Raw genomic sequence first — 284206 nt, 5'->3', positions numbered from 1 at the left:
ATTCAGAAGCAAATGTTAATAACGTTTTGGTTATTGCCCTTCAGGTAATTCCCCTCACCGTGCATTTGCATTTTTTCTTTACAAATGCGTGGTGAATAAGTAACAATAATAGTTATTATCTGTTGAGTACTTGCCAGGTACTATTCTGAACACTATAAGCCCTTTTGAGCTAACTTTTACTATTACCTTCAGAGCATAGTTGAGGAAACTGAGGCACAGAAGTTAAGTATTTCGCCAAGACTGCACATCTAGTATGTAGCAGAGCAAGATCTGAGATCAAAGGCCATGAATTTAATTTTGGATTCTGCTCTTTTTCCTTCTTATTACAGCACAAGCATTTTACCATTTCATTGAAAACTCTTTTATTAATACATTTTTTAGAACTTCATAATCCTCCATCATATGGATGCGTATGTAAAATTTACATATATTGAAATAAATTTGACTTTTATCTGTTCAGCAATGGAAAACAAAGCTGAAATTGTGGTGTGAACCATTTTTCTTTGAGTACTTGTTTGGAGGCTTATGAACTGTGCCACAGCAGCCATCAAAAGAAAGGGCTTCCATAAGATAAATTATATTACTAATTAATATCACTCCCTTCAGAATGATTTCCTGTGGACTTGCAGTGGGAGCATCCTCACAAGGAGGCTGGTTTTCGAAAGCATGCTGCTCTTTAACATTCTAATTTTATTAGTTACACTCAAACTCACATTTATTATTTAACATGCTCTTTCTGTGCTAAAACTTGGCAGAGAAAAATTTGGGCAGACTTTAGGGAGCATCGCTTCAGTCACACAGAAGTATGGAAGAGAACACCGCTGGAAATTCTGGGGAAGGGGCATGGGAAATATGGCTTTTTCATCTTTTGTAGTCTTCACCTCTCAGAATATTTTTGTGCTTTTAAATCCCGAGTTTGGGTTTTCTTAGAGGTATCACACCTATAGGCTTTAGCAGGATTTTTAATTTTATTTATAGGCACAAACACAATTATGCAAGGTCACAATTCTTAAAAGTGTTTCATAATAATGAGTAAAAGTAACATATTAAGATATTGCTGTCCTGTATCAAGCTTTATTCAAACATTTTCCATAGTGTAAACATATTTTTTTCTTATAGATATACATGCTGAGTACATTCTATAATGTTTAGAGCAAGAGTAGCATTACTTAAATTTATGCCAAATAAAAATTATATATGACATGGCAAAACTAGGGCATTCTATTTTCTGAAAACATATATATTATAAGCCTAAAAAGAAAGATGATTCATTCAACAACTGTTTAATGAGTCTCTGCTATTCATTCAACAAATATTATTGAGCATATCCTATGTGCCATATTAGAGAAACAACAACAGGATTTAATAAAAATAGAACTACATAAAAAGTATTTTTCTTCCCCCGGATATTCTAACCTCATTGGAGAATTATTATATTTTTCAGCATCTTGGCAGCAGTATAAACAACTGCTTTCAGATGTTTAAACAGATGTTCTTTAGAAAGAAAGCCAATTATTTGTGTTATGATACCCACATATGATTCTCAGATCTAAACTTTCCATCTGTACATGTTTCACTGAATTGCGTACCTATGGAATATAAAAGTTGAGATCACTCACTGTCTCTCAACCTCATATTTTTGTTCATAATAACACTAGCACCTGGGTTATTGAGCCATCGATAATTGCTTTGCTAGAAGGCCTTATATAAGGCTGTATTGCTCTTGTGATTTAAAATGCATTTCCTTTCCTTTCTTAGATTGATGACTTCCCTAAGTACTAAACCAGGCTTGCAAATATCCACTAGCCCAGGGCATATATATTGCAATGAAAAGAAGAAAAGTAATTCATTTGTTTTATGATTTTCTTAGGGCATCTGCCAAAAAGAAAAAAAAATGTAGGTTCAACCAAGTTTAACAACCATTTATTGAGTATCTACTAAGCGTAAAATCTCTGGTAGGTACTATGGGAGATACAAAATTATAAGATACAGGCCCTGCCCTCCTGGAGATCATAATCTATCAAATGGGACATAACAGGCATGATTTCTTCACGCTGATGTGATGGAAATATGGCAGGGAGGAAAAGAATGTCTGATGTAGGTGATCTGGGAAGACTTTTCAGAAGGAAATAAAATATGAGCTGGATTTTAAAGGAGGATGAGACTTCAGTAGATAGCATGAAAGGGAGAAAAAAAGCAGAAACTTAGATGATGCCAATTTTTGGACAGTGTTTAACATTTTTATGTATGTGATGGAGATTCTCATAATGTTCACTAGCTGGTGAGTGGCACATCAGAATTGCTTTACGAAGTCAATCTGGCAATGGGTTAGAAGCACTAGAAAGGAAAGGCTAACAGCTAACATGTATTAATAACTATGTTCCAACCACTGTTTGAGACCTTGTCATGCTTTCATTAGTATAATCAATCCAACAGTCAGATGAGATCAATGCTTTTATTATTTCCGAGTTAATAATCAGAGAAGCAAGGCAGAGAGAGCGCAAGTATCTTGTCCAAGATCACACGTAATACTAGCTAAGAAGTAACAGAGTCAGGATTTGAACCCTGATAATCTCTTAAGGCAAATACTTAATAACTTCATCTACTGCCTCCAAAAATAAAAGGCTGGAGAAAATGAGACAATTTCAGCAGCTTTGTTAATATTTCAAGACAGATACATTTTCTAAAAAATACTTACCATCAACCAATTAATTATTTTTAAGACGCCTTGCAGATTTCTAGAATTTGGATTAGTAACACAATGCATCTATAACAAGTTAAAATTAAATGTGATATAAAGCAAAATAATTGAAGATGGATCATATTTGTTATAAATGTTTATTTAACCAGCTACATATTGATATGTAAAACTAAGAAATGAAATTAGTATACAAACTCTTGGTGAAGGATCTACCTGCAATGCAAGAGACGCAGGAGATGTAGGTTCAGTCCCTGAATGGGGATGATCCCCTTGTGGAGGGTGGTGCATGGCAGCCCACTCTAGTATTCTTGTCTGGAGAATCCCATGGACAGAGGAGCCTGGCACGCTACAGTCCATGGAGTCACAGAGTCAGACATGACTGAAGAGACTGAGCATAACATAGCACATATTAGTATATTAGTTTCTTAATATTTTTATTAGATTCCTACAGCTGCTATAACAGAGTACCACAGCTGGGTGGTCTAAAAAAATACTAATATACTAATTACTATATTAGTTTCTTAATATTTTTATTAGATTACTACAGCTGCTATAACAGAGTGACACAACTGGGTGGTTTAAAAAAACACAGAAATTGATCTTGTCACGGTCCTGGAGACTAGAAGTCTGAAATCGAAGTGTCAACAGAGTTGGTTCCTTTAGGCCCTCTGAGGGAGCATCTTTTCTGTGCTTCTTGTTAGCTTACTGTCCTCACTGGTAATCTCTGGCCTTCCAAATTCTTTGGCAGATACATCACTTCTATCCCTGCCTCTATTGTTCCTTGGCGGTCTCCCTGTGAGTCTCTGCCTCTTTATCTGTTCTTCTCTCCTTATAAGGACACCAGTCATATTTGATAAAGAGCCTACCCTACTTCAGTATGACCTTATCTTAGCTAATTCCATCTCTAACAACCCTATTTCCAAATAAGGTCACATTCTGAGTTATTGGGGGTTAGGACTTCACGTTTCTTATTGGGGATTGCAAGTAAAACCATAACAAACTTTAAAAGTTCAGTTGTGGGAAAGAGTTATGATTCTTTTAATTTTTAAGATTTATTTCTATTACAAGCAAAGCATTTTTTAGTGGTTTAATTGACTTTAGTAAAGATCTTGCACAATCCTCTTATTTTTTAGATGTTAACACTGAAGCCTGGAGGATGATGGATTTTCCCAACATTGCACAGGCAATTAATGTCAGAGCTACGTCTAGAACTCCCTCCTAATTCCTTCTGCTCCAATAAAAGATCTTTTCTGTTCACCAGTGGCTTTCAACTACTTCAGTTAAAGCAAATCTTCTTTTATCTTTTTCCTATATTGAACTTTCTAGTAAGAGTTTGAAGAAAGGGTATCACAACTAGGGTACAGAGCAGGCCTCAGGCAATTATCTACTGCAGGAGTCCATCCTCCTTAAGGAAATCAGGCAGATAGATATATGGAAAGAGAGACAGAGAGAGACACACACAGAGACAGGTAGACAGATGTAGAGAAAACACAGATACATACATACAGATGTGAGTATATGCAAACAAATGAATATATATGAATATATGAATATATATGTGAGTATATTCAAACATATGAATATATATGTGAGTATATACAAACATATATATATATACACTCACATAAACATGATGAAATCATATATATAATATAAATGCTTTAAGGGTTTCATTTTATTTTTAGTCAGAAAGTAGAAATGAAAGTAAACTGTCAATTCTTAGTTCAGTTCAGTTCAATTCAGTTCAGTCGCTAAGTCTTGTACAACTCTTTGCAACCCCATGAATCACAGCACATCAGGCCTCCCTGTCCATCACCATCTCCCAGAGTTCACTCAAACTCACATCCATCAAGTTGGTGATGCCATCCAGCCATCTCATCCTCTGTCGTCCCCTTCTCCTGCCCCCAATCCCTCCCAGCATCAGAGTCTTTTCCAAAGAGTCGACTCTTCACATGAGGTGGCCAAAGTACTGGAGTTTAAGCTTTAGCATCAGTCCTTCCAAAAAACACCCAGGGCTGATCTCCTTTAGAATGGACTGGTTGGATCTCCTTGCAGTCCAAGGGACTCTCAAGAGTCTTCTCCAACACCACAGTTCAAAAGCATCAATTCTTCGGCACTCAGCTTTCTCCACAGTCCAACTGTCACATCCATACATGACCACTGGAAAAACCATACCCTTGACTAAACGGACCTTTGTTAGCAAAGTAATTTCTCTGCTTTTGAATATGCTATCCAGGTTGGTCATAACTTTCCTTCCAAGGAGTAAGCGTCTTTTAATTTCATGGCTGCAATCACCATCTACAGTGATTTTGGAGCCGAGAAAAATAAAGTCTGACACTGTTTCCACTGTTTCCCCATCTATTTCCCATGAAGTGATGGGACCAGATGCCATGATCTTTGTTTTCTGAATGTTGAGCTTTAAGTCAACTTTTTCACTCTCCTCTTTCACTTTCATCAAGAGACTTTTTAGTTCCTCTTCACTTTCTGCCATAAGGGTGGTGTCATCTGCATATCTGAGGTTATTGATATTTCTCCCAGCAATCTTGATTCCAGCTTGTGCTTCTTCCAGCTCAGCATTTCTCATGATGTACTCTGCATATAAGTTCAATAAGCAGGGTGACAATTTACAGCCTTGATGTACTCCTTTTCCTATTTGGAACCAATCTGTTGTTCCATGTCCAGTTCTAACTGTTGCTTCCTGACCTGCATACAGGCTTCTCAAGAGGCAGGTCAGGTGGTCTGGTATGCCCATCTCTTTCAGAATTTTCCACAGTTTATTGTGATCCACACAGTCAAAGGCTTTGGCATAGTCAATAAAGGAGAAATAGTTTTTTCTGGAACTCTCTTGCTTTTTCGATGATCCAGCGGATGTTGGCAATTTGATCTCTGGTTCCTCTGCCTTTTCTAAAACCAGCTTGAACATCTGGAAGTTCACAGTTCATGTATTGCTGAAGCCTGGCTTGGAGAATTTTGAGCATTACTTTACTAGCATGTGAGATGAGTGCGATTGTGCAGTAGTTTGAGCATTCTTTGGCATTGCCTTTCATTGGGATTACTGATTAAGAAAAACAAACTGTTTCTTTTTTTTTTTTTTTGGTTGTCAAATATATTGCATGAAGAAATTCCATTAACATCTGTGTGTGTGCTCAGTTGCTTCAGTTGTGTCCAACTCTTTGTGATCCCATGGACCATGGCCCGCCAGACTCCTCTGTCCATGGAATTCTCCAAGCAAGTATACTGGAGTGGGTTGCCATGCCCTTCTCCAGAAGATCTTCCTGACCCAGGGATCGAATCTGAGTCTCTCCCATCTCCTGCACTGGCAGATGAGTTCTTTACCACTGGTGCCACCCGGGAAGCCCAATTAACACATTCACTTCAGTTCAGTCACTCAGTCATGTCCGACTCTTTGCGACCCCATGTATCACAGCATGCCAGGCCTCCCTGTCCATCACCAACTCACGGAGTTCACTCAGACTCATATCCATCGAGTCGGTGATGCCATCCAGCCATCTCATCCTCTGTCATCCCCTTCTCCTCCTGCTCCCAATCCCTCCCAGCATCAGGGTCTTTTCCAATGAGCCAACTCTTCGCAAGAGGTGGCCAAAGTACTGGAGTTTCAGCTTCAGTACCAGTCCTTCCAGTGAACACCCAGGACTGATCTCCTTTAGAATGGACTGGTTGGATCTCCTTGTAGTCCAAAGGACTCTCAAGAGTCTTCTCCAACACCACAGTTCAAAAGCATCAATTCTTTGGTGCTCAGCTTTCTTTATAGTCCAACTCTCACATCCATACATGACCACTGGAAAAACCATACCCTTGACTAGATAGAACTTTGTTGGCAAAGTAATATCTCTGCTTTTTAATATGCTGTCTAGGTTGGTCATAATTTTCCTTCCAAAGAGTAAGCATCTTTTAATTTCACGGCTGCAATCACCATCTGCAGTGATCTTGGAGCAAAAAAAGATAAAGTCTGACAGTTTCCACTGTTTCCACTCTTTCCCCATCTATTGCCCATGAAGTGATGGGACCAGATGCCATGATCTTCATTTTCTGAAGGCTGAGCTTTAAGCCAACTTTTTCACTCTTCTCTTTCACTTTCATCAAGAGGCTTTTTAGTTCCTCTTCACTTTCTGCCATAAGGGTGGTGTCATCTGCATATCTGAGGTTATTGATATTTCTCCCAGCAATCTTGATTCCAGCTTGTGCTTCTTCCAGCCCAGCATTTCTCATGATATACTCTTCATATAGGAGTCATTAAATACCAAGGTTTTTGAAAGAAAAAATCTATTGAACTTGATTTTTACACTGTCAGATCCCAGTACCCAGCACAGGATCCAGGAAGGCTACTCCACATGAGATTAGACTATTAGGCCCAGGAAACAAAAATAAAACAGAACTTTGAAACCACTGTTATCCACCTTGTAAAATTCTTTTACTTTGTAAATATTTATTATGTATATTCTATATGTAAGGCAAATAAGAATCTGGGATTACAAAGAAGAATAAACAAGGAAATTGAAATCTGTTCATATGAAGTTATAGTTTCCATGACAATAAATTTAAGTGGTTGGGGATTACACAGGAAGAAGTAAAAGACAAATAAAGGACTTTTAACTGAAGGATAATTGCTCTAAAGAATTTTGTTGGAGTGCTCTAGGTATTGTAAATAGTGCTGCAATGAACATTGGGGTTCATGTGTTCTTTTCAATTTTGGTTTCCTCAAGGTATATGCCTAGGAGTGGGATTGCTGGGTCATATGGTGGTTTTATTCCTAGTTTTTCAGGAACCCCCACACCATCTTCTGGAGAAGGCAATGGCAACCCACTCCAGTACTCTTGCCTGGAAAATCCCATGGATGGAGGAGCCTGGTAGGCTGCAGTCCATGGGATCGCTAAGAGTCGGACACGACTGAGCGACTTCACTTTCACTTTTCACTTTCATGCATTGGAGAAGGAAATGGCAACCCACTCCAGTGTTCTTGCCTGGAGAATCCCAGGGACGGGGGAGCCTGGTGGGCTGCCATCTCTGGGGTCGCACAGAGTCGGACACGACTGAAGTGACTTAGCAGCAGCAGCAGCGTACCATCTTCCATAGTGGCTGTATCAATTTACATTCCCACCAGCAATGCAGGAGGGTTCCCATTTCTCTACACCTTCTCTGACATTTATTGTTTGTAGACTTTTTGATGATGGCCATTCTGACTGACTATCTCATTGTAGTTTTGATTTGCATGTCTCTAATAATGAGCAATGTTGAGGATCTTTTCAAGTGTTTGTTAGCCATCTGTAAGTCTTCTTTGGAGAAATGACTGCTTAGGTCTTTTCCCCACTTTTTGGTTGGATCGTTTGTTTTTCTGGTATTGAGTTGTATGAGCTGTTTGTATATTTTGGAAATCAATTCTTTGTCAATTGTTTCCTTTGCTATTATTTTCCCCCATTCTGAGGGTTGTCTTTTCACCTTGTTTATAGTTTGCTTTATTGTGCAAAAGCCTTTAAGTTTAATCAGGTCCCATTTGTTTATTTTTGTTTTTATTTCCATTACTCAATAAGGTGGGTCACAGGGAGTCTTGCTTTGATTTATATCATCGAGTATTCTGCCTATGTTTTCCTCTAAGAGTTTTATAGTTTCTTGTCTTACATTTAGGTCTTTAAAGCATTTTGAATTTATCTTTGTGTTTAAGAAGTGTATTTTTAGGAAGTGTATTGTGTTTAGGAAGTGTATTTCAGAAGTGTTCTAACTTCATTCTTTTACATGTAGCTGTCCAGTTTTCTCAGCACCACTCATTAAAGAGGATAACATTGCCCCATTGTATATTCTTGCCTCCTTTGTCAAAAATAAGATGCCCATAGGTGCATGGGTTTATCTCCAGGCTCTCTATCTGGTTCCAGTGGCCTATATTTCTGTTTCTGTACTGGTACCCTACTGTCTTGATTACTGCAGCTTTGTAGTATAGTCTGAAGTCAAGAAGGTTCATTCCTCCAGCTCTATTCTTTCTCAAGACTGCTTCAGCTATTCAGGGTCTTTCATGTTTCCATATGAATTGTGACATTTTTTGTTCTAGTTCTGTGAAAAATGCCATTGGTAATTTGGTAGGGATAACATTGATTCTGTAGATTGAATTTGGCAGTATAGTCATTTTCACATTATTGATCCTTCCTACCCAGGAACATGGAATATGCTACTTGTTTGTTTTCTTACCAGTTATTTATTTTAGTCATTAATGTATTCTTTGCCTACCTAATAAGTTCATGACAAGTTAGTAAATAATTGACTCCTTAGTTATTAAGTCCAAATTTAAACCAACAATCAATACATTATACTCTAATCTCTTTTTGCAATTTTTGTGAAAATTTCTGTCTAATTCAGTGAATTAATCATGGTGACTATTTGGAAATGTGAGGTAAATTTCGATATTTTTGTTACTTTCTATGAATTAGTCACAGTGACTCTTTAGAAAGTTTGAAGGAAAATGTACATATATACATGTGTAGATAAAGTGAACCATAAATCCTATATATTCTTAAAATAATTTGAAAAATTGCTCATTTATCAGGGTAAAATTACTTTATGTTTCCAATATTTAAAGTGAATTTAGTGGCCTTAGTACAATAGTATTACACTATAAAAGTTAAACACTGCCATTATTTTTTCTTCATGATGCCATAGACAGCTCAAAATGTTCTATCATAGTTTACATGGCTCATAAACGTTACCTTTCATTTGACATTGCAGATGTGTTGATAATAGGATATGGAAACTCTGTAAGATGGTTAAAGGAAACAATTAATTAGCATTTAAATAAAAGAGCTCCCTAAGAAACAGTTTAAACAGAGAATAAACTGATTATTTAACAGGTAATACGAAGCAGTTCTGGGATAGAATTGAAGGGAATGAATAAAGAGAGTAGAAGGAATTTAAATATGTGAAAATAAATGAAGAAATATTGCAATATATTAGACTTACTGCAGCTGTGTATACATCATCATTTGAAATTTGACAGTCTTGTAATTCTGCACTTGTTATATCTCATTATTCTGCTTATAAAATGTGTACATGCACAGGTCTCCTAAACTGGTTGATAATGTACCTTTACCATTTCCTTTTCTAAGGTGAGAAAACAGAGAAAAGCAGAAAACAGCCGAGATCCGGCACTCTGTTTATTCAAGTGAAAAAACACAAGGGTTGTGAACACAAGACCCAAACACTCATAAAAATGATTCATGATGATAGTCTCAGAAGAAATTAATAAAGCCTAAGAGAACTTGTCAGAAGTATGTCCTAAAGATGATTTTATTCCAGTAACTGTTGTATTTTAAATGTTTTCATTTTCTTCTTTGATGTCTTTATCTTATTTAAAGATGCTATTACTCATCAAATATGATATTTCAGTCCAGAAGGCTGTAGCTGTGAATGAAACATAATATTCTCATCAACAACTAGATAAGGGGATCCAAATCTCCTGCTTCACTGTGTAAGCTGATTACCAGAGAGGTCAGAAAGCTACTTTCCATTTCCTTTTGGTACCATCTATTTAATATGATATTTTCTATAACTGACCAGGCATCTTGTCTTCCCCTTATTCAGTCCCAGCTTCTGATTGGCAGCCCATCTCGGTGGTATATGAGGTGGACTAGGAATAGAGTGGTGGCAGGAATTTAGGGTGAGGCCAGGAGGAATGACCACAAACATCATGTGTGTACCAGGCTGTGTACCAGGCTCAACAATATGCAGAATGAATAGGCTCGATGCCCGCATGGAGCCCACAGGGGCCACAGGAAATAACAGACACACGTTCATCAGCTCAATACACACTGAGTGAGAGATAGTGTAAAAACCTATTTGCCTGAGGCAGAGACCCACTGCAGGCTGTGGCTGGTACATTATGTTTCATCAAGTCTCTCAGGCTGGACAGAGCTGGTGTCTGGAGAACAGATAGAAAGCTAGTAGGATCAAAGCACATGGGGTTGGTGAAATGGTCAGGGCACAATCATGCTGAGTCTTGAAGGCAGTGGAAGGAGTTCAAAATGCAGTGGATGGTCATGAAAGGACTCTGTCGGGGAATGATTGCATTTTAAGAAAAAACGATGACCACTAAGCACTGTTCCCTTGGAGGAGGAGTGACTAAGCATCACTGGATGGAAACACAGAGTGCTGACCTGGGTCCAGAGCTTAATTTGGCTGATCACTAGTTATGTGACCTTGAACAAGTCACTGACTCTCTATCCTCCTTATTCATTTGTTTTCAAGTGGGGATAGAGAGGAAGAGTATAAGAGAGAAGGAAACAAAAGAGATGATAATGGTAATCTCAATACTTGGCAGATGGAAATTTCAGATAGTAAACTGAAAAAGCAAACAACTAAGAATTTCGTATCAATAATACTAATAAAAGCCTTTAAGCAAGAAGGAGTCATCTCAGTCCCCATTCTGGAAAAGCCCAACGTAGGATACATAGAGGGCTTCCCAGGTGGCACTAGTGGTAAAGAACCTGCGTGCCAATGCTGGAGACAGAAAGAGACCTGGATTTGATCCAAGGGCAGGGAAGATTCCCTGGAGGAGGGCATGGCAACTCACTTCAGATTTTTGCCTAGAGAATCCCACGAACAGGGGAGCCTGGTGGGCTACAGCCCACGGAGTTAAAATGAGTTGGACATGACAAGCAACACCACAGCACAGGATATAAGGAAAAGAAGCTAGGAATTGTTAGAGTCATTGCCTTTGTTCCTTTGGTTAAAGTTTATATCAGGGTCCTAAGGAAGAAAAATTCAAGAATGATGCTAGAATCGACTCTATATCCTTTAGATTTAGTTGTTCATAAGTGTATGCACAGCAAAATTCCCTGGCACACACATTCTGACTGTAAAAATGTTGAAATACTCTCACACTGGCTGGTAAATAACCATGCCCCTAGCCCTCTAGTGTCAACTCCTACTGCCAGACTGCCCAGCTCCATGACAATGCAGGTCTCCACTATCTGGCAACTAAGGGTTGATACTTGGCTTGGCCTAGCAAAGGGTCTCAAGGAACCTGATCAGGGTCAGTTCTGATATCTACTGAGACCTATCGAATATTGTCTTATTGCTGTTATAACAAATTACCACAAACTCAAGGGTGTAAAATATTTGTTATCTTGCAGTTCTGCAGATCAGAGGTCCAAAGCCAGTCTTAATAGACTAAAATTTTTTTTTTAATTTTATTTTTACTTTATTTTGCTTTACAATACTGTATTGGTTTTGCCATACATTGATGTGAATCAGCCATGGGTGTACATGAGTTCCCAATCCTGAACCCCTCTCCCACCTCCCACCCCATATCATCTCTCTGGATCATCCCCGTGCACCAGCCCCAAGGATCCTGTATCCTGTATCGAACATAGACTGGCGATTCATTCTTACCTGATAGTATACATGTTTCAATGCCATTCTCCCAAATCATCCCATCCTCTCCCTCTCCCACAGAGTCTAAAAGTCCACTCTATACATTTGTGTCTCTTTTGCTGCCTCGCATAGAGGGTTATCATTACCATATTTCTAAATTCCATATATATGTGTTAGTATACTGTATTGGTGTTTTTCTTTCTGGCTTACTTCACTCTGTATAATAGGCTCCAGTTTCATCCATCTCATTAGAACCAATTCAAATGTATTCTTTTTAATGGCTGAGTAATACTCCATTGTGTATATGTACCACAGCTTTCTTATCCATTCATCTGCTGATGGACATCTAGGTTGCTTCCCTGTCCTGGCTATTATAAACAGTGCTGCGATGAACATTGGGGTACATGTGTCTCTTTCAGTTTGGGGTTCTTCAGTGTGTATGCCCAGCAGTGGGAATGCTGGCTCATAAGGCAGTTCTATTTGCAATTTTTTAAGGAATCTCCACACTGTTCTCCATAGTGGCTGTACTAGTTTGCATTCCCACCAACAGTGTAAGAGTGTTCCCTTTTCTCCACACCCTCTCCAGCATTTATTGCTTGTAGACTTTTGGATCGCTGCCATTCTGACTGGTGTGAAATGGTTCGATCCCTGGTTGGGGAGCTAGGATCCTACATGCCTCACAACCAAAACGTAAAACAGAAACAATATTGTAACAAATTCAAAAAAGACTTAAAAATGGTCCCACAGTAAAACAAACAAACAAAAAAAACCTTAAAATTTTTTTAAAAAATCATCATTCTGGAGGCTCTAGAAGAAAATTTGTTGCCTTGCCTTTTCCAGCCTGCAGAAGGTGCTTGCATCCTTTGGCTCCTGGCCCCTTTCTCCATCTTTAAGCCAGCAACATAGCATCCTCAAATCTCTCTCCTTGTCTAACCTTTCTGATGTTCTTTTAAAGGACCCTGTGGCTCCCTTGAGCCTGCCTGGGTAAGTCATGATCTCACTATCTCAAGATCTTTAACTTCAATCACATTTTGAGAGTCCCTTTCGCTACATAAACTGACATAGAGGGATTAGAGGCAGATATCTTTGGGGGACATTATTCTGACTGCCACAGTGGTTATATATTTAAATATCATCTTTTAATGTATATAATAAGTTACTTTAAAATTTGCATAAAATAAATCTGATTGTCATAGTCAAAAGCTGACACATGAAAGAATCTGTCATACAGTAAAAACTTAATATAGGTCCACATCTCAGAAACTATTTTAAATACTACAGACTTTTAATTTCCCATCTGATTTAGTAGTTCTCAGTATCAAATAGATGAAACAGTTAAAAGGGAAAAAAAGTTGGGAGAAATATAAAAAGATGGAGTAAGGAAGAGAGAGAAAGAATAGAAATATCACTTGTGTGTCCAAATCTCCTGTAAGTACTGAGAAGGGGAAGAGCAAAGACCTTCAAGTGAATGGATCCCAGCAAGGCTAGAGGAGACCCCAGAAACTGATGGTGGAATTCACCAGATAATGTCCAGCTCTTCCAGGATCAGTTGTCTCTCAATCTGGTATACTAAGGCACAAAGGAAGTGGAAAATGGCAATTTGAATTTCCTCTGTGACCTAACGTCCCTGGAACTACATGGGATTGGTTTGATGAGGTTTGGGGAAATTTAAAGATGGGTAAGACACAGCTAATTTTAGAGGGCTGGGCCGTATCTGGTGGGTCTTTGTACATCAGAATGCCTTGGGGACTTCCCTGGTGGTCCAGTGGTTAAGAATCCACCTTCCGATGTCGGGGATGTGGGTTTGATCCCTAGTTGGGGAACTAAGATTCTCACATGCCACAGGGCAACTAAGCCTGCACACTGCAACTAGTGAGCACATGTCACAACCAGAGAGAGGCCCTTCCACCACAACAAAAGATCCTGCATGCCTCAACTGAGACCCAGTGAAGAAAGAAAGGAAAAAAAATGCCTCGTATGCAGGGAAAACAAGTGTCCTGAAATAAAATCCAGGAGCCACAACAGTTACCTCCATGAGAAAGTGCTTGTTAGTCTTGTCACCACCAATTCCCAGATCTTGTGCCAGGCAAAGAGCAGGGGCCCAGTAACTGTGTTAAATGAAAAGAAGAAAAATAAATATATGAAAATATTTGGTATGAACAAAGTCTTTTTGTGTAGGCAATGAACATGTAAATGTTCCTTTCAATAACAGGAAAATGCTAGAAACCAATACTCAATTCAATGTACTGCATTTTGATGCATCATATCAGAACCTAAATGATCAAATGAATGAGAGCCCTATACTCCTGTCTATAAATACAGTTGCCAGATTTATCAAATAAAAATACAAGGTGCCCAGTTAAATGTGAACATCAGATAGATGATGAATAATTTTTCATATAAGTGTTTTCCAAATATTGTATGGTGATCTAGCTATAAAGTCATATTGTATCATATTTTAGACAAATTGTAACTTTGTGAAGATGTTACTGCCTTAATGATGGTATTATGCAGGAAGAAAAGGAAGTGCTGTCAGTAGACTGTGTTCACAAATGGGAGTAGACGGTGGAAACTGGCTGTGTTGCATTGTGCTGTTTTAAAAGTATGCTTCACTGTGAGCCAGTGCCCATGGAGGGGGGACTGAAATTCAGCTTCTCATAAATTCTGCAGTGCTACCGGGGAACAGTAATCAACAAGGATAAAATCTGGAGGGAAGGTCAGTGAGGCAGGTAAGAACTGGTGCATCCATAGTACCTAAAGCAAACACAGCTCTACTAAGTAGGACCAAGCAGGACCTAGAAAGGGCAAGAGGAAAAAATAGAATCACCCTGTGTGAGTTTTGTTAGATTGCCTTTAGGAAAAAGCCCACATCAGCCCCCACAGCCTACTTTAATTTTACGTTTGTGTTGTGCTTGCTTAGCTTATGAGCTAGAGTTGAGCATGCCCTATGTACTAAGTGGCCTGCTTTTATAACGCCCTGTTGCTGGTGAAGTAATTCACTGTGTTTCTTAGGAAGGACATGGTGTTGCTGTGTTCATTTGTGCCTGATCTGAACAATCTCTATTGAAACCTTTTTTTTTTTTTTCCACACTAGGCATTTAGATGCTACCTGGCTGTTAGGCCTGAAAATACCAGATGGAACTGGGGAGCAGAGCAGACACTGTTGTCATAGAAACGAGATGCTATCCCAGCTCTACACAGCTGCCATCTTCTCCCCCACCCCTCGCCCACCCTTTCTCTGTGAGGAGTTCTGATAGGAGCAAGAACTGATAAAATATAGAGACCCCCCTCCCCCACTATGCTCACCTACCTCAGAAAATAAAACTACATTTCAAATGTTGCACCGATAATTCATTAATACATCCCTCAGTGGATTGAGAACCTGAAACTATGGAGAAATGACTTGATTTCCAGGTCTTCTAATCAGAGTACAACTGGGAAGCCCATGCTTTGACATCATCTTCTTTCCTCTAAATGTGATGCATTTGCCCTAACCCCAAATGAGACAATATCCTTTGTAACTAGGGGAGCTCAGCTTTGACATTTCTGGAAAATGCAGCCAAACTGTTCGGAATCATTCTGCAATGTCTGTGCTCAGCAAGAGAATGGGGAGTAACCTCTCGTAATTCTCTGCATTCCCCACAGCGGCCAGCAGAATGCTGAGCACACGGGAGGGGTATGATGAATCCTTGTGGCTTGATGTCTAAGCTTGAAGGAGGCACTTATTGGCCAGGGTCCCACACTGCTGCCTTTTCTCTTGGGCACTGGTGACTTCCTCAGGGGAATGTGACTGTGAGCAAAGTATTCAACACAGGTGTATGTGTGGTGGTAGGGGGGAGGGGACAGCAATACTTTCTAGAGACAAGGCTGCTTTTGGGTCCTTCTGGTGGGCTGCCATCTATGGGGTCGCACTGAGTCGGACACGACTGAAGTGAGTTAGCAGTAGCAATCCTTGGAAACAGGTTAAATCCTAGGGCTTTGAAAGCCCTGGCTCGAGGAATTGTGTTTAGCAACAGGGACTACTAAAATTGATACAGTTTAGGGCAGTGATTTCCTGTATTCATTTCCTATTGCGCTGTACCAAATTACCACACGCAGAGACTTTAAACGACACAGATTTATTTTACAGTTCTTAAGGTCAAAAGTTCAAAATCCGTTTCACTGGGTTAAAGTCAAGATGCCAGCAAGGCTTGCTCCTTCTGGGGGCTGTGGGAGAGAATCTCTTTCCTTGCTCTCTCCCACTTCTAGTTTCACCCACATGCATTGGCTCTTGGCCTCTTTCTCCATCTTCAAAGCCAGAGGCTTGGCATCTTGCTTCTATCATCACTTTGCCTCCTTCTATAGTCAAAGCTCACTGTCTCCCTCTTGATTACGTTCACAGCTCATCCATGTAATCCAGGCTAATCTCCCCTTTTCAAAAATCTTAGGTTAATCACATCTGTAACCTCCCCTTTACTACTTAAGGTAAAACTTGCAGGTTCCAAGGAGTAGAATATGGATATCTTTGGGTGCATTATTCAGTCTACCACATTTTTCAAACCCAGATGGTCATCAGAATTATCTGGGAAACTTTTCAAATGTAGAGATTCTTGATGCAACTAAAGATTATCATACTAAGTAAAGTAAACTATGATTTTTCCAGTAGTCATGTATGGATGTGAGAGTTGGACCATAAAGAAAGCTGAGCATCAAAGAATTAATGCTTTAGAATTGTGATGTTGAAGAAGACTGTTGAGAGTCCCTTGGGCTGCAAGATCAAACCAGTCCATCCTAAAGGAAGTCAGTCCTGAATATTAATTGGAAGGACTGATGATGAAGCCGAAGCTCCACTATTTTGGCCACCTGATGTGAAGAATTGATTCATTAGGAAAGACCCTGATGCTGGGAAAGATTGAAGGCAGGAAGAGAAGGGGACGACAGAGGATGAGATGTCTGGATGGCATCACCGACTTGATGGACATGAGTTTAAGCAAGATCCAGGAGTTGGTGATGGATAGGGAAGCCTGGCGTGCTGCAGCCCATGGGGTCACAAAGAGTTGGACACGGCTGAGTGACTGAACTGACTGAAAGAAAGTAAGTCAGAAAGAGAAAGGCAAAAACCATGGGATATCACTTATATGTGGAATCTAAAATATGACACCAGGGAAACTATGTGTGAAACAGAAAAGGAATCATAGACATAGAGAACAGACTGATGGTTGCAAAGAGGAAGAGGTTAAGGGAGGGATGGACTGGGAGGTTGGGGTTAGCAGATATAAGCTTTTACATACAGAACGAATAAGCAATAAGAATTTACATTATAGTACAGAGAATAATATTCAATATCTTAGGATAAAACAACAGAAAAGAATATTTAGAAAAAGAATGTATATGTGAATGTGTGTGCGCATGCTCAGTCATTTCAGCAGTATCTGACTCTTTGTGACCCTATGGACTGCAGCCTGCCAAGCTCCTCTGTCCATGGGATTCTTCAGGCAAGAATACTGGAGTGGGTTGCCATACCCTCCTCAAGGGGATCTTCCTGACCCAGGGATCGAACTCATGTCTCCTGCGACTCCTGTATTGCAGATGGATTCTTTACCACTGAGCCATCAGGGAAGACTGCTTTTATATATATATATATATATATATGGAAACTGTATGTATAGCTGTAATTAACACAGCATTGTAAATCTATACTCAATAAAAAGTAACAGAGATGTTTAGACCCTATGCTAGAGTGATCCTACCAGAATTTCTTAGGTTGGGTGGGGCCTGAAAAGGTCTTTGAAAGACTCTGTTGATTTTGCGGGAAACTTTCGTTAGAGCTTCTTCAGGGTCTTTTCTAAACACACGCAATAGAGATTTCATGACATGTGGGAGAGGTTTTAAAAAGGTATGTGTTTGGAAGCTTAGATGGCCAGACTATCTTCTGAGTTCACAACTCCAACTGATTGGCTTTGGCAAATGACTGCATGACATGACCTGGACCTGGACCCAGTGACTCTTCCATTTAATGGTAAAAATACCAAAACTGTGTGCTAATGCATCCCTAGACCTTTACCATATGAAATATATATCTTGATATCTGGGATCAGCTGTTGTTTCTTTCCCTTATAGAAACATCTCCATCTACTACCCGAGAATATTCCCTTCCTTCAAAGATGGTTCCATGCTGTTCTCAGAGCTCTTAAAGTTGCCTATTTTGCCTGCTTCAAGAAGAATGGCTGTGGTAGAGGAAAAAACCTGTATAGTATCTTTAGAAAAACTGTAAATATTTCATCATTTCTTACTAAACATACATTATTAACTCCGTAATGTAAATATTTTATGGCCTGCAACTAGCAATTTTGGAATGTATTGATATGTTTGGAGAATTGCACTTTGGTTAAAAAAAAAATACCCTACACTGCATACCCAGCTCATATTTAACTTACACAACTCTTTAAAAGGCATTTAACTCTCACAATTAAGGGAGTAATAGAATCTATTTTTCAAAAGGGGAGCCTTGAGGATCAACCTCAGAACCTGAGACAAGACCTGTGTGTAAAAAGAGGAAGTTGGAAACTGTAACAACTTTAGACTTCCCTTCCTTGCAGGATAGGAAGGAGATATAGTTACAGACTAGAGTGGGTCCGATTTCATCTAGTGAAACAAAGAGAGCAAACATGCCCACACCCAGCTCATTAGAATGTTCTCAATCTGGTTAGGAGTGGAATCTGAGGAGAAGAATTCTACCACACACAAAAAAAGGCAGAAAATCTTCTCCAGCTTTAGGATAAGTATTTGGAGCTGTGGCTAGGACAAGAAAATCCTTTCATGAAGTAAAATGGCTCCATGTCAGACATTTAAGCCAGATTTTCAAATATAAACTTAAACTGTTTGGAGAATTTTTTTTTTTTTAATTCCAGTGACTCTCCAATATAGAGGTCATAGGAGCTGCCATCGTTCTAAATTACAGCCCATTTCAGAGGTTGGCTGTAATCCAGGAGGTTGCATTATTCCAAATTGCCTGTCAAAAACTGTCAAAACACTGCCATTATCAAAAAGTAGTCCTTTTAAATAATTTTCTCACTCTTTCCCCTGAAACTTTACTGGCAGTGAGCCTTAATATCATAGCTTATAGGCATAGTAAGTGAAAGCCTTTCAAATGAGAAGTGGGAAAAAAAAAAAAAAAACATTCTAGGCATAAAAAAACATACAAAATCCTAGGCAGGAAAAATGAATCAAGTTTGGAAATGCTGAAACCCTCAAAGCAATAGCCATTGCTAATCCACATGTGAAATGGTAACCAAAGGATACAGAATTAGGAGTCCTAATGGTATGACTTTCTTTGCCACATTTAGCACATGGAAAAAAAAAAACAAAAACAAACCTGGAATCAGTTGAAAGCCTCCATATTTTCCCTCTTTCCGCCCCCTCTTCCATATCATCTTTCTAATAAAAAATATATCTTCAAGGTTACTGATGTCTATTCCCTTCATTTCATAAATTTGGAAATTGACATCTAGACAACTGTCTGATTTATCTAAGGTTTCATGACAGATCTAGACCTGAACCCTGTACTCTTTTTAATACCCATTCTAACTCTCTTTTTGATTTAGAAATCCATCTGCTTCATCTTCTCCTTTTAAAGTTAGACTTGACCCTACAGAATTCCCCTGCTTGGAGTAGAAAAACCAACCCCCCAAAGAACACTCCTGCCACCTACATTCTCTCTGATATAGACCTTGATGTTAAAACGTCAATTCTAACAAAGAATTCCGGCAACAATTCTGTCTAAGACCATTTATCTTTCAAACAGTGTAAGATGACAAAATATTTTAGAAACACTGCTCTTCTTTTGAGTCATTACAATTCAGGCAACGAATTAGGAAATCAACAGGGTGATTCAGTCTTACAGTCACTGCGACAGTTGTATTTGTCAACAACTAGTTTTCAGAAGAAATGGAAGTCAAAGAAAATACACAGCTTCCAGATTCAGACAGAGATACACAGAAATAAATCTCTAAACTATCAGTAGTGTATTATAGAGAGTATTCAATGTGCAGGTGAATTCTTTTAACAGAAAGACAATGCTTTGAACAAATGTAGCATAAAGATATTTCAAAATAGATCTGCAGCTTCTAGGGATGCCCATAATAAATGTAATGGTGCTTTGGTCTCATTAACAAGCAGCTCAAATTCTTCAGATATCATAAAATACAACTCATCAGCAGCACATTCTCAGGAGCAATATATCTGTCTGACCCAACTTCTGCTCTGCAGTTAACAATTTTGTTTTAATCTGTAAAAAAAGAAATCCTCCTCATCTTTAAATTGGGCAAGTGATCACCCTAAAGTCTAGTTTTCCTGGTGTCTATGGTTCTATGTTCTACAGCAATTTCTAGGTTCCCTTTAAAATGACTGAAAAGCCACAGTTAATTCATTACCTACAAAGACAACCCTAAGACCTTCGGCAGAGGACTCCCTGAAACCACCCCACCCAAAAGAGCATTTTTGATTTGGATGCTTTTGGTTCTTTCTCCTGCTATTCAAAACCTACCAGCCTAAAATATCTGAGCTTAAGAAAACATACATACAAAAGTATTTTCCAAGCTGTGCCTTAAGGAACCCTTGTGCTTCCTAGGTGGCGCTCGTGATAAAGAACCCACCTGCCAGTGTAGGAGATGCGAGTTCCATCCCTGGATCAGGAAGATCCCCTGAAGGAGGGCATGGCAATTCACTCCAGTATTCTTGCCTGGAGAATCCCATTGACAAAGGAGCTTGGTGGGCTACAGTCCATTGGGTTACAAAAAATCGGACATGACTACAGCTACTTAGCATGCAATATTTCTCAAGGTATTCATAGGCTTTCTTTAAAAAGTAACAGATATTGGTTCGAGATGGTGGAGTAGAAGCGCTCATTTCCTCCTGTGAGAGCACTGAAATCACAACAACCTGTTGAACCTCCATCTATAGGAGGATGCTGGACCCACTAGAAAATAAGAGCAATTATTCTATATGAAAAAAGTTCGGTAACGGCATTCTACAGTCCCCTGGAGACTCACAATGCACATTAGTTTATTAAGGTTCTGAGACATCCTGAAATTTTAAAAAACCTAATTTGTAGAGTTTAAAGAAATGATCCCAAACAAATCTGGCCATGACCCTTGTTTCCTGTAACTTACTTAACTGTATTAGGGCCGAGGATGTCTTGCAATCTATAATATGGTTCCAAGCCTGGTACGGAGTTCTGTCCTAGGCAGCTACCAAGGCCTTGGTTATAGGCTACTCAGCTTCTTTCCGGCCAGGCATTCTGAAAGTTATATTCCTGATCTAGACTTGCATTCCAGTAAACTGGTCTTCACCAGGGGAACAAGACATGACTGTATATTTTGAACAGAGCAAATCACAGCTGATAATTTTGCTGCTAAAACATGTTTTCTTGATGACAAAAATAATGAACATTTGGGCTTTCCGTGGTCCAGTGGTTAAGAATCTGCCTGCCAATGCAGAGGACATGGGTTAGATCCCTGGTTCAGGAAGATCTCACATGCCAAGGGGCAATTAAGCCTGTGCACCACAACTACTGCTGAGCCTGTGCTCTGAAGCCCATGAGCCTCAATTACTGAAGCCTGCGCCACAGAGCCTGTGCTCGCAAAAGAAGCCTCTGTACGGAGAAGCCTGCACACTGCAACTAGAGAATAGCCCCAGCTCTCTGCAAAAATAGAGAAAGCCTGCATGCAGCTATGAAGACCCAGTGTGGCCAAAAATAAATATTTTTTAAAAATAATGAATGTTTATTCAGCACTTGTAGCATATAGAAATGCCATCCTCACTACTTTGGCTATGAATTCTTTAAACCCACATTAACATACCTGACTTTTTTCTTTTCCAGATAGGGAAACAGACACAGCAAGATTGAGAGCTGGGATTACCAACAAGTAAGTAGGATTCAGATTTAAGCCATCTGGTTCCAGAATTCCTGGTCATCACACATGTGTACACACACACGCATACACATCAGTTCAGTTCAGTTCAGTCGCTCAGTCGCGTCCGACTCTTTGCGACCCCATGAATCGAAGCACGCCAGGCCTCCCTGTCCATCACCAACTCCCGGAGTTCACTCAAACTCACATCCATCGAGTCGGTGATGCCATCCAGCCATCTCATCCTCTGTTGTCCCCTTCTCCTCCAGCCCCCAATCCCTCCCAGCATCAATTTTGCAAATGAATAGGAGGACTTCTCCATATACATTATTTCTCATGATACGTAAGTATGACCAATATTTCCTTATGTCCCCTCAGGCTGGGAATAAAAATAAGATTGCAAAATAAATAGCACAATGATATCTCAGTTTTAAGACAATTGCTACCTTTGAAAATAGTGTATCATCACCCTGCCTCCACACAAGGCTACATCTAAGCTATCTAAGAGGAAATAATAACTGCAATTCTCTTAATTGATTGGTTTTCAGCTATTAATAATGGTAGCTCACATCTGTTATCCCATTTGATGCTCAACGACAATTCTGTGAGGAAGCAGAACAATTATGATCATGGTCTCTGTTTTATAGATCAAGATACTGAAGGTTCTGATTTGTTCAAATGTGCAAGCGATAAGAGTTGGTTCTAGACACAAAAGTCACCACTTTTGCTTAGTTTTTCTAAACTTAGTTTTTCTTAAAGTCTATAGATTCTCTGTCCAATTAAAAAAATTTTTTCTTAACTTCACACTCTTTTAAAGAAACGCCAGATATCAGTGTAGACACAGCCGAAGACCATCACAGTGTCTCTTGAGAAATTGACGTAAGAAACTAGCATTTAATTATGAATAGGAATTATGTTAATTACCCATCCTGCAAAGTTACGTTTATTTAATTTTGCAAAATCTAACATATCTATTATGATTTTTCCATTAATTATTTTTCTTAAATTTCATTATGAATACAAACCATGGTGTGGCCCACTCCTGTTATTCCAAATACATGTTATACTTTTTCTAAATTGTATCTCCCTTTTGTACTTAATCATCATTCACAATGATGGATGACCACAAGGAGCCATGTCTTACAACTGTTCAGCTATTTCAATAAATCACAAACAGTCAACATTTTCCTTTGGTGTACATATCCAGCTAAAAGTGAATTTAAATGGCAGCTATGTGAATAAAGTCATGGGAAATTCTGCCCAAAACTGTGTAGCCCTAAGTATTTTCTTCCAGGAGCTTCTTCTCAATTTGATATCTGCAATCGGTCATATGTTATTCCTTTTATGTTAAATGAGATGAATTATAATGTTTAGAAGCAGTTACACAAAGATCTATTTACAATACAACCCACTGAAAAGTTTGCCATGACTTCTGTTTTCACACAAATTCATATTTCAGCTTCTTTCTAAGCAATCTATTCCAAGTCAAGAGCCCAACAAGCAAATACATTTTAAAGACATTCAGCCCTGAATTATATACCTACTTTTTATGGGTAACATAAACACAAAATTCATCATCATTTTTGAATCATAGACAACTCCACTGTTAACCCACACTACACTTAGAAGGTTATGCTTCCTTCTGTCTTATGAAGAGAATGTAGAGCTCAAGCCAAAGATTAAACATAAGCAAATTCTGAGGCTTGACATGTTTTGGAAGTGTGTATTCAGACAACAAGAAGAATTTCTGCTTTGAGGATGTAAAAAGCTTTGTGTTATAGCCTTTTGGGGCCAGTATTAACATCACACTAGCACCCCCTCCTTCTCTCTCTTCAACCAAGCTCTTGTGTTGCCAAATGGCCAAGGTTTCCAGCAAAAGGAGCCCAATGTCCTTGTCTTTCCTCTTTGCAAATAACAGAAGGGTAAAGAGCACTAAAGGTCATTGCTTGGCCTCCTGACGATATTCAACATGGATCAATGTCATAGTGACAGTTCCCAAATCTTGTTACTGTAACACCTTAATGAAGGGACCAACAGATGAGATTGATGGTACCAGATTAAAATCTTGATGTAAAGTCTGCTTCTGTGCATGCCTGCTAAATTGCTTCAGTTGTGTCCGACTCTTTGCAACCCTATGGACTGTAGCCCACCAGACTCTTCTGTCCATGGGATTCTCTAGGCAAGAATACTGGACTGGGTTGCCATGCTCTCCTCCAGGCGATCTTTCCCACCCAGGGATCGAACCCACATGTCTTCTGTCTCCTGCATTGTCAGGTGGGTTCTTTACCACTAGTACCACCAGGGAAGCCTGTCTGCTTCTGTGGCTAGTACCAAACAAACAAACAAACAAAAATTAGTCACTCAGTCATGTCTGACTCTTTGCAACCCTGTGAACCAGGCTCCTCTGTCCATGGGATTCTCTAGGCAAGAATATTGGAGTGGGTGACCATTGCCGTCTCCAGGGGATCTGCCCAACCCTCGGATCAAACTATGGTCTCTTGCATTACAGATGGATTCTTTACCATTTGAGCCACCAGGGAAGTCCAGTTAGTACCAATTTTAGGGCAATTTTCCATAATTTTATTGCTCTATTAATTTCAAGATAATACTGTGTGCCAGGCATGATGTAAAACATTTTTTCATGGATTGTTCATTGTAAAACCCCAAATAACTCAATACTCTAGATTTCTATTTTAAAACTGAGGTCTAGAGAAGTTAAAAAACTTGTCCCAAGTGACACAGTTAATTCAGTTCAGTTCAGTTCAGTCACTCAGTCATGTCCGACTCTTTGCGACCCCATGAATCGCAGCACACCAGGCCTCCCTGTCCATCACCAACTCCCAGAGTTCACTCACTCGCGTCCATCGAGTCCGTGATGCCATCCAGCCATCGCATCCTCGGTTGTCCCCTTTATGATAGTGCTAAAACTCAAACTGACGTCCATTTAGTTTCTGTTCCTTTGTGATGCATTTCGTAGACTTTAAGTCAGCATTTCTTCCCTCTTCAGATTCCTGCATGCATTTCTACCAAAGACTGGTTTTCACATAAATTCATAGTCTCTTTCCTTGCAAGGCAAAAATTTAAAGCTATTTAATCTTCAAAGGATATGTTGAATGCTGACAAGCCACCCAGACATTTGGGGAGATGGGATAATACAGAAGAAGGCCTGGAAGTCAATTCCTGGAGTTCACCTTTAGCTTGGTTTTGATGTTAGTAAATTCTTGAAAAATTATTTGAATAATTACCGTCATCCTACTACAACTATTTATGAAGCTTTCACAAGACACTCACTGCATGTAGACACATTGCTTTCTGAGGTGAAACCCTCCTCCTCACTCCCACTTCCAGGGGGGGTGGAAAAAAAAGGTGGAGGAAAAAGTGGAGAGAGAGAGAAGAAAGGCTTTTGTTTCCTTGTTTCATAAAGTCTAGTTTTCCCCAATTGAAATCAGGTGTTCTTGTTTTTCTCTGTTCTGTCTAAAAAATAATTTTTCCATCATTTAACATTGTGTGGTCTCTGGAACCAAGACTCTTCGCTCTTAACAAAAATGCAGCAATGGCCAAATTTCCACAGCCAGGAGGAAAGGAAAGGTTGAGACAGTTTTCTCGATAATTGCTTCAATCCTCCCCCTTGTGCTGGCTAGACACTTGGCCAGTGACTATTAGAGAGATGCTGATTGATTTTCCCTCCCTCTTGTTACTGTTTCCTCTGCCTAAAATGCTGCTCTCCTTCTAAGTTATCACACTCCCTCTTGTTCTGCAGGTCAGATGTCATCTCTCCTGGGAAACCTCTACTGACATTCCTCTCTCCCCACTTCCCTGATTCCTGTTCGTTCCTTCCATCTCCAGCAAAATGCACCACCTCTTCCTTTTTGTTCCTATAACACTTTGTTATGCCATTCTCACACTTTGCTGTGCTTCCCTTAAAGCTGTGCATTTTCTGAAGGCAGGGAATTAAAAAAAAAAATTCACCAATAAGTCCGCATAATGTTTGATATGTAAAAGGTGTGCAGTCCATCTTTATTTAACCAGATTTGTACCGGAAATAGCCTCCCTAGTCAAATTCCAAGGGAAGAGAAACTTCCCATTGTCAGCGCTTCCTCACATTTCTTGCAAGAAACACCAGCTTACTCCACGGCCTGGTCCCTTGTTCACATTTGGAAGCCTGAGTACACGTGCACAAGTTTTGAGCAACACATTTTTGGTCAGGGTGGCTCCAGGAGGAGGTAGAATAGAAACAAACCTTCCTTTCCTCATTTACCTCCCAGTGACAGACCTCCATATTGGAATTATTTCAATTGGCTTTATAGATCTCAACTGGATCAGAAAACTAAGATCAGAGAAAATCACACAAAACAGCAAATCCTGATTATTCACAGGGGTTTCAGTGGTTTCTTACTTATGTTTGGTAGAACACTTACTTCTAAGGACTCCTTCCCTTACCCCAGCTGCACGTATATTTGGTGGGGCTGTCCATTAAGATATGGTTCAATTTCCCATGGAGATGGGATACCTTAGGCCCACCAGAATACTCCATCCCACTGGGCACAGTGATTGGTCAGGTTTGGGGGAGCTGGTTATCTTAGCAGGACCAATTAGTGTCCTGTTTCAAAATTTGATATGGATTGGGAGGGATGTGGAGAGGAGGAACAGAAATGAGAAACAAGTACAGAGCAAGACAGATAGATAGAGACTCTTACCTTGTGAAATCACAGAAGCCCTTGAGTGGACCCATGAGAGAGAAAAGAGTTGGGAGTATGTGTGTTGGGTGGGGAAAAGAGTACACATTACAGGGTATGAGATCCAGAAGAGTGCTCTGGGCCTCAAGTGCCGATCAATACAAAACAAATGTGAGGACTTTAAAAGAATTTAGCCCTTGGTGGAGCATAGAAAAAAAACAATGTCCTCCTGGCCACGGCAGCTTTCTGCAGGGGCCGTTCACATGGTTGCAGCCAGTCTCGGGATGAGGCCATTACAGAGAAAGCACAGTTGGGAGATGGAGGGAAAAAACATACTTTTGATGACATCATATGAACCCCTGAATCCAGCCTTACTTCCACTCTCCAATAACATGTGGCAATAAATTATCTTTTGGCTGAAGCTAGCGGGAGTTTGGTTTCTGTCACTTGCAACTGAAAGTGATCTGACCAATATATTTTTCTAATACATAAATCTACTTCCCTTTTCCAGGTTATGGGAAGGGTATTCCAAGTGCAATGATGCAGGGCCATTGACTTATTTTTGATGCTATGTTGTTCAGTCACTCAGTCATGTCCAACTCTTTGGGACCCCATGGACGGCAGCACAGCAGGCTTCCTTGTCCTTCACTATCTCCCCCAGAGTTTGCTCAAATTCATGTCCATTGAGTCGATGATGCCATCCAACCATCTCATCCTCTGTTGCCCCCTGCTCCTCCTGCCTTTAATCTTTCCCAGCATCAGGGTCTTTTCCAATACGTCAGCTCTTCACATCAGGTAGCCAAAGTCCTGGAGCTTTGGTGTCAGTCCTTCGAATGACTATTCAGGGTTGATTTCCTTTAGGACTGACTGGTTTGATCTTGCTGCCCAAAGGATGCTATACTTGGAGCTATACTTGGCCGTTACTTTTGGGAAGATGTTACCTAAGAGTGAACTTAAAGGAGTGAGCAGGTTGAGAGACTTCAGATTCAGACTTTATTAGAACACTTGTCTTACTGATCCATCAGAATTTATCTTCTGATAAAATTTCTTGCCTATATAAATACATTCTGGCTCTTCAAGAGTGATTGCTTTGGCCTGCTAGGGCCTCCATTAAAGATGTCACTGTCTTTGGATTCTGCAATTGTGCATTTATACGAACACAAAGTGAGTTTATAGTCTAACTGAATATCTTGGAAATTTTTATAAACGTGCTTGGTAAGAAAAGCTTGAGGTTAATGAGATTCCTCTTAATTTGCATTGTTTTTTCTATAACTTAGAAATAAAACAAAATTCCAAACCTTAATAATTTAAAATGACCATACCAGTCAAATAGTCCTCACATTTTCAATTTTCCTGTAATATATCATGTTTCCATTGAAGTAGACAATTATAGCTGCCTGAAAAAGTATTGTTTGATGTCTGTAAGAGCAGTCAGCAATCAATAATTCGAAATTTGTACCATTTGTACCTTTAAGTTCTGGCACATCATTTTTTTATTTCATTCAATCTGCTTACTGTTGAAGAAAAAGGATTTTGAACCATTGCCACAGAGCACATTTATGTGTGAAACAAGGTTCATTTATACAGTGAAAAGTATATCATTTTGACATTTATTTGCAATATTAATTGTGTATATTGATTCCATTTTTTCAGAAATTGTAAATTTATTATAAATACTACTGCTGATGACCTTATTTTGGTGAGAATGTTCTTCTGGAGAACTTGAAAACATTTTGGAGTCAAGTCATGGATTTTTAAATTCAGAAAGACAACACATGTTGTAATATTAAATTAAAATTTCATGATCGGTTGTTACTCCAAGGACACACTTGAACAGGAAATGCATTTTTTTAAATGTTGTCTTTTAACTGTTAGGTTAAGAACAAACAACCTTTTGCAATCATTAGCTCTTATTTACGTATTTCTTGTGTTTATTCTTAAGCCCAAATATAAATGTAGTGTGGAAATGTTATCTTTAGCCATTTCTAAGTGTCCCCAGTGTTTTCAGTTAATCATAAGAGCAGCCTATCTCAAAATCTTTCTTTGCCTTCTCTGAATATACCAGCACCCACACAAACACACAGGGGTAGGTTAGGATTTGGAAGTTGCTGAGTCATCACCCAAGGAACATTTGAGTTCAGCACACCAGGGAAGAAAAATCAGAGAGCTACTGCTCAAGAATCCTGGGAGTATCTTCACAAAGAAGAAAATTTCAGACTCCTCACTAGGTATGAGATGCTCTCGAGCTGTTAAAAAGATTATGAGTTGTAGGCTGCTGGGCAGGCACTGAAGGAATGTTGCCAGCAAGACAGGAACACTCTTGAGACAGGATAACTTCCCTCTGGGAAAGAGTGATAATCTGGATTCTGTCCTTTCACTCACTCAGAAGAATAGGTCAGTTACTTTATTTTACAGACTCATAATTTAAAAAATTACATCAAGCGATTTAGTGCTTGCATATTTATTAAGCACCTCCTGTGCGATGATGTGATAGGCACCACGGAGGGAATGTGGTGGGGGACATGAAAGCCTTGACCTTGCAGCTGAGAGGCCTCTAATGTGGTGGAATAAAAAGCAAATGTATAGAACTCTAAGACAATGCAGAAGGAGATAAGTGCCTGCAGAGATGTATAGATAAAGTGCCATAAATATTTACAAGGGGAAAAGACTGTTTCTGCCCTGAGGAAATTGAGAAGACTTCGTAAAGGAGGGGGCATTTGAGTTGAATCTTGAAAGGTGGGTAAGAAGAGACAGAGAGAAGAATAGGAAACAAAGGGAATCCATGACGAAGGGCAATATATGTGTGTATATCAATATATGCTATATTGATATACTATATATGTATTTTTGTTGTTGTCCTTTAGTTGCTAAATTGTGTCTGATTCTTTGTGACCCCATACCCTGCAGTACCTCAGGCTCCCTGTCCTTCACTATCTCCTGGAGTTTGCTCAAATTCATGTCCATTGGGTCAGTGATGCCATCCAACCATCTCATCCTCTGTTGCCCCCTTCTTCTCCTGCCCTCAATCTTCTCAGCATCAGAGTCTTTTCCAATGAGTCGGCCCTTCTCATCAGGTGGCCAAAGTATCGGAGCTTCAGCTTTAGCATCAGTCCTTCCAATGAACACCCAGGGTTGATTTCCTTTAGGATTGATCTCCATGGTTTGATCTCCACAGTATACATATTATATAGTATATTCAGGAAACATTATCCAATATACATGGCATATAAAATACAGAAAGTAGAGAAGGGAAAGAGAAGACTAGAAAAGCAGACTGGAGCCAGAATGTGGCAAGGCAGGCCTTAAATAACAAAAGCAGTGTTTGGACTTTCCTCTGCAGACACTGGGAGGCCACTAAATGTTCTTGGGTAGGAGAGCCAGGATCCTATCAGAATCTAGGAAAACTCATCCTAGTACTGTTCTTTTTTGTGAAAATTGGGGCATCTGGAGGGAGACAACCAGGAGGAAGGCAGTGACAGGCTGATGGGGGTGACACCAGCTGAAATGAAAAGAAGGGGAGCAATCAGGAGATTTGGCAGAAGTTAAACAGTCAGGTTCCAGCAGCTGCCTGAGTGGGGGGTGCAAGAAACCAGTGGATGGCTGAGTCTAGGTAAGGAGAGGATGGTGGGAGGTGATGAATTTGATCCTGGACATGTTGACTTAAAGTTTGCGATGGGAGACTTAGGAGAAGAGTCCAGCCGACAGCTGGAAATGTGGTTGGGAGAGAGGATGCCGCTAAGATAAGGATTTGGGAGTCAGCCACAGAGAGGTGAGAGTGGACACTGCGAGAATGGATTAGATCACCAAGGGGAAACCATATGGAGGGAGGATGGGGATGAGCAGAGAGGAAACTGAAAATGGATGGGGGAAAAGTACTTTGGAAGACCAGAGAGTGCCAGAGAAATGCTCTATAATGATGAGGATTCGTAGACTAAAAGGCTATCATTTGGAGATGAAAGAGACCTTAGAGCTCAGTTGGTCCAATTTTTTCATTTGACAGGAAGCAGAGGCTCAGAAAGGCCAAGTTACAGCCGGCAAACAGCTGTATTCTGAGCTGTACTGAATCCAGATTGAGAAGCAGGTAAAACTTGGTTCCTTGTCTTCCTACCTCCCTTTCCCCAGTGATTCTCTCCTCCTCCATCACTTATAATAATATTCAGATTTGCAACATTCACTATGTTCTTTCTTGGAACCATGTAAAGGGTCATGGCTATGGACTTTGGAGACAAGATTGCCTGGATTTTAAAGTTCACCGCTCTCCTTCCCGGTTGTATGACTCTACACAGACTACTTAATCTTTCCAAGCCTCAGTGTCCTCAGCTGTAAATGGGGTAATAACAGTATTTGCCTCATACTTAATATATGTAGAACACTTAGAATAGTACTTGGCGTTGTGGAATTGCTGTGTAAGCATTAGCTGTTATTTTATGAAGTACTCTAAATTAGGAAAGCGTATAATTTATTGTTCAAACTGGTAGGCTTTTGAGCAGTGCCAGGCGGAGCCATATGGGAGCCTGAGGCAAAAGGAAAAATCAGCAATACTGATCTTTCTTTTATTTAAATTTTTGGTATTTTGTTAGTCATGGATTTTTTTTTTGCATTTTTAAGTTTCTTTTTTAATTGCTGTAAAGTATGATATATCTAGGCTTCCCAGGTGGCGCTAGGGGTAAAGAATCTGTCTGCCAAGGTATGAGATGCTAGAGATGTGGGTTTGATCCTATCCCTAGGTGGGAAAGATCCTTCAGAGTAGGGCATGGCAACCCACTCAGTATTCTTGCCTGGAGAATTCCATGGACAGAGGAGCCTGGAGGAATACAGTCCATGGGGCCACAAAGACTTGGACATGACTGAGTGACTGAGCACACACATGATATATCTTGATTGCTGAGGGTTTGGCATCACTTAAATTTTGCACCCTAGCAAATATCTTACTCACCTCATTCCCTTACTTCTAAGTCTGCTGTTAGGGATGATTTATGGGACTTTTAATAATTATGCAGGAACAGCAGACATATATCAGTACATTCCCTGGGCCCAGTGAGATATACAGCTCCCCCTAGCAGCTTTCACTGCATGATCTGTAGAGCTCCTCTGTGTGTGTGTGTGTGTGTGTGTGTGTGTGTGTGTGTGTGTGTGTGTGTGTGTGTGTGTGTGTGTCTTTTCTGCCACTAGGGGACACGCTGCCCTTCCCAGGGCATAGCTGTGACCTCAAGACCAATTGGGAACCATGTATGAAATTCGAGTTTGTCCCACAAAACACTGCCTAGAATTGAAAACTGGCCCAAGCCCCTGCCTTACTGAAGTTGTTTCCTTGTAAGTTTGTGGCTTTGGCTTTCTTTTTATTTTTTTGGACTTCACAGTATGACTGATCTTAGTTTCCCAACCAGGGATGGAACCAGTTACCCCTGCATTAGAAGCACAGAGTCTTAACCACATGACCACCAGGGAAGTCCCTTCAGCTTTCAATTCTTATGTCTCTGAAAACATGCCACTAGGGCCAACGATAAGCCTGTCTCAGGAATGAAAATGACTAAAAGCTTAGTGTCTTACTATTTCCTGGAGTATTTGCATAATTTGAGGGATATTATTAGAACCTATCTCATACAATTAAATGAAATAATGTCTATATAAACTACTTAGCAAAATGTGCAGACATGGTAAACACTCAGTAGGTGATAGGAGCTGTTATTGCTATTCCACTAATAACAAATGATTACATATTTATCACTATGGTTGGACTGATTGAAGTTCTTGGTAGCCAACAGTGTTTGATCTGCAAAAATAGCAATCTCACATGGTTCAACCACCTACTAAAACTATACAGTATTAATTAGACTAGATGAAATTCTATTAAAATGTCACTTGGGGGGATCAAAAAATGGTCAGATGTTGGCAATTTCATATGGTTCACCCTAATAAAAACAGTCTATTGTTGGCAAGACTGAGTTAATCCAAAGGGCTGAGTAACTGACGATTGCTATAGTGCATAACCACTTCCCATGGACAACTGCTTGGTTTTTGATTTAGCAAGCTCTTCCTAATTACATGCTGTACAATTATCTATAGAGTATCATTGCATACATTCCACTGCCTTCCACAAACATTGTGAAGCTTTCCCAGGGGGTCGGGTTTTGGGAGATGACTGAAAAGACTAGCTGCCTAGTGTAGATTTTCTCCAGTGCTCAGAGTTCTGGAGACTGAGGTTGTACTTCAGATTGTGTCCTTTTAGACGTACATATTACTGTAAGTGAACACTCCTCATGGTCATTTTCCTATGTTTATAATTCCCAAGTTTTTCTTTCTTTTTTTTTTTTTTTTTAAATCACTCTTTTAGCAGAGCCAGTGCAGTTATCAGAAATGATATATGAGATGGTGTCGGATGGGGGTGTTTCCGGCTTTATTCCCAGTTCTGTAAGATACAGCCCAGAACAAGCTGAAAGGAAGCCTACACACGTGATTTTGATTTGCTGACATACACTGTGAACCCCTTGTGTCTAGACTCCCTAAGTTATCCCCGTGAGAAGACAGGATTTAAAAATGTATAAGCATTATACTCTCCGGAAACAATGTGGTTTGGGTTACAGCATGTCAGCCAGCTTGACCTTTGTGTTTTTGCATTTGGAGAGAACTGGAGGGATTTGCAAACTCTTCCCTCTGTCTTTCCAAGTCTTTTCAACTGACTTAGATTCTTCCTACAGTGTGCTCATTCAGCCTCCCCTAGTTCACATAGAATTTGGCCTCAAATGAAGTTTATCTAAAAGTGTTCTGATTAAATAGGGGTAAAAAAAGGTTCTGGGAATCATTGGAAGTCTTATAAAATGCTTAAGAAGTCTGTTACCAAGAATCTATAGAAATAAACAGATTCAAGATTTTTCTTGAACTCCCATTAAAACCAGTGAAGCAGTAACTGGGACATGACATGATTAACTCTCAGAAATAGAGGATGGTAGATAAGTAGGCCTACGTGAAGTTTAGCATAAACAACTTCAATTGTGATTTCTCCCCTGAAAATGACCAAATATGCAAATATTTTTTAGAAACAATTCTTTCTGAAGAAAATGTATCAAAGTACTTAAAACAATCTTGTGAGGCTCCATCTTTGTTTTGCTGACTTATTTATTATTTATTAGCTATAATTCTTCTTTGTGTGTAAAAACATTTAAGATCTGCTTTTAGCAAATTTCAAGTATACAATACAGTGTTATTAACTATAGTCACCAAGTTGTATATTAGATTTCAAGAACTTATTCATCCTGCATAACTAAAACTATTCCACCTGACCAACGTCTCCCCATATCCCCCACCCTCCAGCCCCCAGTAACCACCATTTCACTCTCTGCTTCTGTGAATTTGACTTTTTTTAGAATCCATAGATAAGTGAAATCGTGTAGTACATATTGGTCCTTCTGCACTCAGCTTATTTCACTTAACATAATGTCTTCCAGGTCCATCCACCTGATTGCAAATTGCAGGATTTCACTTTTTTTTTTTTAAAGGCTGAATAATATTCTATTGTATGAATGCTTTATTTAATTCTTTCTCTCTCCCTGGAAGAGAGGGGAAAGAGTCTTTCAAACTTCAAGATAAAACTTCCTCTTTCCATTCCCTCTGCATGTCTTGTCTTCCATCCATTCTTCTCTGCTTACCCTGTCCCTGACTAAAGCACTGATCACGTGTCAGTCTGAGCCCCTGAAGCCTCAATGTACAGACTACAGAATACGTCTGTCTGTTCTCTCATGTTCTAGAACTGACTTTGGAACAACCTCTTTATTCCAGGTAGTACGGGTTCCTGAACTTCTCCTAGCCTGGCACTTGGTCCAATTTATCCTTCCAGACAGGAGTATTCCTTCCCACTTCTGTGAAGGGCACTTTTTGATGGCTAAGTCACAAGCTTCTTAAGGTACTGCTTTTCTTTAAAAAAAAGTTTGATTTGCAACATTTTTTTTTTCACAATTGTTTTGCTGCCTTCCTTCTCTAACACATAATAAATAGATTAATTTTAAGCAAATGGTAACCCATTTTTGCCTCTTTCCAAATTGCTTCCTTCAGAGGAAGCAGAGATTGTTAGATAGCATCACCAACTCAATGGACATGAATTTGAGCAAACTCCAGGAGATGGTGAAGGACAGGGAAGCCTGGCCTGCTACAGTTCATGGAGTTGTAAAGAGTTGGACATAACTTAGTGACCAAACAATAACACATTCTTTGAATCATGTTTATTTCTTTTTTCATTCACTGAATTTTTATTTGATCTCATTTTATTAAAAAAAGTATCCATCACAATATACTGTGAGATATTTCAGTACTGTTACTCAGTACTGCTGTTGCGAGGTATTCAAAGATGATCAAGAAATCATTCCTACCTTCAAGAAATGCCGGGAGCCAGCGTGAGGAATCCCACCCGTGACAAGGTCATGTGGCAGAGGCCTGATGGGCAAGGCGAGTCAAGCCTCAGGTTTTCCCCCTAGTATTTCCTGAGCATGTACCCCAAAAACCAGAATCTGCCTGCTTTTCCACTCTTCTGACATTCTCTGGAAAAAGTTAACTCAGGGCTTCCATCTTCTGCATTTGAAAGGAATGTTTCAGCTCAAACCCCCTCTGATAACTCTCTATCTTGCCTAACAGGTTCCCCTGGACCTCTTACAGCTTGTGAATTGCTTACAGCCCCCCAACCACGAGAGGCACAAAGCTTAAAGCATCTTAAAGATACAGAGTCTCTTTCTAAAGAGCTAAAAATCATATTGGTGACGGGTTTCACTGTTGACTCAATGATTGCTGCCAGACCTCCATATTCTTTATCTTTTAGGCACCTGGGAGGATGTTAATGAATGTAATCGGGATGTAGAAAAAGGTATATAGTAGTTTTGATGTTAGCAACACTAGACTTCTGAGTTAATTACTTTTCTTTGTTATATATCACTGCACTCCTCTTGTGTCCTTGCTATGTAAGAATGTAACTTTATTTAGTGCTGAGAGTGGCACCAGACTTTGGGAAGATCAACACATATAAGTTTTCTGGTTGACAAACCCTTATCAGAAAAAAGGCTGTAAAATGTTAATTGGCCCTTTTGGCCGGAAGATGATGTAAATCACCTAAGGCTTGCGTATACAACTAGGTATGCAGAGAGAAAAGCCTGGTTTTGATAAGAATCAGGGCTGCTGATGCTGCATAATTTTGTATTACCCATTGATCTCTATGTACAATCAAAAAGATATAAAAGGCCTTCCTAGACAATAAAGGCAGGGCAGGTCCTGGGAAGACTGGTTCCCCCGTGTCTCCTCTTTACTCCTTTACTGGCTGAATTCCCTTGTGGGGCATGGAGGCTCGCCATGTATACTTACTTGCCCTGGCTTCTAAGATCCACAAGACAGGGAGCCCGAGGTGGGGCACCCCCCGCTATTCAAGAGGACGCCGGTGGCCTAACGTAGATGGTGCAAGCTCCTTGTCTGGAACTTTATTGGCTTTCCATATAAACCAAGTTATTCAGCATCTTTTCTCCACTTAATTTTCCTACTACCCTATTTCTTCTTAATTTCTTTTATATTTCTAATTAAATAAATAAGTCTTTCCTCGCCAACGCCGTCCCCGCTTCAAATTCCCTGGATCCACCGGGGCTGGACCCCGGCAAAGAAACTTGCAACCTAGTAAAGTAAAATAAGAAATATACACAGTGACCTATAATACAAGGTTTATCATAATAAACATCATCCAAGTTAAATGGATTAAGGACTTCCCTTGTAGCTCAGCTGGTAAGGAGTCTGTCTGCAATGAAAGAGACCTGGGTTCAATCCCTGGGTTGGAAAGATCCCCTGGAGAAGGAAATGGCAACCCACTCCAGAATTCTTGCCTGGAAAATCCCATGGACAGAGGAGCCTGGCAGGCTACAGTTCATGGGGTCACAAAGAGTTGGACATGACTGAGTGACTTCACTTCTAAATGGATTAAGTATTCAGAAAAGCATTCTCCTGAATTTCAAGTCTCCCTCAGCCTAAACTTTTATTTCTTGAGTCAGACATTTAAAAAACCATGTCCCACCAGGCATCTTTTTTCATAATATCAGATCTTTTCAAAGTAACTTAGTCATGAAAGACTTCCTCTGTTTTCTCTCTCCAAGAACAAAAGCTTTCCAGTCAACTTTTTGTGTCCTGATAATCTCATATAGTGTTGGTGAACCCTGGTAAATGTGTGAGAGCCACTCCCAAAGGAGGAAACCAAGAAATCAATGCCAATATTTGATCAGTAACAAAGGGATGGACTAGTGATTGAAATAAAGAATGCCCCCAAAACACAGATATTATCACCAGTGATAATTCTCTCATGCCTAAGGAAAAAAAATTTAATGTCATCAGCTTAGGTTTCTACAGATAGGTATTTAAGTACTAAATCATCCTTTGACATTTCCTGCAATCAGCATGGAGGGAAATTATTAATAATGTTAAGTGATTTTTGTGGATTTTGTGAAACAATTATCAAAATTATATACAGCAACAATTTCTTATAATTTTCCAGCATATAGCATGGTGCCTGGCTTGTTCTAAGTGAATGGATGAAAGAGCACGTGTTATTTCTTGTACCTAGCAAGGTGCCTGCCACACAGAGGGCACTTAACACGTATTTGTTAAAAGAAGGATTGATTCATACTCTTTTTCTGGTACTAAAAACTAAGTTTTGACAGTGATTTACAGTCCTCAGGACTGATGAATGTTCTGTATTGATTTCAAAATCTCAGTATTTCGGGTAAAGGTCAAAGTCTCACTTCCAAGCATCCAGGGTCAATGTTATTACCTCCCTTTGACTTGATCAACTCTTACTCATGCTCTGAGACCTGGTTTGAATGTCAGTTTCTCTGGGAGGCTACCTTAACTCCTAGACTGCTGCTGCTGCTGCTAAATTGCTTCAGTCGTGTCCAACTCTGTGCAACCCCATAGACTGCAGCCCACCAGGGTCCCCCGTCTCTGGGATTCTCCAGGCAAGAACACTGGAGTGGGTTGCCATTTCCTTCTCCAAGGCATGAAAGTGAAAAGTGAAAGTGAAGTCGCTCAGTCGTGTCTGACTCTTAGTGATCCCATGGACTGCAGCCTACCAGGCTCCTCCGCCCATGGGATTTTCCAGGCAAGAGTACTGGAGTGGGGTGCCATTGCCTTCTCCAACTCCTAGACTGCTGCTGCTGCAGCAGTCTGACTCTTTGCGACCACATGGACTAGTCTGCCTCATGACCCACCTGTATCAGATCCACCTGGGTTTTTAATCAAAGTACAGATTCTTGTCAGTATCAGATACTGATGCAATCATGTTCATATCAGCATTATGCACAATAGCCAAAAGGTAGATGCAATGCAAGTGTCTATCAACAGATGAATAGATAAACAAAATATTATCTGTGTATACACACACATAATAAAATATTATACATCCTTGAAAAAGAAGGAAATTCTGATACATGCTATCACAAGGAAGAAACATAAGGACATTTTATTGCTGGAGGGAGAGCAGAATGGAGAGTTATTAGATGGAGTTTCAGAGTAAGAAGATGAAAAAGTTCTGAAGATAGTACAAATGGTTGCACAACAATGTGAATGTATTAATGCTATTAAACTGTAGCCTTAAATATGTTAAATACTAATAAAATGGTAAATATTTTGCTATCTATACTTCACCACAATTTAAAAGAAAGGGTATATTCCTGGCTTCCTCTCTGATTATTAAATCAGAAAATTGAATGGCAGGAACAGGAACGCAGCAGGAACCTGCAAGTCTTCCAGGTGTTGCTGATATAAAAATGTCAGAACACAGATACAAACCACATTAAATAGCCCCTGCTTTATACCTCCCATAGCAATTTACACGCTAGTCATCATGCCTGTAATTTGACCATATACTCCACACGGGCAGGGACTATCGATGTCTTGTTCAGCATTGCATTTCCAGTATTTAGTACAGCACCTGGCTCAGAGTGGCACTCATATATTGATTGAATTGCTTTGTCTGAACATGAGCTTCATATACTTTATTTGAAAATAAATATAATAATTGTCTTAAGGGATTGATAAGAAAATTTGAGATACTACACATAAAGGACTTCCCACCGTGCCTGACTCATAGTAAGAGCTCAATTACTGTTATTATTATTACTAGAAGGGGGAGGATTATAACTATTCAAGGTTTAGACCAGGAGTTACAGGCTTAGATTCCTATAGCCTCCAAGTAGGTAACGAAATTGCTTTCAGCATGCTGGGTTTATAATATCCGGTAGAAAGTGGTGGGTACTGTGGAGGTCAGACTGTCTATAGTTCATCTAAAGAGGTTACCACTACCTAGCGTTTGTCTGTTGGTGCTATAAGGGTACTCAAGTCCAGAGCCAGCAGATCTTTTATTTTTTTTAAGAAAAGCTGGTAACATGAATTTCCTCCTGAACTTTCACAATTTATAAAAGACACCTGGTTATTTAGAGTTTTTGAAAGTTCTGTGTAAACCAAATAAAACACTTTTGTTCATGGGCCATGAGTTTGTATCCCCGGATTCATCCCAAGGCCCAGAACACCGTAGGTCTGCAGGACAGACCCTCCTTGTATGAAAACAGAACTGGAAGCACCCATCTTGTTAGGGCTCACTGTACTTCTGGGTATTGGAGACTATCTAGTTCAAAGCGATCAAAACAATAAGGGAAAGGGTGTGGGCATTGTCTTTATACTGACCTGTTAGGAAGGTCAGGGCTATGGCAGGCCAAGGTGCATGTTCATGGACGCTTACTGCAGTGTGGACCATCACTACCAACCTGAATGGCAAAATGATAGTGAGGGATCATGCCGGATGCTTTTATTTCATTGTTTTCCAATAGGTTCCTTGGTGAACTATTTACTGCCTTTGCAGTTAGGTTATTTATCTACACCCAGAAGGACAGAATTATTTCCAGCAGCTAGGGGGCTCTAGCAGTCCACCTTTCGGACTCAAATGGATTTGCTCTAACAGTTTCAGGTCTAAAAATGGATGATTCTTAATCATCATCTCTAAATATCAATAGATTAATCTTATCTAAATTTTATTTAATCCATATACAAAATTGCCAGTAGGAATACGTCAAAAATTCTTTCCTTTTTTTTTTTTTACTTTTTTCTCCTTTCCATTAATTTTTTTTTTTTTTGGTCTATGTGTAATTGAGCTTCTTGATTTTATGCTGAAAGTATTCATCTAAAAATCTAAATTAGAAAGTAAATTTCTATTGATGTGGTAAATTATTAAAATGTCTGATAATCTTATTTAAGCATTTAGGTTGGTATATTTTAATTCAATTCTTGCCTAGCACATCTGGGGGAAATCTATAGAATGATACTGATAAAAATCAAGAAAAAGAAACTCTCACTCCACAAAATTTAGACAATTTGACTGTTTTAGAACCAAAACAACTCTTCAGCTTTTAGGGATGCTCAACAAAAGATTTAAGTGGAGCATCTGAAGTTTTATCTGCTTGTCACTCCTGCTATTTTTTCTGACATTTCTACTATCGAGACATATAAATGTTATAATTTAGCCTTAATTCCCAGTTTCTCTTTCTTGTGCCCTCCATTTTGCTCTAGGACATGTTTTAAAAGCACTTAGAGGCACTTAATGGACAGATTTAGCAAAATCTTCATCCTGTTTCCACAGCTCAGCCACATACAAAAGCCTGAATAAACTCTTTCCTCTTTCTGCCTTCATCCCCTAAAAATATTGATTGTGGTCAAGGGGGGAGGCAGAGGGAGATTTCTCTTGTGTGAAAGCCTCACAGAAAAAAAAAATCTTTTTTTTGAATTGGTTCTTTTCAGATGCAAAATGCCCACTTCCTCTTTCTTATCAGCCACTTTAGTTACTACTGGAAATAACAGTACTTAAACAAGTACCCACATATATTTTCAGTTTCCTGAACATATCAAACATCACTGTTTCCCAAATATACTGACTTCAGGAAAATAGAATATACATTTTCTTCCAAACCACTCTTTCTGATTTGCAAACCCAAGAGAGTTTAAGGGAAATGCAACCCACATGTTTCTGGCTATTTCTAGTCACACACATTTATCTAAAGGGTTCTTTTTTTTTTCCTTTGTGAAAATAATTTGATGTCTATGAAGCTTTGAAAATAAATCTGGGTACTTTTAATTTTTCTAAGAAAGAAGAAGTTTCTTTGGATAAGAGTAAATTAATAGAAACTCTTTAAGACTTGCTTTGGCTTCAAATTTAAAAGTCATTTGGTAAGGGTGGGTTCTACACTCACTTCTAATCTATCACACCATCTAGTCCCTTCACTGTTTTTATTATTTCCATTACATTGTTTCAAATTCTTTGTGTATAGTAAGTCATTCATTCAGCCAACTTATATTTAGAGTGCCGACTTGAGCCGGGCCCTTGCTGGATGTTGGAGACCCAAACAGAGTATGGTTGATGTGTCTGCCCTCATGGAGCTTAGAGTCTAGAGGAAAAAGATGCTGAACAAGGGATTCCAAGTCTGATGAGACATTGCCAAGGGATAGCAGCAGACAAGGCTTCCCAGAGGAAGGGTCTTAGAAGACAAGATCTTCAGCCAAACAATAGAGGGGTCAAGTCAACAGCCAGGCTAAGGGAGCAACAAGTTGTAAAGCTCTGAGGTGGAACAGAAAGAAGGTCAATACAGCTGGAGCTTAGGAATGGGAGAGGGAAGGGTGCAAGGTGAAGCTGGGCTGATCATGGAAGACCCTGTCACTCCATCTGCCTCTCAGAATTCATGCAAACTCATAGGGACAAAGCAGGATCCTCCCAGCCTGTCAGACCTCCCAGACCAGCCCTCTGTGAGCTTTCACCTGAGGGCCACCAGCCAGGCTAAGCAAAGGCTCCAAGGGCAAAGACACTTCCTCTGAAATCTTTTTCTAAAGATCCTATATATAAAATAATATATTCATACATATGTAATAAATGTATATGCATAATATATGTAATAGGCATGGATATATATTCAAATATATTCATATATTTTAATCTATACACATATAAATGAATGGAAGTATATCTTTTATATTTTACTACCTTTTAAGTGGAGTCCGTCTCCCTCACCACTGCTGCTGCCTTTGTTCACTTCACTTTTCCGCCATGCACCCCAGGCTCTGTTATTCAGTCTCCTTGTCTCCAGCCTCTTCCTTTTCCAGTCTCCACTGCCATCTTTAATGCTGTCACTTCCCTGGTGAGAAATTCCTGAGAAGTTCTAGATGCATCTCTGATACATTTGCTTTAGCCGGGGGGCAGAATCCAGAGAAGTTTCTGGCCCCCATCCACTTCAGCCCCCAGGCCTCCCACCATTTGCCCTCCCCCACGCCCTCCCCTTCACCTCTGGGCACTCTGCACTGTAGCCAGGCAGTCACACACGTCTTCTCCTCTTCATCTCTATGCTGGGAAATATTGTTTCCATGGGGTGTTCATGGGAGTTAGGCCTTCAAATAGTTAAACATGTTGGGAAATGATGACAGTTTGTTAGGCACTGAATGATGTCCCTGCTACCCCATACGTGGGCTTCCCAGGTGGCGCTAGTGGTAAAGAACCCACCTGCCAATGCAGGAGACATAAGAGACACAGGTTCAATCCCTGGGTCAGGAAGATCCCCTGGAAGAGGAAATGCAACCCACTCCAGTATTCTTGCCTGGAAAATCTCATGGACAGAGGAGCCTAGAAGGTTATGGTCCATAGGGTCACAAAGAGTAAGACACAAGTGAAGGGACTTAGCATGCACACACACAAGGGAAGGCAAATATGCAGTGAGTGTATGAGCAAACAAGTTCTCCCTATGTTGTGAATAACTAATAGCCATTTAATATTCCTGAATGTTCTCCTCCTCAAAGTGCATCTCTGATGGCTAGAGGTTGAGGCTCTGTGGAAAACTCAGTGAAAAACTGCCAGGGGTGAGAGGGTAAGCATTTGGGGTTGTAAGATATTCCATTCTTTTATTTCTTCACTATCACTTGATCAAGGTCCAGTTTTGTAACTTGTGGGGCCCAATGCAAAATGAAAATGCAGGATTCCTTGTCCATAAATTATTAAGAATTTCAAAATAGCAACAGCAGAGCATTAAGCCAAGCTCAGGATCCTTGTAAACATGGATCCCATCTCATGCTCATGAAACCACTTCTTGTTCAATGAGTCTAACCTAATCCTTTATTTCTTACACTGCTTGTCTATTCATTTCTTGTATTACATGTAGAATATTTCAGTGTTGGAAGTCCCCCAAACTAACCCCAGGTTCAATGATTTTCTAAAAAGATGCATAAAATTTCAGCCTCTAGTTGTACTCACATGCTTGGTTGCTAAGCTGTGTCCGACTCCTTGCAACCTTATGGTCGGTAGCCCATGAGGCTCCTCTGTCCATGGGATTTTCCAGGAAAGAATATTGGAGGGGGTTGCCATTTCCTTCTCTAGGAGATTTTCCTGACCTAGGGATCAATCCCACATCTCCTGTGTCTCCTGCACTGGCAGGTGGATTCTTTACCAATGAGCCACTTGGGAAGTCCTGTTATACTCGTTTATTACAGTGAAAGAAGACGATGCAAGATCAGAAAGGGAAAAGGTATACAGGACAAAGTCTGAAGAAATGAGGCACAAATCTCAGTTTTCTCCCAGACGAGTCACACAGGATCCATTTAAGTCTCCCAACAAGGCGTTGTGACAACATGTGAACTACTGAGTAACGGGGAAGTTCACTAGAGACTTGGAGGCCAAGGTTTCTATTGGGATTGGCCATATAGTCACACTCTTTCCAGCATGAACCAGAATTCTAGACTCCCAGAAGAAAAGGGAGTATTTAGGATAAAGCATATTGTTTCCACAAACCATGTAGGCACAGTGAGTCATTCTTGTCAGGAAATGCTGGGAACCCTCCTGAAATCTAAGTTCCCTGATGCCAGTTAAGGGCCAACCTTTAAAACAGGGCATTCCCAGGATAGCACTTTAAGGTCTGCTGTGTTGCCTTTTTTTCCTGCACAGTTCCAAAGACATGTTTTCCACAATTCATTAGGTTTTGCTAATAAGTGTTTATGCTAACACGGAATAGTGAATTCAGACATTACTCAGCTTCTCGGAACACTCTTTCCAACTCATGCTGGGCTGATATACTTATCAATGAATTCAGATTTTTTCTATTTAGTAATTAAGATGACGCCTCTAAAGAGCCTGTAAAAGATGACAGAGTGAGTCTCAGCTATCTGGCAAAGCAACCTTTCTATCTCTGTTCCTACAACACACTTGACCGTGAGGTAAAAGTGGGAGTTCATCATACCCTTTTTAGAAGTATTACCCTCAAGCATTTGGGTGCTGTTACAAATCAACTCCAAGCTGACCACAGGTTTCCAGAAATGAGTCTCTTTTTGGTGAGCTTGATGCTCATCTGCTCTAGGACATGCTTCTCTGCTCCAGAAAACGGTGTAATCTGCAGCCCTTTCTCCTTCCAGCCAAGTGATCACAAACTCAGTTACATGAAAATAAAATTGGCTGAAAACACTTTCAAGCTAATTCTCCCAAGGATGTCGGTGTTTGACAGGGGGCACTAAGTATAGCAAAGCCTTAAAGATGGATCCTCAGCCGACAAAGCCGGGAATGATTTCGGTAGGATAGGAAGCTGTCCTGAACCCTCTGGTGAACCTTCTACGCACTCAAAATTGGAAGCGTTCAACAGCAGCCTCAGTTAGTTCACTGAAAGGCTGCACTGACTTGATGTTCTTCACCATTTCTTATTTCTTATTCTTCATTTCTTAGTCTTCACAGTGATTACACTGAGAATGACTCAGGATAAGCCAACTGTCTCCTAATATTTTGCAGAGGCATATAGGTGAAGGGATCTAGGGTAATAATTCAAATTATCCATATTTCTATTTGTCCATATTGTGTTTGGTCTTGATCATTCTTTAGCATTTCATGAAAGGAGAGATTAGACAATTCACCAATCATTGTCAAAGACATGTTTGTATTCCACACCTATCAATTCAGTGCACTAGGGAGTGTAGAATATAAAAACATGGGTTTTGCCCTTCAGAACATCATGAATCTTGGATAAATACTGCAGCATAAGGGGAAGGACACAGGACTTGGAACTTGGCTCCTTGACTAAGAAGCTGGGTGGCCTTGGGCTAGTCACTCTTTGGTAAGTCATTAAACAGTCCTGAGCTCCAGTTTCCTCATCTGCTCAATCAAAAAAATATCTTCTCTCCATGATCAAGTAGGTATCAGGATCAAATAGTGTGGTTGAATTCATCTCGAAGTGGTTGGTAAACTATAAATTGTATATGCTTGTGTATATGGGTGTGCATGCGTGTGTGCATATGCACTTAAAGAACAGGAGAAAGTGATTGCATTTAAGAAAACCAACACATTTAATAAATGATGGCAATAACCCAGCCCCATTATGGGGAGCAGTTACTGCCATCCTTTGCATCAATGATAGTGCAATTAACTTAATTAACACATACCTCTGCGGTGAGTCTGCTGAAATAAGACTTTGCCTCTTCACATGGCCCAGCCTTGCCAGCAAGGCATCTCTGACTCATGCATCTTCCAAGTTGAGAAGCCAGAATGTTAAATGGTTTTGAGTTGGTATGCAGAAAACAGAATTCCAGAACTCCTAGCTCGAATTACCTAGAGAAATATTAGAAACCTCATTGAAAACTTATAGAATAAGGCAGACACCTTATTGAAAAGATGGAAGGCAAAAGGAGAAGAGGGCAGTAGAGAATGAGATGGTTAGAGAGCATCACTGACTCAATGGACATGAATTTGAGCAAACTCTGGGAGATGGTGAAGGACAGGGAAGCTTGGCTGCTGCAGTCCATGGTGTTGCAGAGTCAGACACAACTGAGCAGCTGAACAGCAACAACAACAAAGGCAGACCCCAGTGCATCCTAAAGTGCAGGTATGGGATGGTTGTTACCCCCTAAGGAAGTCATCCCCACCAATGCCGGAAGAACTCCCCACAGAGATAGCAGCCTATCCTTGCATGTGAAAGTGAAAGTTGCTTAGTCATGTCCAACTCTTTGCGACCCCATAGACTATACAGTCCGTGGAATTCTCTAGACCAGAATATTGGAGTGGGTAGTCTTTCCCTTCTCCAGGGGATCTTCCCAACCCAGAGATCGAACCCAGATCTCCCACATTGCAGGCAGATTATTTACCAGCTGAGCTGAGCCACAAGGGAAGCCCAAGAATACTGGAGTGGGTAGCCTATCCCTTTGCTAGAGGATCTTCCCGACCTAGGGATTGAACTGGAGTCTCCGGCATTGTAGGCAGTTTCTTTACCAACTGAGCTATCAGGGAAGCCCTGCATGAGGTATAAACAAAATAGCTTTCCACCCATCATGATGGCATCAAGGGCTTTGATAAATGAGAGTGAGTCTGTGCCTAGGTAAGGAACAAGTCTGAGGATTGGCCACTTTGCTGTAGCATGGAGCCCTGCTGATAGTCTTGAGTGAATGCTCTAGAGGAATAGTTTAGGGAGACCTTGGATAAAGGGCATAACACTTCTCTTTGGGGGTCTTTAGTTTCATTCTAGTCCTTCAGAGTAGCTGAAAAGCTCTCAAGAATGTTCCTCTACTCCATGACCCTCTCTTTCCCCCTTTTCTCAATTCCATGGATCCACTCATTTTCTATCTTTCTACCTATCTCCTGTGACTCTGAAGTGCTTTATTTTTTATTTCCTTTCATGTTGACAATTCACCCTACACTCCTTTACCATATTGATTATTCCAGGCACACAGCTCATCAATGAGATTACATTTTCCTTCAGCGCTGATGTTCTTCTGTTATTTCCCACAGCAGTCGAGCAGGGGGCTGGTCCACGATAGAGTCTCAGGAAATAATTGCTGGATTTCTTTTCCTTTCTTTCTTTTCTTTCATTAGAAATTGGATGTACTAGTTCCAACCAGATTGGCTGCTTGTATTGGAGACCCAAGGGCTTCTCCGGTGGCTCAGTGGTAAAGAACCCACCTACAATGCAGGAGCTGGAGGAGACATAGGTTTGATCCCTCGGCCAGGAAGATCCCCTGGAGGAGGGCAGAGCAACCCCCTCCAGTATTCTTGCCTGGAGAATCCCATGGACAGAGGAGACTGGTGGGCTATAGTCCATAAGGCCACAAAGAGCTGGACATGACTGCAATGACATAACACAGCACGGCATTGGAGACCCAATATAGCAGTGGCTTAATAGGACACATTTATTTGTCTCTCACATAATGCTATGGAGATGGAAGGCCCAGGGTAGGCAGGCAGCTTTGTTTCAGGAGGTCATCCTGGGGACTCAAGTCCCTTCTGATTGCCGCTCTGTTTCTCTAGATGCTCTTCTCACCCGCCTGGTCAAATGTAACGCACCGAGCAGCAGGATGGAGAACAACAGAAAAATGTAGAGCAAGGATGGCCCTCAGAGATTCTTCACATCCTCTCTGTTACCTCTGGTTCATCAGATCCAGGCCGCAGGACCACAACTGGCTGTAATGAAGGCTCAGAAGTATAATCTTTATTCTGTGGGGGCCAGATGTCCAAATAAAAATCAGAGCATTAATTAATTTCGAGCAGTGATTTTCAAGGTTTTTAACCATGATTCACCATAAGAAACACATTCTACATGACAATCCAATACAGGCATCACACACATTCAGAAATTAAAAGTTTTTTGAAACTATTTTTACCCCTTCTCTGGATAATGCATTTTTATATTTCATAAATGTTCTTTGTGACCAATGAATGGAGCATGGCCTGCAATTTGAAAGGTACTACTCTGAAAGGATGAGAGAAGAATCCTAGTGAGTAGTTAGGAGTCTCTATTGGGAAGGAAGTATTTGGGTCTGACCTTAGGCAAGATCAAGTACCTGCATCCTTTCTAGTGTACATCACAGTACTATCCACAGTACTGGATACATACAAAAAAATAAATAAGTCCAACCAAAGTAATCAGAACATGAATCAATTGGGCAATCAATGAAATCTTAGAGAGAATAAAGGTGAATCTCTACTGACGCTTGAGACAGAGTACTGAAGGCTAGAGGGGCCTTTCCACCAAGAGATCCTCTAGGGATGGGAAAAGAAGAATTATTTTTGTCTCTTATTATGGGTATTGTGCAGATAAAACACTCACACAAATATTCATCCTATTGATTCTTCTGTATTTTAAGCTTAACAGATAATTCAGATCAAAACCAAATTGATCTGGTGTTAATTCTTTGTCATGGCCTCAAATTTATGAACTGCGTCAAGGGCAGTCTCATATTTTCATTGCGCTAGTGTATCTCCTAGACTATCCTAATTTACTTTTGTGCTAGAATAATCTATATAACAGATTTGTCATTCCTTCGATACATTTCAAGTCTGGGGAAAACCTCATACCGTGTGATGTTTTCTTTCTTGACAGTTTCAACTGACTTTTGTCAGATTTTTGACGGGAAAATAAAACCAACAACGCGAAGAACATTACACTGCATTTGTTTTCTGAGCAACAGTTTTGGATGAGTTTGAAATGACTTTTAAATGATGTCACAATCGATGCTATAAAACAGGCCCAAATCCTTTGTGCTGCAAGCACTGTTGGCTTAATTAGTTCTGGTGGGGGCCGCATCATTAACTGCCGGCTAATTGTGTTAGTGGGCTCCTACTGCAGCGCTGCCAGAGGTTTTGGTTTTGGTAAACAGTGCATTTCCATGGCATTCATTGAAGGACGCCTGGGTAAGTGGCAGGACAAGGGTGTGCTTTGCTACAGAGCTTTTCATTGTTGCAGGCAGGGCCTCCGAACCACTCACTCCCAAGTTTTTGATCGTCTTTCCTGCTTCTCTGTTTCATCACTGCTGGGAGAGGCCCCATCCTACCACTTTAGACCTAATGAGTAGCAAAAGAAGTCAGAAGTTTTTACTGCCTTCAAGGCTGCTAAAAGGCTTCTGAAGAAATGAGTCAGTGTTTTCAGGCTTGTTTTCATTCCACGTCCCAAAGCTCATCCGGATCGGCATCTGTGTTTGCTGCCTCGGGAGAGTGAGAGGCTAATTACTGGACAAAGCTGGGGATTAAGCTTCCCTCTTGCCCTCATGATGGAACAGTCCCTCTGGAACAGGGTTTAGGGCTTATTAGGAGAGCGGTGGAGAGAAAAGGTGCTTCCTCAGTGCAGCCCTCCCCCAGGCTTTCTGGATAAAGAGGAATGAAATGTACAGGGCGTTTCATCTACCACCTTTGGCAATCGCTAAGAAAACCTCGCAAGTCCCCTGCAGATGGGGTATCTCTTGCCATCTAGCCAAGCGATAAGACATGACAGGCACTTTATTGCATCAGAGCTGCACACCTTGAATGCATTTTGTGGCATAAGGCCAAAGTACAAATGACTTCCAACTCTCACAAAATGCAATATTCTTTCACAAATGCATTAAAACCCTTGCATTGGCTTATTACTACTAAGCAATGAAAAGTGCTTGAAAACTAAGGAGGAAGTGAGGTTTCCTACCAGAGGCTCCTAAGGGTCAGGCACCTTGACAGCCAATATGAAGCTTCCATTTGCAAATGATGTTCAAAAGACATACCTTAATATAGTCAGGCTGGAAAAGGGCTCTGAAATCTGAGAGCAACGGGCTCTTCCTGTACCCCCAAAGGACAAATGTTGATGTACAGCCCTAAAGGGTGAAATTGGTGCTGCCATATTGACCCTATGCCAGCCTCCTAGATTTGGATGATTTCTAGTTTCTCATTTTCCTGAAAGACCGCACGAGGTCTTGCATGTTTATTAAAGAATTGCTAACACTTCTGGATCAATTTGGCTTCTAAAAATTTGCTTTCGAGGATGAAGCCTCCAGGTTAACTGTAATCTGGCTCTTCTAAATTCTCTCCCAGAGACACATTTCTAGATGATTAGAGAACTTCAGGTGGGACTGTTACTCTGCCTCTGGCTTTATGCCTTAAAATATGACCTAAGGCAAACTATAATTTCCCAGAAATGAAATATGTCATATGTTACTATTAAAGTGAACCAGAAAAACAGCATTCTATTACAATAATGGATTTTTTAAATAAAAAAAGTAAATGTCAAATCCCCAAAGGAATAATACATATGTGATACTATTATTGAAACAGCAATACCAGCAATTCCATGAGGTACTTATATTTAGTATTTTTCCTATAGTAAAGGGATTTTATGTAAATCTTTCAGTAGAATTATTGTGTCAGAGGAAAATGAGAAACAGCATCACTTATTATGCATGCCATCAGTACATTTCTTGGAGGTGACGGTTTGTCCATTATCACTCTAAATGGTGGGGATGCAAAAATAAAATGAACAGAAAGTGTTCCTGCCTTCAGGGAGCTCACATTCCAGTCGAACCTGCAGATATAGCAACCAACTACAACGCAGTGTCACAGCAGTCGTGATAAAGACTCCAACTGGTCCATGAGAGTACACATTATAAACAACGATTCTTCCTAACCAAAGTCCTCACTATCCTTAATGACCTGTTAAAGCTTAGCTGCATCTTCACATAGCAGGATGAAAAGTGCATATGATGAAGATAGAACAGCATGGGCAAGCTTGTAGCAGAAAAAAAAAAAAAAAACACAAAACATGGCACATTTAGGTAATAATGAGTGGTTTCGAGTAGTTACAGAGGTAAGCCTGTCAAACTGCCTAATGTCAAATACTTTGATAGACTAGTCTGAGTTAAAAAAAAAACAAAAAACCCTTGAGTGATTTGTGAGCAGTATAATTTGACAAAATGAATGTATTTTGCATTGTACTCTATAGGACCAAGGCAGTAAAAGTAGGAGACAAAATACTACATGAAATAAAACTGTCATACTCACCATGACTCACCTTAAAACTCATTTTAACTTATGAAAATACACTTACCTCAAGAAATGCAAGAAAATTGCTCACTTCACGTGCTTATGGGTGGATTGAACCTAATTTTGTAGCATTAAACCAATTTCCCACTGAGAAAACATGTCACAGAGGATGGCATGAACCTTTATAATTATTAATAATATTTGATATTTCAATGTCACCTTTCATCCTGAGATCAGTCCTGTATACATGGGAACAGATAAGCTCCAAAGGAACCGAGATAATACTAATACAGTAATTCACACTGCATTTCTATCTTTTATATTCCAAGGGCTTTTCAGCCATGTATTTTTCTCGCTTTTAGAAAGTAGTGGATATAGTTGTAAAGCAGAAGTTTTTTGAGCTCCTACTATAAGAAGTTTTCGGGTGGTGTAAGGGCCACGTCTTTCTGCACATAGCTAACCTTGGGAGATCACTTCCCTTTCCTTAGTTTCTTTCCCTGTTGATCTCCTTCTGAGAATCAACAGTGGGCTATGTTCTCAGGGATTCTCCAACTTCCTTCAAACGATTAACATCATCACCATCATCATCATCATTACAATAATGGTGACTACTGTTGAGGCTTGTGAAACACCCACTTTAGGCCTGCTTTGTTCTACGTTCTGAGAACTTTATATACACACCACGTTAAATAATTTCATACCAACATTATAGAATAGGACTGTTCAACAGAACTTTCTGTGACGATGGACATGTTCCACATCTATGCTGTCCGACAATGTGGCCACTAGCCACAGAGGGATATTGGGTACTTGAAATATAGTTAGTGCTACTGAATAGTAAAAAATCTACCTGCAATGCGGGAGACCGGGTTCGATCTTTGGGTCAGGAAGATCCCCTGGAGAAGGGAATGGCTACCCACTCTACTATTCTTGCCTGGAGAATTCCCTGGACAGAAGAGCCTGGCCAGCTACAGCCCATGGGTTCAAAAAGAGTCAGATACGGTTGAGTGACTCACACACAGTGCTACTGAGGAACTGCGTCTTTCTTTTATTTAATTTTCATTGAAATACTCACATGGCTAGTGAACTTTATATACACATCACACGAAATAATTTTACACCAACATTGTAAAGTTTTGTTCAACAGACCTCTCTCTGATGATGGAAATGTGGCTAGTGACTATTGAGTTGGACGATACGGTTATACACGTTGAGGCTTATTTTTTTAAAACCCCGTTTTCATCATCAGTAAGAACTTAATGAAGACTAGAGTGAGTGAAAAGTTCAGAAATATCTCAAAGCTTACAAATATTTAAAAAGAAGTCCTATATTTTACATTTGGAGAACTTTTATTTATATCTGCTCCCTGTCAAAATTTTATTTAAAAGATGCCCATGGAATGGTAGGAAAGCACAGGATAATTTCTTAACAAAGAACCCTTATAAAAGATGTGGATGATGGCCTTAAATGAAATCTCATTGTCCTCCAACCATTCCATATGGTCTGCAATGACAGGCACTAGTCCATCCATCCGATTACTTCCAAACGGAAACATTCACCACTACTTTTAAAATGGAGTGATGAAAGAGAGTTTTATGTTTTGGGTGTCCATGGAGAAACAGTCTTCAGATAAACTCTTAATTCACGTTTCTGCAATTCTCTCACTGAAACCACCTCCCCAGGATTTCTCTAGTGTGTGTGTGAAAATATGGGAATAAACTGTTTTGACGTGGAGAAATTGATTGGAAGACTTAATTGCATTTCCACTTAGTCCACTCTGTAACTTAGACTGTTACCACTGCCAGAGCCTGAGACTGCAAGTAGCCTTTGGTTTGAACCATCTGTCGCGAAAATGTGACATATGTTTGCTTTGTTTACTCAACAACCAAGCGTTAACTGATACACTGAACAAGAAGTCCGTGTGTGGTGTGACTGTGTGTGTGTGTGTGTGTGCGTGTGCGCGCGCGCGTTTGTACGCGCGGCGCGTCTGAGGAGGGGGGGTGCTTGTTGAGGGCTTCATACACGCCCCCGAGGAACACGTGCACAGGAGCGCAGATCCGTCGGATGCCCGCTCGGTTTGGAGCCCATGTTGATGCCCCTGCGCACTCCAAACAAAGCGAAGCCCGCTACCCAGCGGCCGCCGCCGCGACGAAGGACATGCCTGACTGATGTGTAGTTGAATGGAGAGCTACGCAGCCCTCCGTTTCCTTTCTCCTTTCTCCACCCCGCCCTTACATCCCGGCCTCAAACTTCAACCAAAGCCCCTGCCCTTTTCAATTACCTACCCTTCCGTCGATCAAATTGACCGTTTTGTCTCTCTCTCTCCTGGGTACCCCATTGTCTAGTACGATGGATTTGCATATTTGACAGCTGGGCTCACCTAGACTTCGTGCAAACTCGGCTTCCCCAAGAGGTGAACGTAGACATCAGCAAAGATCCCAAATATAAGTCCTGAGCGGCTGGATGAGCTTGCCACCGCGAGCTGTTGCCCAGACCCCTCTCTGGACCCAGTGTAGACGTTGGTGCCCCATGCGCCCCCCGGCGTGTGAAGAAGGGAGCGTGTTTTCAGGGCGGGGTGGGTGGGGGTGGGGGGTCAGCAGCCTGGCCGAGAATGAGTGGTCCCAGGGGTTGGGGTCAAGGGCTGCGTGTATGAACCTTTAAATTTATTATTATTTTAAATTTTACGCTTAAAACAGCCAAGATGGAGGTCAGCTTATAAATTTCCCAAAGCTAGGTCTGACTCGGTTGAAATGCAGTGGGCCAGGGGGTGCGCTTTTGTCTCCTTGTTCAGGCTCGAGAAGAGAGGCAGAGACTGCGTGTGCATGTGCGAGTGTGAGTGTGAGCGTGTTGGCGTGGATGACTGGCTGGGCACATCCCGCGATCGCAGCCCCGAGGGCCAGGGTCTGAGTGTGTGTTGTAACGGGACAAATCTTGAGTCATAGCCGTGGGTGACGTGGGGAGAAACTTTGCGTTGAGAAGGGTCTGGTTTGGTTGTGCTAAGAGAGAAGGAAGAAAGAGGCCTTGTGCATTGTGCGTGTGTGTGTGTGTGTGTGTGTGTGTGTGTGTGTGTGTGAAAGAGAGAGAACTGAGAGAGAGACTAGCGGCGCTCGCGGCCGGCTGCGTAGCGCTGTGTGTCCTGTGCGCGCTTGCGGGAGCCGGCCCCGGGTCCCACGGCCCGTGAGTGTGTGCGTCTACGGCGTCCTTGCGGGCGAGTATCTGAGGGGCTGGCGGTGTGCTGCGGGGTGGCAGGAGCAGAAACAGGCGGAGGGTCCTCCGGCAAAGAAATCTGGCCAAGGAACCCGCTGTTCGCCGCGCAGCTCCCGGTGACCACAACCATCCCTAAGGGACCTCCCGAGCCAGGGCTCTGCTCGGAAAACACCCTGGCCCAACTTGGTCCTCTGCGCTCTCGAGGATTACCGCATCTTTCTTCCTAGTGCAGAGAAGTGAGATTGGAAAGGGAAAGAGGGGGAGAGTACAACACCCGCCCCCCACCAACCCAGTAAATAAATAAATAAACTGGCATCTCGCCGCAGCTGGTTAAGTCCAGGTTGGTAGCATTTGGATAGATTTCTCCCATTCTGTCGGTTTTAGGAACCCGTCGCCTCGCCCTCATTTCTCTCTACCCGTCTTGTGGGCGTCCCTGAACTTTGGGGCGCAGCGTCTTGCGCGGCGCGGGGCTGCACCTGCCCTGGCGCTCCAGAGCTGCGGGCCCTGTGCGCTCGGCCAGGGTGACGGCGATGATGCGCGCGACTCCGGGGCGCTGGGCTAGTGTCTACGCGGCGCGGACGCTAGGAAACCGAGGACAGCGCGGCGGGTAGGGGCGCGCGAGCCGGGTTTCAGCCCCAACCGGGACATCGGTTCCCCCTCTCGCGACTGCCTCTGAATGGAGGCGAGCCCGAGGAGGAGGGGATACGGCAATGGGGGGCAGCGATTGGTGGTTTGGGTGGAGAGGGCCGGCTGAGCCAGAGAGCTGGCGCGGGGAGGGGGCGGTGAACTTCCCGGGAGAAGGGGCTCTTTCCGCGCCAGGGCTGGCGAGAAAGCTGCCGCCGCCGAGTGCTTCGACTCCAGGCAGCGGCCGGCTCGCTCTCGGAAAGTAACGTTATTTATTTATTTGCTTGCGTTCAACCTCTTGGATTGGACCCAGTAGACACCCCCTTGGACTTTGGGAGCCCGCGTCTGACCTCTCCAGCCTTTACCCTGCGCGTGTGGGCGGCTCCCGGGAATACACGCACATGCACCCCCGGGGGCCCCCTCCCCGCTCCCCGACCTGGGTAGGGGTGGGCCCTCACCCGGGCGCTAAAAAGTCCCCCAAGGCTGAAGCCGGGGAGGGCAGAGGGGCGGGGGAGGCTCCAGCGCTCTCCGCTCTGGTTTCAAAGCGCACTCTCCCTTCCAGGTTGGGTCGGACCTGAACCCCTAAAAGCGGAACCGCCTCCCGCCCTCGCGCCAACCGTCCGCCCGGAGCTGAGTCGCCGGCGGCGGTGGCGGCGGACGGACCGGGGAGTTTCCTCTCGCCCTGGATGGAGCTGAACTTTGGGCGGCCAGAACAGCGCGGCAGTCCGGGGATCACTGCATGCTGAGCTCCCTTGGCGAGACCGAGCGGCAGGCCGGGATTTTCGGGGGGGCGGGGACCAGCTGCGCGCCGGCACCATGTTCCTGGCGACCCTGTACTTCGTACTGCCGCTTCTGGGTAAGTCGAGGCCGCCGCTGGCTTTCTTATCTGCGGAGTCTTTCCGGGAGTCCTAGCGGCAGCAACCACCCCCCACCCCCAGTTGTGTTGCTGGTGCGGTGGGGTGGGAGCGGGAAGTTTCGTTGCTGAACCCTCAGCAACCCCGGCTGGGGAGTGGGGCGCGGGCGGCGCGGCACTTGCCCGCAGTATCTCTTCCTTGGACTTTGTTTCCTACGTTTTGTATTGACCTAGCCTGTGGGCAGTGGAAGGAAAGGGTCTGAGCCCTCCAGCCCCGAGCCCGACGCTCCTTGCGAATCCACGGGAGCTCGCGGAGGCGCGGCGGGCAGGTGGGGTGTGGACTAGCACCCGACCAGGAGAGCAAAGTTGGAAGGAAAAACTTTCTCCCCAATAGCATCTCAGGGCTCCCCACCGGGCGGGCCGGGGACCAGGGCTCGCCCTCACTGCGCCCAGTGCCCAGCCCGCTGCTCTCGCCTTCCGAAAGCCCCTGGGCTTCAGTCGGGCCGGGCGGAGCGAATGGCTGGAACCGGGGCCGGCGGCCCTGGAGGTCGAGCGGAGGCTGAGGCCGGTGGGTCCCGGGGCGGCAGGGCCGGCGCTCGCGGTGGGCAGCGCTGGCTCGCGGGCAAATCGCGAGAAACCCGCAAGCTTCGGGATGGAGTAGGGGGAGACCGGCGGCAGGAGGTGCCGGGGCGGGAAGATGGACTCTGGGGCGTAGCGGGGCGGGCGTAGCCCCAGAAGCCGGGTCCTGCGCGCGTCCTCCCTCCCCGCTGGCGCCCCGCGCCCCTGCCCCGCCGCACTCACGCGCCCTCCCCTCCGCCCGCAGACGTTCTCCTGTCGGCCGAGGTGAGCGGCGGGGACCGCCTGGACTGCGTGAAAGCCAGCGATCAGTGCCTGAAGGAGCAGAGCTGCAGCACCAAGTACCGCACGCTCCGGCAGTGCGTGGCGGGCAAGGAGACCAACTTCAGCTTGACCTCGGGCCTCGAGGCCAAGGACGAGTGCCGCAGCGCCATGGAGGCCCTGAAACAGAAGTCCCTTTACAACTGCCGCTGCAAGCGGGGCATGAAGAAGGAGAAGAACTGTCTGCGCATCTACTGGAGCATGTATCAGAGCCTGCAGGGTACGCGCGACCGGCTCCGTTCCCCTCCCCCAGCCCCTGAAGGCAGGGGGCCCCTAGGCCCCGGGGTCTGGCTGACCTCATCTTCCACTCAGTTCTCCCCAGCTGCAGAATGAGGACCTTTCATGGGCCCTCAGGGACGTCGGCAGCTGGTGTTTGCTGCCTCCCTAGCAGCACTGTCGGGGCCTGGTTGTTGGCAAACCCGTGATGGGGTGGAGGGACATCCCAGGGACCCCTGCTGACCTATCTGAAACTTGGTCCGAACATCGGAGTTAGGTATCCATTAAAGGCCGCCTCGAGGAACCTGCGACTTCCCTCCAAGGAGGAGCACTGGCTTCACAGGATAATCGGAAAGCTTGCACTGCGTCTTGGCTGGAGTTTCTCTCTCTTCTCCCCTTCTATTCTGACACAAGATAAAGAATTCAGAACAAAAAGTCCAGTGGAATCTATTCTATCTTTACCATCCCCCCACCTCCAAACCTGATCAAAGGCAGATGTGGGGGGGCGGGGAAATTGTCATCTTAGATGGTCTGAGTCTTGAACCAGCTAGTGTGGTTCAGCCTTGGTTCATACAGAAATGACTCCGAGAGGGACAGGTCTACTTGTTACAGTCATCCATTTCAATGGCAGTTTTTTGGTCCTTGTGTGCAGGAGGTGGCTGATGTTTGTAAATCTAACACAAACATTCAGTGCCTTCATTCTCCACTGAGACTCTTACTGAAAATCTGTAATATACAGATTTGACCTCTCAGCTGCTACTTCCTCCAGAACCTGTTAATGAAAACCTATTTCAGAAGCTGACTGTTTAATAGCCAGAGTACCTGCTTTCTGACTGTATGCCATGTTTTGGGAGCAAAAAAAAAAAAAGAAAAAAAATCAGGGCAGTGGGGGCTCTTTTGGGTCACCTTTCTTCCATTGGCTCCTGGAGGCAATCTGGGCTTGTGACGTCACTGATTCCTTCCTCTCTGGTTTCCTTCCTTTGCAAAGAGTGGGAGAGTTTTCTGGCAAGATGAGCCTGGGTTGTTCTCCAATGTTTTCATGGCACTCTGGGGAGAGCAAGGACAACAGAGGCAGAGGGAATGAAAAGAAATAACCAGAGCCAAATAGATGCATTTGAAATCTTTGAAAGTTTCAGCATCTTTTTGTTACACAATCATAACATAATTAGAATTCAGAGTCAGTAACAAAAACTGCCTGAAATATGCCTGTTTTCCAATCTGAGCCCAATCTTTCTGTTGTTTTTAGGAAATGATCTGCTTGAAGATTCCCCATATGAACCAGTAAACAGCAGATTGTCTGATATATTCCGGGTGGTCCCATTCATACCAGGTAAGCAGATTTATACTTCTACTCTGATGTCTTCGCCCGCTTGAAATCCGTTGGCTTGCATTCCCTTTGGCTCTCAAGCAGTGTATAAGGAGATAGTTGAATGGCACAGTGTTTCTGGGAAATTAGAAACAGGATGATGATAATGAAGAGGCAGAATGCCTAGAGATGATTGTACGACTTGAAAGTAATTCTAAATGAAGTAAATGTGGTGTGGTGGTTTGAAAGAGGTTGGAGGGAAGTGACTTGGTTGAATTCCCCCCACCGCCACCCGCCCCACAATAAAATATGATTGGCTGACTCTTGCAAAGGGAGTGCCACTTCTGTCTGTAGGTGGCAATCGTATTCCCTTCTTGCTGCATACTGTACACAGTGCCGCCCTGGAAATGGGATCCTTTTAAATGATGCTGCTTTACTTTACAAGATGCTTGAAGATAATCTTAGATTGTTGAAGACTCTTGAACAGACTCACTTGTCTGCCTTTGATTTAAAAGATTAAGCTCTACTATTTGTTAACATTTTTTGTTTTGTTTTTAATTTTTCCTGAGCAAGTGTGTGCATATACGAAAGAATATGTTACTGCCCTTTCAAAAGTGGTCTCACTTCCCGTGGTTTGTCTTTGCAAAGCTACATTTGGTTTGGAAGTGAACTTCGTTTTAGAATTAAGTTTTCCATAACATCTGCATTCAGATAGCCCCACAAATAATGAGTGAGGCAGTAATTTCCCTTAATGACATACAGATTCCAGACTGATGGTGTCTTTATTTGTTTACAGTTCAGACTTTCTCAAGTATACATGGCCATCACAAATTGTATGTTTCTTGGTGGTTAAATGTGGTGGTTCACATTGAATGTGATTCTATGAGATAGAGGTTTGGTCCTGGTGAGAGTGTTCTAGTGTTCTAAATGTTTTATGCTTTCCTGCAGAAAGTCATAGAACCAAGAAAGTATGTAAATACTGACATTATGTGTATTATACATACATTCATTCACAGACATCCATTGAGCACCTGCTGCATTCTTACCATTGGTAGTTTGGCAGTGAGCCAGATAGAAGTTATATCTGCTCCCGTGACGTGAATCTTAGAAGCAGCCAGCAGCTGGCATTTATTAAGCTCTTGTTATGTGCCAGGCACTGTTTAAGATCTTTTCATCACTGGCTTATGTAGTCATCATCAAGTGTGTCTTACATGTTGTTATTTCCATTTTAGAGATGAGATGATTGAGGCAAGGGGAAGTTAGGAAACCAGCCCGAGATCACAGAGCTCCTAACTGGTGGAATCAGAACTTAAACTCAGATTTATTTGCAGGGTTTTGTAACATTTGTCTCTTACTGCTCAGAGTGTGCTCCTCAGACCATCAGCATGGACTGATGTCACCTGAAAGTTTGTTAGAAGTATGGAATCTCAGGCTACTTCCCAGAGCTGTGGGATGAGAATTTACATTTTAGGAAGCTCCCTGGGCTGAGTGCTTTATATGCTCAAGAAGCTTGAGAATCACTCCTCTCTATTATTTTTTTGGTTCAGAGAAAAAGTGTGTGTGTATGTGTGTGTGTTTGTGTGGCCTGTTTCTGGGATAAAATATAAGAGGACAAGTTTAGTGTCAGAGGCATTCATACATGATCCTAAATATGTTGATAGCTTATACCTCAGATCCTTATTTACGTTCTTTGTCCCTTTGGCCCTGCCAGGACAGTGGCTCAGACAGTGGATCAGGAATGCGCAGACAAGAGTATATGACCATCAGAGTTCTTGTGTTAGCAGATCAGTAGCAACTAGGGTGGGGTACCAGAAACCCGGCTGACCTTGCTGGTACTGTGAGGGGCAGTGCCTCCTGCTGGCTGCCTGTGCCTTGGAAGCATTACTGCTTAGCCTTTGTACCAATGCCTGAAAGGATATTGAACCCTTTTCCCCTGCTGAGAAAATGAAAGTAAGGAAATAGGTAAGGAAGAAGATTCATCTGGGTTTTAATTTCAATACTGTTCTGAACTATAGGGCTGTAATAGACTCATTTTACTCTCTCTGGGTCTCTGTTTTTTTGGTATAATGAGACCATTGAAGTAAAAATCCCCAATCCTAACAGTCCATGATTCTGAGGGTAGATTGAGGTCATCTCCAAAATCCCCCTCTTTTCAATCCTTGCATTCTTTCTCCACTTAAAGTGACCTGGCCATTCTTGGATACCACTGGCTTGTCTGGATTTTTTTTTTTTTTTTTGATGGGTATCACATGCTTCTGCCTGGACCAAGTCCCACCGATTCATTTTTTTGGCTCGTTCTCTCAAACAGATATGTTTTCATAACAAATATGTTGTAAGACCCAGCCTGCCGAGGACCCAGAAGTCATAACTCAGGGCCAGGAAGATCTTGTCTGGAGCTACATTTTATATCTCAAGGGCATTGGATTTAGGTTCCAGCTGTAATGAGCTTTGACCTCTACAGTGACTGTGTTCCTTAAGTGGGTATAAGAGAGCCAAATGGAGCCTCGAGAGGTTTCGAGCCATTGAATAATGCATATGATCCAGTTTGGCATTTGTAGGATGGAGAGGGACAGAGGCTCGGGATGATGACTGCTGCTCTTCATGGTTTGAATCTGAGTTTCTAGAACATCTCTTCTGTTTAAAGAATGTCTCTGAGGAAACCGGGACAGCAGGGCCTTTGCCTTTTACAGATAGGGTAGCCATCAGAGTTTCCATATTTGGATGTCTCTGCCCAAGGTGAAGAGAATGTTTATCCACATACGCTAAGGGTGAGCTGAATCCTTTCACTGAACAAGACATGTTTGACGTTCTTGCTTTTCCATTTTCCTTGGACTCATCAAACCCACAGCCATCATTGCCACTGTTTACTTGATCGCTAGTTAAAAGGCCATATGGAGATATTATCAGTGATGGGAACAAGGAAGGGACCAAAAATAAGGTAGAATAATGTTAAAACTGTCATCTGAAGCCTGAACTGCAGAAGGGAAATCAAGCAGGCTAGTCTGGCGAGAATTGAGGTGGGGAGTTGGAGGGATTCTTCTCCTGGAAGCGCAGTAGCAGAAGTGGAAGCATTGGCCTCCAAGGCACTTTGAAGGGCTCTAGGAAGTGCCCTTTCTGTGCTTGGATGCTGGTGTGGTTTTTAGGGGTCCCACCACACTGAGCTAGAGGACACAAAGGAACAAGTGAGTCAGTGCAAGAGGACATCGGAAGAGAGGACCAAACCCAGGAAAGTGTCTTGGGAGCCAAGAGGGCAGAGCTTTGTGAGTGCTCAGAGTGTCTGAGGTTGGAGCTATCAAGTGATAATTTCACATCTGTGACTCTTAGCCATGACTTTACTCTTTCACTTCCATTCTGCCTCGTCTTTTCTTCCTCATAAAAGTTCAAATGCAGCAAAAAATAAATAGTAATTTGAAAGGACGATGAGCCTGTTGGCACTGTTTTTGGACTCTGGAGGGGGAGCGCAAAGCAGTGAGAAGTTTGAAAAGTGGAGTGGGTACTGAGAAAAGCCTGGAGATGGAGGATCAGAGTGTGGATATAAGCCCCTCAAAGGCAGCAAGAGATTTTTTCTAAGAAAGGGCTCCAAGATTTAAAAGGATTGGTTGGGAGGTCGGATTTTGTAGAGAAGAGTCAAGAAATGTCAGACCTTCCTCAGGGGTAATCAAAGTCAATGGTATTTGCAAACAAGTGTCAACTGGAGAGATTGTGGGACAAGAGTGCTGCTGGTATTTGAACATCCTTTATCTACATTGGTGAAAGACAAAGTTCTAGTTCTCTGGCTTTGCAACCATTTCCCTACCAAGTCCCAGAGAGTGGCTTAGATTTTCACAGGAAACTCAGGATCTTGAGGCTGGTTCCCAAGTAATTGGAAATGGCTTGCCGCAGCATCAGATGCCCCTAAGCTCTCCTGAGTCTGGCTCCTTTTTGAATGACGCTGTAAATCATGAGCCAAGTTTAACTTTTCTGTTTTAATGCACCATCATATTTATGTAACTATTAAATGAAAAGTTTCTTAAAATGTTTACATGTTGAAGAAGAGCCTTATAAGACCATCTGCTGTCTTGTCAAATCATGACAAGAGAGAAACGCTTGTAAGTACTAGCTGCGAGGGGTGTGTGGTGGTCCTCTCCTTTTGATTCAGCTCTCTAATCGTGTGTCCCTATGTTGAGAACCCCTATAAGTCTTTTGTTCTCTATTCTGGCATATATTAAACTCCTTCACGGCCTTCCAGGTGGTGCAGTGGTAAAGAATCCACTTGGTAATGCAGAGGAAGCAAGAGATGCAGATTGGATCCCTGGGTTGGGGAGATCCCCAAGAGTAGAAAATGGCAACCCACTCCAGTATTCTTACTTAGAAAGTTCCATGGACAGAGGAGCCTGGCAGGCTACAGTCCATGGGGTTGCAAAGAGTTGGACACGACTGAGCGGCTGAACACACAGCATACGGCCATCTTCCTAGGTCTCCTTGGCTCTGCCCTCCCTCTCGAAGCCACTTCACCTCTCCAGTCAAGCTCACTGTGCAGGCCATTCCCAGGCACTTGCTTTCCCATGCCTTGACACTTGGCTTTGCCTCCGTTTGGGAAGTTTCTATTAGTTCTTTAAGACCAAGATCAGGTTTCATCTCTTAGGGCCGTGCTGGAATTCCCCCAGACAGGCACTTCCACTCAGGATTCTCTCACGCTGCAGTTTGCTCTTGCCTTTATGATAGCTGTTAATCACAGCCTATCGAGAGGACTTATTTGTGCGTCTGTCTTTCTCACTGGAAAGTCGGGGATTTGCTTGTGATGCCAGGTGTTTGTTCAGCATTGAGCATCCTCCCCGGCTCTGAGCAGGCATCAGCACAACCATATGTGCTAAATCACTTCAGTCCTGTCCGACTCTTGCAACCCCACGGACTGTAGCCCGCCAGGCTCCTCTGTCCATGCGATTCTCCAGGCAGGAATACTGGAGTGGGTTGCCATTTCCTTCTCCAGAGGATCTTCCTGACTCAGGGATTGAACTGGCGTTTCTTACACCTCCTGTATTGGCAGGCAGGTTCTTTCCCACAAGTACCACCTGGGAAGCCTTTATCAACCATAGGTGGTTGAATATCAGAGAAGAGCCTTAGAGATCTGGTCCAGTCCTTTGCTTTTACAAAATTGAAGTTCAGAGATGGAAAGCCATTTGGCCTGGGCCACATTGCTTGAGGGTCTCCTCCAGAACCTTTTCTTGGATCTGGTACTGCCTTAGAGGATGTTGGCGTTGGCCTCTTTCTGTTCTGCCTCCTGTCTGAACAGACATCATCTATCTCTGGGACCTCAGCTACCATGAACACTGATGACTCAGAGCCTTCCCTCCTACTCTTGTCCATCCTCTCCTGAGCTCTAAACCAGCATTTCCAGTTGAATCCTAGCTGAATCCATCAGGATGTATCTCAGTTACTTCAAACTCAGTGTATCCAAAATGGATCTCATTATCTCTCCCCTTTTCTCCTTACATCCTCCTCTCCCTGAGTCTCTTGTCTTACATAAAGGCATTGTCTGCCTAACTTGTAAGCTTTGGAATCATCTCCACCACCTCCCCTCCCCTCCTCAACTCCTTCAGCTGGACCCATCACTAAGTCCTCCTGAAATTACCTGCTCTTTTTTGAATTGCCTTTCCCTCCATTCCCTTAGTCTACCTAGCTTATCTTTCACTTGAGCGTTGCATTGGCCTTCTTACTGGCCCCACGCCTGTGTCTAGTTTCTCCTTGTTCAACCTGGCCACCCATCGCCAGATGTTACCTTAGCACCTTGGTGACTTCCAGGAGTGATCTGGTTTGTCTCCCTTGTTAGATTCTTCTATTAATCAGCCTCCCATCTCACCCCAGTCGCCCGTGTCTGAACAAACTAGGTTGACCAGGTGTCGTCCCACCAGTCCTCTGGGCAGCTTAGTGCCTCTTTCATCTTTGTGCGTGCTGATGCTGGAGAAGGGACACGTGCTCCGGAGTGCACTCACCTGAGCGGACCTCCAGCTCTGCCGCTTGTTCTGGGCAGGTCATGTGATCTCCCTGTGCCTCAGAATCCTTGGATATAAGATGAAATGGTGATACTACCTCCTTTACAGGTTCTTGGAAATTAAAAAGGCTATATGTAAAAAGCCTTGCGTCCTGCCTGAAATATGATTGGTCCTCAATAAAATCTCAGTCATTTTTAATGCTGTGCCAAGGCTGTGTTAGCTGTCAGCTCACTCCTGACTCCAAAAGTGGGGCTCGTTCTCGACACACCATGTTCCCTGGTCAGGGCTTCCCAGGTAGCTGAGTGGTAAAGAATCTGCCTGCCAATGCAGGAGATACCGGAGATGTAAGTTCGATCCCTGGATTGGCCAGATCCCCTTGGGGAGGAATGGCAGCCCACTCCAGCATTCTTGCCTGGATATCCCATGGACAGAGGAGCCTGGTGGGCTTCTGTCCATGGGCTCACACAGAGTAGGATGCGACTGAGTGACTGAACACGCACACGTGATTCCCTGATCCTGGAACCATGATTGTATGTCTTGAAAAGCATAGCAACCCCAAGCTTTCAGAAAGGCTGCTCATCAACTGGCTTGGACAAGAAAGAAGAAATCTGTCCAATATCTAAAGGGCCCTGGGGGAAAGCCCTAACTTTTAATAACCCAATTTGAGTTTTAAATCCCCGTTGGGGAGGGTCTTCCTTTTGCCTGCTCTGATCCCCCTGTTCCTCTGGGGCCGGATCCTTTCTTTGCTCTTGCTGCAGCTGGCTGTCACCCCGGCTTGGAGCTCTTCCTGTACTTAAGGATTCTTGTGATCAGCCTACCCTTCTCAGCTTGACTGATTCCCATTCTTCTAACCTCTCCCCATAAATCTTCTCTGCAACGCCCCTCATAGCGGGAAGAATTACTGCTGCCTGAGAAGGGCATGCCTTAAACCTGGGAAAGGCTTCCGTCTCCACAGGCCCTGCTAAGTACACTTCCATTTCACTTTCACAGACCACTACTTTTGGCTTTTATTCTCTCACTCTCCGGCCTCTCAGCGACCCATGTTTATTGTACGACAGTAAGAAATTACAAACAGGTAGGAAAGGAAAGCCAATTTAAACCATTCATAGTCTCAGCTCCCAAAGATAACCACTGTAAACATCTGATATGAGCCTTTGCAGCTTTCCCCCTATATGTATGAATATATATAACTGTGTGTGTACATATATATTTTTCCTTTTTACAAAAATGAAGTCATAGTCTACACGTGCTTTCTTATTACCTGCCTCATGACCTGAGGAATCTGGGTCTTCTCACATCACTGACCACTTCCTAAAGGCAAGCTTTATTATTTAGATGAACTGTCAACCTTGAGAAGTTTCATGAGTAAGGCTCAAGTCTTTCCAGTATCTCAATACTTCTGGCAACGGCCAGAATGTTCCAGTGCAGGCTGTGGAAGTAGAGACAGTCAGATATTTTGCATAGAATTACTGTAGGTCCCGTTACCCAAAGAGGGGAGATAAAACATCAGTGAGTGACAGGTAATTGCATGAACTGAAGATTGTTACAAGGTACAAAATTATTTATATCCAATATGTCTGTCCTCATTCCTTCCCCTTAGTCTTCTGAAGTATTTCTTTCTGCCACCTCTTAATTTTTCTGCTGTCGAAGCTTATTTTTTCCAAAGGATGTCCTTTTTTGTTGTTGTTGTTGCTATTCTCTGGGATACAGTGGAGAATCGTCAAGAGAAGTCATCAGGATTGTTTTATCCAAAGAGCACTGGTCCAGGAATCAAGAGTCTGTTCTGCCTCCAGCAGCTAGCCGGTGACCTTGGGCAAGTTTTTGCCTTTCCAAAGAGACACCTTCTCCTTTTGTAAAATGAGGGCAGCAGCTGAAGATGACCTGTAATGTCTTCCTTCTTTCTCTAAGGGCCTGACTATGGAATCTTGTGTTATTCTGTGACTTACTGTTTTCCTATCCAGCCTTTTCTTCCTGCCAGAGAAAATCATCATCTCGCCATATACATTTTCATATTAATAACATTTATAAAGCATGATTTATTCAATATGTACCTTACTTTGCACCAGAGTGTATTTAAAGCGTCTCATTTGAATACATGCAAGAAGATAAAATAAGAAAGTGGAGAAAATAAAGAAGAGGGGAAAACGAGAGTAGGAAAGAGAAAAGGAAGCCAGGAGTGAAGACAAAATGCATGTCATAAGGTTATATTTTAACAAATCAAATTATTGAAAGTACAGTGCGAAAACAAAGGGATAAATATAATCCCCGATGGTAGATGCCATAGGACTTTTGGAGGTCATTCTAGTCCAATCCTTTTATTTTACTGATAAGAAAACTGAGAGTTCCATAAATTTCCAGGACGGTGAAACATAAATTGTCCAGGACAGTGATGACAAGTAAAATTAGGTATGTGTTTGTTTTTAAATTGATATTTGAAATTCTCCATCTCCTGGCATTTCCTCACCTCCTTTAAATTGTCCTTCACCTGCTCCTCAGCCATGCAGCCTTTTAGCTTGCCAGACTTTGTTCTCACAGTTAGAGCGAGAAGCACAGCCTTTGACTTCAGTTAAAGGGTTGGCTGTCCATTGTTTCGGAATTATTTCAGAACAAGGGTTAATTAATAGGTCTCTGTTTGGCAACAGAACCCAGTGGCCAGAATGTTCATTTTCTTATCTTCTGACCCCCTTCAGAATTGTCTGCAATGAAAACTAAGAAGTTATTTGCTGCTTTAAGCCTGCCCAGCCTTCACATTTAAAAAAAAAATTAATCTTTTGTCTGGATTTTTTTTTTTGTTAAAGAAACTAACCACTTCCCGTAATTTAGAGACTCAACTAGCTGGGTCAGTGATGAGAACGAATGGGTAATTTGCATAAGGGGCTAATTTATTATGTCCCCTGGGCATTTCTTTCATCTCTCTTCCCATTCTAATTAATGTTCTAAGAGGGTCTATCACCATATCAGAAATTAGGGGTGAAAGCAGCCATTGTTAACCTTTATTCTTATGATTTTTTATCTTCTGTGATCTTTTAACCATTTTCTTTTCATATCCAGGGATTTGCACCGATAGAGCTGGGGAGTGCAGGGAGAGGAGATTTTAGGGGTGTGCTCTTTTCTGATCTTTCTTCAAATAGTGGGTTGTTGTAAAAATAAAAATGACTCAGGGTAGCTTTCCAACCACAGAGGGATTTGTAAAACACACAGAAGGGTACAGTCATGGTGCAGAATTGTTACTGAATTTGAGCCCTCTAGAAACATCTATATAAACATGTATATACACACGCACAGATAGAGATATATTTATATATCTGCCTGTTCATGTGTATATGTGTGTATTTATAGCATGTGTGAGTGTGGATGTCTGTATTATTAAACATTTTGCCTCTAAAAGATCTTACTTGACACGTGTTTCAGTCGGTTCTGGCTGTGACAAAGACAGCTGTGTATGAGAGAGTGTGACACAGCTGAGGAAAGGCAAGAGAACAAGCAATTTCTTCGAAAATCAATTGCAATTTACTCCCACTAAATTGGCCCATGGTCCGCCCCGTCCAAGCATTAGCATATGACAGACTTTTAATCATTTGATCAAATGGCCTATTTCTGGTCAAGCCACAGTTGCCTCTGGGGCTCTGCCCTTAGTCCTGGAGCTGTGTTGTCTCCAGATCTGCTGTCTCTTTAAAGAGGATGTATCTGTGGGGAGAGGAATTCCTTAGGGGAGCCCCTGCTGAGTGCCCTCAAGGCCATTATTTCCTTTTGATCCCCACCTATGCTAAAAGGTGAGCTTCCCTGGTGGCTCAGACCGTAAAGAATCTGCTTGTAATGTGGGAGACCCAGATTCCATCCCTGGGTCAGGAAGATCCCCTCCAGGGAATGGCAATCCACTTCAGTATCCTTGCCTGGAGAATTCCATGGACAGAGGAGCCTGGCAGGTTAACAGTCCATGGGGTCGCAAACAGTCAAACTTGACTGAGCAGTTAACACTTAACAGTATGGTAAAAGGTAGGTATAATATTCTGATTTCTGAAAGGGAAACCTGAGATCAGAGAGGATGATTAAGTTTCTCAGCACCACACTGCCAATAAGTAGAAGAGTTAAGTCTCACATCTTATTCCTGCATCTTCAAAGCCTGTGCTCTTTCTACTGTTATGTGATGAAATTTTAAGCACAGACCTGATCCTTTATTAAGGAGGAACCTATGTAGTTCCTGCTGTCTTCCCTTAATTCCCAGTTTCCTTTCCTCTGTCTTCCACCTTAAAACACTATTTGACAAAAGGCCTTTAAATTTGAAATATAAACCAATATCTATTATTTTAGTACTTAGCCCTGCATTCCGATGGGTTCTTAATTGACGAGTAAAATCCAGAACACGCGTGCTATTAAAACCATTCCTGTGGAACTGCAGAAATATTAACCAAAGAAGCAATTTCTGGTTTGTATCTTTTTTTTTTCATTTCAGTGTGAGATGGAAGGATTCTAAAGTAGAGCAGAATGCCTAGAGCCATTTTTTTGTCATGTTGTTGTATAAATAGCATTACACAGTGGTAAAGAAAGGAATACATACTTTAGTCCCACTTTAAGGTGACCTAAGAGGCTATTCATTTGTCTTCCGTCATACTGGTACCACTTTCCTTCACGTCCCTCTGATGGTGTAAGAAGCACCATGCCAACTGTTATTCCTGTTGCCCTGTGTACATTATTGTTTTGTGTATAGTTAATAATGTATGAAAATAAGTATTGATTGCATTCTTTGTAGAAATAGGCCAGCAGGTTTCCTAAAGCCCATGTTTATGAAATGTTTCATTGATCCCTGTTAGTATGAGTTTCAAATAAACTCTTGATGAAGAAGATACCAGGAGATCAGAGAATTCTGGAGAGTTCTTGATGGAACTATTATATTTTCATATGTTTAGAAATGGCAAGTGGGATTTGAATGGGAGGACTGACCAGGTGAACTCTAAACATATTCCTGATGGAAATGGTTACCCTCCACATGAGACCTTAAGAAAAATAAAAATAATAATTAGCAACAGCTATGAGAGGCAGTGAGCTAGGTGTTTTACATGCAATCGCTTGTGTTAACCTTGTTTAGTAGAAGATACTCTTAGCCCCACTTCATGGCTAAGAAGACTGAGACCCAAGTAAGGAACTGGCCTGAGGGCACATGCCTAGGAATGGGTGGAGCCACATTTTCACTCAGGAGGCCTGGCTCTAGAACCCATGCTGTAGTGTCCATTTGGCTTCAGCAATACATGAACTGTGAACTTTCTGATGTTCAAGCTGGTTTTAGAAAAGGCAGAGGAACCAGAGATCAAATTGCCAACATCCACTGGATCATGGAAAAAGCAAGAGAGTTCCAGAAAAACATCTATTTCTGCTTTATTGACTATGCCAAAGCCTTTGACTGTGTGGATCACAAGAAACTGTGGAAAATTCTGAAAGAGATGGGAATACCAGACCACCTGACTTGCCTCTTGAGAAATCTGTATGCAGGTCAGGAAGCAACAGTTAGAACTGGACACGGAACAACAGACTAGTTCCAAATAGGAAAAGGAGTAAGTCAAGGCTGTAAATTGTCACCCTGCTTATTGAACTTATATGCAGAGTACATCATGAGAAACGCTGGACTGGAAGAAACACAAGCTGGAATCAAGATTGCCAGGAGAAATATCAATAACCTCAGATATGTAGATGACACCACCCTTATGGCAGAAAGTGAAGAGGAGCTAAAAAGCCTCTTGATGAAAGCGAAAGAGGAGAGTGAAAAAGTTGGCTTAAAGGTCAACATTCAGAAAACGAAGATCATGGCATCTGGTCCCATCACTTCATGGGAAATAGATGGGGAAACAGTGGAAACAGTGTCAGCCTACTTTTTTGGGCTCCAAAATCACTGCAGATGGTGACTGCAGCCTTGAAATTAAAAGACGCTTACTCCTTGGAAGAAAAGTTATGACCAACCTAGATAGTATATTCAAAAGCAGGGACATTACTTTGCCGACCAAGGTCCGTCTAGTCAAGGCTATGATTTTTCCAGTGGTCATGTATGGATGTGAGAGTTGGACTGTGAAGAAGGCAGAGCACCGAAGAATTGATGCATTTGAACTGTGGTGTTGGAGAAGACTCTTGAGAGTCCCTTGGACTGCAAGGAGATCCAACCAGTCCATTCTGAAGGAGATCAACCCTGGGATTTCTTTGCAAGGAATGATGCTAAAGCTGAAATCCAGTACTTTGGCCACCTCATGCAAAGAGTTGACTCACTGGAAAAGACTCTGATGCTGGGAGGGATTGGGGGCAGGAGGAGAAGGGGACGACAGAGGATGAGATGGCTGGATGGCATCACTGACTCGATGGACATGAGTCTGAGTGAATTCCGGGAGTTGGTGATGGACAGGGAGGCCTGGCGTGCTGCGATTCATGGGGTCGCAAAGAGTCGGACACGACTGAGCCACTGAACTGAACTGAACTGAACAGGAGAGATGGTCCCTGAAAGTCAAGAGCACAAACTGCATGAAGTCATAGACATTTTGTGCTGAGTTATATATATGTGTGTATGTGTGTGATCGAAGAAGGCAATGGCACCCCACTCCAGTACTCTTACCTGGAAAATCCCACCGATGGAGGAGCCTGGTAGGCTGCAGTCCATGGGGTCACGAAGAGTCAGACACGACTGAGCGACTTCACTTTCACTTTCCACTTCCATGCATTGGAGAAGGAAATGGCAACCCACTCCAGTGTTCTTGCCTGGAGAATCCCAGGGACGGGGAGCCTGGTGGGCTGCCGTCTATGGGGTTGCACAGAGTCGGACACGACTGACGCGACTTAGCAGCAGCAGTGGCATGTGTATGATATACACAGGTAATATATATTATATATAAAATAAGTACACTATAAGGAAGAGAGGAATTGGTTGGTTTCTGTGATCTCTGTTGACTTTTAGTATTTTGGTGTGATAGAGTGGCATTTCTGTCAAATTCACTCATCACATACTTATTGAGAATGTATGATGAGCCTCGTGAGAGGCCTAGGTGATTCAGACCCTACTGTTGCCTTTAAAATTTCTTTTTTCTTGTTTTAGGTATAGGAATAAAACAAAACTAGACAAAATAGGTTATAGGTATATAACAAAACAAAAAAAAAATAGGTTTTAAGGATAGGTATAAAAGAAGCAGATTATGTTGCAAAGTGGTAGGCAAATGAGTAGAACTCCACACAGGCTCAGATGTGGCCCTAAGGAGAGAATATCTGACTAGATGGAGATATGGACCAGAAAAGGCTTCTGAAGGGACTTTGAGCTGGGTTTTGAGGAGTGGATAGAAGTTTCCTACATAGAGGTGGTTGGAGGGGAGCATTCCAGGCAGGGGCAACAGCATGGGCAAAGATGCTGAGTGTCCAGGTTGCAGTTATAAGCTGCTGGAGACGTCAGTATGAGCAGCAGTGGGAGACAAGCTGGGCAGAGAGGTGGGTTTTTCACACTCAGAGGCCTGGCCTTTGTCTCAGCAGAACCAGGGAAGGATGATGGCTCGTGTATCTTAGCACTATCGGGATTTTTAGGTTGAATCGTATGAAATTGCCATTTTTGCAGGTCAGCATGGTAGAACAGCACACATTTCATATGGCTCAACCTAATATAGTTTTGTGTCATAAAAGCACGTAGGGTTCTGGATGCTCCCAGACTGGAGAATGACATAGGGTTAGGGTTTGTAACTCCTCATCTCAGAAGGTACCTGTTTATCTCAGCTCCTGATGGACACAGAGCAAATGTAGGTCAAGTTTAAGCTTCTGTCTTTCAGACCTCCTCCTTTCGGGGAGAAGATGCCAAAGGCACCATTGCACACAGCTCCCAGTTTAGGTCCTCAGGGCAGGCAGAAGAGCCGGAGTCCGTGAGGCTGCATGGACCTCACAGGGTGGGCTCGGAAAGGGAGTGGGGCACCCGGAGAGCAGGTCACAGCAGGACTGAGTGCAGGAAGCAGGGTGGTCTGGGGCCAGGTTATGAAAAGTCTTCATGCTGTTATAGGAGACACATTGCCTTGTAGCAGGAGAAAGGGTGTCGTGGAAAATTGTTCAGTGGAGCCCCTTAGCCACTGAGTGATCTGGCTGGTGAAAAGGGTTAGCCTGGAGGTCAGTGGGAATGTGGATAGTCTTGGATCCCCCAGAGGAATGGCTCCCCACCTGCCTTCTTTTTTTTTTTTTCCCTAAGATTAAATGTATCTATTTTTGGCTATGCTGGATCTTCATTGCTGCACAGCGGGCTGTTGCAGAGAGCAGGGGCTACTCTCTGCGGTGCATGGGCTTCTCATTGTGGTGTCTTCCCTTGTTGTGGAGCACAGGCTCAGTAGTTGTGGCACATGGGCTTTGTTGCTCTAAGGCATGTGGGATCTTCCTGGAGCAGGGATCGAACCTGTGTGCCCTGAATTGGCAGTGGATTCTCTACCTCTCAACCACTCCAGACTTCCCTCATAGCTCAGTCGGTAAAGAATCTACTTGCAATGCAGGAGACCCGGGTTCCGTTCCTGGGTTGGGAAGATCTCCTGGAGAAGGAAATGGCAGCCCACTCCAGTATTCTTGCCTGGAGAACCCCATGGACAGAGGAGCCTGGCAGGCTTTGGAGTCCATAGGGTCGCAAGGGTTGGACACAACTTAGTGACCAAACCACCATCTCAGCCATTCCAATGCTTGCCGTCAACCTTCTGCAGTGCCTAAATCCAACCCCAGTGCTGTCCTCCAGCCTGGAATCAGGATGGGCTTCTGCTTTTTGACTTGGGAACAGGGGTTAGTCATGGGTCAGGTTTGATCTCCAGGCCAGAGTTGTCCTCCTGGCTGGGAGAGATGGCCCTGCTCAACTTGTCTATGTCCACCTGTTGGGAGGACTTGATGTATGGGCTTGTTTCTGCATTTCTTTTCTTGATACTCTTTTATCCTTCTGGCTCCCTAGTCCTGGGTCTCACTTGGCAGTTTTCTGCGCCACATTCTCGACTTGCTTCAGAACATTTTGCAAGAGTCTGTCTGAATAAAAACTCAAAAGATTCGAAATGCAGGGAGTTGTCTTGATTGAAAGAGATGCTCGCTAACCCCAGGGCAAGCCCAGTGAGAGAAGGATGAGGAAGGAGGGCCTTTGGGATTGCAGCCAGTAATTACTGAAGCTCACCGAGTGGTTCCTAAGAAGAAACCAAACCCTCTCTGTCGTCTTTTGAGCCCGAAGTGTGTTTATGATGGTGTTTTAATGATACCACTGGGGTGGGAGCAGGAAGAGGTTGTACTTTGCCCTTTATGGCTGCTGCTGATCTCCTGTAAGAACGCACCCAAGAGCCAGGGAGCTTTTTGCTCAAGAGCCACTGGGCAGACCATCTGTGTTCATTCCGGAGATTGGGGTGGGTCTGGGGAGGGGCAGGGGAATGAGGTCCCAGTGATCCTAGGAAATTACGGAATTCAGAATAGCAGTGGTAAAGAGCAAAGTCTTGGGGTTAAACACACCCAGATTTGAGTTCCACATTCCAGCACTTACTAACTGTGGGACCCAGGGTTAATAGAGACTCGGCCTATAAGTGGGGATAATAATAGTATCAAATTCATAAAGTTAGTGGCGGTAACACTTAGGATGAGCACTGAGAAGTGCTTGGGAAATGGTAGGTGAATGACTGCCAGGAGCTTCCTTTTATATGCGCCCTAACTTCCTGCCTTCTCCCTCCTCTCCCAATTTATTAGCATGAAACAGCAATAGTAGATTATCTGAGTGGATGTAGATATCTTTTCTGCTCTGAAAGAAAAAAAAAAGACACCAATAGCCATACGGGAAATGATGATCACCAATTCAGCTGAGTCCAAAACATCAATTATCTTCTCTAAAAATAATAATAGTTGCATTCTCTGAGAACCTCCTCTGTGCCTGGCACTGTGCTAGTTGCTGGGGAGATGGTGGAACCAGGAAGAGGGTGCAGGGCACAGAGATTGCCAGGGAGGGAGCGGGAAGGAAGAGCCACAAAGGGAAGTAGGATGCGTTAAAGAGAGGAAAGCTTTGGGAGACAGAGGTATAGGGATGCAAAGAGTGGACTCCAGGTGAGCCAAGGTGCACTGGTAGAAAGGGAAAGGAAACCCAGCCCAGAAAATTAACATAAGATAGGCTAGCCCTGTGTTGAGCAGCTGTGAGCATGCTGAAAACCTAGTGTGTCTTTTTCTTGATTATTCTCAGGAAGGTTTTAAAAAATGTGATGTTTGCAAACAAAGTAGAAACAGTCGAAGCATTGTTTTCTATTAGCAATATAAGGTTCACTGGCTATGGATATTTTTTCATCCCTGTCTTCCAAATTATAATTTTAAAAGATGAGGCATTTCATATTCAAGAGTTTCCTTTGTCTGAAATAAATTATTCATTTCTACCCACTTTTAGAAACAATGAACATAATACTTAATGCATCACAATTAAGCGGGTGTAGCTTCGTATAAAATTATGTTCTGTGCATCTTGGTGGCAAACAGAGCAGCGTATCCTATATCTTGTCGACATTTGTTCCTCAGAAGCAAAACATAAAGAAGGAGAGACTCCGAAATGTGTTTTCTTTCCTCTCCGATGGAGGAGGGGTAACTTTAGACCCGACCAGCCTTGTTTTTGACATTCCACAGCTGTTGGGGGCTGTGTCACTGTGCAGAGAAAGTGAAGTTACGGCTACTATATTGTGCACGGGGTCAGGTGAGGGTCAGAATTCTTGAGCGCTGCCCATTCATCTCAGCCCCCTTTGTCTGGGTTTGCGATCCCTCTAGAATCCTCTCTGAGAAGAATATTGCCTGGAAATGACTTCCTTTTGGATTTAGTGGCAACTGCTTCCTGAATGCTGGCCGGTTGGTCACACAATACACTGTTTCTGAGCCTCTGGCTTTTTGAAGTACCTTTTTCTGTGTGTATGTGACAAGATTCTGCCTTAGGGAAATAGGCATTGCCAGCAAGGATTGAGATGTCCATCGAAAGCCTGTTCAGTCTTGAAGGGGATGGTCCCCAGGAACTCAAGTCCCAGCTGAGAGGTCAGAGTCAAAGCTGGCTATGATTGCCAGAGAGCAATTGTGAAGAACATCACTTGTGAAATGCCTGCTGGCTTCCCAGCAGTAAGATACCAGATGCCTCCTTAGATTATTTCATTTCATCCTGAGTGTTGCCCTGGGGTGGGGTGGAAGCATTATTTCCATTTTATGTAAGAAGAAACCCAAACTCAGAAAAGTCAAGTGATGTGCCGAGGGCCACACAGCTAGTTTTTGGAAGATCTTGAATTCATGCCAGATTTGTCCAGCTCCTAAGATTCTGGTAAGCTCTTCTGCTTGTTGCTTTTTTTTATTGTTAGGTCAGGAACAAAAGCAACCAAATGCAGGATGGGTTCTCAGTTAACTCTGGTCTCAGCACTATGTATTCGAATAGAAACAATAGTATCTTTCTAATTTAAAGAGGGTTGAAACTTAGCTATCAGGGCTTCCCAGGTGGCTCAGCGGTAAAGATTCTGCCTGCAATGAGGAGCCACAGGAGATGCAGGTTTGATCCCTGGGGAAGATCCCCTGGAGGAGGGCAGGGCAGCCCATTCCAGGATTCTTGCCTGGAGAATCCCATGGACAGAGGAGCCTGGAAGATCACAGTCCATGGGATTGCAAAGAGTTGGACACAACTAAAGTGACTTGGTTCACACCCAGGCACAACTTAGTGACTGAGCAACAACAACAAGGAAGATGCCCTGGACTTGGCCAAAGGTTTTCCCAGATACCTCCCTGCCCTTGAACTCTGGTGTAGTGTGATGAGTACCTGCCTTGGCTGGACTGACTGTGTCTGGCCTGTGGGTGTTCTCAGGGTCTCTGCTTCCACCTCCGTGCTGATGCAGCTCCTCTGGACTTTATTCTGAGTCCCTTGCTCTGACCAGTATCTCCCTTGGAGTCGTCGTAATCTCAATTTGAGGAGCCCTCTTTGAGTCTCTTTGAGCTAAGTCCATGCTGGGTGGTGCCGCCAAGTATTGGAGTTATTCTGGTCGTAACTCAGATGTGCTCCGTGTTGAACTCGCCTCTCTTAAACCTAGGGAACCAGGAAGAGGCTTGTTTAGAACCTTTAGGGAGATACTTTCGTAGGTTGGTGAGAGTAGTGCCCAAGTGGAAAGAATGTGGATTTGGAGTCAGACCTGGGTTTGCATCCTGACTTCATCGTCTCATAACTTTAGGAAGTTATTTACCTGCATGAAGCCTCCATTTCTCACTTTTTCCAATGTGGATAATATCTACGCTGCAGGGTCATTGTGAGAACTGAGTTGTGAGACATTGTGTTTAAGTAGAAGTGATAGAGGGCTTCCCTCGCGGTGCTAGTGGTAAAGAACCCACCTGCCAATGCAGGAGACACAGGAGATGCAGGTTTGATCCCTGGGTTGGGAAGATCCCTTGGAGAAGGAAACGGCAACCCACTCCAATATTCTTGCCTGGAAAACCCCATGGACAGAAGAGCCTGGCAAGTTACAGTCCATAGGATCACAAAGGGTCAGACATAACTAAAACAACTTAGCACATGCACGCAGAAATGATAGAAATTCTTACTTAAAAAAAAAAAGATTCTTACTAAAAAAATGAGAACTTACTCCTCAGTCTCAAGACATTGCACTGCACCCAGGTAGGGGGTGACAGTCCTATGTCCAGCCTTCTAGATTTCCCTCAGACCATGTGACTGCTTTCTGCAGACCTCCTAGTATATCTGCAGTTGCCGCCTTGAGCTGCATGGTGACCAGTGGCCTGGTTCAGCTCATGAAGCCAAGCTGCACTGGCTGTTTCTGTTTTCTTGCTGTTATCTGAAGCTTTGTCTTACAGCTCCTTGATTTCCCCAAACATTCTGCAGCCTGGTGGAGTAGGGTCGGTCCTGGACTTGTTCCTCCATGCCCTTGCCCTTAATTAAGAGAAAGTGCAGCGCACACGGGTGGACCTTCCAGAAAGTGCCCTTACGCCGATCCTGTGGCTACTACGGTCGGGGTGCACCTTGGAGACTGGGGGAAGGAGAGTGCTTCGTGGGTTCACATGCCGGGTGAGGATGCTGAATTGAATGTAGAATTTTCCTATCGGGAGCAGAACCAAAGAGCTTTTTAGATAAGCGCTCTGACATGGGCCAGAAACACCGGGCAAATATTTACCCTAGATGTAAAACACTCACTAAGTTAAATGTTATTTAGAGACCCTAAAATAGAAAAATTTATACTCAGGGTTTTATATCTGATGATTGTAAAAAAAAAAAAAAAAAAAAGCCGACTGCTGTTTCCCCTTTTCTCTGAGCTGCCTTTTGTAACATGGAATGACAGCAGAGCAGTACCCTCCTGGCCTGCCCATTCTGGAACTTTCCCTCTCAGTCGACCTTTACCCCATGCCCCTCTTAGACATGTACCTTTCCCTCCCCCTCCCATCCCCAGTGACTCTGCTCTTCGGCTCTGGATGCCCTGACCTTGGACCTGGCCCCACCTCACCTGTCCCTCCTTGTGGATCTCCACGTGCCAACTGTGGGATGCTGGCTTTGGCAGACTTCCCTCCCCCCCGGTTTCCAGCTTCTGTCGACTGGTTTGTTTAAACTCCAAGAAGACGGGCATTGGGGGCCTTGAGAAAGTCTATGTAGGTGTCAGACACCTGGGCATCCCATTAAAAGAGTTACTTTTCTTTGCTAGACCCCTCTGTTCCTCTGGCAAAGCAGTGAGAGAGCTGTGCCGGTGGTTCTGACCTGGCATCATTGAGCATTACGTACCATCATCGTCCTATGGGGGATGGCTCTCCCCACCCCACCCCAGGTGTGCTGTCTTGGCTGAAAATTCCTGGGCTACAACTGCAGGATTTCCTTGGGAACTTGTCGGTTCTGACCTGCCTTGTGGTCTTTGATGCTTTGTCAGGGATCTTAACGATGACTTCTTCCTTCCGTTCATCAAAACATTTTTACCGAGTCAGTCGTCTGTGGGCTGGACACGGAGCTAGGTCCTGAGGACACAGCATGGGTAAGACAGATGGGGCTCTGAGCTCAGGAAGCTTATGGTCTAGTGGAGGAGGCATAATGAGTTCAAAGAAGTTAGTGGTTTTTGATAACAGTAAGTAGTCTGAAGACGACAGACCAGTATGACAGCAGATAGAGGGGAGAGGGTAACTCCACCACACCAGGACAGCTGGAGCGCCTCCCTGAGCAAGTGACTTTGCCCGAAGCCCTAAATGACAAAGAACTACCTATCCTCAGCACGGATGGGAGTGCATTTAGCAGAGTGCAGAGGCTCCCAGGTGCCCTCTCTGTGAACAGGGAGGCCAGTGTGGTGGGAGACTTGAACCGTTTCGCCAGTGATGGTCTCTTCCTGCGGCCCTGGGCAGGGGGCCAGTGGTGGGGGCAAGGCTGGCACTGGGGGTCAGAGGGAGCCACGGTGGAGATGGGGGTGCAGAGAGCACTGGGAGGCTTTGGAGCCGCGGTTCCTGCTTTGGGGAGGCACATTCATGCACCTTACACAAGAAAGGTTCCGTGTCTCCGTTAATCGCTCTAGAATTCTGAGGTGTGAGCAGAGCAGCTGCCGGGGTTGGACCTGGAGGCTTTGTGTTTGAGTGTTTCTGACTTTGCTCTGTTGCCCTCCTGATAAATGTTTTGAAAATATAATTCTTAAATGAGAGTTCTCTTTTGAGTCTGAATTCATGGTTTCCATTGATTAGCCTCTTTTTTAAAGACAATGAAATGGAAGTTAATTGTAGACCATTGAGGATGAAAGAGTCTTTTCTGATCCCCAAGTCCAGGCCCTTGGCTGATGAATGGATGACTGGACTGGAGACTAGAATGGTTGAGGGGCTTGCTAAGGGGGCACTGACCCTGGGGCCAAGTCCCACACTCATTCCTCTCCCAGCTGACATATGCAGTGTGTCCAAGCGAGGCATGCCTGAGGATGGGGAAAGTTGAAGGTGTGATAACTCTGTTCTGCGGGCATCTGACTTTCCTTGGAAGAAGAATTCTTAGATAACTGAGTCTCTGTCTGCTTCGTCTTGTCCCTCATCTTGTCTTGTTCTCTCCCAGGGAGGGCGATGGATTCTTAAGCCACTCTGCCTTTTTTCCTGACCCTCAAACACATCGAGTTTGTTCTATCTCGGAGCCTCTGCTCTGGCTTCCCCTGTTTGTCTGGAGTGTTCTTCTGTGTTATCTTCCTTTGGCTTTTTCCTCATCATTTTCAACTCAGAGGGCTTCCATAACCACCTAGATAAGTAATTCCCTTCTCCCTCCTTCCTTATTCCATCTCCTTATTTCACTATCTTCACAGGTTTTACCACTATCCAAAACTCTGTGCTGATTTTCTTGTTCGCGCATTTCCCTCACTTGACTGTTAAGTTGCATAAAAGCAAGGACCCCATCTGGCTTGTCTTGTTCTTTCTCTTCAATCCAAAGGAGCCACATTTAGGCACCTAGAAAAATTTGTTGAATGAATAAATGGGTGAATGGATGTGCAGCGAGCTGGAGCCAGGTAGGTGAAAACAAATTATTCAGTACTTCTTCGCATGCTTAGCACTTGGGTGGAACAGAAGTGTACAAAAACTAGGCTGGGAGTGTATAGTTTTGTTAAAGTACATCTGTTGGATTCTTTGTCTTATAAATGGTGGAAAACTCACCCCTAACAAGCTTGAATGATGAATTATTATCTCTTAGATTATGTAAAATATCCAGAGATTAAGTGAGTTTATGTTATGTATGGATATGAGAGCTGGACTATAAAGAAAGCTGAGCACTGAAGAATTGATGCTTTTGAACTGTGGTGTTGGAGAAGACTCTTGAGAGTCCTTTGGACTGCAAGGAGATCCAACCAGTCCATCCTAAAGGAGATCAGTCCTGAATATTCATTGGAAGGACTTACGCTGAAGCTGAAACTCCAATACTTTGGCCACCTGATGCAAAGAACTGACTCATTTGAAAAGACCTTGATGCTGGGAAAGATTGAAGGCAGGAGGAGAAGGGGATGACAGGATGAGATGGTTGGATGGCATCACCGACTCGATGGACATGAATTTGAGTAAGCTCCGGGAGTTGGTGATGGACAGGGAGGCCTGGTCTGCTGCATCCATGGGGGTCACAAAGAGTCGGACATGACTGAGTGACTGAACTGAACTGAACTGAACGGTGAACACTGTCACCAAGAACATGGCTTCTTTACCTCTGGCTCTTGGATCTGCTCTTGGCATTGAAGGGTCCCCTCCAGGGGCTGCAGGGTGACATCTTCCTGCCACTGCATGCTCTTCCCTCATGGTCACAGAAGGTCCTCAGCGTTTCCAGACCACAAAGCCTCACATGTGCCATCCCTGGCTAGATACTTGATATAATAAGGAACACAGACAGATTGGCCCTGTCCTCATGGAGTTTATAGTCTAGCAGGGGAGAGAGACACAATCACATATGTAGAAAGTTCCAGGTATAAAGAATGCTCATAAGGAGAGACAGATGGGGCTGTATAAGAGCCAGTAATGGGGGTCAGACTTGGTCTTGGTGGGAAGAACATTCTGGGCAGGGAAGGGAGAGGTTGAGGCCATGTGATGTGAGAGAGCAGGTGATGAAGGAGACCAGTGGGAGCTGAGACTGGAGGAGCCATCTCTGGTTGGTTAGACTGGGCGGGGGAGGACTGGCCTGCAAATAGCCTGTGTGCCTAAACGTCGGAATGCACCGTGGCAGGAACTGTGGGCCTGCATGGTTTTCTCAGCCCATTGTCGTCATTGTCACATTTGGGAAGGACTGACTACAGTCATCTGGAAAGAAGAAGCCCTGAGCCCAAGCTCTGGTTTCCAGGGCTTTCGCTCACTTGCTTTTCAGAAAGAACCCCCTCTTCTTTGATGCCCTCTGCCCTCCCAGGCTCGGTCTCCTCAGTTGTGAACTGAGGTCGCACTCCGCCTGCCCTGGGTACTTCATCAGCCCATCAGCAGGCAGGCAATGAGATGACACGTGGCGTGCGATGCTTTGTGAACTGCACGGGTCAAAACCAGGTTGTCTTGATCTTCCTTCAACTCTGGGGAGAGACTGGATTCAAGACAGTGTGAAATGATGAGTTCTAGAACTCTGGGACCCGAAGAAGCCTGAGGGAGCTTTTTGGTTGACGGCTCCTCTTTTCTCCTCCTGCCCCTTGGTCCCCAGCCCACCCACAGTCTACAAGGAGTATGAGACCACAAGTCTGTCTCATTCAACTTGTGGAACACCCAAATGGCTCCTCAGTTTGCCTTCTATATTTTTCTTTTTTCTAACTTTTTATTTTACATTGGCGTGTGGCTCCGCGGTAAAGAATCTGCCTAACAATTCAGGAGATGAGGGAGACGCAAGTTCAATTCCTGGGTCTGGAAGATCCCCTGGAGGAGGGCATGGCAACCCACTCTATTATCCTTGCCTGGGGAATCCCATGGACAGAGGAACCTGGTGGGCTACAGTCCATCAGATTGCAAAGAGTTGGACACGACTGAAGCAACGCACACATAGCTGATTAACAATGTTGTGTTGGTTTTAGGTGTACAACAAAGTGATTCAGTTGTACACATACATGTAACTATTCGTTTTCAAATTCTTTTCCCAGTTAGTTTGCTACAGAATATGGAGCAGAGTTCCCTGTGCTATACAGTAGTTCTTTGTTGGTTATCCATTTGAAGCTATTATATGTAAAGTTGATGTGTACAAAAGCATCACTGAATAACTGATTAATTCTCCAGGTATTTTCTGATTCTTTCTCTGGGCCAGGCGCTGTTCTGTATGTTGAGGATACAGTGAGGAACAAGCCAGGAAAGGGCCTTGCCCTCAAGGAGCCCACATTCTGTCCAGGGGGAGACAGATGATAAAGGGATATAGAATGAAAGCAAAGAGAGGAGAGAGAGATGAGAGGAGCAGAGGGTGAGTGCTCGCTTAGACAGAGGAAGCCTTCTCTGGTGAGATGTTTGACCTGAAATAACAGTGGAATCTGATACAGTGTTTGAGGAACCAGCCAATGCCCAGGCCCAGGGCTGGGGGTACTGTTGGGTCCTGAACATGGTGACCGATGGGAGGACAATGGAATGAGTGGGGGTAGAAGAGCCAGCTGGGGCTGGTGACACAGTTGGAGGACTTGCTGGGCTATGATAAGGACTTTGGGTTTGTACCACCTGGGACGAGAAGCTCTTGGAAGGACTGTGAAGGGTTCGTTGTAGTTGTTGTTCAGTAGCTAAGTCATGCCTGACTCTGTGACTCCATGGACTGCAGCAAACCAGGCTTCCCTTTCCTTCACTGTCTCTCAGAGTTTGCTGAAATTCATATCCATTGAGTCACTGATGGTGTCTAACCAGCTCATCCTCTGTCGTCCCCTTCTTCTTTTGCCTTCAATCTTTCCCAGCGTCATGGTCTTTTCCAGTGAAGGATTTGTGGCAAGATAAAGTCATGATCTTATTTGTCTTAGAAGTAGCACTCTTGATTGAAGATCTTGCCTCTGGTAGGGCAAGAGGAGAAGCAGAAAATCCAGTTAGAAGACTGTAGCATCAACTCTTGAGCCAATGGCAGCGCACACTGGGTTAGTGATTTGGAGCAGTTAGAGTCAAGGGATGCACTGGACTTACTGATGGGTTGAGTATTAAGGGTGGGAGACAGAGAGAAGGCAGGATGACTTCCAGGCAATTTGGCTGCTGTCATTTAGCTGGGTGAAAAATGGCATCATTTTCTGAGATGGGGAAGCCCAGGGGAGAGTGCTATTTTTTGCTTTGGGAAGTGAGGATTTAGAATTCCATTTTGGACATGTTAAACTTTAAAATGCTTTTAGTCTTCTGAATAGAGGTCTTCCTCTCTGGAATTCAGTGTTCACAGGGCTGTTCATCTTATCCATGTTTTGTGCTTTACTGTATATGTTTTTTCATGAATAATAGTCCACTGTGGGTGGGCATTTAGGTTATTTCTTTGTTTTTGAGGTTAGAAATAATGCCACAATAATGTTTTTTTCTCCTGGCCTTTCTGTACGTATATGGCAGAATTTATACTTGGAAACAGAGCTACTGGGCTATGGGCCATGTACATTTTACTTTTGGTAACAGTTTTATTGAGATATAATTCACATACCATATAAGGGGATGTATATTTTCATGTGTTTTTAAATCCTCCAAAACCACTTTCATTGTTTTTAAGTAGTCAGTACATTTTTCAATTTACTAACATATTTAACTGATTTATTTGCTAACCCTTCTGGGTGTTCTTTTTGCTGATGCATATCTTTTAATAGTTATTTCATAAAGTGTCCATGCCTAGTAATTGCTGCCCTTTTTTTTTCTTTTTAAAATCATAAAGAATATTTTAACATTTTAGATCTATGGAAAAGCTAAGCAGATGGTATAGAGGTTCCTATATAGCCTCCTCTTCCACAGTTCTCTCATTATTACTATCTTGCATTAATGTGGGACATTTGTTACAATTAATGAGCCAATATTGACAAGTTATTATTAACAAATGAACTGTTCCATTTTTCTGTTATGTAGTTCTGTGGGTTCTGACAAATGTAGACTACCTTGTATCCACAGTTACAGTATCGTGGCTTCCCTGGCAGCTTAGCAGGAAAGAATCTCGCTGCCAATGAGGAGATGTGAGAGACATGGGTTTGATCCTTGGGTCAGGAAGGTCCCCTGAGAAGGAAATGGCAACCCATTGTGGTATTCTTGCCTGGAAAATACCATGGACAGAGGAGCCTGGCGGGCTGTAGTCTATGGGGTTAAAAATGAGTTGGAGAGGACTTAGTGACTAAGCAATAATAACAGCATCAAACAGAATAGTTTCATCACTCTAAAAATCCCCTCTGCTACATCTGTTTGTTTTTGCCCTTTCTTTGAGCCTTTGGCAACCACTGATCTTTTTACTGCCTCCCTAGGTTTGTCTTTTCCAAAATGCCACAGGTTGGAATTATACAACTTTCCTCCATGTCTTTTTGTGACTTGGTAATTCATTTCTTTTTATTACTGAATGATAGCCATTGTATGCATGAGCCACAGTCGTCTTTTTTTTTTTTTTTTCCCATCTATTCACTTATGGAAGGATGTCTTCCGTCTAGCTTTGGTTGCTTTCCGTTTTTGGAGATTACAAATAAAGCTGTTATAAACATCTGTGTTGAGATTTTTTTGTGGTGGCTATAGCTTTTCACACCTGACCTGCCTCTTGAGAAACCTATATGCAGGTCAGGAAGCAACAGTTAGAACTGGACATGGAACAACAGACTGGTTCCAAATAGGAAAAGGAGTACGTCAAGGTTGTGTATTGCCACCCTGCTTATTTAACTTCTATGCAGAGTACATCATGAGAAACGCTGGACTGGAAGAAGCACAAGCTGGAATCAAGATTGCCGGGAGAAATATCAATAACCTCAGATATGTAGATGACACCACCCTTATGGCCGAAAGTAAAGAGGAACTAAAGATCCTCTTGATGAAAGTGAAAGAGGAGAGTGAAAAAGTTGGCTTAAAGGTCAACATTCAGAAAACGGAGATCATGGCATCTGGTCCCATCACTTCAGGGCAAATAGATGGGGAAACAGTGGAAACAGTGTCAGACTTTATTTTGGGGGGCTCCAAAATCACTGCAGATGGTGACTGCAGCCATGAAATTAAAAGATGCTTACTCCTTGGAAGGAAAGTTATGACCAACCTAGATAGCATATTCAAAAGCAGAGACATTACTTTGCCAACAAAGGTCTGTCTAGTCAAGGCTATGGTTTTTCCTGTGGTCATGTATGGATGTGAGAGTTGGACTGTGAAGAAAGCTGAGTGCCGAAGAATTGATGCTTTTGAACTGTGATGTTGGAGAAGACTCTTGAGAGTCCCTTGGACTGCAAGGAGATCCAACCATTCCTTTCTAAAGGAGATCAGTCCTGGGTGTTCTTTGGAAGGAATGATGCTAAAACTGAAACTCCAATGCTCTGGCCACCTCATTCGAAGAACTGACTCATTGGAAAAGACCCTAATGCTGGGAGGGATTGGGGGCAGGAGGAGAAGAGGACGACAGAGGATGAGATGGCTGGATGGCATCACCGACTTGATGGACATGAGTCTGAGTGAACTCCGGGAGTTGGTGATGGACAGGGAGCCTGGCCTGCTGTTATTCATGGGGTCGCAGAGAGTCAGACACGACTGAGTGACTGAGCTGAACTGAACTGAAGTGAAGTGAACTGAACTGAACTGAATGGCTTTTCAACTCATTTGTGGACGTAGCTTTTCAACTCCTAAATACCTAGGAGTGCAATTGTTAGATTTTTTTTGGTGTATAGTTAGCATTGTGAAAACTGCCAAACTGTCTTTCAGAGTGGCTATGCATTTTGTGTTCTCACCAGTAATGCATGAGAGTTCTGTAGCTTTGTATTCTCATCAGCTTTTGACATTGTCAGATTTTTGGATTTTAGCCACTTTAATTGATGTGGAGTGATAGCTCATGGTTGTTTTAATTTGTAATTCCTAGTAGCATATGCTGTTGAACACTTTTTCATATGCTTATGTGCCATCTGTGTATCTTCTTTGGTGAGAAGTCTGTTCAGAATTTTACTTATTTTGAAAACTGGGTTGTTTGCTTTCTTATTATTGATTTTTAAGAGTTCTCTATATGTTTTATATGTAATTTTTAAAATCAGGTATGTGTTTCACTGCATCTGTTTACACTTCAAAATATCTTAATTTAGTCTTCATTCTTGGATAATTTTCCTAAGTATGATACTTTAGTTTGGCAGTTATTTCCTTTTAGCACTTTTACAATATTATTCCACTGCTAGTTGGCTTCTGTTGTTGCTGATGTGAAGTCTGTTGCCAGTCTATTGATTGTTTCTTGGAGCAACCTTTTAAGTTTTATTTCAAATTTTTCTTTCTTTCTACTTATCTGAATAGTTTAAGGTTTCCCTGTTGTTTTCTATTCACTGATTTCACTGATATTTAGGTAGGATTTGTTTTTAATTTGTCTTGTTTGGTAATAGGTATTATTCTGTCTTTTATCTGAACACCTGTACCTTTGTGTTGTTCTGGAAAATTCAGTGATGATCTCTTCCAATATGTCTCTGTTCTTTCAATTCTCTTCCTTTTAAACTTCTGTAAGGCAGAGGTCTTACTCTTTCCTCAATTTCTAAGAACTGTGGATCCATATTTTTATTTCTGTATTTGTCTGAGTTCTTTAGGCCTGTCTTCCTAGTCATTCTCTCTTCTACGTTTCACTGAACTCATCTATGGAAGTTTTTATTTAAACAGTATATTTTCATTTTAGAATCTCTATGTTTTTAAAAATATCTTATTTTTTGAGCTGTGTTCTTGTGGCTCCCATTTCTCTTTCTATCTCACCGAATGTATATTTTTAAAAACTCCTTTCACATTCATCTCTTCTCTCATTCTTCCAGTTGTTGCTCCTGTCTATTTTGGGGTAGGTTTTAATATTTCAACTATAAGTTTATCTGTAGTGACAATGGCTCTCCCTCGAAGTACTGCAAAATTCTTGAAGGCAATGTAACTTGGCATAAACAGAGTGAAGTCTGAAGTTTTGGAAGCATGTTTTAAAAATTTGACTAAAAACAGAAATCATTTCATTTAAACTCCACTATCTATAAAAAATCACTTAAGCAGAGAATGACAATTTGTCCCCCCCCAAAAGAATGCATATTAAACAAAACACGTCCTTAACGGCTCTTCTTTGCTTCTCTCATTATTTTAGGAGAGAAGGTATCCATGAAAATAGGTTGTTTTTTTTTTTAATTGCAATGTAGTTGATTTACAATGTTGTGTTAGAAAACAGTTTTTAATAACAGAGAGCCCCTTCAAAAATTGCTGCCTTCTTATTTCCAGAAACCAAATTCAAGACCATAGGCTCTTGAGGTAATCTCTATTACTTGGCTGGGCTTTATGGATTTTATGGGTTTGGAACTCACACATCACGTGAAGAGCATTCTTGGAACTCCACACTCAAAATATTCAAGCTTCTTTCTGTGTCTTGCCCCAGGCTAGTGAACAGAGATACTCTGGGTCTCTTTTCAAGTTCTAGAACTTCTGGGTCTCTGGTTTCATGCAGGGAGGGCTTTCAGAATTTTCTGGTCAAAGGTCTGTGACCATGGTGGCTGCTCCCTCACATCCCTCTAACAGTGTACATCGGAATCACCAGTGTACATTGGGCTGTACACTGGAATCACTGGAATTCCATGTACATTGTACATAGAACGTACAATTAAAAATACATTGGAATCACCCAGGAGCTTTAGTATCCTGAAACCTCCACCTCACCACAGAGATTTTTTTTTTTAAGCTTCTAGATGATTCTAAATGTGCAACCCACATTTAGTAAGTTGAAAATTACTGCCTTATAAGTATATGCCGAGGCTTCCCAGGTGACGGAGTGGTTAAAGAATCCTCCTGCCATTGCAGGAGACGTAAGAGTTGTGGGTTTGATCCCTGAGTTGGAAAGACCCCCTGAAGTAGGAAATGACAACCTGCTCCAGGAATCTTGCTTGGAAAATCCCATGGACAGAGGAAGCTAGCAGGTTATATAGCCCATGGGGTTGTAAAGAGTCGCACACAATTGAGCAGACACACACAAGCGTGTGCCCAATTCCCTGGATTTTTTCTAGCTTTCATGAGTCTTTGTTGTTGTTTTTGCGTTTAGTATTTTATCTTTTTGGGGGGTCAGGGAAGAGTTTAAACATCTGCATCTGTTCAGGTTATCGTATTGACTGCAAATGAGAAGCACCACATTTAAACCAATGTGTTTAGATAATCGGACTTAAATAGAAGGTTTCAAGAGGCCTCTCTGGCTTGTTGAATTCTTCGTGCGATTTTTAATTTCTCTGAAAAAGATAAGTCTTTTTCTGGAGCCCTCCCCTCTTCATTCCTCTCAGCATGTGTGCTTATCAAATATCTTTAATTAAAATGAATTTATAGTTTGGGGCTGCATTTGAGTTAGTGGCATTCTCTGCTTCTCCTTTGTGATATGAATATTTGAATATTTTCTGTAGTTGGAGATCTATTCCAAAATAAGTTAGATTTGGAGGGGGGACACATGGGAATTATGGACTTTTGGGACAGGGGAGAAAGCTGACAGTTCAAAAATCAAGGTGATATTTTGAAAGGAGGTCATTTTTCTAGCTGATTTAAGAAATATATTTCTGAAGTGAAAAAGGAAGCAATTTTTGAAGGGATCCTTTGTTACTAAAGCATTTGCTTTCATAGATACTTTGTCTCCTGAAATAATCGAAGAATCAAATTAGGGCAGTTTTAAGGATTTGTTTTATTTTATATGGATTAGGTTTTGGGGATAAATTGTCATTATCTGAAAAAGTGACTTTTTATAGGAGGTGGAGTTTAAAAGGAACAATCTCTGCTTTTAGTCAGAATTTCAAAATAGGTTTCCAAAACTTCAGACTTGAGTGGTCTGGTCTGTGTTGAGTTATATCTGCATATAATTGTAACCATAGACACTTGTGTCCCTAAGTATGTACATCTGCAAATGATTGTATTTTCAATTGCCGATGCACAGGTTGGGTTTTAGGCTATGTCTAAATAAGAATAGTGGAGAGATGAAGCAATTATCTGGATAATTCAGGCTAAAAAATAAGAGTCTCCCGTATTATATCTTCACTTTTCTGGATATTTCACTTGAGAGGATGTTTTGATTGAAATCATCTGGGTAATTGCCTCAGTTTTCCACTTCACTTTGTATGTGTAAACACAGCTGTTGTATGATTGACTTTTTTCTTCCAATTTCCATTTTGGAAAGCACCATTTTTTCAATATTGAAACTCTTGCTTATGGATCGTATACTTGAACCTACTTTTCATATACTTGGGTACTCTCTGCCTTTCAGGGAAAATGGCTGGGTAGCAGGTTGATTTTCCTGCACCTAATGTTGAAGGAGCTTCTTTTTGAATCTAGTGATATTTCTAGCTAACCTCTAGAGAAATCAGATGTCTAGCCAGTGCTATCAAGTCCTGCACATTAAAAAAGCTTCGGTCTTCACCGGTATCTAACAATCACAAATAGCATGGCAAATACTCCTGTGTTTAGAAAAATATCCAATTTGACCCTCCTATCAGTTCCAGATGGTACCTGCTTCTGATGAGCCTCTGTTTACTGCCAAAGTGGAGGCTCAGCCAATGCCTTTTAATTCCATTCCCAAACTCGTCTGCATTGTGCAGCAGTACAGATTAATACCCGCTGGGCTGCTGCTTGGATCAGCTGAGGATGCCAACACGGTCAAGGGGGACAATGATGAGATTCTCGGCTAGGAGGTTTTGGAGACCTTCAGAGACTGCATTGTTGCATCAGGGTGAAAGCAAGATAAGAGCTGAGAAATTGTGTGGCTGAGATCTGTTCTGACAGATTTGGTTCTCCAGGGCCCCTCTGTTTTCTCAGTCTCTTCCAGGCAATTTGAAATGCTCACAACCAGAGAGTTGGACTAAAGCGTGGGGACCATGAACCTCCTGGTGACAGGTTCTTGGAAATGTGTGAATTCATTTTTTCCCCCTGTTGTTGATTTTTAAAGTTCTTCAAGTTCTGGCAAAAGACACCCGGATACTACAATGTCTGAGAGTATTGTTTTTCAAAAATGCACGTTTTATAAATCCAGTGTATCGTGAAATTATAAATTATCCATTATGTGAAATAGTTGCGTCTTAAGTAAGGACTTGCTTTTGAGGAGTGAGAGCCATTTTATTAATCACTTAAGTACTTTAGCACAATGGTTGAGAGCATAAGTTCTGGAACATATGCTTTTGTGCATGCCTGCTAAGTTGCTTCAGTCGTGTCTAACTCTGAAACTCTGTGGACCATAGCCTGCTGGGTTCCTCTGTCCGTAGGATTCTCCAGGCAAGAATACTGAAGTGGAGTGCCACGCCCTCCTCCAGGGGATCTTCCCAACCCAGAGATGGAACCTGTGTCTCTTACATTTCCAACGTTGGCAGACAGGTTCTTTACCTCTACCACCACCTGGGAAGCCCCATATGGTTTGATACCAGGTCCCAACTCCTTAAGTCTTAGCTGGATAATTTTAACCTTTCTAAGCCTCTGTTTTATCATCTGCAAAACAGGATGATCTTGACATACCTTTACATACCTTATGAGATTGTCTTGAAGATTAAAAGCTTAGTGTCTTCCCTGACATAGAGTGAGCACTCAGCTGGTTTCATTTATTTATTCCTTTTAGTCTACAAATATTTGTGTGGTTACAGAGAAACATAAGATTTAGTCTCTATCCTCTAGCAAGCCGCTCATGGCTAATGGGTTTGAAAGACAGGTGAAAGCTACCTGCGATACCTTATGATGAGTGGTAGACAGACATACCCTTTCTAGTTGTTTTCTGCCTATATGAAGACCTTCTTTTTTCCCACTCAAATGTCATTTATGTGTCCATAAAGGGAAAATGTTCAAAGTGAGTCATTCACTCTTTGGGTTCTTTGGTTTTTGAGAGAAGCTAGGACTTAACCCCTTGAAGAGAAATCCATCTTTAGAAAACACCTCTTTGTAAATGTAGTTTCGTTTCTGTGTATGGAGAAGAAGATAGCCATGGGTGCCAAGATTTTAGTCTTAATTTTCGCTGCCTGGGGAGATGGCTGAGGCATTGTCTGAGCCCAGAAAGAGTAATGCGAGGATAAAGCGGAGTCAGTGAGCCCAGGGTTGGGAGGTCTCACCATCCAGCAAGAACAGAGCTGTGGAGCAGTTAAGTCGCAAGGATGGGAGTAAAAAGCCAAGTGTGTTAGGTTAGCCTGGCAAAACAGTAGGGGCTTTGTTCTAGGATTTAGGATTATGGCAGCTGCTTCCGAAGACTCAAGTCACTTGGATTTTCTTGGTGGCTTGATGAACCAGATACAGAATTTTTAAATGCAGTGTCTTCCCATTTCTGATAATACACCATAGAGAAATCAGACAAACACCTGCTGTAGATGCCTCTTTTTCTCTCGCTAAAGGTGAAGTGCTCTGATTTCCCGGATCCAGCAAGTCCTAAGAGATACATTGTGACCTTTTAGTCTGATGACCCTCAACTCATACCATGAGGATCCATGCTAATAGGGCTCCACTGTGCAACATTTTCAAGATTGCTATTTATGGTTTTGCTCAGACTTAACTCTTCAAAAGTTTTGATAAATCCTGGGAGACTTGACTGTCGGCTTTGCTATTGTTGTTAGATTTTTAAAAAACCGAAATATAAATTATCTTTTAATGAAGGCCAGTAACCTTCTTTTGTTGATGATGATACTTGTCTATAACAAGATAAATAATCATTTTAATTATTACTGTGGCATGGGAAACTACCTTTTCAAAAGAATTTCATTCTGAGTACATGACAGACTAAATTAGCATTTAGGAAGTATGAAAAGGAATTCATTGTTAAGTTACGTTTTTATCTTATGTCCTATCTGGCTTTCTTTCTTTAATTGAATGTTATTATTTTGGACCACATAATATTTGCTCTGGGTAAAATAACAATAACTCATTAGATTCACTGCCTCTGCATAAGATCAATAACAAAATTTCCATTATTTATTTTCCCAGAAGACCTTTAGACACTGCACTTCTAGCATGGTATAAAGGAAAGGGATTTTTATAATGATTTACTTTAAAAAGATTTTCACCTCTGATATATATCCAGCAAAGACCCACTAGAATTGCATTGTGATAATAATAATTATAAAACAAAAATGTCAAGAAATTGTTCTGTCGTGATTTGCATTTTGACTATGTATGAAACCTGATAAATACAGGCGTGCAAAGCATAACAGTGTTTAGACACAGGCTTTGTTTCACACAACATTTATTAACATGATGTGTTGGAAAGAACTATGTCTGTAAACATTTTTAGTGGAAACCCACAAATGAAGATGAACGTGTTTGTTGATTGATTGGCTGGATGTTGTCTGTCTCTTTCTCTCTGGACATCTTGGTAAAATGCATTTTTCTATTTGTTTCTAACATAGCTGAATGTGGCTCATGATATTCCTGCTTTGAGATTTCTGTTCTACGTGTTTCAGGGTGAGCCCAGTTGAGGAAAATGAAAGGCAAACACATAGTCTTCAGAAACTTCTCACTTTAGGGGAATTGCAAATGTTAATCCTATAGCTAGCAAGCTAGCCTTCAAGATGGGCAAAAATGATAGATTCTTTTTTGGTATTGCAACCTTTAAAAGGAATGGCCATTTGTTTTGCATGTCAATAGTTTGGAATTAAATGGGGAGGAAGAGATTGAACTATTCTGTCTCAGGAAAATCTGTAATGTCGCATGGATTTTAGATTAAATGGATTAGATTAGAATAATTGGAGAGGACATTATTTCTTCATTGAGCAGATGACAACCAATTAAGTTGTAATTCTGAGCCCTTGTTGAATAAATAACTCTGATTATCAAACACGACAGCAAAGGATCAGAGGAAGGATGGGTGTGTTTTTCTCCAGGCAGTCACTCACTTTCCAGAAATTTCACATGTATACAGAATACATATAGAGAATATGTCACATTCTGAGTCGTTTTAAGTCTGGTTCATCTGAAAGCAGGCATCCCATGTCTTTGGAGGGACTGGAAGACTGAGTGCAGATGGTGATGTTTGTAATGTTTTCCTAACACAAGTCAGGAGAATTAAACCCTTCTGATACCTTGCGAGGTCACAGGGAGGTTACCTTCCTGGCCAGTGGTCCCTGGGGCCTGTAGTGTTGAAAGACACAGCTTTCCTGTTGTCAGATACTGTACCTTCCCAGCAGCAGCTCACAAAGGCCTGTGAAGAAATCAGCTGTGTTTGAACGCACTTAATGTTGTATATAATTCTGGTGTTAAATTTATTGGACGGCTGAGCCGAACGTAAAACACAGTGTGAAAAGAAGGCTACATGTGTCAGCTTTTTGGCACATTTGGCAGGAGCTGAAGGTTTGGGGGATGTCTGCATTGTGGAGGAAAACCGGCTGTGAAGTCTGCGAGTGATCTGGAAGTTGGCTGTCTAATCCTCAGTGATGCTCAGATGTGCCATTGTGACCCCCGAGGTCTAGGCACAGGTGTTGTTTGGCCCCAGGAACTCTCTTTTCCCACCTCCTTGTGACCTTCTTGAGCAGCCCTTTGGGGCTTTTGGCCAATGGAGGTGATGTTGCATCCATTCTAGGATGTCCTTTTTCCAGAACCTGAATAGGATTAAATAATATACAGGGATCAGGCAGGACCCAGGAATGGCTGAAAGTCTTCGTTCTGCTGTTATGATACAGTACACAGAAGTAGATGTGGGTATCTAAGAGAGTGAAGAAGAATGGTGGTTAACAGGGAAGGATGCAGGAAAGAAAGAACTGAGTTGCTCCTCTTGCTATTTTTTCTTTCTTTTTTATTTTTATATTTTCTGCAATTTTGTTGGCTCATTAATCTACTCATTAAATATTTATTGAGTATCTGCTACATGCCAGGCATTGTGCCAGGCAACAAATACAGCAGATTGCTTAAGAGTTTAGGCTTGAACCAAATCAACTTGAGTCCTTTTCTCTGCCACATACCAACTGTGTGACTTTGGACAAGTCATTTAACCTCTCTGAGCCTTAAGGTTTCTCATCTGTAAAATATCATAATGTAAGCATCCATGTGTCTATCAGTAGAAGTGTGGTTAAATATATTCTGGTTCAATCACAGAGTGGAATACCATATAGCTGTAAGAAAAGTATGAGATAGTTTTCTATGTAAAGATCTCCAAGATAAGTACAAATTTCCAAGTGCAGAGCAACTTGTATAATATGCTACCTTTTATATAAAACATGAGGCTTATATATACATCAACTGTGGTTGGATACATAAGACACGAATAGTAATAGTTGTATGTGAAAGGCCTTCCCTTGTGGCTCAGTGGTAAAGACTCTGCCTGCAATGCAGGAGATACAGGAGTTTATTCCTGGGTGGGGAAGATCCCCTGAAGGATGGAAATGCAGGAAAGGAGGAAATGGCAACCCACTCCATTATTCTTGCCAGGAAAGTCCCATGGACAGAGGAGCCTGGCAGGCTACAGTCCATGGGGTCACAAAGAGTCAGACATGACTGAGTAACTGAGCGTAGCACATGTGAAAGAGGTGTGGGAACTTGGCCTTTGGGGGACTGCAGTGGGAGGGAGACTGTACTATATACCTTTATGCTGATGTTTTAAAAAATATTTTTCAGTTCAGTTCAGTTCAGTCGTTCAGTCGTGTCCGATTCTTTGCGACCCCATGAATCGCAGCACGCCAGGCCTCCCTGTCCATCACCATCTCCCGGAGTTTTACACCATGTAAATATATTGCCTCTTATAAAATAATGATAGTAGAGCCTTACAAGTTAGTTCTGAGGAATAAATGAGATCATGCACCTTAAATTCTTATCCAAAGCCTGGCTCAAAATAAGCACAGGTTACCTTGCTGTGGTGGCAATGTTGAAACAAAGTTACATGTAAGAAGTAAGCCTTTCCTATGATGTGGAGAATACTCACAGGATATTACCAGTATGGTGCCAGGAAGGTATAAAACATTCTGGAAGCCTAGTTCAGATTGTTTCCTGAGTGTCTTGGGGAAGAGAGAAGGAGACTTGCAGAGGTGGTGACAACGCCATATACCTTCAAATCCTTTCTTGATTAAATAAATGTGTCATTTAGTTCTAACAGCTGCTTCTTCCCTCATATGGGATAGCCACAGTGGATATTTAATTTGTATATATGTGGAGGATTTATTCAGTAGTTTTCACTAGTTGCTTGGTTTTAATCATATTTTCCCCCACCTCTGGGTATGTTTTTCCTCCGATCACCTGTCTCCTGGAAGGCAGGAACCGTATTAATTTAGCTTGTTTTCTTCCTAGTGATTTGTTCTTACTTGGTAATTTTCATAAATACGAAACAGTATGTACTTTTCTACTTTTGTATCTGGTCCTGGCAACCTTCTTTTTGGAAATGGAGGGAAAAATTTCCACCCGGGGCCCTGTTCCGTGCTGAAAGGGAATTGTTGTTCTCCGTTCTGTGGTTTCTGGCAAAGGCACTGCCTTCAGGATCTTTCCGGGGAGTTATTTGGTGAGGCAGGGGAGGGAGTGGCAGCCCCATTGTTTTGGGGCCCCTCCCCTCGGGGGACGTTGGGTAGGGGTGGTTATTCTCAGCAGACACTAGGGGGCGCCCACGTTCATCTCCTGCTGGTTATGTGCCTGCAACGAACGCCAAAGCAAAGGTTTGGTCAGAATAGACGTGACCTTCCTGGCTCCCTTCACTGGGTCCCTCCTCTGTCACTGTCCTGAAGGGCAATGGCAAAGCTCACAGGGGTGATATCTTTCTTAGTTTACCCTATGGATTGAAGCCCGCCAGGCTCCTCTGTCCATGGGATTCTCCAGGCAAGAATACTGGAGTGGGTTGCCATGCCTCCCTCCAGGGGATCTTCCTGACTGTTCTATCTCTTGCATTGGCAGGCGAGTTCTTTACCTCTAGCACCAGCTGGGAAGCCCTTGGGCTGCCATAACAAACACCATAGCCTGGGTGCCTTGACCAACAGAAGTATGTTTCTCACTGGAGGCTGGGAAGGCCAAGATCAAGGTGCCAGCAAGGTGCAGGTTTCATTCTGAGTCCTCTCCTCCTGGCTTGTAGGTGGCTGCCTTCTCTCTGTGTGCTGACATCATCTCTTCGTGTCTGCTGGCGGTTGGGGGGTGGTTGGAATGTGGGGAGCAAGCTCTTTCTGGTGTCTCTTTTTCTGAGAGCTCTAATCTCAGCACGAGGGATCTCATCCCTACCTAACTGCCTCCCAAAGGCCCCATCTCCAGATACCATCACACTGGGAAGTAGGGTCCCAGCAGGATGCAGTCTGGGGGGAGGGTGGTCAATAGACATTCAGTCTGTGAGAAATGGACATCGGTCAGCTTTGGGGAGGGAAAGTTGCTGAAACCGATTCTGGTGGACTCTGCCATCTTACTCAGTGTGGGGCAGCCACTGGCTGGATCAACTTCTTTGGTTTGGATTGGGATTCCAGGTACCGGGAGTGGGTTATGAGTTAGCAAAATGTTTGGATATTCAGTCAGCTGTGGTCAGCACCATTTCACTCATTGTTAGGGAGAGTACATGCAGTTGGAGATTTATTTCTTAAAAAAGGAAATCTGTGGATCAGAAAATGAAACTTTGATTAACAGCCTGGGGCTACTTAGGAAATGATGTACTTTCAGACAAGCTACAATGGTCCTTTTCAGCTACAGGTGTCTTCCCTTTGACTGGCCTTGGCAAACCAGCTCCAAGGGTTTGATGTGGTTTGGTTATCTGATCTCTGAGAGGGGTACAGATGATCCTGACTCAGTGGATTTGGAGCTTGAAGACTGATTTTCCTAGCGCTCCTCGGGGTTAGTGGTGTCGGTCCTTGTGTAACCTCAGCTCCATTTAGAGGCCCTGGGTAATACAGTTTTTGTATGTCTGTAGTATAATTTACATTACAGAGTGTTTGTGTATATAAGGGGGACAGTAAGAGATCAAATGCATAATTTAATGGAGGGACGAGTTTACAGGCCCAGGTCTATGAAGAATTAGCTAATCTGGACCCAATGAGTGGACCTCCCTTGATGTATCTTGAGTTTAAGTTATACTCTGAGGATTCAGAAATATCCATCCCAGGTGAAAAAGGCTGTCTAAATGTTAGGATTCTAGCCCTGATTTCCCCACACCAGTTGGAGCTGGTTTCTTCTTTTTTATGTTTGTCCTTTTATATCGCTAGATCCCAAGATGCTCTCCAGTTAAAAGTAAGTGGTGTGACTCCAGTCAAATGAGAATTAAATGAGTTTCTGTAGCTGGAAGTTCTTCCCAGCACTTTAAAAGTTACACTGGACAGGGAACAAAACAACTCAGTGTGGGCATTTGAAAGGTAACCAAAAATCAGTGATAGTGGGGTCATCAGAGCACTTTTCTGGATTAGCACAAAAACTCTGCATTCATCAGAGTTGTAAATGTAAGTACAGTTCTACCTATTCCCAAAGAGTAAAGAGATTTAAAATGCTTATTTAACCCAAGGGCTGAGGAGCGAAACAAAAGGAAACATATCCGAAAGTGAATCGATTCTCAGCTGCCCATTCCAGGCATCAGTTATAGTAAATAAAAGACTTTTCCCCAGAGCCATGTTAGTGAGGTTTAGGGAAAATAAATTCTTTTTTTCCCCTTTTATGTGAGATGGACTTTTATACATAATTTGTGTTGGAGGGAAAAAATGAAAAAGTGTGTTAAAAGAAGCCAGGCAAAGTGTTTAGATTGTTGAGTTTTCAAAGAGGAAGCCATTTGGGCTGGCTAGAAGGAGAAAGATGCTGATAGAGTGGGAGTGTCTCATGGGTCGTGGCTCTGGGTGGGAAGGAGAGAGGAGCCAGGTGAGCAAGGGAGCAGGTAGGCTGGTGCCTCCGTGGAGCCCTAGGTGTAACAAGGCATGATGGGAGAGGGTCACCAGAGAGGGGAGTGAGCCTTGGGTCCTTAAACCAGGGAGACTCAGCATCCTAGCTGGGCCAGGCCAGGTTGCAGCAGTATGCGCCGAGGGCATTTGTGCAGGGAAATCATTAACTGGATTGCTCTGAGATACTGGGGATTAATCCTGGGAACTCCCTGAGACACGGAATCCTTATAATTTAATATGCTCGCACACTGCCAGGTGTACTCAGAAATCTGACTCACTCAATTCAATATAAGAATACTTTTTGAATTATCACAAGACAGAACAGAAGGGAGTGTCTTAGAGTTCTGGTTTAGGCCTGAACTTAACTTGTTCTTTGACCTGAACAAGCAAGCTGTATTTATTGAAAGGTCAGAGATCTCCTAAACAGGAAAATACCTGAGAAGTGGGCTTTCCAGGAGTTCCCTCTGAAGTGACTTACCAAGATCAAGATGGCACTCCACACTGATGATGATCCTGGGAACATCTGAGCCTTTGGGGCCCCAGAATTGAGTATGGTCCCATAAACTTCCTGATTACTTTTTTTAAAAAACACCTTTGAGGAATTTAATGATTAAAATGTGTTCCACTTCAGAAGACTTCAGAACAAGCTGTAAAAAGTAATTTGCAATTCTTCCATTCTCCATATCTATGCCGAATGTGGTGTTTAATTACTCCATAATAGCTTTTTGTTCTGGTGATTTGTTACAAAAATAGACAAGTTCTTTATCATCATTAAACACCAGGATTAGTTTTGTTTTGTTTTGTTTTTAATTTGGAATCATTTAACTATCTTAAAAGGTTTAAAGAAAAATCCCGAGAACTTTTTTTGAGATATGAAATTTAAAACACAATGCCTTCATATTTGCAATAGATGAATTCATTCAAATGGTGTATATTTAAAGAAAAGTCAAGGCACTAAAATACTTTTCTCTTTAAGTCACCCAATAGCTATTTAAGACAAGATCCTGGAGGGTGCCCAAATTATACACTGTAATGTATATTCCCCAGGAGGATGAATTCGCTGATGTTTTCACTCACGGTATTTCTGAGTAGTATGGAATATGTTTAATCTTTAACCTATCTATTCTAACAGTTTCCAGAGTTCAACAGCAGTTTTGGATAGTTTGACATAAAGAGGCAGCCCTCTTATCTGAAACTGTTGACCTTTGAGTCATCAGATATTTGTTGAAAAGAAGAGAATGTGAACCATTGAGGAAGAGAGAGGTTGGCTTCCCCTCTCTCTTCTCTTTGGCCATCCTCTCCATACCAGGAGTAACATCATCATTCACATAGCCATATTTTGGAAAAAAAAAAAAGAATCCCTCTGAAATGGTCCTCTTTGCAGATGGAAGTGCAGTTGATTCATATCTTGGCTGAATTCATTTTAAATAAGCTTGTGTGCCCAGGTCTTGATTTAGGTGCTGTGGAAATGTGAAGTAATGCCTGCCACAGAGCATTAGCTTTTATATTGTAGTTAGAATTTAAATTTATGGGTATATTCCAACAGATTATTTTTCTTCACTAAGCAGGTGAGTTGGGAAAAACTTGGCAGCTGTTTTTAGTTAAGACAAAGGTCTTGATTTGGAAAGGGAAAAGGGAATACTACTTTTTAAGGCTGGGAAAAGAAGACATTTAATCAAAGTAGGCTTCAAAATAAGAAACTTTCACCTGGATTTACTTAACATGTATAATACATTAGAAAAAAGACTTTACATAAATTATGTCTTTTGACTCCACAATGAGATCCAAGTGATTTTCGGACTAGTTATCTCCATGCTTTTCCTGATGCAAAGGCACATTTGCTGTGATGTGTACAGATTTGTAACTTTGTATCACAGCAGTTTAGAGCTAAATGGATTTTTAGCAATTACTTAGTTCAACCTCATCAGTTTAGGTATGGGAGGACTGAGGTTCAGGAAGTTATGGTAACTTGACTCACCTCAGAGGGTGGTGAATAAGCTGGGAATAGAAATCTAGGCTCTTGGTCAGACCTCACAGACTCAGGACTGTACAGGGACCCATCTGCCATTGCCAATCCCCATACCTCTCTCTGGAAATCTCTTAAAGCACGGCTGAAAACAGTTCCCTGTTCAGAAGTCTTCATGGTTCCCCTTGGAATGAATTTTAAATATATATATAACAATATTTTTATAATAGAGAATAATGTCCAAACTTTCTTAACATCATATTCAATGCCTTCCCCAACCTGGAATCTAGCCCCCTCTTACCTTTCTAGCGTCCTCTCTGTTTTCTTCTGCCCTAAGGACACTGAGATGCTCCATTCATCCCAAGAGGCTCTGTGTTTCCACATCCCCATGTTTTCCTTCTGCTTCTGGAGTGTCTCTTTTCTCTGAAGCATACTCAGTTAATTTCAGTGCATACTCAGTTGCTCAATCGTGTCTGATCTTTGTGACCCCCTTGAACACTAGTCCACCAGGCTCCTCTGTCCATGAGATTTTATGGGCAAGAATACTGGAGTGGGTTACCATTTCCTTCTCCAGGGGATCTTCCTAACCCAGGGGTTGAAGCTGTGTCTCGTGCATCTCCTGCACTGTCGGGTGGGTTCTTTACCACTGAGCCACCTAGGAAGCCCATTAATGTCAGTGGCTGCTGCTTATTTAGCACCTTTCTAGCTGACAGCTTTGATACAATTCTTATTTTCTGTCTTATAATTGTGTGCATGTGTGCACATGTGTGTGTGCAGGCCTGATTTCTTTAGTAGAATGTGGGACTCTGCCCTGTTTATATGCATGGCGTCTGTTTAGTAGTTGCTCAATACATATTTCTAGAATTGAAACCAGTCTTGTTTATGGCACCAAGAACCCATCCCTGTACTGGTTAGAGAAGCTAGATTTCAACTGAGACTGTCATATATACATACATACATATATATATATATATATATATATATATATATATTCAACTGAGACTTTTATACACACACACACACACACACACACACACAAACACACACACATTGTAGCACTTTTTAAGAAATTTCTGGGGAACAAGTGTTTTCTATCTGGAAGGCAGTCCAACATAGTGAGAAGAACCTGGATGCTGGCATGAGAGAGACCTGATTCTGAATTCAAGCTCCTTTATTTAATCGCACTGTGACCTTGAACATGTTATCCGTCGCAGTTTCCTTGCCTGGGGATAATGAACTCATCTTTTAGGGATGCTATTGGGATTAAATCAGAAAACACATATGCAGTACTTTGAATAGGGTAGGCACTCAGGCAGTGGTGCTGAGACTCATCCTAATGGATCAGGAATCCCTTTGGTTAGGAGCCATACTTTTGACAAGTTTGTATGTTCTCAGTTACCCTATTTGCTCTTTGGGTTGATGACATTAAACACTGAGACCTCCAGAAAGTTGTCAGATAGGTAGATGACTACGTGGATGGATGATATGGTCAAGTACAAAGCGGCTCAAAGAAGCTCCAACACAATTATTTTTATCAGTGATAACTGCTTAAGATAAACCATCATCTGTTCCTTAAGGAGAAAAGGAAGAGGGAGACAGGTGCCCACCAGTCCCTCCATCATGAGCTAAGCCCCAACAGTTAGTTCCAGAAACTAACATATTTCCTTCAAACATGTGTGTGTTGGGGGGAAGGGCAATCCTACAACTAACTTTCTGTATGGAAGCATCATAGGTTTATGGTTTAAGCCAGGAGAGGAGCAACCTCCTCAGCTCTGTTTGTCACTCCAAGTATCTGCAATGAACACATCAGGCTACACTTAAGGAGGCTGGGGAGGATCAAAATCTTAGGAGCAAGACTCTGGGAATACTACTCTTGCTTTCTCTAATCTCCTTCCACACAAGAAGAGGTCTATCTGATACTATGATGCTGAACAGGTCCTAGATGAATAATGACGCGACAGTTCTGTAGGACCGACAAGAACATACAGAATCAACCCAAAGTGTTGGCTCCTTCTCTGCGGCCCAGCGCTTTGATGAGTTTACACTTTCAGTCTCACCTTTGATGGGAGTTGTATGGGTCATTCCATAGAAAGGCTTGAGCTTTCTTTGGGACAGAATTGACGAGTTGGTTAAGCCAGTTGTTCTGACTGTGCAGTCACTGCCTTGGTCACTTGTCCTCATTGCCTGATATCCCACTGTTTGGTTGGGTGTAACCAGAGTGTTGGTTTTCTTTTGCTGCCCCGACAGATTATTCCAAACTCAGTGGTTTAACCAATGCAAAGTTGTTATCTTGCAATTCTATAGGTCAGAAGTCTATTTTGGGTCTTACTAGGCTAACATCAACTTGTTAATAAGACTGTGTTCTTTCTGCATATGCTAAGGGAGAATCTATTTCCTTGCCTTTTCCAACTTCTCAAGGACACTTGCATTCCTTGGCTCATAGCTCTCTTCCTCCATAATCAAAATCAGCATCTTAGCATCTCTCTGGCCCCTTTTCTGTCTGAGCATCTCTCTAGAGAAAGGCTCTCTGCTTTTAGAGATTCGTGTGATTATATTGTTTCCACCCAGATAATCTGAGATAACCTCCCCATTTTAAGACCCTTCATTTAATCAGATCTGAAAAGTCCTTTTTGCCAATTAAGGTAAAATAGACACAGATTCCTGGGATTAGAACATGGACATCTTTGAGGGGCCATTATTCTGCCCAGCATACCCAGAGATAAAGGAGAGGGTGTTGGCCCTGGCTATCCTTTGAAGCCATCTGGCTTCCCAGGAGTCTCTAGCTGGAGATAATTGAGATATCTTTGAACAGAGGGCTTCAGACTTAGGATGGTCTACAATGTCCTTTCCATCATAATTTTTTTACTTTCCCAAATCACACCATCCAGGGGTTTTCTAAGGCAGGCAATTGCTTACTGTCTCCCAGGCCTGGGAGAAAATGGAAGTGGTGGGAGGAGAATGGTTAATGAGAGCTTTTATTACCCAGGCCCTGCTACAAACAGGCTGTCTAGAAATAGCCATGTTACGGCCGGTTCTTTTGAAACACAAAATCAGGTACATTTGGTAACGACTGTTACAATTTGAGACAATGTCTCAAGCCACAAACCAGCTCCAGAAATGAGCTTTGTTCTTTACAGCCCACTTTGCCCCAAACATAGGCCCTTTAAAATAACTTGGTTGGCACTTACCGAGGAACAGCCGAGAGGGCAGAGGCCCTGTTGTATGCATCTCTGTATGTCCAGCGCTGAGCACGGTGCACGGCTTGCCTTGGGTGGTAGAACGAGCATGGTATACAGCGTGCCCTCCACTTGGGAGCATGTGGAAGAAGTGGGTCTTTTATGACAGGACGCTGAATGAAGCCCTGTGTTTCCTACTTGTACCCACTGCAGGCCCAGAGGAGATGAAGGATCCTGAGAGATTTTGTCTCTGCTTCCATTATGCCCAGAATGGAGATAATTAAGCCAATGAAACTTGCCTTCCATTTCAGTTTACTGGAGCTACTGAACAGAATTAGGTGTAGGAATTGAAGAGCATCTCACTTGAGGAGGCAGGATTCTGGTGCATATTGTCTTTTCAAAACATGTCACCCTGACCTTCTATTCACACTGCACACACCCCAGAATGGTGTTTGTGGAATGAAAGGATGACAGTATAGTTCAGTGCGGAAGAAGGTTGTTAGCTTTGGACTTCAGCTGTCCCAAGTTGGAAGCATGGCTGTGCCACTTACGAGGACTGCGACTCTGGATACCTTGCTTCACCTCCAAACCTTCTCTCTCTGTGTCTTTCTTTTTAAAAAATATTTGTTTATTTATTTGGCTGCCTTGGGTCTTAGTTATGGCATGCGGGAAACTCACTGTGGTTCACAGGCTCAACAGTTGTGGAGTGTGGGCTATCTAGTTGCAGCTCATGGATTTAGTTCCCCAGTGGCATGTGGGATCTTAGTTCCCCGGCCAATGATCGAACTCACACCCTCTGCGTTGCAAGGTGGATTCTTAGCCACTAGACCACCAGGGAAGTCCCCAAACCTTCTCTCTTAACTCCAGAAAGCCAAGGAATAAAAAGGTCAGTTGGCACACTTCTTTGGGCATTTGCTAAGTAAAGAAGAAGATGTGTTGGTAGGAGTCTCAGCTACTTTGTGATCACATTTCATCTCCATAGCCTGCCACATCTGAGGTCCATTTCTGTGTCCTCTCCAAGGGCACAGACATACCTCTGGATTTCTTATAAAGTTTCAACAAGGTCAGGAGTGTAGAGCTTGCCTCTGCCCCATAGGCCCAGTTCTTATTGCCCTGGACATGTGGATCAAAGAGGAAGTCAAAGAAGGAGAAGTGAAAATCTCTTTAAACAACTCAGGGTTCACAAGTGAGGGCTGAAGGGAACCCTCGCAGATGACATGCAAAGCCTCTTGTAGATGGAATTTCTTTCAGCAGAAATTTTCCTTCTGTGAATAGGCGCCTGTCATTTCAGTGTGATCTTTAATCATTTTCAAAAGGCAACCCTTTTGATCGTGAGTCTTAAAGAGTTCAGATGAAATTTTCTGGGCCTGCCTTATTTGGGAAACATTTGTGCTTTGTGAAGACTCGGGCACGCCAATATTTAAAAGGCCAAGCCGAGCATCTTCATCTCTAGTCCAAGGGACCAATTGGCAGAGGGCAGCAAACAAGAGACCTTTTGTGCCTCCTTAATTGTAGAGCAGTGGGCATTTTATAACCACTGAGTGGACTTCAGAGTTAATTACCATTTAGAAGTCTGTAGAAGATAATCTTCCAAAACACTGGGGGTCAGGAAAGTTTCAGTGCTTTATTTATATTTAAAAACCTAAACCGGCACTGCCCCATAGAAACAGAATATGAGCTACAGATGTAATTTTAAGTGTCCCTAGCGTCACATTCAAAAAATAAAAAAAGCACAGGTGAAATTAATTTTAACGTTTAGTCTCACCCAGTCTGTCCAAAATATCATTTCAGCATGTTATTCAGTATAAACAATTATTAATGAGCTATTTTACCTTTTTTGCTCAGTCCTTGAAATTCGGCATCTATTTTACACTTTCAATTCAGACTCACCACGTTTCAGTGCTCAGTGTGTGTAGGTTACACTGAAGCACTAGGTAGTGATCCCCTGAGAAGTGAGGATGTTGCTTTTCGTTTATGTACAGCTTTCTCGCTGCCCAGTGTGGTACCCGGTACCTAAGCATGATTCTTGAGATGTGTCCATAGGATGAAGTGCTGGAAGCAGTTATGAGACTGGCTTGCCCAGAGAACTAGTGGCATTGCCAGTTATTAGAAGGGTAGCTAACAACCCAAGACTCACTCTTTTTCGCCTCAATCTGTTTATTGAGATATAATTCACATACCATATAATTCACTTACATAAAGTGTACTGTATAGTGGGTTTTAGTATATTTGCGGAGTTGTCCGTCCGTCAGTCAGTCGGATGTTTAAAATGTTTAAAAACATTTTAAAATGTTTTCATTATCCTGAAAAAACCCTGCACCCCTCAACTATCACTCCCTTCATCCTCTCCTGCCGTCTACGCTAGGTTGCTATTTATTTTCTGTCTCTAGATTTACTTGTTCTGGACATTTCATACAAATGGAATGATACTTAGCATGCTGTTTTCAAGATTCATCTACCCTGTAGTGTGTATTAGTACTTCATTTCTTTTCATTGCCAAACAATATCCCATTGTATGGATATACCACATTTTATTTAAATATTTACCAGTTGATGGTCATTTAAAGTGTTTTCAGGGTTTGGCTCTGATGAATAATACTGTTGTGAACATTCATGTACTGGTGGATGTATGTGGTCCTTTTTGGGGGTAAACAGCCAGAAGTGGACTAGCTAGATCATGTGATAAACTCTATATTAACCATCTGAGGACCTGCCAGATTTTCCAGTGGGTACACCATTTTACATTTCCACCAGCAGTGTTCCAGTCTCCCCAGATCTTCACCAACAGTTATGTTTCTGATTATAGCCATTCTCGTCACCCTAGTGGTGTGATATGGTATCTCACTGTGGTTTTGTTTCGCGTCTCCCTCGTGCCTAGTGATGAGGAACACCTTTCCGTGTGCTAATTGGCCATTTATATATCTTCTTTGGAGAATTGTCTGTTTGGATTCTCTGCCCATTTTTAAACTGAGTTATTTGTCTTTTATTTTTGAGTTATAATACATCTTTATAAATAGTTTAGGTACAAGTGTCTTATCAGATATGTGATTTGTAATTATTTTCTATAATTCTGTGGGTTCTTTTTCACTTCCTTGATGTTGCCCTTTGAGACACTGACGTTTTTAATTTTGAAGTTGTTCAGTTTATCTATTTTTTTGTTGTTGTTATTGTTTGTGCTTTTGATGCCATACTTAAACTATGGCCTAATCCAAAGTCAAAAGATTTATACCTGTGTTTCCTTTTAAGAGTTTTATAGTTTTACCTTTTTGAACCATTTTGAGTTGATTTTTGTATATGATATGAAATGAGGTTATTTATTAATTAAATAATTTAATTATTTTGCATATAGACAGCAAGTTGTTCCAGTACTATTAGTTGAAAATATTATTTTCCTCCATTGAATTGTCTTATCAATTCAGTTGATCATAAATGTGAGGGTTCTTTTTATGGATTCTTAATTCTATTTCATAGATCTGTGTGTCTCAAATAAATAACCATGCCACAGATCACTGTAGCTTTGTAGTTAAGTTTTGAAGTCAGGAAATATAGTCTTCCAATTTTGTTCTTCTCTTTCAAGATATTCTGGTTGTTCAAGATCCCTTACAATTCCATTCGAATTTTAGGATCGACTCATCAATTTCTGCAAAGAAATAATGGAATTTTGATGGGATTGTGTTGGATTGGTAAATCAGTCTGGGGAGTATTGCCATTTTTTTCCACTTTAGATTAATTTTCCTTTTCTAGAATTTCATATTAATGAGACTGTATAGTATATGCTCTTTTTGTGTAAGGCCTCTTCCACTCGGCCTAGTATTAATGAGATCCATTCATGTTGTGTATTATTACTATTTATTCTCCTTTATATTGTTGAGTAGTGTTCTATTTGATGAGTATGTTGTACTTAGGGTTATTTATCTGTTCTTCTGTTGATGGACACCTGGACTGTTTCTAACTATTAAGAAGATTTACATACAGGTTGTTTTTGAGGAATTTGTTTTCATTTGTTTTAAGTAAGTACCTAGCAGCAGAACTGCAGGATCATGGTGTAGGTGTATTTCTAGTTTTATAAGAAATTGCTAGACCTATTCCCAAAGTAGTGCAGTTTTACATCCCTCCTTAACAATGAATGAGAGTTTCAGCTGTTATTTATCCTCACTGACATATGGCTTTGTGAATCTCTTTAACTTCAGCCATCCTGGTAAGTGTATAGAGATATGTTATTGTGGTTTTAATTTGCATTTTCTTTATGACTAATGATGTTGGACAATTTTTGTGTGCTTATTGGTCATTGGACTGCAAGGAGATCCAATCAGTCCATCCTAAAGGAGATAAGTCTTGGGTTTTCATTGGAAGAACTGATGTTGAAGCTGAAACTTCAATATTTTGGCCACCTGATGCGAAGAGCTGACTCATTTGAAAAGACCCTGATGCTGGGAAGGATTGAGGGCAGGAGGAGAAGGGGACGACGGAATGAGACGGTTGGATGGCATCACCGACTCAGTGGACATGGGTTTGGGTAGACTCCGGGAGTTGGTGATGGACAGGGAGGCCTGGCGTGCTGTGGTTCATGGGGTCTCAAAGAGTCGGACACGACTGAGCGACTGAACTGAATTGAACTGATTGGTTATTTGTATATCTTCCTTTGCGAACTGTATGTTCAAATATTTTTCCCATTTGAGTAACAGGTTGTTTGTCTTTCTGTTAGTGAGTTGTAGATGAAGTTACCTACTCCTAAGTCACTGGAGTATTTTGCTGTTTTTTTTTTTTTTTTTCTTTCTAGAAATGTTGCAGTTTAAGCATTTATCTGTAGGCTTATGACTTATCATGAATTTTTTTGTGTATGGAGTGAAGTACGGGTCTAAATTTGTTATTCTCTATATGGATGTTCAGGTACCAGTTGTTGAAGAGACTTGCCTTTCCTCACTGGATTGCGTTAGCTCCTTTGTCAGAAATCACATGATTGTAAAGCTTCAGGTCTGTTTCTGGACTTAACTATTTTGCTCCATTGATCTATTTGTCTATCCAAATAGATAGACAGCAACACAGCAGCTCTCTGTCTTGATGATTATAGCTTTATTATATGTTTTGAGGTCAAGTAGTGTTAGACCTCTGACTTTACTTTTTTTCAGGATTATTTTGATTACTCTAGATTCTTATATTTCCTATATATTTTACAACTGGCTTATCATTTCCCACCAGAAGTCTGGTGGAATTGCTGTTAGGATTGTGTTCCATATGTAGCTCAACTTGGGGAGAATTAGTATCTTAATAATATTGAGTCTCCAGCTGGTAGATACTGAGATGTTTTCTGACTCACTTATTGTGCTGTTCCCCTTTCTCTCGTTTAAGTGTTTTGAGTCCCAAGAGGTGCGGTGGTGAGGAAGGGCCCTACAATCAGCTTGCCTGTGGGATCTTTGACAAATTAACCTGACTGGTTAAATGGGAATAAGAATGATAGCTACGTCTTCGAGTTTTGGGGAGCAGTATGTGGAATATTTAAGAAAAGTCCTTAGAATTGAGGGCTTCATAAGTGTTGGATTTGTTTAGGACTGCCCTTCAGGATCTGGCTTAGATTGTACCTGGTCCATGAAGACTGCTCGGAGTCCCAACCTTGAAGTATCTCTTTTCCTTACGGTGCTGTTTTCCTCCCTGTGTAGAATTTAGCGCCTTTTCCTTGAGTGCATCTTACTTGCCTTATCGTTATAAGCTCTTTGACTATAAGGTCTGGATTTTAGCTTCTTTGGGGTCTATTAAGTGCTCATTCTAGTGGGTTGGCTCTGGTGGACACTAAAAAACTATCAAGAATTTTAAGTTTTTTTTTTTTTTCCTGAATGTGATCACATCTACTATCTTATATTTTCCTCAAAGAAATAGTTAAAGCAGACTTTATTCTGAATTACAGATGAGGAAACTGAGGTGGAGCCCAAGACAGGCTAAGCTACTAACCACAACCAGTTAGGGCCAGAGCTAGAACTAGAATCTAGCCCTCTGGACTTGAAGAGTAGTAATGTGAAGTTTTATTCTATAATTTTTGTGTATTGTGTGAAATATTATACCTGTGTATATATCATATGTATTACATTGTATATGCATATATTTTTATTATGTTATCATGGTTGGGCTCAGTACTCAGTTGTGTCCAACTCTTCGCGACCGCATGGTAGCCTGCTAGGCTCCTCTGTCCATGAGATCTCTCAGGCAAGAATCCTGGAGTGGGTTGTCATTTCCTATTTTAGGACATCTTCCAGACCCAGGGATCGAACCCAGATCTCTTACGTCTCCTGCGTTTACGGGTAGTTTCTTTACCACTGAGCCACGTAGAAAGCCCTATTATGTTATATATGCATATTATATGCAATATGTATATTACATATGCAGTATATGTTACAGTACTTATATATATGCAGATATATAAATTTCCTAAGCTCTGTGAGATGCTGGAATCCCTTTATTCAGGGCAAGCCAACCTCACAAATCCTTCATGAAAATGACATTTACATTCGTGACTTTGTGACTAGGTGAATAATATCATACAGGTTTAAATGAACTTCCCCTTATCCTTTTGAAACTAGGTGAAATATATCATACAGGTTTAAATGAGCACCTTTTGCAAAGGTGCTCAGTGGGATACCATCCATGGTAAGCACATTTACTGCCTGCTGGCTCTTCTTCACAAGGATGGACATTTACAGCTACAGAGGTTGTTTGTAAGGTGTCCTTAGCTCTTCTGTCTGCTCCTCTGATCTGCCTGGCTTCACGGTAGAAGAGCCCAGCGCAGTGTGAGGTCTGTGACTGACGTGGATGATGGAGGGACAAGAGTTGCATTCACTCCCGAGCCTGTGAGTGGGTGACTTTAAAAACATGTACTGCCTTCCACAAGAAAGACTTGTGCTCTGACCGATTCCTGATACATCTAGAGTTCACCTTTGATTCCTTGCTCCGAGCTACCCATGAAAAATACTAGCACGTATGTGATGTAGAGTGTGGGGTAATACTTCTGGGGTTTAACGTTTGTTCATGTGATAAGCATTGAACCTGCTTCCAGAGCACACCTGTGACTGGGAGGGATTGCGTGCTCCCCTGCTAGAGATGTTTTCTATATCTGTCCTTGCCCCTCAGCGGCATTTCTCCATGCTGGAGGGTGGTGGACCTGGGGAGAAGGCTCCGTGATATTTTACTGGAGTCTGATTGTTTGATTGTAGAATCCATGCAAGTACATTTCATTCATCCCAATATAGGCATAGTGGCTGGGGTGTCAAAGAACTTCGTTGATCTTAACGATACCCTGAAACTCAATTTCTCCCAAGTCTCTGTCCAGATTACCTGCTTCCAGTAAGTGCCTTCTGTGTGTCAGGCCCTGGGTTGAGTCTTTAGGAGCTTAACATCCTTTAATCCTGACGACAGCCTCCGTCATTCCCACCGTATCAGGTGGAGATGCTGAGATGGAGAGAGGGCTTCTAACTTTGCCAGCGGCAGAGCTGGGATCAAAAGGCACACACTCTTGACTCCGGAGCCCGCATGCGCATTACCTGCACTGAACCAGTTGCTTCCGTTCTCCCACTGCCGCTCTCCACCTGCCACACCCCCCTTTCCATGAATCCTAGTGAGATGACAGCTGGGTCAGGAGCAGCTGCACACACCGTGGTAGCTCAGCCGTGTGTCCTTGTGTCTTCTTCTTTTCCCGATCCTCTTCTTGGAATTCTCCTCTTTTCATTCCGCTCTGCATCCTTTACCCTTGCCTTAGCTGTTGCCATAAACCTACTGAGATAGTTGCTTTTTTTTGTTTTTAAGAGAATTTGTAACATTTTTAAAAGGTAAAGGTGCATCTAGGTGGTTTCTGCAATTGGACCCCAAATTCGCAGAGAATAAAGGTTAGAACTCTAGACAGACATACAGGGATTATGGTATTAAAGAATATTATGGGCATGGCTCAAATTAACTCCTGCGGGTGGAAGGCTTGGAAAGAATGTGTGCTAAGTCGCTTCAATGGTGTCCCACTCTGTGCGACCCTATGGACTGTAGCCTGCCAGGCTCCTCTGTCCGTGGAATTCTCCAGGCAAGGATACTAGAGTGGGTTGCCATGCTCTCCTCCAAGGCATCTTCCCAACCCAGTGATCAAACCCATATCTCTTACTTCTTATGGATTGGCAAGCAGGTTCTTTATCACTAGGGCCACTTGAGAAGCCCCAAGAATGTGGTATGTTTGCTCAATCTGGGCTGTTATTGAGACAGTGTAACATAGTGGTGTAGAGTTAGTCTCTGAGACCAGACTGCTTGGGTTGAATCCCAGATCACTTTCTTCCCTGTGACTTTTGACAACTTTAATTATTACCTTCTCTGAGTCTCTGCTTCCTTATCTGCTTATAGTTCTAACTACCTCTTATGGTGATTGACAGGATTAAAGGAAAGTCTGTCATACACTTAAAATAGTACCTGATACATGAGAAGCTTTGAAAACATGTTAGTTATTGTTATTGTTCAGTCACCAAGTTGTGTCCGTCTCTTTGCGACCCCATAATCTGCAGCATGCCAAAAAGGGCCAGCTATGCTCTGATATTCTTCCCTGGATTTGGACACATCAGTGGACAAAACATCCCTGGAATCATAGTGCTTTCAGCTTAGTGAGAGGGAGGGAGAGAGAGAGAATTACAAGTGTGAGAGAATTGCAAGTGTGTATCTGTGCACTAAGAAGACACATAGGTGGGATTTGAGTGTGTCACAGAGGGTCCTACTGGAAGATCCTGATTGTGTTCACTATAAAACTTTAGAGCAGGAAAGAATTGTGGAGACTCTCTAGTCAAACCTTCTTTGGAACCTGGAAAGCTTAGATGACTCTCCCCATTTATTCAGAGATTTATGGAAGAGCCAGGACAGAACCTGTATCTCCTGAAACTGATGTCAGACTAGTGAACATCACGTGGCCAAACCTCCTCCTTGAAGACTTGAGCCAATTTGCTGAAACATTTACTCCAAAATCATTCTCATCAACAATGCTTGATGCTGGGGCAGCTTCTCTGAACTCAGACTTTAATTGTTTCTGGCTCCCGGGAGCTCTTGTGACGGTAATTTGTGCCAAGTCATCAGAATAATGATGATGCCATTGTCTTACACTTACTTAAAAGTTGTCCATCCTGGTAATGATCACCTGGCAAAGAAAAATTGTCTATAGATTATTCTGCTAGACATTTGTAAATATCTAGTTTGGATTTAGGAGACTGGGTAACCAATCAAATTAAAACCCAGATCTCACAGACCTGCCTGAGGAATTCATATATGATAAAACTAATCAGTTGGCTTTGAAGTGGAGATGAAAGCATCTTTAAGGAAGTATATGTTGGATGGGGGTGGAAGTGGATAAAAACTGATTCAAGGAAGCATAACCCTTAAATTTTGTTTCAGATGGTTTATAATTTATCTGTAATGGGAAAAATACTTTACCATCAAGATAAGATCTTGGAATACATTTGAAATCACCAGCCGTATTATGGATATGTTTGTGGATGTATGTGAACTGTAGGGAATGAAATTTTTTCTGTGAATGTAATTTAGCGTGAATGAGATGACAAATAAGCTATAGGCCGTAAAGCCCATTTGATATAATGTGTGTAATTTTAAACTTAAAAGCATCATGTTTAAGAACCATAAGGGACGTTAGAGGTTATCTAATACAAGTCACTTTGCAGATGGAGAAACAGAACCCCAGAGAAGGCAAGTGGCTTGGCCCATCGTGTGAACTAGAATCCAGATATTTAGATTATTGAGTTTGGAGATGTTTTTAGAACATAAGGATTAATACCCACACGCTCACTTTTAGTTTTTTTTTTTTTTTAACCCTTAGTGGTTTTATGGCATTGTTAATCATAGCTATAATTGATTTCTTTTGCAAGATGGACCAATTCTTCAGCCCGTTATACATGTCGGTGCTTAATAAAAATATTTTCTGTGACTCCTAATTAATGCTGAAATAAATTTAGAGAAGTTAGAACAATATTGTTTGTCAGTGTCTTCCTTGGTTTGAGCTATTAATGTAGTTTCTTATGATTTCCCTGCTAGCTGATTTAAAAGAACTCAGAGAAAGTCATATATGCTGTGCTTTTCAAAGCAAAGCCCTGGTTGCTAGAGGGATGGAGTTTAATATAGTTTCATATCACAGAGGTTTTAATAATGCAGTCTAAAGTATTTGTACATGAATTCATTAGGCCCAGATTAGTCTTATTATAATTACTCAAAAAGTAATTCAATTTAAGAGAAAACATTTTAAATGGATATAAAATACCCTGTTAGCTGGGAAGCCATACTGTTCTACTTTATCAGCTCCATAAAGTACTAGCAGATTTGAACATAACTTTCACAGTATACAGAATGCAATCATAAAAAGTATTATTCCTAAATCTATTTTTTTATGTTCTTTCAGTAGTTAAGAGCTTTATCCTTCTGTGCTAGGAATGAGATATACTCGGGATAGAGTGTCATAAAAATGTTAGGGACTTAACTAGCTCACAGCCTGTACACTCCCTCCCCAACTCAGCGTCAGCTGATGGGTCACAAGTCCAGAGCCTCAGATTGAAGCTGGTCGCCCATTCCAGAGGAGATGGACCAGGAAGAGACTCTGGGGCTTTTGCAAGTCTTTTCTTACTCAGCAACAGTGACAGGCGGAGGAGGGGGGGTATCTTCATTTATAACATGGTAAAAGGTGAGGGGAGCCAGGAGCGAGGAATACAAGAGAACTTTCCCTGGCCTGCATCCAAAATGGGCCAGAGAAGAAAAAGGAGAGAGTGATGATATAGATCATACAAGTTAAAGAACAAGTTAGTATTTGACAGAGAGCAGGAGATGGGCAGTGAGGCCTTGCAGTTGGTCCTTAACGACCAAGACTCACTGGGCTCCGGGCAGTGGGAAGCTGCCTGGGTACCCCTGGGGAAGCAGGAGGGGCAGGGAGATGAGGTCTGTAGCCACGTGGCTGCCTGAGCTGTCTGTGCTGTCTGGCTTTGGAGACACAGAAAACTAATCACAGCCCCCGTGTGGTGCCATTGAGGCCAAGCAGGGGCTCTGGCTGGACTCCAAGAGAGCACAGACCTGCACTCGGACAGGAAGGGGTTCCACTTAAGTGGTTTGTTGTGTTCAAACTTTTACTAATTTATTTGATGAGCAGCAGAACCTTTTCCAGGCAAATTCTTCATCAAACCCCACTGTCCTGAGCAGAGCAGTTCTCAGTTCAGCTGCCACGTGCAGTCTTACCTTTTTTAAACCCTGGACCTCCACTCATCACACCCTAGGGCAGGGATGGGTGAGCCCCTTCCCTGGTGGCCTTGAGACAATGGCACAGGGACTGCCAGAGGGGTGAGTGGTGCCAGAAATGAAGGCCAGGCTCTGGATTTCTGGAACATCGGTGCTCATTACAGCCTGGTAGAAACTGGGGTTTGGAGATAGGATGGCAATAGATCTCTGATCTTAAAGATTAAAAATGATTCATTCATAAAATAATATTTACTAATTCCTTAGAGTTTCTTAATGGTACGTAGCTACCGATGACGAGAAGGAATTAAAATGATCATTTAATTTTAATGGATTTTCCTCTTATGATATTTTACAGTCCTGTATAAGTCACAACTGGTGGTTATTTTCGAATAAGAGCCCCTGGAGATGGGAACGGCTACCCATTTCAGTATTTGTGCCTGGAGAATCCCATGGACAGAGGAGCCTGGTGGGTTACAGTCCATAGGTCGCAAGGAGTCAGACATGACTGAGTACCTAAGCGCATTCCCCACATACAAGTCACAAATGATGATTATTTTCAAGTAGTAGGCAATCAATAAATGTCTGTTGGCTAGTAATGCTACAAGTTATAGAAGTCTATGTAATATTAGTCCCTGTGCACTTTATATCCTTTACCTCGTTTAATCTCCAAAGCAATTTATGAGACAGCACAAAAATTAGCTATTTTATTATCTGCATGTTGCTTATGAGAAAAACGAGTCTTCGGAAGGTTAAGTAATTTGCCTGTGATCACACAGCGAGACACGGAACTAGTTCTGACTTCAGGACCTGAGCTCTTTGCTACCCTGCTACCCTATTCTGTTGCTTATTGTTATACCAACGTTAAATTCAGTTATTGAATGTCTACCATAAACCAGCTCCATGTCCTAAAAGTGCTTTACATATATGATCTGGGTTATCTTATGAATTTCGAAAGAAATTTTATCGTCATTTTTTACATATAGAAACTGAGACTCAAAGAGGTTGAATAGTTGCCCAAGATGGCTAGGATGATAGACTAGCAAGTATTTGAGCCTGGTATTATGTGACTTTGAAGTCTATGAGCTTCATGCTGATTAAATGATCTAACTTGACCCTCATGATACTCCTTTGGTAGGACAAAAGCTTATCTCTGTCAGCTGATTTTACAAGTCAGAACATAGGCTACAAGAAGCTTCACCTTGAGTTTCCACCTGGTTGAGGGGCTGGGACCCAATCTGAGGTCATGGGTTCAAGTGGCCAGAATCATGTGGAGACTCAGCTCTGGACTGTATTTGGGAGAGAAGGTGTTAACCCTGCTCTCCCTGAGAAGGTCACCTGCCACTTTTGGACCTAGACTTCTTCAGTTTGAAGCTGAACTATTCTGGAGTGCTGGGGAGGCTTTGGTGAGCCCCACTTGTCAACCTTGAAAATAAATAATTTCAGTTCGTTTACAGAGATTTGCAGAAGTATACAGATTGAATTCTAGAAACTCTTCAATATCTGTGCCTAGAGCTTGCTGGTTTTTGAAACTTTGTGAGGGGGCAGCTCCACTGACCTTGAAATTGACTTTGGTTAATGGTGAACTTGACCCCATCCAAGGAAGTGATGTTCTTTCCAACTGCTCCCTACATCCCTCCTTTTGCCCCTGGTTAGTTAGGTCCCAGTAGCATTTATGGGGCTTTACTGTAATGGCATTTGAAAGAGAATGGTACTTGAAAGAGAATTTTCTTTCTGTAGTTCAAACCACAGGAGGACTCACAAGACAGCTCTCTCCCCAGGTGAGACTTCCTAAATGGGAGTTAAGTACAGGCATTTTCAAGAAACTAAACCCCCCTCATACATAATTTAACCTAGAAAAGAAAGCAAAATTGAGAGAGTACTATGATCACATTGTTCGAGGGCTAGTAACTACTTCCCCTAGTCTTAGGGAAATCAGGCACACCGTCACTATTTGGCATATCTTTAATGCTGTGGGATGTGGGCTAGATGTGATATTGTAATAATAGTGAGGGTTTCTCTAACCATAGTTATGGGCTGAGCTATGGATTGAAATAGTAAATTATTCCTAGCAGACTGAATGGGCAATAAGACTGCCATCTAGTTCCCCTCATAAAACAAAGCAATAGATAAATAAAGGAGATCCAACTCACTTAACCTGCGTGGCTCTGTGCACCGCTAATTATTAACCCAGGCACAAGAGAAGGGTTCACCCAGAGTGTGGTTAAATCATTTTTAATAGAGGTAAACACGAGCCATGTGGATGAGTAGCACTCAAGCAAGTTTTTAATCAGCAACGTTTAGGAATCACCCAGCCTAATTGCCATAACTTATTAATAATAATAAATAATCTGGTCTTTTTATGGCTCCTGTCTCTGGAGGACTCAGTGCATTAAAGATCTCTGGGGTGTGAATCTCTCAGTAGCTATAGGGGAGGTGGGCAAATATCCTTGATGCTCATTCCTAACAGAAGAAAGTGGACATTGAGGCCAAGAAAGGCAAATCTGAGTTCGTTCTTTTTTACTTGCTTCTTCCTACATCTGAATCGCCAATTTATGGATGCCCTTTCATCTATCTATAGGATCAGAATGGCTCTGGTGGGGGTGGGGTCGGAGAACAGGCTTTTCTTTGTTGACGTGAATGATTAGGGTTGAGGTTTTTTTCCCTTGGGAAGTGAGTATGAGCAGAGCTTTGTCTGAAGGAGTTCATTTCCTCTGCACAAGTGTCCCTGGTGTCCTTTGGGTTCAACCTGACTGTGGCTAGGCTGGGCACTGGAAACTCCTAACTCCTTAATTGCATGATTTCCAGTTCCTGGCGGAGCAGAGAAGATGGCACCAAGTCTTATTCTCAGTCATTCTCTGCTGCAGCAGGTGGGGGATGAGGAAATGTTTGTGTAAATGATCGGACTTAACCTCCCCACTGCCATGGCGTGAGCGTTAAAATCTCTCCAGGTCAGCTTGGTTCAAAGGTTGTACGTGATTGACTCCCAGATAATTCTTAGTGGTTGGTTAGACTGGACAGAGATGATTGCCCTCAAAGTTTGAGGCCGTTTAATTCCTATAAGTGACTAGTTCTTGCGGGTTGGGGGTGGTGGACACATGTGCCAGAATAGAAGATGACAAAAGGTATTTCTGTGGCTGATGCCCTTTGAGGTCTGCAGTTTTGGCAGATGTAAAGTAGCACAGAATCTACCTTCTTCTCACTTATTTTCCATTCTTCTGTCCATGAATCATGTGAACATGAGCCTGGATGGCTGCTTCTGTTTGGAAAAGTGAAATTTTAAAGAGGGTACCCAAGCAGTTATTATTCAGAGCAAAGAGCTAGGTAATGCTAAGAATGGAATGATTTCTGTCATAAGAATACAAAAGACATAAATTTAGAGTGTAAATTATAAGATAACTCATGTGCAAAATTGTTGTAATATTTATACTAGTGTTTATTAAAATTTACATTTGAATAAAAAGGTGCAAAATGTAAATGAAGCTGAAAAGTGGATTTGAAAAGAATCTGAGATAGCTTATATGAAAATCAGGAGAGTTTTCTAGGATAGATGATAGGAATAGTACTCTATGTAGGTTTGTCTGTTAAACCATGAAATATACAGTAGGATTGGAACGAATAAAGTCTCTGATTCCTGAATCTCTGCCTGAATTTCCTCCCTCCCTGCCCACTGATACTTTCCAGTAACTCAGATCAGTACTGAAAGCCACGGAGAGGAGGTTGAAGTTTCTGGACGGATGTCGAGGCTGGATCCGTATTTGAAAGGCTAATCTCATTTCACTGATGTTTTCAATGTTGGAAATTTTTGTCTGTATTCATTAAAGGAGAATGATAAATCTCTAATTTGTACTTTGCTACTAATAGGGATGATTTTGTGCTTCATTAAGGTTAAATGAATCTCATGTCGTCCTGGCTCAGCCTTTCACGGACACCATGTGTGGTCTTGGGAGAGATCTCTTCCTTCTCTAGGACTCAGTTTCTTCATCTATAAAACAAGGGGGTTGTAGCAGACGAGTGTTGAGAGATACCAGCCCCCCTGCCCTTCCCTCCTGTGTGGGAACACACCATGCCAGGCACTTAGGATCCACAGAGGCCATCAAGACGCATAGCTCTTGTTCTCAGGAGCACATGGTCTTCATAAATAACTAATTATAGTATGAACTCTAATTGCAACATGCACAAGTTACTCTGGGAGCACAGAGGCGGAAAGAGCGACTTCCTTCTCTGCAGGGATAGACTCTGAGAAACTTCGCAGTGGCTGTGACATTTGAAGGGGGAGGAGGAGGGCTTCTCCAGGTGTGCAGGCTGGTCAGAGGGTGGGTGGCTCAGACTGTGTGTTGCAGGCAGCAGATGCACGTGACTGTGCTAATTCAGGGAGCTGCACGTGATCCTTCTCATCGTCTCTGGACCGTCAGGGCATGGGGGCCGAGTAGCTCTGTATACACTGCTATGTCAGAACTTGGGCCAGTGATGAACTACTGAGGTTAGAGAGTAATGTATGGCATGTATAAGTTAAAGCAGGGTTTAAGTTTTCCTGTAATGGCACCAGTGTGGCCCATTTACATTCCAGTTGGCTTTCCTGAGTGTGAGAGGAGGGGTGGTGATTTAGCCAACTCCCTGGGAGTTTTAAGCCTATGTTGGTCTCATCTGTCCTATAGCCACTGGCCTAGGTGTGCCCTGGGGAGCATGTGTGTTGCACGTGAGTGACACCCTTATGAGGGCACATGTACCCCAATGGGGGCTTTCCTGGTGGCTCAGATGGTAAAGAATCTGCCTGCAATGCAGGAGACCCAGGTTTGATCCTTGGGTCAGGAAGATCCCCTGGAGAAGGGACTGGCAATCCACTCCAGTATTCTTGCCTGGAGATTTCCATGGGCAGAGGAACCTGGAATGAAAACTGTTCTCACTGGTCTTCTCTCCTTGCAGTCTGTTTAACTCATTAAGTACATGGTTATCCACACCATCTGTGACCCCTTGGCTCTTTGTGACCTTGTGAGAGCGGATGTTTTAGCTGAAGACTGACAGCAAATATAGATGTTGATGATATAGTTCTCATTTAATTTTTTTTTTTTAGGGTTTTCTATGTTAAATTATTCTATATTAGCATTCTTTTTTTTAAACTTTATTTTGCTTTACAATACTGTATTGGTTTTGCCATACATTGCAGGTAAATTTTAAATTCAGATTGTAAATGTAGGGCATGTTCATTGTTAAATTTAAAATAATACAGAAATTCTTATATAATATTTAAAATGATCCCAGATGCAATTACCTGAAGGTTAACATTTCTGTGACCATCATCACAGGTCTCTAGACATATACACCCATACATGCACATACACGGGCTCAGGATACATGTTCCATGTTACTTTCCGATTTCTTTGCTCAAAAATAATAAAAATCTTCCACCATTTTAAATGGCTGAGCCATAATCCATTGAATAGATGTATTGTTTTTGATTTGGTTCTCTGCTGCTGCTGCTACTGCTGCTAAGTCGCTTCAGTCGTGTCCGACTCTGTGAGACCCCAGAGATGGCAGCCCACCAGGCTCCCCCGTCCTTGGGATTCTCCAGGCGAGAACACTGGAGTGGGTTGCCATTTCCTTCTCCAACGCATGAAAGTGAAAAGTGAAAGTGACGTCGTTCAGTCGTGTCCAACTCCTAGCGACCCCATGGACTGCAGCCCACCAGGCTCCTCCATCCATGGGATTTTCCAGGCAAGAGTACTGTAGTGGGGTGCCATTGCCTTCTCCTTGACAGGCAAATAGACAATCTCTGTTGCTTGTCCTTTATACACAATACTGTAATGAACATCTTTGTAGACTTTAGATATTTGAAGACCTTTAGATACTTTATTAGATGACACTCCTAGCAGTGGTGGTGTTAGGTTAAGGATGTGTATTTTAACTTTTCCATACATACTGTCAAACTATCTTGTAGAAGTTTTATATCTGTTTACAACCCCGTGTTGGCTCAGATGGTAAAGAATACCTGCAGTGCTGGAGACCCTGGTTTGATCCCTGGGTTGGGAAGATGCCCTGGAGGAGGGCATGACAACCCACTTCAGTGTTCTTGCCTGGAGAATCTCCACGGAGAGAGGAGCCTGGCAGGCTACAGTCCCTAGGGTCGCAAAGAGTCGGGCGCGACTGAGCATGGCACAACTCCATGATCAGGGCAGGAACTGGCTTACATCTGCATAGTGGTGTCTGTATTCTTGCCAATGCTATCCTCCATCTTTGAATTACTGGATGAGAAAGTAGGACCAGACAGGAATATCTTGGGGGTGATTGAGAGTCTGTAGAAGCCTGATGTCAAAAAGTACCTTGCAGGGACTTCCCTGGCAGTCCAGTGTTAAGACTTACACCTTCCAAGGGGTAAAAGTTCGATCCCTGGTCAGGAAACTAAGATCCCACATGCCTCATGACCAAAAACCCAAAGCATAAACAGAAGCAATATTTTAACAGATTCAGTAAGACTTTAAAAATTGTCCACATCAAAAAAAAAAATCTTAAAAAATGTACCTGACCTATGCATTCATGTTCACCAAAAGATATGGACAAAACATCACAGTTTGTAATTGCCCAACAGTTTTCTTCAGAAACAATCCAAATATCCATCCACATTAGGATGGAGAAATAAATTATGATAAAATCATAAGATCACCCAGTAGAATACTACCTGGCAGTGAGAATGAATGGCCTTCTACATGCCACAGCATGGATGACTCCCATAATCACTATAGAGTAAAGAAGGCAGATAGAACAAATTTGTATTGGATTAGTTCATTTGTATAAAGCCTGTTGGCTCAACAGGTAAAGAACCTGCCTGCAATGCAGGGGATGTGGGTTCATTCCCTGGGTCGGGAAGATCCCCTGGAGGAGGAGGCCATGGCAACCCACTCCAATATTGCCTGGAGAATCTCAAGGAGAGAGGAGCCTGGTGGGCTGTGGTCACAGAGAGCTGACCATAACTGAAGCAAATGAGCACAGAGCCCAGAAGTATGCCTAGTGGTTACTGTTGGCAGGCGTTAGCCAGTGCTTGTTAATTTATGCTTTTTGCTAATATGTGTGTTTTCAGATGCCAGACCTAGTGCTTGGCATATGAATTAGTATTATTTTTTTCAACTTGTCACAGGTTTTGACTTCAGATTTAATATGAAGACCTGGTGTTATTAGTTGTGAATTATATGTGGAGAATTCATACAGATTTTGTGCTTATTATGATTTAAATATGGAACTTTAGTAGATTCACAGGTCTTTCCTCTGTTTATCCTGTTGTGTGCCATTGTCACTTCTGTTGTTTATAAACCAGCCCGGCAGCTTAGTAGTAGGCAAGAAGATGGTTTGTGGAATCAGACAGATTTGGGTTCAATCCTGAGCTCATTGCTTATTCCTCCGTGGTCTTGGATCAGTTTCTCAACCATCCAGAAGCTCAGTATCCCTATTTATAAAGTAAGGATAATATTGCAACTTGCCTCATAGGGTTGTAGTGAAAATAGTAATATTAAAATGCATAGTAACTGGCAACTTTTGTATGTTTACCATGTCCTGGACACCAGTCTAAGACTTTAAAACATACGACACAGTTTGTTTAATCTTTCCAATGCAAATGTATTTGTGGTTTAGGAATCTGTAAGCCACAGGGTTAGTAAGCATCAAGCCAGGATTTAAACCCACGCAGTTCCCTTCCAGAGCTCAAGCTTTTAACCACTGTCTCTGAGTAGAGGAAATATTGTACTAAGAGGGTTTAGTACAGTCAGTGTATGTTAGCTATGATGCTCATCACTGTCATGTGCAACGTGATTACTGATTTTTTTCTCCTTTCTCTCTCCCTTTTTCCTTCCTCCTGGCAGATGTTTTCCAGCAAGGTAAGCTCATTGCCTCCTGCCTGCTTTTCTATTGCTTGCGCTCTCTTGGGGAAGAGTATCACCCGCGTGCAGAGGGTTATGGGGCTTTCCGTCCTTCTGTGGACGTGCCACGGGGACTTTAGGACAGACGTACCGTGAGGAGGATGGTCTGGGGTGGCCTGAAGTGCCCAGCCTTCCAGAACCTCTGCTGTCCAGCCTCTGCCCCTTCCTCTGGACCTTGCTTGGGGGTAGAACGAGGACTGGACAGTTGGGGCAGGGACATTGGGCACGGGTTCATGGCCAGGCACCTGTCCGAGGGCAGGGCTGCTGTGGGCTTGTGAGACAGGTGGGGAGCAGCTGTCTCTGGAGGGGATCGGGTGGAGGCCCCTGTTTCTCAGAGCCCCTGCATCCAGGCCAGCTTCTGCTTGGTCAGGTCTCCACACGCCACCTCCACCTGGGAGCTTCTCTGTCGAGCAAAGGTGTGGGCAAGACCATGGCTGGCTGGCCACTTTGTGCCCTTCAGCCCAGAGGGACCTCACAATCCCTCCAATTGGGCCAGTGACTGAGAGGAACCCGGCAAGGGTGTGCAGTGCCTTACATATTTTTCCAGTCAAGTTTATATGTTCAGGGGAGCTGGAGAGGGAAAGCGTAGACTGTGTCTAAGCTATGTGTCCTTCTGGCTCATGTTTAAGTCCCCACTCAGGATGCACAGCTTCTGCACTCTGGGAGACTCGCGGGCATGGCCTTATCGAACCCACTAGATACACCGTGAGGGCAACTGCCTCTTTCCATTTTTCATCACCATCTGAAACTACTGGGAGAAAGTGGACAGACCAGATTGTTTATATATTCAAGGTGGGAAGTGTGTGTATCCCATGCCTGCCACCTCATTCTCGAATCCCAGGCTGCCTTAGGATAAAAGAGACTGGAGTAAAAAAAAAAAAAATCCAGGCATCACATAAGTAGCTTCCAGATAATTTTATGGGCTGGATATTTTCTCAACGATTATTTTACCCCAAACATGCAGCGTGTGATGAAGAAGGTCTGTCTGCTTTCTCTGATCAAAACGCAGTTGTGGGCAACAACGAAGGGACTTGTGTTGTCTTTTAAGAGTGTGGAGTCATAGACCTACTTTTATAAATAATTCATAAATCTAAACCAGCCAGAAGTAATAAGTTCCATTTGGCTGGAGATGAAGCGATGGGCAAAATTGAGAAGGTGCCACGACTGTGGGTGTAAAGCATGTGCCGTCAGGGTCCTGGCTACAGTGCGTTTTCTTCCTTGACACATTGAGGGTTCAATGACCTGCTATGGGAGGCAGTTTTTTTTTTTTTTTCTATAAACTAGAGAGCCAAGCTCTCCCCAATGCCGAACTACGTGTCTTCTTTTGAGACATAAAATGTGTGAGTTTGGAAAAGTCTTGTTGGAGCCAGCATGCCGAGGCTCCTGGAGAATGGAGAGAGAAAAGGTTGGTATCAGATCTGGCTTTTCTACCTACAACCGTGAGCTATTGTAGTCAGTATAAAAAATGGCTTATCAGACTGCTCATGTCAAGTTTGCCTCCTTTTTAATCAGTCATGCCATTCCATTGATGGGATTTGACTGTCAGTAACAATGATATGCAGAGCAAAACTTATAATCACCTGTAAATCATGGACTATCGAGACTTAATAACATCTTCCAGAGACAGAAGCTGCTAGCTATCCCTGGCCCTGTGAGATAGTACTAGGATTACAGATGGGGAGAACTGAACTTGCTTTTGTGAATTATTTACATGGCTCTGGCCTTTGTAGGACTGTTTCATACAGAGGGACATTCTCTGAAATGATGACCGAGAACTCACCAGCTGGTACCCCTCCTTACCTCTGCTTCTGGCCATTCTGCCTGTGAAATGAATGCTCAGTAAAATGTGACAGTAAAAATGTGTTAGTGACAGTAACCTCAGAAAAAGACAAAGCTTCTCTGTCTTGCAGACAATGTCTGAAACGTGACTGCACAGCATCTTCTTGGGGCGGGGGTGGGGTGGGGGATGGGTGCGCAGAAACTTTGCTACCAGAATTGTGCCATTAACTTGAAACACAGGGGCCATGAAGTGTGCTAGAAATAAACAGCAGAAAACTATGTGGTTTCAGGTGAACAGAAGCCACAGGGCCGTTTCTGCCGCCCATCAAGGCAACTGTGAGTGGCTCTGGGCTGACCATGCCATGGGCATCAGGCCCGGCTTGCTTTGGTTTACCCAGGGACTGAAGGCCAGCTGGGTTGGGGAGTGCCGGTTTGCAAAAATGTACTCTTGGCCATGAGCAAGTAAGGTCTCTTTGCCCAGAGGAATCCTTGCATGCTGGGGCTGCCGTACGCCAGGGCTGGCAGAAGGGGGAAGCAGGCTTGCAAGTTGACAACATCAGATGTTCTCAGAGGAAACCGAAGTTTTTTCCTCTGGATAGCATTATCTTTTCTTTCACTACAGATCAATCTTGTTATAGTGGATGACAGCGTAGCAGCTACTGCGGGTCTTTCTCTGCTGGTACCGTGGTGTGTGCACGTGGGAGCTGATTTCTACCCTCAGAGCTGTTTCTGAGTTTGTCTCGGTTCTTTCATCTGTAAATGCCACTCGCTGTGACAGACCACAGGGCCCGAGGACAGTCAGGGACCAGTGGGTCCGCAGCTGGGCCTTCCGTGTGTAGGAGTTCTGGGGACCATGGGGCCACATTTTCAAGGAGCCTTAATTGACCCGCATTATCTGGCATCCACAGAGCTCATGAGCCATTGGATGGCTCTCAGGAATTCTGAAGAGCCACAGACTTGCTCCTCACAACATCAAATGCAATTGAAAATGCTGTACGTGCGCATGTGTCTAGAATCTTGAGTTTTAGGGCACTTTTATACTGATGGTTTAATAATGAAGTCAAGACTAGACATGCACACACACACCGCACAGCTCATTTGAAGTTACTGAAGCACCTTTGAATGCTCATCCATGGGCTCAACCTTGATTCTGAAATTGAACGGAAACTGAGTGGCTTGGAAATGGGAACACCACCACTCAGCTGGGCGTTTAAAAGTGTCAGCAGGCACCATATAAAGATTTCACCATTGAGTTAATTCTCTGCTCAGTGAACTGAAGTCCTTTATAGACTCTGTGCCCGAAGAGGATAGCCTTCCCTCCTCCTCAGTTCTCACCTGGAGCTGGGATCTTGCTATTAGAGAGGATTTTCTTCCAGCTCAAGTAATTTTTGATACCTTTCAAACATAGTGCACTTGTTTATTTTGTAACCAGTAACTGTGTGTGAGGTACTTTCTATGAGGATAAAGGAGTGACTGAGACGGCGAAGTCCCCTGTTCTCATGGAACTCGTGGTCGAGCTTGGGGAACATTTGGTGCCAGGCATGCAAATTAATAAACAAGATAAATTTCAAAAGGGATACAAGAAGTGAGGGCTTCCCTAGTAGCTCAGCTGGTAAAGAATCTGCTTGCAACACAGGAGACCCCGTTTTGATTTCTGGGTTGGGAAGATCCCCTGGAGAAAGGATAGGCTACCCACTCCAGTATTCTTGGGCTTGCCCTGATGGCTCACTTGGTAAAGAATCTGCCTGCAGTGCGGGAGATCTGGGTTCAATTTCTGGTCTGGGAAGATCCGCTGGAGGAGGGCATGGCAACCTACTCCAGTATTCTTGGCTGGAGAATCCCCATGGATTCTCCATGGGCTGCAGTCCATGTGGTTGCAAAGAGTTGAACATGACTGAGCGATTACGCACAGCACAGCATAAGCAGTGAAGAATATATCATGGATGGTACGGTAGGGGCTCAGAGGGCCAGGGATGTTACGTGCGGGTGGCCAGAGAGCGACAAGGAAGACCAGCTATTGGAGGGTCTGGGGCCCAGCAAGGAAACTTGCAAGGGAGGGGCCTGGTGGGCAAGAATGCCCTCATATTCCAGAATCAGAAGGAAGCTGGTGTGAGAGAGGAAGTTGTATGAAATGAGCAAGGAGAGGAGGGCAGGCATGGTCTAGGGATCAGAGGAAGGAAGTCCATGGTGGTAGTGGTGAGTTTTAAGTAGAAGAGTCACATGGTCTTAGTTACATTTAAAAGCACCACACTGACTGCTGTGAAAATGCACAAGAACAGCATGTGAGAAGTTAAAACCAGGACCAAGGCTGAGTGCTGAGCAGGCTTGAGCTGGGCTGAGATGGGGCCCTGCCCTCAGGCCCTAGTCGCTCCCTTGAGGAAGTGTGGTGGGTAGTGGGAACTTCCCACCCAGCCAGCTCACCTCTACTGAGCACCATATTTTGTGCCTGTGTGGAGTCTTGTGCCATGACTTAAGGCTGGCAAATTATACTCCTCAGACGCCAATAAAATATTCTTCTATGTGTCTTCAGATTGTAAAAAGCCACTTTGCTCCAGTGCATACATATGTTTTCATCATCTATATTACGTATACATTATTAACGTATGCGCTTCCCTGGTGGCTCAGATGGTAGGGAATCTGCCTGCAGTGCGGATTCCTGGGTTCAATCCCTGGGTTGGGAAGATCCCCTGGAGGAAGGCATGGCAGTCTTCTCTAGTATTCTTGCCTGGAGAATCCCCCTGGATAGAGGAACCTGGCAGGTTAAAGTCCATGAGATTGCAAAGAGTCGAACACGACTGAGCAACTAAGCACTGCACATTAGTGTGTGTGTGTATATATATATATATATAAATATGCCTAGTAGACATCAGTTTTTCCCCCAGTAGGGCTGCTGCCTTTGTTGAGGAGGTTGGTCCAATAGCTTTGCCCAGCAGCCTCGATTTTCCTATCTGTAAAATGAGAGAGTTGGGGAGATCCTTGACCCAACGTGGCTTCCTGCTGATGCTCTGTTAAAGAAGTTTTAAGTGAACTTGAGTTAATGAGTACAAAAATGTCCCATGCTGCAGATTTCGAGTATTGTCCAGAGAACATGGGTGAAAACAGAGGTTGAGAATGAGGTGGCTGAGAATTAAAGTGAAAAGAAACATGGTTGCAGAAGTGTAACCTACTCTCAAGGCTTTTTGGAAACATCAGTTCTTTCCTATGTGTGTTAATAATGGAATTCACACTGGATGGCATTGCTTGTACTAATCTGAAAAGAACAATAAATCATAGTTTGCTTCCTGGCAGCCCAGCCTAGCTCGTTAATTGTTGAGGTGGGTTTGTGATCACAGTGACCACTGCCATTTATAATGTGCTTGACTTAAGCTCTTTTGCATTTTTCAAATGTGTTGGTCTAACTGCTGGAGTTGGATCTTAGGTTTTTCCCAACCACTTCAGAAAACCCATCTATTATAAAACTCTGACCCTTTAGCCATGAATTATGGTCCCCCTGGTAACATTATACATTATGAAATATTGTTTTCTTTATGAATGTGGGATTTGGGTGAATAAATTAAATCTATTGTTACCACCTCCAGGGAAAAACTCCAAGTTGTCATATGATGCTAACAAGTAAATGAGAAAAATGCGTGAACATTCTTATGGTGGAAAGTGGCTGGTTCCCTGGTCACACGTTTCTATGCTAATATTTATGGTGTATATATATATATATCATCCCCCTTTCTGTTCAGAGTCAGTAGAATATTCCGAGTCATGTAGGAAATGCATTCATCTTTCCAGCACAAACTGAACATTATCATTTAATTTCATGTAGATTCACTTTGTGTGAGTGTCTTGTGTAGGAAAACAATAGACATATTTAAATAGTCACATTCTCTGAGATGCTTTATGACATTCTGCCTGGGCTGTGCAAGGTGGTCTGTTCCCTGCCAGCTGGCCTCGAGTAATGCTTTTCCTTGTAGCAGATTCTGTGTCCTCACTCCAATCCTGAAGTATGTGTTTCAGGTGAGGTCTCAGAGTTTCTCCTCCCAGTTAGTTGAGTTTCACAACTGCCAGATCAATGAAAGGGGGGTAAGTTTTATTGTTGATATGGTTGCTAATAACAAGAGGAATTTTTCTTCTCTAAATTTTATTTTATTGGGATGATAATAATGATGATGACGGTACCACCAGTATTTGTCCACATCCTGTATTCCAGGCATTGGGACAGTTGCTTTGTACACATTTTCCCATTGAATCTGTCCCCGTATTTTTTGGAGTAGGTTTTATAACCAGTAATCCCACTTTACAGGGGAGAAAACTGAGCACAGAGTAGAATCCATCTAGTGATGTTTATACAAGTCATGAGTAGTAGAGCCAGGATTTTACTTTATTTTATTTTATATTTTGTGGGTTCAAATCCCACCAGAGTCAATTTTATTTTATTTTTTTCCTTTCCTCTTTTTCCGACTTTTTCTTAAAGTCTCCCACCCTTCTCCTCCTACGCTATCTCACTGTTTTCCAGCTGGTTTCAGTTCCAACCTCAGCCTCTGCTCTGCTCTCTTCTTTACTTACCTGTCTGCCCCGGGGGGCTTGGGCCAAAGAGAGCAGGACAGGGAGTGGGAGACAGAAGGGGAGGGAAAGTGGGTGTGAATGCTGAGATGAAGGCAGGGCCCTAGCTCCGGGAAGGAGAAGGTGATGGCACCCCACTACAGTACTCTTGCCTGGAAAATCCCATGGACGGAGGAGCCTGGTGGGCTGCAGTCCATGGGGTCGCAAAGAGTCGGACACAGCTGAGCAACTTCACTTTCCCTTTTCACTTTCATGCATTGGAGAAGGAAATGGCAACCCACTCCAGTGTTCTTGCCTGGAGAATCCCAGGGACGGAGGAGCCTGGTGGGCTGCCGTCTATGGGGTCGCACAGAGTCAGACACGACTGAAGCGACTTAGCAGCAGCAGCTAGCTCCGGGACACATGGAGACTTAATAACCACTTTATACTATGTACTAGGGACTCAGGAAAGGACTGGGGCTGGACTGGGGGCAGAGGGTACAATCCTAGACACAAGGGGATGGGCGCAGGGAGAAGGGACAGGGACCAGGGCAATACATATTTATTTATTTTGGTTGAAAGACCTTATTCTACAGTAAAGTTTTAGGTTTTCTGAAAAATTGTGAAGCTAGAGAGTCACCATATACCCTGCACCCCGTTTCCCCTATTACTAACTTCTTACATTAACATGGTTCGTTTGTTACAACTAATGACCCAATATTGATCCATTATTATTAGCTAAACTCCATGGCTTATTCAGATTCCCTTGCATGAGTACATGTGTGCTGATCATTCGCTCAGTTGTGTCTGATTCTTTGCAACCCCGTAGACTGTAGCCTTCCAGGCTCCTCTTTACATGTCATTTTTTCAGGCGAGAATACTGGAGTGGGTTGCATTGCCTCCTCCAGGGGATCTTACCAACCCAGGGGTTGAACCTGCGTCTCCTTCGTCTCCTGCAGTGGCAGGCGGATTCTTTACCGCTGTGCCACCTGGGAAGCCCATTCATATTCCCTTAGTTTGTACCTAATGTTCCATCTCTTTTCGGGGATCCTATCCAGGACATCACATCACTTTTAGCATCCGTGTCTTGGGCTCCTCTTGGCTGTGACAGTTTCTAAGACTTACCTTGTTTTTGATGACCTTGACAGTGTTGGGGAGTCCTGGTGTCTTGGGAAGTCTCTGTTGTAGATGTCCCTCTCTGGGAGTTTGAATCCTGTTTTTCTCATGATTAGACTGAGGGTATGGGTTTTGGGGAAGATCACAGAGGTAAAGCTCCATTTGCCCGACTTCATATCAAAGGCATTTCCTGTCAACATGATCTATGACTCTTGATGTTGATCTTGAACACCTGGCTGAAGTCGTGTTTGTCAAGTTTTTCCACTGCAAAATTACTTTCTGACTCCTTTCCACACTGTACTCTTTGGAAGGAAATCTATGCATAGCCTACTCTTAGGGAAAGTGCGGAGCTGTGTTCCATCTGATTATACAGAGGCTAGCTACTCAAGTTATTTTTCTGCAAGGGAGATTTGGTTCCTATGCTTCATTTATTACTTTATACAATCATATATTTAGATCAGTATGGACTTAGGATTATTTATTCTATCTTGTTGTTGTCATTTAGTCACTAAGTTGTGCCTGACTTTTTGCAAGTCCATGGGCTGTAGCTCCTCTGTCCATGGGATTTCCCAGGCAAAAATACCAGATTGGGTTGCCATTTCCTTCTCCAGGGGATCTTCTTGACCCAGGGATCCAACTCTCAACTCCTGCTCTGGCAAAGGATTCTTTATCCTATGTGATAGTTGCTCAGTTGTGTCCAATTCTTTGTGACCCCATGGACTGTAGCTTGCCAGGCTCTTCTCCTCATAGAATTTTACTCTATACCTTGGATTACAATGTAATGCATATTTAATTTATTTTCTTGGCTTGTCCACTGGAAGCTCTTTCAGTGGACTCCTTGTGTCCCTTTGACATATTACTGTCAATTATTTTTTGAGGGCTTCTGCAATACTTTCTGATACTATAAGATGCTCCATGCTCATCTTGTGTATTTCCCATCCCTGTCCTTGAGTCAGCCATTTCCTAAAGGAGCCCTGCTTCCTTTTATTGGAGAATGATGTTAGAAACCAAGATCTGGGTGCTGGGTACGCTTATTGTTATTGGGGTGTCATTTCTTTTAAGCCCTCTCAGGTGACAGAGCAAAAAACGCATGTGTGTATATTCTAACCCATGTATATATGCCTGTCTGTTTCTATATACAACCAGTTGTATCTATGTTAAGTGTGAGTTCTTACTGGTGTGTCTGCTGCTGCTAAGTCACTTCAGTCATGTCCGACTCTGTGTGACCCCATAGATGGTAGCCCACCAGGCTCCCCTGTCCCTGGGATTCTCCAGGCAAGAACACGAGTGGGTTGCCATTTCCTTCTCCAGTGCATGAAAGTGAAAAGTGAAAGTGAAGTTGCTCAGTTGTGTCCGACTCTTTGCGACCCCATGGACTGCAGCCTACCAGGCTCCTCCATCCATGGGATATCCCAGGCAAGAATACTGGAGTGGGGTGCCATTGCCTTCTCCACTGGTGTGTCTAGCTCTCGTTATTACCACATGGATCATTCTAGGCTTCTCCCCTTGCTTATCTGCACATTCCCATTCCCAAGGTGAGACACTTAAGCCAGGGTTTTCAACTCAGGAAGTCTGACTTAGGCTTTACAACACTGTCATGATTCCCACTGAAGGACTTTCTTCTACTCCTGGTGAAACGCAGTCACAGGTCCTTGACCTTCCCTAGGCTCAACAGGACCCCCCAGATGCAGAGGGGTGAGTTTATTAGATACCTATCTATGTCAGTTCCAGCTGTTGTAACAAAATGCCATAAACGGGGAGTGGGGTGGGGTGTCGAATAGCAGGTGTTTATTTCTCATGGTTCTGGAGCCTGAAAGTATGAGATCTAGTTGCTGGTAGATTCCAGGTCTGCTGTGGGCTGGTTTCCTGATCTGGAAAAAGTCGTCTTTTCTCTGTGTCCCCAGGAAGCAGAAGGGAATGAGCTCTCTGGTCCATGCTGATGTCTCCAATGTGTGTGTGTGTGTGAGTGAGAAGCAATCTTCTCACTGCATTTTCACAGTCTCTTCTAATGTCTTTATTAGGACCATGCTTACAATCCCTGCAATGACATTTTATCTTGAAATGGTTGTGAGTTCAGCTGCCCTCCCAGTTCCTCTCCTAGATATGTCCCTGCTCCTGCTCACTTTGTAAAACTCAGGATACCTCTCTGCTGGGTTACCCTGACTCGCTCATCCCAACAGGTGGGGAATTCTGCCTTCTACTCTGCGGAGTTTCCTATTACCCTCTCCTGCTTCCATCAGCACTTCTCTCAACTCATGTTGTTGTAATGATCTGTTTGAGCAAGTCTTCCCGCCCCAGATCAAGCCCCTGGACAGAAGGAACTGTGCCTTTTAATTTGAATTCCCAGCACCAAGTGCAGTGCTTAGCACATAGTGGTTGCTCAATAGATGTTTGATGAATAACAGTGGACTAAAACGACAAAGCTCAGAGGAACCACATTTTGTGTGTATGGTTTATGTGTGTGCACATGCATGAACGTGCACACATATGTACACACACTTCCTTTTATGTTCGACAATTTAGGTGCTTAGTAAGGTTGAAGCAGATGCTGTCACTGTATAAGCTGGATATTGACAGCAAAGCCAAATCCTTTCTTATCCATGAGTCCAAAAGTCTTTTTGCCGTTCTGTTTCCTTCACCGCTGGTTTTTTTTGTTTTGTTTTGTTTTGAGGGGTCAGGTTTTGGACCCAGAATGAATCAGCAGATATTACCTGCTGTGGTCTGTGCGGGTATGAGCAGGAGCATGAGATACATAGCAGACACATTTCTACCTTCCAAGAGTTGACAATTTTATTGGAAACTCAAAGCCAGTCTGTTTAGGGGCCAATGGGCACTACCCTTTCTCAGTGCTGGAGGAAGTCATAGAGGGTGGGGGTTCTTCTGCTGAAAGAGTGGGGCTGGAGATAGTTTAAAGAAGGAGGAAGACCTGAGTGGACAGGACCAGGGCAGACCTGTAGGTGGGCAGATGGAAGGCAATCTGATTGGAGGTGGAGGCAAAGACAAGTTTGGTGTTACGCTTATGGGATGTTGAAAGTGCAGTACACTCACCAGGCTCTAGGTTAGGACTGGGTGGGACCAGTGATGGAGGCTTCACAGACTGTCAAGGGCCAAAACCCTCTCTGCTTTCTTGTGCCCTTAAATCTACCAATGTGATTGAAAAGATTTTGTCTACCAAGTGCATAGTATTGTTGTTGAGTTATTGCACTTTTCTTATTCATTTTTTTATGCCTTTTGCTGTTTAAGGTTGACCAATCAGTGTTTCTAATCTTTACAGTGAATTAGTTATGCCCTTGAGTTGATGGAATTCTAATCCATACAAAAGCTAGCTTGATATTTTAGATAGCTTGAACAATAGTTTTCTTGGTTATTTTTAAATCTAGGCAGCAAAATTTAGATTTGTTCTAGGAACCACAAGAAAGCCATTGTAGCTTTTTGAGCAGAGAAATAGCGTGTACTGTGCACACGATGAAAGTGCTATGTGCTGGGTAGCAGAGGATAAAGATGGGCTCTGCTTACTTATGTACAATGTGCCACGCACATACTTTAATGGCTTTCTTCCCCAGAATGACCCTAAGAGTTTCACGTACTCATTTATCTTCATTTTTTATCCCCATTTTTCATATGCTGAAATAGATTCAGAAAGCTCACGTAGCTTTACTTTGCAGAGGGTCTCCCATCTAGTAAAGAACAGGGCCTGAATTCAGAACCAGGCAATTGGACTTAGTTCAAATTCTTGCCACCGTATCACAAAGTCATTTTGGAGGGACCAGATTAATGGTTAATGTAGGTGTTAGCTATATGGGTGTTCATTGCAAATTATCTCACCTTTGCTATATGTTTGAAGACTTCATAATAAAATATGGAGAAAACAAAGAAACCTTAGTTGGGTTCTTCATAGAAATAGAGATCACATGGCCTCCACAGTCATGGATAAAGAGAGGTCAGTCAGAGGCTGGGCCTCCCTAGAGGAGTGGGCCGGTCCTGGGGTTCAGCTGTGGGATTCCAGGTGAGGTGGGGACCCAGGTGAGAGACAGGTGGAGAGCAGGCTGAGTGCTCTGCTAGTTTCCGGGGTGCTCTTGTAATGAATAACCAAGAACTTGAGGGCTTAAAACAACAGAGATTTATTCTCTCACGGGTTTAGAAGTCAAGGGTCTGAAGTCAAGATGTTGGCAGGACCCTGCTCTCTCTGAAGGTTCTAGGGGAGGGTCCTTCCCTGCCTCTTAACCAGCCTGTGGAGGCTCCCAGAAACTCTTGGTTTTCCTCAGCTTGTAGCTGCATCTTTCCAATCTCTTCCTTCACCACCACACTGCCTCTTCTCATCTTATAAGTACACCAGTCACTGGATTTAGGGGCCACTCTAATCCAATGTGACCACGTCATAACTTGATGACATCTGCAGAGACCTTATTTCCAAGCAAGATCACATATTGAGGTTCAGGGTGGGCATGAACTTTTGGGTTGGGGACACTAGTCAACCATGACAAGTGAACAGCCAATCTGGGAGGTCCAGTATAAGGAGAGGGGATTATGGGAGGACTAGGTGGCCGACAAGAAAGTAAAGGGTTGAAAGATAGGGAGGAAACCCTGAGCAGAGTGGAGAAGGAAATTGAATTAAATTTGGTAAGAGAAAGAAACAACGGCTCCAGAGAGAGGAAAACAAGGCAAGTAGGTTTTTGAGGAAAGGGCTGTGTCACAACCATGGGCCTCTCTGTTTATTTATCTCTTGAATATCTTAAAGAATTAAAATGTAAATCTCGGAAATTAAATCCACGGGCACAGTGTCAACAGAGAGGGCTTTTGCAGAACAGACAAAGCTGTTCTTTTTCCTTGTGAAACAGCCATGGTGGGAAACCACGTCTGTATGCACAAGATTTATTTGAGATGGATTAAGGTTCGTGATGAGCGAATCTCTGAAGGATTGGAGGTGCAGTTCTCATAAGCCTGCAAAAGTTCAGCTCCTTATCTGAGGCTTATCCAAACCTGACGAAACCTTTTAGGCCAGCATGGAGGTTAGGGACCTCCAGCAGCTGAAAGTTAATATCCTGCGTCAGGAAACCACCTGCATTGTGAGGGGCGGCGGGGAGAGAGGCGTATAAATTAATGTGCTCTTGGAAGGGAGGCCCTCTGAGGGTTGGGGCTTCCTGAGCGTGGACCACCCACTCTCTTTGGTAGGGGGATTACAAGCTCAGTCCTTTGAGCCCTTTAGGGGAGGGAGGTAATACCTCCTGGTTCTTGAGATCTTTCACCGCGTTCAGTTCTCATGTCAAATTCAGTTCTCGGTCACCTCCTTAGGCATCCATTTGAATTCTTGGACCCCAGAGCATTCTTCCTGTAGTAGGCTGCTCTTTGTTAGGCAATCACCTCTTCAGAGATGCCTTCCCTGGCCATCTTTGTTGAAGATATTTCCCCAGACACGGTCCTCCATTGCCTCATCTATTTCCTTACAGCACTGTACAAGATGGGTATTGGGTTAAATAGTGTGCCCCAGGGAACTTCCCTGGTGGTCCAGCGATTAAGACTTCGCACTTCCAAGACAGGCGGTGCGGGTTCAATTCCTGGTTAGGGAACTAACTAAGATTCCACATGCCACAAAGGACGGCAAAAACTGTTTCTTAAAATTTAGGATATAAAGGGTACAATGAAATGGTTTAAAAATACTAGTGTGCCCCCCAAATTCATGATCCCTGAAACCTCACGATGTGACCTTATTTGGAAATAGTGTGAGTGAAAGATCTTGAGATGAAATCGTCCTGGATTTAGAGGGGGTCCTATATTCAATGACTAGCTATTCTTTTAAGAAGAAGAGAGGCCCCAGAGAACTGCAGAGAGAAGGTCACATGAAGATGCAGGCAGCAATTGGAGTGATGCTGCCACAAGCCATGGACCACCTGGAGCCACCAGAACCTGGAAGAGACAAAGGAGGATTCTCTCCTGGAAACTTTAGAAGGTATACAGCTCTACTGATGCCTTCATTTTAACCTTCTGTCCTCCAGAACTGCAAGAAAATACATTTTGTTATCTTCATTCACCAAGTTTGTGGTCATTTGTTGTAACAGTGCTAAGAAACTACCATAGCGCCCAATACTGTCTGAAATTATTTGTTCATTTTTTGTTTGCTTATGGTTTTCCTGTCTCTCCAGCTGGAATATAAACTACTCAGGTACCAGGCCCTTGCTGTGGTGTTCATCCCTACATCCCAGTGTTTAGAATAGTGCTGAGCAGAGTGTAGGTGCTCAATAATATTTGTCAAATTAATGAACCCTGTGAGATAAGCATTGTTGTCTTGATCTGTGGGTGATAAAACTGTCACCCAGAGAGGTTTATTCACTCACCCAAAGTCACACATTTGGAAGAGTCGGGATTCAAACTCAGGCCTGCTGGTCCTCAGGTTGAGGTTTAGTCTACTACACCACAACAGCTTTATTGAAATTAAAAATATTATCCTTAGAATCTTTATGACTTGTTTGAAATGCATCTCCCCCAAATAATATAGTTTTATACAGTGGCAGCCCACTCCAGTACTCTTGCCTGGAAAATCCCTTGGACAGAGGAGCCTGGTGGGCTGCAGTCCATGGGGTCTAAGAGTCAGACATGACTGAGCGACTTCACTTTCCCTTTTCACTTTCATGCATTGGAGAAGGAAATGGCAACCCACTCCAGTGTTCTTGCCTGGAGAATCCCAGGGATGGGGGAGCCTGGTGGGCTGCCGTCTATAGGGTCGCACAGAGTCAGACACGACTGAAGTGACTTAGCAGCAGCAGCAGCAGCATACCTTACCAAGCCAGAGCTGAAACATTCCCTGGGAGGTTTGGGGTCTTAGCCTGTCCTGGAGCAGAGGGAAGTCCTCACAGGCACAGGGACAGGCAGCCTTCATGCACACCCCACCAGAGCCAAAGCTGGACTCCCCTGGGGCCTGACCTTCCATGAGGGAGCTAGATGCTGTTCACACCTGGGCCAGATGGATATGCCTCTATAGACAGACTGGGAAGGCACAGCACTCTGGTGGATTGTAACTCTGATGGTCACCCCTCCTCTCCTCGCCCCGCAAAAAGGAAAAAGGAAACTTGGATTTGACATTTTTTTCCCCTGTTCACTCAGACACATCTCTATCACCCAGTAGGGCCTGCTGTTTGTCTTAGAATTGATTATCCTATGGATTTGATTCCTGGTGAATCTCTTGGTGCCTGATCTAAACTCTCACCTCTAGTTCTCAGGGTCAGCAGGCTCACTTCACTCATCATTTTAGTTCCTGTGGGTCTGCTTGTGCCTGCATCTTTTCTAGCCCACCCTAGTGCCATTTACCTGCTTCTCTCTGTCTCTCTCTTTCTCTCACACATACACATGATTTTAACTTTTTTTTGGTAAGAATGTACATACTTTCATTTTTTTTATTAAAGGAAATATGCTTTGATGCACCAGCAGACCTTCTCTAGCCTCTCTGTACTGTAGGACTATGTGACTTCATATTTAGTATCTACAAACAAATTTTCCAGTTTTTACAGCTTTGAACCAAAGGAAGTTACATTGTAGGACTTTTGTGTAAAGCTTGTTTTTACCCTTATTACAACTTTTTCTCTCTCTTTTTTTGGTAAATAATAAAACGTGATTCTTAAGAAAAAGTAGTATAAAATATAGGTTTTCTAATATCCTTTCCTAGTGCATGTCTGGTTATATGAGGATGACTGGATTTTGGAAGTAAGTTCAAGGTCATTCAAAGTTCATATTGCTAACTAAAGTGAGCCAGTCATCAGTTGTGGTATTGCCAGTCTGGGTCTGAAATAGAATGTAGTGTTAGGGTTAGCAGAATGGCTTTCCTGTCTCCTCCACTAGACTACAGGCTTCTTGTTGGTGGGATGCATCTTAGTCATCTTTTTATTTCTAGGCCTGCTACACAGTGGGTATTTAATGGGAGTTTGAATGAATGGATGGGTGGATGAATGACTAATAGCTTTGTGGTGAGCCTTATTCTGAAAAATAACCTTGTATAGAATTTAGAAAAATGATTATATGTGTGGTCACTCTAATGCTACATATTAGCTTTCTGTTCTGTTCAAGGAGGCCCCTGGCTGTATGGTCATGGTTTATATGTTTGACTGGATAAGTGTTAGTCTCTCACTTATCCTGACTCTTTGCGACCCCATGGACTGCAGCCCACCAGGCTCCTCTGTCCATGAGATTTTCCAGGCAAGGATACTGGAGTGGGTTGCCATTTCCTTAAATCCCTGTCTTATGTTTTCTTTTGGGTAGGGGGTGATGAAGTATAAAAGGATAGCTTTATTGCTTTGCCAGACAAAGGGAGACACACCAGGCTTCTGCCTCAAAAACTATGTGTCTCAACCCCAGAGAACTTGATGAGGGTTTTTATAATGATGGATCAAAGGTGCGGTTCTTATGTTTCCTTTTTTTTTTATTTTATTTATTTTTTCTTATGTTTTCTTATAGTCACTAAAGTGTAATTGCTCTAAAATCTTAAAAATGTATAGATTGAAAAGTAGAAAATTCGTGTCATAGTAAACTGGCATTGAGGTAGACTTGGGGACTTTTGGGGGGATCATACCTAACTACTGTGTTGTCAGGGAAGTTAGTTTCAATGCTTGAATTTTCTCATCTATGAGATGAAGAAGTTAGACAACATCTGGAAAACTAACCCTGTGTAGTCTATTATTCTATGAAATGATGACTTCCAACCACTTCTGCTTTGATACTCTAAGCTGTTTACCTTGTCTCTCTCCCCAACCCCACCCCCAGTTTGAATCTTTCCTTCCTAACTAGCTTTTAGGCTTCTCCTCCATCATGGCATCCCCAGGGGCATGGTGAGCTGTGTATGTGTATTTCATTTCACTTTGAACTAAGTGTTAATCACCCTGAGACTGCCTTGGTTTTTTCAACAGCTCACCAGGACTGTATCTTTTCTGTGAACCTGCTTCTTGTTTGAAATAATGGTATGCAGGTTCCCAAAAAGTCAATCTGAATTTTGGGGGTAGATTTTGAAGCCTTACTCAAAAGGTTTCTTTGTGTCTGGTGGGGATTCCCAGTGGGGAGCGGCCCAGCCGGCAGCACAACGCTCCTTCAGAAACTAATGCCTGTCTCTCTGTCCATTCATCCCCTATTCTTTTCGATTTTAAAGATAGTATGGCAGACAGAATATTGGCCCACCAAGGATCTGTGCCTAGAAATCCTTGAAACGTGTGAACTACGTTACGTTGCATAGAAAAAAGGACTTTGCAGACCTTTGCTTAGGGCACCCATGTATGCAGAGATGAGGGGTGCTCAAACATTATCAAATATGGTTTAGAAAAGCCCATAAGACTCTTCTGAAAAAAGAATACAAGATATATATGGAAAAGGTTGTCTGATGCATAGTTTGGGATAACTAGGAGAACCCTAAAGGAACCCTCTTCCTTAGTGAGGCTTAGGGTTCACTGAACAGAGTTTGCAAGTTTGAGTCTGAGCTGAATCGCTGGAAACTAAGGAGGGAATCTGAGGGTCCCTGCTGATGGTCCCGGGTACCCTCCCCTGAAACAGCACTTGGCCTGCCTCCTACAAGAATGCTGAGATACTGTATAAAGGCTGTCAATTTGAAGCGCACCAAAGTAGCAGTCCATTTGGCAGGCTGTGACCCTCAGTCTGATAGTGAAAGTATAACAAAAAAGGTAGAACTGAGTCAGTAGGTCAACTTAAAGTAGGGAAGAAGTGCTCCCCAAAGGCACTAAGCAAGACTCAGTGGAGGATTTATATTTTCTGAACTTGGCTATGAAGGTATAACCAAAAAAGATAGAACAAAAGCAGTAAATTAATTTAAAATAGAGACACAGTTCTCTCAGAAGACACTAAGGAAGGCTCAGTGGGGGATGTGTTTTCTAAACTTGGCCCTGAAGGAAATGAGAATGTTATTTTAGTGTAGGGGGCTCATAAACTGTGGCCTGCTAGCTGGTTATTTTTATGAATAAAACGATATTGGAACACAGCCACACCCCCTCATTTGAATGTTGTTTATGGCCGCTTTCGCACTATAGTGGTGGTTGAACGGTTTCCACAAAGCCTATGTGATCTACAGACTGAAAACATTTATTATTTGTGAACCCCTGCCCTCCTTTCCTCCACAGCAGGTATTTGGTCAGCAGACAAAATGAATCAGCAGTTTCAGAGATGGTTCTCAGTCTGTTGAGGGAATTAACATGAAGATGTTGATGGACTGATGAAATGAGCTTCTCAGTGTCTCAGAAGGGCTCCTAAATGTTGGAGTATCTTAATTCAGTCATGTAGCAAAAAATTATTGATGCTCCTCTGTGTGTGAATCAGTAGGCTAAGGGTTGGTCACAAAAAAGTTTCTGAGTGTTTTTGTTTCGGTTCTAATTGTTGAGCATTGGTAATCCATGGATATAGCGTAATTCTGTGTCAACCAGAATACTTCATTATTCAGAAAACTGGTCCTTGATCCAGCTAAACATTGTGCACTTAGTTAGATATCGACAAGAGCTATACTAGAAATTTTAATTAACCTTTCAAACTCCCTTTCGATTTCTTCAAGATAATTTAGAGAGCATGGAGAGTCTACTGGGTTCACCCAAAGTAAGAAGTAGTTTAAAGGTGACCTAGAAAGGTGAGCTGGGTCAGGAATGATTCATTGGAGATGGCTTTGTTGTCTTGAGTTTCTGGTGGGAAAGAATTTGTGTGGTTATTTTTAGATTTTCTGTTCTCATTTATCAGTCAGCTTTGGTAACATTGATTTACCTAACAGACCCAATTTTTAAATAGTGAAATAAGTCCACAGGAATATTTAGAAACTACTGTCTGCATATACAGCAGGTTGAGGGATGGCAAATTATTAGTAACTCGTTCACCATCCTAAGGCTTCTCATTTAAGAGTTTATAATGAACTTCCTTTTTATAGATTGTTGACTGGTTGACTTGGTACAGGGCTGGCACAGGTAAATGGAGGGAGGGAGGGAGTGCTACCTGGAAGCAAGTTCAAATGTAAGAGGGCCCCCACTGGACTTGGCTTTGAGACTGTCTGCACCCGCTTTGCCTGACTTCTCAAGTAGCAGAATACAGAATTTTTCCAACAAAGACAGGATTTGTGTCTCTTAGGAGACCAGTCCTTCTCTGCTGGCTACATCAGAAAATACAAGACAGATGTGATTGATGGTGAGGGATTGATGACATTTCCATGAACTTGGGACTTAATGAAGCCCTTTATCTCTTATCCCCAACATAGTTTTTTTTCACCTCATCTCCCCAGAATGTATTTGGTTTTAATTTCCTTTGAATGGTAAAGAATAAGTTAATAGATTTTTAAGAACCAACTCAAAAAAACCCCAACGTCTTAAAAATCCTTTGTGTTTCCTGCCCCTCCCCAAACTTTAATAGCCCCTGGAGTGGGTGTGGAGGTGGCAGGAGTCTTTTGTACTTTCTAAACCTGCTGTTTGCAGAAGTGGCTGTTATGACTGCTGCAACATAATTGCTCTTAAAATGCCTCAATAATGAGAAAAAAAATCTATTTTTATTTCATAATCTTGATGCTCCTTGGCTTCCATTTTTTCAGGCCACTTTAGTAACTTCCGAAGATTAGCCTGACAAATATGGTTTCCCAGCTTGATCAGAGAGCAGCTTTTTGTCATGGGGGTTGGCTGTGTGAGTGGAGGGGAGCTGGGGAGAGATGAAGGTGGTGGGGGTGCTGTGAGAAGGGCCGAGGGACTTGATTCCTAGTGAAGGCTGTTTCTGCCTTCACTTGACCACTTAAAAACATAAAGGCAGAAAGTGTACTTTCTCACACTCCCCTGGGACTGCCTCTGTTTCTCCAGGCTTGGTTGAGAAAGAAAGGAAGCATTTCAAATTCTCTGACTGTTCTTGGTGCCCAGAACTGGTTGTTCGGACGGCCAGTTTGGATCTTGAGCACCGTAGAGGGCCCAGCCACCTTCATATAGAGTTTTTCGTGTTTTTATAAGCCCTGCTTCTAAGAGGATGCGCTGGGGCTGAGGCTGGATGGACAGGAGCTTATCAGCTTTGAGAGAGAGGTTTTCTCTTGGGATGCGGGTACACTAGGCAGGTTCTTCTGATTCTCAGATTCTTCAGTTTGACTCTTTGTAGATTCAGCCTCCAGACAAAGCCAGCTCTGTATTTGCCTTGGACAGTTCACTTACTCCTCACTAGACCCTTGTATTGATCTGACTTGGGATGCCCTGGAAGCAGGGACTCCCAGGGAAGACCATCTGCTAACTTCCCTGGTGGCTCAGCTGGTAAAGAATGCGCCTGCCAGTGCAGGAAACTCAAGAGACCTGAGTTGGATCCCTGGGTCACGAAGATCTTCTGGAAAGGGAAATGCAACCCGCTCCAGTATTCTTGCCTGGAAAGTTCTATGGACAGAGGAGCATGGCAAGCTACAGTTCATGGGGTCCCAAAGAGTCGGACACAACTGAGCGCATATGTACAATCCACCGTCAAAGATGGTGGTGCTTGGGGACAGGTAGTTGAATGGTGGTTCCTGGGCATAAGAACCCCTAACAGCTAGATGCAAGCAGAGACCTACCTCGGCTCTTTTCCTAGATGAGAGGCCTCAAGGCACCCAGCCTGCAAACCCCAACTCCCAGTCTCTGGTCGGAATGCGGATGTATTTGTTTGCTTTAAGATAGACATTCTTCGCCCACCGGCCGAAGAATTGCCTGGGGGTGGGGTAGAGCATTCAAAACAAGTTCATTCTATCTCAGTACAGGCAAAAAGCCCCAAACCACTAAGTAATGAAATTATTCCTTTACTCATAGGGAGGAACAAAAAAAAGGATTCATCTGTGCTCTACGCAGTTACCAGACAATTCCTACCCTCCTGCTGACTGCAGACTAACTTGGATTTGTTCATGTTATCCTGATCACTGAAATATCAGGCCTTCAGTTTTCTTTTAAATGCTTTAGCTCATTTCAAAATGTTTTTAGGTACAGTCCACCCCCCAACCCTGCCCCGGAATTGTAGAGGATCAATTCCAGGACCTCCCATGGACACCAAAATTTGAGGATGCTCAAGCCTCTTATCTCGGAGAAAGCAGTGGCACCCCACTCTAGTACCCTTGCCTGGAAAATCCCATGGACGGAGGAGCCTGGTAGGCTGCAATCCAAGGGGTCGCTGAGAGTTGGACACGACTCAGTGACTTCACTTTCACTTTTCACTTTCATGCATTGGAGAAGGAAATGGCAACCCACTCCAGTGTTCTTGCCTGGAGAATCCCAGGGATGGCCGTCTATAGGGTCGCACAGAGTCAGACACGACTGACGTGACTTAGCAGCAGCAGCAGCAGCAGCAAGACTCTTATCTAAAATGACATAGAATTTGCATATAAGCTACATCTATCCTTCTATATATTTTAAATTATTTCTAGATTATTTATAATACCGAATACAGGGTAAGGCTTCCTTGGTGGCTCAGTGGTAAAGAATTTGCCTGCTGTTGCAGAAGACGCAGGTTCTATCCCTGGGTCAAGAAGATCCCTTGAAACAGGAAATGGCAACCCACTCCAGTATTCTTGCCTGGGAAATCCCATGGACAGAGAAGTCTGGTGGTCTTTAGTCCATGGGGTCACAAATTGCTGGACAAGACTTGGCTACTCAACAACAACAATACTAGGTAAATAGTTGTAAGTATAATGTAAATGCTATGTTTCACTTTTTGGAACTTCTCTGGAATTTTTTTTTTTTTCTGAATACTTTTGATCCGTGATTGGTTGATTCCACAATGTGGAACTTGTGGCTCCAGAGGGCCAACTGTATTTGGAGGAGACAGCCTAGTAAAAACCTTGTCATGTTTCCCTGGCAATGTGTGAGTTGTCCCTTCTTGCAGGGTGAAAGGTGTCATTAAAATTAAGTCAAGTTGCAGGATGCTGTGTGGTTTAGAATGTCAGTTTTTCATGGTGTGGCTGCTGAAAAGTTTATTGCCTTGTGCCAAAAAAAGTAATTCTGATTTCATTTTTGAAAGTTGAATTTAAAACTCAGAATACACTTTCTTTATAATTATGCTTTTTATTTGGCAACATATGGTGAAAATTTATACGGCCTATCAATGTAAAAGAACAGAGCTGAGGCTCTAGGCTTTTATGGTGATTACATCTACCTGTATGGGGGCTTTATGTGCTTACAATTTGAATCATTTATAGATGCACACTCAACAGAGTTCTAGCATAACTAGTACTGTGAGTTTTTTTTGCTGACTAAATGATAGGCAAAGCAATTTTCAACAAATGTCTCCCAGTAGGCTGTCATCATAGAAGCCTTGTAATATTGTTTTTTAACCTTAGCACTGGCAGCTATCCAGAAATTATTGCATTGATACCAAACTGCCTTGCACCAGGCAGTTGCCCTTTTCTCCATGGGAACCTGTGAACACTCAAGTAGGTGCCTGCTCCCCCTCTCGAGTCCCCTTGTTTTTTATTTCAGAGAGATCTTTTACCTGTTCTTGTTCAGCTGTAGGTAGCCAGGCACATGGAAGTTTAAAAATATGGCAAAACAATTCTCTGGATTGTGTTATTATGCCTTTAATGCATTCAATTAACATTCAGGGCTTTGTCACCAAATAAATGACACACATCGGTGGCACAAAGGGAATGAAGGGAAAGGCTTTGTGGGTTTTTTTTTCCCCTCTTAGACAGAGTCAGATCAGACTTCCTTTTTTCTTCTCTCTCAGCTCTTTGCTTTTCACTTTCTTTCAGAACCTCTCATAAATGTAAATGGATTTTGGGAATTGGCAGATCCTGATTCTGTGTTTGGGGGAAGGATTTTGAGACTTCTTTGGAAGGACTGAATGAGACGTACGTTCTGCGGTTTCCCTGCATAGGCGGTGGAGCAGAGGGTGGGATCCAAGTGGCAATCTTCAGGTCTCTGCAGGAAAGGAGCCCCCAGTGGGAGGAAATGATAGCTCCCCACCCTGACTTCCTGTCTGGGAGCCCTGGCTCCGGTGCACCTGACCTCCTGGGAGCTCACTGCTCTTGAACCTCAGTAAGTGGGGTGCGCTGCTCAGCTCTTCTGTCTAGGCTGAGAGAAGTACAGTCTGCGGATGATTCGGTTCTAGAAGTTTGATTTCAAACACCTGTGAAGTTTTGGGTACACCCACTGTGTGTCGTGGTGGGTGCTGGGAACCTCACAGAGAATAAACTATTCTTCTCTTATTCGATGGGAGCCTGCCGTTGTGTTTGCATGCTCTATGGGCTCTGGGCCTGACTTCCGACTGCTCCCCTCAACTGCATCCCAATTACAGAATGTGAGCCCTCCCCAGCTCCGGTTGGTTTCTCTGTCTGCCTTTGCCTGGGGGCTCTCATCAGGTTTGAAATGCCTCCCTGGGGGGCATTTGTCTCCTTCTAGAAAGCCTATGCCCACCTTCACCTTCTTCAGGAAAAGAGTTCTTTAAAAAAAAAAAAAAAAAACCTCTAGCCTAGTGCATTTGCCTTGACCTTCTAAAATGATGAGTGCTATAAGTGGAGAAATAGATAACTATTATATATCCCTGGTTTTCAAAGAAAATTCTGTCTTTGGCTTGGAAAGAAAGCATTGTACTGGATAAGACTGGAACTGTAAACTGTAATAGAAAATCAGACTCAAAGCGTTGAATATAATTGGGGAAGTCAATGGTTTTCAACCTACTTTCTTTATTTCTCTTGCCTAAGAGATGTTTCACTCAAGAAGTATCCATGAACGGCTATATGAATGAATTTCAGAACCTGTTTATGTAATAATTCTGCTGCACTTGACACTTGAAGAGAATAAAACTTAAGATAGTTAATGTATCTAGCTGCAGATGTAAATGTTGCCCCAAAGGATAAAACAGGCTCAGGGTGTATCCGGAGTAGGGGTGGGAGTGTGTGGCGGACGGACAGAGGGACGATGCATTCTGAGACAGAGCAGCAGATGAATGTGTAGATGAACACAGCAGAGAGTTCAGTGGAGCTGAGGGGAGCGTTAGTCCTTCGGTAAACAAGATGTGTTGGTCAAGAATGGTCCTTGGAGGAAATGTTTCTTGAGCTAGGATTTGGAGGAACAGAAGTATTGTGTGCCATTTGCCCCCTGAGACCCTCCACCTCAAGCACTTGCCCTCTTTGGGGGGAAGGACGTTTATTCCACCTTTAAATCAGGGAAGAGGCAGAACCACATCTCTGCCTGCAGGTGGATTCATTAGCTGGCCCAGGGAGCATGCCGTGGTGCATTAAAAATGCCCAATTGCCAGCCCATCTCTCTTTTCCTTATAATTCTAGTAATATACGTGTTACTTGTTCAGTCATGTCCAATTCTGTGCGACCCCTTGGACTGTAGCCCGCCAGGCTCCTCTGTCCATGGGGATTCTCCAGGCAAGAATACTGGAGTGGGTGGCCATGCCCTCCTTCAGGGGATCTCCCCGACCCAGGGATCGAACCCAGGTCTCTCGCATTGCAGGTGGATTTTTTGCTGTCTGAGCCACCAGGGAACCGTATTTAATGCCTCTGAATTGTACACACGTAAGTGGTTACAGTGGTCAATTTTATGTTAGCTGTGCCTAACGTTTTAGCCATTTCTGTGTGTACAATTCAGAGGTGTTAAACACACTTCCACTGCTGTGCAACCGTCACCACTGGGCATCTCTAGCACTTTTTCACGTTCCCAGATTGAAACCCTGTACCCCTTATACAATAGCTCCTCTTTCTCCCCTGCCCTCGCCCCTGAGAGCCTGCCTTCTGCTGTCTCCGTGAATTTGACAATTCTAGATACCTCATATAAGAGAAGTCATACCACATTTGCCATTTTGTGCCTGGCTTACTTCATTGTTGTCTACTTTTTTGGAGACTGGTTTATCATAACCAAGAGTCTATGTAACACGTATCTGTTCTTCTCAACTTTGGCTCCTATGGGCATATTTTCATATGACTGGATCCCTCCCTCTGCAGATTTTGGCTTAAATGGTGTTGCCTCCAAAGGGGCCCCCCACCCCAACCATCCTAAGAGGTTCTGTTTCCCCATCTTGGTCCCTGAATTCTCCTTGTTGCCCTGTGCTGTGTGCTAGGGCTTCCCAGGTGGTGCTAGAGGTAAAGAACCCACCCACAAATGCAGGAGACATAAGAAATGTGGGTTTGATCCCTGGGTCCGGGAAAATCCCCTGAAGGAGGGCATGGCAACCCACTCCAGTATTCTTGCCTGGAGAATCTCATGGACAGAGAAGCCTGGTGGGCTACAGTCCATAGGGTTGCAGTGAGCATCCTATCTTTATTTTTTTTTATTAATTTATTTATTTTAATTGGAGTCTAATTACTTTACAATATTGTGGTGGTCTTTGCCGTGATTGACATGAATCAGCCATGGGTGTACATGTGTCCCCCGTCTTGAACCCCCCCTCCCACCTCTCTCCTTATCCATCCCTCTGGGTTGTCCCAGTGCACTGAAGAGCATCCTATCTTAAGATCTCTTCCCCCTTCTTGGCCCCTGTATTCTCCTTGTTGCTCTAATTTTTCCTGTCTGCCTGAATTATGTATAGGTGTATGGTTTCCTCCTCATTGTCTGATGGCTCCACCAGCTTACAAGATCTGAGAGGGCTGGGGCATCTAGGCATCTAGATGTCTGTCTGGAGCATGACCTAGTGCTTACTTATCACATGATAAGTGCTCAGTAAACATTGTAGTGTAGGGTAGTGGACGGAGGGTGAAGGAAGGTGTCTGGCTCTAGCCTTGGCTGTGAACCCTCATGAGGTCATACATGTGGCTGTGTTTTGAGCGCTTCAGAGATAAATGCTAACTATTCTCATTAGAGTCTGCCCAACCTTCACAGAGAGTTTCCAGCACAAGCACTTGGATTTCAGACTACTCCTTTTCCTAGTGCAACGAGATTGTGAACTGCTTTGCTCTAGCCCTTCCATGGGTATGTACTCGGAGAAGGTAAACATATTTTAATACCCACCTAAATAAAACACAATTGAAAGCGAAAACATTTCTTCTACAGAAAAGTCAATCCCCACCTGCCTGTGCCTGATAAAATGATAAAATGCCTTGTGGCTGAGCTGCTTCACTGGATTATTCAAGCCACTAACTCTTAGATTATTATGCTAATTAATATTAAAAATAAGATAGCAGTTTTCAGGCCTGGAGAATTTGAATATAACTCTTTGAAGAAGGCTAGGAAGTGTCAGAGGAGCCTCACTGAGCACCTAGTCCAACTGACTTACTGTGTGAAAGAGAAACTGCAGGAGGTGACTTCAGGGGACACCCAGAGTTCTCCAGAAATACTGGTTGAGTAAACACTAGAACAGGGTTCTGAGAAAACAATGTGTAAATACTAAATACTCACAGAATATTTGCATTCAGGAAGAGGTAAGTCTTTTTCTAGAATACTGGGTACTTTTTAAAACAAATATAAGTATTGCCCTCATTGTTTTTTACACCTCACTGTCTTGAAAACCTCGTCTTCCACTGAAGTGCAATGCTTTACATAGCAGTTATCTGAAGGCACCTGTGAAAATCCTCAAGGTACCTGTACATTGAGTTCTCACGTTCAAGTTCCTAGGAACGTTACTGGTTCTTGACGAAAGACCAGAGATGTGACCCTGTGTGAACAGGTCCTCTCTAGTTTTGGGGAGTAATAGCTTGAAGGGACATTAGCTTGAGCCTGGCTGGTGAGTAGGAAAAGTGCTTGATGTTTGCTTAAAGCTCACATGGACTTGAGACATGAACTGCGGTTAATATTGTTCTGTTTCTTTGAGGGAAGAAATCATATTCCTTATAAATACCATACTTTCATTTGCTGGGAAAATCTCATTTCTTTAATGTTCTGTTCACCTGAAATGCAAATAGGAGTTTGCTTGCGATTAATTAAGCGGATGATAGATGGCACTTAAAATGAACATTCAGCATTTTCCCCTGTCTGTATACAGAGTACAGAGATAATTGGATGGGAAACAATATGGCATTTAAGTGTAAGTTTTTTTAAAAGAGCCTTTCCCCTTTGACTTATACAGATACAGAGTCAGGCCTTTCAGAATTCTGTAGTGTCACTGGCATATGTGTAAACCAAGCAGCTGGGCCACATGCCCTCATTCTGTAAGTGTCCCGCTCACTTGGCTGTTGGCAAGACCTTGCTTAGTGGCGCATCGGTAATTAGGAGCTGCCACCACCTCTGCGGGAAGTAATGTGGCTTTTTTTTTCTCTTGTCATTTGGTTCCTCGGAGGAGGTATGGGGGAGTCACATTTCATCACTGGTAAAATGCAAATCTGTTTGGAAATGATGAGGTGGTCCGGAACTGTTTTAACTGCATTTGAACCCTCGGCAGTGTCACTCTTTCCTGGGGACTGTCACTGGGCCGGCGCTGCTGCCACTCCAGTTAGCACTGGAGGCTTTCTTGCGATCCTGTGTTGGGGGCCTGATCAAACCACAGAAGGGTACTGCTGGCTGACCCAGTGTCCTAAGGCCCTGAGAAGAAATTCCCTGTGGTCCTTTCTCCATCACACCGCCCCCCCAACAAAAAAAAAAGGATAAAGTAAAATATATTTAACAGGTTCAAAACGGAGTGGCATTGACATATATACACTACCATGTGTAAAATAGATGGCTAGAGGGCAGCGGCGGCATAGCACGGGGAACTCAGCTCGATGCTCTGTGATGACCTAGAGGGGTGGGTTGGAGGGATGAGATGGTGAGGTGGGAAGGAGGCTCAAGAAGAAGGGGATATGTGTATACATACAGCTGATGCACTTTGTTATAGAGAGGAAACTAACACGACATTGTAAGCCAACTCTGCATGCCCAGTAGCATCCAACTCCTTGCAACCCCATGAACTGTAGCCCGCCAGGCTCTTCTGTCCGTGGAATTCTCCAGGCAAGAATACTGGAGTGGGTTGCCATTCCCTTCTCTGAGGGATCTTTCTGACCCAGAGGTTGAACCCGAGTCTTCTGCATCTCCTGCATTGGCAGGAGGATTCTTTACCACTAAGCCACCTGGGAAGTCCTCCCCAAAATAATGAAGTTCATGAAAAAAATAATAAAAGGCCCTAAACTGCAGCTTTCCTGACGGTACAGAGTTCTCATGCCTAGATATCAACTAGGGGAATCTAGTCCTATAGGATATTGTGAAAGGTACAATAATATCTATAGTTTAAAAAGTAACAATAATGATAGTCAGTTCAGTTGCTCAGTCATGTCTGACTCTTCGCAACCCTGTGAATTGCAGCACACCAGGCCTCCCTGTCCATCACCAACTCCCAGAGTTCACTCAGACTCGCGTCCATCGAGTATACCATCCAGCCATCTCATCCTCTGTCGTCCCTTTCTCCTCCTTCCCCCAATCCCTCCCAGCATCAGAGTCTTTTCCAATGAGTCAACTCTTCGCATGAGGTGGCCAAAGTACTGGAGCTTCAACTTTAGCATCATTCCCTCCAAAGAAATCCCAGGGCTGATCTCCTTCAGAATGGACTGGTTGGATCTCCTTGCAGTCCAAGGGACTCTCAAGAGTCTTTTCGAACACCACAGTTCAAAAGCATCAATTCTTCAGCGCTTAGCCTTCTTCACAGTCCAACTCTTCACATCCATACATGACCACTGGAAAAAACCATAGCCTTGACTAGACGGACCTTAGTTGACAAAGTAATGTCTCTGCTTTTGAATATGCTATCTAGGTTGGTCATAACTTTTCTTCCAAAGAGTAAGCATCTTTTAATTTCATGGCTGCAGTCACCATCTGCAGTGATTCTGGAGCCCCCCAAAATAAAGTCTGACACTGTTTCCACTGTTTCCCCATCTATTTGCCATGAAGTGATGGGACCAGATGCCATGATCTTTGTTTTCTGAATGTTGAGCTTTAAGCCAACTTTTTCACTCTCCACTTTCACTTTCATCAAGAGGCTTTTTAGTTCCTCTTCACTTTCTGTCATAAGGGTGGTGTCATCTGCATATCTCAGGTTATTGATAATTCTCCCAGCAATCTTGATTCCAGCTTGTGCTTCTTCCAGCCCAGCATTTCTCATGATGTACTCTACATACAAGTTAAATAAGCAGGGTGACAATATACAGCCTTGACGTACTCCTTTTCCTATTTGGAACCGGTCTGTTGTTCCATGTCCAGTTCTAACTATTGCTTTCTGACCTGCATATAGTTTTCTCAAGAGGCAGGTCAGGTGGTCTGGTATTCCCATCTCTTTCAGAATTTTCCACAGTTTATTGTGATCCACACAGTCAAAGGTTTTGGCATAGTCAATAAAACAGAAATAGATGTTTTTCTGGAACTCTCTTGCTTTTTCGATGATCCAGCAGATGTTGGCAATTTGATCTCTGGTTCCTCTGCCTTTTCTAAAACCAGCTTGAACATCAGGGAGTTCACGGTTCACGTATTGCTGAAGCCTGGCTTGGAGAATTTTGAGCATTACTTTACTAGCGTGTGAGATGAGTGCAATTGTGCAGCAGGGTGAGCATTCTTTGACATTGCCTTTCTTTGGGATTAGAATGAAAACTGACCTTTTCCAGTCCTGGGGCCACTGCTGAGTTTTCCAAATTTGTTGGCATATTGAGTGCAGCACTTTCACAGCATCATCTTTCAGGATTTGAAATAGCTCCACTGGAATTCCGTCCCTTCCACTAGCTTTGTTCATAGTGATGCTTTCTAAGGCCCACTTGACTTCACATTCCAGAACGTCTGACTCTAGGTGAGTGATAACACCATCGTGATTATCTTGGCCATGAAGATCTTTTTTGTATAGTTCTTCTGTGTATTCTTGCCACCTCTTCTTAATATCTTCTGCTTCTGTTAGGTCCATACCGTTTCTGTCCTAGATTGGTACCCAGCCTTTATTGTCCAGCTAGCATTCAGCAGACTCTGAGAAGAGAATGTGTGTGCAAATGATTCCTTAAGGAAGAACTGCCTGAAAAAACTGGGAAGGGAGCAAGGGAGGCAGGACAGAGAAGTGGGAGAAGCCAGGGCAGATTTGGATGAAGGCCTTTTGACATGTGGGCTCCTGGTGAAAGGAATGTCCCGCCAAATACGCTCTCCACATGGATCCTGGCTCCAAGGCGAAGAAGCTTCCAGTTCATCGGCCAGAGCTCTGGTTAAACAGCCAAGACCTCAGGGTGTAACTGATGTGGCCAATTTTCCCTGAGCCTCCTGCTTTGAGAACTCAATCCTGCCGCCTGCCATGGCTGGGAAGAGGCACCGAGGGGGCCTCGTGTCTCTGCTGTGACCTCTGAGAAGACGTTTCAATTAGTCCTGGGGCAGTCAGCCAGGAAGCCCGGCTACGGTGCCACCTCCTGTTGGAGGTCAGGGCCTTATGAGAGAGCAGCCTTCTCTGGTGGCCAAAAGCCACCCCAGCCTGTCTGGGAATTGGTGTGGGGCTGTACCCAGAAGCTGCAGGTTCCTGCCAGGTCCAGTAAAGGAACACGTTGTTCCTCTGGGGAAATGCTGTCATTTATCATTAGCTTGGTGAGTTGAGGGCATATTTGAAAACTAAGGGAGCTGATGGATGCTGGCATGTGGACCTAGAGAGAAGGAGCCCGCCTGCCCCGTCCTCCTCTAAGCTGGGTAACTTCTCATTCTTCTGGTTGCTCAGTTGTGTCCGACTCTTTGCGACCACATGGACTATATCGTCCATAGAATTCTCCAGACCAGAATACTGGAGTGGGTAGCCTTTCCAAAACCTCTCCTCTAACAGCCAGTCAGGAGGTCCTGGCAGCCTATGCTTTTGAGGGGCTCCCCTGGTTGTCTGGGGGCTTTGGAGGGCATCTCATTGCTTGCCTGGAGATATGACAACCTGGTTAATAGAAAGTCAGGAAAGCTTCCCCTCTGGGCCTGTCTTTACAGGATACGGAAATCATAGAATCTGTTACAGGTGTGCATTTCATGAGTAGTAGGGCTTAGGCAAAAGCAGGTGACTTTCTTGGAAGGCTTCCTGGTGTGGTGGGGACCACACCTTGTGAAAATGATCCATGCAACCTCAGGAAGCACTTTCTGCAGCTGGTGCCCTGGGATGCTTCTGAGCACCGGCCCAGGCAGTGACGCTCACACCAGTGAAGTTCCCAGGGGAGGCAGTGGTGTGGCGTGAAGAACATTGGTCTGGTGATCTGGAGATCCGTCCCGGGTCCTGATTGTGAAATCAGAGCATGTCCCTGGGGATGTTGAGCTGGAGAAAACACTCTCCCAGCCTTCAGGGATCTCGAGCAGAAACTGGATCTGCAGGTGGGCAGTGATGCTCAGATCAGCCCTGATGGGTCACCAAACACAGAGCAGGCTGGTACCAAGATGCCTAGTCAAGGGCATCAGCCCTTGTTGCCCTTATCTGAATGAGGGACCCAGTGAACATCGAGAAGGAATAGGTGAATGAGCAAAGGAAGAAATGGGGACAGGGTGAAAAGAAGAGGGAGGACCATGACCTGGACATCTCTTCCCAGCCTGAGGAGCCCTTGGCCTTTCCCAGAGTGGAGAAGGATGGGAAAGGGAGGAACTGCTAGTGTCTTCCTCTTCCTGCTTCTCATGCTGTTACTAGTTGATGGCATATGAGCACCTTGCCCTCCATCCACTGCGTCCAGCCCACTTGGTGCTGAAAGTGGGGGTGAAATAGCATGACTTCAGACCCACCAGTATTCAAATCCAGCCTCTTGATCTTGAGTAAGTTAACCTCTCTCAGCCTGAGACCCTCCATGCAATGGGTATGATAAAGGGCACCTCGCGGGCTGTTGAGACAATTTCATAGCATAATGCATTTAAAACCCTTAGTAGACAGTGGCACGGACACACACTGCAGGCAGTGAGTATGAACCGTTAGAATGAGGATGGACCAGTTGGGGTGCTCTCTGAATGGTGGGTTACCTCCCAGTGTGAGTTGCTGTTCTTGCCCACTTGGCTTTATCTGATCTGAGGGGATCAATCAGCATTGAACCCCAGTCCCAGGGAGCAAAGCTGCTTCCTCATCTTTCCGGAATGTACTGATGAGATGGTATTGAAATAGTGAAAGAAAAGAAAATTGATCAAGAAATGCCATGCTTGTTCTCTCAGAGGAAAAAAATACATGTTTTTTTCTCCCTTTAATACTCAAGACTTGGGAAAGTCAGGAAGTAAAGAACAATGAAGAGGGCAAAGTGTGTCTAGAAAGATATTTGGGGAGGCCCTTGGACTTCCCTGGTGGCTCAGATGGTAAAGCGTCTGCCTACAACACGGGAGACCCAGGTTCGATCCCTGGGTCAGGAAGATCCCCTGGAGAAGGAAATGGCAACCCGCTCCAGTGTTCTTGCCTGGAGAATCCCATGGATGGAGGAGCCTGGTGGGCTACAGTCCATGGGGTCACAAAGAGTCGGACACAACTGAGTGACTTCACTTTCACTTTCTTTTTTTTGGGTGACCTTGATTCTGATGGATAAACTGCCCCATGCTGTTATCACAAACTCCTGGGCTACTTTAGGCTGGAAGTGTGGGGGAACCAGAGTCTCAAGATTCTTGTGAAGTGTCTTCCTGGTGGGCTCAGCCCTTGGTGAGACTTGGAGGTGGAGGTCATTGCCCAAGTGATGACAGCCATCAGTCCTAGACTTGGCTTGCTGCCTGCTGCGCTCCAAGCCCAAGCCTGGACAGCTCTCACAACTGGCAAAGTGGCAGCGAAAGTCCTTTGCATGTCTTTCTGTCTGTGGTACGTGAGAATGATATGAGTGGGGTTTTCTAGTGTCCCAGAAGTTGCACAGGAGACAAATGGTGGTTTCTTGGCTCCTGAGTCACTGAGTCACGGAGCTGCTTCTGGATCATGTCCAATTCAGAAGATGGGGAACAGCTTGATCTGCTTTGTTACTGGCCTTAGCATTTAGGGTGTTCCTGAATGTCGCGCGGTGACTGCTGCTGGCCACAGAGTCGAGAGCGCTGCAGATCCGCTTACTCAGCAACTTTGCGAAGTGCTTTTTAAATTAGGCTTTGACTTCTGGGGGTTGGGGGCAGGGAAGTGATTACAAACAGAATGATGTTCAGTCCAAACTCTGCCACTTAAAACACGTTTGGTTTTTGAGTGAACATATAAGATGTGTTCTCTTCCTGTGGTTCCTAAATGAAATTCAGAGCCAGAAAGAAAATTCTTGTGTTATTATTAATATCATCATTTGGTCAGTTAATCATCCTCCCTGATTTATGGAAGACAGTTGTCACTACATTGTCAAAGGGGCAGCATCAGCCCTTTTGGTTTATCTAGGTTTATCCAGCTTTGGTATATCTAGGTTTCCCCCCTTCCTTTCTCATCGGTGCCCTCCTCCCCAACCCGACCCCCACTCATATGTGTTTAGTCTGTGTTCTTGAATGTGTGTGTTCATGAATATATGTGTATCCATGAAAAAGATACTTTTATGTGCCCATTTTTTAAAAAGCACAAATGATATTGCACTTCAGATCTTGTTCAGTTTCTTATATTTCCAAACAAAATTTTTAAAAGATCAACTCGTGCTTTTGGAGGTAGAGCAAGTTCATGGCTTCTTCTGCAGGAGCATTTTAATACATTCTTGGAGGGACTTCCTTGGTGGTCCAGTGGTTAAGACCTCGCCTTCCAACGCAGGGGGCTTGCAAGTTCGATCCCTGGTCAGGGAGCTAAGCTCTCACATGCCTCGTGACCAAAAAACTAAAGCATAGAAGCAATATTGTAAAAATTCAATAGATATACTTTAAAAATGGTCTGTATCAAAACAGTCTTTAACAAAATAGTGAATGCTTGGAAAAAATTGTGCTATTGTGGCTATTTTGCAAACAACTAAGCTGCGACTTCTAGCCTAAGAACATATATGAAGGTGTGCAGCAGAGCTTCCCAGGAGGTTCTAGTGGTGAAGAACCTACTTGCCAGTGCAGGAGACGTACGAGGTGTGGCTTCAGTCCCTGAGTTGGGAAGATTCCCCCAGAGGAGGGCATGGCAACCCATCCCGGTATTCTTGTATGGACAATTCTGTGGACAGAGGAGTCTGGTGGGCTACGGTCCATAAGGTCACAAAGAGTCAAACACGACCGAAACGACTTAGCACACGTACAGGGCAGAGCTAGGCCCCGCTTCTAACTCCTGTTCTGTGCTCTTTCCACCACTGTGTCAGTGACCTCAGTTTTTTAAAAGCTCTTGGTGACTTGAGCCTATTAAAGGGTCTGATCATGGTCATCTTGTTGATTACATCTTTGTCAAGCCCTTGGACAGAACCTGAGCACCCAGGCTTTTCACCTCTCCCATCCTGTTCTATTAGTCTCACAAAGGCTGTGCTCACAGACCATTTCTACCCATGTTTTCTGCTCTTTGCTACTCAACAGGAGCGAGCAGTGCCTCCCGTACTCTAGTGCAAAGGTAGTATTCCCAGCATATGCTTATTCCTATGGGCATACGAATAAAAGTGTCTTTGTTTCTAGGTTCTCACAAATGGAGTCCAGTGGGCTTGTTTTAGTTCACTATTACCATCCACCTCAAGAGCTTCATCAAAATCGGCTCTCTACCCGGAAACACATTACTTATGGATGACAGCAGTTGCGTGTGATGATTTAGAAGGGAGGAAAAGATTGGGCTTCTGGACCCAAGGCTTTTCCTGATTAGAATTGTGGATCTGTGAAAGGCTTATAAACACTGTTCAGAAATGGAACAAAGATCTCAGAAGAGGGATGCTTTTTCTAAAGAGACTACAGACTCAGTTTACAGACGAGTCTAGAAAGAATATTATTTGAAGAGGGTGGTAATGGAGCTATGGAAGCTGAGAAGGGATGGAGCTTTTAATTGGAACAAAAAAGAAATTTCAATCCCAGAATTCAAAACCGAAACAGAGCTTAGCATCCTTAAAAGAAGATAAAAAGGAGGGGAAAAGCAGGTAGAACGAGGCCAATGTCTGTCTGTTGTTGGGGATAGAAGCTAGAAAGTAAGGATGAGGGACAGGCACACCTCGGAAATACTGCAGGTTTGGTTCCAGACCACCACAATAAAGCAGGTATTGCAATAAAGTGACACAGTTTTTGGTTTTCCAGTGCATATAAAGGTTATGTTTATACTATAAACATATATATACTATACCTAGTCTGCTAGGTGTACAATAGCATTATATTGCTAAAAAAAAGTACATACCTTAATTCAAAATACTTTATTGCTAAAAACCATTGTCTAACCATCATCTGGGCTTCCCTGGTGGCTCAGTGGTAAAGAATCTGCCTACCAAGCTGGAGACTCGGATTCAATTCCTGGGTCGGGAAGATCTCCTAGAGAAGGAAATGGCAAACCCACTCCAGTATTCTTGCCTGGGAAATCCCGTGGACAGAGAAGCTTGGCAGACGAAAGAGTTGAACACGACTTACTGACTAAGCAGCAACAATAATCATCATCTGAGCCTTCAGTGAGTCTTCATGGTCACGTCAAAGATCACTGATCACAGATCATGGTAATAAAAATAATAATAATGGAAAAGTTTGAAATACGGTGAGAATTACCGAACTATGACACAAACTGAGCAAACACTGTGGGAAAAAATGGCACCAGTAGTCTTGGTAGACATGAAGTTGCCACAGCTGTCAAATTTGCAAAAAATGCAATATCTGTGAAGCACGATGAAGCAAAGTGCAATCAAATAAATGAGGTCTGCTTGTAATTAGTTTTGTTGGGAGGAAAAGTTAAGAAGTTAGTGACAAAATTTGTAGTGACTGAATATTGACTGAAAGTTGATACATAACTTTAATTGTATCTTTCTGTTATTTGTTACTCTATTATTATAGCCCTGATTATTTAGCAACTGAATAATGAGAGTGAGCATTGATATTGATGAAGACCTTCAAGCCGAAATATTTATCACGGGCCCCAACTTTCTTGGAATATGTGTCAGGGAGCATAGATTCACAAAAGAAAATTTCATATTTGTGAGGACAGTATAAGTATTTGGCTTTTATTTATGTTCCCACACGCTACACAAATAGGTTTTCTGTCCAGTGTGCTGGAATTTATGCTGCCAAGTCTTATTACAATATTGTAAATTGAACTACGTGTGATTTTTTTCCTTTGGAAATACCATTATTTTTCCTGCATGTTCACCTCAGCCAAGCACTTTAAAAACCTTTGAGTCAAAAAGGTGTTGTCTGAATTAATTCTGTATTTGTTCAGGAAGAAATATTTGCTGAGTGGCGTGGATGGGAATAATGATTATTAGGGAATTGAATTCGTCTGACAAATTGTGGATTGCCAGCCTTACAGGAGTCAAGAAATAACATGTCTTCTTTGCAAGGTCGGCGTGGTGGGTGACCTCATGTCTGGGGGACAGCGCACAGGGCCAGCCTCTCTGGGCCAACGACTCCTGAATTCTACACTCTGCCCCTTGCTCTTCTGTTCCCATAAAACATGCGTCTCTCTAGAGTACCTGCTCATTTCCAAACGCTTGTGACTCTTCAGAGCCTTCAGGATGGGTGAGTCTTCTCCTGCTGCCTCGGGCAGGCAGCCTTTGCTCTATGATGAGCGTAGGACACGGTCCAGCCTTCTCTCCTACTGACTCTCCCGCTGTCCCCAACACTCCGGCCGAGCGAGTTTATTCAGGATCCCTCAGCACTTTCTGCACTCTCTTTCTGAGCCTTTTTCTGCCTGGAGTAGCCTCTTCCTGGCCCTCTCTTTCTGTCTAAATCCCACTCCTTATTCCAGGCCCACCCCATGCCTCTCCATCTCAGACCATTCTCTCAAACCTCTGGCCCCAAAGGGCCGACTGTGTCTTTCGTCTCTGGAGGCCAGTTCTGGTGTCTGCACGAGTGAAGGACCATGTATTGTGATGGCTAAGGGGATGGGTTCAAATGCCAGCTCAGCCACCTACCAGCCATGTAACCACTGCTGGTCACTTAACTTCCATGCCTCAGTTTCCTGATTGGTCAGATGGTGATGAAAGTATTTACCTCATAGTTGTTTTTTTTTTTTTTTAATTTTTAAATGTACTTATTTTTAACTGAAGGATAATTGCTTTACAGTGTTGTGTTGGTTTCTACCAAACATCAGTGTGAATCAGCCATAGGTATACACATGTCCCCTCCCTCTTGAGCCTCCTTTTACCTCCCTCCCCATTCCATCCCTCTAGGTTGTTACAGAACCCTGGTTTGAGTTCCTTGAGTTATACAGCAAATTCTCATTGTGTATCTATTTTACGTGTGGTAATGTCCTATAGGGTTTTAATGAAGAGCTAACTAGTTACTCTTTATAAATTTAGATCAGTACCTGACATATCCTAGGCTTAATATGTTAAATAGAGTCCTGAGAGTATAGCCATTTGATACTGAGGGCCTAGTTGATTAGGTTGGGGTTGCAGTTGGTCTTCTCATCTGGACTGTCATCTTCTTGGGGGCCAGCCAACCCCGTGCTTCTGTGTAGCTCCGTCTGCATCTAACACTGTATAACACATCAGCATGGTTCAGGGAGGAAACAGTTGAGAGCTGGGCCTGGCTGGGAAGAGCTTGGCTCTAGCAAACAGAGGTGGTCTCCCTATATACAGAGTGCTCCAGTGCATACAAGGGCTTCAAAGGTTGGACTTGAAATTCCTCTTGGTGACCCCGAGGATGACCCCTTGGGGGAAGGGTCCTAGAAGAGCACAGGGGAGAAGGGGGAAGGCACAGGTGATGCTTCTCTATTTGTGCACCTCTGTTCCTTTTGGGACAGTGTTTCTTTGGTTCCACTCAAGGTTCCCTTGGTTTAAGTGTATTTGCTGACTAGCCAACAAAGGTCCATATAGTTAAAGCTATGGTTTTTCCAGTAGTCATGTACAGATGTGAGAGTTGGACCATAAAGAAGGCTGAACACCAAAGAGTTGATGCTTTCAAACTGTGGTGCTAGAGATGACTCTTGAGTCCCTTGGACTGCAAGGAGATCCAACCAGTCAATCCTAAAGGAAATCAGTCCTAAATATTCATTGGAAGGACTGACGCTAAAGCTGAAGCTCCAGTACTTTGGTTGCCTGATGCAAAGAGCTGACTCAGTAGAAAAGACCCTGATGCTGGGAAAGATTGAGAGCAGGAAGAGAAGGGGGCAAAAGAAGATGAGATGATTGGATGGCATCATCAACACAATGAACATGAATTTGAGCAGACTCTGAGAGAGAGTGAAGGATAGGGAAGCCTGGCATGCTACCGTCCATGGGGTTGCAGAGTTGGTCACTACTTAGCAACTGAACAGCATCAGTTGACTTCAGCAAAGACATATACCATGAAAGACCTTGATCAGATCACAGACGGTAATTAATCCCCAGCCCTCTTCTGGGTGTCCAGTGCCCATGGTTTCTCCCTCTTTTAGAACTTGGTACAGTTACTCATCGGTTACGGATGTGTCTCCTGCACCCAATTTTGAAACCTTTCAGATTGCTTCTCCAAACTGCTAAATTACATTCATGAAGCGGTGAAGTTGTTGAATGCATTCCTGCATGGGAACTCACAGAACAGTGTAAATCTGCCTGTCTTAAGAAGGCTGACATCTGGCTAAATGACAATTAAATAATAATAAATCAAGAAGTAGTTAATTAACAATACATTCTGTATGAGTTTTGGTCGGGGAGAGAGAGCACCTATCCCACCACACACACACCTTGTGAGCTGAAGTGCTCCAGGGGAGGGCTCCTGGTGCTGCGAAGATCGGTGTGTTTATAATTCAGCTTTATTTGAAAACTTCACAATTTACCAGTTGGGAATAAGCCAAGCCCCGACAAAATCTATATGCAATTCAAGGAACACTGCAGGCAGAACTGTCCCTGCTTTTGAAAGTGTACATTTTATAAGTCTGATGTGCATACTTTATTGGAAGAAATGCCAAAGTGCACATTTTGAGAATGCAGTTGTAGCAGTAGCTGTAGGACCTATTGTTAGTGGATATGGCAGAATGGGCTTAGACTGGGGTCTCATGGCTGCTCTGATCCTGGGCTCCTTGGTGGAGACTGTTTCATGGTAGCTCAAGAATTGGGAGGCCTGATCCTGAAGCTGGAGCTCAAACTCCAATACTTTGGCTACCTAATGTGAAAAGCCAGACTCACTGAAAAAGACCCAGATGCTGGGAAAGATTGAGGGCAGGAGAAAAAAGGGGTGACAGAGGATGAGATGGTTAGATAGCATCATTGACTCAATGGAAATGAGTTGGAGCAAATTCCAGAAGATAGTGAAGGACAGGCAAGCTTGGTGTGCTGCAGTCTATGGGATCACAAAGAGTTGGACACAACTTAGCAATTGAACAACAAAAAATGGCTTTGTCCTCGGTGCTCCCAAATACCCAGGTGTGTGTACTTATTTGTCAAGAGGAATGAATAGGAGGGGGTGAGTAGAGGTGTTTAATATTTACAGTGATATGGCACAGATGTTCAGGAAGCAGTTTTATTGTTCGTTGTCCGTGTGATACATTTTCCATGCTAAAGTACCATCTCGGTGGTGGTGCCTCATGTTCCTGTGGAGATCGGGAGTGAATGCTTGCTCCCTTCCCCCCCCCTCTCCTGCATAGTCTCATCTGCCCTCCTGGATGCAGTCACCCACCTGTATTCTGATACCTGCCAACTGGCCCAGGCCTTCCTCCCAAGCTCCAGATCCTCATTTCTGATGCTCCTCCCTCAGCCTCCTCTGCCTCATCCGTGCCCCAAGCCCAGGCTTGCTCGCTTCCTGTGTTTCCTATCAGAAGCCCTGTGTCAGCCCTGAGCCTGGACTCAGCCTGCTTCTTCCTGTTCTTCCCCTCTCCACACACCACGTGGATATTCCTTAGGATCCGGGATTCTACCTTCTGGGTCAATTTCGAGTCCTCCTCATTGGTCCCATTCCTGTATCTCCTCTCTTAGCCCAGGCCCTAGTTATTTTGCCTGGACCATCACACATGCCTCTTGATGGCTCTGCTCTCTCTGTCCTCTGCACTGCCACTGCGGTCACCGTCATCACACACAGATAGGCCCCTATAATTGTCTAGTTCAAGAAACTTGGGTGACTCCTTATGTGGGAGGAGGAAGGTTTCGTTTCTTATAAGCCTTTGATACTCTTCACAGGCAGGGCTCCACGTTCCGTTACACCTCAGCTTATCTAGCATCCTCTATTTTCAGTGAATTTTTGCCTTTGCCAGACAAGCCAGATTTCGTACAACCTCTGCGTTTTTGATCATGCTGTCTGTTGGTCTCTGTCTGTCTTGTTTGCTTCAAGAATGACTGCTCAGCCTTCAAGCCTCAGCTCAGAAGTCTCTTTTCTGTAAAGCTCTCTACACAGACCCCAGCTCTGCATCATCACCTGCCATACTGCCTGGCACTCCTGCTTGTCTGTTGGTGTGTTGGTAGAAGGTAACTTCTTGAGTGCTGACACCGAATCTTATCTTTATATCTCCAGGATCAGTCCATGGTAGGCTTGATATCACTGGTGCAGGGATGGTTTGAAGGATAGAAGGAGGGATAGCTGGATAGGTGGAAGGATGGAAGGGAGGAGAGTTAGGGAAGACAGGAAGGAAGGAAAAAGGGGGAAAGGTGGAAGAAAGGAATGAATGAATTCCGTTTGGATTCCTGTTCTCCAAACAGGCACTTCTGTCTCGTCTCCCTGATGCCTGAGGATGTCATGTACTTCTTGTTTCCTGCTCCATGTCTAACCAGGAGCACTGGCACATAGTAGGCTCTTAGTAAGTATTTACCAGTGGACGTGTTTATGGAAAATGTGCTTTAAAACTCTTGGGCTATGAAAAAGAAAAGAAGAAAAGCTGTTTGGTAGGTTTTTTCTACTTATAAATGGAAGATTTTGTTTGCTGTCTTTTTTAAAAACAGTGCATTTGCTGGATTACTTGTGGTGGAAACAGTCTGCTTGCGTCAGACATTAGTAGCCCCTATATTTTTTAAAGCCTCCACTTAGGAAAAAGCTAAAGGAAGGGCATTTGGCAACCAGCTGGGAACTCCATCTCCCATGCAGGCCTGCTTTTTAACTTAATGCTTAGGCCCTGCAAAGTTGAAATGGCCAGGTCCCTTTGGAAAATAAGGCAATGAACTTAACAAAAGGAGAAAATCAAGATTTCCATTTTCTCCTGAACATGGAAAGCGGTGTAACTAAATTCTTTGTTTCCTTTTATTACCGTATTGATGGTTACATTTTGTAACTATGGTAAAATGGAGCAGTCCCATGGTGAGGGATGCAGGGTAAGCAGTGCCCCATAAACACATGGACCCTGAGGATGGGAAATGTCTGTGCAGTTACCTTTACTGATTTTTCTGAAGCTCATAATTTAGCCCACAAAGTCAAGCTAAGCAAGGAAATCCTAAGATGAGGTTTCCCAGCAAGGATTGTAATGAGCGTAAAATCAACTCGCATTCATCTCGCCCTTTAATGATCTATGCATGGTAATCTAACATTGCATTTTTTCCCTTCTCCGTCCTTGGTGGAAGGCAGCCTGCTGGGCTCTCGCTTGCCCACGCTTTCTGATAAATGTCAAGCCTATCTTTTGGAGCTGGCACGTAGTTAGAAGTCACATATTTCCTCCAAGTCATCCTTTCTCCCAAGGATAAGGCTCCATGTTGAGGATAAAACCCAGTGCACATTCTGCACTCGGCTCAGAACAAACGCTATTAACCTGGAGGAAAGCTGACATTTCTGCAGGCTGCTGCAGCGTTGGTATTTTATTTGCTTCCCCTGGGGCCTGACTGTATCCTGCCTTTCGCCGTGATGTGCTCAGGTGAAGCTTGAATGCTGTGTGCAGGTTTTCTAACAGGTTGCGGAAGAAAGAGATTTCATTTGGAGTCCTAGGACCAAGGGAACCAGGTGCACCTCCCACCCGAAATTGATTAGGACAGTGCGTTTGCAGGCAGGACCCGTGGTTGGGGCTTTCTCATCAGTTACGGGAAATGGTCGTGCAAATCTTTTGGCAAAAAAAAAATACAATAAATCCATAGCTCTCTCAAAGCCATTTATATATTATATTTTGCTTTCAATATCGAGAGAAAAATCATGGTGTAAAGCTTATTAAAATGTTACCCATATAGATAGTTTTAAAAGATAATTTATATTAGCACTGGTGCATAGCCTTTTAAATTAATAATTTAGAACTGTGACTAGAGGTTTCAGTAATCTCCAGTAGTATATTATCTGACTGTTCCACTGAGAAATTAGCACTTATGGACTAAGGAATAAAATTGAAAAATCTAACCCATTTGGTGAGTCTGTTCTCAGTTACGAGAGCCTTCTTAAATGAAAGTCTATTAGTGTGAGAATTCTGATTTCTAGAATCAAATCTGTTTTAGGTCATTATGGAGTTCTATAAAGAAAAGCCTCCTCTGCTCAGCCTAACAACACGTTGAAGTCTTAAAAGTAGGCAGACTATTGATTTTTAGCAAGAGTTTTACTGCCCCAGACACTGAAGAATGATTCTCATGACTAAAATTTATAGGTTATTAAGGAGAAGAATGCAGAGAAAAGACTAGTTGAAAGATTCAGAAAATTAGCTCATTTTGTTCGTTAGAATTCACTAAGCGCCCTTTCCTGAAATATAGATATATCAGAGTCTGGAAAGGGCCTCTTGGTTACATGGTAAATTTATATGGATCAGAAATATAGTGGAATCGTATTTTAGCCCACAAGGACACGATCACTCTTTGGAGGTTTGCAAAGAAAAAGCAAAGTGCTCTTTTTAAAGAAGCTTAATTCGAAAAGATCAGGGTTGGTAGATCGGACCACCTGCCAAAAAACCTGTTCAGTCCAAACTAAACAGACACATAACAGAAAGCTTCTTCTAGATTAGGGGAGGTAGTCAATGCAATGTGTTGTTTTTTAAAATATCAAATTCTGTGCCTCAGTTTAGAATAGGGGAATTGTTCTGAATCCATGGGGGTACTAATCTGTCTTGTACCTTTCAAAGGGAATGTGTAGAGTTATTGGAAAGGCAGTCGTGTGAGAGCAGTAGGTATACTCTTCATTGTACTTGGAGTAAAATATAAAATGTGCCTTATATCAGAGGCAGTGCAGTATAGGAGAAATCACTGCACAGGGAAGGTTTGAAAGGGGCATCTGGTCTCAGCTCCATCATTGAGCTCCTGTGACACTGGACACGCTGAACCTCAGTTTCTCTATCTCTGTGATGGGGTTCGTAGCAGCCATCATGCCTCCATCATACACACCCACAGAACTGTGATCCAGCCTTTCCTATAAAGGAAGCAAGACCAAGTGGCTCAGCAACCGGAAAAGCACCACTCCCATAGTACCCGCTCCAGGAAGTGAGGTGTTCTCACTACCTAGGACTGCAGGGGTGAAGTGTGAAGTGTTCGTTGATGAGTCATGTCTGACTCTTTGCTCCTGCATGGACTGTAGCCCGCCAGGCACCTCTGTCCATGGAGTTGTCCAGGCAAGAATACTAGAGTGGGTAGCCATTCCTTTCTCCAAGGGTATCTTCCCAACCCAGGGATCAAACCCAGGTCTTCTGCATTGCAGGCAGATTCCTTACCATCTGAGCCACCAGAGAAGCCCCAAAGAGGTGATGGTGGTGGTGGTGTAGTTGCTCAGCTGTGTCCAACTCTTTGCGACCCCATGGACTACAGCCCACCAGACCCCTCTGTGCCCGTGGAATTCTCCAGGCAAGAATACTGGAGTGGGTTGCCATTCTCTTCTCCAGGAGATCTTCCCAACCCAGGGCTCAAACCTGGTCTCCGGCATTGCAGGTAGATAGATTCTTTATCCTCTGAACCACCAGGGAGGTGTTCTCAGTATCCAGGGCTGCAGGGGTGAGGATGAGACCAAATCATCTATATGAAAGTGCTCTTTAAAGTGTATTGATGTACAGTATACTAACACATATATATGGAATTTAGAAAGGTGGTAACGATGACCCTATATGCGAGACAGCAGAAGAGACACAGATGTATAGAATAGTCTTTTGGACTCTATGGGAGAAGGCAAGGGTGGGATGATTTGAGAGAACAGCATTGAAACTTGTATATTACCATATATGAAACAGATCGCCAGTCCAGGTTCAATGCATGAGACAGGGTGTATTGGGATGACTCTGACTCTGAGGGATGGGATGGGGAGGGGGGGTTCAGGAAGGGGAACACATGTACACCCATGGCTGATTCATGTCAATGTATGGCAAAAACCACTACAGTATTGTAAAGTAATTAGCCTCCAATTAAAATAATTAAAAGAAGAGAGACACATGTAACCTAGTGTTCATTGCAGCAATATTTGCAATAGCCAGGACATGGAAGCAACCTAGATGTCCATTGACAGATGGTTAAAGAATATGTGGTACCCTATATGTGATGGAATATTACTCAGCCATAAGAAGGAATGGATTTGAATCAGTTGTAGTGAGGTAGATGAACCTAGAACCTATTATACGGAGTGAAGTGAGTCAGAAAGAGAAAAACAAGTATTGGAATATATATATGGGATTTAGAAAAATGGTACTGATGAGCCTAGCAGAGAATAGACTTGCGACCAAAGGTGAGGGTGGGACGAATTGAGAAAGCAGCATTGACTCTCATGTGTAAGATTTTACACTATTTTACACCATCATGTGTAAAATAGGTAGCTAGTAGGAAGTTGCTGTGTAACACAGGGAGCCCAGCCTGGTGCTGTGTGATGACCTACAGGAGAGGGATGGGAGCAGGGGAGGGAGGTTCAAGAGGGAGAGGGTATATATATATAGATATAGATATTTATGACTGATTCACCTTGTTGTACGACAGAAACCAACACAACATTGTAAAACAATTTTCCACTAATAAAAAAATTAAATTAAAAAAAAAGTGTGTTGATGTAAGAAACTGAGCCTGTAACAGCTTCTGATTTTAAAGAGTTATGTATCCCATACCAGAGACCCAGACTGTATTCTGCAGATGTGTGTATGTGTATATATGTGTGTCTATATATATATTTATATAGCATGAGGGAATGAATTTACGTATCAAAATTGATACTGCCTCCTTCAAAGTAACCCCTGAAACGTGCAGCACGCGGCCCACTGAGGATGTTTTTGTATCAAGTATTTTGTCCTCACGGCTCTAGATGTCGACAACAGCTCGCCAGTGGGCTCTTGGTCTCTGCGCACGCCCTTTCTTAAGCCCACCTTCTCACAGAGATGCCTTCCTCCAGCACAGAGCTGAGCATCCGGTCTGTCCAGCAAGCAAGAGGGTGGGGATTGAAACCCTCAGGTGGTGACTGCCCAGCCCTATTGGAATAGGGTCCCCACACCTCAGCCTGCACGCAGGGCTGTGCACTTATGACTCCTGCTAGCTCTCCAGCCTCCTCCTACACAGACTGCCCTGTAGGCCTGCTGGAGCTACTCAGGTGGCCCCCAAGTTCCAGTCCCTGTGTGGCCTCCTGCCTCCCGGCCCCCCTTTCTGCCTGGCCCTCTCTCTCTGGACCTGTTCCCTTTCGAGAAGGGACGCAGGTGTTACCTTTTCTTGAAAGCCTCTGCATGTTCTCTTCCACCTATGTCTGGGCTTCCTCCTGTTTCCCACCGACAACCTTACCATGTTGGACTGTGACTTTTAGGATCCGTGTCTGCCTTCCTCACTAGACTCTGAACTTAGCAAGAGGAGGATTCCTGGGTCTTTGTTTCTCCTCCCTACCACCTCAGCCTCATAGGCTCTCACTAAACATCTGTTGGGAGGGTGGATGGATGGATGGAGATATGAAAGCTTCCACGTCTTACCTGGTAACTTCTAGTATATCAATTCCCAGGATCAAACGGCCTGACAAAGAGACTGGGGACTGCATATTCTATTAAGATTGTGAGTCATCCTGGATTCTTTCCGCTCTTGTTGCAGAAAAACCCCAAAGGCTTTATAAAGCCTTTGGCAAAATCTGGCTCAGAAGCATTTGACCTGGTCTCAGTTTGCAAGGGGTTCTCGGAACCGAGGATAGTCAAGGATAATGTCTTGAAATGCAGCCCCGGGACAAGGAAGGCATTCAGTTGAAGGTGGGGGGGGGGGGGGGTGGGGGTGGGGGTGAGCACGACAGCGGGGAGTTGCTGTTGCAGATGCAGAAGGGAAGAGGTGAAACCACCAAGCTAGGACGTGAGACATTTGCGTGGGGACTAATCTGAGTGTTTTTTTCCTTGACACATCTCCTCCTCTGCTTCTTTCCACACCAACACCTATAGGGTGACCCTTCCTGGGGACTCTTCTTTAATTGTAAGTGGGAGGGAGTCAGTAGGCAGAAACGTTCGAAACCTCAGAGTCCGTGGGAGAGGGCATGTGAAACTGATGAACTCTTGGTCTGAGAAGCAGGGAGGTTCAAGGGAAGCCGCTGCCAAGATGTGATTGTGGTTCAGCATCTGCCAGCAATCACCATCGTTCCAGCTGTGTGTGTGCTGCTTCAGGAAGCCTAATAAATCTGGTGATTTAATTACACTAAATTACTTCATCAGAGAACTTTTTTATGCTGCAAATTCTTACTTTAATAAACCAGAGAGAATAAAGAAAAATTTCTTGAATATCTTTGCCAAATCAGTCTAAGCATCCATTTTCAATGTAATAACTAATAGCGGAGGAGATTGAAATAGATGTTATTACAGATTTTTACAAGGCAAAATATATTTAAACAGGATCAGAAGGTTAATTAAAATTATAGTTGGGTCTTGTCATTACCCAGCCACCCTTTTTCTTCAGCACAGTTGCTCCCAGTTTAGCGTCTGTTTGATAAAAATGCTTAAAATGGAATCCTCATTTAAAAGAGAATTAGGCTCAGTATTATTTCTGAGCCTGATCTCATGTACCTATGTCGGAAATAAATGCATAATTAACCCTTTTTCATGATAAATTAACATTCATTTTCCTAGGATTAGTAGGAAATAGCATAATACAGGGCAGGGTTTGCCTTCATTCCGACAGTCTCCAGGGACCTCTAACACTCTTAACGGATTAGTGAAGCCTGTGATTCACAGTGTGTCTATGTACATGAAAATAAGAGGCAGTTCCTGACTGTCACAGAGAGAGCGTTTCGTAATTGACAGCTTTTACAACTAAACATAGAAAGATTAGCCTGCAAATATTGTGAGGATGACTTTGGAGCCCTGGCCAGGGTGTTTTAGCCAAAGGAAGTGTCCTGTGAATATTTAACATTGAAAATGAATTCTTCCAGAACTTTTTGACATCAGGTTAACAACAACCATGCAAATCAAGGTCCCTGGAGAACAGATAAGCTTTCAGGAGAAGCTCTTTGTCTGGTGCCTTCTCGTCTAAAAAAACTCTTGGGGGTTTTCTTGCTTATCTGAGCCCAGCTTTATCAACTGATAGGTTTAAATTTACATAAACAGTCCAGCTTGTTTCATTTGATTGATTATGATCAGGTTGGAAAAAGCAGGGGCCTGTTGGAGAATAGAATCCCGAGCCTCGTTGAGTCTTTAACTCAAAATTTCCAAAGCCTTGACCAACATGAATAAATTGCCTTCAGATATTTATTGAGCATTCCAAAGTCACAGCATCAGATCTGCTTTTTATGTGTTTAACGGAAGAGGTGGGGAAGGAGAGAGTGGAAGAGACTTCTGCTATTGTAGTCAGTTACAAAAAGGTACAGGTTTTCTTTGATTTGGCCCAAAATGTGGGAGTTTGTCAGGGCGAGTGGAGCAGCATCTGTTGAGTAACTACGATTTTAAGGTCATATTCCTAGCATTTTGCATGAATTATCTGTCGAGAACTTGAAAGTAGAGTGAGATGCTTGTGAGCCTTGTAGCCCAGAGAGAGCACAAGGTTAACCTCTCCTTCTTTCTTTGCAATGTCACATACCCAGGAGATGCTAAAAAATGGTGAAGGATTCTTCTCATTGTGTCCTATTCACTTGTCGTTCAGCAGCTCAGTCGTGTCTGACTCTTTGCAACCCCATGGTCTGCAGTACACCAGGCTTCTCTGTCCTTCACTATCTCCTGGGGTTTGCTCAAACTCATGTTCATTGAGTCAGTGATGCCATCCAACCACCTCATCCTCTGCCACCCCTTTCTTTTCCTGCCTTCAGTCTTTCCTAGCATCAGTGAGTAAAAGTTGCTCAGCTGTGTCCGACTCTTCGTGACCCCATGGACTATACAGTCCATGGAATTCTCTAGGCCAGAATACTGGAGAGGGTAGCCTTTCCCTTCTCCAGGGGGTCTTCCCAGCCCAGGGGTTGAATCGAGGTCTCCCACATTGTGGGTGGATTCTTTACCAGCTGAACCACAAGGGAAGCCCTTCCCAGCATCTGGGTCTTTTCCAGAGTCAGCTTTTCATATCAGGTGGCCAAAGCATTGGAGCTTCAGCATCAGTCCTTCCAATGAATATTCAGGGTTGATTTCCTTTAGGACTGACTGGTTTGATCTCCTTGCTGTCCAAGGGACTCTCAAGAGTCTTCTCCAACACCACAGTTTGAAAGCATCGATACTTCAGCGCTCGGCCTTCTTTATGGTCCAACTCTTCACTTAGTAGACTACATATCAAGAAAGGCTCAGCGTCAAGTTGTGGATAACTTGATCATTTTCCTCCTAGTCTTATCCTTAAAGTGAGTTCATTGAGGCCTTTGATGAGTGGGTAGTTAGGGTCAGCTTTGGGGGAAGGAGTATTTTATTTTACTTTTTAAAGTTTAGGATACAGATGAGCCTTTGAAAGGCAAAGAATGAACTGTAATACACAAGTCAAGGAGAATCTTAATGCCCACATGGGGCACTGGGTGAATCTGACAGAGGCTCTGGAGTTCATCCTGTGTTTTGAATTTGCAGGCAGGGCTTCTTAGTGGAGAGAAGCACCAGTGCAGGGAATGGGTACAAAGTGAGTAAAGGTCAGGGAATGAGACTCAGCCCACAGCCTGCCTCGAGAAATGGCTGCCCATTTCTCAGGGGCAAAGGCTGCCCCATTTGGATACCCCTCGACATACCACTTGGGGTTTTGTTTTCAAAGGGAAGCTACTGAAGTGATCAGAAGTACTAACAGATTGTTTACACAGCAGAGTCATTGTGGGTTTTATCTTTGAAAGAAAATCTAGTATGTATGTAATCTGCACGCTGAATGTGGTTGGCGTCAAGAAACAGTTGGATCAAATAAAAGTAACAATGAATAAAACAGCTCTAAAACAGCAGCCAATACACATGAAAGATTCAGCATCCAGCCCCACAGCCTCTGCCTGCCAGATTGTGGAAGGGAGGCTCTCTGGGGACCTTAGGAAAACCCCTTGCCCAGACCCCTCAGGGCTACCCTGTCCTCTCCCTCCCCTGCCCCCCTTCTGTGTCACCTGAAGGGGGACTGAGCATTTACTTGCACAGGTCAGCCCCTCTGCCCTTCCTTCAAAGGCCTGCTGAGCAGGTGGGACCAGACCAGGACCAAGGATGCCACACAGCAGACAGACAGTGGGGAAGGAAGTAGCTGATCCAGATGGATCTTGGGCCAGTGCTGCCCAGGGTGGAAACTGGTTACACAGGCTCTGGATACACTTGTGGTTTGACCCTATTAGAAACTTTGGAAATCAGTTTTTCCCTGCCTTGTCCTCTCTTGAGACCTGGTAATAGGTTTGGGGAGAGGAGTATGTCAAGGCTGTATATTGTCACCCTGCTTATTTAACTTATATGCAGAGTACAGCATGAGAAATGCTGGGCTGGAAGAAGCACAAGCTGAAATCAAGATTGCCGGGAGAAATATCAATAACCTCAGATATGGAGATGACACCACCCTATGGCAGAAAGTGACGAGGAACTAAAAAGCCTCTTGATGAAAGAGGAGAGTGAAAAAGTTGGCTTAAAGCTGAACGTTCAGAACACGAAGATCATGGCATCTGGTCCCATCACTTCATGGCAAATAGATGGGGAAACAGTGGAAACAGTGTCAGACTTTACTTTGGGGGGCTCCAGAATCACTGCAGATGGTGACTGCAGCCATGAAATTAAAAGATGCTTACTCCTTGGAAGGAAAGATATGGCCAACCTAGATAGCATATTCAAAAGCAGAGACATTACTTTGGCGACCAAGTTCCGTTTAGTCAAGGCTATGGTTTTTCCAGTGGTCATGTATGGATGTGAGAGTTGGACTGTGAAGAAGACTGAGTGCCAAAGAATTGATGCTTTTGAACTGTGGTGTTGGAGAAGACTCTTGAGAGTCCCTTGGACTGCAAGGAGATCCAGCCAGTCCATTCTGAAGGAGATCAGTCCTGGGTGTTCTTTGGAAGGAATGATGCTAAAGCTGAAACTCCATTACTTTGGCCACCTCATGCGAAGAGTTGACTCATTAGAAAAGACTCTGATGCTGGGAGGGATTGGGGGCAGGAGGAGAAGGGGACGACAGAGGATGAGATGGCTGGATGGCATCACCGACTCGATGGATGTGGGTTTGGGTGAACTCCGGGAGTTGGTGATGGACAGGGAGGCCTGGCGTGCTGCCAGTCATGGGGTCTCAAAGAGTCGGACACGACTGAGCGACTGAACTGAACTGAACTGATGCCTAGGCTCCTCCAAAAGTCAAAAGTCCAAAAGTCTCAGGTGGGCAGGTTTTTAGCTTTTTCTAACTCATTGCCATATTCCAAGTACCTAGAACAGTCCCTTGTACCTAGTAGGTTCTCAATGAATAATTATCGATGGACAATCACATTGACCTGTTTGACCTAAAAAGGTTATGACCATTGACTCTTAATAAGAATTAAGAATTTCATGAATTAGGACTGAACGTTGCACCTGGTCCAGAGGTTAACTCTCATGCGTATTTCATAGGCAGGATTATATTGGGATTCTGAGTAGAGAGCAGGCTTCCTCGAAGTGTGTCGTGGTATCACAGAACGCTTGATGAAGACACAGGTTTTGGGGATTGGGCCTAGACCCTCTGCTTCAGCTGATCTGAGGGCAGAGCCTGGCAATCTCCATCTTAAACTCCAGGTTATCTGGATTATTCTGCACAGTACAGTCTGACAGCTTTGGTCTTCGAGGGTCACAAATTGAGAGTCTAACAAAGAAACTGGGAAGGAAAAAATGACTTGAGTCACAGCTAATTTTGAAAATGAACTCCTTCAGCATGCAGCAGGGGTTCCATTCTAGGCACTGGGCCAAATGCACAGAGGTTTTAAGAGGATGGAGACAGTCTCCATCAGCAACAAGGTTAGGATATGGCCAGGGAGGGAATGATGAGAATAGAGATGACCTTGAGGTAGAGAGGAAGAGGGTGGCATCAGATAAAGTGTTAACAGTTGTTCAGGGGAGAGAAAGACAGAGGGGAGCAAAGACAAAGGCGTCATGGAGCTGGACCTGCAGTGGTGGGTTGGAGTCAGACAGTGGGTGACAGCAGGAAGACAAGTTCAAGTTTGAGGAATTTTTTAGCCTAAGTACTGATATGGGAAAGACTTGCAGAGCAGATGGCAAATTAGGAAGACCTTGAGAGTCTGGTGTCAGGGAGGGAAGCCCATGAAGGGAACAGTTGACAGTCTCCTGCTATTTCAAGGTTAAAGAAAATACGTCTGATTTGAGATTAAGGAAGGCATTGGATCTTTCAAGGGAGGAAGTTCCATGGCAGGTTTTGGCTGAAATCAGAGTTAAAGGAATGGGTGGGTCTGTTAAGGAAAGGGTAAAAAGAGAGATTGAAGTGTTACTCTACTCTTTCTGACTCCAGGGTAGGATCTGGGATTGTCCATAGTATCATGGCAATTTGAGGAGCTAAGGGGAGGTGTTCTTTGGAGAGGGGATCTGCATATATTTATGCACAGAAAAAGACTGTGGAGAGATCGAGATTAACTGAAGATGCAAGAGATAAGGGAAGTGGCCCCACAAAACAAGGATAGATGTGGGAATGGATTTAATTAGCCATGAGGCCTCGTTCCTGTCTGTCTCTTTCATGTGTATATGAGGAGGGTGTGTGTGTGTGTGTGTGTGTTAGAAAGAGACAGAGATAGGCAGAGACAGACAGCCCAAGACCAAGGCAGAAACTGAAAACTTCTTAGCTGCACAGTGGCTTCCAGAATTGTTCTGTGGGCTGGGAGAGTAGCAATAATTCCCGTGTTATCCTGGTTAGAAGTGACCAAAGAAAATGCTGTTAATGACTGTGGGTGGGTAGTTGATCTGAATCACCACTGAGAGAGCAAAAGAAGGGGGAAGCAGAGGATGAGATGGTGTTAGATAGCATCACTGATTCAATGGACATGAATCTGAGCAAACTCTGGGAGATAATGGACAGGGGAGCCTGGCGTGCTGCAGTCTGTGGGATCGCAGAGAGTCGGACAGGCCTGAGCGACTGAACAACAACAATCCACGGTAGGAGATGCATATTTGAGGGATAAAAACAAAATATCGCAATGCAGAGTCTTTATATGTCTGCTCTTTTGAGCATTCTTAAGATATTTTTGACCACTGGGATGTGTTGAAGACAGGCCAAGGTATTTAAGAGAGAACCACCAAAGAAACTTAAGACTACTTGATTCAAAACTCAAAACAGGTGCAGAGATTTTAGGACTAAAAGCTCTGAGAAGCCTGGTATTTCCAGAGGAGAGAGTCTGGAGGCCAGTTATAAAATCCAGCAACTCGTTAGTAAGAGCTGTCTGTCCTTGCAAGGTAGGATGAGAAAACACAATATCAGAAGTAGTGTTAGTAACATACCTGAAAAGAAAAATAGTTTTTTTTAAAATAAGAAATCTTCCAAAAATTTCGTATGAATGATTTCATAAGTGAGGAACAAGATGTCAGCTGTACTTTTAAATGACCTTTTTGACACTGGTCGTTGGGAAAAAAACAAGAGATGGTTTTTGGAGGGAGGACAAGTCCAGTCAGGCTCCCACTTGCTAAGGGTGACACTGAGTTGCTGCTGTTTGGAAGTGAAGTAAAGATCTTATTTTTCAAGTGCAAATCGTATCTGACTTTAATAGTACGAATTCTGTCAAGTAGTCCATAGAATAAATTTGCACACAGTTTAACATAACACAAGTACATTAAATAGGATTTGGCATTAAAAGACCCAACACCAAATGGGAATCCGAAAATAAATGCCCACATTCTCCCCAGAAGACCATTCACCCTGAGGCCTTGGGCATTAATTTAACTGAATGAGGAAGCCACTGGGGCAGCTGTCAGGAGCTTATTTGATTTGTGAATAAACAATGCCTTCATTTTAAATGCTGTTCACTCTAGCCCAAACCCAAGCAGGACCTACAGCACAAAAGAGGCTAATTGGTTACACAAAAACTACGGAAAAACCAAGCAGTCTGAGGTTTTTAGGGGGCCAGTGTTGAATTTTTATTCAAAGGGAAATGCAGAATAGGAGAGGTGCTAGAGGGTTTGAAGCTCTGTGAATGGTACCTCACTCCAGGTTGTGCCTTGCTGTTCGTGGATACGGTGCATTCAGACATCCAGTAATGAGGAGCTGGAGTGTGACAGGCCATCCAGGAGAGTGTGATCTTTGGGCTTGTCAGTCTGAATTAGCCAGCATTCTGTCTGGGGCACACAACCCATGTGACAAGAGGGGCTAAGAAGCACGGCTGTCCTTTGTTGATCCCCTCAGGGGCTCTAGGGCTGTGCAGACCTCTTCAGGGACAGGAATGATGTCAGCTGAACAGCACCAAGGGGTTCAGTGGGAACATCTATGGAGCATCTACAGCAAGGACAGTTGACATTGTGTAGGGACCACTGGCATGCAATGTCTGCCATCACCCTGGTGCTGGGGAGAGGGATTAAATTGAGGACACAGACCCTCAAGGGTTCACTTGAGTTAGTCTCTAAATGTGAAGAAGACCTGTGACCAGCGTTGAAGGAGAGTGTGAGGTTGTGGCTCAGCCAGGGTCCCCCTGCCTCCATGACCCCCACAGTCACCATATACCTTCCAGTCTGCAAAGGGAAGGTGGGGGGCCCAGGACCCCTAAGTGTGAGGGCCATGTGCTTTGCGTTCTGTGGACCTGCCTTGGGCCATCTCTTATGGGGAGAGGGAGGCAGCCCAGCCCAGCGGGGAGGGAGGCCTCCTGGGAAAGGCCAAGGCCTGTTTCCAAGGAGCAAATTGTATTTATTCATGAATTCACATGAATTTCAAGATGCTGCCGGGCATTTGCACTTAGCAACTGACAACCAGCGATGGTTGAAGGATGGGCCTTGAAGGATTGTGATGCCGGAAATTTTGGTCTGTGGATAAGCTTTTTTCCAACAACGTCTTCCATGAGTTCAGAACAGATAGCTCATCTGGTGTGTCGGCCTCTGCTTTGGCCCCTGGTGTTTCTCCAGCAAGTACCTGGCTTGTAGGCACTTAGTGAATGCTGAAGCCCAGCAAGGGTGGTGGGCATGTACAGAAATGAGACTGCAAATGTTATTTAGAGTGCTCATGAGTCCTTTTCCTCCCCAAGTCGCATGTGTTAATGGAGCATGGGGTTATGCCCTATTCACAGATTTTTATGGTATTCTCTTTCCTGAAGAGCCAGCTAATAACCAGAGGTGTTCAGTGACCTTCTTTATGAGTGGGCTTCTCTTATGGGTCATTACATTGATTTCCCCGTCCAGGCCCAGAGAGATTAAGCGTGGGGTACTTGGCCTTTCCCACACTGTGGACCAGGGGTCGCCTGCCAGCAGCAGCCTGTGGCATGAGAGTGGTCAGTTGCCTTGTGACCATTACAATGAGAAGGTGGCTCTCTTCCCATTCTGTTCCACATGAAGGTATATCTTGCCCTTTGTAAAACAGAGTCTCCAGATCCAAAATCTGTCTTTGTGAATCTAGTCACCTCGTCGTTCCACTCAAGGCAGGCGCAGCCCTGGCAAAAGTCTTTTCTAAGCCAGTGTCTTTTTTTAAGCAAGTGGGATATAATTTGCATACCATTGACATCATCCTTTGGGCTTCCCCGGTGGCTCAGCGGTGAAGAATTCATCTGCAGTGCAGGTTTGATCCCTGGATTGGGAAGATCTCCTGGAGAAGGCTGTGGCACCCCACTCCGGTACTCTTGTCTGGAGAATCCCTTGGACAGAAGAGCCTGACAGGCTATAGCCATGAGGTCCCAAAGAGTCAGACATGGCTAAAGTGACTTAGCACACAGGCATGATGTCACCCTTTAGAGTGCTCGTTAGTATATTCACAGAGCTGTACAACTGTCACAGCACAGGGCCCTTTAAAGGATGGAATAATTGTCTTTCTAAAAATCTATTTTGATGGTTGAAAGTTTTAAACGTGGGATTTTTGCACTCCTGTGAGCTTTTTGCGTGTCTCTGTGTGTGTGTGTATACGTTGTGTGTGTATACGTTGTGTGTGTGTGTATGTGTGTACGTTCTCCAGAGGCTCTGCAGATGAACTTTGGGATGGACTCTGAGGCCTGACCACGTGGCAAGAAGGGACTGTGAGCCAGCCGAGCTTTGGAAGTCCTGCCCAGGAAGGCAGCAGCTCAGGGAGGCCATCGAGATTGCCTCAGCCCCCAGCCGCTTCCTCACTGATTAATTTGGTGTTCAGGTGTTCACCAAAGCTGATGGAGAAGTAATGCTCTGAGCTCTGAGACTAGAGTTAATGCTACTCTATAGGATCTCTGATCTCTGCCTCTCTCTACCTAGACCTGGGTCCCTGGCCTTCTCTGGCTTGATTCTCTCCTGCTCTGATCCATGACATGGACCAGGCCAGGCCTGGCTGCAGAGACTCCAGGTCCAGTTACTGCTGGCTTAACCCAGTCTTGGCACCTTTGGAATCTGGGAGAGCTGATAAGACATGATGTGGTCAGAACTCAGGAGAGTCCCAGATAACAAATTCAGGAAGATAATCCTCTGAACCTGAGGGGAAAAGTGGTATGCAGGAAGCAACATGGAAAACAAACCCCTTCTTGGCTGAATGTTACTATCTGAGGTTGTGGTCTGAGGGAATTCTGAGTGTCTTAAATGGCCCTCAGTGCTTTGTTAACAAGAGCCATTTGAAAATGAGCTTATATGTGAGCCATTTGCAGATGAGCTTACAATTTTTGTGCACAATAGTAGTGGATTTTGCAAAGGATGCCCTTTTTTCATGGTGTAGTTGTTATCGGCTTCCTTCTTGACATAGGTGGTTTCCAGGCTCTGTTACAGAAACGCCACTATTTCCAAATTTGTTCTTGTACAACATGGTGGGGTTTATCCCACATGAGAATCTATGTTTGGGAGTTGGAAGGTGAGAGTCTTGGATTCCGAACCAGCAGGAGAAACAGCACATCAGATGCTGTGAGTCATGGGAGAAGCCTCAGATGAGAGAATTGAGCTTGCAGTGACCTCACTGAAGAAAACTTGGAGTTTCAGAAGACCATGGAGAGTATGTTTTCTAGCGGAAAATTTCCCCAACTGTGCTTAAAGATGCACCCCTCCCCCAATCTTGTTAGTCTTATGAATGAAGCCTGAGGCACTGGGGCTCACCTCTCTTCTCCCCATTGGCAGCTTAGCTCCCACGCCTGTACTGAGCTCTTCCTCCCCAGCCCATCCTGCAGGCTGAAAACCAGCCTGTGTCTCTGGTTGCCTGCTGAGAAGGAGACACAGCCCCTGGAATGTCCTGGTTTCTACTCTTGCATGGATTTCCTGTGAGAAAGTGAGCAGTAAATTAAGATCCTGTAGCCATAGAATTAATAATTCATTGTTGTTATTGACAGGTGTCCTCCTTTCCGAGTAGTTCAGGAACCCATGGTGGCTTGCGTAGAATTGAATGTGGCGTGTGAGTGGAGATTCAGATCTATTCATGGCCGTGTGCCTGGTGGTCCCTGCCACTTGGGGGTTGTCTAAAGGCATGATTTGTTAAAGGCAATACATCCTTTTGTGAAACTTATATTGCCCATTAATTGGTCATTGATCTCCAGCCCATTTAGGACAGTTATTCTTACAGATAATTGTATGCCTTTGTCATGTTGTATAACACTGGATCTTAGTTTATTGCTTGTGGATTATGGTTTCATTCCAGGCACTTGAATGATGTCTAATGATTTCTCACTGACATTCATCCAGCAAATATTCCTTGAGCATCTAGTGTGAGTGAGATGAAACACCATGCCTGTGCTACTCAGAGATGCATAAGTGATGCTTGCTGCCTGCTAGGCATTTTCTAGACTGGTTGTGAAAATAAGACATACACCCAAATAACTATTACAGGAAAGTGCTAAGCACCCTTCTATAGTGTTGGCAGGAATGTAAAATGGTTACATCAGTTGGGGAGAGTAATTTGACAATGTCTTTTAAAATTAAAAATAGCCTTTCCTATGATTCTGCTGTCCCGTCTCTAGGAATTTAGGGTAAAAACGTGGTGCCTAAAGACATAAAGTCTGGAATACTTATTGCCACATTATTTGTAACAACAGAAAATAAAAGCCAAAAGGAAAAAAAAGTCTTTTTATGTTCAGCAACAGGGGACCGGGGAATAAGTGACAGTTCTTACAAGGGGGTAGAGTGAAGTTGATGGGATGGATGAGGAGGTTCTGTGTGGCAACCAGGAAGGATGTCCTTAATATACTGGTTGGTGGGGGAAAAAAAATCATATAATTGTTTTTGTAAAGAAAATCAGTGTTGCATATTGGAATCTTTAGGGTTCAGTCATCAATGGGAGGTGGGATTAATTAGTAACTTCTATGATTTGTAAGGGCATCCCAGGTGGCACTAGTGATAAAGAAACCACCTGCCAGAGGCGGGAGACCTAAGAGACATGGCTTTGATCTCTGGATTGGAAGATCCCCTGGATGAGGGCACGACAACCCGCTCCAGTATTCTTGCCTGGAGAATCCCGTGGACAGAGGAGCCTGGCGCGCTACAGTCCACAGGGTCACAAAGAGTCAAACAAGACCAAAGTGACCTTGCACAGCCCAGCGTGTTGTGTAAATTGCAAATTGGTGTTCTCTTTGTTTTCCGAACCTATCTAAATGCAGCTCTGGGGTGGAGGGGTGGGGAAGCACGTGCTACCCTCTGGCCCTCTGGACGTGGCCACCTGCAGCCCGCACACCGCAGGAGGGCACCTGGGGTCAGCAGAGCGGGCTGGCGCCTCCTTCGCAGCCACAGTCTCTCATCTCACCTGTCTGCGGACAGTGTGAGCCAAACAAAAGCCTTGCCGGGTATGGAGAGCTTTCTGAATTCTCACTTCTGGCCAGCCAGACCCAGGGGCCCGGGCACCATGGAGCTTTAGACCCTGAAAGGAGCCCCATCTGGTGGGGAGGTTTCCTGTGACAGAAGATTCTGGCTTCCTCTATTCTGGGGTCCATTCTGGGAAGGACGGTGGGGGTCACGTCACAGTACTCAGTGTCACCCGCTTGGGCGTCGTCCACACGGTGGCCTGTAAAGTCTCTGAGGAGGTCTGCAGTGACCATGCGTGCTCAGGGGAGAGGGACTGGGCCCAGGAGGCGGGAGGAGGGGGCAGGGGGAGGAAGGGGAACAAGAAAGAGACGTGCTCCGCTTCTTTTGAACCAGGATGGCCCGGGTCTGTTGGACTGAGGAAACCTTCTTCACGTGACCCCCTTCCTCCAGTTCTGAGGGGCACGTGAGGGAAGCGCTGGGTTGGAAGATCCACGGGTGCAGAAGGAGCTGGGGACAGTGGGGTTCCGGGTTACCCTGCCCCCCCTTCAGAGAGGCTGGGCCAGGAGGTAACCTGGGGCCCTGATCTTTGTGACTTTGAGGTCAGGACAGAGACTGGTTTGCCCTTCCTCCACCGTTTTGGCCTGCGCGCACTCATTTTGGTCCATGGCAATGTCATCCGTATTTGAATACCGTCAGGACACACGCTGGCATCTGTTTCTAACGTAGCCGTTTCTCTCAGGGTGTGAGAGTGCACTCTTGCCTTCCAGCGCAACAGTCTGCTGTGGACGATGGGCGGCCCCTGTGTTTGGTGGCACCGAGGGGCCCAGGGTGTGTGGGTGCATCATTTGTGGGGGCAGAGGTTGTGTCAGTGTGGGGCCTTCAGTACTGCTACTGAGCCTGGAGCACCCTGCACCCCAGTGAGCTGGCCCCTGGGCACCCACTGCCCTTGCACCAGCGTAGCCCCCAGGACTCTGGGCTCCAGCTTTCTGCGGGCACCCTCTTTGTTTTGCTCTCTCTCAGTGTTCCCCGGGGGCAGAGGGAACAGGTCTCTTCTCCCCCTTCCTCATCTCTGGTGGATCCAGCATCCGCTGAGCATTGGCTAGACCCCAGTGTCTTCAGGCTGACTCTGTCCTCCCAGCCCTGCTGGCTTCTCCTCTGGACTGATGGTCTCCTGTCTAGTGGCCTGGCCCCGCTCCAGGACCTTATGCCTCATGCCTGCCTCATATTAGATGCCTGATGTTCAACTCCAGCTTGCATAGAGCCATCTCTTTGGGCCTGCAGACTTTCCTCATGAATAAAATGCACAGCAAACCACCTGTTTTGCCCACCATCCAAGTGTTTGCCTGAATCATTCCTTCGACAAATATCTTTTGAGCGTGCCACCATGCCCATCATTGATCCCAGCCCTCAGGGAGCTTTCATTCCAGAAATCTGGTCATGGCATTTCTGAATGCGCTTGATCGCTGGCACAAAGGAGAGCTTCAGTCATGGGATCACTCTGACTACATCGCTCTCTGGGCAGCATGCTGGCCAGGAGCAACCCTCTCACCTTCCAGCCCATGGATGTCGACTCTTTGCAGAGTGTACTTACTGCCTCCACTGGTGGGTAGGAGAGAGGATGGATCTGATAGGGATTCTGCATCAACACAACTCAGGGACAACTCCTAGTGAAAACAGGAATAACAGGTCATACACCACCAGGACTAGTTAGTAGAAGTAACTCCAAGATGGATGATGATCTTCCTAGTTGGAGGTTTTCAGACCTGCCAAGCTTATTCTTTGAGGAACAGAAGGTTCCGGTCAATTCAGGTTTGCCGTGTTTATACAAAGCTAGAGGATTGCCTGGTAGCCCAGATGGTCAAGAATCAGCCTGCAGTGTGGGGGACCTGGGTTCATTCCCTGGGTTGGGAAGAACCCCTGGAGGAGGGCATGACAACCCACTCCAGTATTCTTTCTTGGAGAGTCCCACGGACAGAGGAGCCTGGCAGGCTGCAGTCCATGGGGTTGCAAAGAATCGGACATGACTGAGTGACTAACCACAGCACAGGGGAACCTCAGAGCCCATCAGAGATGCCCCTCATCACCACCCCTGAGATTCAAGACAAGAACTGACTCTGTGACCATTTGTCTATCCATTCACTCAGTCCTTCATCAAGAATCATTGCTGTATATGGCACTAGGAATGCAAAGCTTATGAAGGTAGTTCTGTAGTAAAGAACTCTCAGTTTAGCAGGACAGACAGACATGCCCACAAGGGCTGGGCAAGGGTCACCGGTTCTGTGAGAGTGTGGCCTGGCCTGGAAGAAGATAAGCCTCATGGAGGACAAAGGCAGCATGGTAAAGCTGGCAGAGAAGTCTTTTTCTTTAGAGACAAGGAGGAAATTGGCAGAAGGGCGAGGAGGTGCTAAGGGCATAGGAGCGGTGTGTTCAGAAGCATAAAGGTCTGGTCAGGCAGAACCCTAGATTCTATGGAAAGTGGTAGAACAGATGGTGTCTCCTTTTGCCATTAGTGACCTGAGAGCAGGTGGGCTAAGTATTCCCCAGGCGGCTAGTTCAGAAATGTGCAAGAAACAGCACGTCTGCCTCTCCTGGGCATTTGACACCCCGATCTTGCAGCTTTTGCGAATCAGACTCTCAGAAGAAATCACTAGAACTCTACTTTGGAATCCACCTGGAGAGGAATTTGCATTCAGGTCAGCCAGCAAGATTTTCTCAATGAACTCTTTCGGAATACTCTACCTCCAGATTTTACTGCCCACTCACGTAAGGCATCCAGAGAGCTGAGGCCAGAGGAAGTGTTTGGATTCACCTTTCCTTTACATGCTTAATGTTTGAAAGCACCTTTTCACTGAGTTCTCACCTGATTCATTTGACCTGGAAGACCAATGCGGGTTGCAATCCAGTCCATTGTTGTCTCATGGTTTGAAGACAGTTTCTGCTGCTAAACTGCAAAGGAGTTATTCGTTAGTTGAGAGTAGCTGGTTATAATTAGCCAGCATTGGCAATGTTAAATTTATAAATGAGGGCACGGTAGTGCCACACGTTGGAGGAAGAGATAATGAACCCTCCCCTAGTTTGGTAAAACAATGGGTGTAACTCAAATTAAAGAACAAAAGAGAAACAGTGTAAAGCCTGCAATGAAATATCGTCTCTAATTGGGTTTTCCTTCCACAGTAGCACAGATGAAATGCAGAAGAGCATCAATGTAACCTTTCCATTTGCTGCCTTTGTCAGCCAAAAACAGATGGTTAACGTGATTTAGATTTTTGTTCTTATTGTAGTTCTTAGCCATTTAATTGGAATCAGATTATCAAACCGCTTTGTAAACAACCTGGAATTGAGGTGTTTGTTTTATCACTGAATAAAATAAATAATCAGTTGGGATGGAACGTGTGATCGATGGAACTGGAAAAAACACGGTCTGGCATACGTGGGAGGCAAGACAGAGTTTCGGAACAGGTTTAGTTGTATTTCAGCATTCCGACTACCACACGGTTTTATACACAGGCAGGGTTTGTAAAATCATGTACATATTACTTGTCTTCTGAATGAAACATGCAAAATAAAATTCTCGGTAAATTCTGTGGAAAACTGAAGAAAATCATTGAAACCCATAACTTAATTTGAAATTACTCCTAATGACCTGTAATTTCCTCCTTTTGAAATAGTCCCATTACATTAATCCGATTGATGTGGTGGTGATAGATTATTCTCATTAAAAGGAATCTTCTTTTGTTGTCCTTGCCAATCTACCGTCTAAATTCTGGAAGCAGGAACCGTTCAGAAAGCTGTGATTCTATCCCACCCCTCAGTTTGGTTGAACTTGGATCCCTTTATCACTTTCTTCCTCGACTCAAGAGACCCATTTGTAGACGCAAATAATCTCATTAGGCACCAGCTTCACGTGCAGCCAATTTTTCGGGGCCACCCAGGTCTGCATGGAATGGTGGCCTTCTTTGTTTTCTACTATTTTCTTTCAGCGGGTGTGCTGGAAAGCCTGTTCCAACAAAGGGCTTCTCCCTTTCCAATGGGCTAGATTCATCACCCAGGGTTGGTCTTTATAACCATCTATTTTTTACAGAATCTGTAAAGTGCTATGGCTCTGGCACAGCCCGTGGCTCCACCATGCATCTGGCGTGAAGGCTTTGTGGCACAGAAGCAGGGCTCTTTACACCCTGACATCCACCCCTTCAATTTTTCATAAGGTGCCAGAGGACTAATTGTGCCTTCTCGCATTTTCCCCAGCACACTGCTTTCAGAGCTTGCCTTTGTTCACCGGGTTTCCTTGAATCTGACTGTTGATAAAAATTGCCCAGCAAATCAGTGAATCTGAGCGGTGAAATACAAAATCATATTTTATCATCTTGTATTCCATTAATGTTTGATCGGTTTCTGGGCTCTGGAAGAAAGGTCTTTGTTTCCATCAGGGCCTTCTCGAGATGTTGACGGAGGACTCGGAGCAAATCGTTCTTACCTTGGGGCTGCCTGTCCGCACCCTTGAGTGACAGGCAGGTGACAGGTGGCCTCCTTTGTTTACCTCTTCCCTACCTTGACTAGTGGGTGGAGGATTTAGAGGGAGACTGTGTCTCTGTGTTGCTTTAAGGGCCACCAGTTCCTGAAAGGTGTGCAAGGGCAGGAGCCTGCATTGAATTCGCTTCGTTCTGCTGGTCACCAGCTTCGTGACCAGCAGCAAGTTACTTCACCTGCTTTAAACCTATTTTCATATTTTAAGTATGGGAATAGTTAGATATATCTCCTCGGATTGCTGTGAGGATTAAATGACATCAAATTCTTGACATATAAGACTTCTGAGAAACTCTTATGATAGTATTACTTTAAGAGAAGACTGAAAGTAACAAGTATTTTCAGCTTTACTATATCTAGGATATAACCCCCCGCTCTAGAACACAGGTAAGGTTCTGGACTGTTGATTCTGTTACTCACGGTGATTCCCTTTCCTGAAGAACTGGTAGAGTTGCTTTCAGTTGGATATCCCCTGGCTACTGTCTGGTTCATTGTCTATTGATTTAATAGTCTCCACTGATGAGTCAGCAGCAGCCAAGGGGGTGGGACTCAGGGACTTCAAAGCTGGAAGTGGGGGGACCTGGTCTTATGTAGGAGCAGATCTCCTTTGCTCTCTGCTGCAGGCCAGGACTTGGTATATTGTAGGTGCTCAATAAGTGCTTGTGATGAAGGTGTTAGGAGTCAGTATTTTTAAAGTTAACTTTTCACTGAAGTTAATTATACAGCTAGATGCAACTTTGCAGAGTAAACCCAGCCATGGAAACACCACCTGATGGAGAAATAGGGCATTGCCAGCATTCAGGAGCCCACTCTGTACCCTCCTGGTCACTGTTCCCCCCCATGCCCTCTTTCAGCATGGATTAGGTTTGCCCATTTGCACATTTCATACATGGAAATTATATAATATGTGCTTTTTGAGGCTTCTTCCTGTTTACACAGCTTTATTATGTGCATGAGACATATCCATGTTGCCGCCTGGAGTGACAGTCTATTCGTTTTCATTGCTATATAGCATTCCATCTTGTGACTACATCACAGTTTGCCTGCTCTATAGTTGTTAGACATTTGGTCATATCCAGTTTGGGGCTATGGATAATGTTCCAATAAAACTCTGCTCAATGTGATGTGGCAGCCTGGGTGGGAGGGAAATTTGCAAGAGAATGCATACATGTATATTTTCGACTGAGTCCCTTTGCTGTTCACTCGAAAGTATAACAGCCTTGCTAATTAGCTATACCTCAATACAAAATAAAAAGTTTTAAAAATTCTTGTATGTTTCTTTTGGTGAGTATGTACATAACTTTTATGCTAAGTAAAATTATAATGCTTATATTCAGTTTTATGCTACCAGTTTATTTTTCCAAAGTGGTTGTACCAACTGATGCTCCCACCAGTAGGCTATAAGAGAACTACAAGCTCCAAAATCTCCCTTACATATTTTTTAAAAATTTGTCCCTTCATTTTAGTTGTCTTGGTGGGTGTGTAGTGGGATCTCATTGCAGTTTTATTTTGCATTTCTCTGATGACTAATGATATTGAGCACTTTATATATATTTTTTTCAGCCACTTGAGTTGTCTTTAGTGAATGCGTGTTTGAGTGCTTTGCCCATTTTTCAACTGGTTCATCTGTCTTTCTGTGATTCACTTGTAGAGTGCTTATAAAGCCCTGATACAAGCCCTTTGTCAGATAAATGTATTGTAAATATCTCCTCCCACACGATAGATTGCCTTTCATTTTTGAAGTGATATCATTTGATGAACGAAAGTTTGTTTATTTAGTGTATTCGACTCATCAGTTTTTTCTATGATAACTGCTCTTTGTGTTTAGTTTTAGAAATTTTTGCCTATCTCAAGTCATTAATATGTTTTCCTATTTTCTAGAAAGTTTATTATTTACTTTCAGAGATAGTAGAATTACTACTTTTTAAAGAACTCTCAAACAGGAAGCTATCCAAGCTGACATCGTAAGGTGATGACTGTTTAATTTCCAAAGCAGCAGGTAATACCCAACTTGTCAGGAACTCTAGCATGGCTTAGGTGGGATGGATTTTGTAAAGCCCTGTTGCTGCACAAAGGACCTGACCCTGACCAGGTAGCCATAGGAGACTGCTGACTTTTCACAGCTGTCCTAGTTCTCCTCTGTGGTAACCCACTTCTGCTCTAGGAATTCCAGAGAGTTGATAAAGGGAGAGGGCATGGTGAAATCGTAGCCCTGGGTGCTCTGAGAAAGTCTTACTTTTTTGTTCAGAACTCCCCTTACTTACCTTGTCTCTGCATCCTTTGAAAATCCTGGTGTCCATTTTCTAACCAGCTCCCCTGGCTCAGGAGCTCCACAGACTGCTGCCTTTGTACTGTTAAACAGATTACTTAACTGTCCTGAGTCTGTTTCTTGGTCTTTAAAATTGGGACAATAAAGAGGACCTCTTAAGGTATTTATTTGTTGGATGGATGGATGGTTGGTTGGTTGATTGATTGTTCTGTCCATTAAATAAGACTAGGTTTATAAAGTACTCAGTCCAGTGTTGACATATGGTTTTGTGTTCAGTAAAAGAACTTACAGGGTTTCCCAAGTGGCTCAGTGGTAAAGAATCTGCCTGCCAATTCAGGAGACACCGGTTCGATTCCTGGGTCAGAAAGGTCCCCTGGGGGAGGAAACGGCAACTCACTTCAGTATTCTTGCCTGGAAAATCCCATGGACAGAGGAGACTGGTGGGCTATAGTCCATGGCATTGCAAAGAGTTGGATACCACTGAGCGACTGAGCGCACACACACGGAAAAGGACTTATTTTCTACTCCCTGCCTAACTTCAGCAATAGCTATTTGCTCAATAGTAAAATGTCATCAGCTTAGCTTATCTAGTGCAGCAGGTACTAAAATAAATTTAAATTATGTAAGATGTCCACTTTGTCCACGTACAGCTTTGTCCTGTGATCATGGTAGCAAAGGTGTGCGATTTTGAGATAACATCCAAATAAATAAATGCATAAAAGACACTGCATATTTAAATTGGAGTATAAATGACTGCAGAAAGTTCTTTCTTTTTTTTTTTTTTTAGAAAGTTCTTCTTCATTTCTGCACTTTCTGCAGAAAGCGAAGAAGAACTAAAGAGCCTCTTGATGAACGTGAAAGAGGAGAGTGGAAAAGTTGGCTTAAAACTCAACATTCAAAAACTAAAATCATATCTTCTGGTCCCATCACTTCATGGAAAAGAGATGAGAAAACAATGGAAACAGGGAGAGACTTTATTTTTGGGGGCTCCAAAATCACTGCAGATGGTGACTGCAGCCATGAAATTAAAAGACGCTTGCTCCTTGGAAGAAAAGCTATGACCAACCTAGACAGCATATTAAAAAGCAGAGACATTGCTTTACCAACAAAGGTCCATCTAGTCAAAGCTATGGTTTTTCCAGTAGTCATATATGGATGTGAGAGTTGGACTATAGAGAAAGCTGAGTGCCAAAGAATTGATGCTTTTAAACTGTGGTGTTGGAGAAGACTTGAGAATCCCTTGGACTGCAAGGAGATCCAGCGTGTCAGTCCTAAAGGAGATCAGTCCTGAGTGTTCATTGGAAGGACTGATGTTGAAGCTGAAACTCCAATACTCTGGCCACCTGATGCAAAGGACCGACTCATTAGAAGAGACCCTGATGCTGGGAAAGAGTGAAGGCAGGAGGAGAAGGGGACAACAGAGGATGAGATAGTTGGATGGCATCACCAACGTGATGGACTTGAGTTTGAGTAGGCTCTGGGAGTTGATGATGGACAGGGAGGCCTGGCGTGCTGCAGTCCATGGGGTTGCAAAAAGCCGGATACGACTGAGCGACTGAACTCAACTGATACCTGACTGCTACCGAGCGGGTGAATATGCTGTTAGAGAGGGGCTTTTGGGTGAACATTGTTAAATGGTGGTCATGAAGATGATATTGTGATATTACATAGCATGGAGGGTACTAAATAATTGAAGTAGCCTCCCAGCTGGTATTCCTGCTTCCTCTCTGGTCCACCTAACACCACCATGCCCATCCACTGTCCACCCAGCAGATGTGAGTTGGGTCTTGTCACTTCCTTGACGAGAACTCTTCAGTGATTTCCCGTTGCACTTAGGATACTATCCAGATGCTTTCTGGGGCTTCTGAATCTGCATACCTGACCCTTGCCAGCTTTTCCATCTTATTTCCTATCCCTTCTCCCTCTCACATTGTGTTCTAGACACAAGAGTCTCCTTCCTGGTATCTGCGGGTCACCAAGGTTGGCTTAATCCTTGAGATCTGGGAAAGCTCTTCCTTGACTTCTCCCCCTTCAGTTGGGTGGTAGAATTGATCGTTCCTCTTACCATGATATTATGGATCTTGTTTGTGTATTTGTTTGTTTTTCTTGCTTCTCTCCCTCACTGAATCTGAGCTGTGGTTCACTCCCGGAACACAGTAGATGCTCAATAACGGAATAAGTAAATGAATGACCGCCTGTCCTCAGCCTCTGCACATCCTGGATTCCAGAGCCCCCAGCCTGCCAGGTGGTCATCATGGATCTGTTCTCCTGCATCCTACCCTCACCAGCCACCAGGCCGGCTCTCTGCCCTCTTCACTGACAGTCACAGATTCCGGGCAGGCTCTCTTCCTTCCATTGTGCCATAGGAGCTTGAACCTCTCATCTTCCTGGCAGATTCGTCATTTCCACTCAAGTGTCATCTCCAGTTCCATTTTATCCAATGATAAGTTACTGCTCCAGTCCCTCATTAATGATCATTGGCTACCTGCCCTTAGAGAGTGGTTGTGACTTAATGCGTGCCCCTCCCAGTATGGCCTCGTGGTGGGTGTGTGTTTGTAGCCTCCCTGTCTGGGAGGGGCTTCCTTCATCAGTAGCATAAAGTATCAAGCTTCCCCTTTGGAATGTTTCTCCCTCAGTGGTTTCAGTGGTTGGGAATAACAGAAACCAACTCCGTCTGCTTAATTCATAGAGGGGACTAAGAACCTGGGTGTGTCTTTTGGAAACCTAGGCACTGAAAGCCCATTTGGGGCTTATAAAAAGGTCTTGCCTCAATACCCTTTTTTGGTTTTAGCAGTCAGTGGAGAGCACTGAAATCCTGTTCATCAGAGTAGAGAGAGGAAGAGGAATATGCTGGACTGGGAATATGCTGGCCTGGGGTTCGGGGGAGCAAGAAGGAGAGAGAGAGGAGGAGGGGCAGTAGGCCTTCAGGAATATAGTGGACCGAGAGGTGAGGCCTCTGCCTGAATTCAAATCGCAGCCCCAGCACCTCGCCTTTCTGGGCCTCCATTTGCTCATCTTTAAAATGGGAAGAACAGAGTAGGATGATGTGGGTAGAGTGCTCAGTTGACACCAGCCTAGACATATAGTCAACCCTCCATAAATGTTAACTGATATAACTAGTAATCTTTAGAAAGCTGTGAATATTAATTGATATGACCAATAATCTTTAGAAGGCTGTAATTGACCTGCCCCCAGTGGGTCATTCTTGGAGCACTTGGAACATGTTAAGAAGGAAGATTCTGTATGAGTCTGTCTTGGCCCCTGGGACCCTGATTCCAAGCTTTAGAAGAATTTCCCAGGCAAGAATACTGGAGTGGGTTGCCTTCTCCAGGGGATCTTCCTGACCCAGGGATTGAACCCACAGCTTCTGCACTGGCAGGTGGATTCTTGACCACTGAGCCACCAGGAAAGCCCTTTAAAATGGTAGTAGCTTTATTTTTATAAATACTAGACCACTCTCGTATCTGACCCACCCGGAGGATTTAAGGGACTTATTTTTATCTTTACATAACTGGAAATGTGCATAAGAGGGTAAGTCCTAGATCGGGTCCTTTTTTTGAATGCCCTCAATGAACATATCAGAAGGTACAACATTAGGGATAGGCTGAGTCCGTAAGTAGATTAGTAATGAATCTACCTGAACTGATATCAAATGCTTGGAAATTATTAAGCAGTGGAGATCATGTACCAGAGAAAGAATACATTTTCTACTTCTCAAATTATAGGTGCCTTCCTGCAGGGGGAATACGTGTTTTCTCCCTTCAATGTGTAGTAAGCAGTTTGTGTGCACACAGCTTAATACCCCCTCAGCTATGCATTTTCTTTGATCCTGAGCTTATTAAAAAATGCAAATCTAAATTGTATCTTATTAATGTGATCCTTTGTGTTAAAGCTGTGGGAGGTTAAAAATCCCAGTTTCTCTGGCATATTTGGATTTTTAATGTGCAAAGTGCGACAAGAGCCTGACTATCTGCAGGCCATATTTTCTAATCAACTGTTATATGAAAGATCTTTTATTGTGCTGCTATTTCTTGCTTTCTTGGAATTCAGGGAGATAAAGAGTAATGACTTCATTGTTATACCCCAAGTATTCTCAGGCATGTTGAGACCCTTATTAATTTGCTATAACTTCTCCAACATGACACACGCTGGAAGCATATTTTAAAGGCGCATGTAACGTGGGAGATAGTTAATCCATATAATTTGCTGGTGACTCCCCTAGGCCTGGGCTTCCCAGGTGGTGGTAGTGGTAAAGAACCCACCTGCCACTGCAAGAGATGCAAGAGACATGGGTTTGAGCCCTGGAGGACGGCATGGCAACCTATTCCAGTGTTCTTGCCTGGAAAATACTATGGACAGAGGGGCCTGGTGGGCTACAGTCCATGGGGTCGCAAAGAATCAGACACAACTAAAGCAACTTGGCATGCACACATGCTCCTAGGCTTCTGGGGCACTCGCGTGGTGACAGTGCCCAGATAGACCTCTGTCCAGTTATGTGCAGTCACCCTTAGACCCAGTGGGTTCTTATTATCAGAGCGATTTCTTTCCTTTAAAAAATACTGTGTTGGAGATTTTATTTGAATCGAGTTAAAAATTGATTCCATGAGAGTATAGGTGCATTTTTCTCACTTGTCTCATTTCCAGTTTACCAACTTCTCATCTTCTCATCCTTCCTCTCTTTTCTCCATGTCTTGAGAAAAAGCTGCATCCTCGTGTTAAATCATTTTTTTTTCCTAAGATCAAAGCCAGTTATTTTATAGAAGCCATCATATGGAAATGCTCATTTTCTGTGTATTAGTCTGTCAGTAGGTACCTACAGTAAAACTCTTTCTGGAACAAGGCAGGTGATAGTGGAGTCATGGCAATGTGGAAGAAGTTAAGTGAACTGCTGCTGCTGCTGCTGCTAAGTTGCTTCAGTCATGTCCGCCTCTGTGCGACCCCATAGACGGCAGCCCACCAGGCTGCGCCGTCCCTGGGATTCTCCAGGCAAGAACACTGGAGTGGGTTGCCATTTCCTTCTCCAGTGCATGAAAGTGAAAAGTGAAAGTGAAGTCGCTCAGTCGTGTCTGACTCTTAGCAACCCCATGGACTGCAGCCTACCAGGCTCCTCCGTCCATGGGATTTTCTAGGCAAGAGTACTGGAGTGGGGTGCCACTGCCTTCTCCAAAGCAAGTGAACTAGTTAATGATAAAACTGAAACAGCCAACACTGTTGGCAGGTCTCTGTGTGAGGCAGACATGATCTCATTTAATCCTCACAACACCTCTAAGAGGTTCCTACTCTAATATCATATCCCCATTTAACAGACAAAGAGATGGAAGAATAGAGGTTATGTAACTTGTCCAGAGTCACGTGACTGTAGGGATCTGGGCTGAAAGTCTGTCCAGAGCCACTCAGGTTCCTGCTGTGGGAAGATTGAGTGCTTCTCCTGTCTCTGCTCTTAGCTTTGCTGTGTGGCTTTTTCTCACCTTATGAGAATATTGGACTAGATGATCTCCACACTGAGCCTTAAAGTTTTAAAATTCATGATAATTATTACAATAAAGTGCTCCAAGCTTAAGCCAGAAGACAAAAGGCACAATTCTGAAAACATCCTCCCCGCCTCCTCTCCTTTACCTCCCACCAAATAATTTGCATCAGTATCACTTTTGATGACAGCGCAGTGGAAAGAATTCCAGCAGTCCCATCCTATAATATCCATCGTTTAGTGAAGAAACTGTTACAACTCATATTCCAAAAAAGGCTCCGCGTGGCTTTCTGACACCTCCACAGTGGTCCCCAGGAAACAAGTATCTGGGGAAGGAACATTCATCAGCCGGGAGAGTGGAGGGTCTATTTTTAACTTGAGATCTTTTTGGAGGGTTGCTTCCTCCTCTGTCACCTCCAGTTCGAGGAGGCGAGATTTCACCTCGCTCTCATTCACTGAGGTGGCCATCGTGGTTCATAAAGGAAATTTTCTGTGGCTTGCTGTTGAAGTGTTTCACAAAAGGAGGCTTGATGTGCTCTGTGAGAGCATGGCAGCTGGCAGCTTCTTGTGTCGCCCTTTGACATGTGCTAGCCGATGTGAAGTGACATGTGGAGAGAGAGTCACGCTTGGCGCGGGCGCTTTCTTTTCTGTTGATAAAACAGGTAGCCTTTCTGTGGAGAGTCAGGAGCAGGGACAAGAGCCGGCCTCTCCTGGAAGAAGGATGTGAAACTGTGTGCATTTTTAGAGGCATCTCAGACACTCAGGCATCTGGATAAGGGGAAGCTGATGTTGCGGATATGTTTAGTTTGAGTTTAGCAGGATATATTTAGGTGTGAACCCCCAGCTTTAGCCAGTAGTGCACGTGAACTTGACCTTTGGCGATGGTCAGCTGTCACAAGAGCTGTCGGGCTTTCAGTGCCTCTGGAGCCATCCACTCTCACACCTGTTTCTGCAGGGCTCTCTGCCACCCTTCCCCAGGAGACTTGGGAATGCAGGCACGTTCAGTGGGCTCCATGTTCCCCGTCAGTATCTCTTAATGGAATATTTCCCTTATACAAACGTAAACAGTAACATAAGTGTAATATACAAGTACCCACCAACCCGGCGTTCTCAAATCTTAACATTTTGCTGTGTTTGCATGTGATCTGTGTGTGTGTGTGTGTGTGTGTGTGTGTGTCTGTCTCTCTCACACACAGACTCAGACACACATGCACGTGCAGATAAATAAATCATTGCAGATCCCTTTATTATCCCCAGCTCCCCAGGGAAGGATTTGCTGTGAAGCTAATGAAACTTAAGATGACGGTCCCTTTCTTCCACAATCTCTAGGAGAGGCCTTAGCAAAGTGTCTCAGTGATTATATACTTCTATAAAACTTTGCAAAATTCACACAAGTGAGAGATTTTAGCTGCAATTGGTGAAGATCGCAGTCTCTTTCCACCCTGACCTTTCTTCCATCACATATTCCCTCCTGTGTCCAGAGGATCAGACGCGTCTCAGACACTCAAGCATCTGGACAAGGGGAAGCTGATGTTGCGAATACCTTTAGTTTGAGTTAGCAGGATATGTTTAGGAGGCTCCCAGTTACTTCACTGTATTTTTAAGTTACAGCAAGACATCCCAGTGGAGGCATGATGGCACAGCTTCCAGGAATACCCCACTGCCCACTGTTCCCACCCACTAGCAACATGACATGAGGGCACAGGACCAGAAGTCAAAGAGTAACATGGTTGTGTCCTGTGGTGCCCACACCTGATATTTGTGGGTAGAAGAGGAGAAACAGTTTGAGATGTATAGCGCCAGAAACTAGTCTCTGAAAAAAATGTCACATCATTCAACATATTAAATTATAAGCAGACTATCCTATTTTGATCAACCCTAGCTCACATTGGAATTACTCTATTAGAAGTGTATTTGATAATGTAGCATACACAGTGATAAACACATCGTGATTTCTGTTCAAAACTCTGTGTTCATGTTTCAAAGGAGCATCTCCTCCTGTCGTGTATGCTGTGATCTCCAAGCTTGTGGTGTGCTGAGATGCTACATTCTCTCTTTGGTGTTTCTCATTCTCTTGCATGTTTTTTTTTTTTTTAAACAAATGTGTTTGTGTGTGTACACTTGTTTTTAAATTATTTCTCTCTATAAATTGTTATTGAAAGAAAGTGTAAGTCGCTCCGTTGTATCTGACTCTTTGCAACCCCATGGAGTTCTCCAGGCCAGAATACTGAAGTGGGTAGCCTTTCCCTTCTCCAGGGGATCTTCCCAACCCAAAAATCGAACCAGGGTCTCCTGCATTGCAGGAGGATTCTTTCCCAACTGAGCTCTCAGGGAAGCCCTAAATTGTTATTAATTCAGTACAAATACTTCTACAACTTATTTTCAGACATTGTTTTGAGAGTTATACATTTTGATACATATAGCTCTTGTTCGTTTATTTTCGCTGGATTTATAGTTTTCATATGGGGTTCCCTGGTGGTTCAGATAGCGAAGAATCCTCCTGTAGTACAGTACAGCGATTGAATCTGCCCAGGTTCAGTCCCTGGGTCAGGAAAATCCCCTGGAGAAGGAAATGGCAACCCACTCCAGCGTTCTTGCACAGGAAGTCCTGTGGACCCAGGAGCCTAGCAGGCTGTAGTCCGTGGGGTCGCAAAGTCAGACACAACTGAGTGACTAACGCTTTCATAGTTTTCAAGGTGTGAATATACTATAATTTATTTGTCCTATGTTCTGTCAATGGGCACTTGGGTTATAATAATGATGACACAGAAGTAAACAGCACACAATGAAAATCTTATTCATCTGTGTGAGAGATGCTCTACAGCTGTGACCTGTAAACTCTTTCCGCTCAGGTATTTCCTAAAAAAATTTTGAATAACTGTGTAACTCTTCATACATTTTTAGTTGGCATCTAAAAAGTATTTCAATCTAAGTTTATGTAGTTGGAAAGGATTAATTTGCATAACATTGTAATATAGATGTTTAAAGATAAAACTGAAGATTGAAAAATAATTCAATGAAATGAAAATAGTGTAATGATTTGGTTCTCACTAGCATCCATTTAAATAATATACTATTAAGATATCCTTTAATAGTTAGAAAGTTTATATTATTTCCTTTGCCCTTTGATTTTGAAAGTCTATTTTTCCATTCTCAGAATTTTATCTTGATGCAGTATATTTTTATGTTTGACAGTCCATTATTGATAATCTCATCATATTTCTCTCTTTCATATTGATTCAGAGAAGTTCTAAATGGTTTTTGCATATCTTTCTGTTGTCATCTTTTGAGTGTAAGTGCCTTTTTTAGTTGTGGCTTGTCTTTGTTCTGTGTGTTTGGATACTTTTTGTTCTGCTAGGTTTTTAATTTTAATGCAATTAGTTTATTAACATTTCCTTTGTGGCTTGAGGATTTATGTGTCTTCTTTAAAATTTTCTTATCTTAAAGTCATAAATATAATTTATGTTTTCTTCTAAAGGTTTAAAGTTTATTTTTTCATATTTAATTCTTTCATTTATTTAGAATTTATTTTGGAGTATGGATGCCCTAGAAATCTAATTTTATTTTAGTTTTTTCAAGGGAATATCCAGTTATCATAGGACTGTTTTTAAGTAGCTCGACTTTTGCCTAGGGACAGTTTTTGTTAAATTCAAATATATATATATATATATACACACACACATACATACACACACATATATGTGTGTGTTTTTTCCTTGGGTATGCTTGTTCCTTGAGATCTTTGACAAGAAAAGGCTAACTTGCTTAGCTGGCATTATTTTGTAGTCTTCACAGGTAACCAGCACTAAAGTTGCTGCTGCTGCTGCTGCTAAGTCGCTTCAGTGGTGTCTGACTTTGCCCTTGCAATTTGTTTAGCTAATATTCACTCACTTGACCTGAATGTAAGTGAATAGTCACACACATTTCCTGTCTTAGAATGACAGGGGCAAAATTTAGGCAGCTTAGCCTCATAGTAAACACAATAAATGTTAATGTTAGAATATGAGTGAATGATTGAATGAATGAATTGATGAATGAGTTATATGATAGAATTCTTAAAGGATACTTGTTATAGCTTAGATTATTATTGGCTTATCTTATACTTTAGGATGCAGGAAATTGATCTCATTAATGGACTTGGCTTTCTAGGAAGCCATTTTCTCTTAGCAGAGCAGTAGTTCTCAAAATGTGGCCTTGCAGAATCACATGGGAAGTGTGTTAAAATGCACATTACAGGATCCCACCCCAGATCCACTGAATCAGACTCTATAGAGTGGGATCCAAGCTCTCCAGGAGATTCTTTATCGCTCTTCAGAATTTTAAGTCACCTGTTTAGTGAAATGTCGTTCAGAATCCCTATTCAGATACTCTGCCCGACAGAGCAGTGTCATTTAGGCCAGCTCACCTCTTTTAGCAAAGCCTTCACACTTGCAGGTCAAAACACATTAGAGTGGAGAAAACATTAGCTTAAGATTGGATCCTGGAGTCTCATATTCCAGGCTTTTTCTGAGGTCATGTGACCTCCTCATGCATGTTTCTTACTTCCCTGTGTGTTAATTTCCCCATCTGTGGCTCTTCCTGCTCATTGGAGATACAGTTAAATTGGCCATGTTCATTGTAGGGGAGAGAGACAGCGTTAAACTAGGACCAGAAGCCCTGCCAGCTGCTATCTTGTCCTTGACCCGTAAATCTAAACAACATTTGGGTAGCAGTTGCAATGTACAGATATTTTGTCATCAGTTCAGAGCAAAGTGACCCTTTCTGAAATCTGGCTTGGGGTCCAACCTGGAAACCACCATCACTGCCATTTGTAGGTTGTTAGCCACTCAAACAGTTGTTTACACAGAGTGCCTGAGGGTCAGTGGACCCATCGTCCTATGCTAAAGACAACCAAAGAATTTTATTCAATCCAATCTTCTTAGGAGAGTCATTAGGACTTCTAGGTATTAAAAAAGTAAATAAAGGGGAACTGACAGTTCCTGTTTGTCTGAGAAATGCTTTTCCCAGTGTCCTAAAACCCAGCCTCAGGAACTAGTTCATCACAAGTCTCCAAAATACTCCCAGCCTTTTCTCTTCACAGTAATTCAATTTGAATGAACATACACTCAGAGTATATGAACCGTACAACTGGTTTTAAGCAGGGATAAAGCTGGGATCATCCTCACCTCCATCCTGAATGGTACAATCATCTTTTATTTCATTCTGCTCGGCAGTGGTGGCAATTAAAGCTCCCAAAGTATGAAATGTTTTCATCAAGTCAGGCATTAAAAATATTGGCCTGTCAGAGAGGGCAGTGGACCCGTGCTTTACTGCCGCTATTCTTCAGCTGCACCAGGGCATGAAGTGGTGAGAAGCATTCATTTCATGCAGTGGGGAAATAAGGCCAACTTTGGCTTTAATCTTTATTATGAGGAGGCGAGTCTCTGTTGGAGGGTAATGAGTGGATGCACCCCATTTAGCTTAAAGTAACAGATCTATATAGAGTTGTTAATTTGTAGATAAATATGGGGGGTTTTTTTGTACCATCGATGTCTCTTGATCCACACAAAGTGGTTATATTAATACTGAAACATTATTAATCAATAGTTTGCTCTTTAAAAATACATCAGTAGGACTACCCAATTACCTTTAAGTATATATCAAAGGGCACAAAGCAATCTGATGTGTACTCAAAGTCCATTAGAAGCCACCAGACATATTAATTAGAATTTCTAGTTACAGTGAACTTTACAATGTGCATAAAAATTTTCTGCTTTGAGTAACAAATAGGTATGGGCTAACTGAAAAGCTGGAGCTTGCAAATCTATTTGAGGGCAGGGGAGGGCCTTAGTGGAACCTGGGAATGATTTATTTTACTTGAATCCAAGATATAAAGGGCTCTTACTCAGGATTGTGAATGGAAAGCATCAGGATCCTCTCCTGTGTGTGAGTTGAAGGGAAGGGTGGAATTCTCGTAATTTGAAATTAAGCATTACCAAAATGGTGCGTAGGCCTTCCCTCATAGCTCAGCTGGTAAAGAATCTGCCTGCATTGCAGGAGATCGGGGTTCAGTTCCTGGGTTGGAAAGATCCTCTGGAGAAAGAAATGGCAACCCACTCTAGTATCCTTGCCTGGAGAATCCCATAGATAGAGGAGCCTGGCAGGCTACAGTCCATGGGATCGCAAGAGTCGGACATGACAGCAACTAAACCACCACCCAAAATAGTGCCTGCATGAGCGCTAAGTTGCTTCATTCGTATCCAACTCTTTTTGAACCTATGGACTATAGCCCACCAGTCTCCTCTGTCCATAGGATTCTCCAGGCAAGAATACTAGAGTGGGTTGCCATGCCTTCCTCCAGGGGATGTTTCCGACCCAGAGATTGAACCCACATCTCCTCTATTGGCAGGCAGTTTCTTTACCACTACCGCCACCTGGGAAGCCCCCCAGAGAGGTAGGTGCAGTGAAGCTCCACTGGAGATTAAAGACAAAACTAAACACTAAGATGTGTGTCATCCAGCCCTTGCCGATCCTGCTGTGTGGCCAGGCATCGTTGAATTTGATCAATCTGGTTGTGGCAAAGGCCCACAATGAATGAGCCCCACAGCAGGGTCTCTGCCCTGCAGTAGCTATTTGTACTAATGGGCGCCTCTGAATTTGTACTGAGAGGTAGGTAATCTACCATTTTGTCATCTAACAACAGTAGTGAGCTTTCCTTTCAGACTTCGGTTCTTACTGCCAGCAGCCCAGCCGTAAGAAGACTCAATCAGCTAAACTATTTACCAGACTGGCCCCCAAATCACAGACAATCCAGGAGCTTAAAGAAAAAGAGGAGAGAAAGCCAAGACATGTGAATGCTGATTCCCCCGCCTCCCTTGCCTTGCCCGCACCACTCCCACCCTCCCCCACACACATCTGGGTTCTGTGCCTCTGGTTATTGCAAGGAGAGAGAGCATAAGCTCTTAAGGCCCAGGAATGGGATTTACAGTAATATGCTCACTAAACAAAACTCAACAACTAAGACCTGGATGCCCTGAGGAACGTGCTGTAATGGTTCTGGACTCTATAGCCTCGTACATTTCTAATGACTTTGTCAGAAACTGGCAGCCTCATCAGATCTAAGGAGGTGGCATTTAGATATGAGATCCATATTTAAGCATCACATACCCGAGCATCACTGATTTAGGGATGTGCTCTCCCCCTACCCCTTGGCGTCTGTCCCTGGCCCATTATCCAGCACAAGTCATCCACTGAGACTAGTGTCAGGTGTAACTGATTGTCATTCAACGCAAGTGAAATCTTTAGGTGGACATTAGTCACTGCTTTAGACATGTTAGCTTCAAGTGGAAGCAGTCAATTACAGACCAGAGGTTTTATGACTACATTATTACCATCATACGATTAGGTTTTCAGCAGTAGCATTCTGTCTGATCGATCTGTGCAAGGACATTGATGGATCACTTTGTTCTTCAAATGTCAAATATGTGGGACTTCTGTGCTTTATGTATTTACTGACACGCTCATCTCCTGTGGATACCTTTTCCCCTCTGTGGTGTTCAGTTTTAGCAGATGATTGCCATCCCTTTCCTTCAAAGACTGTGTGGATTATATGTAATCACGTTTATAATTTTCTTCCTATTTTCTCTCCAGTGAGAAGCACTTCTGAGTTAACAGTACTATAAAGAAGCCTTTACCACACTAGGAGTATCTCTCATTGGTGTTAAGAAATAGGTTTAGACAATTTTATTTAGCTTTCTAATATGCAGAAATTAATTCCCAATTCCAGGGTATAGGTTTGACTTCCAAAACTTTGATTCTCTGTTATTATGCTATGTTTAATTTTTGCTTTTTTTAAATAAATAAATTCCTAAGTCAAATCTCTGAACTTCAAAAGCCACCACTATCACCCTCAAACACCAGTAAATATGTTCACAGTTATAATATTGAACAGAATTTCTTATGTGAAATCCTTGACGGACTCGTAGAACACTTTTGGAGAGGGAGCTACTTTCAGTAAAACTATTAGGTCTTTAATCTAACCCTGAAGATCATCTGTCCTATGCAATAGGTAAAACAAAAACTGGGAAAGCTTTATTCCCCGACAAATGGCCAACTGGGCTTTCATTTTGTTTTAAGAACTTCCCAGAGGGCACACGATGGCCCTGGGAATGCCAGCTCTCTTATTGATTCAGAGCAATCCCCATTTCTACCTTAGGACCTATAGTTCTACCATATTTCTCTTTATATTTATTTTTGTTTATTTGGCTGCTCCTGGTCTTAGTTGCTGCATGGCACATGGGATCTTTTAGTAGCAGCACACGTGATGTACTTTGCTGACCAGAGATTGAACCTGGGCCTCCAACTTGGGAGCGCAGAGTCTTAGGCACTGGACCTCCACGGAAGTCTGTCCCCTCTACCAAATTTTCTAGAACTTTCCCAGCTCTCTTGGGTCAATTTTATTAGCTAGTACCACAGGGAGGAAACCGTCTAGTCTTTCCCAGTAAGGGAGGCACCTCTAGACACATCAAGGGAAATTCTCAGGGGTTGTTCATTATTCATTTTTTTAAGGCCAACCGTGTGTTTGGCAATATTGTGGTGTGTGCTTAGTCGCTCAGTCATGTCTGACTCTTGCAACCTCATGGATTGTAGCCCACCAGGCTCCTTTGTCCATGGGATTCTCCAGGCAAGAATACCAGAGTGAGGAGCTGTTCCCTTCTCCAGGCAATCTTCCCAACCCAGGAACTGAACCCTGGTCTCCCTCACTGTGGGCAGATTCTTTACCATATGAGCTACCAGAAGGCTAAATCACAGACCTAAAAGGTCTGGCTTTGTGTGGTTGGTTTTTCCTGTGTCTTGAAACAAGATTTTCTGCAACACAGAGCTTCTTCCATGAATGCAGGGGTGTTTGGGGCCCAGGCCTTCCTCCTATAAAGCAGAAATTCACAGCTGCTTTTCTTCTCTCTATCCCTTTCCTACCGATGAGCAGCGTGGCTGGCCACTCTGCAGCTGGCCTTTCTCACTTCTGTTGTCCCTGAATGCCCTAGCAAAAGGGTGACCCTGTACCTCTGGCGTGTCCACGGGTGCTGAGGACAGCATTAGCAGCTGGCCTGCACCCTGGCACTTATGCTGAATGTCATTCCAATCTCTGCAGGCATAAAGTTGATGGAATCATCTTGACCCCAGCACTCACATCCAGCTTCAGCCCAGGGTTAAATGTAACCATTTGAGTGGCCATTTCTTGAAAAAAAAAACACTAGCTAATATGCAAAACTGGATCTCTTATCAAAAAAGGCACATTTTGACACTTGAACAAGTTTTAGGGTAGAATACAAGCATTTTGCCTAAACTGTACCTTTTTTTCTGGAGGGGGCTTCCCTGGTGGCTCATATGGTAAAGACTGCCTGCAATGTGGGAGACCTGGGCTCAACCCCTGGGTCAGGAAGATACCCTGGAGAAGGGAAAGGGCACCCACTCCCAGGTGGCGCTAGTGGTAGAGAACCTGCCTGCCGATGCAGGAGACATTAGAGACGTGGATTTGATCCCTGGATGGAGAAGATCCCCTGGAAGAGGGCATGGCAACCCACTCCAGTATTCTTGCCTAGAGAATCCCATGGACACAGGAGCCTGGTGGGCTACAGTCCACAGAGTCACAAAGAGTTGGACACGACTGAAGTGACTTAGCACACACAGTACCTGTTTTGATGAAGCGCATGTTGTTGTTCGGTTGCTAAGTCAGGTCCAACTTGCAAAAGAGTTGGACACCACTTGGCAATCTCATGGACTGTAGCCTGCCAGGCTCCTCTGTCCATGGCATTTCCCGGGCAAGAATACTGGAGTGGGTTGCCATTTCCTTCTCCAGGGGATCTTCCTGACCCAGGAATCAAACCCACGACTCCTACATTGGCAGGTGGATTTTTTCTTTTTTTTTTACCACTGAGCCACCTGGGAAGCTCTCTGAAGCACATAGCTAAGTGGAAATATCAGGTTCTAGGAGCTGGGGTTGCTCTCATTGAGCCCAGTGTTCTTCAGGGACACACTGTGTATGTACATCAGAGACACAGCTGCTCTATAGCTGATATGCTCCTGTGAGACAGTGAGGAAGGACACATTCTAGAAGCGGCCTGAGACTTCTGGGTTACCCACTGCCTCAGCAGCCTCGCAGCATCCCATGGATGGGAACCAGGTGGGAGAACACCTCTGGGGAGGAGATGTGGCTTGGTGCCCACTGAATACCATGCAGAGATAGCTGTATTTACTCTGCCATTCCTGCAGGAGACAGAGCTGCAGATTAATTAAGTTGCACAGACACAATGGAGGTCCTGGCTAAGGAACTTTAATGTAAAAATTCCCGGGTTTTAAACTTAATCCTTGAGCTCATTGATATAGTCATTCAAATGGGGATCTAAGGAAAGTTATGCTGGGGCTCAGAAGGGTAAATGTGTGAATGCATTTGGAACCAATTTAAAGCTAGAAATGAGCAAGGACATTTGCCAATACACCATTAAAATAAACTCGTTGGTTCACTGAGGCATGTACATAGACAGACATACATGCCCGTTCTGGTCCTGCTGTCTGCTTTCTCTGCAGCTCATGGGAGGTTGTGAGGGGCGGGGTGCGGGAGAGGCCTTGTCTTAGCCCACCTTAGAAGTATCCGGGCTGGGACTCCCTGATAAGTCTAGTCTGGGCTTCATTATGAAGTAACACTGGAAACACAGTCACGGAGGATCGTCTCCTCAACTCGGTCTTCATGGAAAGAGGCCTGAATGAGCCACCCACTGGAAGGTACCTCTTAGGGACTGCACTCCTGAAAATGTGACCAGAACCAACCAGAAAGTCTAGATTTCCTAGGAAAATAAATGGAGGTGCAGGTGGATAGTAAATAGAAATGCTTAACTGACTGAAGACCAGGGAATTCCAAGTCTGACCATTGGTAGTACCTGGGAACTTTGTAAAAATACAGATTCTCAGGAGGATAGCACAGGAAAAAGTTAGGAATCTGTGTGTTTGGGGTTCCCCCCCCCTTATTTCTTCAGGTTTGTTCTCCAGAGGATTCTGAGGCCCCTGAGGTTTGTCACTGCTTGAAGCCACGAACTTTTCAAACACTTAAAACCTGTTGGCAAAAAAGAGAGGTGTGCTAATTTTCATTGAAATAGGTCACCTAAGAATCTTTAACCAAACAAAATTTTATTAACCCGACTTGATATGAAACACCTTCTTGAATAAAGCAAAACCATTTAAAAAATATTGGACTCAGAGGGAGAGGGAGAGGGTGGGATGACTTGGGAGAATGGCATTGAAACATGTATACTACCATGTAAGAATCGAATCGCCAGTCTACGTCCGACGCAGGATACAGCATGCTTGGGGCTGGTGCACGGTGATGACCCAGACAGATGTTATGGGGAGGGAGGTGGGAGGGGGGTTCATGTTTGGGAATACATGTACACCCGTGGTGGATTTTATCTTTCTTTAATAAATTAATTTAAAAAAAAGTAAAAAATATATATATACATAATGATGAGCTTCCCTGGTGGATCAGCAGTAAAGAATCTGCCTGCAATGTAGGAGGCACGGGAGACGTGGATTCGATTCCTGGGTCAGAAGAATTCCCTGCAGAAGGAAATACCCACCCACTCCATTGGGGAATTCCATGGACAGGGGAACCTGGCAGGCTACAATAGGGTCGCAAAGAGTTGGGCACGAAGGAAGCAACTTAGTATGCACGCATACATATAGATGAAATGCAGATTCACAAAGCCAGTTAAGATGGATGTCCCTTCTCTCCATCATTTTCTGGAATGTGGCTACACTAAGTCTAGACATTTCTGCCCAGCTAGTGGCTTTCTCTCCCTGAAACCAGCCTCAGCGTCTGGCTACTATCTTTTGAGAAAGCACACCCTGAAAAATACAAAGCCCTGCCATTATTATTCATGCGGCTTTTGTTTATCTTCCCCAAAGAAACAATTGAGCTGTAGCAGATGAGTGATGGTTGCCGGGCTGTGGCGGAGGTAAAAGCCACTGCAGGTGGAGCGGCTTAATGGGGTATTAATTGGGAAGCAGGTGAAGGCAAATAGGTAGCACAGCAGGTATGTAAATAGGCTCGTGGGAAGAAAGGCATTGGATTTTATGCTCTTTAACTAAAAATAAAGACCTGATATTTAGCTTATCTTTGCTGAAATCCTGCACTGTGAGGGCCCTGACAACCGCCAACATCATCAATGATTCATTATTATCTCAGCATCGTCCAGGGGACTTAATAGGATCTTCAACCTCTTCATTTTTCATTGTTTCAGCTGATTGTTTGGCTTTAGAATGCATACTTTTCTTCTCTGTTTATATATCAGAGGTCAGAAAAACTGTTACAGATTGTATAGTGATGATGACATGTAAGCCTCTAGCCTGCCTTCTGGTAGCATCCTTTTGCTCTGTCTCATTGGAGAATGCAGCACATCGGTATGAGTATGGATAGTAAAACTACCAAGAGCGCACACATCCAAATTCATCTTGTCCTTCCAGTAGTCACCTTGAGGAAAATCACTTATTCCAGGGCTCTCATTGGCTCAAAACCTGTTCAGGAAAACCACTTCAGTGAAAAAATCCTTACGTATATTTATCACTTATTTTCTTCCCCTAAACATTACCCCGCATCATCACTTATTTCATGACCACACTTAGTGCTATATGACATTTGGCTTTTAAAATCCATCCCTGATGCAGAGGTTTGCAGCTGCTCAGAATATTCCAGAGAACACGCCTCAGGCTTCTAGGGAAGAGTTCCATGAAATGTCCAGAGTGTTGGCAGCCTCTCTGGGATAAGTGTCCAGCTTCTCAGAGCAAAGACTTTCCATGACGCCCACTTAGAAATTTCTAAATTTGGGCACGCTAGTTTGAAAGTTCAGGCCCGTTATTTTAAGGCTATCTTATTTTATAGTAACTCAGAAAACTGTTAGACAAACCACTCCATGTTTCCCTTCCAGTTAGCTCTCTCTGGTATATTGGTGAAAAAGTGGTGGGAAATTAGGTTCTTGGTTGCTTGGTTGGCTCACGTTTATTGTTTTCTCTGGGAGGAAGCAGCACTAATTTTGAAGAAGTTTTTAGCACTTCACTGTTGAAACGGCTAGATATCCGTGACGCTTTCACAGGCTAAATATTAGTGGAGTCACAGTGTATACCCCGTAAAATGAATTAGGTTCACACTTTCATGCAGATCTTTTCCTGTAGTTGAAGTCCTCATTAATTTTACTGCTCAAGAGATGTTAGTAATTAAATACCTCTGATTAATGAAAATCAGACAAAAGCAAGGGCTTCTCTTTTTATCTTCAAAGATAGATGTTTGTAGATCTGTCTTGTTGTGACTTTAGGAGGACCACAAATCTGAGCCAGTTGGGATCAAGTGTCCTGGTCCAGAGAAAGTCATTTAAAGACTTTGCTTTTGGCAAATTAAAGGAGTAGGCATTTGAGGACATTATAAAGATGATCTGAGATTCGGGAAAAAAAAAATACTCATAAGTGAGAGTCAGTCCTACATGTAATAGCAAATTTCATGGTTGAAGATGCAACAGCATTGAGGACAATTAATAGTTCTGAAGCAGTGGTTGAGTTCTGGGGTAGGCCCTCAAACACATAATTAGATCATTAAAAATGGCCTGTCTTAGGCTGACTATTACTAAATTGAAATCCAATTATGGCTTTATGATTTTGCTGAAAAATATTTAGCTGTTTTATTTGAATCCTTGTAAGAGATCATTTCCTCTTTGCATCAGCGTTTGCACATGTCATAATATATTTTCCAAACAAATCTGACCTCAATTATCTTGGAATCTATCGTACATTAGATAAAATATATTTTAATGAGTGTTTTTATGTCTAATATCATACTTGTGCTTCTCCACACTTGAGGAATTAAAAGATGGCAGTAGAAGACTTCGCAAGTGTCTTTTAATGAGAGGCATGCATATTTTAGAAATAACTAAATTGTGCCATCTTAATAGGCACATGGCATTATGCTCAAATATGTGCCCGAGTGTGCTGCAACACAGACTTGGTTCAATTCTCAGTAATTGGCATTGGAACTGTAATAAAGCAGTTATTTGCAAAGAGATGGGCTTGGAATTTTCATGCACTCCTGCAGTGTGGATTTAAATGCTAAGTTAAATATTTATGAACCCGAGATTTTTATAATTGATCATTGTATGATTTATACACAGTAATTATAATTAGGTTGAAAGAGATTTTAAAAAGCCAGTTTCCTGGTAGCTAAGGCCATTAAATAACGCTAAGCTGCCAAAACAAAAATTAGATGGGAACCCAGCCATCAAGTTCCGAGTGCCTGTCCCCAGGCCCCGTGTACAGTGAGGCACTGCACCTCACCAGGCACCTCACCTGGGCACCAGCTCCTACATCACCTGCTATCGTTTTTCATGCCTTTGTTTCAAACCTAGTTGAACATAAACAAGTAGAAAACTTCAGAGATCCAATGTGTAACAAAAGGAAAAGGTGGAGGAGGTTGGAAAGGTTAATTAAAAATGTAATGATCCCATTTGCTGAGACAGCACTATTAATCATTTTGCAGCAGCAAGCATGTGACTTACTTACACACCACTTACAGGAGGCATCTAATTTTTTAAGATATGGATGGTGTGGGGGGTGTGGGCCATAGTGTGTTCTTTATGGAAACGGAAGCTCTAATGGGTGAACTTGGAGTGAGTGAGCATGGGGCAAGTGCCTGACTTGTGGTTAATACAGGGCACTGTCTTCACCAGGCAGAAGAATTACATCCAAATTCACAGATACTCAGAATAATTCAGTCCCTGTGAACTCTAGAGAGAAATCTTGGATATGACTTGAGGCTTAATGTAGTTGTGGAAGGTGTGAAAAAACAGGGCAAGGAGGAAATTCATCATTGTGTAATACAATATGTCTCAAATGGTGTATGAATGACAAAATGGGCTCCAAAGAGCCAACATTGTCTTTTAAATGTAATTTTTAGCACCCCAGCTGGAAAAGGCCAAGCTCTTGTAGGATCGATTACGAGGGTCACAGCCTGTGCTATCAGATTTGCATCTGATCCACGCGGACAGCAGAAGACCAGACTGTCAATGTGAGCTTCCAGAAAAGCCTGTTCTACGCCTGTGAAGATCTTGGAGCTTCCTGCGTATTTCTCATCTGCTGGGATAACACGTTAGAGGTAGCCTATTAGGAGAAGAACAGTAGTTATGTCAACATGGTAATTAATCAAGCCAGAAAGTAAGAGAAAACTGGTTGTGAATTCAATTCTGCAGCCTTAAAAACAAGGGCAGAAAGATACCCGGAAATTGCCAAGTATTAGTAAACAACGGTCTTTCACTGTGTCTTGTGAACTTTCTGCTTAATAAAAACGCATCTTCTTGCGAGCCATGCAAATTTTAATATAGCTACTGTTCTATTCCACCTCATCACCTATAGAAATGATTTCTAGATCCTTGCATCTGTGTTTCATCCTGAATCATTTTGGCTGGTTTGCTGGTCTGAGCAATTGCCAATAATGGTAGCATTTTCTAAGTGTAAATAATGAAGGGCTGCCAGCCACAGCGATAGCCTCTTTGATTTGGGACAGTGTGAGGATTGTACTTGGGATAAAGGCAGATCCTTGCGCCAGAGGAATTTAGAATGTGAAAGAGTCTCCCAGTGCGTAATTCATCCTTGACACCTCCACATGTCCCTGTATTGGAGGGACCCTTTTCATTTGCTCTGTCTGAAGGTCGGGGTGGAAATTGTTGGTTCGTGTACCCATCGGAGCAGCAAACAGCTGAGAGGTCAAGAGCTGGCTTGGTTTTGGTTTTCATTTTTTACGTTCATCTCTGATCAAGTTGTATCCTAAATACTCGATGTTATAATCAGAAAAGGCAATTTACACTATAAGCATCAAATAAAAAACCTTGAGGCTTGAAGGGACCTTAGATATATCATCTTACAAATGGGGAAAAAAGCACTCAGGTAACTGGACCATGTTTCAACCCCCTGACTCTGAATTCATTGCTCCTTTAGCAACATCTTTTTATTCTGTGGTCTGAGAGCTGGCCCTTCAGTTGCTGTGAAGGTTATACCTCCCAAGAAAACAGGAAACAAGTCACATCAGATGTGATCACAGCCAGAAAAGCTTAGAATAATGACAGAGAAAGCCATATGTAACCTGCAAAGTAACAGCGTGGTGATGTGTAACTTTGAAAGGAAAAGCTGGGTAATGGGCTTCTCCATCACACAGTGCTCGGCGGGTGCTGGAGGGAGTTCTTTAGCCCGCCAAACCCACAGGCACACGTCCTCCCCCAGAAGAAAGAATTTCTAGTAAACAGCCTTCATTCTGAGAATGCTTCCCATTCAGACAGCATCCCAGACATTCTACCAAGTTAAAGAATGAATAACAGCAGATGGAGGGGGAGATTAGAGTTGGAGGAGGAGGGGGGTAGCAACATTTTAATGCTGAGCTCTAAAATGAGCTGTGGAGAGGATGGCACTCAGAGTTATGGTAAAGCTGTTCCGAAGCCTTCCCACACAGGCGAGAAGGTGCGCGTGCCCAGCCCGTAAACCAGGCGCGCGCCTGCGCCTCCGCCCTCCCGTGTGTGAGTGGATGGGATGTTGGGTGTGACTCAGTGCCCTAAATCCATGTCTTCTGGCCAGTTCTCCCTCTGCCCTCGTCTTTGAGGTCGCAGTGTTGTGCACTGGGGAATGCATTTAATACATATGGGGCATCAGTTTTCCCACCAAGTAAAAACTCACCTCTAACTTCTTTGTCCTGTGATTTCACCTCTGCTTATTGTGAACTTCACTGCAGCAGAGTATCTGAGAGAGAGCTGGCAGTGAATTTGTGAGGACTCTTAAGAGGGAGGTGAAAGTTTTCAGTGCTAAGGGTTGTTGTTTTCCATATTCTGTGCATGTGAGACTTTTCTTTTTAAAAAAGAATAAGGTATATATGTGAATCAACTTTTTTCAATGTTATGTTTGCACATTTTCAAACCTACAGTCAACTGGAAAAAGTTTTACATCAAGCTGCCTTCTAGAAGCTACCATTACATTTGAATGTAGTTGCTCTGTAAGTATCCATCCACGCGTCCTTCTGTGCATCTAGCAGTTCATCAAAGTTTTAAAAATGCAGATATCAATATGCCTCCCATAAATGCTTCAGGATATTTACCATTAGCCAGTTTTTAATATTTATTTCTTTTTACTTTGAGGTAAAATTTCTGTATGTACAGACTTTGTGTCCCATTCTCTTGAGTTTTGACCCAAATTTCTACTGAGATAGCGAATATTACTGTCACTACAGAAAGTTCCTCTTGCCTTTTTCCAGTCAGCCCCCACCTCCATCCCCTAGAAGCAACCACTCTTCAGATTATTTTTCCATCATAAATTAATTTTGCCTTTTCCAGAACTTCCAAGTACATGTTGAGTTGACTAAAAAGATGTTATGGAAAAAAAAATCCAAACGAACTTTTTGGCCAACCCCAAATTACTCATTGTGTACTTTTTTTGTAAAGTTCCCCCCTCCCCCTTAGAACAGTGTTTTTGAGATTCATCCATGCCATTGTGTGTATAAATAGCTCATCTGTTCTTGTTTCTGAGTGCTAGTCCATTATGTGGATAGACCACAGATTGCTAGGCGTTGTCTTACTGATGGATACATGAGCTGTTTCTCAGTTCAGTTCAGTTCAGTCTCTCAGTCGTGTCTGACTTTGCGACCCCATGATTTGCAGCACGCCAGGCCTCCCTGTCCATCACCAACTCCCAGAGTTCACCCAAACTCATGTCCGTTGAGTCGGTGATGCCATCCAGCCATCTCATCCTCTGTCGTCCCCTTCTCCTGCCCCCAATCCCTCCCAGCATCAGAGTCTTTTCCAATGAGTCAACTCTTTGCATGAGGTGGCCAAAGTATTGGAGTTTGAGCTTTAGCATCAGTCCTTCCAATGAACACCCAACACTGATCTCCTTTAGGATGGACTGGTTGGACCTCCTTGCAGTCCAAGGGACTCTCATGAGTCTTCTCCAACACCACAGTTCGAAAGCATCAATTCTTCGGCGCTCAGCTTTCTTCACAGTCCAACTTTCACATCCGTACATGACCACTGGAAAAACCATAGCCTTGACTAGACGGACCTTTGTTGGCAAAGTAATGTCTCTGCTTTTGAATATTCTATCTAGGTTGGTCATAAGTTTCCTTCCAAGGAATAAGCTGTAACTAGTCTTTGGTTATTATCAATAAAGTGTTGTCATACTCTTGTCCTAATATTTTTATGGACATATATCCTCATTTTCTTGGATGAATACCTAGAAGTAGAAATGCTGGGTTATAGGGTAGGTATATGTGTAATTTTATAAAAATCTGCCCCCAATTTTCCCAAGTGGATGGACGATTTTACTTTCCTGTTGGAATGTATGAGATTCTAGGAGCACCACATCTTTGTAAACATTTGGAGTTGTCAGATTTAAATTTTAACCAACATAGTGGTTGTAATTTGCATTTCCCTGATAACTAACGATGTTTAACACTTTTTATGTGCTTACTGACCGTTCATACAACTTCTTTTATGAAGAAAAACCCATTTTTCAATTGGGTTGTTTTTTATGTTGGGCTTCTCATGTAGCTCAGTGGTAAAGAATCCCCCTGCTAATTGCCCCTGCAGAAGACATGGGTTGGATCCCTGTGTTGCAAAGATTCCCTGGAGAAGGAAACGTCAACCCACTCCAGTATTCTTTCCTGGGAAATCCCATGGACAGAGGAGTCTGGCAGGCTACAGTCCATGGGGTTACAAAGAGTTGGACATGACTTAGCAACTGAGCATGAATGCAAATATGTTTTAAATATTTGTCCTTCGTCAGATACATGTTTTGCAAATATTTTCTTCTAGTCTGTGATTTGTCTTATTTGTTTTCTTCATTTCTTAAGAAATTGTGTCTTTTGATGAGTTTTTAACTTAGTGAAATCTACTTACCAGTTTATTCAAAGTTGTTGTTTTTTTGTGCTCTTTTCTAAGAAATATTTGCCTGTAATTTTCTTCTTTTTTTGCGTTAGATTCTACTATTAGGGTAATGCTGGCTTCATGTATCAGTTTGGGAAGGGTTATGAGAATGTTTTGTGTGAATGAGAATTAGAAGCAAAAAGTCACTCATTTACCTGTAAGCTGGAAATCAGTTAGTGGCCTCTTGCCTATCTTAATGTGCCAGGTTGCACACTGTGGAATCTGGCTGAAATAATGATAAGGAGATGGTGCTCTAGCAGTGTTATTTATCAGTGAAAACAGAATCAGCTCAAAGTGAGGCTGAAGCATGCCAGGTGCTAAGTGGAGTGAACTATGAGGCATTGGTTTGGACATAAAATGATTCATCCTGTTCCCACTTCATGCAAAATTTTTCTTTGGATTTCACATATAAATGTGATCAGACAATATTTGTCCCTGTCTGACTTATTGTACTTTGCATAACGCTTTCCAGGTTCACCTGTGTGTTGCAAAAAGCAGTATTTCCTTCCCTTTATGGCTGGATAGGGTTCCATTGAAAATCTACACCACATTTCCGTTATCTGTTTGTTCCTTGATGAACACTTGGCTATTGCAAATGATGCTTTAATGAACATGGGAGTGCAGATATTTCCTTGACAAAGTGATTTTGTTTCCTTTGGATATATACCCAGAAGTGGAATTGCTGTATCATATGATAGCTCGCAGTCATGTGAGAATGTTAGCTCTATTTTTAATTTTTTGAGCGACCTTTATACTGTTTTCTCTGTTTTCTGTAGTGACTGTACCAATTTACAGTCCCACCAACTGTGCACAGGCTTCTCTTTTCTCCACCATCTCCCCAGAACTTATTATCTCTTGTCTTTCTGACAAGTTCTCTTGATGACAGTTGTTCTAACAGGCCTGAGGTGATATGTCATTGTGGTTTGATTTTCATTTCCCTACCAATCAGCATCTTTTCATGGACCTGCTGGCCTTTCATATATCTTCTTTGGAAAAATGTCTCTTCAGGTCCTTTGCCCATTTTAAAATTTGAGTTATTATTATTATTGTTTGTTACTTTGGTGATTGAATCGTACAAGTTCTTTATATATTTTGGAAATTGACTCCATATCAGAACATGATTTGCAAGTATTTTCTCGCATTCCATAAGTCACCTTTTCATTCTGTTGATGGTTTTCTTTGCTGTGTAAAAGCTTTCTAGTTTGGTGTAATTCATCTTGTTTATTTTTTGTTGTTATTGGTTGTGTCATACCCAAAAATTCACTGCCAAAACCCATGTCAAAGAGCTTTTTTCCAGGCCAATTTTTAAAAACTGTATTATATGGAGAACTGCCAGAGAGCAGTAAATTTTCTGGACTTTGTGTGTTAAGTTTAATTATTTTCATTATAATTTTATTTGAAGTTTATAAGCATAAAACCATCAGCTCTTTTTCTTTGCTTTTATACAAACTGTAAAGACAACACACACAAATTAAGTGTTAACAAAACATTAAAAACTATGAAATGTGAGTTGATAACATACATTTAATATGAGAAATTATATTGTCTGCTGAAACTAAATTGGTGCTTACAGTTTGTATGTAATTCTCTGTTTCAACATGTACTGTTTTGAGTTTGACAGGCCTGCATTACTGGGTGCCATACGATGACTTAATTTTTCTGTCATTTTTTTCCATTTGAACTTACATGAACTGTTTGTTCCTATGTCCCTGGCTACATCATGTAAGTATTAAGTCAACCTATGTGCCTATATTCCTTTCATTTTAGCCAGAGATCATAAAGTACCATTGAACACCAATGAAAGTGAAAGTGTAGGTGGTGAAATGTGTATCAACATCCACCTGATGCGAAGAGCTAGCTCACTGGAAAAGATCCTGATGCTGGGAAAGATTGAGGGCAGGGGGAGAAGGGGGTGACAGAGGATGAAGTGGTTAGATGGCATCACTGATTCAGTGGACATTAGTTTGAGCAAACTTTGGGAGATAGTGAAGGACGGGGAAGCCTGGCATGCTGCAGTCCATGGGGTCACAGAGTGGGACACGACTTAGCAACTAGCCTTTAGGGCCTTATCCGGATGATGCAGAGTTTGGTCATATTCCTTTATTTTAGATCATCATTCCAAGATGCATAACTTAGAAACCTCCAGGACTTCCTTTGGTAGTCCAGTGGTTAAGAATCTGCCTGCCATTGCAGGGGACCTGGGGGGTTAGATTCCTGGTCTAGAAAGATTCCAGATGCCGTGGGGCAGCTAAGCCCATGTGCCACAACTACTGAGCTCGCACACTCCAGAGCGCATGTAACACAGCTGGAGCATACCCTCACTTGCCGCAACTAGGGGAAACCCAGGTGCAGCAATGAAGACCCAGACAGCCTTAAGTGGAAACAAAAGAAATCTACAGCTGTAGTCCCTCAGGATTACCAATCACTGCTGCCAGTGGGCCCAACAGCACCACCTCTCAAAAGAGGAGAAAACCAGAAGTGTCACCAGGGCCTGGTGGAGGCCCTGGGGATCTGTTGGGGCATGTGGTGAATATTTCACTCCTTGGGTCCTGAAATGGCTGAGTGTGAAAACAGAGACGCAGGAGCGAAGCCACTTTGGGAAGATCATGATGGAGAAAATGCTCCGGGTGTGCTTGGTAAACCAGCAGGATGTGCGTGCAGCTGCTGGCGCCCTGCACTGCTCACCTAAGAAGGGCTGAAGGTCTTGTTTATCGCCTTGCGCATTAACTTGTTGAATTCACATGTCATAGAGAAAAACATGAACCTGGGGCATCACAAAATACTGCTGGTAGTGTCCGAGTATATTTTTTGTGATTTCAGATATTTACACATAGTAGTTTCTTAAAGTGAGACACACCATCAGTAGACCAAGGGGAATTTTTCATTCCCTGAAATGTTGGACTTACTGTGTCTGTTCTTGTCTTGTATGAAATTTTCCTTTACAATACTAGAACATTTAACATGAGATCCTGGTGGCTCACGTGGTAAAGAATCGGCCTGTGATGCAGGAGACCTAGGTTTGGTCTCTGGATTGGGAAGATCCCCTAGAGAAGGAAGTGGCAACGCATTCCAGTATTCTTGCCTGGAAAATCCCAGGCCCAGAGGAGCCTGGTGGGCTACAGTCCATGGGGTCACAAAGAGTCAGACTTGGCTGAGCGACTAACACTATATTCTTAACATAGTTCTTTTTAAAGTTTTATTGATTTACAATGTTGATTTATGATGTTGTATCAGTTTCCTCTGTACAGAAAAGTTACTCATCCATACACATATATACATTCTTTCCCATTTTTCTCCAGCATGGTTTGTCACAGGACACTGAATATAGTTCCCTGTGTTATGCAGTAGGACCTCATTGTTTATCCGTTCTATGTATAGTAGTTGGCCTTTGCTAATCCCAAACTCCCATATCTTCTCTCCCCTAACCCCACTCCCCCTTGGCAACGACAAGCCTGTTCTCTTTATCTGTGAGTCTCTTAGTGTTTCATAGATATGTTGATTTGTATTGTATTGTAGATTCCACATAGAAGTGATATCATATAGTATTTGTCTTTCTCTTTCTGACTTAGTTCACTTAGTATGATAATTTTTAGGTACCAGTGGGCAGAAGACCTAAATAGACCTTTCTCCAAAGAAGATATACAGATGGCCAATAGATGGATGAAAAGATGCTCGACATCACTCATTATTAAGAGAAATGCAAATCATAACTACAGTGAGGTATCACCTCACATCAGACAGAATGGCCATCATTAAAAACTCTACAATACGCAAATGCTGGAGAGGATGTAGAGAAAAGGGAACCCTCTTCCACTGTTGATGGAAATGGAAATTGGTGCAGTCACTGTGGAAAACAGTATGGAGGTTCCTCAAAAACCCTAACAATAGAGCTGCCATATGATTCAGCAGTCCCACTCCCGGGCGTATACTCAGATGAAACTATCATTTGAAAAGATATACGCACCCCTATGTTTATTGCAGCGCTATTTACATTAGCCAAGACATGGAAACAACCAGAGTGTACATGGACAGATCAATGGGTAAAGAAAATGTGGTTTATATACACAATGGAATATTACTCAGCAATCAAGAAGAGTGAAATCATGCCACTTAGATTTTAAATGCACAATACAATATTGTTAACTGTAACTGTGATGCTGTACAGCAGATCTCTAGAACTTATTCATTTTGCATCACTGACACTTTATACTTCTTGAATAACAACTCCCCATTTCCTCCCATGCTGGAACAAGGGAGGAAATGGGGAGTAGCTACCATTTGTACTGTTGAGTAGCAGTAACTGTCATTTGTACCACTGAACAGCAGTAACTACCATTCAACTTTCTGCTTCTCGAAGTCTGAGAGTTTTCGATGCCTTGCACATGTAGAGCCATAGAGGATACTGTCCTCCTGTGACTGGTTTATCTCACTTAGTATCATGTCCTTAAGGCTCATCTGTGTTTCTGGATATGGCGTATTTCCTTCTTTCTTTAAGGTGGAAAAATATTCCATGTGCCCTTTATATGGATACTAAATACACTGCCCTGTCTTTCAGTCCCATCCAATCCGGCTGAACTCTCTTTGCTCTTGTGCTAATTCTCAAATGCCTTCATGATCCCCATCAATGGGGGATATAAAGAGAATGAAAGGGGGTTTCAGAACCCAAGAAGGGGCTGAGGCCTGAGCGGAAACTTCCTGGGGTTTGAATCCCACAGTTGTGTGGTGCCTGTCTGTTGCCTCCTAGCTGTCTCTGGAGGGTCATTGCTGTACCTAATTATCAATTTTCCATGGGCCGTATTATATATAACTTAGCTCTTGGAGGTTTTTCCATCACTTCCCCCTCTCTTTGGTAAGACCTATATTGTGGGAAATAGGCTTCATTTCCCTTATCCGTTCATCTTTTAACTTTGCCCATTGGACTTGGCCCTGCCAGCCCACCCAGCCACCTCAGTGGGCCCCACCTCCTCTGTGTTCTGTCTCCAGCCTCACAGAAGGCCTCCTGGCCATGGATGGCCCTGGTTTCTCTGAAAGCCTGAGCACAGAGGGCTTGGGCAGAAGGCAACATATGTTTTGTGAGATTCCTAAGGCCTATGATTTGTAAGCCCACTGAAGTTCTATCCAAAATACTAACTGAATTTTTCTAATCTGCAACCTCAGTACTCATAGATCCCACATTTTCTGTGGTAAGTTAAATGGTAATTGAGGTTTGCAAATTTTTATGTAATTTATTCTGGTTTCCTTCCAGTGGCCTGTGAGCTCAAACTTAAATACAGCTTCGATGTGGTTGCTTCTTCCTGTTTAGAGAGCTGGCATAATATTTTGTCTTCTGGGCTCAAATAACCATGCAATTACTCTGTAATCATATAGTAATTAGCATGTACTATGTGCATTTATTACATAATTATATTCCTGGAGGATCGCATGGCAATTATACTTACATTCAGCATATCATTTTATATACTATATAATAAACAAGTATATAATTTGCTGCTTTTTTCTTTTATCCTAATTTCAGTTTACCAGCCAGGAGCTGGAAACTTGTTTTCCTGTTGCCTTGCTTAGGCCCAGGCAGGCAGGTGTCTGAGCTCCTTTGGCCTCACTCAATACCTCCTAATTATACCTCTGAGACAATGCTAGGAGCTTATGTGCAGTCATGGGTTCCCAGCCTCTGTGCCCCTGATGCTTCCTCATTGTCACAAACTCATTAAGTTATTAGCTTCAAAACACAGAGCTGATGAGAGCTGCCAGGGCTGCCAGGTGGTGAGAGGCCAGATCTCAGTGCAAGCAGAGGACCTGTGCGAGCCGCACCTAGCCCCGTGGTCACCTGCCTCTCTCTCCTTTCTGCAGTGGAGCACATCTCGAAAGGGAACAACTGCCTGGACGCCGCCAAGGCCTGCAACCTGGACGACACCTGCAAGAAGTACAGGTCGGCCTACATCACCCCGTGCACCACCAGCATGTCCAATGACGTCTGCAACCGGCGCAAGTGCCACAAGGCCCTCCGGCAGTTCTTCGACAAGGTCCCGGCCAAGCACAGCTATGGGATGCTCTTCTGTTCCTGCCGAGACATCGCCTGCACCGAGCGGAGGCGGCAGACCATTGTGCCCGTGTGCTCCTACGAGGAGAGGGAGAAACCCAACTGCTTGAATTTGCAGGAGTCCTGCAAGACCAATTACATCTGCAGGTAAGTGCACCGGCAGCTGCGTGATGAATGAGGTGGCAGAGAGTGGCCCGCTCTCTGTTTTCTCAATTTCTGCGTGGGGTGGGAGAGGGGAGTGGTTGGGATGGATGGGGCCAAAACTGACCTCTGCCTCCAGGACAAGGTCCTTCAGAAACTGGGCAGGCATCAGGCTCTTGCACTCAGGAAGGTTTCCATCTTTAATCTGAGAATGAGGGAATGAGGGAAATAGGACTGTGCTCAATAAGTTCAGAGAGTCACCTGAGGTCAGGTGAGCTTGAAGACATGTGCCCCCACTACCAGAACTGAGAGCTGCCAGGGGTCAAAAAGGGTTTAGTAAGTGGAATGAGGGCTGGTGGAAATATAGGGGCGCTTCGCATCAAGATCACAAAGCTGGAAGACAGCAGCAAGAGGGTGGAGCTGTGTCGAGCCCTGAAGAGGAGAACTTCCAGAATGCCTAGGTCTGTTCTGGGTCATTTAATCATCAACCTGTCTGAGAGTAGATGCTTTCCATGCTTCTGGATCTCAGCCCCGATCAGAGACCTGGCAGAGTCTGGGCTGTGTTGTTGAAAACAGGCACTTATTTTCCTTTTTGGCCATGTATTAATTTATTTTAATGTTTCAGGGACTCCATGAATATATTCTATGTATATATACTTTTTTCAGAGCAAAAAAGCTGTAGAGAATTAAGTAGAAAGAAAGGAAACGTGTCTTTTCTTTCTGTTCTCACTTGCTCCCAGCCGTCACTGTCGACAGTTTGATGTGTGTCCTTCCAGAACTTCGGGTTGAATTCATTGCTGATGGAAGCCAGTAGATTTTGATTAGCAGAGACTCGAGTCTTCGCAGCCTGAGGCAATGCTGGTGCTGCATTCAGAGCACAGGGTGGATGTCAGGTTAGAGATGCAGACGGGGGCATCATCGGACAGCACCTGTACTCTGCCCTCGGGACAGAGTCAGGAGTCTTCAAATACGGTCGCTGACAAAATCCCACGCACTTGATAAATTTCACGGCGGACAAGTAGGTGAAGGTGTGACTATATGCTTGTTTTCTTCTAAGCTTCCCCTTTCTTAGGAGCAGAAGGCAGAGAAGAATCTGTCTGATAGTTGGGAGGATTCTGGTGAGTGAAAGTTCTGGTCAGTTTAAGTTTTCTTCTGATAGACCGGAGTCCCATTCTTTCCTTAGACTAGCTCTGCTGCTGAGTCACTTCAGTCGTGTCCGACTCTGTGCGACCCAGAGATGGCAGCCCACCAGGCTCCCCCATCCCTGGGATTCTCCAGGCAAGAACACTGGAGTGGGTTGCCATTTCCTTAGTGACCAAAGGAAAATAAAAGTGTTCGTTAACCGGAGAACCCCCCTCATGCGGAAGACTTTCTGGAAGTAATGTCTCCATTTTTTTCCCAAGATGGAAGCTACGTGAGGAAGAACTCAAATGACTGAGCTTGTGGGAGAAGTCAGGTGTTCAGGCAGTGTGACTCTTCCTCACCTGTCACCCCTGTTTCATTGAGACCCTCCTAGCTGAGCACTGTGATCGGGGATGGCTGTGCTCCAGGGGTCCTGAGGAAGAAGCAGGGCCTCCTTGCAGCCATAACCTGGGGAAACCAATCATCCAGGGACTCTGAGAACTCTCTAGTGCTAAGTCACTTCAGTCGTGTCTGACTCTTTGTGACCCCCATGGACTGTAGCCCGCCAGGCCCCTCTGTCCATGGGATTCTCCAGGCAAGAATACTGGAGTGGGTTGCCAGGCCCTCCATCAGGACATCTTCCCCACCCAGGGATTGAACCCGTGTCTTTTATGTCCCCTGCATTGGCAGGCAAGTTCTTTACCACGGAGTGCGATGAGGGGCCAGACCAAGGGAGAAACTGTGGGAGCTTCACCTGGGATTAGAATGCCAGGGAGCTGAAAATCTAAAGATTATCACCTGAAGACCCTGCACCCGAATCCCATGTTCCTGGGCCCTTTCAGTCTTTGAGCAGGAGTCCTTCTGCTAAGAGCAGGTCTTTCCAGGGTTTTCCTTGGCTGGAAGCCAGCTACAGCCATCCCTGTCTCTGCAGGAGACGTCACCTTTTCACTGATGGTTCAAGCCAGGAGGCCTGGAGACGGGAGGCTGCTATAAGCGGGGGGAATGGAGCAGTGAGTCAGCCCTCCGTCCACTAGGCCACGGCTGGGAGGAGGGAGAGAGCATGGTGATGGAGCCTTCCCTCCTCTTCTAGCGAGGTGTGTCTTGCACGAGACGTCCAGAGAGGCTTCCTGATACCCGCTCTGCAGCCTGAAAGCCTATTCTGAGGGTTCGTTTGCATCAGTTGGCCTGCCCTATAAAAAGAGAAACTCTTTGGAGGGTTGATGAGAACTAGTCAAATCGGATTGCTTCCCTGCTAAGCTGCGGTGAGAAACAGCAAGAAGTTTGGGAACTTGGGAGTGTTCCGAGGAGGCGGCAGGAAGAATCTATAGGGAAGGGGATGGTTTGGGTGCTGTTGAGGGACCAGGTTGGCTCCAGGGACCATGTGCATTGTGGCAGCCCCGGTAGCATGGAGTGACTTCAGCTGATGGAGCGACAAGGAACAGGGGACAGCTGGACAGCCCTCACCTAAGGACTGACTGTGCCTGGTCACTCCCAAGGTTGGGCTGCAGTGACAGCAGCCACCACTGGACTGGAAGTGACAACCAGAAGCCGCTTTTGTGTGTCTGCCGTGTTTCTGGCTCTGGGCTGTTTGGGAATCTAGATCCTAGACTGTTGGGGGCCCGACCAGGGGAAATTGGCCTCAGTGTGATTGATGGGTTTTATACCCCCGTCTTGAGTCCTCTCTAGGAAGGTGAATCAGTGACTTCCCCTGGTGTTACCTGTCGTTATTTAGACTGGAATTTCTTTCCCGAGCTGAGCCTGGACTTATCACTCATGATTACCCCCCTCCCTGTCGCATGTGGTAAATGTAATTTAAGCTGCTAGGTAGGCTGGCAGTGTTTTCTTTCATCAGGTTTTATTAATCTTGTCTTTAATTTTATGCCTTTTATTGCATCCCTGCTCAATCCATCTCAGTGAAGCCCTTGTAGTTACTACTACCCACAGCAGCAGCTGGAGCTTTGGCGGAGGGGGATTCATGTTAAAGTAGCTCTGACCTAGATCCATCAGAGGAAGGGAGGTACCCCCAGTGGGATGGCGAAAGGCCCAATGTGAGGATCCCCAAAGGGAAGGGATGACAAGAGGGGAAATTGCTTCCTAAAAAGCATATTCTTTGAAAGCTCGCCTTTCAAATGTTCCATTGCCATCTCAACATCAGCCATTATCAAAGAGCTGCTGAAGCTCATTAAAACTTCCCTGCACTTAATGTTTTCCAACTCCAAGCACACAGGTTTCCTTCCCCAGGGACCAGCGGTGCCTCTGCACAAAACCTGTTTCTCCGGCCTTATGCCTTCAAACAGAGGAGACGCAACTTCAGCGTTGCCTTTTGACTTTATTTGCCTTTTCTGCCTTCCCCTTTTAGAGAAGCCAACAGGTTCTTTCCTCTCGGGGTGGTAAGGGAGAGGCGAGAGCTTGCCTGTTTAGTCCTCCTAAGCTTGTCTGCAGAAAAGCAAACTCGGAGGTAGCGGAGGAAGTGGGTGATGAAATGTAACAGCCTCCAGGTCTTACCCTGAAGCACAGTGTCTCCCTTGCCAGTTTGCTCTGGTTGGTTTGATCCTAAAGGGAGCCAATTCCTTTATCCTTGATGCACCTGGTTATATGTACAAAATTTAAACTCTCCTCCTTCTGCCCAAACTCTGACATACTAAGTAAGCTCAGCACTTGGACCCTGGCTCAGTTCAGTTCAGTTACTCAGTCATGCCTGACTCTTTGCGACCCCATGGACTGCAGCACACCAGGCCTTCCTGTCCATCACTAACTCCCGGAATTTACTCAGATTCATGTCCATTGAGTCGGTGATGCCAACCAACCATCTCATCCTCTGTCGTCCCCTTCTCCTCATGCCTTCAGTCTTTCCCAGCATCAGGGTCTTTTCAAATGAGTCAGTCCTTCACATCAGGTGGCCAAAGTATGGGAGCTTCAGCTTCAGCATCAGTCCTTCCAGTGAATATTCAGGACTGATTTCCTTTAGGATGGGCTGGTTGAATCTCCTTGCAGTCCAAGGGTCTCTCAAGAGTCTTCTCCAACACCATAGTTCAAAAGCACCTATTCTTTGGCACTCAGCTTTGTTTATAGTCCAACTCTCACATCCATACATGACTACTGGAAAAACCATAGCTTTGACTAGATGGACCTTTGTTAATAAAGTAATGTCTCTGCTTTTTAATATGCTGTCTAGGTTGGTCATAACTTTTATTCCAAGGAGTAAGCGTCTTTTAATTTCATGGCTGCAATCACCATCTGCAGTGATTTGAGAGCCCCCCAAAATAAAGTCTGTCACTGTTTCCAGTGTTTCCCCATCTATTTGCCATGAAGTGATGGGACCAGATGCCATGATCTTAGTTTTCTGAATGTTGAGTTTTAAGCCAACTTTTCCACTCTTCTCTTTCACTTTCATCAAGAGGCTCTTTAGTTCTTCTTCACTTTCTGCCATAAGGATGGTGTCATCTGCATATCTGAGGTTATTGGGTGCTACAAACAAATATGTTCATAGCTCTTAAATTTTTCTAATTAATCACTCAGGCACCTTCGCTGTTCTTCATTACCAAAAGAACTAGCATCTTCCTCTTGAGCAAGCCCCCTCCTGTTTTCATCTACGAATTATAGATTTATGTGCCAGAACTTGTTCTGCTTCCAACACCAGGCAAAGAGGGAGCCAGAGGCTACTGGCCAGCGCTCCTGACTTGTGACTGTCGCGGCCGCCACATGGTGTCGCTGTTGTGAACAGCCTGGAGTATGCTTGGTGGTTTGGTGGCCGTGCCCTTCGGGGTCATTCTGCACCTGCAGCTCAGGTCCCACAGCCTTGGGTGCAGAGTAACAACTCTTAGTTCCTACTTAATCTGCAGCCACTATTTCCCAAAATGTGACGTTTTGCCCTGGGGGCTGGGTCCTAGGGGATTCCCATTAGATCCGGCCCTGCAGCTTGAGCACACAGCATCTCAGGCTCTCCCTCGACTGGCAGTGCATTCTAGGTGGGATTGAGTGTTACAGTTAACATTTTCCTTCTTTTCTTGAAGTTTTATTGTGTTAAGTTCAGTTCAGTCACTCAGTCGTGTCCGACTCTTTGCAACCCCATAAACTGCAGCACGCCAGGCCTCCCTGTCCATCACCAACTCCTGGAGTCCACCCAAACCCATGTCCATTGAGTCGGTGATGCCATCCAACAATCTCATCCTCTGTTGTCCCCTTCTCCTCCTGCCCTCAATCTTTCCCAGCATCAGGGTCTTTTCAAATGAGTCAACTCTCTGCATCAGGTGGCCAAAGTATTGAAGTTTCAGCTTCAGCATCAGTCCTTCCAGTGAACACCCAGGACTAATCTCCTTTAGGATGGACTGGTTGGATCTCCTTGCAGAGTCAAGGGACTGTCAAGAGTCTTCTCCAACACCACAGTTCAAAAGCATCAATTCTTTGGCACTCGGCTTTGTTTATAGTCCAACTCTCACATCCATACATGACTACTGGAAAAACTATAGCCTTGACTAAACGGACCTTGGTCGCCAAAGTAATGTCTCTGCTTTTTAATATGCTGTCTAGGTTGGTCATAACTTTCCTTCCAAGGAGTAAGCGTCTTTTAATTTCATGGCTGCAATCACCATCTGCAGTGATTTTTGGAGTCCCCAAAAATAAAGTCAGCCACTGTTTCTACTGTTACCCCATCTATTTGCCATGAAGTGATGGGACCAGATGCCATGATCTTAGTTTTCTGAATGTTGAGCTTTAAGCCAACTTTTTCACTCTCCTCTTTTACTTTCATCAAGAGGCTCTTTAGTTCTTCTTCACTTTCTGCCATAAGAACACTTAATATGAAATCTACTCTCTTAACAGGTTGTTAAGTGTGCAATATGGAATTGTCTACAGGCAAAATATTGTACAGTAGAACTCTAGAAGTTACTCGTCTTGCATAATTGAACTTTTGTTCCCACTGATCAGAAACTATCTGCTTCTGCTCCCCCTAGTTCCTGGCAACAGACAGTTCTGTTCTTTGCGTCTGTGAGTTTGATGATTTTAGATACCTCATGCAAAGTGGAATGATGCAGTATTTGTCCTGTGACTGTTTTATTTCACTTAACATAATGTCCTTCAGGTTCATCCATATTGTTCCATATTGCTTTTTTAAGGCTTAAACAGTGCTTGGTCAAGGGTATTGCATACCTTTTCAGCAGATTCTGATAATATTGAATTTTGAAAGGAAAGGGATCAGGGCCCTCTGTCTCCAAGGCTTTCTTGTCCACACCTCCTCCAAGACTGACTTGCTTCTCTGCCAGTGCAGGGGCTGTCTAGGTGGCGCTAGTGGTAAAGAAAGTGTCGGCCAATGCAGGAGACATAACAGACGCAGGTTCGATGCCTGCGTTGGGAAGGTCCCCAGGACGAGGGCACGGCAATCCACTCCAGTATTCTTGCCTGGAGAGTGCCATGGACAGAGGAGCCTGGTGGGGTCACAAAGAGTCATAGGGTCACAAACAGTTGGACATGACTGAAGTGACCTAACATATACACCCACTGCCAGTGCAGGAGACTGGTTTTCAGTCCCTGGATTGGAAAGATCTAGAGAAGAAAATGGCAACCCACTCCAGTATTCTTGCCTAGGAAATCCCACGGACAGAGGAGCCTGTCAGGCTATCGTCCATGGAGTAGCCAAAGTGTCAGGCACAACCTAGCAACTAAACAAAACCGCCTCGGTACCCAGGCTCTGCCTCCCCATAGTTGCTAAGAGTGGTAGTTTTGACCAAGTGACCGAGTATATATGGATTTAGCTTTCCCCGGGAACTAAGGATCCTATAATTGTATCCTGGGGGCCTGGTTGTGTTTTGTTGTGTTTTGCTTTTTTAGCAGAACCATGAAGGTCTCCTTTGGTACAGCTCCAGAGGAACAGCATATGTAACTTTCAAAATTCTGCCCTAGCCAACACCACATTTTCCACACTGACGCTGACCCTGTTATACTTAGAGGAAATATGTTGTTGTTAATGTGTTAACTGGGACAACTGGGGAAACATGTCACAAAACCATGCAGCAAATTTCTTCTCCAGTGACTTCCTTGGCCTGACAGTACTAATATATCTTTAAAAGGGGAGAATGTATTTCCTTTGCTTGGAATCAAAGCTGTTTTGCATAGTAAACTGCGACTTTTAAAGAGCAAGGACATCCTCCGCTCTTTGGGCTACCTTCCTGAGTTGAAAACTAGATTCGACATCACGTGATCTCCCGGCTTGTCTTGACATGTGGCAAGCGCACAAGAAAATGGCTCAGAGGATAATTAATGCCTAAAACTAAAAGGGGAGATTAATTTGTCACTTAATTTTATTTTACGCTGATTCATTCACAAATGGAAATCAGCAATTAGACAATGCAAACTTTTGAACCATGGAAAGAAAGGTTCAGGAATATGAGAAAACACAAGTAAAACATTTTCCAGTTCATTTGAGCAGTTTTCATTTCAAATGATTACATGGGTGTCTTTAGCGGTGCAGGATGGGATAGCTCATTTTTTAAGGTGCCCCACCTGCATGAACTGCCTGCCACCGAGTCTCCAGGCTGGAGCCCCCCAGGACTCCCACGGGGTTGGGGAAAGCTCCTATATGTGTACAGATTCATCAAGCAGAGAGCAGGGATGTCTCCCCGCAGCATCTGCTGAATGGTGGGGAGGAGCGCACTTCCTGGTGGGTCTCCCAGATCTCCACCCCCGAGCCTGCACATCCACTTGGCACCAGCTAAGCAGGGTCTGAGCCTGCCGTGTCCCTGTCTCACAGGGGTAACCTGAGCTGTGAATCAAGCGGAAACCCACTACAACTTTCTCCATCTTGTCGCCTCCTGTCTCTCTCCTTATCTTTCCTTTGGCAGAGGCGAGTGTGAAGCCATTTGTCTGTTCCTGCTGGAGCCTGTTGCTGAAAAATGCCTGTCCAGATATACTCAGCTTTCTGGCTTTCTCTAGCCAGGCCCTCCCTGCGCCTGCCCAGCTCAGGGGCTCTGCTTCCTCCCCCCACCCAAGATAAGAGGTGCTTAACTTATCACCTCACCATCAAAGAGTGGGCTTCCCCCTCTGAAACCTGTTGGGAAAATCCCAGCCACAGACTTTAGCCTTGTTTGGCTCATGTACCCATCCTTGGACCAGCCAGAGGGCCTATGTCCTCTGGCCCAGTGGAAGCCACCGTAGGCAGTGTCTACAGCAAGAGGGAGGGGAAAGTACCAGGCTCAGGGAAATGAAATGGGGTCCACAGTGCACGCTTCCATCCACATGGAAGTGCCCATACAGCTAGGCACTCAGAGATGAAGATGCAGACCTTCTAATGATCTCAGAGTCCAACATGAACTGTCCCCTTGCCCTTACCTGTCTGGCCTCTTCTCTGGCTCCCCGTCTCTCCTTCGTCTGTTTCAGACACTCTGGGCCCTTTGCTGGTCCTCGAATGCACTAGGCGTGTCCACCTCTAGCCTTTGCTCCAGCTGTTGTCTCTGCTGGCCCACTCTTTCCCCAGATGCTCCCAGACAAACTCCATCACCTCCACGTCTCCTTAAATCTCATTTTAACGTGTTCACACTGGTCACCTTATTTAACATGTAAGTCCTTGCCCACCCCCCTTATCCTGTTCTCCTTTTTTTCACACATTTATCAGCTTCTAACATACTATATAATTTATTTATTTGTTTTGATTATTGTTTGCCTCTTTTGTCCACTATAATGTAACTTCCCCAGTTAGGGTTCTCGAACTGTGATATATCCCAAGTGCCTAAAACTGTGCTTGAACAGTATTCTACACTTAATATTTGCTGAATGAATAAATGAGTGAATCAATGTAAAACTTGAAGGAAGGTCAGAGAAGGGCGTTGAATATAGGGATAGATTTGAGGATCATCAACATAGAAGTCATTGAGGGTGTAAATATGATGGAATTTATTCCCCAGAGAAAGTGGGTGAGAAGAGAAATAGGCCAAAGACTGAACCTGTGGAACACCAGGTTTATGGTAAAAAGTGTCTGTAACGGCCTTACAGAGGCAGGAAGTTGGAGAGTTGGAGAATCAACAAAAGACCTCAGCAGAGCTGAGGGAGATCAGATTCTTAGGACTAAAAGTGGGATGAGCCTTGTTGTGTCATTCAAAGGTAAGAGGGTGGAAGAGGAGAATTCAGAATGGACTTAGCATATAGGAAATCTACCTGTCCACCTATCCATCTATACATATATCCCTCTCTTCCTCCAGTTACCCATCCATCCATCCCTCGTCTGTCCTCCATCCTCTTATCCATCTGTCTGTCCATCCGTCCATCCATCCAGCTGGTCTGCAGTTACTGTGCCAGGAGTAAAGACATGGTTTCTCACCAGCCATACAAAAAAGAAGACAGGTGCAAATACAGTTATTTCAGCCTGGTGTGGGAGTCTGTGGTCAGGAAGACACAAAGTGCTATGGAAGGGCAGAGATAAGAGTAGCCAACTGGGCCTTGGCCTGGGAGGGTCAGCAAAACTTCCTGGAGAAGCTGCCCTCCGAATAGGGCCGAAAGGATGAGCGACATGGAAGAGACCAGCGGTGGTAGAAACGGGATAGAGGCCCAGGGCTGTGGATTTGAGGAAGACGTGGGAGCAAAAACCCATTTGCTGGGTTTTAATGATGAGAGGCACTGGTCTCTGTGATCCCAGCCCACGTGGAGGAGCTGGTCTCGCTCACTCCGAAACCTGTTTTCTGTCATTCTTTCCAAACGATTGTCTTTCACGACAAGAATGCAATGTTCTTACATCGTTCAGCCTTACTACCTTTCATTCCAGACAGGCAGAATGATCATCCCGGCCAGCCTCTGGATCTCGACGCTCTTTATGGCTCAGTAACTAAGACAGCATCAGTTTTAAAGACAGTTTTCACAGAGCTTAGGACATAATGTTCATCACAGCCTCTTAGCATCATTCGAAACATTAAAAAAAATAAAAAGCGCTCCTCAGGTAATACATGCTCAGCAAGTTCTTACTTCATCTAATTTCCTTTTGAGCACTCATTGCTTATTATAGAGTGGTTTCTCTGTGACAGCTTACTGATGGCAAGAGATGTTTCTACAAATAGGAAAAAATCTTTCCAGACCACACTGATTTTCTTAGTATTAACTCAAGTGCTTACTCGGGCACATTCACTGAGCACAGTCTGTCTGGCCTGAGGGTCCCAGGTGTGTGTCACGTGACTGTTACCCAGGAGTTCCCACTCACCTGGTTGCTTGGGCGCCCTCCATAACTCCTTGCTGAACTGTCGCTGGAGTTTAGAGTCCTTGACCGTCACCTTCCCCCGGGCAGCAGATATCAGGGACTTGGCTGTGTATCTCAGGGGAGATGAACTCTCTGCTGTCACAGAGTGACAGCAGGCTCTAAACAATCCATGGTTTTGTCCCCAACTTGGGGTCATCCAAGTGCTGGTCTTCCTACGTATGTTCTCCTTGCCCTCTGGCCAGTTCATGAATCATAGGAAAACCTCCATGCTGTGGCTTGCATCTTGAATGCAGTGCTGATAAAACATGTGGTGGGTGAGAATTGATGAAATGGGGATGGGTGGGGGACTTGCAGGGAGTTCTGGGACCCAGGATTTCAGACCATTTGGTCAAAGATCCCAGTTGGTCCCCTCTGCTGCTTTGTGCAGATTGTTGCTCTTCCAAGGGGAACTCTTCTGCTCTGCCCAGTGACCTTTTCAGGTACTAGGGCCCCATGAAGTTCCCAGACAGGGTCACCTAGCTCCCCCGTTAAGTCTAGGCCTAAATCCAACATACAGATTTTGGAGTCTCTCTCTCTCTCTCTTTTTTTTTCTGTTCTTTCAGAAGGGGATGCTTTCATTTCATGCCCTTCTTTTTTTCACATGTGTTTTATCCACGGAGCAAACAGTTGGGGGGAAGAGAGATCCTAGTATTCCCAGCTGGCTTCCCCCTTATCCAGACCAACAGCCTTTGGGGTCCATGGGTACCCATTCTGGCTGGCATACTGGGCCCTTAAGCTGAGGCTGTTCCCTCCCATCCCAGCCTCCAGAGGACACACGACTTCTTTTGGTCATGTGCAGTTTGTTGCTGACAGTGGTTCCCTTAGCCTGTTACCCAGAGCCATCTCATTTTGTGCAGGAAAGTTCGCCCCGCCACCCTGCCCCACACCAGGTGGCTGTCACGTTTGACTAGTGCCCTGCTCTCACACCCAGACTTGGAGTCCCACTTTACCCAAGGACACCCCAGATGCCCACTCAGGCACTACCCCAACTTAGACATCCTTCAGGCACGTTGGCATTTGCATTTCTACAAGGCATTTCTGGCTCAGTGAATGGGAAATTGCTCTGTGATTTCCGAAAGCAATTAATTATGCAGAAAATGTTGCATCAAAAAAAAAAAAACAAAACAAAAACACAAGCATTTAAAACAACCATCAATGTGAAAAGTGTCACCAAGCTGGAGTTGGGCCTTTTTTTCCCCCTTCAGTAAGCTGTCAGTGTATTTGTGAGTGGGGTAGCCCTGGGCTCTCATCTGGGTTCTGCTGGTTCAAGGACATGAACAGCTCATGGCCTCAGTTTTGCATCTATAAATGATTCCATCTTCACAGGGCAGCCATAAGGGTTAAATGCAATATCTAGGCAAAGATGATAGCACAGAGCCTGCCACCTAACAGAGCAAACATTCAATAAATCTTTTTTCCTTTCTCTCTTCCTCAAACTTTCCACACATTTTGATCATAGAGGACAAAGGAAGTATAAGATTCCAAATGCAACATTTCCCACCCCATCCCTGCTCCATCAGCAGACGGAGACCTTTAAAGTAGGATTTGTGGGTGGAAAGGGTAGGTTTTTACTGCTTTACACTTTTATGCACCCACAGCATTAAGCAGCATGTGGAAATTCCAACACAGTTACATGAGGCTGTGCTGCTAAGCTTCATATTGATACATCACCATCTTTTCAGTTGGTACCATTAGGGAAAAGTGGGAGGCGGAGGTGGGGGTTGACAGAGTCCAGAGGTGTTTGGAGCATGTGTCATCTCAAGAACGCTTCTGTCTAGAAGAGACAATTATCACCATACAAAGATACCCACTGAGATGTGGATGGAGCTGGCCACGAGTTTGTTGGGCCTGGAGTCCTAGATTCACTATTGTTTAAACTGAATGGGCAGTGGGGGTGCCCCTGGCAGCCTCTCTGGGCACGTGCTGCTTCAGTGACCCAGAGTAACCGTAAATAAAGTGTCCTTAGAGGTGCTTGTGTCTGAGTCAGGGATGTGAGGCATCGAGCAAAGGGCAGTCACTGACTCAGGGCCGCTGAATCCGACCCTTCCTCTCGTCTGCGTGGTTCTGTGCCATGATTCATCTGATCCTCCTGCCAGGCGCAGGATGGCTCGTGCAAGACTTAGGGGCTCAGAATCCGCAGAGCCAGGGACATTATTGCAGGAACGTGTGGGTGACGGTGATGGTGATGAAGGTGATGACGAAGAAGGTGACATTTATGTGGCATTTGCAGCACGCCAGGCACTGTGCTGGGCACTCCACCACCCTGGAAGTGGGGGCTGACGTCCTCCTCCCTGGTCCACAGAGGAGGGGGCATGATCTTGAGCAGCTTCTGCAGTTTTCCAAGTGGTGTCACTAGAACCAGAGCCCAGAGGGGCCAAGGGGCCGCAGAGCCAGGGTTCTGTCCGCTGTCTGCCTATTTCTGGTGCGATGTATGTGTCTCCTGAAAACCACCCTCTCCGGGTGTTGTGTGAAGTCGGATATTGCAGCTGATTTTGTTTCTAACTCTTTATTTATTCATTTTAAAGCAAAAATTTTAAATAAGAGACCTTGCACTCTTGATAAGGCATAAATGCCCCCTCATTAAACATATTGGGTTGGCCAAAATGTTCTTTCAGTTTTGCATATGATGTTACAGGGTGGGCAGCGAAGAATCCCTGAAAGAACTTTTTGGCCAACCCAATGATTTGCTTCTCATTAGGACAGTGGTTTTCAAACTTTTGGTTTCAGAACTCCTTTATGTTCTTAAAATTACTGAGTTTTGTATATGTGGGCTAAATCTATCTATGCTTACCATATTGGGAGTCAAAGCTGGAAAAGTGTTTATGTATTTATTACTTCATTTAAAAATAGCACCAAGATACCCATTACAGGTTACCATAAATAACAGAACATAGTTTTTTTTTTAAAAATTCTTACATTTTTCCAAAACAAAAAAAAATTCAGGGAGAAGCGTGACATCGTTTTACACTTTCAGAAATCTAGTATCTGACCAGAGGACACCTGGATTCTAATATCTGCTACGGCATTCAGACGGTTTCAGTACCACATGTTACCTCTGGCCTCTGGAAGAACTCCATGGTACTCTCGTGAGAACATGAGTATGAGAAGGATAAACCAAGACTTAGCGTGACTGGGAAAATAGTTTTGACTCAGGAACACCTAAAAGGCTCTCTGAGATTGCCAGGGTTCCTACACTTCACTTTGAGAACTGCTGCACTAAGATCAGAATCGTCTTGGGCTGGAAGACGTGTGCCCACAAGGGTCCATGTGGTCTCCTGGAACTGAGACAGTCTGAGTGTGTGTGTGTGGCCGCCTCGTGTCCAGCCTGTTCACTCCAGCAGGTCAGGATGGTGAGGCTGGGGGAGGTGGCTGGGAGCCGGTGCCACAGCCCTTCCAGGTGGAAGTGGGTACCAGTAACCAGGAAGCTTCTGAACTTCCCCATCAGCTGCCACTCCGGGGCTGTGTGGCAGTGAGGGAGTCTGGCCCAGCTTGCTTTCCTGCCCTGAGAGATGCCTTCCTGACAGACAGCGCCTCCCTTCTGGTTTCTAGTGCAACAAAGCATTTTAGTGTTGTATTTAGCGCAGTCAGGCAGAACTCTGCACTGACGTATAAAAACACATTGTGTCCAAGACTTGGTGATGCTTTTTTTTTCTGGGAGGGGCTTGGTCAGAGTGTGCCCGGTAACCTTCTGGTCCTTGCAATATGTGGAATGTGGACCATGTCAGAGGCAACCCTTCTCTGCTTTCCCCGCTCCATTATCATCTGCTGTGGGAGATACTAAAGGATTGTAATGGACTCAGGCCTGAGATAACCCTTAAAATAAGAGATGCTGGTAAACTGGCAGTTTGAGAGTCCTGTGAGCACCTGGACATTGGAATTCCTATTGGATGGTTAGCTGGCTCCATATAACAGCTTTAAACTTCTTAGAATGAGGGTCTGGGGAGAGTATGTCATCTGTCTATGTATGTTCACTCCAGCAAAGGATCCTGACATCGTCTTGTGGGAAAACCTTTCTGTGGAAATAGACCAAAGCAAATGGGAAATGCCTCTTCCATGTTCCAAGTTGAAAAATTCAAGTTGAAGCATTTTTAACTACAAAGATGGTTTGAGAAAGCTGACTTTCTGCTCAAACCTTCTAGCAGGTGGTGGATTCCTTCAGTGGCTTAGCAGAGCTGGGGTGCCCGGTGCTTTGTGGGGCCCAGAACATTCCCAGTGACGCTGATACTGATCTGGGGTCCACACTTGGAAAGACACTGTCTTAAGGAACGTTGCTACAGGAACCTGGTAGGCTACAGTCAGTCCATGGGATCATAGAGTCAGACATGACTTAACAACTGAACAAAAATAAGGAAGGTTGACCAGGTGATAGCCAAGGCTAATGGACCTCAGTCTGCTGTCGGGGTCTACAAGCTGAGGATGTGAAGGAGTGAGCAGCTAGACAGGCCCTGTGGGGCACTGAGAGTTAGCAGGGGCCCTAGAAGAGGCCAGCACACTGAGGCTGAAGTGTGGACTGTTAGCCCAGATTTCAGGGTGGTGCATAGGAGGAAACAACAGCTGGGCAGTTTCTGTGCTGCCCTAAGTTGGGCTCTATCTGGATGGCTGTGGGATCCACCGTGGAGGACTCTAAGGTCTTCCCAGGCCATAACTGAGCCATGGATGGTTCAGAGGATGCTGAGCCACGGCCAAGGTGAATCTATTTAGTCACCGCCTGAACTGTTCCTACAGCAAGGCAGAACCCTGCCTGCATTGATTGTGCAGAGGAAGTAGCCAGTCTGGTCATCCATAGGCTGAGCTTGGCCTGAGACTGGAATTCATTTGGCTGAGTTATGCCAGAAAAAAAGGAAAGCAAAGCTGAGCGTTTTAAGACAATTATCTGAATAGAAATCTTCCTCCTAAAATGCCCTTCGGAGCAATCTTCGGCTTGAATGATTCGCATGAGGAAAGCTGACATGCGCATTCTGCTCTTCTTGTTGCTTTTTCCAAGTGGAAGTGTCTTTGGTTGTCAGGAGGGAACTCGGGATGCGCTCTGCCTATGGAGGAGCTGTGACACAGGTTACTCAACCACACATGGATGTTCAAGATTAATAAGTGCTATAATTCCATGAGCAAGATCACTGTGAACCTTGATTTGTTCAAATAAATATGCAGGCTGTCTCCCTGCCGCTAGCTCATTGCTGGTCATGGGGCAGGTGCCGCTGGTGGGGGACCAGATGCAGTGTCCCAGCGGGGCTGTGTCTCCGTCTTTGTCCCTGTCCCACCGGGGCCACCACGTCACACACAGCATCTTGCATTGTAGGTGCTTGGTGACTGTGGTCCTTGGAAAGTTGGTGTATTTTTTGAACCCAGTGCAGCCTGTGCCAGCCACTGTGCCAGGCGCTAGGTGATCAGCACCCTTGGTCTTGGGCACCAAGATGCTGAGGTACCTTTGTTAGTCTGTTAGTCAGATGCTGGGGTTCTGTCTAGGCTGTTCCCCAGCATCCCTAGGCTCGGAGAAAGCAGGAAGGGCTGTTTTCTGGATTTATAAGAGGTGCCACTGAACACTGCCTGTCCGTGGGACTCTATCTCAAGCCCCTCGGGAGAGCATCCTCTTGAGGGAGCCAGGCTTCGTGTCCTTGACCACATGGGAGTGGAGAGTGCTGGCCTCAGGTGCCTCTGGAACCCAGCTGAGGTTGTGACCCTCCTAGGCTGAGGGTCCTGGAGAACGCACTTGCTTCCTCTATACCTGTCCCTTCATGTGAAAGGACACTTAACTCACCTGGCCTGTTACCTGCCCCTCAGGATTGAGACTGGAGAGACAGAGCCGGCCTTGAAAGCCCCTTGATAGTAGTAGCGGCTGCACTCATATCTGGTCCTTCGTGGAGCGCTGAACTCGGTGGTAGGCACTGGATTCTGGGCCTTAATCCTCCCACAGCCCTGCTGTCAGGAGCTTGTATTTCACACCCAGGGAACTGCAGAGACAAAACCCAGCAGGGGCTCTTGGGATTGGAACCATGGTCTGACCTCAGGGCTCACGCACACCCTTTTACACTATACCCAACACCCTCCAGTGCCAAGGAGGGCCCACACGTGTGTCTGCTCTGCTGGGCGAGGCACCCAAGGAGGTGGTCCCAGCCAGACCAGTCCCTGTCTCATGTCTCTAGACTCCGGAGTGGCCTCTGTAGCCAGGAAAGTGTGTTTAGGGAGCTGCTGTCTTCTCCCTGTGGGTCTGGGGAGTCCCATGTTTTGCACCCCTCCCTTGAAGAGGATGACCGTGTTCACAGCCTGGGGAGGTGAGATGCTCAGGGAGGGACCACCTGGGCCAGGATGACTTCACACGGCCATATCCTCAGAATGCATTTGGACCTTACTGAGCAGTAACAACAGATATTATTTTTTATTTTATGTTTTTAAACTGCAAGCACTATTAAACCAAAAGAATGCCCACTAATTCTGTCATTACATTTTATTGGGCCTAGTAAAGATCACTTATATCCCTTTAAATCAGATTTCGGCTTCTTATGTGCGCAGTTCACAGCAAAATGGCGGCAAATGTCCAAGAGCTAGAATTAAAAGATGGAACATTAATTCTTCTTTCATTGCTACAGGAGTGAGTGTAAGGTGGAGGATCCCTGGTCCTCTTTGCAAAATCTGGCTCTAACTCTTACCAGCTGGACGTTGGCCTTTCTGGACCCCCGGGTCCTCCACTGTAAAATAAGACTAAGCTGGCTGGTCAGGTTATGGGGTGTTATGGGGCATGGTGACAGGCTGTGAATAAACCTAGCTGTTTGTGCAGCGCCTGGAGCAGTTGGACGTGGACTGCTGTATCCCCTCATCTGAACCCAACTCTTAACACCAAGATGTCCATGAAGAATATTGACCTGCAGGTGACTGGAGCCGTACGTAGTGTGTGGCACTTGGATTCATTTGTTCACTCACTCATTCAGTGAATGTTTTCTGAACATCTGCCTTGTTGCTGTTCAGTCGCTCAGTCCTGTCCGACTCTTTGCAATTCCATGGACTGCAGCACGCCAGGCCTCCCTGTCCTTCACTATCTCCCAGAGTTTTCTCAAACTCATGTCCATTGAGTCAGTGATGCCATCCAACCATCTCATCCTCTGTCACCTCCTTCTCCTCCTACCCTCAATCTTTCCCAGCATCAGGGTCTTTTCCAGTGAGTCAGCTCTTTACATCAGGTGGCCAAAGTATTGGAGCTTCAGCATCAGTCCTTCCAATGAGTATTCACAGTTGATTTCCTTTAGGATGGACTGGTTTGATCTCCTTGTTATCCAAGGGACTCTCAAGCATCTTCTCCAGCACCACAATTTGCAAGCATCAGTTCTTTGGTGCTCAGCCTTCTTTATTGTCCAACTGTCATATGAGTACATGATTACTGAAAAAAGCATAGCTTTGACTATACGGATCTTTGTCAGCAAAGCAATGTCTCTGCTTTTTAATACACTGTCTAGGTTTGTCATAGCTTTTCTTCCAAGGAGCAAGTGTCTTTTAATTTCATGACTGCAGTCACAGTCCACTTGTGCCAGGCCTGATCCCAGTTGCTTGCCTTCTCATGGCGGAAGCAGTGTATCATCAAAGTGAAGAGGTGAAAAAGAAACTGACGGAAGGGAGATGTGGATGCAAAGGCCAAAGCCAGCATGCTGCGTGGGGCTCAGAGCGGGGAGGAGAGTTGGTGGGAGGGCTCAGAGGAGACCCCTGATGTCACTGTAAATGGGTCAAAATAACTCTTCAAGATCACCGGTTTGGGCGGAGTAGTTGAGGGAACAAATGGTTCATGAGAACCATGGAAATCAGCTGCTTTTGCTCTGCAGTGGGGAAAAAGGTGGAATATAGTTTTAAATTCAACTGAGAGCATTAGGTAACACGTAGAAACTGGGATTGGGAGTGTGGGTGCAGTGGGGTATGGAGTGAAGTGAAAGCGTGCTGTTGAAAGGAGGATGTTAAACATGAGAATAAACATGGTCCCTAAAAAGAGTATGTATTTTCTGAAATATGGGGGAAGTTATCATCTGATGGCAATGGAATAAGTGATTTATTCCTTTGACGTGTAACACCACAATTCCGTCTCCCGAACAGTGCCCCATCTAGGAAGGAAGATATTAGGGACTAGTTGTTTGCTGAGCTCAAAGTCTTTGTTGACCTTAAAACAACTTGCCTGGAAGAAAAATGACCTCGTGTGTATTTACTATTGAACATAATTTTCCTTAGGAAGTCTGCAACCCTATTAAAGATTAATAGGAGATCTTCTTTTCATATGTTTCTGCTTAAAGTCTGTTTGTGCAAGTACACGCTGTAACCGTTCAGACATCCGTGCGCCTTTCCCCCTCCCCACCCCCTCGCAGGGCACAGAAGCTAGGCTCCTTTAATGTGTGGCAGATTAACATTCGACGGAGCAGAGCTTGCAGCTTGGGACACGGGTCTCACAGGGCTGTCGTTTGGGGGTAGAGAGGGACAAAGGGGAAGCTTTGCAAATTGGTAAGTCGAGAGAGCCTGTGTAATTTTAATTTTTCATTTTTTGGGAACCCTGAAACAGCAAGGTTTGACTGAAGAAAGCTAGGCAGCATTTGGGAGAATTTCTAGAATTTACCTGTGTTTCATCAAAGAAGTATCCATAATTATTGTTCAGTTTGTCTGGTCATAAACATTGTGGTGCAACATTATGTCCTTCTGGGGGTGCAGACAGCACCTCCTTAAATTTGCACTGGCTTGATGCCAGCTAGGCCAGTAGAGGATACCATATTGGGATCATGGGTGGTGACCTGTAGAATTGCCTTGACCTGTTTCTGTGGGTGTGATTCCACTGCCCTATAAAACTCATTTTTCTGCTTGAAGATGTGGAGGCCTCACCAGAAAAATCTCTCTTTGGTCCTAATGGAAGGAAAAAGCCTGATGTTAATCGTGAGCTTATCGAGCACATACAGACCTTGAACAGGTGGATTAGTGACCTTAGGACAAAGCATTTCATCTGCCAACTTATTAGCAGATGGATTCTAAGGGAAGTATCTGTGTGGTCATCTCTACCCTCGGGCTTCACAGAGGTCTCAAGGTCAGAGCAGAACAGGAAACAGCAGCGCAGATGAGCGCTACCCTCATCTAGGAATCTGCTTCACTTGTAAACAGGTGATAGGTGCCAGGTACACATAATCCTTCAGGAACACTTGGAAGGACTTCCTGTCATTCAGCCAGAGTAAATTAAGCTTCAGGAAAGTTAAGGTACTTGCCCCAAATGTCATGGTTTAGTAAGCGATTGAATTGAAATTTAAGTCCTGGCCCATTTTCAAATTCTATATGCAAAGCCTTTACTGAGTCCTGCTTTTTCATAGTGTTTTCATTTTCTGTTGCTGCTGGAACAAATTACTATAAATGTGGTGGCTTTAAATAACACAGATGTATTCTCTTCCAGTTTCTGGAGGTCAGAAGCACTACCTGGATCCCACTGAGCTGAAATCAAGGCATCTGCAGGGCTGAGTTCCTGCTGGAATCTTGTCTCATTTCTTGACTCATGGCCCCTCCCTCCGTCTTCCAAATCAGCAGCAGCCAGTCTAGTCTTTCTCACATGGTATCACTCTGACCTCCTCTTCTGACTCCCTCTTCAACTTTTAAAGACCCTTGTGATTACATTGAGCCCATCTGGACAATCCAGATTAATCTCCCCACCTCAAGGTCCACAACTGTAATCACATCTGCAAGGAGGCACTATTACCATGTCAGCTGACATAGTCTTAGGTTTCAGATTCCAGCGTCTAGAATGCGCACATCTTCATGGGCCATTGTTCTGCCTCCCATAGTAGTTTCTCTCCTGAACATCCATCTTGTTTTCAATTTTTGGTGTACCATGGATTGGGGAACTAGATTCCCACCCCACCCCGCCTTCCCAGTGGTTTCTAGAAATCACAGAGCCAGGTACCTAGCTTTCATCTAGCCAGGACAATGTGTGCATCTTGTACTAACCACACCACTGCCTCTCTATTATCTTTCTTGGCCCCAAATACCCACATTAATTTTTGCATTTATTCTATTGCTTTAAAGCTACACCTGAATTCATCTTAAAATTCTTTCTGAAGCAAGAGTGGGCATAAATAAATGAAACCATGGTGGGTGACCTTTGCTGCCCTGGGTACCTAAGGCAGTTGACTTAGAGTTTCTTAGATTCCAGGATGAATGTCAGGCAACTTCCGTAATTCACTCCCGAAGATGGAGGTGCCTGCAGAATTCTTGTTGATTTTGTTTTTTAATTTGCTACTTTGTGTCTTACTCTTTGTGACCCCACGGACTGTAGCCCACCAGGCTCCTCTGTCCATGGCATTTCCCAGGCAAGAATACTGGAGTGGTTGCCATTTCCTACTCCCAGGCATATTCTCAACCCAGGGATCAAATGTTCATCTCCTGCATTAGCCAGCAGATTCTTTACCCCTGAGCCACCTGGGAAGCCCCACCTGCAGAATTCCATATGAAGTTAATTCACAGCTTGTTGGTTTGAAGTTTTTAAGATGTGGTTCTACTGGCGAAAGATTGGGTGAACATCTAGATTTCTATTCTCCTAGTGGCCAGAAGTCACAAAACTGATTACTGAAGTTTTCCTGCAGAAATATTAAAGAAAAAAAAGTACTGGATAAGATTCACTCAAGAGGCTTAGCATCTTTGTCACAGACAGCTGTTGGATACTTGAGAGCATAAATGATACTTTCATTATCCAGAAAAAAAACCTCCCAATTTCTTTTCTACCTCCATTTCTTCCTGTAAGATCAAGTACCACCAAAGGTAGGTTTTCTGCAATAATGGGCGTGCTATAGCATGAATAATACAAAACTGATCTATTTGATTTGATTATGCAGCATAGCGTTGTTTGTAATGTAGCTATACTCCTATCATGACTGAGAGTCTGCTTACCGCATGACTAGCAGTGTGTGTGTTGGAGAAATTTGCTGAGGGAGCTGAAGGGAGGAGTCTCAGCTGAAGGACAGCTCTGGGGCATCGAATCAGGGACTGCAAGGAGCCTCTTCTGGGCTGGGATGGATCCCCGTACCAACCACCCTAGCTTGCTTTTCAGATTTGCCACATAGAGATGAGCTGTCAAGCCCTGTCAGCCCTCTGCAGGTGTGGATGGACAGCTGTCACTGTTCATGCTGGGTGACTTGGTGAGAGGTGTGGAGACTGAGCTGATGCTGACCTGGACTTCCCTCTGGGGGCTGCTCCAGTTTGATGTGAACAGAAAGGCTGAGGAGGCATCGCATCTCTGCCCTGCAGCCTGCTTTTACCGAGCCCACCACCCCGAGATAGACCCCAAGCCAGACGCATGGACTAAAACGATGCGTGCCTCCACCTACATTTGCTCTTGTTGTGGGTCAGTCTGAGACCTAAGCCTCCTGGGACCCATGTGCTAGGCTGGGAGCCGCCAAGGAGCCAGCGGAGCAAGGCCTCCCCAGGATGAGAGGCACAGGTTCAGGGCCTTGGGTCAAAGGGGCTGGAACCTCCCCAAGAATCTGGATGACCCTGAGCAGGGATTTGAGGGGGAACAGGCACTGACTTCTGCTTGTGTCCCAGGAAACACCAACATTAGGCAAGCCTTTAAGACTGCTGGGACCTCACACCTCCCTTTCCCAGTCACATGTGGCTGCGGTCTGGCTAAGTCACCAAGAAACACATCAGTTGGCTGAGGGTGGGAAGCCACATCAAAGGGCCGAGGAGCACAGTGGGGCTTTGGCTTTTTGCGCCTGCGGCGTGCGAACCTGCCCCCCGGGCCTTTGCTCCAGGGAGATCACATTTGCTGCAAGGGAGTGGGAGGACCCGGGCTTTCTGAAGGACAGCCTGAGCCCCACTTCCCAGCCCGACCCTGGCAAACACCAGGCCTCTGCTTCAGGAAGCCAGAATGTACGGTCCAAGGAAGGGACCAGCAAGTCAACAACCACCACCACCACCACCCCTCACCCCCTGGCCGCAAAATCTGTTCAACATAGACTCTGATTTGCTGAAGGATGCTTCCCAGATGTGTTCTCTAGTAGGCTGCTGGAGAAGGGCTAAGGTAATTTTCTAAAAACAGAAGGAGAAAAAAATCTGTTTTGTGTCACTGTTCCAGAAAATTACCATTCCCTTACTCTTGCTTTGTCATCCTAGGCAGTGTGTTTTTCTAATTGATTTTATTCTTCATAAGAAATCAGCAGTATTAACAAACTTATAATGTTTAGTCATTTTTAAAAATCTATCTTTTCCCCCCTAAACTCCTGGGGGTGGAAAATAGCTTTTCTTAAAATGCTTTTGTTCTGTGAGCTCATATGGCTGAGAGGCTTTTAAGTAACACCTCAGGATCCCTAGCTTCAGATTTGTTGAGTTTGTTTTGGTCAGACTTACTGCCCTCAGTGACATGGGTTAACCTGTTTTAGGCACAGATGTGTTAATACTTCATTTTATTGCACTTCGGAGAAGCTGTGTTTTATACAGATTGAAAGTTTGCGACAACCCTGCATTGAATGAGTCTATCTGCACCATTTTCCCAATAGCATTTGGCCACTGTGTATCTCTATGTCACATTTTGATAATTCTTGTAATAGTTAATCCATAAGTGATTTGTTGTGGTGGTCTGTGATCAGTGACCTTCGATGCTATTACTGCATTTGTTTTGGTATTTTTAACAGCAGAGTATTTTTAACTAAGGTATGTACATTTTTTGGACCTAATGGTATCCCTCACTTAGTGAGAATGCTATATAGTAAAAGCAAAACTTTTACATCCATGGGAAAGCCAGATACTCGTGTGACTTGCCTTATTGCAGTATCCGCTTTACTGCAGTGGTCTGCAGCCAAACTTGCAACATCTCTGAGGTCTGCTCGTCTGTCATATAAAGACCAGGAGAAGATAGATTAAGATACATATTTCTCTGTGTTGAGCTTGCTATATGTTTTTGTGGCAAGTTCTTCACCTTAGAATGGACCAGAAATTGGGGAGAAAAGTTGAAGGGATGGGAAATAAAAATGTGTTGCACAAAGTGTATTCTAGGTTCTGAGCAAGGTGCTTTATATAACTGTCAGTAAGGTATCACAGCCGCCGTTTAAGGCAACTCTAGTTCCATTACCCCATTTTCCTGGTGATGAAACAGGATTAGAGATGTCCAGTACGTAGCTAAGTTATTTAACCATGGCAGGTAGGACTGGGATTAGAAATAGGTGCATGCCATTCCCAGGACTGTCATTTTTTGGCTCCTCCAACTGACCCACTGAGAGAGCTTTTAGAAACTAAGTGGCTTGAGTTGAGATCCAAGACTTTAAAGCCCTAACACTCCTATTGGATTCAGAGCAAAACACCAGTGATTTCTAACACAAGCAAATTAATGAATGGATTCTATTCCAAGCTTCTGAGTTGCTAGTGGGTCACCACGTCTTGCAGTCCTGTATGGGCAGTGGTGTTGCCCCAAAGACTCCTTAATAAAGGGTAGCCTCATCCATGGACAGACTCACCACCTTCTTGGGCAGAGTCTTGCACCCTCTCTGACCCGTCCTGAGCCCCAGTGTTGCCTGCAAAGTGCTCGCTGAGGCTAAGTCAGCAGAATCTTAGTAAGAGGACTGAAGAACACACTCGTCAGACAGTGGGAAGGACAGAGCAGTTATACACTGCTGCTGCTGCTGTTAAGTTGCTCCAGTCGTGCCCGATTCTGTGTGACCCCATACACAGCGGCCCACCAGGCTCCCCCGTCCCTAGGATTCTCCAGGCAAGAACACTGGAGTGGGTTGCCATTACATTAGATGACTTTAATTCAATCCCAGGGAAATTGAAAGTCCAGCACCCTCCTTACTTCTCCCTTCCTGGGCTGTTATAGACAACTAGCAATTCCTCTTCCAGTGAAAGCCCTCTGCCACCACTCACCATGTGACAGTGAGCAGGACCTTAACCTCTTTGGCCCTCGGCTTTCTTGCATGTGAGATGCGGGGCTCCTGTAGAAAGATCTGGTCTCTAGGGACTTCGCTGGTGGCCCAGTGGTTAAGCCTTCACCTGCCAGTACAGGAGGGTGCGAGTTCAGTCCCTAGTCGGGGAGCTGAGATCCTGCATGCCTTGGGGCCAAAAATCAAAGCATAAAATGGAATCAGTATTGTAACAAATTCGATAAAAGACTTGAAAAAATAGTCCTCATCAAAAACATCTTAAAAAAAAAAAATGTGATCTCTATACTCAAACCAAATGCCTTGACACTAAAATCACATGTAATGGTGGAGTGGAATCATGGATGAAAATAATAATAACGCATGGAAAACAAGTGGGTTTCTTCTCCAAGTAGCTTCAAGTGTCCAACAGACTGTTCTGAAGTGGAAGGGAAATCCAAAGTCGTCAAGCATCATATGATGATGTTCAGGAACTCTGGTTAATTAATGTCAGAGCCTGGACCCCATTCAGGCTCTCACAGTTCTTCGCACAAGGCTCCATTCCATCAACCACACAGCTTGTGTCCAAGTATGGGATTTGCCCTGGGGAGAAAAAAAAAAAAAAAAATTTACAGGATTAGAATAATCCAGGATGAGTGAAACTAGGCATTACTAGTATGTTTTTGAACTGTTCCCCATAACGCTATTTTCCTAAAAATGTTAGCAGAAAAAGTAGGTAAGTGATCTTTTCTCCACTGTCAAAAGACCATCTGCTGTTTGAGAAGACTCTCCTAGATTTTATCATTATAATCATTTTTCTATTTCCAGTTAGCAGCATGCTTCCTTTAATGCGATATTTTCTGCATAAACCATTGTTTTCTCTTCAGCAGATTTCCTAAGGCCAACTTGGCATTTGCCGGCATTTTTCTCCTCTTTAAGGGTGGGAAATTTCCCTTTTCAGAGGGAGATACATTTCTACATTAGTGCCTATTCATTTTCTTTTCATTTTCTCAGAGAAAAACAATCAGGTTCATCACTGCTGTTGTCATGGAGATTTCATATCTCCAGAAGACATGCACTTGTGGAATTTCTTTGTTAATCCCACCCTGGCCATGTAAGGTTTCTTGTTTGGATCACTGCAGCTCAGGCAGAGGAAGTCATTGAAAAAGGTTATAGTGTGGTTCTATCCCCAGGGTGGGCAGGAGGATGTGTGCGCCAGGCAGTCCTGGGATGTGGGGGCTGGTTGGCCACTGGACAGATGGAGGTCTGAGAATCGCGCAACCTGCTGGATGCCTGACTCCCACGGTGCCATGGTCTCAGCACAGTCATAAGCCACCTCTCTTATCTTCCTTGCAAACTGTCCTCTCCTGGGTCCCCCACTACACGCTGTGACGCCACAGTCTACTGAGCTGATTCTGCCCCCTTCTTTTTTTGCAGTCTTGATTTTCTTTTTAAAACTATTTTTATTTATTTGGCTGTGTCAGGTCTTTGTTGTGGCACTGAGAATCTTCGATGCATCACTCGGGATCTTTGGTTGTGGCGCACAGCCTCTGGAGCACGAGGACTCAGTACTTGTAGCACTTGGGCTTAGTTGCTCCATAGCATGTGGGATCTTGGGGCTTTTCAGGTGGCGCTAGTGGTAGAAAACATGCCTGCCAATGCAGGAGACATAAGGGATGCGAGTTTGACCCCTCAGTCAGGAAGATCCCCTGGAGGGGGACATGGCAAATCACCTCAGTATTCTTGCCTGGAGAATCCCTTGAACAGATGAGTCTGGCGGGCTACAGTCCATAGGGTCACAAAGAGTCAGACACGACTGAAGCGACTTAGCACACACGCATGCGGGATCTTAGTTCCCCAGTCAAGGATTGAACCCGAATTCCATGCATTGCAAGTCAGATTCTTGGCCACTGGACTACCAGGGAAGTCCCCAGTCTTGACTTCCATTCCATCAACACCCACCATGAGTCCCTGGTGGATCAGCTGGTAAATAATCTGGCTGCAATGAGGGAAACCTGGGTTCTATCCCTGGATTGGGAAGATCCCCTGGAGAAGGGAATGGCTACCCACTCCAGTATTATGGCCTGGAGAATTGCATGGACTCTATAGTCCATGGGGTCGCAGGTTGGACTCTACTGAGCGACTTTGACTCACTCACTCAACACCTACCATTCAGGGCATCCTCCTTCTCTCCTCCTCCTTTAGTCCTCAGTTCTTGCCTCTGGGTACTCACTGGCTCAGCCTCCTTCCTTCCTTTGGCCAGTTTCCTGCTCTTCTCATCTCTGCTAGAGCAGGGAGGGCACAGAAGAAGCTTCAAGCAAATCTTTGCTTAAGAACGGAAACACCCAAGAGTCCTTCTGTTCTGCAGACCTGATCGTGTTATTTCCCTGTTTAAAATCCTTTGGTGGTTCCCACTGCTTTCAGGATGAAATCCAGCCTCTTAGGTCATTCAAGGCCCTTGCTGATCTTGCCAGCACCATCTCCTGTCACTCACCTGTGGCCCCGCCATCCCAAGTGAACAATTGACAATTTTCTGGATGATGCATGTGTTAGCTGTTGTTGTTTTTGTTTAGTTGCCAAGTCATGTCTGAGTCTGTTTGACTCTGTGTGTTAGGTGTAGTGGTTGAGAATGTCCTGTGGTTCTGGAGTCGCATAGAATGTGGTCACTTTACAGCTCCAGCACAGAGTTCTACAACCTCTGAGGAGTTACTTAACCTCTCTTTGCCTTAGTGTCTCCATCTGCTAAATGGGACTGGGAGTATCACCTATTACAGTTAAAATTAAATATGTGAATAGATGCCAGACACTTCGATCAGTGCCTGGCAGGTACAAATACTCTGTGATTATTCTGGGATTTTTATGAATGTGGTTACTTTATCACTTACTGCTTCCTTCTGCAGAGGGAACACCCTCTTCTACCTTTACCTGAAGGATCCTACTGATCCTCCAAGCCTCAGTCTCAATATTACAACTTCTGTGAAACTAGTTCCTCTGGTGTTAAAAGCTTCAATTGTAGAATCAGAATTTGTTGTTGTTGTTGTTCAGTTGTTAAGAAGTGTCCAACTCTTTGCGACCCCATGGACTACAGCACGCCAAACTTCCCTGTCCCTCACTAACACCTGGAGTTTACCCGAGTTCACGTCCATTGAATCGGTGATGCTATCCAACAGTCTCATCCTCTGCCACCTTCTTCTCCTTCTGCCTTCAGTTTTTCCCAGCGTAATGGTCTTTTCCAGTGAGTCGACTCTTCACATCGGGTGGCCAAAGTATTGGAGCTTCAGCTTCAGCATCAGTCCTTCCAATGAGTATTCAGGATTGATTTCCCTTAGGATTGACTGGTTTGATCTCCTTGTTGTCCAAGGGACTCTCAAGAGTTTTCTCCAGCACCACAGTTCGAAAGCATTAGTTCTTTGGCACTCAGCCTTCTTTGTGGTCCAGCTTTCATTGAGTACATGACTGCTGAAAAGACCATAGCTTTGACTTTACAGACCTTTGTCAGCAAAGTGATGTCTTTGCTTTTTAATATGCTGTCTACATTTCTCATAGCTTTTAAATCCTGGTTCTGCTGTTCACTATTTCACTCTAGCCTAAACTCAATAAGATGTTGTTTCCTCCTCTGGGAAATTAAGATAACAGAGTAATAGTCCCTACCTTATTAGAGTTGCCAGGAAAAAATATAAAGTATATGAAGACATACCTAACATATTCTAAACACTCGATTCATGCTGTGTTACTTTTATTAGGAACCTTTCTTGTCTTTTATTGAGAACTAGCCATCGTGGTATTATCATCTTTTTACTTGTTTCTCTCACCTTCTAAATGGCAGGTTATTTGGGTTCAGGGACAGGGAACTCATTCATCCTTATTAACACAAGCATTTGACCCGTCATTCAGTCAATAGAAAGGACAAGAAGTCAGCTGCTTTGTCAATACCTGTAATCATTTGCACACGTTGCTTTGAGAGATTTCGGTGGCTGTGTTGTTGGGATGGGAGCATCTTTAGAGAGAACTGTTTTCTTTCTTTGGAAGATACTGGAGATGGGAGGTTAATTTATGACACCATTTCACATGTCATTTGACACAAAGGTGATTAGGGATGGGAGAGGTAGCTCATCCAGGAAGTGCTAAAATTCAACTCCCAAGAACTTTTGAGTTCCCAAGAACTCAAAGGAAGTAAAGATACTCCCTTTATCTGTGGGATTGACTACACCATGCTGGGTTTTTGAGAGCATTGTGCTAGTAAATATTTAACAACTAGTTCTCTAAGAACAGCATAGGGTTGTGATTTGTAGAGCTGGCAGATTACCATGATGAAAAGTCTCCCACCTAGCCCACTTTCAAGCTACCATTGTGAAGTTAACCAACTTGCAGAATTCATGAAAATGTACCAGTCCACCTGCTTGCACAACCACCATATAAACTTCTTCTACCTTCAGTTTTTCTATCTGTTAAATGTGAATCCCATAAAGGGATCATCGTGTCTCCAAACATGAATGGCAGAGGGAGGTGGATCAGAGGTGAAGGAACCAGCGAAATGTTCATGTTTCAGCAATGCCATGTGGGCTCACCATTATTTTTGAAACTCTTGGCATCCGCTGGCTGGTTTTGTCTTAGGACCGAGATCTGGGCTGACAATCTTCTCTCCAAAACCAGCCTGTTCGGGGAGATGCTCAGAGCAGTATATCTAGTTTTATCCTCCCAATCAGGGTTATGTTCTCTGCAGCAGACTAACTCAATTAGCCTTTCATTCCAGAGTCCAATTGTGAGTCAATTCTGAGGTTGTTAAGCAAAATGAGTCTGGTGGCATTAGCCTCCCGCTGGAGGATAGTAATCCGAGTCACGGTGCTGTTCAGTTAATAGTCTGCTCGAGAGACTACGAGAAGCAGGAGGCTTGGAGACAGCACGACCTTTCATCCCTCTCTGGGGGGCAGCTGGGAGCGTGGGGCTGCCAGGTCAGGGAGCTGATCGGCTTGTGTGCAGAGCTGGAGTCCCAGCTGCCTGAACCACACAGTTGGCCTCTGCAAAGTTAGAAACCCAGTGCCATGAGATCATTAACTTTCATGACCAGGAAAACTCTTCTGAAATTGACACTCCATCCAAGATGGATGCCATTGGTGCCAGTTGAGTAAGTCTGAGTCACCTTTAGGGATTTCTTCTGAAAGATAAATCCTTTAACCAGGCTACAGAAAATGGCCAGGTTTTACGCCCTTCGGTGTGTTCAGTTAGAGTCAGAAAACACCAGCTAGGCTCAGACTGTGGGAGGGATGCAGGCACACACACAGGCGCATGCACCAGCCTCATTTGGAGGATTTTTGCCAAGCCACTTTGCTGCACCACATGGCCCCACTCGGGAAGCATTCTGAGGAGTGTCAGGTGCTGTGCAAAGAAAATAAAACAGAGCTCCAGCACCTGCCCCGGGGAGTCACAGGGATGGAACCAGGCGCACGACATACGGAGTGTACAGATCGGCGCAGATAGGGAAGCTCAGACACGCCTTGTTTACATGGGTTCAAGGAGAGACCAATCCCAAAGGAACACTGCGCAGCCTTTCCAATGTGCTGTGCACACAGCTCATTTCATCAGGCCTTTTAATCTTCTTCCAGTTCAAACTGTAGGAAAAGGGCCCAGAATATGCTTCCTACACACCCGTTACAACCCCCTGTGATCTCCACACATTCTACCTTGCTCAGCCCCACCCAGGCAACCCTGTTTATACCATAAGGGGTGCTAAGTAAATACAATTTCTTGGGTGGAAAGAGGTAAAAACAGCCCTGGGTATGTTGGCTGCCAACTCGAGTGCGCTAAAGAGAAGGAGCTAAGACAGCCATCCATTGTCTCCTGTAATCGCCAGATAATTTAGCTTCTCTTGAAGTCTATTGTGTTCCTCACATAGAAACAGAGCTGTTGTCTGCTCGGATGACCTCAGAGATGGCCCCGTGCTCATTTAGAATTTCTCCAACAATATCCTCTTCAGACTGAAAAACAGCCGGTTGGCCACAAAGAGCCCTTTTCCTCTGCAGACCAGTGATGTCTGCAGCCCCTTTGTACTTCGGCAACTTCACCACCACCCAGGGCTTCTGGGTGGACTGCACTGGCCCGTGGAGGCTTCCCGAACTGCAGACAGATGCTGCACTTCGACCAGGGGACCCCCTACACCTGGTCGCACCCTGAGCCAGTGTCACCCGGTCCCTTTTGCCTTTCCCTGCAGTGCTGGAAAGGCAAACTCCCCCCTCAGCATCCCTTGGCTGGTATATACCACTGCCCCTCCCTGGGGTGGTAGATGAGAGATGACTTAGAAGACCAGATACGCATATTTTTAAAGCCACTAGGAATTACGGGAGCAGATGGGCTGTACGATCCTATTTGGACGCCAGGGACATGTTTCTGTATAAAGTAAATATTTTCCCAGTGTGGATCTCCGGTGAGTGTGTGCAGAAGCATATTTCCTAAAGATGCAAATAAGTCTAGTCAGAAATAAATATTGAAGGGAAACTTCAAAGCGTCAAGATTTCTCCAGTTGCAGGCCCTGAAGACTTCTCTGCAAAGGAGCAGACACAGGTGGGCGAGGGGATGGCTGGGGGCTTGTATATAAGAGAAGATGCTAACATTTTAAGAGTCTACACTCTCTGTATTTGGGGATGTTGAAAAAGGCCTAGCGAGAAAGGAATAAGGGAAAATTATGTCTGTGCAGAAGCTTGGGCTATTTTAAAGCACATCCTCCCCCCTCCCCCAATTTTCTTCTGTTGCAGATCTCGCCTGGCCGATTTTTTCACCAACTGCCAGCCGGAGTCAAGGTCCGTCAGCAGCTGTCTAAAGGAAAATTACGCTGACTGCCTCCTCGCCTACTCGGGGCTTATTGGTAAGATGGGGAGACACGGGATGGGAGAAAATGCTGGTTCACAAACACCCAGAGTCCTTCCGTTGTAGCCTGCCACTCTCTGTGGATGTAAAACTCTCGAACCCTCTGTGCTGGTGTTTTGATGTTGAGTCCTTTAGGACTTGTCTCTAAAAAAGCGGGGAGGGGGTGTGGGGAAGAAGGCAGGGAGCAGGGATTATTAAAGAGCAGGGAGGCAGCAAGTGTTAAGACCGGGGACGCATCTCAGTTGAAGAACTGACCGCACAGAACAAAAGTAAGCAGGGAAAGCGTGGTTATGGACGAGGAGAGCAAGTCAAACCAAGTGAACTGAAGTACGTAACTTTGGAGAGGGGAGCCTGGGAAGCCATGCAGTCTGGGGAAGTCAGAAAGGCTGTTTCCCTGAAATGGCCCTTTGGAAGGAAAATCCCTAAAGACTTGGTGTCCTGCTTGCCATTACTAGTCCGGGTAATTCAGCTCCTGTTAGGGAGGGGGAGGGGAGGTTTCCCTAATATTTTCTCCCTGAGAACCAACATAGCAGAAGTAGTCTTGTTCTGTCTTTCAAGACCTGAGGTTCTTGGCATTCAGGAGAGCCGTGCAATTAGGCAAGGCACTGGTGAGTTGGGAGAGGACAGGAGTGAGGCGGGTTCGTGCCCAGAAATAAACAGGGCAGCAGGAGAAAAGAATGTGGCTCCTGGTACCAGGGCTGTGGGAAGCCTTGGAGGCAGGGCTCCCTCACGACTGTTGTGTGAGAAGGAACACATAGTGAAAGCTGGGGAAGAATGAGGGAAATCACAGTTGTCAGAAGCCTGATGGCTCAGCCAGGGCGCCAGCTCCTGCCACTCTCACACTCGTCACTGGGCAGGAAGAATGTCGTAGCAAAAGTGACGGCATAGACCGTCTTTGTCGCCAGCATGTCTTCACAAGAGTCACTGGGAAAATCACTGGCCATACTGAATGCTGGGATATTACAGGTGCTGTACACTCAGCCGTTTTATTGGCAAGGATACCTGTGCTGTCTTGGGTAATACCTTTCACCAACGACTGACCATTCTCACTGATAGGTCCCATGAGCTTATCTTCCTTAAGTCAGCCCTCCATTTTTATTTATTTTTTTATTTGGCCATGCTGTGAGACTGGCAGGACTGGCATGCAGCTTCTTAGTTCCCTGACCAGGGATCAAACCCGTGACCACCCTGCAGTGGAAGCCTGGAGTCTTAACCACTGGGCAGCCAGGGAAGTCATTCCTCCAAATTTGCATTCAGTTTTTCCTTTTCTTAAATAAAGTAGTCCCTAGTAAGGATTATTTATCAATGATAGAATTACATGTTTAAGAAATAACAGAATGAATTGAGTTGTGTAAATTGTAAAGAGTTTTTTAAAACGCAGAGAAACCCACAGTGTTAAAAGATCTCTAGCCCCACTCCCAGATGTAATCATTGTTAATACCTTAGTCTGCACATTCGAGGTGCACATGCTCATTGAAAACTTGATGTGGGTTCAAGCTCAACAAACTGTTGCATACCTGAGGATAATGAAATCACTTAAGGGAAGAACTAGTTGAAACAGTGCATTCTGTGAGCCAAAATTTATTTCTCTCTTGGTCCAGATCATTCCCTTCACTCTGCTCATTGGGTTCTAAGATCTCTGAAGACAAAGCTAGTTCCTACCTTTTCCAAATGTCAGGGATCCATTCTGGAGCCAGACATACAGTGGGTGCTTAGCAGACATATGCTAACCTCTTCATTCAGTGTTGGGGATGCCTGTGCCTTTCATACCTAAAGTTACGAGCTTCTTTCTGCTGTGGGTTGAAGTTTTCATCCCAAGGTAGAATGGGACATTGTTTAGTTCAAGTCGGTAAGGAATGTACGGCAAAGAAGATATGCCCTTGAGAGCTTAAAAAGAATTCTTTTCTTTTTTTCCTTTTCTGTTTCTGAACCAAATTTATCCTGTGGCTCACTGGACTGCCTATTACTTCTTACTTCCACAAAATATATAGAAACAGAAGGCTTCTTGGCATGAGTAGGCATTGCCTGGTATGAGCCACCCAGGAGAAGACATTTGGGTCGTGTTAAGTGTAAATGCATTGTTAATTCGCACCAACACAGAACTCATCAGAAGAACAGTGAGTGCACAGGAAGATGTAGGCAAGAGACCACCCAGCATTTCTTTGAGGATTTTTGAGGACTATTAGGACAATACTCGAGGAGCCACTGGCTTAGGAAATTTCCACTGTTTATTTCCAATTCATCACAACTTGGAAGACCTTGTTTAAATCTGTTGAGAGTCTAGTGAGCAGAGGCATTCTTGAATACATCTGGAACGTGGGGTAACCCATAAGGAAAGCTTCTAAGCTTCCCTGGGTTACTCTGAAGGAGCCATTTGCTTCCTATGGAAGTAGATGCAAAGTCCTAAAAGGCCTTTTAAGATATGTAAAACCAGCTCTATTTATTTGTGAAGATTAATGGCATTTTCAAGAAAATGCAAGGGATTTGGCAATTCATGCATTCTAAGTTAATTCTCTCCTGCTCCATGACATCCATACCATTTGTGCAGAGAAAAATACCCTAAGCGCAGCTCAAGGAGTTCTGTTAGAATTTTTTAAGTAAATGTGTAAATTATTTTATGTGCTCAAGATAAATTGCCAAGAAAATGCACTGCTTAACATAATTTCCCACTCAGCAAACACAGTGTTTGTAATTATCCACGGTGTTATCCATGGTGCATCCGTAGTCAGGGGAACATTTGTTTCTTTTCAGGCTATAGGAAAGTTTATATCATCACACAAGAATAAAACGCCTTGTTTTTTTACTCTTTTAGGTACAGTCATGACCCCAAACTACATTGACTCCAGTAGCCTCAGCGTGGCCCCCTGGTGTGACTGCAACAACAGTGGAAACGACCTGGAGGAATGCTTGAAATTTCTGAATTTCTTCAAGGACAACACATGTCTTAGTGAGTTTGAAAAAACATACAACAGCCACACAGACGTTTTCCCCTAAGTTCAAACTGTACTTTTGTGTTTCCTATGTCTGCCTTCTGTGTGTGTGTGTGTGTCTCTTTTTCTGCCTTCTCTGTCCGTGTCTGTCTTTTTTTGTGTGTGAATCCTTTTAGCCACACGCATGGTGCAGCAGGACCAGAGCAAGTGATGAACTGGGTGCTGCCAAGGTGGCGAGTCCAGAGGCCCCAGGAAGCGAAAGACTCAATAGCCAAGGGCACATCCTGTGGGGAGGAACACTTCCACCCACAGATGAAATGTTGATCTTGGCAACCAGCCCCACGTCAGTTCCAGAGGTTTTTAAAACCTGGGCAGCATACGAAATGTGAAAGACTTGGGCAAGTTAGATGAGGGTAGGCCTCCAAGGGCCCTGTGAGAAAAATTAGGCTGTTAACATCAGTAGCCCCCTGGATGTTCAGGGTTGGCTCAGAGGAGAAGCAGCAGTTCTTGAGTGGAATGGGCTGGTGATGCAGCCAGAAGCTTCCGAGATGAGATGAACTGGGGGTAGGGGCTGGGGGGAGGTTTCTGCTTGGAAACAGTACTAGTATTATTGCAGGGTCCCTTAGGCAATTTGGAAACACGTTTCCCAGGGGAAGAGGGATAGAGAGAAATGTACGGGTGTGAACGATGAGCCTCATCAAATGAACTTGGAAAGCACTGTGCCAGGTCTCCCTTCTATCCACTGAGATGTGTGTGCCCCAGGCAGAGATCCAGCTGAATACCTCATTCGTGTCTTGCAGCAGCCGCCCTTCATGTATCGGGTGTCTCTTCTTTGTGCAAACTCCCTCTAGGAGGAGTGTAACTTATATCCGGTTGGCCAAAAAGCTTGTTCGGGTTTTCACGTAAGATGTTAGGGAAAACTTGACCAAACTTTTTGGCCAGCCCAATACATTGTCTCATTGACTGTAACCTGCACAAGAATCCTAGGAGATGCACTTATAGTATCTGCATGTCACAGTGGAATAAGCGGCTGGTATTCACCTAGACCAGCCACGCCAGAGATAGGATCCAAAGCCCCAACCAGTTCCTTCCTGTGCAGCCCCTGCACCCCGTGGGCTTCTGCATCAGGCCTGAGATTGAGGGGCTGGTGCATAAAAACACAAGCCTGAACATCAAGGACCAGGTAGAACTTCCCAGTGGGAAGCATGGGCCAAGGTTCACCTATCTCTGAGCACTGTGCCCTTAGGTGACAATTTCTCCATGGTACTCTGACTGATTTCTAAAGAATTAGCAAACTATTTACTGCTTGCACACAGGAAAGCTATTAAGTGTTACTTCAGAAACCTCCTCATTGTTTCTTTTGTTGAAAAGACAAATCTAAGAGATTCACTCAGTAGGTACTTGGCTATAACCAAATGCTTTGATCATCTTAAAACAAAAACAAGCTTTTGGGTACTGAAATGAAATTTGAAACTAGTCTAAAGTGTGGAGACATTTGCCAGAATAACATTGGGCACTATATCGTGGAACTATACCTTAAGCCTCTTCTTTGGTCTTAACTGAAATAAATCATGTGTGTGTGTGTTTGTGTGTGTGTGTGTGTGTGTGTGTGTGTGTGTATCCTCTTTTTCATGTCCTGCACACTCTTCTGGCAGAATCCAGGTTTTAATGAAGATAAAGCAATGACAATAGAGGTTAGTGTGAGAAAAAAGATTATACTCACTTGGGCTGGAAAACCACTGCCTCAGAGAGAAATTAAAGTGGTCCCTGTTTAATAATATGTTGGTGAAGGGGAGAATGGTATCTTAATGCTAATGATTTTTTAATAAACGTAAACACATTTGGCCTTCAATGAGGACCAAAGCCAGCCAGAATTTTTCATAGTCATTCCATTTATACTTTGATTAGATGGAGCACAGCCCACCAAAGACACAGACTAAATTCAGCCTCTTGCAACAGGCCCTAGGGTAGAAGGAATTGGAATTTGTAGATTTCAACCCAAATGTAATAACCCAGTTCCCCCATCCCTTCAAATTAACCAGACCTCTCTAATTCCCCTAGCAGAAGCATGACGCCAATCTATTGCTTCCCTGGTGGCTCAGATGGTAAAAGAACCTGTCTGCAATGCAGAAGACCCGAGTTCAATCCCTGGGAAGGGAAGATCCCCTGAAGAAGGGAATGGCAACCCACTCCAGTATTCTTGCCTGGAGAGCCCCAAACACAGAGAAGCCCGGCAGGCTACAGTTTGTAGGGTCACAAGGAGTCAGACATGACTTAGCAACTGAACAACAACAGTGTATTGTATACTTTCTCTATGTGCCTCCTCAACCAGAATATAACCTCTGAGAGGACAGGGACTTTTCTGTCGAGTTGGTGTCATTTGTCCCCCACTGATTCTCAGCACAGAACAGTGCCTGGCACTTAGTAGATATTCCATTGACACCTGAATGACTGAGTGAGCAAGTGGACAATCTTCCCAAATGACAAGGCAAACATGCTGGAAATCACAGTTTCAACAAATGACATGGGTCTCCTGAATCTACATGCCTTAACAGGACAAAGGAAGGTTTTGTTTTATTGTTGTAGTCCTGGGTCATTTAAGGAAACTGGTTGCTCAAGTACCACGGTCTTTACCTTCCACCCACTCGTTAAGCTCTGTAACCCAGCTGGGAGCTCAAGAAGCATTGATATTAATTTGAAGCTGTTTCCTACAGACTAAAAAATGTAAAGTTTTCAAAAACAAGCTTCCAATTTGCTGAACTTCAAGGATAACAATTTTAGAACAAAATGTCACTTCTGAGAGGAAGATTAGGCTTAAATTATTCTGTCTCATATATCGAAAAATGCCAGCTAAGAGTCATATATTAACAATTTGCACATTCAGGTCCCAAATGGAAGAGTTTGATTTCTTATACAATGAATATGAAATAAAAAAAAAAAATTTCTAAATCCAGGCCAAATCCCTGAGGACCTGATTAAAACCTGTTTTTTATTCATCTCGGGGAGGGGAACAACACACAACCAATTTACTCTTGCCATAAAAAACAATCTAATCCCATGAAATTGTAATAAGCTTTTAAAGTTTTACATTTTAAACTTTTCATTTAAGCAGGGCTGCACCTTCCTAATTATGCAGATTTTGTTCAGAAGACTGGGAGCAGAAAGGAAAAAAAATAATCTTGCTTACATTTTCATGATATATTATTGATGAGGTTTGGGATATATTTTTCTTTTAAAGAAATCGGTTGTGTTTATACTTTGAGCAATGCCGAGCTCATAGTAGGTGCTCTTTGGTAGCAGATCACTTTTTTTTTTTTTTTCTTTTTGCTGTTTGATTTCACTGCCTGCTGAATTCGTATGAATGCTACTGAGTCACCCCAGTCTCATAATTAGGGATTTGGTACTTACTAATTAGCTTGCATTTAGTATAAAATTTTGACACAAGCATTTTTTTGAAAGATGGAACAATGATTGTGATTCCCAAATAGCAGGTCTAAGGCTATTTTGAGTCAAGTTTCAAAAGACTTGACTGATGGATGTTTCAGGGAAAGGATCTTATTCAGTACCTGGTACTTGAAGAGGGACATGGTAAATATTTGTTGCACTTACAGAGCATAGCTAAGTGTCCAGCTCAGGGTTTAATGACTGAATTGATTTTAGAGCACCTGACCCGTGGCTGGCTCAGTGTGTAGTGGGTGGATGGATGGATGGGTTTTGCTTAGAGAAGTCCAGTGCGCTCATCAGAATTTCTAGTGTGCCTCTCTGGCTTCACATATCCTGTCCGTTACATTTGCTGCTTGACTTTGAAATTGGATTTCCTCCTGTTTTACTGCAGAAAATGCAATTCAAGCCTTTGGCAATGGCTCGGATGTGACTGTGTGGCAGCCAGCCCTCCCAGTTCAGACCACCACTGCCACCACCACCACAGCCTTCCGGGTCAAGAACAAGCCCCTGGGGCCAGCAGGCTCTGAGAATGAAATCCCCACTCATGTTTTACCACCTTGTGCAAACTTACAGGTAAGAGAGGAGGCCCAAACTCTCTGTTGGCATGGACTTCTGGGTGGGGACACAGACTCATTTTCTGAAGTGCATTTAGAGATGGTTGGAAAGAGTAGAATGCTGCTCAGGTTTAAACCTTATTAAGTGCATTTTAACCATGAGAGGTGAAGATCATGATGTACTGTAGAGTGGAGAGACAGATGGACTCTGGGACCAACTCTGCCATTTACAAGGCATGGGCCTTTGGTCCAAGCACTCGTATTGGTCTTGGTGTCCTCACCTATGAAATGAGGGGCTTGGGCAGATGAAGCCTTAATCTTTCTGTTTGCAGAGTGGTAGATTTGAGTTGGCTATTTGTTTATTTAGTATGCTTTTTTGGTGTTCTGTCCAAAGCAGCAGCATACAGAAAAGGAAGAAGGAATTCTTGGCTTTCTGAAAAAGAATTTTTTAAAAAATTTTATACAATTTTTAAAGGTTGCTTTCCATTTACAGCTATTACAGAATAGTGTCTATATGCCTTGTCCTATATCCTGGAACCTATCTTATACCCAGCAGTTTGTGCTTCCCACTCCTGTATTGCCCCTCCCCCCATCCTTCTGTCTACTTGTAACCTCTAGTTTATTCTTTCTGTCCGTGAGTCTGCTTCGTTTATGTTATATTCACTAGTTTATTGTATTTTTAAGATTCCACAAAAAGTGATGTACAGTATTTGTCTTCTTCTGACTTATTTCACTTAGTATAATGCCTTCCAGGGTCATCCGTGTTGCTGCAAATGGCAAAGTTTCATTCTTTTTAATGGCTGAGTAGTTGTCCGTTGTGTGTGTGTGTGTGTGTGTGTGTGTATGTGTGTCTTCTTTATCCATTCATCTGTTGATGGATACTTAGTTTGCTTTCGTATCTTGCCCACTGTAAATAATGCTTCTGTGAACATTGGGGTGCAGGTATCTTTTCAAATTAGCATTTTGTTTTTCTTGTATCTATACCCAGGAGTGGAACTGCAGACTCATGTGATAGTCTATCTTTTGTTCTTTTTGAGAAACCTCCCATACTATTTTCCGCAGTGGCTATCCCAGCTTACATTCCCAGCAACAGTACTCAAGAATCCCCTTTTCCCACACCCTCCACATGTTGTCTGTGTCCTTGTTGATGATAGCCATGCTGACAGGTGTGAGATGATATCTCCTTGTGGTTTTCATTTGCATTTCCTTGATGATCATGATGGTGAGCATCTTTTCGTGTGCCTGTTGGCCGTCTGCATTTCCTCTTTGGAAAAATGTGTATTCAGTTCTTCTGCCCATTTTTAATTGGGTTATTTCTTTGATGTTACGTTGTATGAACTGTTTATATGTGCTGGATATTAATCCCTTATCAGTCATATCACTTGCAAATATTTTCTCCCATTCAGGGGATTGTCTTGGGAGCCCTTGGCTTTGTCTCCGTCACTAGCATTTAGACTCAGTGTGGAGTATTTAACTCTGTCTAAAGCTCTGCCAGAGACAGTGTTATTAGTGAAGTATAAGGCAAATGTAGCATCCTGGACAGCATCATTCTTCAGGAAGCACAAGAAGATACTCTTTCATTTGAGTTGCTGTGAAACCCTGCTCTGCAAGCCCCTTGTGTGAACAGAGTCCAGTGAAAAGGGCCCAGAGACTTCTTTGGGGTTGAGGCAGATCTCCAAGGGCCAGGACCACAATGACCTACGAATGGTCATTTCCTGACTTTAGTCAAAGCAGAGTGCTTATTCTGCCTTTTTATTTTTTTCATCATAATGAGTATTCAGCTGTTTGGGAACCTCTTCATGTCCTCACCAAGGATTCTCACACACCTCACCTCTTCGGACATTGCCCTCCTGGTGGCTGGGAGAGAGCTGGTATGATTGTGTTGTTACTACAGTGTTATCCACCTTGTTCTTTCATCAGAGGATGTGGGGCTCAGAGAGGGGACACTTCGGCTTGAGCCCACAGAGCTGGCAAGTCATGGAACCGGCCCTGGAATCTAGAGGCTTGTGTTCTTTCCACGGTTCCTCTTGGATTTGAAAGGCAGTGGTGACCACGTGGTGACGCTGCCTCCTGCCATGCTAGGGGAAGGGACATGTGCCAAGCACAGTGCTGTCCCTTCAGCCTTGTCACAGAAATATGTCCTCCCACCTCTCCACCACCCCCACCCCGGGCCCCACCGAGACCCCCCTCACCAGAACACTTACCAGAAACTTCTCTGCAAATACCTTCTTGACTCACCGCCTCGTCTGTTCCCTAGAAAGTATTAGGGCAGTTTTTCTTTTTTTCTGTCTTACACTATTTATTCATTTACTTGGCTGTGCTGGGTCTTAGTTGTGGCACATGGCATCCTTCGCCGTGGTGCTCAGCCTCCTTGCTAGTTCTCTTCTCTCTAGCGCAGTCCTCAGGCAGTCCTCATGCCCTGCTGCATGTGGGATTTTCATTTCCTGACCAGGGGTCAGGGATCAAACCTGCGTCCCCTGCATTGGAAGGCGGATTCATAATCACTGGACCACCAGGGAGGTCCCGGGGGCAGTTTTTGTCCTTCTGCTTTGCTTGCTATCTTCTTGCCCCAACACTCCCCTCTTCTTCTTAGATATCCCACCTGCCGTTCAGCTGAGCTATGTTTCTGTTCTCGTCCTCCTGGGTCCCCACCAACATCACACTCACAAATGCACTCACGCAGAAGACTGAGGAGAAGGTGGGTGGGAAGGCACAGGCCTAGGGTCAACCAGATGTTCTTCATACTTCTAAAGCATTTCCTGAGCCGTCCTCATCTTCAAAGCACCATGCAAAAAATGCCAGAAGTAGGAAGAGGCTTGGGGAGTACTGCAGCATCTAACCGCCCTAGCCTGCAGCAGAGCCCTGCAGTTCAGGGAGGGGAAGCCGCTTGCACCAAGTCGCCAGCTGGTTAGAGGTGTGTCTAGAAGCAGACATAGCACCGCAGAGCAGTCTCTTCTTTCTCTGTGGCCGAGCCTCAGTGTCCTGCTTCCTCCTAGGTCAGCCTTCCGTTCTTGTCGGGTCCGCTCAGATTCCAGCATCAGTAAAGACTGGTGGCCAGATGAGGGTAGGACCCTGTTATAATGAGGTGATAACAGTGGCCAGAGGTGGTTCGTGACCACAGGAAGAGGCAAAGCTCTGGCTGCAGCAGAAACAGGTTCTTCTCTGCTCGTGTCTAAGTACATGGAGCTTGACGGCAGAGGCAGTGTCCAGCCTGCTTATTAACCTCCTTTGGTGTTCTGGAAACTTCGTGGAGGTGGGCATTCAAAACTGAAATTCTGTCCTCTGTGAATGCACAAATGGTAGGCAAAATGCAGCTGGTCAGTGTCTTTGGAAGTTCAGACTCCGTGAATAGGTGGCATCTCAGAAGAACAGTCATTCCTGGAAGCTCCTTGAAATCAGTTTTTCCCCATGGGAGAGCAGTCTGCCGTCCATGAGGAGGTGTTCTTCTCTGCATCTCCTTGGTCACCCCCACCCCACCAGATCATCTGTCCTCTGCTTTTTGGGGTGTGGTGCTTGGCCTGGCCACCAGTATTTACCTCCATCTAGATCTGCTCAACCATCTCCCCTGTAAGGGGAACCCTGTACCACTGCAGGGTTTCCCTGGCAACGTCAGGGGACCCATGAAATCTATTCCCAAGAAATAGCCTTTCCTTCCCCTGTATTAGTGGTAGGGACTCTGCCTCATAAACAGAGGGACAGAGTACAATTAAAGCATGATGTTTCTCTGAGGATTGCCATTTAACTTCTCAGCAAAGTGGGGCAGTGGAGACAGGGGAATACAGAGGAAGCAGGGGGACAGCTACACCTCTCTTCCCAATGACACACGCACAATCCACCCACCTGGCAGCTAAACAGCATTTTACTTCTAGGGAGCTCTTAAGGGTTCCACAAAACCTCACCTTACCTCCTAAGATGACTCCCTATCAGAGCTCATTTTTGCACATGTGAGGAAAGGAGTGAGGGCTTGGGTTTTGCAGTCAAGCATGTGTGCAGACCCAGGCTCTCATCCTCACCAACAGTGTGACCTCTCCAAGCCTCCACTTCCTCATCTACAAAATGCTAGGACTTCTTTGGAGAAGGAAATGGCAACCCACTCCAGTATTCTTGCCTGGGAAATCCCATGCACAGAGGAACCTGGCCAGCTGCAGTCCATGGGGTTGCAAAGAGTCAGACTTCCTAGCTGCTAGATTGAGAGGATTAAATGGTGGTAATTTTTCATTGCCTGGGGTATAGTGAATGTTCCAGAATGTCACATGTGATGCTTAATCCCAAGTCAGTTGGCCATTTAGTCCCTTTGCAAGAGATGGATGGTGGCATTGTGGTTTGCTTGGGGTGTTACACTGGGGAACGGTGGTGTGAGTTAGCACGAACAGTTGTAGAGTGAGTTTCCTTTTGTGAAACATTTCACATGCATTGTGCTCTTTTGTCCTCATAGCATCCCACGAGTCAGGTATGGTAGTCATCCTTCTCTTTTACAAATGAGGCAACTGAGGCAGGGACATGCTAGGAACTTAACCGAGATCGCACAGTCATTCTTTGGAGGTCATGCAGTATTTGTCTGTGTCTGGCTTATTTCACTTAGTGTAATGTCCTCTAGGTTCGTGATCTCATTTATATGTGGAATCTAAAAAAGTTGAACTGTTTAAAGCAGAGACTAGAATGGTGGTTACCAGGGGCTAGGAGTGGGGAAAATGGGAAGATGCTGGTTATAGTATACAAACTTTCAGACATGCAAGATGAACAAGTTCTGGATATATATAGCATGGTGACGGTACTTAGCAATACCATATTATATGCTTGAAATTGCTTAGAGAATATATCTTAGTTGTTCTTACCCCACCCCACCCCCAAAACTGGTAACTATGTCAGGTGTGTAATATGTTACTCAGCTTGATTGCTGTAAGCCTTTCACAGTGTATGAAAGTGAAAGTGTTAGTGGCTCATTTGTGTCCAACTCTTTGGGACACTATGGACTGTAGCCCACCAAACTTCTCTGCCCATGTGATTCTCCAGGCAAGAATACTGGAGTGGGTAGCCATTCCCTTCTCCAGGAGATCTTCCAGACACAAGTATCGTACCTAGGTCTTTTGCATTGCAGGCAGATTCTTTATCATCTGAGCCACCAGGAAAGCCCCCAGTATACACATATATTGAAACATCAAGTTGTGTGCCTTAAGTAAATACAATTTTTATTTGTCAATTATACCTCCATAAAGCTGTAGCAGGGTAGGGAGGATAGGAAAAAAAGGAAAGGAGAAGCTGGATTTGACAGACCCATGTGTCCCAGTGCTTCCTGAAGGCAGCAATTCGAATGATGGAAAAATCAGAAAGCTCATGCTTTAGGCAGGGATGTTTTATGACTAAATCCCAGGAGAGAGAGTATAAGGGAAAGACAAAGTTTGCCAGTAAAACTTCTTGCGGCTTGATGATCTCTTTAAAATGACCTACATTAAGAATGGTTGAAAGAATCAGTGGAAGCCAGAGGATCGGGAGGGATGAGTGACTGATGAGAAATGGGACTTAGCCCATGAGAACGTGGTCCCTGGCTTTGATTTAGGACTCCTGCTTCAACATAGGGCTCCCAGGAGACTCATTCTTCCCATCTGTCCTTCCTCTGCCTGCCTGGCTGTCTTCAGACAAATTACCATTTGCCAGGGGGTCCTAGAAATATCTTAGAATGGTGTTTGTCCCGGTGCATGTGTCGTTCCTCAGAATAGAACTGACTTAAACCAGCTTGGGATCCATTGGTAACAGATTTGGAGAAAGTCAACTATCTTTGGCAGCTTTAAAGTTCACTTCCCTTGAGAAGCACCCTCTTGTAATATTTTTAAATATACAATAATATGAGAAAACTCGGAGGGACTTGGGTTTCTGTCTTAACATTTGAGATAGATTTCCCCCTTGGAAGGGAAGAAATAAGAATAAACATTTTCAAAAGTCGGTTTCAAAGTGTAATTATCAACAAACCAAACACAATTCTGTTTGGAGAAATGTGTAGCTTTGGGTGTGGTATGCATAGGGCTCATCTACAGTTCCTATGAAAGGCTCAGCTTTAAAAAAAGCAAAATTGATTGATTAGTATAAAATGTCATAGAAACATCCAAGAGCTAACCCCCTGAGGTGATAAAATACCAGGTTTTGGGTAACCAGCCAAGCTCCCATGTCAGGATTAATTGGCAGGCATATTAGTAACAAGCGTGACACAGGCTGTGCTATTGTTGGCATATCCCTTTGACTTGTACAAAGTGGTCACATGATAAAGAAACATTAAAAATCATACCAATTATTTCATCTTCTGTGCACTTGAGTGGCCTGGGAGCTGGAAAAAGCTCAGCATATTTAAATCAAATGGACTGTACTTGTCACTTATTTAAAGTAAATATCTTTTGGAAGTGTAGGTGTTAGAAAAAAATCTCTACTTTGCATTGTTGAACATCACTTAACTCTAGTGGCTTAAAGTGACGACCTCTTAAAGGAGCCTTTCTTTCGGCCCTAGCTTACAACGATAAAATAAGATGGTAGAGACTCAGGGATATAGCCTTGGGATTAGTGCTGAGGATCCTTGAGAAATCTTCACTGCCTCTGTCCCTTTTCTTGGAAGGAGATGTGATGTGTGATTGAGAGAAGAAAATCTGATAGGTGGGGGCACACGCCCAGAGCCAAAGCTGCAGGATGGAGGTCAGGTCGTTGAGGGCACTTGGTGGGGACTCTTGGGAACACGGCTAGTGACATCCAAAGTCAGTTTGTTTTTATGAACCAGAAAAACATATCTGTGAGTGAGACATGGAGGGATGCCAGTTGTGGATCTTGGGTTTAAGTCCCCTCCCCTCATCCTAGTGGGACTTTTAAGGCAGCATTCTAGGGAAGGATTCATAAGAGCAACTTTTTCAATCAGAAAGGAGATGTGAGCGGGATTTAAATGAATAACTTTTGCAAGAATGCTTATTCCTAAAGTCAGCAATGCAAAGCCTGGCTGTCCCTTCCCCACTTCAACAATCGTGTCATTTTCTTTGGCAGTCAGACCGTGCTAGCCCTGAGAGGAACCCTGCTGACCCTCTGTGGGCCACGATGGCAAAGACTTTGAGGTGGGCATTTTTTTTCTGGAGCAGACCACCTGGATTCACTCGATTTCAGGCTAGGTCTGCACCTCCCTGGCCTCTCAGTACAGTCCCTTCTTTTGGCCAAGTACAGTTTGAAGTTTATGGAAATGCATTGGGAACTTGTATGTTGTTGTTTAGTCACTAAATTGTGTTTAACTCTTTGCAAACCCATGGACTGTACCCTGCCAGTTTCCTCTGTCCATGGAATTTCCAGGCAAGAATCCTGGAGAGGTTGCCATCCTTCCCCGGGGCATCTTCCCAACCCAGGGATCTAACCTGCATCTCCTGCATTAGCAGGCAGATTCTTTACTACTGAGCCACCAGGGAAACCCCTTGTGTGCTGTAGCACAACATTTACAGATTGGTAGTAGGGGCAGGAAAGTGAAAAGTGAAAATGAAAGTTGCTCAGTCATGTCCAACTCTTTGTGACCCCATGGACTGTGGAATTCTCCAGGCCAGATTACTGGAACAGGTAGCCATTCCCTTCTCCAGGGGATCTTCCCAACCCAGGGATCAAACCCAGATCTCCCTCATTGCAGGTGGATTCTTTACCAGCTGAGCCACCAGGAAAGCCCAGTAGAGGCAGGTGGTGATGCAATTTGGCTGTCTTTAACCTCTGCATATAACCTCTTTAACTCATACATATTAGAATATTTGAATATTAGAATATTGCAAAAATCTCTATCTGAAATAAGATCGTCCATCTTGGAAAAACAGCATGCCTTACCCTTCCACTGCCCCAGTACCTCATCAGACCTAAACAAAGTCCATCTGCCTGGATAGGGCCAGACTAGACCGGAAATGATTCTGAAGCTCTTCCCAGACAGGCCAAACCCCAAAAGTCTCAATATGGCAAGAAGGCAATTATCCAACCCTGCTAAATACCCAGGACTCTGCTGGCTGTGACCAAGTGAAAATTTTAAGTGTTGAGTTTTAAAAGGAAAGCTGCCAATGGGTGTTCTGTAAATCATTTGTGCCAGCAGACTGACCCCATTATGTCAGCTAATCCTGGAAATACAGGAGGTAAATTTAAATCTTCTAGCATGAAGCACTTAATCAATATTCTAAATGTTTTCCTTGCAATTTATGCTAGCAGAGCAATGGGGTGCTTTGGCATCCCGTTAATCTTCTGGAAAGGAGGCGCTGGAGAGCAAGGCCAGGGTGGTGGGGTTTTGCACAGGCTGACTGCTGGGAGAGATGCTTATTCCACATCCGGCCCCTTGCATGGCGGACTTGTCCCCTGCACTCATGCCATGCTTGCCAGTGGTTAGAGCTGCCTTGCAGGTTCCTCCTTTTCAGCTTGTGGTTGACAGCCTAAGAGTTGCTTTGTTGGGAAGAGCACCAGCTTTGGAGTTGGTTGAACTTGAGTGAGATTCCTAGCTCACTTCCCATTGCTCTCTGCCCTGGGACATATTTCTTACTGTCTCTGAATGTCTCCTGTAAGTTATCACCCACCTCTGGGGGTTGTTGTGAGGATTAGAGAACCAGTGCCACTATGCAGAGGGCTCAGCATGACCAGCCAGCCCTCTGCACTTGGAAGTGGCCACTGTTTCCGTGATTGTTGAGCTTTAGCTCTGGATCTTGGAGCCATACAGGAAGGTTGTTCTCTAGTTTTGGGTGGGGGTGGGGGAGGGGACATGGATGAGGAAAGATGGAGCCCTTTAGGTTCTGCTTTCTTAACTTGCAAGAAGGGTTTGAACCTCATGATATCCTGCTGCTTCTACTATGTGGTCATTGTAGAATGTCCCAGGGAAGGAGGGGAAGGGGAGGAATAGTCTATGGACAGCAGGCCAAGAAGGAAAGGAAACCCAAAGCAATAAAGAAAGGACCTGGGATTAGAACTGTCTGAAGCTCCATGCCTCCATGCCCAGGAGTCTAGTAAGAGAACCACCTAAAATCAGATTCTCGGTGCTGTGAACTTGGAGTCATGACAGTAGTCAGGTCTTGGTCCAGCCTGGGTGTCAGAGTAGGACTGTCTGCCCTAGGCCGTTGCCACATCTCCTTAACTAGTGCTGACACTGGGAGGAGGTGACACACTGGTAAAAAGGAAGCACTCTTATTTGCTGAAAAGATAGTGTTTGAGAGTTAACCCTGCCTCTCAGCCTCAAAGACCAGGAGATTGCAGCCTTTCCTGTTTCTGCATTCTACCAGCACTCTTATTTGCCTAATGTTTATCTTTAAACTCAGTGTCTATTAATAGGTATACTGTTAATAACATTTGTGAAACCAGAATCAATGCAAGAGCTATCTATATTTAAAAAATCATTATATATATTAAAGTAATAAAAATGTTTTTTATGCTACTAAATAATGTCCCATATGCAAGTGGTTCCCAAACCCCACTTTAGGAAACATTAAAATCTATTCATATGACAGATCCTAGAGCTATTTTCTTTGGTAACTTGCATCACCTCTGCTTTTTATGGTTTTGTATTAATAAAGCAAATATGCAAATAGTTCTTTCAGTGGGTCAAGAACTATCCTAAGCACATTACATAAATATATATGCTATATGATGCTGGAAAAGATTGAGGGCAGGAGGGGAAGAGGGTAACTGAGGATGAAATAGTTGGATGGCATCACTGATTCAATAGACATGAGTTTGAGCAAACTCCAGGAGATGGTAAAGGACAGGGAAGCCTGGCATGCTGCAGTCTATGGGGTCACAAAGAGTCAGACATGACTGAGCAGCTGAACAACAATATGTATGTGTGCATATATATATGTATATAAACTCATTCAATTTTGATAGTAACTTCATGAGGTTACTACTGTTATTCCCATTTTTCAGATGATAGACCTGAGACACAGAGAGGCTTGATCAGGAGAAGAGAAATCGAACAGCAGCCTATTTCTCCTCTGTGCATTTTTAACTGGCTATACTGTATAATACGTAAATCAGAACATTTTACCTTTTTGTTTCTGGATAACATTTTGCATTCAATAGAGACTAAATCAGTCCCTAAATTCTTGTTGAACATCTGGCAGATTGAGGTGCCAGACTGGTTCATAAACTAGCATAAAAAAGGTAATGATGCTTATTCTGATGCCAACTGGTGTCCTGCGGAACAACTCAATTCCAACGCTAGCCCCCTGAGTTAGCACAGATGCTACAGGTTAAGCGCACAGTCCCAACAAGACTGCCCACTTCAGATGCCAGCCAGACTTCAGGGGTCTCCAGGCCACCTGCTTTTCTGACCAACTGGCTAAAAATTCAATCGTGGAAACTTCCATAAAGGCTGTTCGGTGACCTCTTGGCTATGAACTGAAGAGTTCTGTAGGTCAGGCTTACTCAGTTTCAGCCCTGTCAACCTCTTGGCCTGGTAATGCTTTGCTGTGGGGGTTGCCCTGTGCCTGGTAGGTTGTTGAGCAGCACCCCAGGCCTCTGTCTTCTAGATGCCAGGAGCCCCTTTCCCCAACTGTGACAACCAAAAGTGGACCCACATACTTAGCGAATGTCCCCTGCAGGACATATTCACCCCTGGTGGAGGACCACTCAGGTGGCTCAGTTGTAAAGAATCCACTTGCCAGTGTGGGAGACACAGAAGACTCAGGTTCGATCCCTGGGTCAGGAAGGTCCCCTGGAGGAGGGACTGGCCACCCACTCCAGTATTCCTGCCTGAAGAATCCCATGGACAGAGGAGCCTGGTGATCTGCAGTCCATAGGGCCGCAAAGAATCAGACACGAGTGAGCACACACACTCACCCAGGAAATGAGAGCTGCTTCAAAAGCCCTCTTTCCTTTCTATTAATATGGGAGATGGCAGTGTGTGAGAGTCTTTTCGGGTTTCTTTCTTGTGTGTGGTGAGATGGAAGAGCAGATGGGTGCGTTGGACCAAACCTTTCTAAGTTGTGCCAGCAAGGGCAACAAAAAGGGGCTCTGGTGACCACCACATGCCCAATTTGCAACACTTAACTTCCCTTCAGAGTGAGGCCCGTGATAGAGTCCTAAGCGGTATTAACAGAAGTATTTAACCTGCTTCTCATCATTCAGGGACCTGCAGGTGACTGTGGCCTTTGGGCCTCCTCTGAGGCCTCAGCCCCTCTGAGTTATAATTTTACCCAGCCAGCATCCCAAATAAGTGCCTTGTTGGTGACACGTCAAAAGACTTTTACTCCACAACCAGAATGGATAGAAGTGTTTAGACCAAACTGCAGTTGGGTTTCTCCTGCGTGGACTTTGTGGCTGAGGGAGTTTTAGGAGGGGCTGGGACCCACTGGGATCATGAGGCCAGTTCCAGACGGGTCAGCGCTGAGCCCTCAGCACATGCGCTGTATCTAGATGAGTGTGACTTCTGGGTGCCATTTCCTGGGCCTTATGTTTAAGGAAACAGTCTTGGTGCGATATGCCATTTGTGGCGCTTGGTTTATGGTTTCTGTGAGGTTGCCATCATTTCTGTGTAATACAGAGTGTTTTCTAGCACCCACTGTTGTTTTGTGTGTCATAAAAAAAAAAAATCCAAATTTTGGCTGCACCTGGAGTTTCCTTTGCAGAATGTTCTCCTGCTCAGAGAGAGTTTATGTCCTGGGAGAAATGAGCTGCGGGGAGTTGGAGGGGTGGGGGTGGTCTTCCCTTAGCAGAAGCACGAGGCCTCAGGGCCCCCCACCCCCTCGGCTTCTGGGTTCCCCCAGTAGCCTGGTGACAGAGCTCGGGATCAGACTGCCAAGTGGCCCCAGGGCCCTGTGTGATGGGCCCAGCTACTCACAGCGTAGAGACTGACAGTGACCTCCTGGGACTTAATCTTCCCAGCTTCAGGTGCCAGCAGATGAACTCAGAGGGAAGCCGTATCCCAGAATCCACCCACGGTAGCCCCGGGAGGAAATAGGCTGTTGTAAAAACACTTTTGGAAATAACTGCTTGTAGAGCGTTTTCAAAGCCCTTCATCCAGGAGAGTGCTTGAATTCAGAGTTCAGAATTGGGTAGGACTCTGTTAAAGCTGCCATACAGTCCAGCATGCCAGAACGCATTTTCAACTGTGTAGTCAAAGCCTATTGGAAATGGAAGCCTGCAGGGTAAAACGGGTACCAAAACACAGGAATTTCATCTCGGAGGCCAGGCTTCCTAGTAGGTGCGTATGCACATCACCCTGTCGCAGAGTGCAATGTCATCCCTTGTGTTCGTTTGCTGGGGCAGCCTTAACAAAGTACCGTAGATTGAGCGGGTAAGACAACAGAAATGTAGTGGGTAGGGAACCCGAACAAACTTTTTGGCCAATGCTGTCCTTCCCACAGTGTTGGAGGCTGGAAGTCCAACATCAAGGTGTCAACAGGTTTGGTTTCTCCGGAGACTTCTCTCCTTGGTTTGCAGATGCCTTTCCTTCTTGCTGTGTCCTTACATGGCCTTTCCTCTGTGTGTGCACACCCTCGAGTCTGTGTGTCCAAATTTCCTTTTTGTATAAGGATGCCAGTCAGATTGGATGAGGGGCCACCCTAATGGCCTCATTTTAACTTAATTATCTCTTTAAAGACCCTGTCTCCATCCATTGTCACCTATGTGACCACCCCACTGATAGTCATATCCTGAGATAACTGAAGGTTAGGAATTCAATGTATGAATTTTTGAGCCCATAACATAACACAGGTGGCAGGTACTCAGCAACAAAACATTTGACATTTTAAAAATCTCGCCTATGGAGTGACTTTAAGGGGAGAAGTTTGCTGTTATCATAAGCAATTCTTCAATCCCCAGGGCTCTGCTAAGTGTCCCCTGTGCAGCCTTTGAACATGAGAGGATCTGACTGTTGGTGGTTCTGTGGTTGAAGGAATATGGCGAGAGGAAAGGCACCTCCCTAGGGGACCAGCTCTCCCGAGAAGCCTACAAACATCAGGTGTTGTCTGCCTTGCTGAATCTGATGCTATCAGATTTTGGGCTTCTGCAAACTTAATTCAAGTAATGATTTCTTTGTGATTGGCATATTTGCATGGTAGCTGACTTCAGTTCAACATATTGTTGGAATCCACAATACTGTAATTTAAGATTATTTTATCAGCAGTAAAGGGTTTTATAATTCATTTAAAAAGTTGTAATGGGCTTGAGCATCTTCAGTATAGTTTAATAATATAGCATTTTATAGCTGGCTGTAAAATTTCAGATTACGATTTTAGCAATTGTGCAATTCTATTTTATAGTTTAATAATTGTTCAAATGAAGGAGAGTGTAAAGTTCCTAAAAACCAATTTAATGACTGAGAAAAATAGCCCTTATCCAGATCTATTGTACACCTTTAATGAACCCAGATGTCACCTTCTCAACAAAGGCAGATCGCGACATCTATTTTTCTCAGCCACAAAGCCCTGCAAATTAAGCGCACAGAGTACAGTGTCTCTGAGTTATAATTTTCCCCCTTTTCCCTCTTAAATCCCTAATCTCCTAGAGCTGGAATAAGCCTGTGGCCCCCACGGGGTGAATGGCAGCCAGGCCAGTAAAGTTTCAGTAGGAATAGGGAGTGAATTGGCTTTCTCTTAAGATTCTGCATTTTACAAATAGCCCCTTGATCTCACCACTTCAACCCCAACTCTTAACTCTAAGAAGTTAAGAACTCTTCTAAGTCTTGTATAAATGCCTCCAGGTAACCCCCTACTTCACCATTCTGTGGTGTAAGTGGCAACATGGGGAGCCCCACATTATTACATTGCTCTGCTGTGCTTAGTTGCTCAGTCATGTCCAACTCTTTGTGACCCCATGGACTGTAGCCCACCATGCCCTCCTCCAGGGGATCTTCCCAAACCAGGGATTGAACCCACATCTCCCACGTTGCAGGCAGATTCTTTACCGTCTGAGCCACCAGGGAAGCCCTCATGATCATACAATTGGACACTATTGTCGTTGTTCCCGTCGCTCAGTCTGTCCAACTCTTTGCAACCCTGTGGGCTTTAGCACACCAGGCTTCCCTGTCCTTCACTATCTCCTGGAGTTCACTCAGACGCATGTCTATTGAGTCGATGATGCCATCCAACCGTCTCATCCTCTGCCTCCTCCTTCTCCTCCTGTCCTCAGTCTTTCCTGACAACACGGTCATTTCTAGTGCATCGGCTCTTCACATCAGGTGGCCAAAGTATTAGAGCTTCAGCGTCAGCATCAGTCTTTCCAGTGAATACTCAGGATTGATTTCCTCATTACACATAATAAAAGTGTTGGCATATGATATCAGGGAGAAGGCCTTGTGTCATGTTATCATTGGAATTTATAGTTCGTGTGATTGTATTTCTGGGGTTTTCCAGGGTATATCGTCCCACTACTAAAGTAGTTAAGAGGTCCTGGGCCAGGTACCCAAACCCGGTAACCATGGAGCATGCAGAGCATACCTTGGGAATACAGTTCCAGCATCCTTGGGTGCAGCGTGTTTCTCCAGGGTCGTGAGGGGGGTGGAGCTCTGGCTCAGAGCCCTGTTTCTGTTACAGAGAAATGGCATCAATCAGAAGAAGCCCTGTGTGGCTGGAATCCTTTCTCTCTGAGATGCAATCTGAGGACTTGGCGCCCACAGCCTGTTTCTCCTCTGCTATAAGCAGCCTTGTCTGTTCTGTGAACAGTGGGGAAGCTGACTCTGAACTGCCCACCTGAGAAGTAAAAAGGGGAGTGGGCATCCACAGTGGCTGCAGCCCATCTCCCGCATCACCTGGAAATGATGCGGCCTTACCTCCTTTTCTGTCGCACACTCAGGGCCCTAGTTGATTGTTGTTGTTGGTTAGTCCCCGAGTCGTGTCCAGCTCTTTTGCAACCCCATGGACTGTAGCCCACCAGGCTTCCCTGTCCATGGGATTTCCCAGGCAAGAATACTGGAGTGGGGTTGCCATTTCCTTCTCCAGGGAATCTTCCTGACTCAGGGATCAAACCCGCATCTCCTGCGTTAGCAGGCAGATTCTTTACCAATGAGCCACCAGGGAAGCCCTGCTCTAGATGATACACCCTTCTTAGTCAGCTCCAGAGAATTTCTGTTTGAAATTTGGTGTTGCTTAGGAGCAACATAAGGCTGTCCATTATCCAGTGGCATTTGGATATCTTTTGCCAGGTCAGGGTCGTCTCAGCATTGATGCCACAGCTGAAGGGCATTCTTGCTGCCCAGGGACAGGCATGTGCTCCAGGCTTCAGCTGCTATCTGCACTTATTCCCCACCGCAGCACTCGACAACCCCTATGTTATATCAGGGGAGGGTATCACTTAGTAATACTGGATTCCTTCAGAGAGTCAAGGCAATGCCATCATTTGTTTTTCTCCAAAACCAAGTTCACTTTCAGGTAATGTACCTCGAGCCTTGACCGTGCCGATGCTGGACAAGGGATCATGTAGACAGTATATCAAGAGTGGCACGGTTGTTTCTCAAAATTGCGTTTTTAGGAAAAAGAGGCCATGTGCTTCGAAGTAGAAAATACTGAAGGACCAGACCTCTTGCTACAATAAAATCGGGCCTTCCTGTGGACTGTAGCAGACAGTAGTTTCAGCTCCTCAGTCCTTGGATTCATCGTCTGTAATATGGAGGAAATGTGCAGACCACCTGGGAGGGTTGTGATAATTAAGCAAATTAAAATTCTTAAGCATAGTAACTGAGCCTCCAGCACAGTAACTGTTTATATCATTATTTTATCCTCTTGGTTCATCTGTGCTGACCATGAGACAGGAGGAACCTCTACGGAGGGACTATTCAGTGACTTTTATCCCAAAAGAATCTGGGAAATGAACGTGGGCATTGTACAGGGTGTGGACCCTGTGGAAGTGGGTCTCAAGTTGAAATAATTTCATATGATCACCCGTTTATGATGTGTTCTCCTAAACTTTTTTTTTTTTGTTTTGCTACTTTTCTCAAAAAGGGAGAATAACCACTTAAGGATGGGGAGGGGAAGAGTAGGCCCCCTCAGTGCATTCTGGGAAAAGCCATCAGGCCACCAGCACCTGTGGTCCAGAGGGCAGTGAGGCCGGCCCATCAGAGGGATAGTAATTCAGCAGTTGGACAATTGCTTAACCCAATTGCTGGGTAATAAACATGCTTAATAAAAAGGAATAGGACGTCTGCACCATCTTGGCTATAAATATGTTCTCTTGTTCTGGGGAACCTACAAGAATACCTCTGAGCACACTTAGATCACATACTATAAATAAATCCAATTTCTTGTATCCCCTTCTGACCTTTTATCCTTTGGACTTCTAACCAACGGTGCTTCCCTGAATAATAGACTGTGCCTTGTGTTTGAGCCGTGCAGCTCACTTGTGGGAGGAAACTGGCTCTGGTTCTCTTGAGGGGAGGGTCAATGAAGGGTTCCCCTCCTCTGCGTCCCTCCTGTTTGAGGCCCAGTCACATCATGAATAAGGCTAGAGAGTGAGCTCAGGATGGTGGGTACTGAGAAGACATCGCAGAATTTTCCCCCAGGGCAGCTATCCCCTGCCTGCCCCTTGGCTACAGGGACCTTAGGTGTGACCTGACAGATGCTCACCTCTGGGGGCTCTTGGGGGAGCAAAATCCACTAGGCCTGGCTTGACCTCTGACCCTTTGGGTTGATTCTAGGCTGCCTCAGCTGGCTCTGTCCATGGTGGCTGTGTGACCCCAGGCATCTTACCCTTATTATTCTAAGGGTTGATCTAAGGATTATGGGTGATAATAGGTAATGTGTACCCTGGTGGCTCAGACAGTAAATAAGCTGCCTGCAATGCAGAGACCTGGGTTCGATCCCTGGGTGAGGAAGATCTGCTAGAGGAGAAAATGGAAACCCTCTCCAGTATTCTTGCCCGGGATATCCTGTGGACAGAGGAGCCTGGCAGGCTACAGTCCATGGGTTTGCAAAGAGTCAGACACAAGTGAGCAACTTAAAACTTCAGTTCACCCTGTCTGGCATAGAATTAATATGCATGAGTTTTACATTAGAAGAGACCGAAATCAAAGAGATTCAAATCTCAGGACAGCCACTCAGAGCTGTGGAAACTTGCGCAGGTCCCAACCTCTCTGAAACCCCTGTGTCCTGATCTGTACCAAAGGGGAATGCCCCCCTCAGAAAATCATTTGAGTTCTTGGAGGGCATTCAGTAACATGTGGATGGAATCATTATCAATGGAGGTTCTTAAGAGTAGCAGTCATGATCATCACAGTCATTATCAGTCCACTTGGTTTTCCTCTATTTTCTAGAATATTTTTCTCTGGCTACTAAAATCACGGTGTTTTTTTTTTTTTTTTCCAAGTTTTTCAGTTTTTTGCGTTTACTTTGTTTCTTGCTGCAAGAAACAAGATAGAGCTGGATGGCTCTATCTTGCCATCCAGCAAGTGAACAAAAGCCCAGGGTCCGTTCTGTCTCCAGACCTGGGTGTTTTATATCAAACCTTAGTTGCCACCATAAGTCACAGAACCATTACAGGGACACTCTCAGCTGCACATAAATGCACAGGAGAATGAGAGGCTTAATAAATATTATCTGATGGTGATGAGGGCGCGTGTCTGATGAGACTGGCTTTATGCACTTCTCATCAGGGACCACGATGAATCTTTTCTGCTGCTCTCTGCACACTTGCATTTCTGAATGCACATTTGAGAAAACAAATTCTTCCTTTTAGGGCTTTCCCCTCAGTCACTGTTACACCATGATCACTGAATATTGGCTCTACAAAGCTCCTCCCCACCCCCAAACCAAAACGTCTGTTTCAAGCAATGTTTGGCATAATCTTCCTGTTAATTGGGCCTAATTTTCTAAAATGCAGCTCATAATTGCTTCTTGTCTGAATATTTTACTAATCAAGCAAGTTAAGCATGAATGAAAACACACGGTTCTCTGATGTAGTTGGCAACCTGTGTTTGCCCCAACTTGGGGGAAAGCGAAATAGATGTAAGATGATCCAGTGAAGTTAGGGAAAGAAGAAAGGCCAGGCTGAGTGCCACGTTAAGCTCCCTGCTGTAGACAGTGTCTGCACACAGCGCTACTTGCCATCCTGCCATTAGTGTTAAATTACAAGCGCCAGGCTGCAGACATCCTTTTATGGTGTGCGGGAGACTGACAGGCCAGCCCGAGGGACTGCTTAGCTAATGGAGGACTGTTGATATATCTTACAGGGCTGTATCTCTTTCATCGCATTCATTTTTAAATCCGAGGAAACACGGAAGATCACGAGCCAGTTCTATTCAGTATCACGTTCACAAGGCAAATTAGCTGAAGCTTTTGCATTTTCCCCACCCCTGCCTGAATCCGAGAACGCTCAGCATAGGGACCAGAGAAGAGCTCAGAGATCATCAACAGCAACTTGGATTTTTAAAAGCACTTCCAACACGAGTATCACGTTTGATTCTCACAACTCTGTGAAGTGGGCAGCAGGGTGCAGTTATTATAATTATAGATGATGGCTGAAAAGCCAGGACAGGACCTTCCTAACCTGTGTGCTTTATAGCATACCATATCAGTCAAGCTGGTACCAGGAGTGAGTTCTAAATCATTCAATTTAGATTTCTCAGTCAGTTCTAGAAGTTTTAACTGACCCACATTTAACCAGTTCACCACATAAGCCATCCTCTTCTCCATTCGCCTGTAAACATCCGATGCCCAAGGCAGGCTGAATGCCCCACACTAGGGGCCTCTCTCCTGCTCACCTGGGCCCCTTGCTTTCTCCAGTGGAGATGCAAGCTTGAAAGATTCAGGATCGTTTGTTCTCAAACCTTTAGGTGCCGTTGTACTTGGTATTTTGCTTACCTATTTTAATTAAATAAGCTGACTACACTGTAGTTTAAATTCCCCTTGCATTGAAAAATGGCTTTGGATTAGGTGTAGGCCAACCAACAATAAAAGACTGAAAAAAAAAATTTTAAGTAAATAGAAATTGTGCACTGAGATTCCCTGGTGGGTATCAAACAAAAGTCATTCCTGTTTTAAAGAAATGAAAACTGGATGTTGTAGATTGTAAACAATAGGTATAGCTTAGGCAGAACGTAAGCCAGGGAATTCCAGTCAGCAAACTCTTTCTTTAAATGGCTTTTCAAAGTGGCTTTGATTATGTATCCAAAAATCAGTCAATGCATGACATTCCATTTTTGAATTAAAATGTTTGATACAGTATAGACAATGGAATATTACTTGGCCTTGAAAAAGGATAAAATTCTGCAATATGCAATGATGTGAACAAATCTGGAGGACCTCATGATAAGTGAAACATCCCCATCACAGGGACAAATACTGCATGATTCCAGTCTCATGTGGTATTTAAAATAGTCAAACTCATGGAAGCAAAGAATAGAATTTGTGTTTCCAGGGGCTGAGGGAGGGGAACACGAGGAGATGTTCAGCAGTGATGCAGGGTCAGTTATGCAAGATGAGTAAGTTCTAGAGATCTGCTGTTTAACCTCATGCCTGCCCATAACAGTGCTGTGTTGTACTTAAAAATTTAAGAGGGTAAATCTCATGTGAAGTGTTCTTATCACAGTGATTATAAAAGAGGAGTTTCTAAATTTAAAAAAATGGATACAAATGTGTAATTTTAAAATGATTTAGTGATTTTGCTCTTTAACTTAATTTCTCAAATGAGCAAGGGCCCAGCCCCCAGTGCTGTCAAGTTAGAAAGTTTCTGCTCTAGGCTTGGCCATGCATGCTCAGTCGCTTCAGTCGTGTCCAACTCTTGGCGACCCTGTGGACTGTAGCCCACCAGGCTCCTCTGTCCATGGGATTCTCCAGGCAAGAACACTGGAGTGGGTTGCCATGCTCTCCTCCAGGTGATTTTCCCGACCCAGGGATTGAACCCACGTCTCCTGCATTGGCAGGCATGTTCTTTGCCACTGATGCCAACAGGGATTGAACCTGCATCCCTTGCATCACAAGGCAAAGTCTTAACCATTGGACCACCAGGGAAGTTCCTCAGGCTTGGCCGTAAACTCAACCTAAGTTGCCATGTTACACTTGGAACAACCCACAGGTACCAAGAATCCAAGACCTTCTAGACTCTAGAACATGAATCCACATCACCTTCAAGGCTACCACACACACACACACACACACACACACACACACACACACGCAATCTGGCCTCATTTGAGTTTACTGCACTCAGGTTGTTGGAGGCCTTGTCTAAACAGCCCAAATGGGATCTGAGCCTATGCATTCTTGGGGTGAGGAAGTATGCCTTCAGGCCTCCAGTCTTCTCCCCACCCCCTTCTTATGACCAGCCTCAACCTGCCCAGAGCCTGCCAGACTAACTAAACTTGGCACCCAATAAGCCTTCCGAAAACTGTACTGAGTGAAACATCTTTATAAGGTCTTCTTAGAGCTTAATATAATGAAAGCCTTTTGGCTGAGGTTCAGGTAATATGCAGACACAGTGTCTTGGAGGGAGTAGGTAGACGAGACGTGGTAGGAAAGCTGCCCAAGAATTATTTCACTCCCATCTCATTCGTACCCTCCTCACAGACCCTCCGCCCCTTCCCAGCCCGTGGGGCTGGCAGAAATCGGCTTGGAGCAAACAGCCGAACATAGACTCTGAAAGACAAACACCCAAACCCAGGGGCTCAGAGCAGACCTTATTTATGTGTCCACTTGTTTTACACGCTGACTTGACTACACATTATTCAGACCAGTGGTTGCAAGCGGTTGTTACTAAGTTCGTAGCAAAAGCAAATCACCTGGAAGGTGAGTTTCAAAACACAGGGACAGGGATTTTAGAAAGGCTGGCCAACTGCTTGTGACCTGACCAGAAATAAAACATCTCCTGCCTCTCCCAAAGTCAACAGGCAAAATCCGAAAAGCTGAAAAGTGTGCAGCTGGGCACATGACCGTTACCTTGCTCAGATCCACTTCTTTTTTCTGCCTTCTTTGTGTGTGTAGAAATTAATTTGGGCAAATACGTGTCAAGTGCACACACAGAATTGTTATATAGTAAAGTGTACCCATAAATGTCTATAATAGGGTGAATCCATTTTGTTAAAATGCAGTGTGAAAAATGAGAAAGTAATAACTGATTGCTCTGTTATCCTTCAAATTAGGTACACAGCCTTCTTATAAGCTTTTGTCTTATGAGAAAATATAAAATGTGCAGATTTAAATTGAGAAGTGGCTTTGAGTTCTGGACTATTTCAGAAAGAACTCATGCGATGGTTTTCCCTAGCAACGGTCCAATTTGTGCTGCAGAAGAGGCTCGTATGCTGATAAACTGGTATTGACAAGTGTGATAGATACAGCTTGGTACTTAGTGAGTGCTGGAGAGCAAAGTTGATTGCATTTTACAGTCTGTGTATTTCTCTGTTTATTGCTTGTATTCTGTCATTAAGCAAACAGGTTCTTAATATAGCAAATCTCTCTAATCAGTAAAGCAAGGGAGAAAAGAACCAGAAGCATCATTAATTATGACCATTTGGCTGCAGCCTGGGCAATCTGTTGCTATTGGATTGAGCAACTTCCTCCAGTTTTATTTTCTGGAGGTAGAGCAGAAACTGGCTTTTCTTATACATGGAGGAGAGTAGAGAAATGTTCCATCCCCTGCTGGCTGACAGCTGCCTAAGAACCTGAGGTTAAACACTGGCTTCTCTACAGAAATGGAGTCCTGGGGCAGCAAAAGCCAAGCTGCAAGTGGGTATGGTATTAAGTCTCCAGTTCTGTAAACAGAGCAAGTGTGCAACTCCAAAGCCTGATCCCACTCGAGGCTCCGGGAGAGCCCACTGTGGCCAGAATGCATGGAGCACGCGGTTCCTGATGAGTTAGCTTGACCAAGAGTTCTGGACTCTATGTATGTCTGAACATTCTGTACAGGAAAGCAGTCGGCACCAGGCAGGCTTTCCAAATGCTAATCACAGGGTTAAAAAGCAGGAGAGTCATGGTCTGACTCCAGGTAACAGAGATTAATAGCATCTAATGCATTTATTAACCCTCTAGTGCCAGGGACTGACGGAGTCTGGCAGCAATTACAGTGACATGGAAATTCTATTATGTGACGTGCCTGGACTTGGGGATAACTGCCAGTGACAGTTTTATAAGACTGTTGGAGGGACAAGAGTTGTGAAGAGCCTAAAGACCAAGTTCCAGAAAGAGAGAAAAGCTACTGGTTTGTGGATGGGTTTCTCTAGCAGCCTATTCACTGTCTCAAAATAAAAACCTTGTTTTGGTGGTGTTGATTTCCCCAAGTTGGAGGCTTCTCTGATAACCACATAACTATGAATTAGGTGATAGGAAACCCTCTTTCATAAAAGAGATTAAATAATTCATTTTTCAACATGCTGGAACTGTGGTTAAAATTGACTTTTAGAAAAACTGAAATCCATTCTCTTCCTTTGTATCCCCCCCCTTTTTTTTTAAAGAGAAAGATATCATATTTTAAAGCCACAAACTGCATGGTTTGGTGTCTAGATAGATCTAGCTAGTCAGGCTCTATGTTGGGCCCCTGCCTATCTGTCTTTCTTTCTTTCTTCCTTTTGACTGCTTCACACAACATATGGGATCCTAGTTCCCAGACCAGGGATAGAACGGCGACCCCTGCCTTGGAAGGCAGACTCTCAACCACTGGACCACTAGGGAAGTCCCCTGACTTCTTAATAAGCAGGGCTTGGCAGATGGGACGCGTTCCATTATTACACTCCTGCTTCTATCAATTTGGGACTTGGAAATGATGCTCTTCCAGTTTCTTCTACCTTCTTGGTACTTTCCAAGGTCTCAGAAGTTTTTGTTGGTTTGCTTTGTTTTCAGTTTTCCTGGGACTGTCCCAATTTTCATCAACTGAGGCCATGTTCAAAATATGTGAATAATCTTTGTAATAGTTAAAAGTAGGAGATGCCCTGTAATTGTATGTTTGCACTGATCAGACCTGACTAGTAAGACAGTGATAGCTGATGTTTTAAAAAGCACTCAGGATTGTTGCCGTTGTTGTTCAGTCGCTAAGTCATGTCCAACTCTGCGGCCCCGTGGACTGCAGCAGGCCAGGCTCCTCTGTCCTGCATTTCCTCCCTGAGTTTGCTCAGACTCCTGTTTATTGAGTTGCTGATGCTATCTAGTAATCTCATCCTCTGCCACCCTCTTATCCTTTTGCCTTCAATCTTGCCCAGCATTGGAGTCTTTTCCAATGAGTTGGCTCTTTGCTTCAGGTAGCCAAAGTATTGGAGCTTCAGCATCAGTTCTTCCAATAAATATTCAGGGTCAGTTGCCTTTAGGATTGACTGGTTTGATCTCCTCAAAGTCCAAGGGACTTTCAAGAGTCTTCTCCAGCACCACAATTTGAAAGCATCAATTTTTCAGCGCTCAGCCTTATTTATGATCCCAACTGTCACATTCATACATGACTACTGGAAAAAGCTTTGACTGTACTGACCTTTGTCCGCAAAGTGATGTCTCTGCTTTTTAATATGCTATCTAGATTTGTCATAGCTTTCCTTCCAAGGGGCAAGTGTCTTTTAATTTCATGGTGGAAGTAACAGATTGCTCAGGCTTCTACAACGGACTTCAAGAGCTGGATTTTCTTAAGTGAGCTCTGGATATGCGTAGAGGAGATATCTGACCCTTGGTGGTCACAGGAGGGATTCAGAATGAATACAGGACTTACAAGCATGCAAGCTGCCAGTACATGCACAGGTGTAAATTCCCAGGCTCTGCCCCTCCACCTGCAGCTTATGAACCCTTAGAGGCATTGGACACCCAGCTGACACCATTGAGTCCAAGCAGCAGACCACTGGCCCTCCAGCCCAGGTTTGGTGTGGGATTTTGAAAGATCTCATGTCTGTGTGCAATCTGATTCGTTTATGCAGGTGTTATCTTCCTTCTGCCTCCTAATCACATCACAGATCTTACTGTGGTTCTCATGAGGTTCTGGTGGAACTCAGGGTCTGCTCTGCCCTGGCTCTGAGGTTGTGAGGGTTTCCAGGCTCCCCCAACCTCTCGATGGGAAGCAGTGTCAACTCACTATATAAGCAAGAGTATTTAGAAGCTGGCGTATGTGGACTGCTAAGCTTCTGGGGTGCTGAGTGCCTCTGTGGATTGGTCATGGGTTTGACAGGAGAGAAGGCATTTTCTCAGAGACTCTGCAAAAGCCTGCTGGCACATGGTTACTTTCCCTCAGCAGGTCATCCAGTTCTGCCCACAGAATAGTTCTTGAAGCCAGATGAGCTTGAAGTCACTGCCTCTAGCTTTAATGAAGCCATCAGGCTGCAGGGAGACAAGGCCAGAAGTTGACTATTTGCTTTAGACAGAGGCCAACAAGAGGCCCACGTTGCGAGGAAGAAGAGCCCAGAGCCTTCACAGGCTTAGAGTTGGTCTCCATGTATTTTCCTGTGTGATTTGACCAGTCGTCCCAACCATTCTCAGACAGAAAGAAAGAGCCTAGGAATTTAGACCAGGGCATGTCTACCCAGTTGTACAACTGGAATCCTGTACACAGTTGAACTCTCAGTGACTAGTTGAGGACCAGAATTTACCTGTGTCAATGCAGAGTCCAGTTAAGAAAATTAGTTAAAGTAGCAACAGGGTTGCAAAGAGTCAGACACGACTGAGCAACTAACCATAGCACAGCGCAAAGACCTTTTAAACTCCGTTGGTGGTAGCCGCTTTACAATCACATAATATAGATGGGCATTTTTTCTAATACCTCAGCAGGTTCCTAAAGTGACTTTGAAGTGTAGCCAGTGAGTCTCTTAGATGGTGCAAAGAGAAAAACAGTGCAGGCTGTTGCTAATCATATAGAACAAAATAGGAGGGAAGCCCAACCAGCCCTTGGATCTCTTGGGGGCCACTGCAGTCTAGGACACAGAGGTGTGGCTTAACTGTGGCAATAGCACAGAGGCAAATTGAAGGATTAATGTGTCTCAGACAAGTCAGGCTGCCTTCTCTGCACGTTTTAGTGAACTTCTTAGTTTTACAAAGGCCCTTGGGCAGGGCTTTATGTCTCTTACAGATTAGGCGCTTCCCAGGTGGAGAAGGTAATGACAACCCACTCCAGTGTTCTTGCCTGGAGAATCCCAGGGATGGCGGAGCCTGGTGGGCTGCCGTCTATGGGGTCGCACAGAGTCGGACACAACTGAAGCGACTTAGCAGCAGTAGCAGTAGCAGCAGGTGGCACTAGTGGTAAAGAACCTGCCTGCCAATGCAGATAGATACTGGAGACGTGGGTTTGATTCCTGTGTTGGGAAGATTCCCTGGAGTAGAAATTGACAACCCACTCCAGTATTCTTGCTTGGAGAACCCCATGGACAGAGACGCCTCGCCAGCAGGCTACAGTATATAGTGTTGCAAAGTGTTGGGTGTCTTAGTGAACTTCTTACTTATGCAAAGGTACTTAGCAAGGTTTTATGTCTTTTGTAGATTACCACCTAGAAAAGAAAAGACAGAATGTGATGTTTTAGGGCCATTTTGGCGTCTGGCACAATTCCAGTTTTGAGCAGAAATAAAATGTGCAAAGTTCTACATATTATTCTCTATAGGTTACAGTGCAGTGGACCAGATTTGCTATTAATATAGATTAAAAGTAGGCTTTTGAGGAAGGCTCCATCCCTCTTCTGATTTGCCCTCTGATCTTCTTATATGTAACATTTAGTGACCTTTGAACAGCCCAGGGGTGCTTCACAGTGTCTTTTTCTTGATGCCTGTTTAAAGGTTTCGATTTCATATTCGCAGCTGGCATATGCAAATAGAGGTAAAGATTATGATGCCTGCCAAGTAGCATTATGGTCAATAAATTACTCCTTGTGTGACTATACCATGATCTCAGCCTAGCACGTCTTCAACAAGTTGCGAAAGTTGTCCTGCAGCAGGCAGCCTACCAGTGCATCCCCATAGAGCTGGTTGCCCAGATGCTCCTAGATTCAGGTGTGATGCTTAACCAGGGCCATCCTGTTGGCAAACAAACTCTCTGTCTGTTGCTACCAAAGGGCTCCTGGTTTCAGGGGGAGGGAGTGTAGGAGGGTTTCTTTGAGTGGATTTGGAGGGCAAGTAGCGCATGAAGAGTCAAGCACACTAGTATCTCTGGGAGAAACACTGGAAAGCAGGAAAGAGCACGGTTCCATTCAGAAGTTTCAGAGGCCTGTATTCTGAATATCGACTACAACTTGGATCACTCTGTGACCCTGAATAAGTCACTTAACATCTCTGCTCTCTAATTTGTTTTCCTTTATAAAACAGGAGAGCTGTGTTGGGTCAGCAGTTTTTATTATAATTGAGCAATGGAGTTTTTCCTCTAACTCAATTTCTCAGGTAGAAACCCAGTGGAAACTTGTTCCATTTGTGAGAAAATAGGGAGCTTAAAGCCCTCACAGCTTAGGAACTTATAACTGCCCAGGAAGCAGTTTTAAGATGGATAGATCTGGGGTCTGTGATACCCTTCACGGTTCTTGGAAGGAACCTGTCAAAGGGTCCCTGCCCTGTGCCTGAGCCCCCCAGCACTGAGTGGTTTACCCACCAGAAGGCAGGCCCAGGAGCCCAGGACCACATCCTTTTTGTCATATCACTGTATGCCAAACCCTGGAAAATTGTTCAGTAAGTGTTTGTGGACTGGAACAACTAATAAACAAATGAACAAATACACAAGATTCGGGAAGACCTATCTCTATATTACTGATGAATGAGAATTTTTATTACATTTTTACCTAGAAGGCACTTCATAAACATTAATATTCAGAACTATAAATGAGTACAGATTGTAAATGACTTTAAAACTTTTTTTTTTTTTAAATCTGTGCAGTGGCTTTGAGAGGGGGCAGGTACAAACTCAGGTGTATTTTGTCCAACACACCAACTTTTTTTTTCGCACCAAATTTTGAAGACTTAGTATGAAAGTTTAAAGAATGTAGAAAAGTATCTCATAAATCATCTTTTATACTGGTTACATGTTGAAATGGTAATATACTGAGTTAAAGAAAATGTCATTAAAATTTTCTTTACCTGTTATCTCTTTATTTATGGGATTAGTAGAAAAATTTTAATTGTGTATGGGCTCACAGTTGTGACTCACATATTTCTAACAGTGACACGGTCTTATACTGTTGATCATCAATAACTACTCTTCCATAATGGTTTAGTTGCTCAGTCATGTCCATCTCTTTGTGACCCCATGGACTGTGGCCTGCCAGGCTCCTCTGTCCATGGGATTTTCCAGGCAAAAATGCTGCAGTGGGTTGCCATTCCCTTCTCCAGCTCTTCCATAGTATGTACAAATAATTGTGTGTGTTTGTCTTTTCCCAGGCACAGAAGCTGAAATCCAACATATCAGGCAGTACCCACCTCTGTCTTTCTGATGTAAGTTGTTTCTTTCTGAGTCTCCCTGCAACTAGAAACAGAGCCTTCGGGTCCCTGGAACAGAGTATGATGTGAAAGGGCTCAAAGACAACAAGGTTTCAGGCCCAGAAAAAAATCCAAGTCCCCCTTGGTGTCCCTCTGCCCTTGGAGCCAGGCGCAGATGCTGGTGTACAAAGCAGCGCCGAGTGTGGGATCCTCATCTCAGAACTGGACCAGCACAGATACCATTGCCCTGGTACCGTGAGAGCCTCTGTCATCACAGTCACATGAGTTCAGCTGGCACAGAGAAGATACAGAACACCTCTCGCTGCTTATCAGATGTCCCCTAGACTGCTCCTTTGACTTTCACAGTGACCCAGAAGTAGCCAATGCAGGCCATGTTACCCTCCCCAGTTTACAGTTAGAGCTCATCATGGCGAGATGCAGTTTTCTGGGACTGAGCAGGTCCTAGGGATGGGGGTGAAGGAATCCACCCTGGGGAAGAACAGCTGGGCTGACTGAGAGTTCAGGAGCCTGGGTCCTGGCTGGGACTCTGACTGACAAGCAGGGCAAGATCCTCCATCTGTAAAGTCCAGGGTTGAACCAGCCAGTGGAGGGAAAGGCTACTGCCAGGCTCCAATGCAATTTGTGACCCATCTCTATATGAGCCCGTACTTGCCTGGGCAGGCTTCCTGAGATGATTCTTCCTGCCCTCCTTCATGATAGAGAGGGCGAGCATCCCTTCTCAGTCAGTGATACCCAAAGGGAGGATGGTTCCATGTTGCACAGTTGATGGGTGACCTTAGGAGCAGGGGTAAAAATCTTGCGTTGGCTTTGGTAACCCGTGTAGCTAGCTGGGGGCGGGGATCAGAGAGAGAAAGAGTGCGGCTAAAATATGCGGTGATAGAACAAACACATGCAGTGGTGATAATGAAAACATTCTTTCTTACAGCGTGATTATGAAAAGGATGGTCTCGCTGGGGCTTCCAGCCACATAACCACAAAATCAATGGCTGCTCCTCCAAGCTGCGGTCTGAGCCCACTGCTGGCCCTGGTGGTAACTGCCCTGTCCACCCTATTGTCTTTATCTTTGGCCGAAGCATCGTAGCTGCATTTACAGAACCACATGGACATGTGAAAAGACGAAAACCAAGTTATCTGTTTCCTGTCTTCTTGTATATCCAAAATTCCAGTTTTAGGAGCTCAGTGGAGACACTGCTAAAACAGTTTCATCCAACTGGAAGTTTTTTCTTTCTTTCTTTCTTTTTTTTTTTTTTTTTCTAAGAAAGCTTCTTGTGATCCTTAAGGCTTTTGTGGGATCCCCCGATTCAGTGCTACATTCCACACTCAGAAGGCTTTGGGGCATGCTGGATTGTGAAGAGATGGTTTGTTGTTGATGTTGTTGTTGTTGTCCGCTATAAAGCGGACTGGAGCCTTGGCTTTCAAGCTCCTGATAAGGATGATGATTTTTAAGTTTCACTCTGGTCTTGACTAGCTAGAGAAGGAGTCGGTATTCCTAAAGAATCTTCTATATCTCATGGACTAGGTTTGCTTTCTGATGGCATGACCCTACCACGGCAGTGGTATGTGGAAGCCAAACTTTTTTTGGCACAAAACGAAGATTCTCATCATGACAATCTTGATGGACTTTGTGCAAACAAGCTTGTACCAGTGTTCTTTCTATATGTACTAGCGTTTTCCACGCTAATGTTTATGTACAGTAAACAGCTCTGCACTCTCCTACGAAAACAAAAAAAAACACCTGCCACATTCATTGTAGTGTCTGTCTCCTAGTCAAAATAGAGAATGAGAGTGGTGTGAGACTTCACAGACCCTTGAGCATTGAGACAGTCTCCAAAGCCTTACTTGAGTGAGAAGCCCTTACATTAACAAGAGTCAAATATAGCTGAAGCATCATTCTAATAATCTTTACATGTATGAGGTTATATGTAGAAAAAAATTTTACTACTAAATGATTTCAACTATTGACTTTCTATATTTTGAAAGTAATGATATTGTCTTCATTTTTTTTTTTTACCGGTGGTTTAATACAAAATACATGGAGCTTGTTTTCCTCTCATAAGTAGCATTAGCTTCGATGTTGACTTCTTGAAGACAGGTCTTCAACAGCAGACTCTGAGGAGCCTCATGCTTTAGCAGAAAGCTCTGCATCATGTTACTGTGGACAGGCAGCAGGAAATAGAGAGGCCAGGCATTGTCTTTTATCATTTCTGGAAACACAAGCGTGCATACCTGTGGGAAAACTGGTGGCTACTCGTCAATGTTCTACAAACTCTACAAATGGCACCGTTGCCAGTTGACACGAACCAGGACCTTGGTTTTCACGTTACCTGACAATGGCAGCTTTGACTGGGACAGGAGACAGGATGTGCTGCCCTGTCTTCTGAAGCAGATCCGTGCCCAGGGTACACAGCTCTTTCCCTAAGGATTGTCTTGACTTTCAGCTGTAATGGCTTGGCCGCTCCATGGATCGGTTTGGTCTGAAGTCATCAGATATCTGCTTGCACTGTGGTCTGTGTCCTCCGTGATAGACTGTGACTAACTCTGCGAAAAAGAAAAAAAGTTTGGGGGATCAAGAGAGTCACAGTCACCATTAGGTCCATGGAGATAAGTTGGCCCAGAGACACAGAACAGGGACTCTGGATATAAGGCATCTGACTTGTTAACTGCACGTCTCTTCCATCATTCTCTTCCTTCAGTGAATAGCCCCGAAAGTGCACTTCTGAAGTCTGGTTGAAATGGTGAGATTTGAAATCTACAAGGATCGAGTGCTAGTAGCCACGTTTCTTTGCAACTGAACAGAGGCGAGGAAATTCCACCCAATAGAGTGTCCGAAAAGTCGGCTTTCTTCCGACATCAGTGGAGTGGATGGAGGAGGAAACCCACAGTGCCCATTTCATCCTGATTCCCTTTGCCCACGGATGTTTGCCTTGTAAGAATTAATCCAGTTACTAGGGCGGGAAATCTGTTAAACCCAAGATGAAGGCATAGTCTTTTAGCTCTGTTGGTGTTTGAAGTACATTTATATCCAAATGTTAATAAACATAAATGTATAATACTAAGTACCGAGTTTTTTCACTTCAAAATGTTTTCAAGGGAAATTCATCAAACAAATTCGATTAGTGAAAGGTTTCATAAAGACTCGTACTTTGAATAAACACATTAAATGTGTTGAAATACTTGGAATTCCAGTCATCTGTGAAAACATATCTCTTCAGAGCATATTTTGTTTTAATTAAGGTATCTGTGTATCTACATTGGACTAATTGCATAGAGG

General features: G+C 43.9%; 1 protein-coding gene across 2 annotated transcripts; it reads left to right on the top strand.

The window, feature by feature from the left end:
* The first annotated feature begins 55077 nt into the window (after nucleotides 1-55077).
* On the top strand, nucleotides 55078-282016 carry GFRA1 (GDNF family receptor alpha 1). Of its 2 annotated transcripts, XM_068961529.1 has the most exons (10): nucleotides 55078-55117; nucleotides 55938-56231; nucleotides 57474-57557; nucleotides 121025-121039; nucleotides 215373-215709; nucleotides 246633-246742; nucleotides 249557-249691; nucleotides 253510-253691; nucleotides 280876-280929; nucleotides 281861-282016. In XM_068961529.1, the coding sequence occupies exons 1-10, from the start codon at nucleotides 55078-55080 to the stop codon at nucleotides 282014-282016; spliced, it is 1407 nt and encodes a 468-aa protein (XP_068817630.1). The 2 variants fall into 2 exon arrangements, with proteins under 2 accessions (XP_068817630.1, XP_068817629.1); XM_068961528.1 differs by lacking the exon at nucleotides 121025-121039.
* The last annotated feature ends 2190 nt before the right edge of the window (nucleotides 282017-284206 follow it).

The sequence above is a fragment of the Capricornis sumatraensis genome, chromosome 23 (genome assembly GCF_032405125.1).
Source record: "Capricornis sumatraensis isolate serow.1 chromosome 23, serow.2, whole genome shotgun sequence".
In the NCBI taxonomy this organism is placed as follows: Eukaryota; Metazoa; Chordata; class Mammalia; order Artiodactyla; family Bovidae; genus Capricornis; species Capricornis sumatraensis.
This window is presented reverse-complemented; position numbering and strand designations above follow the sequence as displayed.

Excerpts from the sequence above, each read along its gene's own strand:
- GFRA1 (XM_068961529.1), top strand. The coding sequence starts at position 55,078 with ATGTTCCTGGCGACCCTGTACTTCGTACTGCCGCTTCTGG. Across the intron at positions 55,118-55,937 it reads CTTCGTACTGCCGCTTCTGG|ACGTTCTCCTGTCGGCCGAG; the intron begins GTAAGTCGAGGC and ends CTCCGCCCGCAG. Across the intron at positions 253,692-280,875 it reads CACCTTGTGCAAACTTACAG|GCACAGAAGCTGAAATCCAA; the intron begins GTAAGAGAGGAG and ends GTCTTTTCCCAG.